This window comes from Chaetodon auriga, chromosome 9 (assembly GCF_051107435.1).
Source record: "Chaetodon auriga isolate fChaAug3 chromosome 9, fChaAug3.hap1, whole genome shotgun sequence".
Taxonomy (NCBI): domain Eukaryota; kingdom Metazoa; phylum Chordata; class Actinopteri; order Chaetodontiformes; family Chaetodontidae; genus Chaetodon; species Chaetodon auriga.
This window is the reverse complement of record NC_135082.1, coordinates 16,401,786-16,690,143: the sequence shown is the minus strand read 5'-3', so window position 1 is coordinate 16,690,143 and position 288,358 is coordinate 16,401,786. Positions and strand designations below refer to the sequence as shown.

Sequence of the window (288,358 nt, the reverse complement as noted above, 5' to 3'; positions counted from 1 at the left end):
GAAAGCTAAGCCAATCCCATTGGGATTTTGCTTAAAACCTGGCAGGAGTCTAACAAACTCTGACTAATAACTGCATCTTGCAGATGGAGTTTCGAAGGACAGCGAGCGTGTTGAAGGAGAAACTCACATTCAGCAGATTAAGCTCAACTCTTGAAGCTCAGTTAAGAGTTCTCTTCTATTCCAGGAAATTTCACAGTGTAAAACTCTTTGAATACCATCTAAAGTTACTTTATTCACAATCAAATGTGCAAACACAGCCAACCATTATTGGACTGACGTGTTTCTATGGATCAAATGCACCTCTAAGAGTCGAAGAAATAAATAGCCTTCAAAATTCTGCTTATAAAAAAGTGAGTTAACTTTTTTGGGAAAAAACTAAATGCCTGCATATTGTGGTTTGGCACAGTGCTTATGCAGTTATATGCCGTGGGCATGCTACTAGGCAAATATCCTTGTTTCCTGATGCCTTCTCCATTGAGCACCGAGTATTACAGCAGGCAAGGCCAGGGGCCAAGCAAATATTGCCCATCTAACCTATTCACATGAATTATAGAATAAATTCTGCATGAGCATAGCTGAGCTGCCTGATATATAAATTTGATGTGTAGTTCTTGGAGGCAGTTGTACAGAGTGAGAAGTGCATCATTCATAACAAATAAAGTAATGGGCCGAGTATTTAAATAATTGAAGTTGCTATCATCTCAAAGCCCAATTTTACTTCCTCACAGAACGGTGAAGTTTCCTGCCATTTGTAATTGAAAATATACCTCAAAGATTTTGTCAGAACAATACATTAGTGACATAAATTCACAAAAGGCTTTTATTAGAGGAAATAAATCAGTGTCAGTGGAGAGTACATGTACGGTAAAGCCAGATAGTACGTCATCAGCATATTTCCATAGGGAAATGAAATTGCTCCATTCTTCGGAGTTCTAGGTGAGAAAAGATAGAATTGAAACCTTTCTCTCTTTCTCTCTGCTTCACTGGTTCAAGATAACCATTGTGGAGGCCAGTGCTTTTGAAATCACCCTGGATGCCCTGTAAGACTACCAATACTGGGGAGTCCCTTGATTTAAGAGGTGACAGACAGTGAATAGAGTCAAGCCTCACTGTTCTCAGTGAGCCCAGAATGGACAGAGTATAGCTGTGGTAAAGACAACCAGTTAAAGGGCTCATCAGCTCTCTATTGGCTGGATTGAATTACTCATTTTCTATTGAAAAACAAACAATTTGTACATGTTTTCCCATTCTTAAACTGAAATGGGATATGTTTGACAAATGTTTGACATGGGAAACATTGATTGGTTCCACACGTTTGGTGACATGCAGTAATTCAAGATTAACCATTTAACTTACTGAATGAAGTGCGTGGATTACAAGTCCTCATCAGAAAAACAGCCGCATCAGTCACCCGTGCATGCAGGTTATTATGACCCATATTTCCGATTATTGTTTGGTGGCAGCCTCTAGTTGCCATAGTTATTATAATGGGAGCAAAAGAGGAAGTCAGGTGACATAGCATGGAGAGCAAGAAAGTCTGCATATAGAGGAAGGTGGAGTGATGGATGGGTCAAACAAAGACCTATGAGGCGTTTTTTTCTCAACTTGTTTCGGTGCCAAAATGTGAGCAAACTGCGACCATTTCACAACGACAGCTATGTGAGGGTGAAGGTCTGGTGCTTTACAAAGGTGATTTAGTGCAACGTTATTGGAGTCAATGGCAATCGATCTTTTTAGTAGTTGAGGTATGTGTTGATTAAAACCGCATTGAGCCAATGGGTGTTTAAGGGCCCAAATCTATGACAAATTTCTCCGGTATCCGGTCTCTTCCTCCTGCCTGACCATCAACCAGTCCTCACCTGCAGCTCATTTTCTCCAATAAGCATTCAGTATATCCCCCAGCTCCCTTTCACTTGTTAGCTGCCAGATTGTCTAATGCGCTCAGCTTAGACATCCAGCATTATCTTTGTTCCTGGTTCAGCCTCACTTTCCTGTGTTTGATCCCATTGGCCTCTTCTTGTTTCTCCTGTCTTTGGTTGCGTTTTGGACTGATAATGTTGTATTCTGAGTTCTGCATGCCTTGACCAAATAAACTGCACTTTTAGAGCACTATAAGATGTCCTTCACGAAGATACACAGAGCAGAAATGTTGACCTTGAATCTGTTGTTATGGACAGTACAGACAGAAAAGGTACACCAACCCTAGACATGTGTTTTTCATATAGAGTATTCATTCTTTCCTCATTCCTGTTTCTAATTTCTGTCTTTCCCTCTTCACATACAGTACAAGGGCACAGTGACATGCCCAGCCCCTGGGTGCACACCGGGACTCCCTGATTGTAGATTCAGCCTCACTGTATGTGAATGAGGATATAGCCAATGCTGCTAATCAGCGTCAAACAGTTATATTTTTCCTCTGAAAATCAGCGAGCCGAGGATGAAGTGAAAAGAGCTCCTTGAATTGTTCTTGTGTTCCAAGTTTCCAAACTTCAAAGAATAAAAATCATAAAACAAACCCCGTTGCTTAAGTTTGAGAGTGGTGGACACTCACAATGCTGTTCAGGACCTGAATTTAATAAATTCAAAAGCCGTTTTGTTGATATTTGTTCCAGCGATGCCAACCCTCCACTGGGCTGACTGGGGACAAATGTCAGTGTGCCTCCAGTCACCTTTCTAATGAAAAACACTGCCCTGAAAGCCTATTATGTTTTTGTAAGGTGTCTGAAAAATCGCCACAATGTTACATATTATTTTAAGAAACAAAATATTGCAGTAATCACTATCACTTAGCTTTGACTGAAAACACCTATAAAGCTTGAAGATCTTTTTATAGATGCTCTATTTTCTTATTGAATGAATGCGTCCAATAATAAATGTAATAATGACAACCTCATCTGTTGTTCTCGTGTATTTTGCTGTTCAACAATTCCAACTGGCGCAAGAGGATCTTAAGATATAAACGAAGGCAGCACTGAAGAAATGCCTGAAGGAAATTAATGACAAGCTCATGGTACGTTGCTGCTCTGAAGCATAGACATGAGTGGAGAAAGTGAGTGTGGGAGAGAGAGAGAGAGATCCATCAGTCTTTTTATGTGAAGGAATAAGGTTAGATTATAGTTATGTAAGGGTCAGACCTGTTTGTGTCATGTTTGTAAAGTGCAGCTCAAATGTACTGGAACACGATGAATGGCAGCCAGGTATTTATATTCTCCAGCATGTTCTGAAATACACCCTTATAACACTACAGTAAAGCTGTTTGGGTAACAGAGAAGCTTTGTCCTCCTCATAATAGGGTGACTAATTGTCTTCTGAATTTACATACAGAAAATTACATCAAATGGGATTTGTGTGCCCAGTGTGTGTTTAGGGCCCGTAAATGAAACATGTTCAGCTAGTAACGCCCACTTAGCCTGGCAGCCTATCAGGGCAAACTATTTGACAATCTTATCTCATCACCATAATGTAATTTTTGCAGAAATGATCATAACAATCGGTAAGATGTCAAAGCTAGCATATTGCTGCGTCTAACACCATCTGCCTACTCAGTCGGCCCGATGAGATTGTCCATGACCTGACAACTTTTCCTGTACTGCCAAATCTGAGTAGCAAAGAGTGCCTAACATCATGGAACATCAAAATGAGGAGGAGAATACTGATGAGCATGAGGAATATATTGACTTAAATTCCAAATGCAGTCAAAAATAGTTTTTTTCTATTAAGTAAATGGTAAATATATAGCGCCTTCTAGTTTACTCTGACCACTCAAAAAATTTTACGAACTATGCCACATTCACACACACCAATGATACAGCATCAGGAGCAATCTGGGGTTCAGCGTCTTGCCCAAAGACAATTCGACATGCAGAGTGGAGGAGCTGGGGATCGCACCACCGACCTTCCGAGCGGTGGACGATCTGCTCTACCTCCTGATCCACAGCCAGTATATGGGGATATATCAGAAACGTGCTTTCGGTCTTAGCCAACTAGAAGGACGTACTGTGTTTGACTGACAGCAGCCACAAGAGCGCCAGTGTTGCACAGTAGGGAAGGAGAGACAAAGTAAACAAACCTGCCCTGTAGCCACAAATCATGACGTTAGCTGTGCACTTTTCCTGGGTGAATGTTTGGTCACTTGTTCAATAAGCTCAGGATCAGGACAAGACGTATGTGCATGTTTGTAAGTTAGATAAGAAGGAGTCTTTAGCAGGAAAGCTAAAGTGGGTTGTTGTTCAAAGTCTGCAGCTCTTGTGTTGAGTAGCAGGCTGCTGGGTCACCGCCTGCTCTGCTCTGAACTCTGACGGCACTGCTTTATGTCAGATTTGATTGGCTGTAGTCTCCATCTACACCTAGCTTTTTTTTTTTCTGTCAGTGCAACACTAGGGGTCCCAGTGAAACCCAAAAATATGAAATAATAAAGAAGATTATGTCTATAATTTCTGACTGTAGAACACAGTGCAAGTGTTCTACAGAGCAGCCATACATGCTGTCGCAGAAAAAAAGTTTTCTTCAATTTAGCACTACCAATGTGAGGTAATGAATTCAGTAATACACGAAGACACACAGCAGCTGCTAGCCAGACACCAGCATCAATGCATCTCGCTAACTGACTGGAATAGCTATTTGGTGCTATAAATGTGAGGGAATGAACTGGGTTATCTGAAGGCACAAATTTGGTATTTGTGGTGATACAAAGAAATTATTTATTGAACAGACCTATTTACAGATTTATGCACAAGTTATTCTAGAGACACATTACTAACTTGTATGTGCATATGATAAAAATAATACATAAAATAATACCTAAAGGATATTGGCATTACAAGGTAAGGTTGGGAGGATTCATACATGCCACATGGTTACATGTTTCTTGCATTATTTAAGTGCAGTGTTGAGTCTTGCACGCTTGGCTGGGTAGAAATGATAAGATACACTGTAAAAGAAAATAAATCGTAAACTTTTGTGAATCAGTAGCAGCCAGAATATCCCAAGCAGACCATGTGTTTAAAGCCATGTGGGGAGTTATGTCAAGGGGTTGAGAATTGTCTAAATTCTCCATCAGTAATCAGTGAAATATTTGGTTTCAGTTGCATGTGGTAATCTCTTGTAGTGTAAGCTGGTCTGGCCTGTCAGTGCTGGAAAAAAACATCTTATTTTCTCAATGTTGCTTGAATAAAGCTGGCCCCGATGCATCATGTGGCTGTACTGTTTTAGACCTGCAGCATGGTTCGTATTGTACAGTGTATTTATCATACCTTCAAGTTATTGGACCAGCCTCTATAGACTAAAAATACATATGTTGTGCATGCTGTGGATTAAACTGTGAAACATATAGCTGCAAGTTTGAAAAGAAATTAAATAAAAAAAAAAACCATCAACCACATCAGCATTAGCTAAAGAATCGAGAGGCATCATAATGGTGTTTTTATTATCTCTAACCTAACCCCTTAATCAAACAGTGCTTCATCATAAAATAATTACGTCTGCATCCAACATCCAAGATGCACTGATGATGCTATTCTTTAATTACTGTTACCTTATCACCTTCAGAGGAGACCTGAGATGCATTTGCATTCACAGCAAAAAGTAAATGCAGTTTTAATATATCTCCAGTTCACATAAGAGCTACACAATTAGAACATTCAGGGAGTTTTTGTTCCAAAACGATGCACAGGTTATAAAGGGAGTCCTCAGAACTCGAAATACTGCTCTAGTCAATGAGTCATTGGTATCGATTGACAACCCTATTAACACCCTGCAGGTATGCTGTGGTCAGTTTGGGGTAAGCGTGCAGTAAAAAGCATGATGCATGAAAACAGTGGAAAGTAGTTTAAATTGTTGTTCACAGCTGTTACATCTGATCATTCTGCACTTGTGCTGTTAGCATTGTCCGTCGCCTCTGGCTTTCCAGTTGTTGCCAAAAGACTACCTAAGATTAATGCCATGACAGGAGTTAAGGTTGATTGATTGATGGGCAGAAACATACTCCACTGGATAATGACCTCAGATTGGCTTGAGTGTGTCGTGGTCTCCCATGAATTCTGCAAAAAGTAATCCCTTGTGACAAATGATCAGATGGAAACATTAGATTTATGCGTCCCATTTTCCCACAGTTCCATAAAACAGTTTTTTTTTCCTTTTTTTTTTCTTTTTTCACATTTGGATGTACACATTACATCCAGTTTTCCCTCCCTGACCCTTCCTCCCTGCCCTTTCCCCTCCCCCCACACATGCTTTTACACACATGAGTGGAATAGAAAGTGACATTTTCCAGCAAGCTTTGTTACCCATCAGTCATTGTTAGTCTGTGTCATGGAGAGAAAGCCCTCAGAGCGCTGAGGGAGTCTAAGCTGGAGTGGGGAACCGGGGCCTTTGAGTGTTGGGAGGGGACAAAGGAACAAGGCTGGATTTAACGTGTGCCAGCATGCACATGCACACAGCCACCTCGCCAATTAAAATGCAGAACAGCATGCTTTTGTCTTAAAGTAGAAATGCATTTGCCTAAATCACATTTTGGACTGATGGGATCCAACAACTTCACTTGTTTGTACAACCTATACATTGGCAAGTAAGCAAGGAGCCTAAGATATAATCCTCTCTGTCTATAGGATCTGTAGGTCAGGAAATAAAATATAGAGTGGTCTTACATTTTATGCACATGGTTGTTCTTCTACACTTATAAGTTCAGCTTATCAATATATTATCAATCAAATGCATCAACTCTGCAAGCCATGTATATTTTACCAGTAGCAACTGTCCATGGAGGATCCTTTTGAAATGTAGAGGTTTGTTATTATAACGTCTACATATTTCATGATATTCCTGCATATGCTGGGGCCCACAGTATAGCATTTTAAAAATTTCATGAGACAAATCATACGTAGGTTTGCCTAATTAATGACTAAGACTCAAATGATGCATTTCAGATGCCCCTTTAATAAAGCAAAACAATACCATGACCTCTCAAATTCCACTTGATTCTCTTGCTGCTTCATTAGCATGAACAGCAGGCTTTTCCCCTCAAACAGTGGTAGGCTAATATTGTCAAGTAACTGTTAGCAAATATTGGCAGCTTGATTGCTTTGATAGCCTCTTGCTTGTTCGTTCTTTCTTTGGTGTTCGCTCACCATTTCTCAATGTGTATAGGTGCTTAACCAGATGAGGTAGAGGGGGAGAAATACATTTAAGACTCGAACATGCAGGGAAGGGAAGAGTCTTGTTTGCACAAATAAAGAGGAGGAGGAGGAGGAGGAGGAGGAGGGAGGAGGAGGCTTTAGACAAAAAAACACAGCATCTTTGGATTTGCACATTGTTATCACAGCGGTGTCAGTGCTGTGACTGTGACACAGAGAAGACAATAAAAATCTTTACTTCTAAACACAGACACAGACATCCTTAAATTCAACTTGCCTGACATGTTTTTTTTTTGTTTTTTTTTCCCCCTCCAAGCACACAAGTAAAATTTCCATCCATGAAGACAGCTACGTTTGTTAGAGGGGTTCTGTTCTTGAAAATTAATGAACACCCTTCAGCCAATCAGAATAGCATATTCACCCAGGCCGTGTTATAATGTAAAATATGTTCTACAATCAATGCATATGCACGCTGCAATAACTGTAATGAAAATGAAGATAATAGTTCAGTCTGGAATGAAGATGGTCTTCAGATTGCTGCCGGACCAGATCCTATCATCATTATGACAAGCAGCCAGAGAGTGGGGGAATGCAAGAGAAATAGATTTGGAGAGACAGAGAAAAAGAGAAAGGGAAGATGAGAAGAGGGAAAAAGGGAGATCTACAGCATCGACATTATTGTTAAATACATACAATCACAGCCAGAAAAATGCCCAAAGACCTGCTGGAGTGTCAGTACTTGACTCACCACTCTTATACCCTCCATCCCTCCAGAATCACTTTCATAGCGGGTGTACTAGTGCATAAAGTCTTCCATGGCTGAGACCTGACAGGCTCAGATGCCAAAAATCCATCTTCCAATGCAATTTAGCACAGAGGGAGCTGGGAAGATGGGGAAATTATACAGGACTCGAGTCAGAGTTTTAAGGTAGCAGCAGAGGCCCACAGACACATTTGAAATGATGACAGGTTGCAAGAATCTGACAAGTCAAAAGTTAGTGACTCCAAAAATAAAATTTCAGTCACTTTCTTGAGGCCCTTGTGACAAGGGAAAGTATTGAGGTGCTGTCGCGCTCCTTGTCTTTGTTTCCGTAGGCTCAAGATAACTAGCCGCCTGGCCAATCTTTCTTTGAAGCCTTCTCATTTCTCACCTCAACTGTGGTAAATGACAGAGATGAAGTAAAGCCAATTGCTGAAAACCGACTCAGTGGAATCTTATTGTCAGTACAGTATGAGTGAATTATGAAAAAGAAACTGTATGAGTTTCATGTGTGGATGCATCTTTTCAAATGACAATGTGTTTTCAGGATTTTGTGTTTCTCAAGGTTTTGTTTGGTGTGAGCTTCTCTCCTGCTTTGAATGCACTTACAACATTGGAGGCATAATGCTCAGAAATACTCAGATGCTGACAGTTATTTATCAATAACACCCCCATTGTACTTTTAGCACTGAAGAAACTTCAAGGGTCTCTTTCGACACATATTTACTGTGACTGCGGCAGTGAAAGAGGTCCTTTTGAAGGCCAACACCAACCGGTGAGGGGACCCTATTGTAATGCAAGCAATTATTATTCTTTCTTTCGATGTCTAAGCCAGTCACATTCCTGAGGGGCTTAAGCTGCTTGAATACTTACCAAACTTTGCACATGCATTAGAAGTGGTGAAATTATCTATTTTTTGGGGGTCCTAGGCAGCAATGTGCCAAAATGGCTTGATAACACCCCCTACCAAGTTTTAACAAAGAAGCCCCTGTGGTATGTTCACCTATAGATTTATCATGTCTAAACTCTAAAGCCGGTGGGAGGCATACCCTAAAACCAACAGGAAGTCAGCCATTTTGAATTTATTGGGAAGTTTCTGAGCAGTTTTGCCATTTACAAGTAATGTGCCTCAACAAACTCTTCCTGGAGAATTAATGACATCAAATTGAAATTGGGTCTGTGCAACATTACGACCCTCTTGATGTAAAGTTGTGAAAAGCTCGAATTTTTGCTGAATGGCGTGCCCGTGGTGTGGCATCAAATGTCAATGTTTCAACGTGAAACAGGCCGCTGTAACTCAAGTGTACATGGTGACATCTGCAACAAACTTCTATATCTACATGCCAATATTCAGTCGTAGTCAAGGCACCACTTACTGGCGACAGGAAATTACATGTTTTGGACTTTTACGTGCCCCTGCTAGCAGGTTGACCAGGTCCACCTCAAATCTGGTGAGAAAGACCTGAAGACCTTCATGATGCTTTACTGTGAAGCTTTCAGTTTTCAGCGAAAGGCATTGTGTTGGTAACACGACAAATTTTGATGTGTAAATTAAACAGGAAATTGAAAAAAACTCTTTCAGTGACATGATCCAACAGGAAGTCAGCCATTTCAAATTTCCCTGGAAAGACCTCAACAATGAAAATTTGTTAAGCTTCTGAACTATTGAATTTTGATGTTCTGCCACAAAAATTTGTCCCAAACGTCATGTTTGTTAAGTCTGGGCCTGAGGACAACTACATGTGAAGTAGGAGTCATAGTCATTGTGCTTCCTACTGGCAACAAGAAGTAAGTCTTTTTTGACAATCATTTGATTTACATTATATTTTCATGATGTTGTCAACTCTTCATATACTAGAACAGTGGGTGTTCTATAGTGCCACTACCCATTACCCAAAGCATAATGAGAACTGCAGTGCTAAAGCTCAGAACACACTTGTCTCAAATATAAATACGAAAAGAAACAGGAGTGACAATATCCTGAAATATAAGGGTTTTTGTGCTAACTACTAGCAGCAGATTTTTCTCTTTTTTTTGTACAAGGTACAAAATGTATCCATTTATAACCAGAGATTTGCTCTGTGTTGAAAACCAGCGAAAAAAAAAAAAAAAAGGTTTTAGAACCACTAACATTTCCGTTGATGGTATTTCTAAGCAGCCAAGCTTATCCTGAAAATAACAGTGTATGATATGAATAGCTAATACAGAGCACAAAGTACTTCAGGCCACTGTTTGCTGCTTCCTGCTGCCACACATTGTCAAATCTAAGACAGATTCAGGGACTGATCAGCCATTTCCTTAATTTTATGCATTAAATTGAAAATATTTCTCAAAATGTAATTATTAAAGTCTAACTTTCATATGCAAATGTCATCAAGCCCTTCATCTCACACCTCTGTATCTCTTTAGCAGAGAGTGAAATATTTTTCATTAAAATGTACAATCTTGGTGAAATCTTTGCACATAAATCGCTGTTGTGGTTTGATGTGAGGAAACTATTTTAAATATTTACCCCTTTTTGAAGTTTTGAAGAGAGCTCTTCATTAATTTAAGTCTTGACGCTAAAAATACCACTAGTTGAGTGTATTTTGGAACTCAAACTCTGTTTATTTCATTTCCGAAGGTAACAGAAATGATGTTCATTGCAGACAACATCTTGGCTGGTGTGAGTTGAGGATATTACTGCAGATCAGAGGGAGAAAAACACCTCATTTCACATCATGGTGATAATGGCTGGGCACAGTTGGACTGGATATATCAATGATACAGTGTGGTGGTCAACAGAGTATGCAAAACTGCTGAAAACAAATGTCAATTGACATTAACACACACTTCAATGGCTGTTAATTTTAACATAAAATACAAGCTTTCCTTCTGGGGCTCAGTACAGCAATCTGTGAAAAAGCAAAGTGTAATGTGGGCAAACTGCTCGTGTCCCTCAGAGGAGCACATGATCCAACTGTCAGATGCCAAAATGCCAGAGGCTTGATTGACAGTCTTCTGTTAAACTGCATGTTTGAACTCATTAGCACATTAAGGCTACATGGAGGACCCGCAGTCATTGTGTATTAATGATGTCCTCTTGATTCTTTCAACTCGTCACTCAATGCAGCACCCTTGTGGAAACATGAAAATGTAATGGCAGCACATTTTCAAAAAAGCCTTCAAAAAACGTTACTCATCGACACTTCTGACGTTGTAATAATTCCTAAAAGAACAGGTTTTGTACCATACATACACAGTACATACAGGCCATTTAGATTAGTAGAACAAATGCACACATTTGCATACATACTGTTCATGCATGAACTGGTGCTCGTGCCCAGATAGAGACACACATACACATACACACAAAGCCCATCAGTCAAAAGTCAGCACGGGTGCTTTCTTCACAACAGTTGTAATTCCAGTCTCAATCATAGCACAGTGCTGAGAGCTCAACATCAGTCAAGTCCACCCACTCCTATTCTCACATCTGTCACATCAAACAATCATGTTGAACTTTAGGGTTCAAAGAATCTTTCAAGCTTTGCTACAAAAAAAAGGCTTATCCAGAACTGTAAGGGACATATAAACATGTGTTCGTGCCAGGCTTGTGTTTGGTCACAAAAGGTTAGCTCCGGGACAGAAGTGCAAAAATATGCTAATGCATCTTTGCTGCGACAGGTAGACAGTAATACCTTGGCACGGCGCAGGTTACAAAAAGGGGTTTTCAAAGATGAGTGCTTGCATTTTCCTTTTTAAGTTGTGACTGTCACCCTGATGCATCTTTCATAAAAGTGATTGACGTATGGTCTTATCATCCTCAGTGGCATTCTAAAGAGGGCTAGTGGCAGTCTCAATGCACTCTTCATTTTTAACTAATAGGGACAGCACATAGCTGGAAGCTGTCGCCTTGTTGGTCCCTGTTTGACAATGATGTATTTCTATCCCGACTGAAAAGGCTTGGTCAATAGCCAGCCTCAGTATATACTGTAAACTGCGCATAAGGCAGCTTTTTTTTCCATTGAGCTAATGCCTCCTGTGTGCAAATACAATATAAAACCTTGTCCTTGTATTTTTTTGCAATACGAAATACTCTCCTGTCGATGATTTTTCTGAGGAGGACGCGCAGACAATTTAGTCCAGTGAGTGACAAGAAAATGCCCTTTAGCATAATGAGATGTTGACAATTAAATTCCACTCTGACACACTTTTCCACACAGGTTATAAATAATTAATTTGGAGAAGTAAGCAGTCAAGAGAATGTCATATCTCATTTGGCTTCGCTGAGTGACAATGACGAGCCTGAAACATGTGGCTTACAGGATACTGGTGGAAGGCTGTTCAACATATCCTGTTTCACAGCGATACAGATGTGTTAGTGAATCTCAGTAAGAGAAGTGATGTTCAAAGCGGGGATTTTATTTTCTTTATTCTGTTCGCTCACATTAAGCATTAAATGTTTCATGTGCGCTCTCACTTTTCGAGACTCTGAATCAATGAAAATGAGTGACAACGTCACAGAGCAATATGTCAGGAAGCTGTCAGTAGTTTAGGGGAGATTGAGCACTAGAAAAGGTACATGTCTGATTGATTAAGTGTAGTTCAATGTGCCTCAGTTGTCAGTGTTACAAGCATATTTTTCACATACTTATTATTATTATTACTCACTCTGATTAGGTTTTGTTCTCCAAAACAAGAGATGACCTCAAAGACAAAAAGACACAATCAACTGAAATGGTGAGAATGAGTATATACACTCACCTTATGAGCCTTGACGAGTTGTTGTCATGCAAACGAAAGCGTGCCAGATGCAAATGAATTGCACACTACTGTCTTTCACAGTGGATTTTCTCAGAGCAATTCCAACAATCGCTCTTTGAAACAATCTTTTTCCCAAAGATCTTGGGAGTAGACTGACTGTATTGAGCCTTCAGTATAGATGAACATCCCTCTAACCCTCCATTCAAACTCGCGGTATGATGCAAGTCAATGCAAGTCAATATTTTACGGGATTTCACTGAAATTACCATGCATGTCTTACAGGGTCAACATACTCCAAAAATCCTGAGCTTTCCCTGCCTGTGTGAACAGCAGATTCTCCCTTCTACCCCCTGCAATTTGATGATGGAAATATATTCCTCTTTCAGGCTGACATAGAGTATCGTACAGGTCATATCAGTCTTTTGATCCAGCAGCCATTAATAATCATGGGGCATGAAAAAACTAGACTTGCATATCGTCAGTCCCATTAATAAATGATAGCTCTGATCCAATTAAAAGGCCTTGCAAAGAAGGGTTTCTCGGGGTGTCCTCACAGAACATTTTGTGAGGGCACGCAGGCCTGTAAATAATCAAGCCTGGGGCGATCCAGCCCTCAGTACCCAGGAGATGCAAGCTGTGTCAACAGTGTGGCACTGCGCTGTCACCACATATCACTCCTGAGCCCTCTCACAGCCCTCAGCCGTGTGAAAACACCACAGCACTTATCTTTTCCCCCCTTGCCACGCCGCCATGTTAGCTGCAGAGCATACACACCGGAGCCAACCAACTATACAGACTCCCGTTTTCCTTTTTTGTTTGCCTGCTCCATTTGGCTTCCGTTCTGTGGTGTTTTGAGCTGTGCAAACAGAACACAGAGTTTTGAATTGGTGGATCACCACGAATAAGAGGAGATATTGTACAACTTAGCAACTTGTCCCTCTCTATTACCATTAATCCCTTCCAAATTTACAATAAAATTTGTAAATTTAATACTGTTATCAGTCACTCATGAATAAATACATTGTTCTGACTGTGTCTAAGCCACTAGTCGTGCTGATATCCCTAAGAGCTTTACCCAGAATATAAGCTCATCACTGTTCTTGCATCATCATAAAACACTTTTCTTCTGCCATATTTCAGTATTGAATTAATGCATCAGACTCCTTTTAGCTAACAATTATTGTCAACCACTGAATCTGTCACTGGATATATGTGATTAACACCATTCTGGCTGTTGCTGGTTACGCTTCTTTTTGCATGCAGTGCACAGACTGGTCCTTTAACAGGAAATACATGGAGATATGAGGCCTAAGATGAAAATTCATGTGACTTGCCATCATTAGTGGAACGGACACGCTCATCCAGGTTGGCGTTTAGCTTCGTGCCTGAGGCTCGATGATGCCCTAAAATATGAGCCGTGGTGTGTGTAGAGCAGGCTGTGACCTTCTTATACAGAAGCGTTAATACTCCACAACAATATGATGGAACATGGGAACAAAATGATCTTAATTAGGAAAAGAACTCATTCTGTCTGACACCAGCAGAGTCACCAGTCAACCAGTCCACTCTCCAGCACCTTATTATCACATAATGACTTCCATTGAATTAAACATGTCAGCCCAACTTTAAATGAAGAATGAGAGACAATAGTAAATATAATGGACTGGTTGGGGACAGTGCATTGATGCTGAAGCTGGGACTGAAGGTGATTAGGTATGAGGAGTTTTGTGTATAATGCTCTCTCTCACTGAATGTAATGTTTAGCATAATATTGCATTTATTTCACCATTGTCGAATCATTAGCATTTCTCACTTACCAAAACATGAAAATCTATATTTTGAGCTGGGAAGGACTGCCACTCAGGCATCGATTTGACAGTGTCATTACTGCTAAGAGTGGCCTTGACTTTCAAATTAATAAAATTCCATTTTGATGACAAGCAACGCATTACACAGCGCAAGTAAATGGTAGCCCAGAAAATGTTTCATCTTTATAATGTGCCACAAGCTGCTGAGCAAACCCTCAAAGGTAAAAACAATGTGATTCCTTTGCAGGGCGAATGATTTCATTGCATTGACACAAGTGCATTTGCACAAAAAACTTGCGATGAAAGTATTTTCAAGGTTATGTAACACAATGTTAATAATCAAAGCATCGCCTTCATGATTCTTATGCTTCTGCTATATTTCAATAAGTGCTGGATGGCAAGGATGTGAGCACTGCAAAATCCATGTTGTTTTGGATGAATACACTGAACCCTGGAAACACAGCCACAAGGGCTGGGGTTTTCTATATATATATATTTCAAATCATAACACCTTCAAAAAAATCTGCTCTTAAATTTATGCTGATTTGATGTGTAAACAACAACATATTTTAGCTCTCAATCAAAATTGAAATCACCTTTTTCTTTTTTTTTTCCTCCTATACTTACACCAGTGTAAACTCATTGAAATTCATGTGATAATATACCTGATTACAAGTACACACAGTTGCAGCCAGGTCTCCAGTACAATTACGATACTTGCTCTTGATGACTTATTTGCCCCATACAGTAATTGACATATCTGGTAAATGCAAGCAAGGCATTAACTCAGGGACAAAAATAGTCCTGAATGCTATGTATTTATTGATGAAATGATCATCAAGCTGCAGTTCATTAGACCCAGCTTTATGTTTCAGTTTTAATTATTGGCCCTGGAAGATGTAACATGACAGGATCTTTAATCACCTGAGACAGGGGCTTGCTTCAAAAGGACACCTTGCTGACACGCTGAGCAGGGAATGTGTCTGCAATGCAGATTCACTGATCTCTATGAGTACATGTGTCACATCACCTTGATAATTAACAAAAGGATGTGTCAATTACCACCGGGCAATCAGGAAAGCCGTGCCAGCAGGTGGGTTCTAAGGATGGGAATTTCAATCGCAGTTCAGCCATCGCTGCTGCCAATCAAAGGTGTACTCACCTCTCAATACAGGTGGGGGGTGGGGGAGGGTGTGGGGGGGTAGGGGGACATCAGCACCAGCAGCATTCCGACAGCAAATATTCAAAGAAGGGCAAATTGGACTCAGCTCAGTGGAGCAAAGAGGGCACACAGAGAACCCTTCTACTGCCTTATTGTGCACATGCGTACTGCATGTCTTCTGTTCCCACAGAGATAATCTGCATTTCAGCCTCATATGACTCACCTAAGACTAGAGGTACACGACAAAACCTATAAATCTTAACCAGTTTTGAAATGCATTGCATCACACACAATGAGAGATTTCACAGAGAATCGCTGTGAGATTTGTTGTTGTCTTAAATATGCTCGCACCAGAAAATGAGGTGTTTCTGCTGCCTGTACCTGTCACTGATGATCCTGCTGTGACTGTTGATCTAGCAGGAGTGCGCCTCATCCAACATGAATAAGCATATATTAGTATGCGCTTCAAAATGAATATGGAATTTGGGCAAAGCTTTGGCTAAAGAGGCCCAGTCAAATGTGCACATTTCAGTAGAAGTATAAGGGAGCAAACACAGAGGACTGAAGGTTATAGTGCTGCTTTTAAACGCATAGTTTACGAGTTTTAGGGAAGGAGTTTCCAAATTGTTCTCCCTTTTAATGTAATCGTGATTAGAATTGTGACTTAACATTTCTGGGTCACTTCATTCTAATCTGGGCTCTCATTTGCTGTTGGCAGTCCGCACTGAAATAAATCTCAGACCAGCGCAGAAATGGGCTGAACAGAAATCCACAGTGTATCACACTGTGGATTTGTCCAGGCAGGCTATGCACTCTACAGGCTTGGCCACCTACTGTACTTACGCAGTCAATCAGTGCGATTTTTTTCCTCAGGACTGCTGCAACCCCACAATGCATGCAATTTTCATCCAGAGCAACACAACATGGAGACATTTAACCCCAGCTGAGGATGACCTCATCTGAGGTTCATGTAATCGAAGTGATCTGTGCATGTCAGTGCCCCACTAACTTCCTTCAACTCTCAAAAGTCGCTGTAGGTTACTGAGGGCAGCCATCGGGCATTATGTATTTCTCTACCAGTCTAGATGTATTACTATGGCGACAGTAGATTAGAGTAGTAGCAGTGTGATGTCACAGTCTTTAAACTGCAGGTTGAGCAGTGTGAGACCCGTTTGCCTCCTTCCATGTCTATGCTGTAAAAACGCCTGTGGTCGTTGAGGCATTAGCTCTATCTTATGATGCAGTGCAGTTGAGGGTGAGCCTGCGTGAAATAGGACTTGAGCACATCATTTTGTGAAACGCTGATGAATGTGTCAAACTTGTTGGACACCAACTAAAACCTGGTAAATTCTTTCCATTTATCTTTTTAGATATAGCGGAGGTATGTATTTTGTGTATTTTAGAAGCATTTTTTGTTACATTAGCTGAAATACTTCAAAATCTGTCTCACTGTCTGGTTTCTCCAACGCTACCATTTCCAGCTTCAGGTGACATGATGTATTCTATCTTTGATTTCCTATCTACGTCTATTTATTCACAAACGTCTAGAATGAGGAGATGTTTCAGCAGGTTGTTCTTCAAGCACTCATGAGGCTGCAGCATCATTCAGGTTCAGTGAAATATTGCTTCACTGAGAAACTGTGCCACACAGCCAATTAAGCCAACATCACGTCTGGTTTGATTTTTGTCAAAGCGACATGATGCTTGGATTGTAACAAAGTTGAAGGGGTGGACTAAGTTTGGTGCCTTCGCTTGCCGCTCAGAAACAGCATTACATTAATTAGTATTGCTGTCACACGTTCAGCCCGTAAAACTGTAAAAGTGCATGTCACGAAAATGGATTATGAGTCATAGTTTTGCAGATCTACTACTTTACACAAAAATCAAATTAACATGATCTTCGCCTTAATGAGAGATTTTCTGGATGCATTTCTGTTAAATAGAAGTGAGGGGCTGGTGGGTTGGATGGATCAAACGGCCGCTGTGGCCGCATACTAACGAATATTTAAGTATTGATAGTTGACGTGTATTTAGCTTCAGAAGATGCTAAGTGATACACGAGAGGAATCCTTTCTCACTATTTGAGATGTTGACATTTTCAGCTGTATATCTTAGGGTTTATTTTCTATTTGACCCTCCTGTCTTTTTCTTCCCAGAATGCCTCTATTTCCCCCCAGGGACTGTTAAAGTTTCATTTCCCTCTTTCTCTCCTGATCTTTCCATCTCTCCTTCTTTTTCTTTCAAACAATGTTCAATATTATTAGTTTACTGCCATGGATTTTTATGCTGGCTCTGAAAATAAATCATTTTTATGAATGGGCTCTTAAACCATTGATGACAACCAAACAGGCTAAGTTAATTTAGAGTACAGTAGCTATGCAAGTACATAGACTGGCAAGTAAAAGCCACATAAACAGCCCAAAACTACTGTATAAATGAAATAAGCCTACTGAGGACACGATTCTCATTCCATTTTTTCAACAAATAATAAGATAGAAAAATAATAAAGGAAACATCTGATACATGAAATGAAAAAAGTTAAATAAATAATTTGAAACTTCAGTCTGTATGTGCTGGAAATCATGTCAGTTAAGTGAACCAAAAAAAGGGTCTTGTTTCATATCATGTTCCATATCACATCAGGTCAATCACTGGATAGTGTTATATATGCTAAAATGAAAATAAATCGAAAAGCGTTGATAAAAACATGTTTTTGTTCATTTCCTTGTCATAAATTCCGTTCTATTTGACATTTAATTAACCAGAACCCTTGTCTGTGAGCTTTAGGAGTACACAAAAATCAAGTTGAAATGATGGTACGCGTAGATTCTACCGTTTTATTGTTCATTTAGAACAGAATAATAGTGCCCATCCCCATAAAACTATTTTCACAAAGTCATCCCATTAAGTATCAAACAATTCAGAGTACATTAAAAAGAAATACAAGGGTGAATGCAGCACACTGTTGCATTAGCAATAAGATCCAGCAGGTCAAGCATTAAATCAAGACCGCCAACTGGAAGGGAGCGTATGTGGGAAGGGTTATTTTGAGTTAAATGAGTTAACTATTTATTTTCTCGCGTGTTGCCTGACACCCATTTGCATTTTGTGAGAGGGCAGCACATCTTACTGGCATCCATGTGGGTGGACGTGTGTCATTGATAAACCTCCATGACATGTCCTTCACATTCATTCGGGACTTGAACGAAGGAAAAAAATAAAGAAAAAACTTGTAACAGTGCTGTGTAACAGCCAGTTAAACAACATAATTGACTTGAACTCTCACGTACATAAAAAGCAGGAGGAAGCGCTGGCATACCAACTGGTCTCGTTAATTGAGTGCACTTGTTGATCAGGTGTCAGAAGCACATGTAACTCTACAGTTTGTGGAGAAAAATTATATTCAGTCTTATGAATATCATTTCACATCAAGCCGTATCAAGGAAACAGGTGCATCCAAGTGTTTATTTCCATTTATTTTCTGCAACACTCAAATGCATGCTGTCCAAGAAAGTTGAAAAGCCATTTACTCATTTTAAGCACTTAAAGTCACAAATCGTAAATCTTTCACTATCAAACAAGATCCATAATTCTAAATGAATCCAGCTCTGAGATACATTACCCAGAGTCCCCAGCTGAAGACCTGGCTGCTTCACAAGTGGAAAGCTGTATCTTTGAGGAGAACACAGCCTCCTGTACTCATTCTGCTTCAGGGGACAACAGTGAGCTGATGCAGTTCCCCATCTGAAGTGACAATCCTGACAGAATAAAAGTAATGGCAGCCCTAAACAGTGGGCAATGGATCTGACAAACATTTAGATGCTATCTCCCAGTTACAGTGAAAAACTGCGCTGCCACTCCTACCACACCAGTGTAGCCACTGGCAACACCAGCCAGACATGTAATCCCTTTGGACAAGAGAGCACCTCATCAAGCACAGGCCCAAATCAAAGTAATTGACAAAAGCAGGGAAATAATGAATAAACCACGAGTGGATAACCAAGCATTTTTATTGGAATAAAGCCTTCAGCTGCGTGTGCTGTCCAACTCAACAACAATGAAGGCAGTGATTTGGGAAGTTAAGATGGCCAGAAGTGTAAAAAAAAAAGACCTAAAATTTAAATGTGTCTATTCATTTATGTTTGCCAGACAAAGTATTAGCAGTTATATATGTGTTAAAATAAAATTCATATTCAATCCTGTATTTTTATTGCAGTGTTGTCTGTTTTTTTTTATCTTTTTCATACACTGTAGCCTTGATAAATGCAAACAATCAAGTGAATGTGTCGGGCTAAAATGGCTTTACTACTGCATTCTTTACTTTTAGTCCGCTTGTTACCCTTATTGTACCAAGCAGTTGTGAGGCACAGCAAGCCTAACAGTATTTCCTCATCTCGTTTATGTCCCCTCTGGGTCACACTGAGTATCTGGGCAAGGACTTCATCACAAACACAGCCTATTTACAGATGCAATTTTATCCCGGCTGCTGCAAAGATAACTCTACGTTGCTTGCTTGATCGTGTTTTCAGATCCATTTTCATGTCTGCCTGTGTCGCCAACCCCCCTCTGTGTGTCAGCAAGGCTGAACCGAAATTTTAATGAGGTCAAAAAGTGCATCGCCTTAGAAGGGGATTCTGAGGTTCCTACCTTAGAGACATGTTGGCCATTTAAAACCAATTTCCTGCTATTTTACAATAGACTTGCATATTTTATGTCCATCACAACCTCCAAAATTGACTTATTGTGCAAAAGTTCGAGTCATCACAGCGGCCTGGTGGTTTGGTAATTGGGGTTCCAGTTGTTCCCTGAAATTCTTTAATTTTCTTTGGCACCTCTGGGAGTTTTGCTCTATGTGGTTACATCATACATTCGTGTGTTTAAGAAATCGTGGTCCAAGTTTTTAGTCCCAATCCAATAAGTGCTTATACTGAACCCCATGCAGTAGAATGAGTCAGCTCTAGACTGGTAACCATGAACCCAGCTTTAATTCCACAGAATTATCTTCATTTTCAGCTATTTTGCACCAAAATAGGTTTCGGTGGAACGCACCCCAGTTACGTTTTATCAGGCAAAATATTCACTGTTTAAACTGTTTCCAGTTTATTCCCATTATGTCCATGTAGCAGTGAGAGAACGGCAAAGGAGGGGTCGTCAACTATCAACTTTTGCTGCTCTTTTTAGTCAGCAGAAATGTGTCACGATCTTTCCCATACTCATGCACGCGGACATCCTGCCTTGTGGTCGTGCCCAAAACACTGCTTGTCAAAACACCGCTGTACCCGCTTAAGAAAATGTTCCTCTACAGGACCAATAATGGGGAAAAGCTCCACAGGGAACCTTGACTGCCTTAAATGTGAAGTCACTCTGCTTTCAAACATAATCCAGTTAAGACAGTAGACAAGCTAATAAAACAAAGCTCCACTCAGTGCAAGACATAAAATAAGAATTCAATTAAACCTAGATTTTTCATGGCTTAAATAATGTATCTAATTCTTTACTAGGGTTAGCTTTACAATTTTAGATCGAAAATATTTGTGTCTACTAAATAAAATGTTTACAAAAAAAAACAAAAAACAAAAAAAAACTCAACTGTAGGGAGACTTAAGGTTGGACCTCTCCTTCAGACAGAGACGAAAGATGCCGAAAATAAAATAACCTTGAAAGACATATCTAAGTTTCCACTCTCAGCAAGTGTAGAGATCACACGGGTTGAGGTGTCTCACTTCTTTCTCTGCCCTCAGTGTGGCTTTCATGCAATGTTTCACCTCATTACTGTAAATGTCCTCTAACAACTTCAGCAATCAACCCATATCTGTCTCTGTGCATGCACTGGTACGGTAAGTTTCATGCATTTCCCTTGCAAAAAGCTCATGTGATACAGTTGCCTAATCTGCCCCAGTTTCAGAAGTATCACTTGATGGTCCAAAGTCAGTGAGGGAGAGGAGCAGAAGAAATGAAGGAAAGCGTCTGAATTCAGCTCTTATTTTCTTATTTTCTTTAGTGAACTTTTACCGGGAAAGCAAAATGAACTAAACTTGTTTACCTCAAATGTACAGTGCCAGTGTTTGTCCTTGAGGAGAGGACGACTTTACTCATTTTGCACATTCCAGGCACTAGCGCCTCAGTCATGAGACCTGCAGTCTAATGACTTCACCAACACACCAACACCTCCAACAACTCGTCCACATATGTGCTTCACTGCGTTCAAAACTAAAAATACTTAATTGCTGCAAAGAAAAAAGGTTAATTATGTGATTGTTGAATAAGTGCATTAAGGATTATAAAGGTAAACATTTAAATAATATTTCCACGCAGGTTAAATGAGTACCATCATATGTAGAAAAAAAAAAAATGGTGAAATCATGATGGCAGAAATAGAGCATCTCATCAATATTGTGAAGTCTAATTTTGTTCCCATAATAGGATATTAATTCCAAAGTGGACAGATGGCACCATTTGCATGTCTACCAGCACTCTTAGGGATCAAGCAACAATTTTGCACTTCACTGCAACTGTCTCATAAGAAGGTCATCCATTAAGTTATGCAAGACTTTAAAAGCCTTTTCATGTATTATGAAATTAATTTTAAAAAGGGGGTAGCACGTGTGTCTCATTCTTCACTGGACCAGATATAGCTGAATTACCACATTTAGTTGTTTTACACTGAAAAAGAAACCGTTATTATAATAAAACCATTAAGTTCTTCAGCATTGGAAATTATCTTTATTCCAGTAATGCCACAGCAGCAGTCTTGGCACAGTCTCAGGAATCGAAAACACCACCCTGACCTTGAATAGTCCTTTCAGCGCTATCTATACCCTGCACCTCTTTGGGGGTAATGTTAAGGACTTCAGCTCATTGTCATTACAGAGGGGAAAATGTTTGGGGGATCATCTACATCTCTGATTTAATGATGCATAGTGAAATCTTATGAGAGTCACTTATGTCCCATAAAGTCCCTGGACAAAGCTGTAAAATCAATGACCTGTTTTGTTACTTAATGAGTAGCTCGACGGTGGAAAGGTTGGACCTCCGTGATTCTTTTGCTCCACCCCTTAAAGTATAAACTTCCAAAATACAGTTATTATTATTTATGTTTTCATATGTATGTCTTGCCTTTAAATACACTTGAAGGCACATTAAATTGTAGTTGTAAGATTGCACAATTGCACAAATCTTCAAGTGATATGGTACAATTATTTAATCATTTTACCTATTAGAAATTGTATAAGCAAGTTTGGATATTTTGCTGGCCATTGTAGTACAGTGCTGTGGATGTCTTCCATAATATTGTACCTGCTAATCTCTGTGGGGTATTAAAACTGGAATGATTGGTATGCAGCCTTAATGTGGGAGAGTTAAGAGTTAGGGGTGAGAGAAAGGATATAAAACCAACCAGGGGAAAAATTAATATGAGGCAAGGTAGTGGAACTGATAGTATTCTATAATGTGCTGGCACCGAGATTGGAGGAAAAAAAAAAAAATGTCACCAAATATAAAGTGATGAAAGTTTGTGGATTGCTTGGAACATTTTCTTATAGCACAACAGAAGATACTATGAAGCTCACCAGAAGAGAAGCTCTAAACTGCTAAGCTGTTTGATGATATTCAGCGAGCCTGTTTTCAGAAAATACTTTAAAACACTGAATTAAATTGTTTTTTCCCCCCTTTTTCAAACTTTCTCAGTGGAAGTAAAGGTCTGTAGTGAAGCTGTAGATCCAGGTGAGGAGTGATTATGTATTCTACCCCATCCTTTTAAATCCATAATCATTAACATCTGCTCTAGCTTTCTTTATTGAACTATTTCGCCCATGTGTGGTCCACTTATCCTCGTTAACTCCACTTTAGCGAACTCAGCACATAGATCGAAGGAGAGATAGAAAGGAAAAAGAGGGAGAGACAAACAGGGAGGAGAAGGAGGGACAGGAGGGCACCTTTTGGAAGATAAAATAAATAACTTCTGGCTCTATTTTAAGCTTTTAGGTCCAGGCGTGCTTGCTACAGACAAGGCTTACTTGCCTGTATTTTGTCCCTGCAAGTAATTCCTTAGCCTACTGTATTTTGACCCATGGATTTGCTGTCTGGTTGCAGGATGTCTTGAAATAATATCTATAATTGCCTCTCTACAATATTGATTCAGACAAGGATAAAATAAGAGCACAGCATGTATATTGAGAATTTGTTGACTGCTGAAATTAAAAACTCATTAGAAACCCCACTGACCTTGTCCTGAAGATAACTTTACGGTAAAGGCAGCGTTTGGAGTCAAATACATGAAGTAATGTCCTGGTTCATTATTATTAGTACGAGTAACAACAGTTGCAGGAACTGTCAAAGTAGTAGCACAGGGGAATTTAAATGTACAATGAGTAAAAACTAGTCAACTAAAGAACCAGTCAAAGGTCACTCCAAAGAAATGGGGGCAGCACATCACCAGAGTAAATGCTAACTGTTCACTGTACTCTCTGCTGTGGCTACTAGCTGCTGTTAGCTGGTAAATTCACTTAGCCATGCAGCTAGTGGTCGTATTAGCTGACTGGAGAGTGCCCCGACTGAGAGCTTGGAGTATTGGTGGATTGTTGGTGTTTACAGCACGAGCAATGGAGCTGGGATCAGCAGCCTCCCAGTATACACGGCTGGACTGGACAAAACAGAGCCTCCGAGACCGATCGAGTACAGTTTGATGACAGGGAATACGGGAAGAAGGTGATTTATGACCACTCAGACTCCAGGGATGACAAAGACACGGCAGGCCGCGACAGGAAAGATGTGAAGTGGGACAAAAGCGAGTTCATTTTGAATGTTTTAAAACTAAATTATCACTTTCACAGTACAGATTGCACCTTTAAAATCTCGTGAAGGCACAGTGAGCCACTGGACTCACACATCAGCCTGTGTCACCTATTGATATCAAATGACACTAGGCATCAATACGTCCAGATCCTGTCAATATCTTGTGCAGTAGGTGTGTTATAGTACATGGATGCAAAACAATTTCCCAATAATTACCTTCATATGCAATTATTTTGCACAAGCAATTACATTTTTGTAGATTTTTTCTGAATGCATGGAACAATGTGAGGGTCACAGTGTAGCTGGAAGGTGCAGGTGCTGGTGTTGGCGTGTATGCATTTGCCTTTGACGTCTGAATCCTGGCTTTGTCTCATACTGGCAGTCAGCATTGACATTTTCCTTGTTTGTCTGTGACCCTAAACTTTGCCTGACCTTGACCAAGTGGTTTGATTGCCTAACCCTGTGATGATGCAGTCACAGATACTACAGGAATAAACAACTGAGAAATTCAGGCAGTCTGGACAATCTGAATTTTAGACCTATTATGTTGGAAAAAAGATAATATGGGTTGCACTAATTTTCCAAACACATGTTGTAACAAAGGCAAAATAAATGCATATGTATCGACAGTCAGGTTGTTCTGTGAAACCCCCTCATTGTGGTAGTATTAGGGTCTAGAAAAATTATGGATATTACACTGGACTTCCAGGTGACCTTTGGGAAGTACAGAGCAACACTTTGATGTTTCTGCTTTGATGTTGCTGGACTGACCAGGTTCGACAACCCCACACAAACAAGTATGTGCTGTTGTACTGACTAGATGTAACAGAATGATAGCTGGTGCTCAGAGATAGGAGAGAAAAACTGCATAAGACTTATTTAATGTGATAATGAAGTGGCTACATCATTAGCACGCTGCTGTTGTAGTCAATAACTGCAACCGAATAGGCGACCAGTTACAATGTTATAACGACACCAGCGTTCCTTACACATTAACACCGCATTTACTTTTTTACTGCTGCAACTTATAACGCACTAATAACAATAATGAAGTTGTTTTCGCTATAGCTAAGTGTCACGTATGCTTTGACACTCAGTTACTGTGAAATGTAATATATGAATTCACATTATTCTGGGCTCAGTTTTCACACTTTATTTCTTAACAATCCGCTATTCATGATGCGTTCGTGAACAGAATGCATCAGTTTCTATGTGATAGTGACTTTCAGCTATTAAAGACCCAACTGATAACAGCACATGTGAAACCCTGATCTGACCACAAGCTGAATGATGTACTGCGCAAAACATTTATTTATCCAACAAAATGTTCCAAATTATTAACCAATTGTTAGAAAAAGAACGAGTTCCAAGCAAGTGACTGCCGGAACTATTCAGCCATTGCAATCACAAACACTATTTTAGGGCACGGACCCTCGATACATCACAATTTTCTTGAACGGACAAAAATATTACACAATTCAACCTAAAAGGCTATCTCAGTATCATTGCACTTTCATGTACACTTCTCTTAAATTGCCTCTCAATTTACCAAAAAACAAGCTTTGAGCAAAACACATACGTGAGCTCTCCTCTCCAGCAGCCCATTCCTGCCTCTCTCTCACTCTTGCTCTCATTCTGTCTAGCAGGTGATCAGGGCCATAACTAGAATATTATTTACTGGATTGGCAATGTTAAAGTTAATGTTGCAAAAATTCCCTTTCTACAGTCGGATTCCGGCTCTAATGAGGCTTTACTGATACACCGTTGATGGCTCTGCAGAGGAGACAGGCGCTTCTGGAGGAATGTCAAACACCTACCGCTACATTCTTGTGTACCGTCATTAGGGTCATTTAGTATTTCCATCGGATCGCACAGCAGAAACCAGTGGCAGCAAAGAGCAGCAGGTCCATGAAAAATCACCTTGCGCCTTGCTCGTGTAAGGGGCTCAAAGTGTATTTGCATGTTTGAGAGGGAGAGTGCACGCTGTGTGTGCCTTTTTGAGCTTTTAGTGCACCCGAATGTATTGATTTTAAAGTCATTTCAGTGATCAGAGTCACTCTCAGGGCAGCATTACATACCATGAAAAGCTATTCTGAAGTAGTCTGGTGTAGTAGAGGAAGGATTCTCGCTGAAGTGATTTTCATGTTTTCTATCTCCTGGTTGCTTTTAGTGAGTTTATATTCAGTGTTGGTATTATCCTGCTTGTGTGGCATGCTCTTTCACGTGACAGAAATCCTTCTTTGAAAAGGTTTTCAGGTATCATCATTTATGAAAAATCCACTTGTTTGTATTAGGTTTGGTCCATTTGCTCACGTGACGGCGTTTTAAAAGGCAGAGCTTTGACATGTCAGGCCAGCCGGACAGTCATAACATTTTCTACGCGCGTGTGCTGAATCTGTGAGGAGGATTGCGAGGCCGTTGACTGACATTACAAATTAGCAGCGGCTGGAGGAAAACACCTTTTGATGAAAAAGTTAAGTGGACAGTCAGGCAAGTCCTCTACAAAAGTAAGGTAGTCTCCATCACTCCTCACTCTATTTTGATTGACTTTGAGATTTCATTTTCTCTTTGCTTGATTTTATCAAATCCATTTGAGGATAGGAAAGTCCGTCTGCGCTGAACTCCTGCTTGTGTGTGACCCAGGGACCCAGTAGTTCAAAGAACAGGTGAGATTCTCTACTTTATATTTTTTCACAGGTATGATGGCATTTAAAGGAAAATGTAATTTTCTGTCACCATATCTCAGCACGGCACAGCGACATCGCGCCGGCAACGGATTCTAAGAACCAATCTCATCAAAACGGTTGGAAAATCAAAATTATCAGTGAGAAAATTATATCCTATGCCCCTTGTATCTCGTGTTCCTTTGAAAATGGAATACCTGGACCCCTAAGCCACCTGTAAGTGACCCTCCCATCCTACACACATCCACATTTTCTCAATTGCAATACCTTAAAATCCATTGAAATGACCACGCGCTGTTGTGGCATTGCAGGTTAGAATGGCAATTCCTGTTGAAATCCTGCCACTAAAAACCGACTACAGGTTTTCATATTGATGGACTTCAATAGGGAAATGTTGTTGGTCATTTTCATGCACAGTAAATTGTGCGTCAGTGTTTCAAATCCCTTTTACGTGGCATCTAATTGATGTGGCCATTAATATCTTGCCAGTGAATCATGGATTACGCGATAACTCATAAGTGTGTTCAATCTATGTTAAATTCAAAGACCACAAGTCATAAAATTTGCACAGGTTTTGATAATGAAAAGGGCTGGTCTCCATTGATAAAAAGCTCAGGATCATGTGTTTCATTAATGATGATTTTAGAATATCAGAGGATTGTGCCACATCTGTAGGAGGGGGACTTTGATGGAGGTTGCGTTATGATACAGTCAGGAAATGTTTCACCACCTTCAATGAAGCAGCTAAAATCCATATCCCAAAGCTCTCCAAACTTTTACCTGCTGGGATCTGTCAGAAGCGTTTAGAGTTTTAGCTTTTACACTTCACAGAGAATTATGCATGGGGTTTTCAACAGTGTAGGCTCAACATCATACAGGCCTAATACATCCATGTTAAACAGTTGTCAAGATTAACACTGCCAAATATGTTTACATATCTTGCCTTCGGCGGGGAGAGGAACATCTAAGCTAAGGTTTCAGTGTGTGACTTTGTGATGTCTGTGTGATATTGCTCGGCATCATGGGAGCTCCTTGGCCTGTTGATGAAAAACTGCCAAATCTTTCATTTTCCTCTCGAAATGCATGGGCCCGAATTTCCTCTTCACTCTTTTCATGTTGTCTGGGGGACTCGTGGCCAAAGTGAATGATCTTGCCTCGAGGCAACATCTTATGCTCATGGAAGTTTGAAACTTTTCACTTGGCAATAATTTTGTTTTGGACAAGTTAATTTATATCCTTGAAATCAAGTTTTAAAACCCATAAAAGGCCGTAACTGTCAGCAGGGTGTGTGTTTATTGTGCATGCGTTTGTGTATGTTTGGCTCTCTGGTGGTGTGTACATGTATCCCCTACAAACACAATTCTCTTATGCCTCATATGCCCAAAAGCCATCATCAAACTCTTTGTGTGTACTGCATTGTCTCTGTCATTAGTCATACATTTCTATAAATATTCAATCAGCTTGACTAGCAGCCGAACACCAAGTTTCCAGAAAACAATCTCTCCACCCGCTACATTATTTATTTCCGTGCCCTCTTATGAATTATTTTTCTTGTTCAACTATCATGCCTTCCTATTTTATGTTGTACTTTGTTGAATATAAACCTCGGGAAAATAAAAGCATACTCCAGCTTATAAATTCCGTCATAAATTCACATGTTTGTGTGCCTTTGAATGTGGATGCTGCTGCTGGAAGTTTACATGAACTTTCTGATGTACACAGGGAGATATTTGGTTTACTGGGACACAGGAAACAATGCTCGACTATTAATATTTGACTTGCAAAGGAGTGAACATAAATTGAAGAAAAATCATATAATATTTGACTTTGGAATGTCTCCCTTCACATATGCCATATCGTGGATAATGGAGCTTGGAAAGGAACCTGAGTATTTGCTTACGTTTTTCCATTCTCTCCCATCATATTTCATTTAGCAATGAATTTGTAGAAACAAAGAAAGAAACAAAATGTTCATGTGTCATTTAGCCTGACTTATTAATACCTTCTATAATACGTCAGCCCGTTGAATACTATTCACCCTTGTTTGCTTGTTAGGTCTGTGCTCCATCATCAGTGGACCACAAACATGAGCCCATTGTTTAAGTCTGCTATTCAGCCTAGCAGGTCATTAGTCCCTGTCTGTGTCATTGCTCATATTCAAAAACCCATGTTCTTTTCATCATTCAGCCCATTTAAGCTCCATTTTCCTCAGTCATTTTTTGGTGATGAATTGGCCCCAACAGTGGCACTTCAATCAGGCCTGATTTTCTATAACACGTTAGAAAATGAGAGAGAAAATGATATGGAAATAAATCACATTTTTCTTCTTGATCAGAACCACAGTCTGAGCCTGAGCTGCTCTCTGCCTTGAGTCAATTACTCATTACACACAGCTATTGACCTTTCTTCCAACAGGAAGTTCAGTGAATATCTCTGCAAGGATTGTAATTGACAAGATGTCTCTTTTAATAGAAAAATGCCCACATTTCCTCACAAGTTAATTATAAATTCAATAGCGGACCCAACGGCCACAGCCACTGAGAAAGGTTAGTGTAGACATTTGTACCTGCCAGGCCACCCATACATGAACACATAATTTATTCCTGACAGGGAACCCATTAACACATGTACTTTTATGCCATTTAATACTTGACAGTGTCACAATTTGAAAATCTAGATCCACATACAGTACATAATTCCAGGAGCATGTGACATGAAAATAGACACTTTTAAGTAATTTGTGCACCATGAAGTAGCAGACATACTGCGGCCATGTTTAATGTTAGACTGAGTGGGCTTGTCAGCGCAGTGCATACTTCACAGAGCTTCAATTTTCAAAGTGAAAATGATGTAATCGCGGAGCGATTTAAAGCCGCATTATGGGACAATTTAGGAATGGCAGCGCATCCATCAACATAAGAAAAACATGACAAGTCCCTGCTATTACGCACATAGATGTGCCCTTCATTTGCCCTGGAGCCTCCCCGCGAACTCTGCTGAGCGGTATAGGAATGATCAGCACTCAGATGGTAAACAATTTCTTTGAAAGCAGTTCATTCTTATCTGTGAAAAACTTGTGTCGCATCCTGACACATGAACTCCAGGGGTGCCTGGATGTTTCTGAAATCCCATCACGTCAGACATCTCAACCTTCACAGCCCTTTTCGCTTATCTAAAGTGAGGCTGATGGGACAAAGGAGGAGATGACAGCTTGTGCATGTCTCCTTTAAAAACAATACACAGACACTCACAAAAGCCTGAATTTTAACATTTTAAAATTAATGATTTGACAGTGTTTACAAGCAAATGAGCTTTTTGTCCACGCATCCTTTTTGTCTATTAAAGCGGAAGGATATAAAGGAGCACTTAATGGTATCATGCTGATGATAAATGAAGTCAGCCTGAAGACTTACAACTGGGAGCCACTTTGCTGACTGGCACCTCTGAATTCAAGTAAGAGAAGGGGAAAAAATAAAAATTCAAATTGAGCCAAAAATATTTTACAACAATGAATACGAGCCACGTAGGAACGCATGGCATTAATCATCCTTTTTGCTGTAATCACGTTAATGGATGACACTGAGCTGCACTGCCAATCTTCATCATTTCTCTTCTTGTGACTCACTTAGACGTTCTCTCAGCACGTTCGCCAATAGATGCGAATTGGTTTGTGTAAACTCTGTGTTGCCTTCTGCTTCTCACATTCTAAGATTCCATTCTGCTTTATCAAATATCCCGCTGATAGATATCCTTGTCAACCTGCAGCCATAATTCATCCGTGTGATTTGAACAGTGCTCCATTTTTGTAGCCGCGTGTGATGGTTTACCATTCAGGCAATAATTTTGATATCTGGCTGCAAATTCCAACTGGCACATGAATCAAAGACAGCGGCTAGAATAATATAATTCATTTTGGATTTGATAGCTGCATTTGTGACATAAATAGTGCCAAGTGAACACAGATTGCCAGCTGTCATTTGTAAAAGTGTGTAAAAGTTTTACCTTGCTGCATAAACTATCAAGCACAGTGTCTCTGTATTTGTATGGGTATTTTAGGATAAAATTTAACTGTAGTCAGTAAACAACATTCCTACAATATTAATCTACATTTTAGTGAGCTTTTCCATGAAAACAAAAGTGACATAACCCAGTGATGCAATACAGCCAGTGGCCTTATAGAGTTCTACTTCTTTCAGCTGAAAAGGTTGCTGTGGTGGACTAAGGAACAAAACACTCCACTATGATTGGAAATACAGATGAAACTTGGTTCCTGCTGTTCCAGACTGATGAAAAGACTAGAGTATGGAGGAAAATCCACATGAGTACATGCATCAATCACGCTACACATCAGGCCGTGGCACTGTGATGTGTGGTCTTTTTTTTTCCCCGTGGCACATATTTGGGCCCTTGATAAAAGAGAAGCGATGGTTCAATGCCACAGGATAGCAGAGTGCTATTGCCAATCAGGTGCATCCATAACAGCATGGAAGCACTGCTGTGGAAGGATTTTTTCAGCAGGGTAATACCCCATACCACATGAACAGAATTGTCCAGGAACAGTTCCATGAACATGACAGTAAATTCAGCTTACTGCAATAGACTGCCCAGTCACAAGATTTCAATCCAATTGAGCATCTGCTGGATGAGATTGGACATTTGGAGTAGAGATCTACGTCCAGTCAACTTGATGCTACTGTGGGAAGCACTGAAGTCAACATTGGCTCGCGTCCCTGTGAAACCCTTTTGACAAGATGTGGAGGTTATTACCTAATAAGCTGACTCTGTGAAGGGGGGCAAGAAGTGACGTGAATCTAAATTAATATTGACTTCCAAATGTTTGCACTATCTATAAATCAAGTGGTGGAACACGTGTCACATAACCCAAGTGTGTGATCCCCAAAGGAGTGTTTAAACTACTTAAAATAAATAACTTAGCTTTTTGGGGAAATATGGCTTGTCACTCTTTTGCTGAGCATTTAGTTTAGTTGGGCATTGCCAGGCAACCAGTAGACATTCCAGGAAATGCAGCAGCACCCCCTTCACTACCACCACCTTTGGACAGAGTCAGGGTGGTGGTTATATTCCCCTATTTCTGGTCATTATGCTAAGCTAACTGGCACAAACATCAGAGCAACATCCATCTTCCAACTCTCACTACGAAAGCGAATGAGCACATTTCTCCAAACGTCCAACTGTTTCTTTCACGTTCCATAAAGCAACCACATGAGAAGTGTTTCTTGATTAAGAATGTGTGCTCATGTACATCTGTAATGGATACTAATATCCCAACCAGAACAATAACAACATTTACTCATAATAGTGAATATGCTACAGCTGCATTATCTCAACAATATGTGCTGTGCTTTTTTATAATAATAACACCCAATAACAGAGACTGTCTACTCTCAGAGTCATTTAAGTGCGGTAAAGTGATGATACATCAACATTAATCTTTCTTTTCAATCGCATACTCTGGAAATGCATCTCTTGGGATGTTTAGGGAACCTCTTGACATGCTGTTTCCTCTTCATTACCCAACCAGCTGTTGTTCCTAATGAGCCTAAAGGCAATCTCTCATTCTCTTATATCCATGGGTCCTGTGCAACTGGTGACATATATCGTCTGCCCACAGAGTGAGGACCAGCCACCAGAAAATGAAGTTTGTTGTCATTGCCAGTTTGCCCACATTTTTCTTGAGTTTTACTGAAGCGCAACAAGAGGTTTAGCAGAGGAACTAAGTACAAGCAGTGTGGATTTATTCAGATATATATACAAGCTAATGTAGACATCTGGGGGATTTTTAATATTTCTCTTAGAGTTTGGAAAGACTTTTGTCGATTATTTTGCAATAGCTTCATATATAAGAGAATTCGATGCACTTTAGCTGAAGAAAACACAAATTCAGACAACACAGCCAAATACATGCGCTGCAAATAGCTGCAAAAAGAGAAAACACAACAAATACTGAAACACCTGTGTTGCATTTCCGGTCGTTACAGCACATGTCTGTATTTGGTTGTTGTCCTGTCATTGCAGCTTTTTTTTTTTTTTTTTTTTTTCTTGATGCTGCACATGTGCTGTCAAACTAATGAGGATATATTCTCCATTTGCTTGTGTTTATCCTATTTGCACATGTTTTCTCAAGATGCAGCACGTGGAGCTTTCAGGGCCACCGTATATATGTGCAGTCTGGCTCACAGTGCTGCTCACTGTTGCTAAAAGCAATTCTGCAAGCAAATAGCTCCAACATTATTGCAGAGTAATCACTAACAATACGACAGATTGAGTTAATGATTTGCAGACTGTGTCTAACAGCCCATCTCAGCGTACTCAGACAGACAGTGCATCGGTGCACAGCCAGTTAAAGCCAACTTAATTTTAAGGCTTTCGTACATGAGTGTGATCACTTTGTAGTGTCGCGCTCTGAACGGGATTCCCAAATCATAATGACTTAATGCTGCATGTACAAAGGGAGCATTCTCATCTCTACAACCTGCATTGGGAATATCAACACCTGAACAATTTATCTGTACTTAGTCACACAACTCTTCGCAAATAATCAGCATCAGTCCCTGACATGGGGCTGCAGGTGCAGATTAGCTCTCACTCAGATTACAGCCCCATGAATCCTCATAGATAGAGTATGTACCCTGACGCCGAGTGAGTGAAAGTGCTTGTGGTGTGCCAGAGGAGAATTACTCCCCTGATGTATCACATTAATATGTGATAAACAACCTTGCATTGCCAGATTACAATAAATAATTCACTGCCCTTCAGAGGATGTGATATGTGCCTGCACGGATTATTTACAGCTTTGAAATTATTCTTTTAATCTCGTACAGCAAGCTGCCAAGGTGAACCCGGAGTAAATAATGCATGGTAAAAGTTTATTCCTGCTATATATTCTTTTTTCTTTTTTTTTTTTTTTTTGTGTCTGGCTATATTTTCTATTATTTCTCAGTGAATGGGTGAATGGCTAGAGAATTGTGTGCTGGGTGTTTCAGGTTGTTTTGTTTCTAATCGAGTTTGGGATAATTTGAGGGTTATTTAATATTCTTCCAAGTTACTCCACAGGGTTCATGCTCGGTCCACAACTAACAGAACTGGAGAAAGCTGAATACAGATATTCTCTGAAAGAAAAATGTTTGAGATTCTTTAGCAGAAATAGACTGTTGGGTTTCTGAGAGTTCAACTGCAGAAGACGCAAATATATACTGTACGTTCAAGTATGCTGCGTGTAGGCCGTTTATCTGGAGCTGGAAGTAGTTGCTTTTTGTACCACCCTTATTGATGGGGTAATTTTTTAAAGCATCAAAGAATCTATGAAGTGCTTCTGATTGAAGCAGATTTCAATGCCCGTTTTCAGCCAGTGAGGAACAGCGAACAAGTTTAAGTGCAAAACATACAACATCAGGTAAGCAGGAGGGACATGACGGGTGTGGAAACAAGAAGCTTTCCTCTCTGCAAATGAAAATGTTAGCCCTTAATGAGCGAGTTCCACACATCAGTAGACTTTTCCACCCATCTTTAAATGACAAGCTTCCACCTCAGGAGTGCCTCTGTGAACATCCTGGAAAAAAAAAAAAGAGAAAAAAATGTTGTTTTGTTCCTGTTGCGTCCAGGAGAATGAAGGCCAGAGAACAGCTGCTGCCTAGCAGTATGTTCTAATCTCGAAGCTCTACTGCAGACGTTATGATTCACAGCTGGATTGCAACATTTTCACCATCCTCCCACAGTAATTAAGAAAGAAGTGGAGTCAGATGAATTTGGATATGTGTTGCCAGAAACAGGACCAGAGAAAAATATTAGATGGAGGAGTTGGTGATGCTGTGGTGATTGTTGCAAATGCCAAAGACAAATGAAGAGGGTTGTTTTTCTTCAGTGTTTGAATTTACTCCATCCTTTATATCCCATCTGAAAAACATGGTGAAGTGAGATGTCAACAATACACGTAAGTGACCAAATGCTTCAAAATAAATTGAAGTCCTTGTAGATTTTTGGTAGCTCAATATGCGACTGAAAGTGGGTTTCTGTGAGCTTTTACAGGAGCTTCCCATCGAGGTTAAAGTAATGCAGCTCCTGGTTGATGTGGGTTCTCCATGGCAACTGACATGAAGTACATTCGCTCTAAGAGATTACACAGTGTTGTACATATTGCCATTAACTTATTTGTTCTGGACACCTTGTCTATACACTAACAAATCAAATGGTGTATAAATGAGCACATGTAGCTCTGTAGAAGCTTTATCCATGTATGTTTTTGCTGTGAGTCAGTGATGTATGTTGTTTGTGCTGACTCCCTCTCTTCATTAGGTCAAGTTCCTGCCACAGTTTTTGTCACTCATCATGGAGAGCAGCTTGAGGCAGAGGCATCCACAAATCCACCTGAAGCACTGAAGACAATAATCACATTTGGGCTCTTTTCTAAAAGCATGCTATGACAGATGGATGCTTTGATCTAACCTCAACAGTGAATTTGCCTCCCTACGGGCGACATGCAAATAAGATATACACCAAATCTTACTCAAAAGCCAATTTTGGATTAAGCATTTTCATATATATGGGTGTATTCCGGTACCTACTCAGCTAACAAGGGAGCATATTTTTTTTTACATATGCAAAAAAGCAAAAGGAAAAAAATATTCAGAAGGGTGAGCAAAAAAGCTTTGCTCTTACGTGTCAGTAAAAGTTCTTGTGTCTGTTATAAGGTGGCCCGAAGATTTTCATCGTCCACAAGTAGTCATTAGTTCAAGTCAGTAGTGGACTAGTCGTTGCACACTGATGATATTATTTTAATTATTTAAATATATTTATTTGGGAGGGCATGCACAAAGTGAGCTGACAAAGCTAATGGGAAAAGTGTAGTGGAGCCGCCAGCAAGGAGAATGAACAATTTGTTCATTTATTTCAACACAGTAAAGAAATAACTTCCAACAAATATTTGCAGACTTATGAATACGATCCTCGTCACTCCTCTGCTGCTTCACATCCCTGTCCCCAGCCTCAACCCACCACATCTTTGTCGTCCCTATAGAGTCAAAGCCACGGTCAGAGCCACTGTGAATCACCTCCGTACTATATTCCCTGTCATCAAACTGGCCAACTTCAGTCTCAGAGGCTGTGTTCAGTCCCAGGCCGTGTTCACTGGGAGGCTGCTGAGCCCGGTTCCGTTGCCCCCTCGCCCGCCTCCAGCTCTGGTGCTCATTTCAGCATCAGCATTCCTCGCTGAGTCCCCCCACCCTGTGCCTGAAAGCTGCTGTGCTAGTGCTGTAAATACCAACACTCCCCCTGATTAGCAGCGGGGCAAACTGAGCTAACTAGCAAATGGCAGTTCCCTCCATGTTACAAGAGAAACGGTCTCTTTCGCAAACGTCCACCTGCCACTTTTATCCCGGCCCTAACGACCAGGCTTGGCTCCTGAATGGAGTGTGAGGCTGTTTTTGCTCCTTTTTTCTGCGACAAACTGACCAATGAAAACTTGGTTTGGTTGACCATCGGGGACAGCCCAAGTGCATTAGTTAAACTGCAACACTAATGGTGGTAATATACTAAACATGTGCTGAAAATAGTGATCTTTACATTTATGTTTGATGTCATCATAAAACAAATAACCTTAGCGAGGTGAGACTGACAGGTGGATAAATCTGAAGCTTTACAGCCACCAAACCCTTAGGCTACTTAGGCTACTCATATCATCCTCCCCATGAATCTGTAAAGCAGAGCACCTTCACTGTTGCCATTTTTTTATGTACAACCACCTTGGTTGTTCGGTGCCTTAAGCTACTGTGTTTTAACTTCAGGAAACACTGCTGCCATGTTTCAAACCTTTCAGATGGGAAGATTAGTGTGTTAACGCCTGAGGATTACAGTCAGTGCTCCATCAGCAGTTTTCTGTCTACAGCCATTTACCTGCATGCTATGGCTGTTCCTGCCTTCCACAAGAATCCACACAACAACAGATTTTGAGAGGGAGGAAGCTGGGTTGCTTTATCAGTAAACTGTTAAAATAAGTGGCTTACAGCTCGTCAGAACTATATATGCTTGAGTTAATTATCGTCATTAACATCTTGTAAGAACTGAAAAAAAAGAAAATAACTTTTAATGTTCTCACTGTTGCCCTCATATTTCTCAGGGTTGTTTTACAGTTAGATAAAAAAAAAAAAAAAAAAGAAAAATGTTTACACGATGTTTGACAACAGCATTAATTCTTATTCCACTTGTTCCTTTTTCAAGGAATGTCATGCTATCAAATGTATGCATTTCCAAAAAAACAGCTGTATCAGATGTCCAAGCCTCGATGTTTTGCATACATAATTCTCTCATTGCATTTCAGCATAAGAAACATTTGTTTTGTTGGAAAACTTCACAGTTTAGATTCTCATTTAAAATAAAGTTCAGTACATCTGACCTATGCCTGGCCATTCATTTGTGATAATGATCTGTCAGTGGGAGAGAAACAGCTTAAGAGTTTATTTACTGAATGGAAAGGTCCCAAGGACGTCTGCAAGAGATATTGTGCATGTGTCAATGACTCATTCAATTGTATTTCCAAACTTGATGGAAAGCCAGTAAATGAATTGTATCTAAATAGAAATAAATTGGATTTATTTTATTAAAAGGCGTCACCATGGCTCACTGTGTTGCCATGGGGGTCTCTGTTAACACAACACTGAAACTCGCAAAAGGGCAACAGTGTTGACAGAAATATTTTGTAATGAATGCAGTAATTAGCTTGATCAGTCGTCTAATTATCTTAACTAGTTTAGCTCAATATGATCTCCATTACAGGACATTACAGAGGTGAAATGTCTTTTTGCATGTTAGTTTAATTAAGATAATTCTCAAAAAGCTATGGCACCGGTTGTTAGTTCCAATGCTTCAAGAGAAATTGTGTGAATAATTACTGCCCTATTAAAAGTGGCTGTAGTATGATGTTCTCACACAGGGTGAAGCCTGTAAAACTTCTTATGCAGGAGGTCAGGGTGGATGATTGGGACTTACTTCACATTAGCAAGATCTGTAAGTGCTGCACCTGTGCAAGCCTGCATGATAAGTGTGAAACATAGAAACAATTAGACGTGCCAGTCTTTGATACTTATTCATCAGCTGCTGATGTGAAACATCAATTCCCATTGCCAATTTTAATTAGTAATCTCTCTTAGTGTGAGCTCTGATATTGCCGTATGTCTCCTTTATTAATTCACATAGGTTCCTCTAATGTCAGCATATAAAATCTTGACAGGGGAGTCATGTTTCAGTGGGGAGTAAGTCAGACAGTTATTAAAGGGACATCATTCATATTGTCAAGTGGTAAGAAATGTTAATTCAGCATTTGGTACATAATGGAAGGTAATTTATTTTATTCAACGGGCAGTTCTATGATGATAAGACATCTCAGAGAAAAAGCATTCAGTATGCGGTGTTTTGGTAGTGTATTCTGTATTTTTGTAGACGCTATTTTTCAGAAGCGGCAGGTGTATTATCTTTGAGGGACGTATTCATTGGCTCAGAGATTACCTAAGGAATAATGTTCAGTGATTTCAGAATTTATTCACACCCAGATGCAGCCAGAGAAGGCCGCGCCACTTCAGAAGACAATTTGCTCGACTTAAAAAGAGGAGAATGGTCACATCTCCAAGGGCTTGACTCCTCACCGTAACCCCCGAAAATGATGACACAGTAATCTACAGAAAATCCCACACCTCAGCATTTTTCTCAGTGTAACTTCAATTTGATGGTAGCCTTTCACAGTGTGACAATACAGCAGAGAGGGATTCTTTAAGATATGGAGATACGAGGAAAAGGGAAAGAATGAGATGTCAGTGATGTACAAGCACACCTTTGCACCCAAACTGTTGTGGATTGATAAAATATTTCTTTTTTTTTTTTTAATAACCTCTAAAGAAGACAACTTTGAGACCACAGTGCATGAGATTACGCTTTCCAAAAGCATCGTACAATTACTTGTCCAGCAATTTAAATATCTATTCCATTTGCCGTAAATAATGTTTTCCATCTATTCATCATCCTATTATGTATTTCATGAGTCTCAGGCCTTAGGGCAGGTGAAGAAGGCTGCTCTCTGACAAATGATTAGCAGTGCTTTATCCCTCACAAATCCATCTTCCTCTGATCAGGGCGAAATGTCTGCTGCATGGCTTTACAAAGGGTCAGTTTTCTTCTGTTTTGTGGGCACTCTTTCAGAATCATTAACGAAATCTACTCTGGTGAAAACGGTTCTGCACAAGACAACATTTCCATTCGGCGTGTCCACTTCAGGACAGGATCATTTTTTCGAAGGTCCTTCACCCGTAGACATTGCGCCGCCGCAACTGATTTTAATCACCACATTTCATTCATACAACAGAATCATATAACAAATGGATCGATGTTCTGCGCATGTCAAAGCAAAAGTTTCTACTCTCCTTCACAGTCGCTGCCAGGATAAGACGGCTGACGGCGACAGCCATACAATCTTCAAGTACAAATACAGCTAAGCCGCTAAGCTGATGATTGGTGTGGCAACACAGTATGTAAGCAAATGACTTTGAGGAGGAGGAGAAGGGCCCTGCTGATTTCTCAATTATACTTCCTCCTCAGGCTTGGGAGAGACAAAAAAGCTAAACTGCATCATTGACAGTCAACTGGGCCAGACCAAACTCTTACCCTGAGGTATTGTGGTCCAACAAAAAAAGAGTAATAGCGCTTGTTCCGTGTGAGGAAGGCTCACACTGCTGCAGGACCACAGAGAGCAAGGTTACACATTTAGACAATGTGACAACGGCGCACACTGGCTCTGGCTTTAAAGACAACTTTCATCTTTTGTGGAGCATGAAGATGGAGTGATGTGCAGATCTGACGCCGTTTCTCCTCCATGAAATAAAAATGCACAAATATGTATCCTGCAGTGTTTGTATTGCACAGAGTAAACATACTGCATGACGCGGACACAGACGACGGAAGCCATAAGACATGCAATGGCCACATGAAATGCTTCAGCGGTTGGCGTACACAACCAATTGTTAAAAATTGAAATATGATCATTTATATTTTTTGGTCTCTTTTTCTCTTTTTTTTTGCATCAGGTCCCTCCCCAACAGAGCCATATGCGCTGGGAACAGACGTGTGAAATTCAACTAATGTTTTAAACATGCAGGCACACTGTAATAAACATCAGCATTTGCATTCATACTGTGGTGATAAGTAGGTTACCCTAGAATAGGAATACATCCTCTGTGGTGCAGCATTGTTGTTAAATACTTAATGGCGCTGCCAGTATCTTCAAGGAGCACCTGTCCCGTTGTTTTGTTAGTCTGATTAGAGTGTGAAAGAGCTGTAGGGGAAAAGAATCAATAGGGAGCACCGTGTTAAGTCAACTCTGCGTGAACATACTTTAGAAATGGCATATTTGTTTCTACAGAAAAATGGCCCCACGAGTGTTTTTCAGCCATTATCTCATCAGGTGCTTAACTACGTTAGCATTGTAAGTAAGAAAAGTGTATCCGCTGAGTGATTACAGTCCTGAAAATTATTGATCCAAAGCAACTTAATCTTAGTGCCTCACTTGCCTGAAAATGACACATGCGGAATCAGTTTGTGCCTTGTGATGTTTGTCACTGTAACAGGAATACAATTACAATTAGTCATTCGGCGGACGCTTTAATCCAAAGCGATGTACACATATGAATTCACACACCGATGGTGCAGCATCGGGGTTCAGTATCTTGCCCAAGGATACTTCGGCACGTGGACTGCCGAGGCCAGGGATCCAACCGCCGACCTCCTGATTGGCAGACGACCGCTCCAGCTACCGGTCCTTGCAGTGGACTTGCTGGACGTATTTTCCTCTTGCCAACTCAGTGATCACTGTCTATTGTCTAAATGATGAAATGATAACATTCGTAGCACTCGGTAATACACGCTTTGGAGTCACATTTAATTACACACATGTGCTCTTAATATTGAGTGATAGAGTGCACTGTTGCTATGAATAAAGCAATTAACAGAGTAGTGATTTCTACCTGAGGTGCACCCAACACGGATACAGCTCTTCAGCAGAAAAGTATGAAAAGGTTCAGCTCGAAGCGACACCCTTTGAGCAGAAGCTTAGCTCTTATATTACATTTATAATCCCAATAGTAACAGTGAGATTGCTGCTGCTGTTTTTTGTTGACACTGAACTGTACCCGTAATACAGCGCAGATCTGATTTTACAAAGACAACAAAAAACAAAGTGGAAGGAACAAGACTGGTCATGGTCAGCAAGCCGTTTTATCAGGGAGAGATGAACAACTAAGCCATGGCCTCACAGTCAAAGTGCAAATAATGGTGAGTTATGACCAAGACCAGCTTACTGCAGTAACTGGGTTAAGAGCTGAATTCTAATGTAATGCAGCAGGATAACAGCAACAGTGAGCTCATATCTGAGACGTAAGCAGTCGTCCTATGGGAGTATTCTTTACGTACTGCCTCAGACTAATCCCAAATACCTCTTTCAGTTTAGCGCCACCCGTTCGAGTGTGTACAGACATGTGTTTGTTTCTATTCAACAGATCAAAATATCATTGAAGTGCATAGAGATGCTGTATTCAGAAAGGCACCATTCAAACTCCCGGTAGAAAGTACCTGTCATTCTCCCTCTGTGAAGGGTGTGGGAGTTCTCTCCCTCCCTGCCGAGCTCTTGTCTATTTTCAGTGATATGGTTTCCAAGCCAGCAATCACATAATTAAGGCCCTTCATCATATTTATTCATCCTCAAAGGTTTCTGACAACCTACAACTGTTTTCCACCCCCACTGCTAAACCTTGTACAAACATGAATACCCTTGGCAGTATTTGATAATTTGATGCATTTTGTTTTTGGCTTGATTCATCTTTATGAGAGTGAAAACACTCACTCACACTGTATATTGACAGCACTGATAAATAGATGAATGAAGGCTTTCTTTCTGTTGTCTTATGCAACGCACGGTAAAGTTGTGTAGTATATGCATGACAAGACTCACCCATTCGCAGCTTCAGCGCTGTGCAGGCAGAACCTGCTTCGCTGAAAGCCTCACACTCAGGAAGCTGCAAATGGTTTCAGAACACGACTAAGACCTAATCATTAATGTATAATTCCAGTATCCCATCAGAGTAATACACTATCATTGTGCTTACTATTAAAAGTTTATAAGTCTCTGTCTGTGGCCACCTTAAGAGCTTTCATGGATTATTTAAGAGTTACCAAGGAGCAATATAAAGCCAAGCTTATCAACTTCACTCCACACAGTTGTATGGTGTCCATCTGATGCCTCGCACATGTGAAATATTGAACTCAGTTTATAATAGACTCAAAGCAGGGTCCCCAGCAACAGCCAACTCAAATCTGTGCATCTTTTATGTCTGAGTGCTGTGAAAACCGAGACAGTATGTGAAAATGTATTACTTCCATTTTAGGTCAATTTGAGGTAGAAATGGGGACATTTTATTAAAGGCAGAGTCAGCAGTGAATGTGAAATCTGTAGGCTAAATGGGTGTCGCGAAAGCTCTCCTTAATGCTCTCCTCTCCTTCCTTTTTTTCTGATCTCTCCGGTCTCCGGTCCTGATGTGAAAATGTTCGGATGTCCATCATCATCATCCATTTACGTGTGTGTGTGTGTGTGTGTGTGTGTGTGTGTGTAAAATAGCAAGGGCTCTGTGCAAGCATGTGTTAGTTATACATTAGTGTGATTTATATTGGCTGTGATACAAAAGACAACTGTTTTGCAGCGTGTATGGCAGTGTTTGTAGAGCTGCTGCATTAGTACAGTCAGAGGACAATAACTGAGTTGGAGGTGTGGGACACCCCAGCCGAACTGTAAACCCAGTGCAGCTGCATTTCAGTGCAGCACTTCAATCATCTGTGAAGCCAGTAGAGTAAAGGCCTCATTTATATCATCTAATGTAAACAAATTAAAGCCCAAAGAGCAAGTTTGATATAATTAATCTGAGTAGATCACAAGAAAAATGTTGCACACACAGCCCTAATGACTGCGGGGTAAACGACTAAATAAATATGCAACGTTTAAGAACGAGAGTGGGTTCACTTCCAGTTTTCTAGTGTGGTGCGCCACAGTTCTGGTGGCTAGGCATGCTGCCAGCACAAACTCATGAGGGTGTTGTGTCGTTAACAAACAAGCCCCACACAGCTCCATTCTTTGCCTCCTACAATTTAAAACACAAGATGGGAGACTGTGCCAATGACAGAGCAGGGAGTGATGCCAGCAACTGCACAATGTGGGGGAAGTGCTAATGATCAACAGTCCCTCCTAAAACACGCAGCTGGAGCGGGAAGGGATGGGGGAATTGTGAAAAGAAAAAAACTGCCTTGTTCTAGTCTATGAATTTATTAACTATTCATTGTGAAAATGCTGTCATTTCACAATATCTGTCTGTCTATCTATCTATCTATCTATCTATCTATCTATCTATCTATCTATCTATCTATCTATCCTGCTCTCTCTGTCTGCATGTGCATTGTTCATGTCCCTTTAAAGAAAGATGAATTAGGAGAATGGGGACATACATATTAAATATTTTACTGTTTCAGTTCTTTATTCTTTTAATTCTTAATTAGCTAAATTTCAGTCAGGTTTGGTATAAAACTTTCTCCTATTTTTGTTTCGTGCATGTTGTGAATTTAGTTTAAATCCACGTATCAGAAGCTGAAGACAAGCAGCTGCCCAGACTCTTGATCCTAATTGACCTCAGCCTCGTCACATATCACTTGCGTTTGTCATCTCTCTCTTGTCTAGAACAACCTGCTATTTGGGGCAATTACCCCAGCGGACAAAAGTGTTTTCCAATACAAAAACAAAGTGAATTGCCATTGTTATGAACAATTTTCCAAAACATCTGATGCATAAACACAAAGTCTATGTATAGTCTTGGGCTACTGACTATGCAGCAGGATTAATTCATCCCAAACTTCGAGACAAACAGCATTCAGAAATATGCACACAGAACAACTGACGTTCACATACTTTGTTGTCTGGGCTGAAGGGAAATTACTATTGTGTGCTGAAAGCAATTCTTGTTATTGAGATGAAGTTAATTAGAAACAAGTCTTCTGCAAACAATTTTTCACTGTAACTGTGCTCTGCAAGGGACAGCCTTCACAGTGGAAGGTTTTACTTTTACTTCACCAGTCTGAAGATGTCTGTCATACTACTACCTCAATACAAATCATTATGGAAACCTCAGTTTCACACCAGCAGACCAATGCTGGTGTCTGGTGAATTTATTACCTCGATAAAGTTGTTGAGTTATCATGCTATCTGTTAAGATCTGTATGTCTTCTTGGTAAATCAATTCTGTGTCATTAAAAGTCACTCTGCTTGCTACTGCGAGATGCCTCCTAATATTGCATTTTTAAAAGTCAATTACGCAATCAATAATGAGAAAATGTTTTAAACTGGATATTAAGAAAGATAAGATGCCACGCTGTCAATATTATTAACACCAATTTTGGTCCCTATGGATACCTTGTTAAACACACTGAAATGCTCGTCTCCAAAAAGCCAAACAAGTGTCCAAATGAAGATTCTGACACAAGTAGCAAGTTCTGTACACTCCGTGTGGCAGCTCTGCTGTGATGTTTAACTGAGGTTCATATAACTGCTGAAGTCAGGCTTCTTCCAGAGCATCAAGTTTAATTAGTTGGCTGAACGGGGGGTGAGGAATGAACTTGTGTTTAAGAGTAGGAGTGTTACAGTGACATGCTCCCTGATCCCTGGCCCCAGTCATCACCTGAGGGAGTCCCTTTCTAAGACACAGGAGGTGAGAGAGTCTACTGATTGCCCTCAGGAGGATCATAGCGCTCTGCCTGGACATCTTGTTGAGGCTCAGTGGCTCACGGTGGAAATGAATGGCCCCCCACACTTGAGTGGGAATTTCAGGATAGGACCATGGCTGCCTAACAAGCCAATCACAAAAGCCAATTAGGGCCGAGGCTTTGCTTTGGGGGATACAGAGATTCCTGAGCTTGGGGAAGAGATTCTCGCACTGGCCCCAGTCTATAACCTGGAGGAGAATTTCAGTGTTGTCTGCAGGAGAGCAAACTCTTGCTGTGGATCAATCTCACCAGTGGACCGAATCAGATTTCCCTTGGTCCAGTGTGCATGGACTGAATGCAACATTACTTTACTTAACTTAGTGTTTTGACAACTTTCCAAGGCTTGTCAACAGGATCTTGTCTGTGCGTGTACAGGGGTTCTCAGTTGGTCTCTCTTTTTTTTTGAAGGCACTGCTGAAGAAAGTACAGTGAAGTTTACCTGATTTGAACATACAGAGTAGAGGGGCATCAAAAGGGATCATCAGAAGGCATCATGTTGATCTATTTTCAGTCTTTTATTCCTTGACAAATCATTTGTGGAATTTTGTGCTGTTATACTGGAAGTTATTTTGACACCTATCACCTCTATTCAAGATTGTCCTGAGGGTTGCAACTTTTCTGTGAAAGTCTAGCCTCCTAAATATCTGTGACACCTTCTTGGGGATCTCTTCACCTTGGATGTCTCTTCAAGCTACAACAGTGGGCACAGTGGAGGAAGAGTTATGGACAGATAGGTGTAGTGTGTTTGTGGGTAGATATGCTCTGGAAATTTGTTTAAAAATTCAGAAACAGAAAAAGAAAGGGAAAAAAGAGTGCACCCAAGCCAAAAACCAGAGCAAGAACAATATTTACATATTCTATTATTCATTAAAATATACAAAAATAAAAATAACTCTTTTTTTAATCAATGGCTCTACTAATTTCCTTTAAGTTGATATTATGTTGAATAAATGATTATGTATAAATTTGTATTCCTGTTTCGAGTGGCACATATCTGTATAAAGAAAGAGCTGGCATGGGTTTCCTCACCAAAACATAAAATCCACTGTAAAAATATTCCATGAATCTTGCCCGTGATGTGTAGCTGAATCGTTTTGAAGACAGAGTTTTGCGTGAGTACTCTTTTCAGACATTTACATAAGATATTAGGCAGGGGAAAGGTGATACCCTCAACTCGTCTGTTTGGTGTATAATCCAACTGCACATGGGTTTTCTCTTTAAAAGCCCTGCCCTTGTAGTTTTTCAAATGACAATCATTTAGAAGAGGTGAGGTCAACTCGCCTGAAATCATTAAAAAACCTCAGGGCTGCAGCGTTTTGGTGTGATTTTACAAAAGGCTTCTTATGAATAAAGACTGTACTTGTTAAAGACTCAAGGAATGATTAAAAATGTAACAAAGAAGTGGACAAAACAGGACAAGACTTCAATCGCCAGTTCAATTAAATTATGCAAATACAAACACATACGCACACACAACACGTTGTGTTTCCATCACTTTTGGAGACATTACATAGACTTACATTCATTTCCTGGAGACTTATCCTCAACAGAACCATAAAAGCCAGTACTTTCATAACCCTAACATTTAACCTAAACCTGATCTTACCCTAACCCTAACTCAAGTCTTTCAGCTAAAGTGTAATGTTTTAGATTATGGGGACTTGCGTTTTGGCCCCATAAGGAGGACAAGTTCTCTCAATGTGAGTAATACACATCCATACATACACTCACACACATGAAACATACAGTCTAATACCCAACCTTCCCTTGGTTTCAGTGCTTTCAGTTCTTGTTTTCCTCGGCCAGATGTTTAGATACCTGTCACAGAACCTACTGCTGTAACCCCAGTACAGTTGAGTTGAATTAATTTTGTTCATGTTGTTCAAAGCCTTGGAAAGATTACATTTGGAAAACTCAACAGTGATGTGCCATTCAAGAATCAGAAATGTCACAGTGTGTGCAGAATCATCTGCAGACCACCATTTCACTGGGGAACTATTTTCTATGGAACATAAAAACTTGTCATCGCCGCAGCTGCTGTACCCTCTCCTCTATTCTCTATCCTCACTCCTCCCTCCGTGCTCTCTCTGACTTTGCTATCTGTTTGTTTTTTTTCTGGTTTAGCCATTCCTTGGTCTTTTCCCCTGTCCTGCACACCTGTTGCTCATTCTTCTCAGGGCTGATTTGCTGCTTGTCTTCCCAGCTGCTCCTAATTCCTAATTAGTGTCTGTTTGTGTGTGTGTGTGTGTGTGTGTGTGTGTGTGTGTGTGTGTGTGTGTGTGTATGCACAGGCACTTCTTGTGTTGTTTGTCACACTGCTTGTCAGCATGCTGTGTTACTGTTCAAACTATTCCTGTTTTCCTGAAGCCTGCCAGTTACCTGCCTCCATGTTCTGATAACCTGTTGCTGCTGACCCCCTTCCTGCTAATTTCTCAGCCAGCTCTGTGCTGACTGTGAATTAAACATGGACCATGTTGTTTGTCTTTAAACAAATCCCCTGTGTCATTGTGTGCACTCCGGTCCACTCACCTGTTGCATGATTCGTGAACTGTTAAAAAAAACAGCGAAAAAATTACCACAGTGAGGTTACGCAAAGAGCAATGGAACAGCAACAGTGCTAGAAAGTAAATAACAAAACAGCAAATTTATTACACACAGGACTTAGTCGAAGTCACAGGTGAAAACCAGCAATTTTATTCATTCTTGTTTATGCAAAATGTTGGCTTTTGCCCTCTGATTCTTCAGAGCCTGCTGTTGCTTTCCAAGAGCCACTTACCACAGGAGCAGGCAAAGTGATGAATGACAACTATTGACCAACTGAGGTCAGGGTGGAACTCACAATACTATTATTGCTGCCTTGAGTCAAAAGGTTGAATAGTGTAGCATTAGGTGTAGCATACCTATTTCCTACTTGAAAGTACAGTACATGATTGGCCTATTGTCTAGATCTGCTCAGCTTGATCCTTAGAATTACTTTCACAGCCTGGGTCATGCTGTCATGTTGTCACTGCTTTAGCCAAAATACTGGTAGGTTTGCATTGTATCAATACCCCCCACCATGATTGTAGAGACTGCAGACATTCTTGGTATTGTCTAACTATGTTACGTAGAATTTGCCGCCGCCTAAATAACTGCAGAGTGAACTGCAGTATTCATAAACCCCTGTTGTGACGTGCATTTTTTGTAGAGGTATTCTGGTACTTAAAGATAGGATCTGGCATGGGTCGTCTGGGAGCTGGAACTGTGTGAAGTGGTGCTGTCAGAAACATGTTACAATGACAATTTGCCACAGACTGCCAGTAGAAATAGCCACCAGAAGAAATGAACCATGACAAAGAACAACAGTGACATAGTCTATTGGTTTGCCAACTATCTCTGTACACAGTTTGTAACTGGGTTCGCTTTGTCTGAGTATTGAACACACCTCCACTTGACAGCATGACTTGGTTGACTTGGATTTAGATAAACTTTAGACATAATCTGATGGTCAAAACACAACGTTCTAAAAAACACAAATGTTGTGTTATCTGGAATCTGTTTTGACCCTCAGGACCGCTGCACTACACAACATAATCAAGGAAGGATTTGATTTCATACTGTAATATTTTTTTCTTTTCTTTTTCTTCATTAAGCTTTCCTACTTGTCCTCATTCCACATTCTGAGCATAACTGAAAAAGCGCCGGCCGGTTATCATGCCTCCATTCATATTGCAATATACTGTGTCTGTCGTCTCAGGGTGAACCTCTGTAGGGAAGGCTGTGTTTATGTTTGGAATTCCTTAACGTGAAGAGCATTTTCATGAAGGGATTAGAGGTGATTGAGTCATCTGTGCCTGCTTATATTTTATTCACTCAGTTTTAGTTAAGACTGGGGTAAGATTTTCAATTTGGAATCAGCTGAACCAAGTAAGACAAGCGTGGAGCCCTTCCTGTTGATGCCACAACACGCTACCCCTGTTCTGTCGGTGGATTATCCAAAAGTTTGTTGTTGACCATGACAGCAACTCAATGTTGTTATCGCTTGTGCACCAACATCTACTCAACAAAAGACTTCCAAAAGCCCTTGCCATGGTTCGATTCTAATAGTCTTAGCAGCATTAGACTGAGAACAGCCACAAAAGGAAGCTCACTCTTCCCACCCCCACAATTAAAAAAAGATTAGGGGCATGCAATCCACTGCATGGCTAACATGTGAGCCATGCTGAGTGTGCCTGCTGCACTTAACAGAGGAACCTCACACCAAGACAACGTCGACATGTTTCTTCTGAAAGAGATGCCACTATATTCTGATGTTCTTAAGAATTTGCCCACCATGTATTTAATTACACACTTGGTTTAACAATCGCTCGCTTTTTGTCTAAACCAACAGGGCATAATGGCCAACACAACAAAACTGGAACAAACAATTTTATTTTACGCTCAGTGCTTTTACATCACCAGGAAAATTGGCCTATGTGAAAAACAATAGACATACCAAACCAGTTAGCATGTCAGCAAACAACAGTGCTTCAAAAAGAGAAATCTCAAACTTGAATGTGAAAGACTGATAAAACTATAAGATTTTAGGTATCAGGTACAGCGCTGCACTTCATACAGCCGGATGGGACTTAAATATTTTAAATTTTGTATACATGGTATTTGAATCTGATGATTACTTAAATCTCTACACCTTTAGTGAAAAGAGCTCGGGGGGTTTTTGGTTTAAGAATCATGCATGCCAGTTTCGACATGGAGAAATTAAAAGTTCGACAGGCCTGACTTGCCTTGTTACAATTACAAGGCTATGACTGAACAATCGCATTTATGAGGGCAGAGTTTAGAGAACGTCTGTCACTTGGTAGAACAGTGTGAACATGTTTGCAGTGAGTAACCAAATTAATACTTTTCCAAGAAACTTGCCTGATGATTTTTACGGCATGGGACCATAGTCTGTTTTAAGTTTAAGGGCTTTAGTATCCATACAGAACCCTCCATCAAATAATTATTTCTGCCTTCTCTGGATTTATAATGCAAAATACAATTTAAAACCCCATAATCACAAGACACACAAGAGATCTGATGAAGTCGAGACCAAGCAAACTGTGCACACTGGCATGAGACCCCCCACACCAAAAGGGTGTACGAATGTAGCCATAGATAAATGAGATAAACAAACAGAATGATGAAAAGTGACAGAAGGAAAAAAATCACAAGGCAGTAGAAACAAACTGAAGTGACCAACATGATTTTAAATGAAATGAAAAACAGTTCTTGACCAAGATAAATTTCATCTAATTTCTAGTGAATGCAAATTATCGCAATGATTCCAAAGCAGCAAGCAGCAACCAAGGCCATTAATCGGGCCTGATGAATCATTCATTCACGACTCAAAATGTAATGTTTTGTCTATTTTAAATGTAAAAGAGACACAAATGAAAGCCAAGTTTCCTAAGACGATAAATAATCTGTAAGCACAATACCATTTGTGTAGATTAATCATATAATGAGTATAGGTTCCACAGAGAATCACAAGTTGATTTTTCTTCCCAAGTTCGCTAGTTTTATGAGAGGTGTTCAGAGATAATCACACATAATCATCATTTAGCAGTAAGTACTTACTGAAATAGTGATTTTATACGTTTTGCCTAGCTTTTGTAGCAAATAAATCTGAGCATTAGTGACTCCAGCAGTTTGAAATTCAATTAAATGTGTCAATGGGATGTTTTTCTTTAAAAGTTTCAGAGGAGCACCTGTTTTTTTTTTTTCAAGTACACAATTAACTGGAGGGTACATCAAAACTACATTGTCTTTATTCAACTCCTATATAGGGTATGTCCTTTTAGTGTATCGAGCGTATCAGGCTGGGAAAATTAAGCTTTCTTTCAAGTGGCTGCGGCCGCCTCTGTCTCTCTGTTTGAGCAATACAAATTCACAGGTGCTGCTCTTTATAATGCAAGCCAGCAGTACAACAGAGGAAACATCAAGGGGTGAGAACAGCTCACATTTAATTGAACATCATTTGGACCACAGTTCACTCAGTTTGTGTGTCACACAGCATGAAAACCCAGAGCAATATCTACATGTCTAAATTCACAAAATGATTCCTTCTGCATGACAATTAAATGGTCAGTTGAAGTTGTTCAGCAATACTGGGACCAGGGCCAATATTATATATTGCCAGAAAAAAGCCAATATGTAAATAAATATTTTATTGATCAAACATTGTATAAACACAACAGTATATTGTGTTGGGGCTCATGTTTTGTTTAAATTGTGTGTGTGAGAATACTATACTCAAGTAAAGTAGCCTGAGTGGAGATGAATTGACACATTAGTGCCGGGGCTCTTTAACGATTTGTCAAAGGAAATTAGAGCGACTGCTCTTTATGATGGTGCTGCATAGCAAAGTAACTGGGGGAGAATAATTCAGTCTCAATTCATTTTACGCTGAAGGCAGGTCAGGGTTGAATTGCACCATTTGGCTTTCGAAACTAATGTCCATGCATATCTTGATTGCCTGAACAAAAGCGCGGGGTGGCCTTTATGGGTCCTGGAGGATGGGTGTGGGGAGGGCTTAGCCTGTAATGCTCATTGCAGGAGATGATCACTGACAGCTATAACCTTAAGGCACTATTACCACCAGCAGCAACCATCATTTGGTTATTACATTCAACAATGTAGTCTAATGGGTATGCCATTGTAGCTGTGCTACAGTATGCTGCCTTAACGGGGAAGGGATTTGCTGACAACTTTGTTCTTCCATACTGAATACCAAGTAAATTAATGATATCAAAGACATTTAAATAACAACTGATTCATAAATGAAGTCCCACATTATGAAAATAACATAGTAATGGAACTCCTGACAGCTGGTCTGCTGGTTGCTTGGTAAAACTGTGCTCAGCTTGTGAGTCAACATAAAAATTAAATATTCTGTAGGCGACATGAGCTGCTGTGAAGACTGCAAGCTGTAAAGATTCGAGAGGAGACATGTGGGTATTAGATGTTGTTTGGATGAAACAGTCAGAAATGTTGTTGCATATTGTAATGCTTGACTAAACAATTACGTGGCAGAATCACAAATAAAACTGAAATCACTGTTCGGAGACTCTCTCATGCTTTAAAGCCTTAGCATTCTATATTAAGCAAGTAGATTTTCAAGTATTTTAAAGGCAGTGGAGGTTCTTGTTCTTTCTGCTTCAGCACGTTTCATTTCAAAGATGAGAAGACCAATGCGCCCACTGCAGTCTACGATTAGAATTCACCCTTCACATGGTACAGAACTGGGTGATATTGACTGCTTCCACTTCAGTGGAGTTAGTTGAGATTGACACATAATGAAAGCACAGCAGGGAAGAAAAACGAGGAGAAAAGTATACATGCTGTCTGTGGGCTTGCTAGCATCTGATTTCTAGACAGTTAAATGTAGTTTAAAAAATATTTACTATCATTGTAAGCCAACCCCCTTACTCCTGCCCCAGAATGGATGCACCAATGCAGACTGGTACTGATTATATAAATCATAATTTTATCTCCAAACCAGCATTAACAGAATCAGAACCTGGAGGATGAAGATCTTATGGAAAGAGGTTGCAATGACCAACTTGGAAAATGGCATCTGTCCTTTTACCTTGTAGGGACAACAAAGTCGTTCACGTTAACAAGAACCACCAGGTCTCAATACCTCCATAACAGGACAAGGTGCAATTGGGACTACATTTTTTGTGGTACCTGAAAAGTACTGGGCTGCTGGGTACACACCACACCAAGAAAAACCTAGAAACACTACCTACTTGGAGTGGTACATTCAAAACATGGCCAGCGGTGGCCATCAATCATGTTGTCTAGCAATGAGGTGGAAGCAAACAATCTTAGATCAGCAAGATTTCACAGTTGTCTCAACCACAGGTCTCTTTGAAACACAATCCATCCTCCTGCAGTGGAGAAACACATCACCTGCCTACCTGCAAACATGGATGCACTGAGCAGGTTCATGTTGCTGCAGGCTATAGCTGTGTGGAGGTAGATTTTATTCAGATTATTTATCATCTCTTTATTACATTACTGCTGGAGAAGCAGACTTACTTGACCAACTGTCAAACCTTGACCATGAAAGGAGCATGAAACGCTAACATTTCTGAAGTCCGTCTGAAGTCACATGCACCCAGAAACATGGGGCGCAGTTCGGACAGAGATCTATATGCTGGCATGAGGAGGTGAATGCACTCTGCCGTTGCTGAGATATTAACTGGGGAATCTTTTTGCAGGGACAGTGGGGGAAACTCTCTGAAATCTTCAATGGGTACAGGAGAGGAAGGGTGCCTTGCAACTCACTTCAAGGTCATAATCTTCTGAAGGCGACTGGAGAGACAGCTGGATGTTGCCAGCAAGCACTTCTCGTGGAGAGGCAGGGAGCTCAGTGTCGTCACCGCTATGCCATAAGATCTTCAGCATCAAAATCTTTGCACTGCAGCAGCTGATGAGTGTACAGAAACACCCTGCAGTCGAGGCAGAGAAGACTCTACAGGCAAACCTATAGACCTCTGTTGGAGGGTGAAGCCTTTGTGAAATAGAGCTGCCATAAGTGTCTATGTGATTGACTCTAGTAATGTACAGTGTATGTGGGCTCAGAAATCCTGCGCTGAAAAGGATTAAATCCTTAGTACAAACAACATGGATTAAGCATTAAAAGAAGTATGCCTAATTTTTCATTAATGTTTTATCAGTCTATCAGGAAACTGACCTGCTGTCACAAATTACTGCAGATGATACAGTCTGAGGTGTAATTAAAAAACAATTAGGAAAATGTGGCAGGCTAAGAGCACCTTCACCTCCCTTCAGTTAAACAAGGTCATTAAGCATGCTGGATATGACTTTTAGGCAATATCCAGGTGTGTGTAGGCAGGATCCATAACAGTCCAGCAAAGAGCATCTTGCATTCAGTGCCACAAAGCATAAATATTATGATGGGGAAGAAACAGAAAATGTATGAAAACAGTTGATGAAACCATAATCATAGCAATGAAGAGTGCACTTTTTAACCTGTATGTTTAATTCAATTTAAATACACTTGGTTTGATAACAGCATAGGATGTGCAATTAAAAAAAAAATACTTTTGTTGTTCTTGTTCTTTGCAGTGTGTCAGCATTTGCAATGATGTGAGAATTTCTATCTTAATGTGTGCACTAGTTAATCATATATATATATATATATATATATATATATATATATATATATATATATATATATATATATTTATACAGTATACAGCTGAAAGCTTCCCATATGCCGCAGTTAGTAATGAGAGACTCATCCTCGTTTGGAGGCATTTTCACTTAGTTTAGTTGATAAATCTATTAGTCAACTGACAGAAAAGAAATCAGGAAATATTTTGATAATTGATGAATCATTAATCCAAAACCGTGAAACATTTAATGATTAAAACATGAGAATTTGCTGCTTTTCTCTGTTTTGTCATTGTAAACTGAATATCTTCTGGATTTTTGAGTCTTGGACAGAAAAAACAAGACATCACCTTGGACTCTTGGAAATTTCATTTAACACTCTTCAGATTTATTTTTTTAATACTTCATAGCCCAAATAATCTAGAAAATAATGTGAGAAAGATACTAATTTAGGTGAGGGCCTATTCTGTTTCAGTTCCTCATTTGTAACTTCCAATTATACTGCAACCTTTACATCTACGCTGGGGGTTAGTGTTGGAGTCAGGCTTGTCCGGACATTAGCTGTGACAGTTACATTGACCAGTGCATGGCATGTGATAAATTCTGCAAACACTGGATGACGAACAGAGCTGTTTCCAAAAGCACCACCGCTATGCTCTTATCAGGACATAAAATGTAAAGATGCATATCTTTTTCCAAAATTAAGCAATTTTTTGTATACACAACACATCCGATCAGACAGATCATTATTGACAGAGTAGTGAAGGCACTGTTGTGATGGTGAAAAGCATCATCAGTTAATCTGCCCATGCTTTGCCAGCTAATTTTTGTTCTCATGTGTAAAAGATAGTGAGGAGCCCTCCATGTGCTACCAGCACAAAGTGCAGACACTGCCTTTAGGGCATTTAATTTGTATTTTGGTGTGCAAGTGAAAGAGCCAAAAAGTCTACTTCACTGAAAGTTTTAGCGAGCATGCACAATGCCAACAAGCTTTGATGTGTGGTTGGAATTTGCACAAAACTCAGATGGAAACATGATTCTCTAAATCCTCCATAAAACAACAGAGACATGCCTCTGCCTCCTCTTCTGCCTCATTTTATGGCTTTTGTTCATTTATAGTTGTTTTTTTTTTTCTTTCCTCCATTCATTTTGTGTCATTCATTGATATCATTTACAGGTTGGTGTTTCAGCACCTGTTTACTTTTTGCTGGATAGTTTTTTGCTAGGGGCAAGGGTAACTTCAATGAGCCATTTCAGGAAAATAATAATTTTAGTTTGATTTTGGATAGAAATTCATTCATATACTTCAGGTTTTGGCTATTAAATACAACACTGTTTTACCTTTGGCATCCATGAAACATATATATGGGATAACAGATTATTTCTGTCAAGTGATTCACACAAATAATAAATTCAAGGGGGCAAATTAAGCAATTTCAGGGTACATATTATCACCTAAGCACAAATTATCAAGAAGTTTACCACTAATACCTGCCGGGCTTTGTATTTTTGCTTCTTTTTATAGCTTCAGACAATGAAAAGCAGCTAAAAATATAAAGGAGCAGTCATATTACTAGTCACTCTTATGCATTGCTTGGAGGCATTTTAAGAAATCTTTGGAGACTTTCTGTTGAAACCAGCTTCCTTATTGCCCTCCTTGTTTAATTTCTCAACCCAAGGAGATGAAGAGTAAAGGTTTTTTTTAATTCCTCTTTTGTCTGTTCTTTTTGTCGGTGTCTATACCCTCCAGCTCCAGTAAGGTCCATAATTTCACTGGTGTATCGCGTAGCCTTCTCTGTTTACTGGCAGTTCTTTTAAATTAAAAGTCACAATCTGGCTGTCAAGCAGTTGTTTCTGCCTCATAGCAATAAAGTCATCATTTTAAGTGAAGATGCACCCTGTTCCCTGTAAATGGCAATTGTCTCCCAATATCACTTTGCCTATAGTCTGTATTTGGTTGATCACAACATGCTCACACATACCCAGGCACAACCTGGCTCCTGTGTATGTATCCACCATGCCTTGCAATACTGTTCTTGCGCTTTCAAATGCAGTTTTCTAATGTCACACTGGCCTTCTGTAATATATACTGCACTACATATCTTACACAAGCTTTTTTGATTTTGACGGATCACAACTTTTGTCAGTGATCTGTTTGTGCCCTTTAAGCCTCTATTCAGCCACACGGTGTACAGTTCAGACAGTGCAGTGACATGACAGTGACACAGCTGGTGTTTCACAGCAGGACCACAGGCCTACAGGGAAGCCATAATATCACTCTGATTTTATAGTCAAAATTACTTTGAAGATGAAATCCATGACTTAAATGTTATCAGCTTTTAGTTTACTGTCCTTGTTCAGTGCATTTTGGAAACTCTATGGAGTTTAAAATGATGTGGTAATGATGATATTATTGCTCCAAGTAAGACTGTCTAATCAAAGACTAATGCAAGTGGATTCATTTAATGATATTCATTAAGAGTTAAGTTTCAGCCACTGCAGTCAAACTGTTACCCAGTTCCATTTGTAAATACTTACATATTGTTATGTAAACTACTTCAGAGCCAGACTGGTAGGTTATGCCATAGGTGACATGACTGCTGGAACACATAATTTTATGCAGTGTATGTTTGAAAAACAACATAAACTTTGACATAATCTAGTCAGTCCTTATCGTAAAATAAGTAAAGTAAGGAAATTTACATATATATATTTTGCAGACATTCACACAGTGCCATGTGAGGGAAAGATTCAGAAAAGAAATCATATATACTGTGTATACACAAATACACACACACACACACATACAAACAAAGTAAATACGTAAAATGCAAACCCAGACAGGTGTGCCATCAGCTTCCTTTTAAAAGACTCCTCAGAATCAGCATTCCATAGTTTGGGTGCAACAGCCTCAAATACTCGATTACCGCGGGTCTTCAGGCAGGTGCGTGGGACTGACAGGTAATTTAGCTTATTTGACCAAAGAGAGCAAGCGGATGTGTAAGGGTGAAGTAATTGAGCCATATATGCAGGAGCCTGGCCATGCAATGCTCTGTAAGTGAGTGAAAAATTTAAGCTGGATCCTATACGCAACGGGGAGCCAGTGAAGAGATCTAAGTATAGGGGTGATGTGAGACTGTTTGACCTAGTGAGTAGCCTTGCGGCAGAATTCTGGATTGCCTGCAGACAATCAAAAGCAGACACAAGTGAGGAAAAAAAAAAGTGTGTTACAGTAGTCAGTACAAGATGAGATAAAGGCATGCATAAGCATCAGTTCAGCAGCTGAAACCACAGATCTCATTTTACTTTAAGTCTCATCTCTTTCGTGGAAAAAAAACAAGATCTGGCCAGCTGCTTACCATGGCTGACGAAGGACGAGGATTTATCAATTACCTCTGCACAGGCTGGAGTGTGCAGTAGTGGCAAAGGGCTCAATACTTTGCATGATCATGGGGGCTACGTTTCCTCTATCTTTTCAGCGCTGAGCTACAGAAGTGTCGTCCGTCTCAAGTAGCAGACAGTCTAAGAGCCTGAAAAACCTAAGAGCCTTATTAGGTTTGAATGAAAATGGCTTTGGATATCATCTACAAATAAATGAAAAGTGATAGTAAATCTGTTAATGATCTGTCCTAAGGGCAGATATATAGAGATTAACAGGGACCCCAGAACCGAGCCCTGCGGGACACCACAAGACAGTGGAGAGGAGTCCGGCACAAACCAACGGAGACAGTGACACTGTCAGTGAGGTAGGATGGAAACCAGTCCAATGCCATTCCTGATTTGCCCACCCAATCAGATAACATTTCAGGCAGGATATGATGGTCTATTATGTTGAACAGAGAAATGAGATCAAGAAGTACTGACACACAACAGTCACCCACAGCAGGGGAGGTTAGAATATTGTTAGATACCCCTCACAAGAGCAGTGTCAGTAAAATGCTCTTTCCAGGACCCTGAATGAAACTTATCATAAAAAGTTTAGATATACTCCTCTCCTCTTGAGCAAAGCATGGTCCAAGTTCGTCTTTGTTAAGATGGGCTGGAAAGTGCCATGCTTAAAAAATATGGGGACACATCCTATAGACAAAAAAAAAAAAACGATCACTGAAACAGAGGGGCCAATAATTGGCATTTAAAATAGAGAAGATATTACATCCAGAGGGCTGGAAGATAGCTTTATCTTCCTAATTTAATCATGTGAGCTGATGGGTTGGAAGGAGTCAAGAACAGCAGGAGATGGAGAGCGGCTAGAGAGAGCAGGCGAGTCCCATGATGAATACAGGACCCAATAGCCATTACCCTATCAATAAAGACGGTAAAGAACTTGCTACAATTGTGGATAGAAAAACATGATAATGTAGAGAGTGGTGGTGAAATAATGTCATTAATAGTGTCGAATATGATCTTAGTATTTCTTTGAAGAAGAAATTGTTAGCAAAGTATACAGTCTGCGCTTCCATTACTAATGCAAAGAAGAATATCAGAGATCATGTGGCAGTGCCTCATGAGCTCTGACGGTCCAAAGAAGTGAAACGTCACTTCAGTGTTAGTCCTTTTGTAAGAGGTGTTTACATAATCGTATGTGCTGCTGCTGCTGGTGTTGGTGGTGGTGTTCAAATGTGACCGGCTGCCAATGTGTCAAGTTTGGTTGTTTGCTGGGAGATGATATAACAATAAAACCGCTTAATCAAACAGCATGCTGCTTTGAATTACATAACTTTCTTTGGTGCATAAATACAGGCAGTGGATTCAGGACGAGCAAAGCACTACACATGTTACCATGGAAACCCTGCAAACAGAGAAGCACTGAGGAAGTGAGTGGGAACAAGAGAAAGTACTTTATCTTATCTCATTTTGCCTTTAATAGGAACCTATAGCAATGTTAAAGACACAACAAGCTGCTTGTCAGGGTTCTAGGGCAAGGCCACACTGCAGAATGTATTCTAAAGCGTTGGTGAGTCAAGGCAACACGTCTGGAGACCTGACAATTCCAGGACTAACAACTTGGTGCAAAATAACAGGTAGTAATTATAAAGTCAAGTTGGACAAAACACACAGGTACGTCGTGTTCTGCAGCTAAGAATAGCCGACATTAAAAGCAAATTCCCAAAGGGAACACATTGTTTTATTATCAAAGAGAAACAATGGATTTTATTTTATATTGTTCAATTGCCATTCTAGAGAAATAAAAATGTTGTAAAATAACAAAGGCATTCCTTTTGATAACTGGGACTCCACAAGCTTTACTATGCAATTGAGTATCTCTGTATCAGAGACAATTTGCTGCATGTGCTTTTAATTCCCCTCAAAATGTACCACAGACTGACCATATTAATGTACAAATTGGGTTATCCTTCTTTCAAGGTCTCCAGCCTTAAATTAATATGACATCTTTGGCAAGGAAACCAGAATGGCTTTTAAAAGAATTTAATAAAAAGCATCACTGATGAAATTAGCTAATGCCCATTGACATTTTATCGTGAGCATTATAAGAATAACTGGATCCAGTGATCATATTGCCCATGGCTTCTGATGCTACCGTCTGACAGATTTCAATTTAATTTGAACGTGAAAAGTTAGTCTTAAGGTCAGGTGTGGCACCAAGGCATGCATACTCCATTTGGAAAAATATATATATGTATGTTTATATACACATACATTTGCTCTCTCTTGCAGCAGATCCTAGTTCTGAAATATTGTCAGGAAAGCATTTAGAGGGGTGATTACCCAACTTGGAGACAAGATTTTCAAAAGAGAGTCTCGCTCTGTTATATTCTGATCTCCAATAAACAGTAACATGCATTCACACAGACTGCTCACAGCAAACAGCAATTACGAACACGGGGTCCCTGCCATCAGTCGTGTCTTACATTCTCCACGCACTTAACAAAAACTAGTACAAACCCTTTTGCTTGTTTTATATCACATGTCAGCTATAATGATGGAGGCCCACACAGTAGATTCCAGCAGACAAAGCAGTAACCGTATGTCTCGGTAAACCCACGAGAGCAGCAGCCTGTGAAACATAGCAGCTTTCACTTTTATCTCCTTTTTTTTCTCTCTGTGGTTGTTGGGTATAGTTGCAAGTAAATTTGCCATTAAAATGGCAGCAAGAACCATAGTTTTTGAGCTTCTCAATCCATTTGAAGAATTCTTGCTATGTATAATGGTAGGAACGCAAGGCTTTTTATATGCAATGCTGTTGCTCATGGATGGATGAAAGCACTGCGTTCTTAGAACTTTATTTATTTCTTTTCTTTAAAAGTCTATTTTTCTCTCTTATTTATACATAAAAAAAACATGATGCATTCTCCAGCTTGTTTACTCTTCAAAGAAGCAATTGTTTTACTGTGATTTAACTGGATAAGGTCATGATGACGACGAGGCTGAAAGTGATACATTTAAAGACGCCTGCTCACTTTATGCATGTCATGCTCATTTGATGACGCATCATCCATGGCCTGTAATGATGCACCATTGATGTCGGTGTCACTGTGGTGTTGATGTATTGCTTCTGTACTTTTGTGAGGTACGCTCAAACTTTTTTTTGACACTTAATACAGCGTTGTTCTGAGTCAAATGACATATTGTCTTAGTATAATACAACTTTACAACATTTCTTTTTTTTTCCTTCAGTATTACTCACACGCTGACAGTGTTGAAAAAGTAACAGTAAGTTTGTCGTTTTAAACAAGGAGGAAAATCAACACTTTTCTTGTAATAGTCTTCAAGGAGACCTTATTAAAGCACACTTCAGCTGTATGGTTAGCTGACTTTGAGCCATCGTATCAAAGAATTTGACAACTCTCCTCCGAACCTGATTCCGCATTCACTGTCTCACTGAGGTCCAATTAGTGAGAAGAAAAGAATCTTACATCACACAGTCAAAAACAAGCATTGTATTACTGAAGGATAATAATACGTATTCAGTTGTTAAAAACTATTGTATTGTTCTTTCCAAACAGATGGTAGAAATTGGCATCTTAGCTGCTATGTCCAGGCTGTCTGTGACTATTAAATGCACAAAAGTAAATCTTATGTATGTACTCATGGCATACAATAGTAACGTTACGAAGAGTGGAGGAGTGTTTATTGTGCTGAAACGAAAAATGCTTTGTGCATTTAAAATATGTCTGGAAGAAAAAAAAAAAAAAAGCTAAACAAAGAGAGCCAGCTGCTCGTCTGGCTGTGAACTGAGACAGGAGCGTTTGAATGCCTTGGTTTTATTGACTTGTATTGGGCGTCATTATGAATAACAAATATGCAAATATTAAATTAACACTGAATCTTTTTGGCCAGTTTTCCTGGCACACAATTTCTAGTTGACCATGTCTTGGCAGGTGAGCTAAAAAGTTAATTTTGGACACTGTAACTTGCCAAGTTCATCCAATGCCATTATCATTAACCTCAGCCATCTTTTATGGCTAATGTATACATTGTGTAGTATGGTAGTAACAGCCACTAGGGACAGGAGGGACATGGCTTAGACGCACGCGCACACACACACACACACACACACACACACACACACACACACACACACACACACACTTTTTTTAATCCAGTGAAACCCCATGGTCGCTCTCTAGCATCTGATATTTTCATGTTGGGTCCACATGATGAGACTACCATCCCGGTGTACACTATATTAATTTGATGGGAGCCAGCAGATGCAGCACCAGCGTATTCCAGGATGACATGAACATGGAAAACATGTTGCCAAGAGTTTATCCATGCAAATGAGTACAGGAGGCATGTATTTGCTTGTTTTATGTGAGAAGACAGAGGACAGTATGGACGGATTGTTTTCAGTTAGATAACATGTTTGACGGGAGGAATTGAGGAGGAGGAGAAAGAATCCTCGTAATAAGAGAACTAGATACTGGACTTAAAACAACACAACAAAAGCAAATGCATTAACTTACACTCACTTTGAAAAAACTATTCACAGGGTGTGACTTCTTAAAATATATGTTTGACATCTTAGAGCTGGTACAGACCATACTCTTTATCTACAGAGACCCAACAACTCCCTCATGAGCAAGCACTTGGGCATAATAATGTGCCACAGATCTACCAGTCCCACTCCTCAGTGGAGTTATGGTTAAACATGCAGAGAGTAAGACAGCATTTTCTGATATATCTTTAACAGCATTTCTGGCAAAATTAATAAACTACGCATGATAGCCATCTTAACCATAATGTGACTCGCTGCTAATATGATAAAAGCATGTCACAATGCAGAAAATGGTAATTCCCATGATTTCCATGCACGACACGTGTTTTGAGTATCATACTCTCCATATCTGAGTGAGGTATATCGTTCTCTAGCATTTATTTATTTACTGAGTAAGTGTTCAGCTGACACAACAACAGCTCATCAAGCATTACAAGCAATTTGTGCAGTATGCATAACCCTCTGCTCTGATAACAAATGCAATAATATATTATCATGTAAAATGAGAGCTGCATCCCATTCTTCCTTTCTTCTTTTTGGGTGGCACAACAACATAAAAAAAGCTTAAAATTCCTACGTTCAGACATGAGGTTTGTAACTATCTGTGTCGAGTGTTCATGTTAGTGTTGTGGGGTTTTTCCATGCAGCTCACGTGCACTCCTGCATGTCCATATTTGTCTGTCAGCGTATAAACCATGTGATAGACTGGCAGCATGTTCAGTATATGTCAGGAGTGGGTGCTTACCTTCTGTCCGGTGCATGTTCCACTGCTTCACCAGCCAGACCATGAATAGAAATGAACCTGTAAAGGAAGTGAAGGAACATATGTGAAATTTTTGAGGATTTAACATAAGGCTCCCACATATATAAGGCCATTATGTGGACAAAGGTTTCTTTTAACTCACTGTTAATTGTGTTAGAATTCACCAGTTTCCAAATATATTGTTTGTTGTGTATTATATCTATTTCTCCATTAGGATATTGTTAGACACTGTCCAACTGGGTGACTCTTCCAAGTGTTTGAGAAATGCACCATAATGTGCATACAGCACCCAAAGGAGCAACAACAGCCGTTAAAAACAAATGCCTACACATACATACATTCATGGATAAGGTTATGGTTCTTGTTTGCATGTTACATAAAGAAAAGGAGCAGCCACACATGTGCCTGTGCGGCCATGTAGAAACATAAATCAGCAATAAATAGATTACTCTGCAGTAGCACTTGAGCTCTGGTTCTCTAGCACAAGACAACACATAATTAACACCAGTCACAGAAACCAAGGTACCCTTACAGCTGTTATTATTGCTCATGTGAGCACATGCACCCATCCAACCAGATAAAGTGTCACCAGGGCAGAAATAAGTGGTGAAATGACTTAAGGTTCACAGTGAGGTAAGGGACACATTTCTGTTTATTATGAGTCCAAGAATAATAGTCACATTAACGCTGTGATAGCCACCTAAAACACCTGTAGAGTCAATTGTTCAGCAGAAAAGCATGATGTAGTTAAAATACCACCAAGTAAGTATTAGGGAGGAGGTTGTGGTAGATGGCTAGCTATATGAACTGTCTGACATCAGAGACCAGAGGCCTCATGTATAAAAGACCGTGCAGCTTCAATACTGAGAGATGGCATACATGTGTACAGAAATCTCTACATGTATGAAGTTGTGCACACACTTGCTGTATAACACACAAAAAAGAGAAATTTCACCGAGTGTGAGATCGGGGTGCCGATTACTGAAGTAGAGGGCAGAAAAAATTTATTATTTGGTGGTTTGTAGTTCGGAATCAGTAGCAAAGACAAGTTGATGGAGTGGCAGTGTCACGAAGGCTGTCAGTGCTACTGGCTGACATCAAAGTGGTTGTCAGTTACATTCCACACGTCAGTTAATTACACATCATCCACCGGATCAACTATGCATCATACAAGACTTAGTTCGTATGCATCTGTCCACCCAACACTGTGTTTTCTTCTCGGAGGAGGTGGATTTGCGCACCTTGCCTCCTGTGCATCACGGATGTCTGTGCACCTCCACAACTGTGCAGTCCCTGACGTGCGTTAACGTCCTCATGTCACATGGGCAGAGAAAACCGTCCCGTTTACTGGCGATCCTGGTTTTGGCACAGTGAGTAGGCCCTAAGGCATGTCATCTGTGGGAAATTAGTTTCAATAGGTTTCATTGGACTCAATAAGCCAGAGGTACTGAGGCGAGGCGGAGGGTGCTCAAACCATGGCAGCGATACAGAGGATTCAGACAGCGTTGCCTGTATCTATTTCCTAAGTGGCTTTTTTCATCCATGTGACACCCTCATACAGTATTTAGGAAATTTTTGGAACTGATGCCATTTGAGTTTTGGCCTTTCTGATATTAAACATCCACGTAAATAATCGTTCTATTGAGGTGTATCAGATCCAAATATAAGCATGGATTTTCATAGCTACTTCACTGACACAGCCAAAAAACTGGAGCAGAAACTTCTAAGTGCTTCCAAAGGCGACTGGACTTGTTTTGTGGTTCTAGAAGACGTTTCGTTTCTTATCTTATCTTCTAGAACCACAAAACAAGTCCAGTCGCCTTTGGAAGCACTTAGAAGTGCCATGACCTGAATGAACGAGAATCTTCACAGACATGGAGCAGAAACGTTTTTTTGGAACATTTGGTAAATTTCAGTACTTAGGCTCTGTCAGTTGGCGATGCCAAAACAACAAGAGTTTGCAGGACGGGCCGCACATTCTCATGTTTTATGCATTCAGCATGACAACCAACGTATGCAACCTTTCAGTACATGCACACTGTTTATACACGAGGCCCCAGGGTCTTGGCCTCCTCCTAATAGTCGGCTCATTCTTTTATTGATGATTTGAATTTAATCAGGATCACAATTTTAGTTTCAGTTGCCCAAACTGCAGAAATGTTCAGCTGAAGTGATGAGGGTAGCAAATCAGTAAAAGTTTTATTTAGTTCATATTGGAATGCAATGAAAAACACCATCTAGTATTTTGTTTTTTTAGATTTGAGAGACTGCTAGTTTTCAGAGTTTGACAAGCATGTGTGTGTGTGTGTGTGTGTGTGTATATTTGTGTGTGTGTGTGTGTGTGTGTGTGTGTGTGTGTGTGAGAAATAGAAAAAAATAGAAGAAAAAAACAACTGTTACAAACCTAAATTAAATGAACTTTAGATGCTCTGATTAAACATGGATAATCCCCAAACCTTGGTTTGGTAATCCAATTAAAACCACTTGCAACTGTGCTGAAGGGTAATTGGTCCCCTTTTGTTAAACATTAAGCATGGACTTACAGTACATGTTTCAGTGCACTTTCATGAGCAATTCTCTCAAACAGCACTTGTTAGTGAAAATAGCTGAAAAAAACAAAGCCTAAAATCTTAAGACTTGCCAGCATGACAAAAACCTAATGTCAACAAATAAAGAAAACTGTGACTGTATACAAATACTCGATATTATTTCGGGTCTATAAAATTCAGAGGATTAAAAATATACGTTTTCCTTGAAGGGTCAGTTATTTATGAGGATAGAAGGCACTCCAGATACACTTTAATAGCACATTTGAATTGCACTGTTTGTCTTTTCAAGCCATGATATGTGAACATGTATGACAACCAGACTGCTGTCAAATCTGAGAACAATCTACTTAATAGAGCATCAATGTAGTGCACGGGTTGTAGTTGAGAAATAGTGCAGATATATATAGATGTTAGCAACAATGTACCCACGCTGTACTGTTTGAACTGGTTTGCAGATTTATTGTTGTTTGGCTTATGTACACTAATAGAAAAAAAAAGATTTGCCTGTGCCACATTAAGTAGGACGCCAACAAAGATGTGACAGGCCTCAAAGTCAGAGGAACACTTTTGGACAGTATATGCAACTCAGTTTACACTTCATACTTATTGTGTGTTATTTACTTATTTATTAATTTATTTATTTAAAGACATTTCAATCCCTTTGCAAAATGCAGGAGGCTGGAAACCCATAACTGGACATAGAGTCCTCAGCATCACAGAATTTGAGGTCATCTTTCATTGCGCTCATGTTGCCCTGGTTTCTCAGGAAAGCAGATGCCTTCAGAATCTGCTGCAAGATACCAGGTGTGAAGGTAGTGGTAGATTCCAGAACATAAATTACAAGGAAAAAAAAAATTATATATATATATATATCTAAAGAAAAAAAACAAGAAAAAGGCCTCTGGGCAAATGTCTGTTTTACACAGGCTGAGCCTCTGGGTGGCTGCTGGCAAGGTACTCGACAAATGACAGCACTCGGTTGTTCTGAAGCATCGAGAATAGTTGCCTTCATGTGACAGGTTGTGTATCCGTCTCCACATTTTCAAGAATCGACTGGCTGTAAGCATTATTTGGACACAATTAGAGGCGGGCAAAATGGCACTCTGGCAGATCTGTTTTGTAGTTTGTACGTTTGGGCGAAATTGCCTCATCAGTTCTTTTCTGCTGTCTACAGGTCAACAACGGGTATGATGTTGCCAGTCTGCCATAGAAAGCCCGTCCTCACCAGAAAAGCAACCATATAGGTCGACTTTGCAAATCGGTTATTACGACCTGTATTTATGTTTGTTGTTTGGAGGCAACCTCTACTGCTTGTAGTGATTATGATGGGAGCAAAGGAGGAAGTCAGGTGACATAGTGTGAAGAGCAAGAAAGTCCACATATGGAGCAAGGTGGGCAGCATGGATGGGTCAAACAAACACAGGACTTTCACTCAGGAGGTTGCTGTTCGTCAGTATTTACCCATTTTAAGTTCTATAATGTACGTCAAGTTACCTCACATACGTAACAGTAACATGTTTTATTTAAAGTAAGTAGTTTTGGTGCCTAAACCTAACCTCTTTAGACTCTAATTAAGTGGCCCGCCCATCTGTTGACACAAATGCTACGTTGCCATATGACACATGATGACTAAGATTGCTGTGATTTGACTGCTGCAAACCATTCGACACAACAGCAAGTCCAGGCAGCGCCAACAACAAACAAACAATCAATTATAAAATTCATGCAACTCACCAATGAAGTCTCCTAGTAATCCACTGATCAATAACACTCTGACAAAAACCATCTGGTCACACTGGCAAAGTTCCAGACAATCCACTCCAGTAAAATATTTAGCCCAAAATCCTTATTTCAAATTAGCCAGCCAAGGGCTAATCTTCCACATTTTGTCCTTTATAACTCCAGCAAGCATGTTCATGTAAGCAACATGTTGGTCTCAAACTGATCCCTGCCCTCAGACTTTTTGATTGACACCTCACTGAACCAATTAGGGTTGTTAATGTCTTGTAGCCAATGAGAGTCTGCACTGAATTGAAGTGCCTCATTCTCTTCTTTCATGTAAAGATCACAACAATTGCAGCTGATTTTCACAACGTTAATGACGTGTTCTGGACCTTTGTCCTCACATCGGCTTGCTGATGTTACTCTCCAATGATGATAAATGTCATTTTAGGGGTCAATGGCCAACAACCTATTTAGTTGCTTAGGTATGAGGCTCTGTTGGCCCTAGGATAAGGGATAAGGTAATTTAAGTATTTTGAACACTACAGGTCTGTCTATAGTCTGTAATATTTCTACCGACAAGGATCACATGTGCTAATCAAATGAAGAGACAAGACACTCAAACCTTCCATCTGGTGAAAGCCTATAATTGAGAAGTTTGTATTATGAATCTGGTGCACCAAAGGGAACAATTCATTTTGCCTTTGACAAATCTATTCCCTTGAGGCATATTTTTAATCACTAGTTGAACAAAGAGTAGAGCAGATGCCTGTATAAGACCATCAGATAAAACATCAAATTGCATATTTCAATCAGTTTTTCAAACATTACAGAATCAGGCGCAACATTAAGACAACACATATGGTGCCATGAAGAACCACAAAAGGATGCGTCAGGCTGCATGCACAAACAGCCAAATGCTTGAAAACTCTATAGAAAGCCAATAGCAGCTCTTAAATGGGACACTGTAGCCACCAACAGTGACCATCCACCAGCAAAAAATTGAATCAGCGAGGCATTGTTCCTTGGAGAAACTCTTTCTGCTCCTGTGCTTCTGTCTTTTTGGGGACAAACACTAAATTTTATGACCTGGCAAAGGTTCTGCAAACACCTCCCCTCCAGTGACTCACTCACACCCATGCTGTCTGCAATAAACAGGACAAACAACAGCCTGTAGCAAGCATGTGTTTTGTGGTAATTGGCTGTAATCATAAAAAGTATGTACATCTACATAGGGTAACAATGATGCAGTACTCCAGTGTATTTACTAGCTTGTCTTTTGAGCAAACACATTGCTGCATTCTTGCAGAAGATTCACTGTAAAGATATATCATTTCAGCTTTTTATTTTTCCAAAATTGATGCTATTATTTTGAATCCAGATGCTAAACATTAACATTAACACCATGCTCTAAAATATGTATCTAACAATGACCAGTTCTTATCATTAAATGCACAAAATACAAATTAAATGCTGTATTAAATGTACGTAAATTCAGAGGAAACTGACTAATCAGTAGTATGATGATGACTGGCTGATGAGTGGCAGGGGAGTGAAGTGAGAGATCAGTCAGCTCATTCATTTCCAATCTATGGTAGCTGTATATCGCCTGCTGTAGCTGGATAGAGAATTACCCATCAGCAGCCAGCTGGTACTCAGCTTCTGACCCTGTGCTCACGTCTTGCAGTGTGGATGATGTGCCCGCTCTATCTGCTGCAGTCTTCAGATTTCTATCCTCCTACATGTATATTATATTCATAAAGCTCAGGCACATGCATGAGTGCTCCAGACTGACTTTTGCACATCTGTATGTAAACCAGCAGGGAAGGGCTCAGATGCGTAGATCAGGCAGACGCACTGTAGCCACTGTCACAGCTGTAGGCTGAGTCCCTTAGGGAGCGCTCCACCAGCCACCCTGTAAAAAAGTGCCAAAGCACATCTGGGTCCCAGCAGGTGCTCTGTAGTCCCATGATAGATTGTTGTTTGCTACTAAACCTTTGGACTGGTGTGCTTGCGCATCACTATGGAGCTTTACATTCAGTCTGGAATACACCTCAAGCATTGGAATAAAGGCCAGAAAATACAGGATGATGTGTGCATAGAAGTACAACAGCAGCCAATAAGAACTGTAAGTGGAAATGTATTATTAAAGGAGTAACAAAATATCTTGATACTAAAGATGTGATTGTGGATGCCCAAAGGCAAAAATCAGTCCTTGATGTTTGTTTTTTTTTTTTGACATGTTTTTCCCTTATTTTCTCTACAATTAAATAATCAAATATGACATGCTGTCCCCTACCATCCATCTATGTAAATCATAATACTGTTGTGTCAGGGGTTTTCAGCCTTTAAGGACAAACTGTAAACATTGTTTACATTTTTATTGAAGTGGGGAAAGGACAAAAGAAGGATAGCCAAATGTCATCTTGTCTCATCATTATTCTGTGCTTGCCATGTGCCAATATCATCAGAGATAAGCAAGCGCAGAGTAATTGCAAAGATAACTTCCATGTAAGTAAGCTCTAATACTCGTCTGTGGTTCTTAAGTGTAGATGTGCTCTACAGAATGTCGCTGACCTTCGAATCTCCTATTATTTATCGGTGAAACCATCAAAATCATTTTTGACAGTATCTGTGAGGAGCAGTCATAAATGATTGATTCTGGAGTCACAGCGTCTAATTACTGCCTTATTACCAAAAATTGAAAAACAGGAACACGTGTTTGGATGGTGTACAAGATACGCTGCTTAAGTGAAAAACACACCTCTTCCAAAATGTGTTATGTAGCTATGCTATGTTTAGCTAATCTGTGTCAGGTTTTTGTTATTTTTGCTTACTGACAATCACACACTGACACCTGGATGCTGTTTCCATTGACAATTAATTTCATAAGTTCAGGGTGTTTATACGAGTGTCGGCTGTGCAAGGGGCTGAATCGGCTAACAAGTTGATTTTGAAGTATACAGGCATCTGTAAGCCCTATTGTACTGTTTAAAAATGCATAAAATGGAAAACATAAATTAATCAAATGGCACAGAGAAGCATTTTATATCCATGCACACACACTGAGTACATTATGAAAATGTAAACTGCAGCCAGAGCTTCCAGCTTGCTGCATTTTATGTGATACATATAAAGTATGTATTTAGGGGAAAACAAATAGTTCAAGACAGACATTGCCCTTAAGCAGAAATTAGGAGCCAGTCTGAAGTCTCGCAGGGCTCTTCTTTCATCAAATTAATAGTTTTATGGGAGACTTCCACTGGCATTGGGAAATTCTCAATGAAGAATTAGTCTGATCAAAAAGAAGAATAGCTACGCGAAATATAAGGAAAGTGAAAACAAAACATGAGAGGAAGATGCATTTCTGGCACACAAGTTTTCAATTAGGAAAGACAAAACAAGTAAACAACAATGCAGATGTTTCATCTAAATAATTCAAAAGTCTTTGCATAATTTCATCGACTGTACTGATGCCAAAGATACCCCATGGGGGCTTTGGACTGCTGGCAGTGGGGTGAAGGTGTGGAAGAGCCGCATTTAACACAGTGACAGTAAATATTCCTCTCTTAGGTTGGTCATCGGTCGTCAGAGGAGCCTGTGAACACGTGCTCAGAAGTTCACTGGTAAATCACTGACGGTGGCGACCCAGAGAAAAAAAGGAAATCAGAACAAGATTTGTGATTTTGATTGAATACACTAAATGTTTCATTAATGTAATAATAGCTCTGCAGCCATTTTCTCTGTCTATGTCTTGTCGTTATCCCAACACCATTGAATTAAGAGAGAAATGTCTAAAGATAATCATCAAACAGCTTTATCCTGTCCAAACTAAAGAACCAAGTGCAGTTCTGAGTCCTATTATAAAATATAAATAGAGCAGTTGTGAAGAAATTTAACAAAGTGAAGCTATTTGAATAGAAAATAATGATGAGAGGTTCAGGATTTTGTGAATGTTAAAAAGCCTCAACAAAAGTATGCTCTTTTCTTGTGACGTGCCAATTTTGATACCTTAAAATACTGCACACGTAACTTTTCAAATGTCCAGCGTCAAACTGTGGCTCAAGTTTAAGAGTACTGAGCCTTGGAGGGACATGCTTAGGGGCCTTTTTAGAGTTAACATCACAGGTTTACGCAAGTGGGTCAGTCACAGGCTCGGCCGTCCCACTTTGAGGGAGAACAAGGTGTTGTAAAAAACTGTTTTACATTGAGAGCAGACCCAAGTTTGAAAATAGCTAAGTGGAATTTGATTTGAGCTGCATTCTTCCACCTCCAGGTCTGCGAAAAACACAGTGTGTGTTTGTGCATCTGAATCCTCTCCCCTTCAACTTGTCTGGGCTTTGATTTCTTGACATATTCCCTTGCTGCTTTTTTGCTTCAATGCTCCGTGCACTGTGTTGTCTCCCATCTTCTTGTATCCGTCTCCTATCTCATCCCACATGTGCTTCCAGGCAACGCAAGGCTCACAGCCTGCTTTCCATAAAGATAACATTGCTGAGTTAAACAGATGGGGTATAAATGTTCTCTCAGTGATAAGTATTGGCTTAGATACACAAAGAGATAGAAAAGATTATTCATAGTATCTTGAATTTTCAATAAAAATATGAAATCTTGAGTACAGTTGGGGGTTAGGACATGTGCTTAACACATGTAAGACATGTGTTCATGTGGCTGCTTTCATGGTGAACACAAGTATACATTCCTAATAGTGGAACACGCGGTCTCTGCAATGTGTTCGTCATCCTGAAGGTGTCTCTTGCAGAGCTAATGGCCATAACATGGCTGTATTTTGTGATGTTTTACCAGTGCATCTGTGAGACTGTACATCAGTTTGACACCATAAGGAGTGGAATTTTTTGCAGTAAATGTCATGTTTTATCTATCATTGAATATACTGAAGTAAAGAATAGATTTTGGCAGCTTGTCTCTCATTTATCAAAATTAAACATTTGTGGGGAAAAATAAGGGGCTGGGATATATTTAAACTCATGTAAAAATACATTTTCCTGGTTTTAAGATGTACAGATTAGGTGGTCATATTGGTCCTGTATGAACTAATTAATTACCAGGATTTTTGTCTGAATCATGCCCATATCCAGACAGATCTTGTGCTGTGGTTTACTGCTTTAGAAATATAATCTCAGCTAAACACTTATTAAATATGTACAGTATGTACAGAGTGGGCAAAGGTCACATGACCCAACTGTCCTTTTCCTAAATCTCTGCTGTGGTGGCATTTTTATTCCATCCTGGTAGTTGCAACTTAATTCTAAGTGTTACTGAGCTCCCTGTCAAACATTGTGTGTTGATAAATCTCCTAGTTATACCTAAATCAATATGGGGGGCAAGGTGGTGGGTGAAAAACCTTTATAATCCTTGCCCTCAGCAATCCTTTGCACGCAGGCCAATTTCAGTCTGGTTTTATCATTTGAACCTGACAGTTTGCAGTATGTTGAGTGGACCCAATCCATATTGTTTGATACTACTCTTGGCCCACATCCACGAAGTATTCCAATCGAAGTTGCTGGAATGTGATTTTGGTGTCAGAGGAAAACCTCGTTTGTTTATGCACTTGTAAGATTTCCACATGGGATATCAATGTGGGAGGCAATTGAGCAAGTGCTAATCAATTTTTACGAACATGAAAAATGTTACAGTAGCTTACTTAATGACAGGAAATATGATTACATTCTTAATGTTATTATTTAATTACTTGCAAGATGTAGCGCAATGACACAGAAATGAGAATTATCTGTAGAATTATCTATCTAGCTGCTATCTAGCCACTGGATGTTTTCTTTAATCATCCAGTATGTGACTTTACTTTAAGCTTCATTTGTAGTTTCCCAATCAGGGTTATCAGTGTAATATATGTTAAGTGCCACAACACTGTGGCTCATCAGTCTTTGTTACAGCAGCTGGATAAATATGTCAGTAGTTCATGTTATTTTCTCAATTGGGCATTTATAGTAGCAGTTTTGCATGATGTATATAGATGCTGTATTTTGAAACCCGCAATCAAGATGGTTTTACATGTTATCATTCGTGATATTTTCACCGTGTAAAATTGTAACGGGCTGTAGAAGGGCCAGGTAAATGTAATGTTTTTGCTGCCAAGCTATGGTATGTCAGATTATAAGTGAAGGGAGGCAAAGTGTGATGTGTAGAATTTTAGACAATAAGATAGTTCACAGTTTACTAGCACTGATCAGTTATCCATAAAATGTATAAGTGTATCTCGTGCACCGAGACACAAATGTGGGGTAAGATTGAGAGGGATGTGAGAGAGTTTGATATTTGAGGGACTGAAAAGGGTCTGTGAATTATAGATCTCACGGCACAGCAGGAAAATCTGCAGCAAAAGGAAAGCTACATGGGTTGAGCGGAGTGAAAATGTCAAAATGGAAAAGTTGTAAACATTAAATGTATTGATATACGGTCAGGAAGTCAAGTATTACGCTGCTTCCAAATCATCTGCAGGACAACCTCTGATATAAGTTCAGTGTGCCTCCTTTCAGACACGAGCGAGTAAATGAAAGCTGTAAAGAGAATTTACGAAAGTTCTGCGGAGGTTCAAATCAACATTTACAGCATTTTTCTCCTCGCACATCACGTTAAGTGACAACGCCATCCCACCAGATGTCAAAATCAGACGATTCTCCATCTCTTCTTTCTCATGTAGATTATTTGCAATTTGGCCGGGCAGGTGTGCATGTCTTCAAGCTGCTAAACTGAACATCATCGGGACATCTTGTTAGCATTTCTCCAATTGAGGCCCTTCTCACAGGTTGCAGGAGACAGAAACAATCTTGAAAAGCTCCTCCTAGGCTGCAAGAAGCGGCATCAAATGAGTGAAGGATCAGCACACCAACAGTTAGGGGGAGGCCTCAGGGACATGTATAAAATTGGATCTGCCATTTTCTGAAAAATGTGCTGTTGATTTGATACTTTTCGAGTCCAGGTTTTGTTCCTGAGGATGTCCATAATAGTTGATGAAGACAAATTACTGGTGCTTCCCTCTAAAGAAAAAGGAAAGGAAAGGAAAAGGAGAGAAAACAGCTCTCAGGGGAGGTCTGTCTCATCTTCTAAAACATTCAGAGAAGACTGTGCATATACTGTACACACAGCATGAGTCCATAACAGCCGCATCAGATAAAAAGGCTCACTAAAGTATTCATAGATTATTTTGGTGTCCCAGGACAGTTCTCTCGATATCTGTGAACTCGCAACAGCCTTTCCTAAAGCCAGAAATCAGAGGCGCAACCAAAGAGTTTGTGATGTCACTGAGGTGTAAAATCTGGGGCTGGTGATTTGTGGGCACAGACTGCGTGCAGCCAGACAACGTTCAATCCAAAATAAAATTAAAATTCTAGCTCTGTGAAGCAGAATGTGAACCTCATTTGGCCGTGAAACTCTAAAAAATCTTATGACTGCACAAAGTCAGCATTCCATTCAAAGTCAGCTTTTGACTTAACCGTCCAAGGGCAAAAGAATAACAAGCACTTTGGAAATTTCTAAAATGTGTGGCATTCCCCTTTGAAAATCACAACCATAAAATTAGTTTGTTAGCTGTTTGTACAGTTGAAAAGCACTGTGCTTCCTTTAAAGTGGCCCAGTCCAAGCCAATAGGGGTTAAATTAAAGAGATTTGATGCCCTTATGATACTAAGCTAAGACTGAGTTATTCTTCAGACGGGAATGTGTCTGTGCGGGAAAAGCAGAGAGCTCACAAATAAATGCATTTTTGTCTGCTTGTGCATTGTATTATTTCCAGTGCTGGTGTGTTTGAGAGTCTGTGTTGTGCTGTAGTGGTGGCTAACGGCCTTATTGGCATTTTCTACGGTGATTTCCATGAGCTTGCTCTATTAGAATCACAGAGGGCTTCCATCTAGTCGGCAGCAGTCTGCATGCAAAAGAAGTGTCCCTGGAGCCTCTGTTTACCAACCAAGTCGGATTTGCTGCTCTCATACACAGCCAGGCTAAAGCTCAGCTACCCAGCAACCCCCTCCAGTGTCCCTCCCTCTGCCCTCGCCACCAACACCCCCACTCACTCACTCACACACACACACACTCACACACCCCCACCCGACGGTCCTTGAGGCTTTCATTTGGTCGCTCATCCTTAGTCTACTTTTCACCAGAATCTGTTCAAAACTTTCCAGACTGCGGGCTTTTTATGTAAATCTTGTGGTACAAAAAAGTGAAGCCATGGTTACAAGCCAAATCTGCATGCTTTAAAAAAAATGTAGAAAATAAAAATAAAGAGACACTTCAAACAGAATTGTTAAAGTCTCAAAATAACAAAATTGAAGGGGGATTGTATTGTTGCTTTGACAAAGTAGAGGGAGGGACTTCAAGAGCCTGTAAATAAACACTGGATGCAAGCCTTTTCGCCTGAGTCTTCAGCCTGCGTCAAAACAGAATAAAAATGTTTAAGTTATTCTTCATTCATTCACATGTTTGAAGAGTTTTAGCATGAGGAAGTTCGGTCATGTGCTTTTATCCTTTGTTTTTTTTTTTGTTTTTGGCACTTCTCAGTGGGTGAGTGTGAAATAAATTGATGTCTGTATGAATTGTTTCTTGATGACAAAGAAAGCAAAGACAAGACAACAAGGGAATGTGTCTGTCCATGCACTCGGCTCTTCAGGGAAGGAACTTCCCACTGTTGATGAAGTTTGTCAACAACGCCGTACTTCTGCTAATGTTAACGTGTTATATTTTACTTTTTGTCACAAACTTACTGTATGTGCGTGAAAGGCAGGGATGCACCAGCATTTTAGTACTGAAAGCGTGTCCTGACTCTTTGCCTTTAGTATGGGCCAGGATTCAAAGACACCACACAGCAAATTGCTGGAGTTGGTAACAAAAGAGTGAAAGGGTTAGATTTTGGAGTTTATGTTCTAAGTTTGACTACTGCTTGTGCTCAGGGATACTCTGTGGTGGTGTAATATTTCAGTGTTAATTTGCTGGGTGTTGAGGAGCATGGTTTAACTCTACAGCTGGTGTTGAGTCACAGTGCTTCAGCTTTCATGGCGTGCCCGCCAACGGTCTTCTCTCGCGTTAAAGTGCCAGTTTACTTCTCAAACTATGTTAACGTTTGGCTCTTAGGGACTTCCTGTCAGCGTCACAATATGACTATTTGTATTAATATTTGTGTGTTATTCGCTCCGACGAACTGAACGAGACAGCCAAGGTTAGCTAACATTTGCAGCTGAAGTTGATGTTGAGGTTAATGTTGGCTAACGGTAATGCTTGCCCCAAATTTGTGATGGGATCTGGGAAAACCCGTCGGATGTCACGCTGGCACTTTTCCAGGAAAACGTGAAAATAGGTTGAAAGTCAAAATATTGGTGAAATTGGGTTTTCATTAAATTATTATTTTACAACATCTTGTCTGTCATTCCTGAAAATATCTCATTATATTTCGCTTGTTTAATATGTTAAAAGCGTTATTTAAGTCAGGCACGCTGTTTGTTGTTTTCTCCTACGAATGAAAAACGAACAGCGCATGAAATCCGCCCCTAATGTGTTAGTCTACATAGCCTACGAAGTCGGTTTATCTATCATAGTTAAGGTGACCAGATATCCCGCTTTGTGCAGGACAGTCACGCATTTCCATTACTTTTCACACGTCCCGCAAATTGTGATGTTGTCGCGAATTATTATTGATAGTGTCGCTAACAATTCGCGACAGTGTCACAATTTGTGGGACGTGTGAAAAGTAATGGAAATGCGTGACTGTCCTGCACAAAGCGGGACATCTGGTCACCTTAATCATCAAAACATTATTTTGACACCTCAGTCAGATGCTACGAGATACACAGAGAGAGATGTCAAAGCTTCAGAGATGGAGAGAGTTTGAGGTAGCTGGTCGTGTTCTGATTTAAATTTCCTTGTCTTTAAACCTGTTTTTCTCAAAATTGTGCTCAAAAAATCCTACTGATCAGCTGACTTTGATTGATCATAACACTTGATGCAAAGCAGATATAAAAATAATGAAGACAGTTTTGAAAAGAGCTTGAAATAAGCTTCTAGGAGATATTAGAATCTCCAAAAGGTAAAATTTCGACATGTGACTGGTTTTCCCAGATCCCATCGCATTTGAATATAACTCAATGGCTTCTCCATTGTACTCGCAAGCACCTAATGCACGAAATTAACACAAACCTGTAGTCCTCATCTGTTTCAATGTGTTATTTAATTAAGCTAGTTAATGTTAGCTGACACTCTTAGCATGTAGCGTTAGCTTACAGTTTAATGAACACATTGCTGCTTCCTTAAGATTAATGTTACGGATGACTGCACGGCTTGGAGACGCGGGACCTTGCATTGAGGGAATGTCGACAAAGATGTGACAGACTGATTTGTTAATCAAAATAAAAAATTTGCAGTAATGAAGATGGTGTTTTGTGTAGTCATTTTCACCAAAAGTTTGTGAATATTAACTCTGCCAGTGTTAAAACAAAGTTTTAAATGTGGACTATTAACACTAATTCAGTTCCCATTAAAATTAACTCAAGGCAAGAGTTGCATTTACTCTGCATGGGATTAATATTTTAACTCCCACAAGAGTAACTGCTCTGCCATAGAGTGTATGTGATGGTCTCTCATGTACCCTCAAACTGAGTTGATTTTGACTCACAGAGAATTTAATCCAAAAGCCAGGATTTGCTGTGTGGATCTCACATTTCCCATAGCGCACCTTGATAGCATCTTTCATCAGACACATCATAATGACATCATTAGTTTTTTTGTTTGTTTGTTTTACTGTGGAAAGCTCCCTGTAGAGCCGCCGCATACCCCTTTATTCAAATGTGAAATGTACAGTATGCTTTGATTACAAAAAAATGAAAAAATTATCATGCAACTAACAGAAACAAGCAGAATAATGGCACAAATTAATTCCACACTTCACAGTAAGCTTCATTTATCGCTTCTGTTTGGCAGCCAATATTTAGCATTTAACTCTGAAACTCAAACTTGGCTCTGTGTTGATATGCCCTAGCCTCTCTATTTGCCCTCATTATAAAGGTCTGACCTGCCAACACATAGAAAACAGTAAAAAGTAAACATCAACAGTCAATAAGCAACAGGGATGGCAGCAAACCAAACATGAAAACAGGACAAAACTGATACCATCATTTTTTGTTATTCTTATTTTTTGGTGTGTTGTTGTTTTTTCTTGGCAAGACGATTAATGCGAATATTACACAGGGCTGTTGTCTTGGCATCAACGACTGGCAGACTGCCACAAACCTGGCATACTGCTGTCATTCTTGTCAAAAATGAGCTAGAAGATAGTTATGAGTTCAGTGATGCTAAGTTAACTAGTTGGCACACAGTGTTTGCCTGACATTGTCAAGAGGAAATTATTTTTCTGTCTTTACAATAAACATCTGCTTGATAGTGTCTCCATGCACCTTCAAAGCTGTTTCTCTTTTCAGCTTTTGTCTGTCACCAAAACAGATCTGAGTCACTGACTGTCACTTCCAGCTGCAGTCTGTAGGCTCTCTAGACATGAAATCAATACTCAACATTTTCCTTCTGATGGACACGTACTGGGGACAGACAGGTTCCCCTCACCAAGACTGCACTTGATTGAGCCCCACTTACAGTAGATTGCTAATGTGACTGATGGGCTGGTGCAGACAGCTCAACAGGAAGTTACTGCATGATCTGTTGTGACAATCTCTTGCTGACAGTGAGGAAGTGTATCCCAATGAGTTTGTGCTGTTGTCTCCAACCGTTAAATGCTTTTTGCTTTTGTCCCCAATGTTACTTCCTTTTCAAAGGTCCACATCAGGCCAGGACAAATGATTTGGTTCAAAATTGGAAATGTCAAATCCAATGCTGTGTTTGTATATATATATATATATTTTTTTTTACCATTGCTTGTCTTTCATAGACATAGCATTTAAAAAATAAATAAAAGACTTGAAAGACAAAATGCTCTAACAAGGGAGCATTTTTAGCCTCATCTTATTGGTAATGAGTCCAGAATGAAGAACAATGAAGAAACTGCACAGAATAGCACGTAACAATACAGGTGACTGAATTGCAGAGTAAAATCCATTGTTTGCAGCATTCATTAACTACCACATCTGGCAGCGTGGGATGAGGCCATGATCACATCTATTAGTTGCTTGACATGCAAACACTTTCAAATGTTTTCAAAAACGATATTTTTTCTCTTCATACACTTCTTCTTACAAATAATTGAAGCAGCAGAATAAAGTGATTTGAAAGAAACTGTATAGCTACGAGGTGAGAGCTTTATGTATCTCAATATGTTGTGTAAAAAATACAGTCAAAGAAGTTATGTTTTTTTGTGTTTACAATAGTAGCCCTGCGATTGGCTGATGACCTGTCCAGGGTACATCCTAACTGTCTTACATAAAAAAACAAGAAAGAAAAAAAACAACAACAAAAAAAATAGTGCAGTAGCTTTGACATGAATACGTGAAAACTCTCAAGAAAGAAACAAGGTTGAACATCACCAAAAGATGACACAAGTGACACACACGCACATAGGTTTAAATCACATAGGTTCACTTAGGCGGATTGACTTACATCATTTCCCTGAAAACCAGAACCCCAAGTGCTACATGCCTAAGCAAGCACGGGAAGATGTTTTATGTAAGTGGAGCTGCCAACTGAATATACAAGTGTGATGACATGTGCTTTTAGTGCAGAATAAGGGCTCTGTGGTGTGTCTCATGCACGCACGCTGTTCTGACAGCCCGTGGATGGGCCGTCTGAAAATTCATTATTGTTTGTTTATAATCATATTATACACCATTTGAAAGATTAGATTCTTGTGAATCTATTGATGCAAACCATTTCAAGATACAATCACAACAGGATGCACAATAAATGCCAACAGCAGACAAACAACCATTTTAAAATTGACCGACTACATCTCTCTGTGATCTAAAGATCGATAACACTCTGACAAAAATGGTCTGGGAACATCATCAAAGATTCAGACGATTCACTGCAGTAGAAACACTTAGTCCAAAATATGATGTTTTCTCCTTTCATATTAGCAGGTTATGGGCTTCTCACGCTTGTCTTCTGTGTTTTGACAATCTGTCATATGAATCCTAGCGACCAGAGAAGCCAATAACAATCTGAGGCTAATGGGGATTTTACACACAATTTGAACCATGCATGCACTACAGATGGTTCAAGAACAGCTATTACTTTACTTTGTATAGGCATTTTAGGCTAACTTTTACTGGACTGGATTGGGGTCAAAATATTTACTGTTGCATCTAAGATTCCAAGCATTTGCCACTAGGGGGGCTGCTATGCCACAAGTTGGCTTTAACCCTAACCTTAACCAGCTCTAAAATTTAATGGTTGACATTGTGTCAAGCAATTTTTGGGGGAATCTTCATAATGTACTTGTGAGCTCCATTATCATGACTCCATTACTTTGGTTTGATTTCCTAATTAAACAGAATCAATGCATGTACATGTATATTCATAATCTACAGTGCATTGCTTCCCCTCTAGCATACCATAAAATGTCACAACCAGGGCTGAAAAATAGTAATTCCTTACAGTTACCGGTTAGCTGTAATGTGCCCATAGCTTCATTTCAGCTTTTGCTGTGCACAGACCAAATGTCTGGAATTACAAAGAAGTACTCTAGCCCACCATCAGGGTGAGAGACATCATCAGGAGGCCTTCAGCAAATCAAAATTTCTTTTCAAAGACAACAAAATGTGAGCTGTGATTAGACCGTCACAATGTAATTTTACCCTACTGATGAGGTTGGTTCAAGAAAGCAGGATGTTTACATTAATTTGTGCATACCTTTTATCTATATGTGTTCCATCATTCCTTTGTGCAGCTTACATTCTATGGTTTGGTAGAGTGACATTAACTCCAAGGAGCACAATATAAACACAGCACACAGATCACACTTACAGTTGGCTCTTAGACTTTAATTACAGTGCATGTGCATACCATCAATTCCTATGAATTGAAAGCTACACAGATGGCAGCAGTGGCCCTGAAGCGAGCTGCTGTCTGCATCAACAATCTGCAATGATATGGACATACTGTATTCATTTGGACATCAATGTCCTGGCAGTGGCATCCAACCTGCTGACCTTCATCCATTCCATTACCTTTCCTCTCCTGCTTGTCATCTGTCACCCTTCTACTTTCAGACCATGTCACATTAATGTGGATAGTTTTGAAAACATGTTTTTTGTTTGTTTGTTTTGGCTTTGGCTCTCTATTAGCTGTATTTTATACAATAGTGATTGCATCCAAGGTCCCAAAGCAGGAGCTCAGTAATTGCAGTTTGCTTTGGTAATGAGGAACCATTTTAAGACCCAACTCACTGACATATTAGATTACTTGAAATTACATTCAAAAGAAGAATATGTCAAGGAAAATATCTCTATATGACATTCCAGATGAAGAAGAGAATCAGCCATGTTTTTTTTCCACCCAGGTTGTGCCATTTATTCATTTTCCTAATCCAAACAAGCTATAGTCTTTCTCTCAACTCCATATGAAGAGTACCAGGAACCAAGGGCATTCTCTTTGATTTAACAAATAAAATACACAATGCCCTCTGATGACTTGCCAACAGTCAAGGCCGACTTTGTCTCAGCCTCATGCTATTTTGAAGCTGCCCCTTCCTGTCCAGGTCTCATTCTGGCAGATGATCCTCATCTTGTCTGCAACATCTGCCTGAGAGCTCAGCTGATGCTGCTGGTGTCCAGGACCATTGGGGTTATTTGTGGTGCAACATACTAATCTTTGTCTCTTACCGTACCCTGGGATCCAAGTGTTGTGATATAACCTGCAGACGCAACTCAGCACTTGAGAATCCATTGTCCCTGCCGACAACTCCAGAGTAGCTGTTACCAGAGAAAGAACAGGTGGGTGAAAACACCAGACAAGCCTCCAACTTGGTAGAATATGTTTTGCTCTTTCAGATGCGAGTCTACAGGTCCTTCTATTCACATTCCTGACGTTTGTATTGTCTGCCTGTAGCTTGCTATTTTGCGATCCCGCTTGGCAGCAGCAGTCTGTTGTGAGCCGCTCCTTTCCCCCAGTCTGTGCTACCATCAGCCGGAGCAGGAGCAGGTGAACCCAGCCATTTTGTTCGAACCCCCTGCTTCTGACAAATTTCCCCAGCCGAGGCAGAGTGTTCATACCCAGACACTGTGAAACGAACATGCTCTTATTCTTCCCAGGAGAAACTCCAGACTGCAGTGTGACACCCCAATGGCTGTTTCACAAAGCAAAGCTACTTGGTTCCAGAGCTTTTTTTTTTACAGCAGAGACATCTCTACCCATTTGCTGCCATCAGTGGTCTGAACAGAAATTGACACAGGCAATGTGCGCGTGTCCCACTCTGTAATAGGCTTCAACTTTGTTTGGCAAATTTTTCTGGCTCTGTTTTTCTCATCCTTGGAAAGTTTCCTTTGAGTACTACTGGTGAGTACCTCCATTGTTCACTCTTTTAAATCCCCTTTGGGCTCTCTGTTCAGCAAACCTCTCTTGCTTCTTTTTATTTAACTTGAATTTGTTTGTTGGCTAAGTATCTCAAGTGTCTACTATTTATCTCTGAGTTGCTGATAACTTCACATGATGCAGCCTTTCTCTCCTTTCGTCCTGTGTAGCAAACATTGTGAGGCAGTTTTTCCTCTCTTTCCCTCACAAGACATCATGTTGTAAAGATTGTAGGAAACAAATCTGTCTGTGATGATATGCACACAGCTTTATAGCCATGGCTGCAATTCCACAATTCTGGCACAACAGGAAAGATGCCATGTCTGGATCCGCCATCCATGCTAGGAGACTTGACAAACTGGGAAATTTGGATTTGTCCCTCTTCATTTTGTTGCTAAAATATGGTGCACCTTTCCAAGCTTGCCTCTTTCCGATTCGCCTCAGCTTCACAAAGTATTTTCTCATCGAAGTTTTCTTTCTTTTCATTTTCTGTCAATATTCTATGCTGAAGGCATAGAAGGCAGGTAATTTTAATAAAGATGGGAGCTGTAGTTGCATTGTATTAATGTTAAGAAGAAGAGACCAGCATGTGTTGATAAATGTGTTGTGCAATACCATTTGTTTGTGCATTAGGTGGATTAGTGAAGTGTTTAAGTGGCTGACCACCATGGAATGTTATTTTCCTTGAAAAGGCAATGTGGGCTATCTTCCTAGGTCAGTGTTTGCACCATTGAGGGCACAAATCCATGTGTCAATCAGGCATGTTCTCAACAGACTGGCACATATTAGTATGTCATGTTGATGTCACAGCTGGAGGTGCCAAATGCCAGTCATTTTCCCACAGGCTCAACTGAACCTGTTAGAGAGCAAAAGCTTGGTGAAATAAAATTAAGCACACCCATTCAAGCCTAGTCCATGAGCACATGCACCAGCCTTCTACTGTACAGCTGTCACAAGACAGGATGAGGCATATTCTGAGGTACAATCAAGTTAAAATGGGGTTTCAACTTGTGTTCAGAGAACTAGTGCTACATTAACTATGTTTATATGCACACTAATATTCAAATTTTATTCCAATTATTTAAAAAAAAACAGCATATTCCAATTGGATTTTCCAAATTCTGAATGTAGCATTTTTCGGTTAAAACATGGGATATGCTGATATTATTTGGGATATTGGAGCATTCTTTGGACAAGAAACTGCATTCAAAATATGCCTCTCACGTGGGATTTCTACCTCAGTTTATGACTCATGGCCCCTTTTCAATTTATGGTCAGCTCTGTGCGTTGCCTCGCCAACAGTATGCAAGGGTGAGAAAGCACAAAAGAAAAGCTCACATTTCTGGTCAGACGGAGAAACACACCCACTTTTAAACATTACCACAGACTTGGATGTCAGCAGGTTTTTGGATATGCACAAATATCGCAACATCAACCTTTTCAAGACGGCGGTTGAACAGATGAGTCATATCACTATTAATGCAATTATTTTGATCGCTGTATGCGTGGCAGCATGTAAATGGGAATATTAGTGGAGTATTCATTTTAATTATCCATGCCAAGGGCTTAGTAGGAATATAGTCTTTTTCGTATCCAAACGTAGTCATTATGTGACTCTCACACATTTATCTTCTCACTCATACTAATGGTGGCAGTACTGCACCACTTCCTTGCCGACTGCATTCATCTAAAGGAGAAGCGATAGATAATTCTTTTGTATTGTTCTGGTCACTCAATGTGGAAGGGTTGGAAAACATTTCAACATGTTTATCCACATTAGCGTGGACGCTACCAGCCCGTGACTCACTTATGTCAAAGAGAGTTCAGCAGGTGATAAATTATTTCCGCACAGCTTTACTTTATATTTAACCTTGGACTGTTTATTTACCAAGGGGACTGTTTCAGTCTTTCACAATCTGAAAGAGGAAGAAGATTCACTCTTTGCATAAGGGGTACATAAGTGAATTTTATGCTGTCTTTTATGAGATTTTACATGAAGATTTTATAGACAATTTGGAAAATTTTACAATCTCCATCCTTGTTAAACACAGATTACTTATATATTACATCAAAATGCAAACATTGAGGCCACATTTGTTCTCGTCATTACTTTCCACCTTGAATTTAAGATTAATTGGAAATAATTATGCATAATTTTAGCAACTATATAAACTACACTTCTTCAGACCTGCTGAGCTGTCACTTAGCCTTTCTGCTCCACTGGTTCCCATCAAGGAACGCCTGTGCACTGTATCTCTTATGTGAATTGTCTCTGACATAGCAGGGGGATTTTTCCACTGAAATAATTCCACCTTAACTGTGCTTAGTAATAATTTAACATCCTTGTGTGACAGTGGGAATGGAAACAGAAAACGGTATATTATCTTGGGGGCCATTATCAACTGTGCTTTACATCAATAACATTAAACATTAGATCAAACAAGGCCTGTACAAACATATACACAGCACTACTCATGCAGACTGTCAGCTTTCTTAAGGAAACATCTACTAGCTCCAAGGGGAGCATTAGATAAATTGGTCTGAAACCATAGAGAAAATAAAAACACATTTCAGAAATTCTGAAGTGTATGCAAATTACTGCAATACCAGTGTAATACTAATTGATCATGCCAATGATCAAATTCAACAATTTGATAAGCTGTAACAGCAGGAGTTGGTCAAAACAAGCATATGTCTTTTATAGCAGAATACTATAGCACACTAAATAACTGCAAACAGCTTTTGGAAACACAAAAATATGGCCCTAGTTTTGTAGTTTTGTAGATAAGTCGTCATGAATGACTCAGTATGCTGTTAAGCATTTATTTTGGCATTATATTTACTTCATGTTTACTTTCTCAGTGTTGGAGCTGCGTATTCAAAGTTACAGTTTGTCCAGATATTCTTCAGAAGCTGTTGCTGCCTCAGTGTGGGATATTCATGGACAGAATATCAAAGTACTGCTGAGGTCTGGAAGAGCCTTGGTGATGTTTGGATCAATATGTCTGCTTTTTGCAGATGATGCCGTGTTTCTGGATTCACTTGAATTTGCATTGGTGCCGTTTGGTGCTGAGAATGATGCAGTTAGAGTGAGTGTATGAACCAAAGTACACTACATTGACAAAACTATGTGGACCCACAAACAAATTATGTGAACACCAAAACATTATACTTGTGTGACTACTGACCCTTTTCCAAAACTATGGGCATTGATAAGCTGCTAGAACAGCCTCCATTTCTCTTAAGATTTTGGAACCTGGCTGCAGGTGGTTGCTTCCATTGAGCTACAGACACATTTCTAAAACCATTGCATTATGTTGGGCAGTAAGGCTTGGCCAGAGGTGTAGTGCTATTTGTTTCAGCACTGGAGTGCACCTACGACAAGGTTTATAGCTCATTTCAAAGGTTAAACACTGTTCTTACGGTTGCAAGGTTAAAGTTGCTGTTTAAAGGAATAGCTTCATCATATTGAGAATATTACCTGGCAGTCAGCCTCACAACTAGCTAAGCGATATGAGTACGTGATACCCTGGCTGGAGTAGGTTGTTATTAGTGTAGCATTAAGCAGAAAGATGAATGAACACAAGAAGTTGGTGTTTTGAATTTCCTTTGCTTACTTGTACTGAGCAAATGAAGTCACATTCAAAACATGCATTCTGAGGAAAGGCTGCCGTGCAGGCAGAGGTCACGCTCATCTAACAGGCTATGAAAACGTAGCTAAGCAAGCTTTTATTTCCTGCAGGCAATGTGGATGCAACATGAAAAAAGTGGTGGTTCTGGTGCACTCTGGCAGTCACAACATCTTTGAGCCTGGCTAGCAGTGATGTTCCAGTTCATCTCAAAGGGGTTCAATAGGTTTAGGTCAGAGCTCCGTGCACAACAGTCAAGTTTTCTCTAGAGTTCACTTTGCAAACTGAAGCACTGTCATGTTGAAACCGAAAAGGACCTTCTCCAAACTGCTGCCACATTGGACGATATGATACAATCACAAAATCCGGGGGCCTGATCCAAACCAGTAAAAACAGAAACAGTGCAAAAGCAATCAGATGTATACATGTATGGACAAGGATGACTTGCCCTGCGTCATCTGAGTGGACATGTGCTGTCCAAACAGAAAAGCACGCAGGACAAGCTGGAAGAGGGAATATCATGTAAATAAGCTAATGGTACAAAAAAATATCTGGGATTTCATATAGAGATATTTTCCTTGACATATCCTTCTCTTGCAATGTAATTGCAAGTAAAATAATATGTCAGTGAGTTGGGTCTTGAAATGGTTCCTCATAACCAAAGCATACTACAATATCTGTAACCTAAAGGGTGATGTAAAGGGTCTGTACTGCACTGCTCGCTGCGCTGCCATCCTGACCTTTCCCAAGACAACAAATGGATGCATGAGTGGATAGATGGATGGATTAGTGTGAATCAGTGATTCAGTGGTTGGAAGTTGATTGATTGCGGTTATGCTTTATGTTTTTTCTGGTGATTCTCAAAGCACTTATCTCAGTAAGAATGTCTGATAAAGTAAAAACATTGAAAAAAAAAAATAAAAGAAATGTAGAAGATTTTCTCCCTGTGGCGAATGGCAGAGGTAGTCATGACTGATGAGCAGAGGGGATAATTTGCGCGCCGCAAAGACATACAATGTCTTCTAATCTGTGGCTTATCATGGTAGTTTAACATAAAGCCACTGTGGTAAAAAGGTTCTTTTTCTTCTACAATAAAAGTTTTCAAGCTTTATAAGTTGTCAGTTTTTTTCACATAATACAGTCCGCTTCCTCTCTCAAGCCTCAAGCTAAGGAGCATGAAGTCTCGAGAGTGCAAAAGAGATGTCTGCACACATTGTCTTTGCAGTGCCATGTCTTTGGCAAGGGGGCATCCACAGTTTACAAGGCTTGCCTTCAATTTTACTCATCAAACAATGGTTGTGTACACAGCCCATTCAAGGCAGGGAAAATGCAACACAACGTGACAAGAACATCAAGCATTCGGCCATCTGGGAAGGAAGAGTGCCAAATAATGACTCCTTAGTGATTATAGAAGCACTATTCTTTTTCTCTCCTGTCACACCCCAAAAAATAGTGGAAGAAGGAGAAATATGTGTGGGTATTGATCTCGCCATGTGTTTCAGTGACACTGGTCAGCTTCTCCTTGCCTATGTGAAAAGGAAACAGCGGTGTCAAATCTTCAACATGGTGGAGGAAAGGCTGCCAATTCAAAGATGCTGATTGATTTAAAACCCCTCCACCCACCCTTAACTCACTCCCGTGCAATTTATTTTCCACTTGCTTTTGTTGCCACCAGGGCCAGTCTTCTTCCTGACCTCAGAAAGGCCTGTCATTAAGATTGAAATCTTCACCACATAAAATTTTATTTGAAATCAATTCGGTGACCTTCACTATGCAAAGGCAAATGCATTATCAAACACATCCCGATTTCAGGCACTGTGTTCAACAACTTTTGTAAATCCTTAATAATCAGTCCTTTGTGAGTGATATTGAAGAGGTTAAAACTTCATCATGGTCGTTTTTTCGCTTCTAACGTGTGTTGGAACCTTTGTGAAAGAGAATTTTCATCAAAATCTTTAGTATTTTGCAAGTGATAAATATCAACAGTACAAATTGCTTTTCTTACCGATTTTACTGTTTTTCCGAACTATTGGACGAATACACAAATGCACATAAGGAAGGAGTGGGACTTGATTCAACTGAATGTACAGTATACAGCCAAGCAAACTATTCTCGTCTGACAGTGTTGCCCCAGGCTCTGTTTCACAGCAGACAGATGGAAAGAAACATCACCACAGCATGTACAATCGCCGTTCATCAAACAACACACAAAGGCTGTTTTAACAGTCAGTTACTTCTTAAGAAAGCTCTCCACGAAAGCAGAATTGATAGAGTTTAGGCATCCATCTTAAAAAGGAAACACTGTCACGTTGATATCCGTTGATGTTCCGCATGTATTTTTGAGCATTTTTAATATTTGTGTTTATTTTGAGCAAAAAGTGACAGATAAAAGTGAGTAGGTGAAACATTTGTTCTTCTCTTGCACTACAAATTGATCCTCTGCTGTTCTTTTGTTACAGAAAGCAGATGTGTGATGTACATGAAACGGAGCAGAACAGCAACACACGACGACTGCTTCATTATTAATTCACACACAAAACAGAGTCCCACCGACGTATGTTGTCATTAACTGACACTTTCACAGCCATGCTTTATCAAACAATAATCACGTTTTGTTTGCACTATTTATAGCAGTTATTTGTGCTTATAACATATGGTTTTAGCACACAGACCTTCATATGTCAGTGTTGTGAATAGCTGATTCATAAATTATTAATGGACACTGTTGATTTCACATTGAAAGGCTTTTTTTTTTTTCTTTTTGGTTAAATCCTACCATAACCAAATTTTGAACTGAACCCTAAAAGCAAAGGTTTTAAGGTTATTCTTACAAAGAAAATACAAGAGCATCAGGACAGGAGTACCCTAACTTGTTATTGTGCCAAATGCAATTAGCAGTCTAGCACCTGTCAGACACACATGACAAGACAAAACCACAGAGAAGTCAACCAAACCCATGCAATGCTTGTATATGCAATTAGTAGATTTCTACAAGACATTAACACACATTTGAATCAGCTCTTGTGTAACAATAACATGTCCCCCCCCTCCCCCCCCACCACACACACACACGCACGCACGCACACATATTAATTTGCCAGTGGAACATAAGGTGAGGACATGTCAACTGACAATAATGGTGGTTCACAGTGCTGGCTGTAGTCTAATTGGTATGTTGCAAATACACGTCACTCAATGTTAGACCCTTCATTAGCCTCAACAGTTCTGTGCTTTGTGATGAATTCTGCCTCATCCTGCTTTGGTCATGTTTCAGCTTCATCTGACAGGATATTACTGACAGTGCTCTTCTCAGCAAAAGAGTTTCATGTTGACATGAGGCTGACTGCTGATCAAATACAGGAACATGTTTAATATTTCATATTCAAATGAAAGTGTGCTCAGGGCACTTGTTCACATGCAGCTCTTAGTTAATAATATTAACAATAGTAACTAGACCCTCCTCTTAACGTGGACCCACGTGGAAAAAAAATATCTTGGATTTTTGATCATGTAGGATTTGTGTAGGTGCAGGTTTTAGTTCCCATACAATATCACCCATTGAGGGACACAATCCAGAGACTTTTTAAGTACTTAACTAACAAAACCTGACAAAAGTGCAGCGTCTGGGGAAAACGCTGTAATAGCACAGTCAAAGTCTAAAGAATTGCCATTTAGTGGTAAGCTCAACTTTGTGTTTCTCTCTAATGCAAGTCACCACTAGGATGTGATTTGCAATCAAACACTAAAATCTAAAAGCTGAAACAAACTAGAAATGTCTTTACTCTCATATATGGATACGTAGTTTGAGTCACTGACAATAGCCAAAGCAATAGGCTGATACGTATGACTCTCTTAGGCCCTTTTGTCATTTTGCCCCAGACATGACAGACTGTAATCATCTTGCCTGAATGCTTCTGTTATCTTCTTCACTATCTTCTGCTCTGAATGAAATTACACTCATGCATACAGCATATTCACACTATGGAAAAGTTCAAATATTATTTCATTCAGGGTGTCTTTTGTCTATTTGCTTTCGAAGCCATTTCTCCGAAAATCTTCCTCTGTTGCCAATAAGGTGAAAGCAAATATTGAATTGTGGTCGCTCTGTCCACTCCATCTTTCTCAAATCTTTTTCTTTCTCCAGAGATCCTTGAGAAAGTGGGAGAGAAAGAAACAGACACAAAGAAACGAGTGCAATAGAGATAGTTTCAACTCATTGTGGTAAGTCTCAGTGGTTCTTGAAAGTTGCCATGGATACAAACCCAGCCTGTATGGATAAGAAAAAAAAAAAAATGTTTTGTCAGGATGTCTCCAACTCTTCAAAAATGTCTGCTGTATTTCTACAGAATATTCTTTGGACATACTTGCACTACTTTCTTTCTGAGTGACTGATTTATTTTACTGCTAGAAAGATCCACGATTAACAATTTAGGCTCAAATGTAAAAAATAATAATTGAGTAGAATCTATCTTTTCTTGAGCCCTCTAGCTGTTAATACATGGCAACCTTGCAATTTAGCTCTGCCACCCCTTCTTTCACACATCCCCCCGCCTGTACATTAGTGACTATGCTCTGTCTTCCAATTATTTCCAATTTTTTTCTTTTATTTGTGTGCATAACAAGTCATGGATTCAGTGGGAGGCCAACAGCAAGCATGATTAAAGGCAATGTTGTGGAAAAGGTCTATTTGATCATATCTTTAAAACACAAAAGGAAGCCTCGCTTTTCTCCATATCTGCCAGCGATCCCCTTAGCATGGCGCAGTTTTGATTTAACATTGTGGGAAACAGTTGTTGCATTTGACCGTTCAGACAGACGACCCAGTCAAAAGTTTTCTAAATGTCTTAAGTTAGTTTCGTGCTCATGCTCATTATCCTGTGCAGTTTGTGAGGTCCGGAGAGGGAAAAAAAATAATAGAAACATTGCCTGATTTTGATATAGAGATATGTGATAGCGCTGTCACATCCCCACATGAACTAACTGTTGATGTTTCGAAACTCAACCCTGAACTGTGATGACCTCCAGAAAATAACAAGGGGCTGGGGGAAATTTAGCACTGGTGCTGCACACAAAAACAAGAATCTGCGGAAGAATCAGTGAGTGGACCTCTAAGCTAATCTGCTGCTGCGGTTAAGCTGCTGCAACATTATAAGTAAAGATTTTTTGCCATGAATAATCAATCAAGGGTAAAACAGTAATCTTCACCAGTGTCAGACAAGTTTTACGCACATAAATAGCTATATTTCATGTTGAGGAGTTCTAACAGGTTTTTTGATGCATCCTGTAAAATTGGACACAGTGCGTGTAGTAGAGTTCTTCCAATTTATTAGAAATGCCAAAAGTTTCTCTGAAAGTTAATTTGAAAATTTCAAAATAGCCACATGCATCATGCATGAGGAATTCTGTGCCTTCTGCTTTGTGGCTGTCAGATTCCATGAAGTCCTTATGAGATCCTCAGACACTGACTGTAAAATGAAGAAAACACATATTGTAGTGTGCTGTGTTTTCTCAATGGAAACTAGACAAGTCATTTTCTAGGCAATTTCCCAGCAGTCGCCTTTAGACTTAAGTGTTGTGTGGCCTAAACAGAGCCGGTAAACAGTCACCTGGCCCCTACCCCTACACCTTTGTCTTCAGGGATGACCATTGTGACATGAAATAATGTGAAAGGAACTGAACAGGTGAAGAACGCTGTTTATGAAACCTTGCCGGGGGCTAAACTTGTTAAAATGCAAAGTAACAGCCATTTGTTGTACAAGGCAATGGCAAAGGGACAAGAGTAATCAGGTGTAACATGGCGGCGGTGGTCGTTTGACCTTTGTGTGACCATAACCCTTTATGACCCCCATAAAAGCACCTGTTAGAATCTACTCCAGGCTATTTAGGGATGGAACACCCATTTAATTTGCAGCAGCAGAAAAGTGACAGCTTGGTGATTTGTGATCAGTGATTTTTGAGCCGCTCAATATGTCGCATTGACGCCTGTCTGACATTGTTGCAACCAGATTTGTTGATGTTTCACTTCAGTCGGTTTTATGGTCATAAATACACGCCGCTAACAACTTTTTAGCACTTTGCTGATAATGAATATGTGATTCACCTCAGCATCATTTTAATGAGGCATTTGAGTTACCTTGTCAATTTTTATACTATGCCCCCCCCCCCCCGTTTTCCAGGCAATCTCTTGTTGCATTTCATCATTTCTCGCATTTCAAGTGGTCATGGTAATAAGCTGAACTGCGATGAGCTCCTACTGTACAGCACAAATTATTTGACACCATTTTATACATAGAAACTGTGAACGAACCCATTATCGGGCTAATTTCTCCTCTCATCCATGGTAAGAGCTCTGCCACAGCCTGTTGACACTCTCGGGAATGTCTGAAAAGAATTTGAACGTGGTGGTTATTCAGAGGTGTCGATGATCCAGTAGACCTAATTGGGAATGAAAAACAGAAACAAAGCTCGGTATAAAAGTGAACAGTGCCCCCCTCTTGCTTTCAGGCTGATTTCTGAAGCAGTGCTGCTACTGCAAACGGCAGAGGCGTCTGTGGTCCACACACAGACCGCCATCCACCTACATCTCAGCGTAAGCATCTCTCCAACGCAGTGCGGCTTTAAGAGGACCGGGGCTCTTAAATCTGCGGTTGGCTCCTCCTTCAGCCATGATGTCAGTCGGAGGGAGAGCGAGAGGGAGAGAGGAGGGCAGTATTGAGGAACTGAGTTCATACAATACTACTGAGACATCTACAGCTTAGCAGACAGATACGGTGAACCGCCTATCCCGGCTCCTGTAAGTGATGCTGCACTGAGGCACACTTTGATCCAACTCCATTGGGGGGCGGGGGGCGATGCGCTCTCTGCATCCCTCCTTTAAGAGTTTTTGGGGAGTGTGCACAACCTCGAATCAGTCAAAACAAGTGGTTACAAAATAAATTTGGTTTAAGCTATCAGTTTTTCATCAGAACTCCCTTTTTTTTCGCTCTTGGATTGAAGTTTTACGCGCGGGTCAAGACGCCTTTAATGCACACGTGTAAATTTGGTGGCAGCGGTTTTAAACTGGTCCGATTAAGTAGGAATTTCAAGGCAAATCTAGGCTAGGGATACAAAGTTAATGTAAAACAAGCTTGGATCAATGCGTTATCTCCGCCCGTGGGATTGCGAGTCCAAGACATCCGAAGAGGAATTACAGCGTCCCTTTCAAAGTTGATCGCTGTGCGTGATTTTTTTGCTCTCCTGCACATGAGGACCTCCGTTTTTTTTAGCGCATGGATAAGTTTTTGTAGTGGATAACATTTTTTTTTTTTCTACTTGCAACGCATTTTGCTGCCGCTTCTGATGAGGATCTTTTCTCCCCCTTTCCCCGACTTCAGTTTAATTCGTGGCACTTCTTTTTTGTAAATCAGTGATGTCTCTACGCGACGGCACTCACGGCTGATTTTTCATCCCATTCGAGCGGAAAAGGTAAGCTTTGCCCCTGATCATGACTTTACTGCTGAGATCAAAATGTATTTTACTTTAGTGATCTGTGAGCAAATGCATGCTGATGACTGGTCTGCCTCCTGAGCGCATTCAGAAACGCCGGAGAGCGCCCAGCAGCCTAATTTATGTGCTCCGTATAAAATCAAATTGATGTCCCAATACCGGCGCAACTGTGCTGTATTTACAATCACTGAGAGCAACATTTAGCTTGGCGAAATTTTAGTGATAGTCTACAGGGCACTTGGATGAATCAGTGTGTTGCGATGGTGGGTCATTTAGATGTTCCCGTGGGTTTTCCTAGAGCTGCTCCAAAGATATAACAGGCGTCCCCGTGCACCTGATGTAAATAGAAATTATCCACGGACATGGTGCATCGTGGAGAATCTTAAACTGAGCTGTCGCATTATGAATGTGCACCGCGCGGTTGGTCACGACTTCGGGCGTTATTTAGTCTTGCTCAACACTGATCGCTGGATAGATAGGCCTACTTTCCAAGAGCATCCAACTGCAGGGACTTGTCAGTGCAGGTTTCTCAGCAGCTTGGCCGCTAAACTCGGTGCGTGGGTGCGCGGTAACAGCGCGCTCCTGGTCAAGCGGTTCAGCTGTCACAGACCATAACCTGAGGGGCTATCAGTCTGTGCGCGCTCAGACTCGAGGAAAATAAATAAATAAATAATTGCTTTCTCCAAGGAATAGTTCAGATAGTCACGATGTCAGTCCCCGCTGGCTTCAAGATTAACCGCCACAGTTGGTTGTTTGGGTTCCTAATATGTTATACCTGCTCAATATGCAATAGATTATTATTGGGCCCTGTTTTTATTTTTTTTTAAGACTCCCACAAGGCCCACTGAACTCTATTTGCTGGAGAATTAAATCAAATGGTAATGTGAACCTTCCCAGTGTGAGCAGCATATTTTTGCTGTGGGGTGAGGCGTTTATATTAAAAGAAGAGGCAGTGAGTGAATGGAAGTATGGTGAGGGATTTGTTTGATTCCAAAAACACAGTAAAACCATTAGCTCAAGCACATCCGCATTTCACATTCACCGGGTAGGTCCTACAGAAGAGCTGATGCAGTCTGCAACATCCTGACATACTGTAGGTGTCACAACCATATCTGCAATGATCCTCTATGGCTTTGGTAAATTCAGTTTAATAATGACTGATCTGGGAGATGTTAACTTGTGAGGGAACTTGGTCTGGAGTTCATAGAGAAACAAAGCTCTAGTCTCAGGGATGCTTCCCAGGTGTTACAGATGTTGCTTTGCTTTTAGTTTTCATCTTACAGTAAATGTTTGGTTGTTCCACTAAAGCACATTCAGGCTCCTTTAAAATTTCTGCCCCTGCAGTCACAAGCTGTTTAAGTAAAAACTCAGCTTAGAGTTTTTCTGCCAGTTAATGCCATCTTTGGTTTTAGAATAGCTTGTTGGTATTCACAGTATTGCAGTAGCTGAATTCACTTCCCATAAATGATAATAGTGAACATGTTGAATGTGGGCTATTTTAGAGTCCATGATGGTGTCTACAGCACAGTTTTCACCTCAAATATGGCCACTTTTTAATAACTGAAAATGTTCTTTGAAATGTTTTCACAGTGTTTTTCCTGCATAATTAAATGAAGAAAATTCTATTTTAACATTTTTTTCATAATATAAATGGTTTCAGGCTTAATTATTCTGACTTTCTTTGAAATAGTTGCATTATTTTTTTTTACATGTCCACAATTTAGGATTTTGTACCATTGACATTAAAAATGATGGATTTTTCAAACTTGCCATTCACAACGACGAAAAGCTGAATGATCACATTCATATTTAGCATTAGGGTTACATTTGCATGCACGGACTGCCCTCTTGAGGTCCATGATTACAACGATGTAAATGAGTTCGTCATTTTGCTAATGCAGAAGGGTAAGAAATGTTACCTAGCGACCATTTAATTACACAAGTAGTACAACTTTTCATAATACGAGTCTATCTAAGAATCCAGAAACTGATTGAAATGTGAATAGCCACGGGGTTATGCAGCCAAATAGCTTTGCCAGACTTAATACAAACACTCAGCTACAAATTACATGACAGAATGTTGATATATCATCTATTTCCTTTTTCAGGCATAAAAGACAGTGTGATGCGCAAATCCCAGTGACATTTGAACCTCTCTTTTGTCAGTAATAAATATTTTTAACATTGTCAACATGGCCATTTATGTCGAGCGTCATCTTGTTGCACTTTCTCACTTTCAGCACAACTTTGGTAATATAGTCATTGTTGAAGTTTCCCAAAAGAAAACAACTTTTATTCCTCCGCCGTGTAAAGAGAATTGTTCTGGCTGCGTGGACTGAAAAAGAACCGACTGATCTTGACAGAAACCTGGTCTGTCAGGCTGTCAGCGATCCTTAAAGCTGTTAAAAGAGAAAAAGTCCAAAACAATCAAAAGTATTACTTCTACCAGGGCCTTCCTTTGAAAATCTCTTTGGATCCACAAGCAATATTGATGGATACAACAGTGGTGAAAACCTGCCTTTGACGGTTAAAGGACTCCAAATGTCTTGGGTCCCAGCCTTAAACTAACTACCTTAAAAGTTTCCAGTTGATGGTCGAGGTGAAGGTACGGGGTGACACGACGTAGTTGTGCGTCTCCCCTCTTACTGCTACCTTCTGTGGGTGCAAACACCAGGAAGGCCTGTCCATCATGCTGTTTTGTAAAGTGATCCAGGGCCGTCCTGCTCCTCTTCACTCTGTGACTCCCAAGAGGGAGGCTTGAGTTTGCCTACTGGATTCAACCTGCTGTCTGGGGCTCAAAATAGCATTTCAGGAGACTAGTGAAATGTAAGCAAAGGAGACACTCTGACTGACACCTAGGATTTCTCTCTCCCTCCCTCGTACTTTTTTTTCCCCTCCAGCACAATTCCTTCTCTCACCTAGCCTATCCCTCATGGACAGGCTTATAAAGAATTGTGACAAGTGAAAAGCCATGCAGATTTGGGAAAATCATGGTTGTGAGAAAAGGACCCACATGAAGTTAATAGAATAAGAGGAATAAACAAGATAGGCTGCAATATGTCAGGACAGCACAAGGCTCCAAAAACTATCTTAACTTGATCATGTTAGCATTGTGTTTGAAGAGAAACATCTCTATATATCTATCTGCCACAGTGTGTATATGCATATCTCCTATACTGTTTCTTACCATCACATTAGCATTGCCAGGGTGCCTTTTTGTTACTGCATTTGTACTCCTGCGTCAAAAACATACTATACCCCTTCATCCTGCGGAACATTATTGTCACTTACAAGGGAGAGGAAATTTAGATCATGCTTTGATCTTTTCTGTTTTTTCACTTGGGCGAATCACATCCCATTTAAGGATGTAATTTAAACTTCATTATGCGTCGAGCGAGCTCAGCCTTGGACTGCCTGGCGATCATCACAGTAAAGCAATTGCTGCTCACTCTCAGAAAGATGCACACTTCAAAGTGAAGAATGTCACAGTCACTAATGGGATATATCTCATCAATATTTTGACATGACAGTACGACACTGACTGTATGTGTAGAAAGAATAACCCTCACACTGATCAATGTCAGCCATGCTTTTTTCTGCCCAACTGTTCTTTAATGAGTCTCATGCGACTGCTTTATGAAATGTGTGAAAAGGAATCTGTCTTTACAGGCGGTGTGAATGCCTTGCAATTGTTGCTGATTCAAAACCAGCTTAATTAAATTCTTATTTTTAATCAATTCCCCTTTGTCGGTAGGCCGAGAGCTTCAATGGCTATGAATGTGGTTGCCTTGCCAATTTAGAGGACCCCTGTGGTGCAGTTCAGGTAGTCATACCTTTCCTACTGGATATTGTTTGAATCATGAAATTTCATAAAGAGGAAATATTACGGTTCCCAAAGAGCTATTTATGGTCCCTTGTTACTGCAGGTATGTATGCATTTTCAGCAGCAGCTGTACACCGTTTCTGTGATGGCTGTCATACATTTTTGCTATTCTTTGAAGGAAACGGACATTTGATTTCAAGGCAGCTGCCTTGTAAATACAACCCAATATCTTGAGGAAAATCATATGAGGTTGATAAACACTCAGGGGCTTGGTAGACCTAAACACACAGGGGAATACGAGCAATGAAATTATATTAGTCGTTAAATATATTGCGCTGGAATACACATGGGGGGCCAGAATTATTATGAGAAGTAAACATGGCTGTGCATTGGTGGCTTTACCCTGAAATGTCATTGCACACTAAAAACAATGTAAAGACTAGTAATGTCATTCTGTTATAGTGAAAATACTACTGAACAGGGATACACTTTTATAATTACACTGCATTACCAACACTGTAAAGCCAAAAGCATGTCTGGTCAAGCCTTTATGGAGGCCAGTGGAAATCTGGAGTTTTGTGTATTAAAGATATGCAAGAATGGATTCAATAAATGAATAAGTCAAAATGTCAGCTAGCAAACCACAGGAAGTAACTTCCTTAATAATTGACTAAATAACCTACTAATTAACTGGTGGAAAGCAGTCAATATTTCTTGCTAGCATATACTGGCAGGGAAGGCATTGCAGCATGTGACTCCTTCATCATCTTCCAATGACCTACTTGGGTTTTGGCAACTGGGGTTCTTGCCCTTTGGCAAGCTTTCGCACGTATAAAACAATTAAAGATTTTGTAGAACAACAGCATCAAATGAAGTGGCACCCAGCACAAGACGACTTATTAATGAATAATGTTCTGTGGTGGTGAAGCCATCTGCACTCCGTTTTCTGTTAAGGATTTATCACAGGCATCATTCAGTGTGAACAGTAAACTGTATGCTGTTTAAATTTGATGTTGGAGTGAACACGTTCGTCTGGATGTAATGAAGTTATGATTAAATTTCACTAATTTGGCTGATGGTGGCTCCCACAATAAATTATTTCACACTGTTGTCTCTTTCCACCGCAGTTGCTCTAAACAGTGCTCTTATCATATTGCGTGTGTTTACACACATGGGCGTTCATGAAATATTTGCGAGCTCAATTGTTTACATTCAGGGCAAATGAGGTTGTCCATTAATAGCTGCTGTCAAGCGGTACTACTGCAAGTGTGTGTGTGTGTGTGTGTGTGTGTGTGTGTGTTCATGCATGGAAGCACCAATGCTTAAGGCTCAATTCTGCTCCCTCCAAATCAGCTGAAGTCTGGATGTGAGGTGCAATCTATGAAGACACCACTGCACCATATTGACTCACATTGACTCAGATATGAATTAAGTTCCTCTCTGTGCCGTGTCCCATTTTTTCATGCACAGTAGTTTGTGAACAAGCTTTCAAAGCAAACAATTTTATCGCAACAGTGAACTGAACTGCTTTCATACTTCTCAATAAAAAATATGAAAGGGTTCATTACAGTGATGAAATGGATTGATGGAATACGTGAACTGCTAACCTTTACGTGTCCGCTTGCTCAATGGATGTCATCAAAGGTTAATTGTGTAAAACCGCCGTTAATTTGCTCTCAAAGACATGGGAAGGATGTGGGCTCATAACTATTTAGAATGAATAGGTCAAGTTGAAAACTCTCCGTGAGGGAAAATAGTACTAATTACAGCAGAACTTGAATGCCATGTAATTTTGTGCACTGACATTGTGTGTTCTGTCTTTCTCTCCTTTTTTCTCTCTGTCTCTTGTGGCAGAATTGCTGCTGTCGAAGTGAAGCTCCCATACACTCTTGAGTATGGACTTAGCAAGTCAGGCTCATGTGCTGGTGGTCTTGCTCACCTGCGTGGTCTTGCTATGCCGGGCCCAGGAGAGGGACTACACGGTGAAGGAGGAGCAGCCAGAGAATGTCCGCATCGGGAATCTGCGCAAGGACCTGGACCTCAAGCTAGACCCAGACATCAGGCTGTCCTCACCGCTGCAGTTCAAGCCTGTGTACAAGACAGGTGACGTGCCTTTGGTGAGGGTGGAGGCCAACACGGGGGAGATCTTCACCACCAATCACAGAATCGACCGGGAGAAGCTGTGCTCTGGGGTCTTCGCTGAGAAACGCTGCTACTATGAGATTGAGGTGGCCGTGCTGCCTGATGAGATCTTCCGATTGGTCAAGATCCGCTTCCTGATTGAGGATGTAAATGACAACGCGCCCCTTTTCCAGTCCACTGTAATAAACATCTCCATCCCAGAGAACACAGCCATCAACACCCGATACCCGGTGCCCTCTGCATTTGACCCTGATGTGGGAATCAATGGGATCCAACATTATGAACTGGTCAAGGTGAGGCTCATTCCTGTTTCATCTCTCACATACTGTATATTAAAAGAAATGAGCAGGTATTTTTGTTATATTTCTTTTGATGCAAGACATAAATGGAGGTGGGGGGTAACTGTTTGGAAGCACATTCACAATCACCATTGAAAATGTGTGCGGTTGCAAACACAGGGCTAGAGCTCATATGTGGATTTGCTTTTTGATTAGTGAAACTGAAATTTTCTACATCATAAAAAAAAAAAAAAAAAAAAAACACAGTTTGCTAAATCACTGTGGGTTTGGTGTTGATATGAAGCCCAGTTTTGGAGGTCCATTTGCTTCATTTATGAATGTTGATTTTGGACTGCTCCAGTCTCTGAGTGCATACCAGCCATGACTCCTATCTATTTTTTATTTGATATTTGCTGAACTGTCAGTTGTAATTAGATAATTGATAAATAAAGTATCTGAAGCTGAATTTCCAAGTACACAAAGAGTCACTCCACTAAATCTGAAGTTGAAAGAGGCTATTACTGTATGTCCCCAGTCTCATGTCTAAACTAAAAGTCATCTTGTACAAATTAATTTGGCTCAATAGTGAATGAGTGAAAGATATTGAAAGCGAAAGATGTGTGCCTGAGGCCTCCTGATATTGGTTAAGTCTTCGAGTTATTGGTTTGTTTTATGGACTTAATAGAATAAATTGCATTTTGTAAAATAAACAGGCTTTTTGGAAACCCAAGCACAGAATAATTACATTCATGCCTTTGATAAACCAAAAACCACAGTGGCAATCTATCTTAAAGAAACACTTTCAAAAAGCCAAAATTGGATAGAAATTATTAAATATATTGTTTTATCAAATGATCTAATGGATGACATTGATGAATCACTGTTATGCCTGCAGCATGCCACCACCTGTCTATATCAAGTCTGATTATTTGACTATTAATCAGGAAGTTCTCACGACACAATATTTTCTTGGCCAGATTTTTCACCCCATATGGTGTAATATGATTCATATTTTGCATTATAGCTTCTTCTGTAAACCTGCTATATTGCCATAGAGCCGTGGTGCACATCCATATAAGAAATTAATTTGGACTCGTTGAAAATATGACCTACTTTTTCATGAAGGGGAATATGTCATGAAGCCTGCTATGTTTTATACCAGCCATTAATATGTCCATATGCTTTATTTAATTATGAGAGAAGGCTGTAAAGACGGGGAAGTTTTCACCATTACAGTAATATCAGAGAACACGTACTAGAAAGTGCACACACAGCATATACTGCATGTCCAATTTCCAGCAACAGGTTACATGTGCTAGTCGATCCAAGCAAGTGAGAAGGGATGTACTATATTATGTTAATAGGTGTCTCATGCAGAACTAGGAAAAGCTTTTCTTCATCATCTAATTGATACTTCATTAAACTGCAGTGCAATATTCTCTGTTGCCTAATGGAGTAAGCCCTAAATCTAGAAATGTAGGATAATATCATGCATTCTTCATTTATAGTCTAGACAACACTGTGTGCTTTGCGGATAGATGAATATTGGAGATGACACAAGCTGTTACAAATGAAGTGTAATTAAAGAGGGAGATGCAAGCACCGTGGAGGAAACCCTAAACATAATAAATAAAGAAAGGTTACTGCATTTGAGAGCATGCTGCGAGACAGAAATGACAAGTCCATCTTGAAGCCTCAGATGAAGTTAACACTGGGTTGGAATGAACAGAATCGTTGCTGTCTGCCTTGAATACCAATTTGCATTTTTAAAGAGCCCCACTGCCAAGGCCTCTCCAGCGCAATGTCCTGAATTGTTTATGCCTGGAAAATCACCAACCAAATGTTCTGCTCATTACGATGATCATCTGCAATCATTTTTTTTTGCCCTTTTCGCAATATAAAGCTTTCTAAAACCCTTGCCTAGACTGTGGTTGGATTATCTTTTGCAGGAAATTCTTCTCAGAGCATCCTCGGCACTGCGTCCCTGATTCAGTTTTTCTCGATTCATTCTTATTGTACCTGATTAATTTCCTCGTGTTCCAGGTTCTATATGAGTAAAACACAGGGGGAAGCGAGAACAAGAAACATTTTCAACCTTTGGTATCTTTTATTTCAGAAGTGCAGTTGAAAGCCAAGGGTTTAGTGGGGAAGGAATGTGCAAGCACTTCCTAGAATAGCTCTTGGCCGCTAAGCCACCCTTGGACTATCTTTGTATGGTCCTGTGAGATTTGTCTCAGAAGCTCCCTCAGAATGATAGTTTGCCCAGTTTTCTTGTGTTGTGCTGGGCACGGTGCTGAAATTGCGACCATTGTGTAGCACAGTGAGCCATACTCAGTGGTCTGCCTCTCCACATGTAGCATGCCTGAGTTGTCAACATACAGAACAAATGAAAGAAACATGCTAGCCTCCTTTTGTACAACTTTGTCCTTTTCCGAAGCTACCAGGGACAACAGGTAATTTCATCCTACACAGTGCTGCAGCCCCACACATAATGGGTGGTAATCACACTTTGAGTGAAACTCTGCCATCAGTGTAGTGCAGTGGGGTGTTACGTCACCTGAGCTGCAAGGAAGGCGTCCTAAGAAATGGACAAGGTCAGAGAAAGCAATCACATGCATGGATGGAGGAGGATCTCCCATGAAAGCAGATTCAATCACTTTACATATTCACAGGACAACTCAGAGACCAATACAGAAATATTCTCAAGACTAACAGAGATTCTGCTGTTTGGCCCCTTACTACAGTGATGTATGATTTTGCAGCATCTCACACTACATTAATCCAAGTTGCATCTATGTCAGCATCTTCAGACACATTGAAGGTGGGCGTCTTGTTCAAGTCATTTCATGTAGATCAATGTTCAGCTGCTGGCTGGGCTATGCCTCGCTGACAAACTGGATGATGAAGTGGGTGTCTGTATTTTGGTTGGGCAATCTGGAGGGCTCTTAGACTTAACCTTTTGCCACCTCCCTGGGTTTTTCCTTGGGCACTTAACAGTCCACTTGGTTGCAACATGTCTATCTGAAATATACCTAAGATTTTTAAGTGGATGGAGTGATCTTTTTGCTGGTACTCCAAGTCCAAGCTTGAATAATTTTATTCCTAAACTGATTCTAACTTTGCATTTAAAGATGCTAAATTTATTCAAGCTTCGTTCCCAAGTAGCAAGAAAATTTTCATTAATGCATTGCATGGTGCCTATAGGCACTGAATAGGACTTTTGGGCAGAGAGCTCACTGTCAAGCATTTCCAGTTTTCATTAGCATCCTATTCTGACACATTATCCTCTTCTAGGGGTTGACAAAAAGAGACAAACAATTCCCAGCTTCTTTTGTCTTAATTATATGCATGAGATCATGGCCAGGGGCAGAAGTGTATGAGGTATGGAGAAAAAAAATGAGGGAGGAATGAGAGAGAGGGGGGGACAGAAAGAGAGGGAGTTTCTATCAGCATTATAAAGAGGTGCTATAGCTTGTGATGAATAGCCCTCCCCAGTTAGCCCCATCCATGGGCATCACCGTGACTAGAGTCCTCCTGATATATTCACAGCCCAATCTCAGTCTCCTCTTAGTTTTAATAAGGTCATCAACTTGACTGAAAGATGCATCCACTGATAATCTGAGGAGCTGTCTGCAGAACAGGGTTCAGAGTCATCCTCCCCTCATCATCAGCCACCTCTGCTTCTGTCACTGTCTCTCAGTCATTTTCATTTAAATTAGCCAACTCTGATTGGATTGTGTGCCACACACATCCCGCATATACAGTACCCTGATCCCTCGCTGATCACTGCAGAGACCTGCGGCCCTGTAGTGTAGAATGAATGGCAAGTCATCAAAGTTCATGAAAAAATGTACCTGTACAGTATGTGTATGTTGAAAGAGTGAGGCATGGTATAAAGTGCGCACTTAGCCGTTTAGACAGCTTTGTCCTTCTCGCTCAGCCTTAGGGTTTCCAGTGAGTGATTCATGCTAGTATTTGGCCTTTTCTTAGCCTGCCCTAGATCTTATCACAATCCACCAGACTAATTTTGCATTCAGGAGGATGCACAGCCTGAGAGATAGCTCTCTTCAACTTATTGAAATGCGCTGAGTGCTGTCTTGTCAGTTTTAAAATTGTGTGAAACCAAGACAAAAGCATAGAGGAAATGCTGGCTCATAAATCATCGTGCAGCATTCCCTTTGACACATCCTAACTCAACATCCTACTATTAACATCAGGCTTTGCCAAATATCAGTGTGCAGATACTGAGCTACTGTGCCGAATCTGTGAACTATTCAAACAACTGAGGATTGAGGAGCTTTGTGCGGATGGAGTAGTGCTTAGCAATAGAGCCCCCAGAATGTTGTCTTGGACCTTTCAGTTGTGACAGGAATAGTTATTCAATGTGCATAAAGATTCAGCTCAGCTCAGCCATAAAGCAGTATGTCTACATTTCCACACATAGTTTTATATGCCGTGTCCGCTCATCCCTATATAACTTTTGCTTTCCAGAAGGATCACAAAATAAGGTCTGAAAGATCACTGCTGCAGAGTTGGCCGGTTTAAGTAGTTCTGTCAATCACTGACATGTTGACAACATTCCCTTGGCAAGCAGTTTTTCACTGTACACAATAATTTACATGCTGCAGCTGCACGTTTCCTTGTGTCGGCTACAACACTGTGCTGGCACGAGGAGGGTTCTAGATTTTAAAACCTACTGAGGACTCTTGTGCTCACAATTTGGTTGAAATGTTCCTTCCTTAAACGAGGAGAATGTATATATCTTAATCTCATTTGATAGCTGTGCCTAGACAGAGTAATCTCTTCCAACATTATGTGCAGCATGAAGCTTATCTCTTTAAAGAGGATGCTTTTTCTTGTTTTACCATGAAACTGCTTCTGACTGAAAGAGCTTCAAAGGGCTTCTTTGTTTCATAATGTGCATGCAGCTCATTCATGGGCTTGATCTTCTTCTTATTTCCTCCCCCTTCTCTCTCTTTCTCTCCTTTTCTGTCACTTGTCTCTCTCTCCCTCTCTTGCTTCCCTCTCCTTCCTCTCTCTTCTAATTTGAAAACATGCATGGATCCATACCATACCCCATCTGAAATTGTAAATATCAGTGCTAATTTTTTGGGTGGAAGGCAATTATTCTTAACAGCCAGTGCCAGTTCCTCTGGTTTCTCATGGGGATTACTTATGCATTTGTTTTCATTTTCCTCCGGCTTTACTTTTGCCTAGATTTAGCTCTTCTCAAGCAAAAAAACCTTTCTAATATGCAGGATTTTTCACTCCCTCCTCTTAATCTATGGTGATCTGGTCTTGCTGTTTATTTAAAATGGGAGCTTATTGGTGTGTCTCAAATTCCTGATGTCTGTCTTCCATTATGAAGCTGCAATGTGGCATGGCTGCCTAGTCTATTCTAACCTGACACAAGATAGGAAGACAGAGTGAAATCTCGTTTTAGTGAGGGCAGAGGAAACCTGATGAGAGGGCTAAAGGGGTAAATGAATCACTTCAAGCAGTAGTTGCAAGAGTGGAGGGGTAGAGTTGATTGGACTGTTTATTACAATGATCGGTCACATTTTTAAAACGATATATAAACTGACATTTGTTATGTTTCTGGGGCTTGTATAGAAGATGCAAGAAATGAGTAAAATTTTGAAACAAACTGGTGATTAGCGTGTTGAATATGCTTTTGATTTACGGGTACCCAACTGAGATGAGCAGAGCAGAGCCAAGAACCAGCTGCCTTGTTTAAGAATGTCCTGAGCCGTTTAATTTGCTCTTGACATCCATCACTGTCTAAAAGCCTGATTCAAAGAAGGGTTTCAAATGAACCTGAGTAACCTAAGGAAATACCTCGACAGGCTGTTTGGTTTTATAAGACAAGTGAAAAATCTACAATTAAAGAACAATAACAATGCCTCAGAACATAGTATCCATCACAAGAGCAATCTGTACCGTTATTTGTTATTACCCACGTGAAAAATGTGATATTCTTACATATGACACCCTCTTTCCTTAAACCCTTGAGTCAAGGAATAGACTAAGAGAACAATCAAACCATTTGTGGGAAAACAATCATGTATGTGGTATTCACATATGAATACTATGAATACTAAGCAGAACAAACATAACTTAAAATGCTGTCTTGTCTTTGCAGAGTGTCAGCGAGTTTGGCTTAGACATCATTGAGACTCCTGAAGGGGACAAGTGGCCGCAGCTTATTGTTCAGCAGAACCTGGATCGCGAGCAGAAGGACACCTTTGTCATGAAGATAAAGGTGGAGGATGGTGGCAACCCTCCCAAGTCCAGCACTGCCATTCTACAAGTCACCATCTCAGATGTCAACGACAATCGTCCCATCTTCAAGGACAGCGACCTGGAGGTCACAGTACCAGAGAATGCCCCCATGGGGACATCGGTTGCGCAGCTTCACGCCACGGATGCAGACCTGGGTTCCAACGCACAGATCCACTTCGCCTTCAGCAACCAGATTTCTGCCTCAACCAAACGTCACTTTGCCATCGACAGCTCCACAGGACTGATCACTGTGAAGCAGCCACTGGACCGGGAGGTGACTCCTGTTCATAAACTCATCGTCCTGGCCAGTGATGGCAGCTCTACCCCCTCCAGAGCCACAGTGATTGTTAATGTTACAGACGTTAATGACAATGTTCCCACCATAGACACTCGCTACATTATCAACCTGGTTAATGGGACGGTTCTACTGTCTGAGAACGCACCTCTCAACACCAAAATAGCCCTAATCACTGTTACTGACAAGGATGCAGATCTTTATGGCAAAGTCGCTTGCTACACTGACCATGATGTTCCTTTTCGGTTGAAGCCTGTCTTTAATGATCAGTTCTTACTAGAGACAGCTGCCCCCCTAGATTATGAGACGACTCGAGAATATGCAATTAAGATAGTGGCCTCGGATAGGGGGACGCCTCCTTTGAACACTTCAGCTATGGTTTTAATTAAAATCAAGGATGAAAACGACAATGCACCCATCTTCCCCCAGCCGGAAATCCAACTTTCCATACCAGAGAACAATGACCCTTCTACACAGTTAATAAAAATCAGCGCCACTGACGCAGACAGCGGACATAATGCTGAGATTATTTATACTCTTGGCCCTGATGCGCCTGATGGGTTTAACATAGACAGACGGTCAGGAATCCTCTCAGTTGGCAAACGGCTGGACAGAGAGAAGCAAGAGAGGTACTCATTCACTGTCATAGCAAGGGACAATGGCTCCACGTCCCTGCAAAGCAATGTCACTGTCAGGCTAATCGTCCAGGACCTTAATGACAACAGCCCAGCTTTCACACACCCTGAGTACAACTTCTATGTGCCTGAGAACTTGCCTCTCTATGGAACAGTGGGGTTAATCACAGTGACGGACGCAGATGCGGGAGATAATGCTGTTATAACGCTGTCCATTTTGAACGGGAAAGATAATTTCATCATCGACCCCCAAACTGGTGTGATCAAACCCAATATCACCTTTGATAGGGAGCAGCAGAGCTCCTACACATTTATGGTGAAGGCAGTTGATGGAGGGCAACCTCCAAGCTCCTCCTATGCCAAGGTCACTATCAATGTTGTCGATGTGAACGACAATCGCCCCGTGTTCGTCATCCCATCCTCCAATTACTCATATGACTTAGTGCGAACCAGCACCACCCCTGGCGCTGTGGTGACCAGAGTGTTTGCCATTGACAATGACACAGGTATGAATGCTGAGCTGCAGTACAGTATTATCAGCAGCATCATCATCACATCTAGGGTCTCCCCTCGAGGTCTCTTCGCCATCGACAAAACAACGGGTAACATAACACTGCAGGAGAAAATAGTGTCAGCTGATCAGGGGCTGCATAGGCTGGTAGTCAAGGTCAAAGATCTAGGCCAGCCTGAGTCATTACATGCTATCGCACTTATTCACTTGTTTGTCAATGACACTGTGTCAAACGCTACCTTCATCCAAGAGCAGCTGAGAAAAAGTATGGAGACACCCTTGGACCGTAACATAGGGGACAGTGAGGTAACACCTCAAGCCAACGGATATGTGATTGTTGTCATAGCTATCATAGCAGGGACCATGACTGTCATCTTGGTGATATTTGTGACTGCCTTGGTGCGGTGCCGGCAGACACCCAGACACAAAGTGGTACAGAAGGGCAAGCAGAGTGGCGAGTGGGTGTCACCCAACCAAGACAACCGTCAGATCAAGAAGAAGAAGAAGAGAAAGAAGCGATCCCCCAAGAGCCTCCTCCTGAACTTTGTGACCATAGATGAATCCAAGCCTGACGACCCCACCCATGAGCATGTTAATGGGACACTGGATCTCCCTGTGGAGTTAGAGGAGCAAACCATGGGGAAGTACAACTGGGCCACCACGCCCACCACCTTCAAACCCGACAGCCCAGATTTAGCCAAGCATTACAAGTCAGCGTCCCCTCAGCCTACATTTCAAATCAAACCGGAGACTCCAGTGGCCCCAAAGAAACACCATGTGATCCAGGAGCTCCCCTTGGACAACACGTTCGTGGTGGGCTGTGACTCACTCTCCAAGTGCTCATCGACTAGCTCCGACCCGTACAGTGTCTCAGAGTGCAGCTGTCAGGGGGGATTCAAGACTGCAGGGCAAATCACCACCCGACAGGTAATTCATGACTTCCTTTTTAAACCCACCCACACTAGTCCCCACTCACACTCCCCAGGCTGTCCCATGGTAGGCGATGTGAAAGGGGGAGGGTGGTGGCATGGAGGCAGGGGATTTTCCCATACAGACCATGACCATGTCTACATGAATGTCATTTGCACTGAAAAATGAGAGTGCTCAAGACTTGCAATGAAACAAAACAATAAAACGGAATTTGTCGTAATCAATACAGCAAACCTTTCACAGTGCTGATTGTCATCAATTCATGTATTCACCCTCCTTCTCAAGCAACTGTAATTGCATAAACGTTTATAAAAATACATGTGCAGGTTAGTTTGATATTCAAAAGCTTGAGCAATGGCAGCAGTGCAATTATGATGGCTAGCTATTTTAAACTTCAGTGTGAGTGGTTGGTGGCAATGTAGCCTGATTTAGAGGAGCCTGGGATAGGCGGCAATGATTGAACTCTCTACTGATGTATTTGAGGTCAAGGGCGAATGATGCTGTGTGCTAATATATTTGACTGACATGTTTAAACAAGGCGAGCAAAAAATAAATATGACAGCCAGAGTGACGATTCATCAGGTATTCATTTTCGCAAAAAGTGTGAAGGTAATAGCACAAAAAGAAAAAAAAGAAATTCTCTTGACGTGCTAAAACAACTTGATAAATAATCCCACTTTTTGTGGTTTCTGTACTCAAAATATTAAGTGCTGTCTTAGCTGTGCCAGTGAGGCTTTGTGGAAGAGAAGCTCATTTGAATGCCAAGGTACAGCAAAGGGCTTATGATTCCCTAAGAGATATGTGCCAAATGCGAAGTGCCCCAATAAATAAAACCTGGTGAGGGAAATAAATGTAAATCAGAGGTAAGGAGATGTGGCCTTGCTCAGTGCTGACAGCCAGAGCCGAGCGCTGTGGGGAAGACTGAGTACTGCTCGGGGCGGGGGAGGGGGTCACAGGGATCAAGGTGACGCACAGCCTTGAGACCAATATACTTAAACACCAAGGGAGCAGTAGTCCATAAAAAAGCCTGCCAGGCCGACGTTGCATTTAGCCCATAAATGCTCTACCTTAATGACCCCAATTATTGTTATAAATGGCATATGTAGATACACATTCTTTAAATTAGCTTACACAGGAGAGGATGTCATGACATGACAACAAAGGTTTGCTGCTGTAATGTGTTGTAGTTTGCGTTAGAGAGGACACTGAAGATCTTTGCATCCCTAATACATGACAGAGTATGTGCATGTTGATATTTGACCTGCTATCAGCAGCACAATGGAACTAATCAAGGATGACTAGTCTGTGCATGGGGTAGCAAATTACTCGTACTGATAGGTGTGTATCCATAGATTTCACCTAGTGTCACACATCCAGGTGAATTTGCTGGCTTTTTCTACCCTTTTTTGTTGCCTCTTTTTTTGTTTGTTTCTTTTGTTTCTTTTCTGATTTCTTCAGGGTTTGGTTGTCGCTTGGTTGCATTGGCTTTCATTTCTGTTACTGTTTTGATCATAATTATCACAACTGCCATTCATCCAATTCTGGGTCAATTTCATGATATTGCATCAATAATTGATTTTGTTTGATGAGGTGCTTGCTTTTGTTTGTGTCTAGCCTCATATTGCACACAGTTTTCAGATCTTTGGTTCATTTCTGCCTTTTTGCTCCCAGTACGCTTCTGAGTGACATCTAGCAAGCATTAAAATTCCTTATGGCATAGTTTTGGTAAATGACTGTTGATCCCACAAAGTATTGTGCTTAGGATAATTTATGAAGGCACCCACACAGATTTGATAGTCATTCCCTTCAACCACCTTTATTTAAAACCCTGGTTAAAAGCTATGCTCTGCCATGGTACATTATACATAAGCCTACTACATGCCCTTGGTACCAACGATTTAATTCAAAATGTGTTTATACGACACACTGACGAGTTGTCAGGATGATTTTCCTGTGTTACTGGTAGCGACTGCCCTGAAATATGCAGAAATATTCAGTCAGTGTTCTACAATTCGGAATTATTATCCGTCATGAATTTTATGCATCAAGAATTGAAATTGATTTTCACTTATGTTGCTGATCAGAGTGGAGTATTTTGGTCAGAATAACTTAAAATCAATGAATACGTGATGAGTAAACGTCCTTCCAAATCTCAGTTTTTGTTTGTGTCAGGTTATTTCTGTATATATTCATTTCTCGGTCAGGTACAATCTGTATAACGTTCTCACAGTTCGGTTTTTCATACTCCCAGAATTTGAATATTATCAAGAAAAAAAATCTGGCCTCATTGGTTCTACTCAGCAACCACATCTTCAGTGATGTTAAGCGGATAATACATCAAAAATTTCTGTCCCCTTGAGCAACTGACAAGTGATGCCTCCCTCTTTAGACATTAGATTTCCCACCAGTTTTAAGTGTGCTTATTTAAAGCCTGTGTCATGGAAAAAAATAGCATGAAGCTTTGCCTGATGAGAATCGGTGGCTGCAAAGGTTAATTAAATGCACTAAAGGGTTAATCACTCGTAATACAGTATGATTAAAATCACTGTAATTAGGTTTCGAATGAGGCTGATAAGAAAGAGGAAAAAAGGCAGCCATCCTTTAAGATTATCAGTGATGCCACGTACTATCCTCGGGTGAGTCACGTCCTCAGGATCCGAGATGACGGGACAATAAATGACCAGCTGTCCTGTTTGTTGAAGCCCTATTATAATTCATCTCTGTTTGACTTCATCTTTGTGTTTCTTTAAAGAAAGCCTATTTCCAAAGTCTACAGAAGAACACTTAAAAAAGCACTCTTTCAAAAAGTGTCATTGCTTTAATCGGAGGAGGCAAAAAAAAAAAAAGAGAATATTTGAGCGCTCTAAAATTTGAGATCATTTCAAGTGTGGCTATTTAAACAAAAGCTGCATTTGGTCCGTCAGTGTTAGCGAGACAGTCTCTCTTGAGCCCAAAACCTAACACCAGAAGTCCAAGAGGAAAGATCACAGGCAGGTTGTTGAGGTTTCCTTTTTTGTTCATCAAAGTGACAGATGGTGCTTTACAGTGATCTCTCGTTGCCCCACACTCCCCCACACACCTAAAGCAGCTGAAAATAAAGTGAATACAAAAAACCCACCCTTTGAATAACAATGGGGAGGGGACACAAGAGGAGATGATTATGGTTTAAGGTCACCAGAATGTTTTCAGGGACTTTACAGATGTAGCTGATGAAGAGCAAAGCTTGTAAAAATACTTCAGAGACTACAGATTTGTGCCACCATATGGCTTCATTATACAGCGAGAGCTGTATTTGCAAATGCTTCCTCCCCTCCCTTCTCTTCTCAGTTTTTACGCATCTCATCATTTTCTTTTAACCCCTACCCCATGATATTAGAGGTCAATCTGCCTCCAGTGATGAGGAGCTCTTGTGAGAGTATGTGCTTTAGCGGAGGCAGATCAAATGAGTACCACCCTGCTTGAGTGATCTCAGACATCACCATGAATATGCAGGGAATAAAAAGGCTAATACATTCTTTTGTTTGGCTCATAATTCTGGGGCCACGGAGCACGTGGGGTCACGGCTTAACGAAACTAACCTCCTATGACTCAGTATAGGAGAAACTGCTGTTACTGTTTTTGTAGTATCACAAACGCATACATTACAGTTTGATTAAAAAGCCCTCAGACAACAAGAACGCTGTTGTTGTTATGCCTTATTTATAATGCAATTTATGGTCTCATCTTTATAAAAAGATCGTATTATGAGTGCATTAGATAACAAGGGCAGCAGTGAACTAAATTTTTGCATATCGTCATTTATTTGTGTGGGTGACAGTTCGGGCCTTTCACACCAGCTACCCATGGTCTGATGACAAAGCTCTTGTGCTGACTCATAGTGGGTGCATAGCCAGGGGGGAGAAGCCATGATTTTAAAAGGCTAACTAGGCTTGTTAATCAAATCTGATGCCGATATTAAACCCAAGCAACTGATTATGGCTTTATTTTGTTTTATTATCATTGTTTTCATTTTTTTTTATTTATTTATTTCTGTTGAGTCATTGCATCTGTAATCACTGTGCCTTGCTAATGTAAGCACAATCAGGTCAGAATTTTCCTGATTCAGATATTGGCAGATGGCGTCGCTAACGTTCTTAGGAACAGCAAAATGTCATATTCTGTACATATCAGAGGACCCACTGGCAAGGGTCCGAAAGAAAGAGTGGGCCTAAATTGATCCAAATGGCTTTTTGAGGGGAAATGAAGAGTGCTGCACTAGTGTGGTGGGAGACAAAAAGACAAATTGGGAGTGATAATTGGATAAGATTGCATGCTCTGATAAGTACAGGAAAAATGCAAGCTTGTGACACTTGAAGCATTCTTCAAGGAAACCTGACAAGATAATGACTTGATTGCCAGCCGTGCCTTGAAGAATGCTGTTTTTTTTTTTTTTTTCTTTTTTAATCTTCCACACTCTCTTCAGAGATTTTTTTTTTTTTATTCAGTGTTCAGTGTAGCCTCGCACTGATAAGGCTACAGCTTAGGCTGCTCAGAGCTCGATGATATTGTAACTACAATCTCCCTATATCTGTCTGTCTCTCTATATTTCAGGAGACGGCACTGAAACCACCACACTATGGCACACTCTGTGGCACAGGTACAGCTCGCTCCCACAGGATTAAAATCAATCTCTAGCTCCCACTACCGAAAGAGAGAAAAGAAAGAGAGTAAGAGAGAGAGAGAGAGAGAGAGAGAGAAAGAGAGAGAGAGAGAGAGAGAGAGGGCAGAGGGAGGAAAGAAGGCGAGAACTGAAGAGGTGAAACAAGTACTTTACTGTCTCTACAGCCTCAAACCCCACCTCTTCATACAGTCGAGAGAAAAGATGAACTTGGAGGGGGAGGGAGGGGGGGGGGGGGGATCTCAGAAAAAGAGAGACACTTCATGTTGCCTGCCTGAATCTTGACAAAGCTCCTCCTGTGAACCTGTTGGAAATTTGAAATGCTTTATTGAGTCCTATGCTATTACTTACCTGTGTCAGTGAGGATGGTGCTGTATGCCCTGAACCCTCCTCGGAAAATGTCCCTCTCCAGCACCCCCTCTGTAAAATAGGTGTCAAATACAGTCAGTAGATCTGTAAAGTATGTTTATATGTATGTATGTATATCTATCACAGAGTTGATGGTGTTTATATTTATTGATTCCATTTTATTTGCTTTGTTTTCAAAACTGCCTGGTGGCCATTTTATTTTCTTACTTTCTGATTTTTGTATTATTTGACGTTGCTCTATCTGGGCTCGCTCATGGAACTAATGACTTCTAATGTATTTATGCTGCAAGGTCTATGAGCCGTAGGCTGACATTAGTATTGAGCCCACATCGCAGTGTACCTTTCCTGTCAACTCTCGCCTCTTTCTGTCCCACTTTTGATGCCACTGATAGCATTGTTAGTGAAGAGCGTGGCTAATGTTACAGAAATATGCATGGCCCCCACAATACGACCACATTTGTAGTGCTTTACAACCGTGCTACTGATCGCCATGCTGTTATTACACTGGGAGGAATGGTAGGACAAGTTTAATATGTTGAGCTAAGCCACAATCACAGGGGACTAACTGCTGGGGTTATAATCAAAAGCTGTTTATGTAGGGCAGATTTGAAGAGCACTAAGCCTAACCTTTTGTGTGTCGCTTCTAGTTCGGAAGTGATTTAACCTGTGACATCCACATTAAAATGACTCCAGATGATAAAAAAAAAAAAAAAAGAAGAAGAAGAATAATCCTCAGGCAGTCTTTAATATGGGTTGGTGGGCTTAAGCAAAAAAAATGACTTGACTTTGTGCACTTATTTACACTGACAAAAGAAATTTTCTGATGAGAGGAACACTGAACACCAAAATGAAAAGGTAATCCAGGCTTCAGTTTGAAAACAGCAATAAGTTAACATTTGGCAGAAAATCCACGATGGTGCACTTAACTACTTCTTAGGGTTTTTGTTCGGAGTATCATTTTGCTTCTACTGTTTCTACACCTATAGAATCATTATGGTACAATATGTCCTGGCTAGAATAATTTCTGTCTACATTATACACCAGTTACTGGCTTGATGGGTTAGCAGCATTGTTGTTCAATAGTCCTGTTAATTGGTAAGATAAAGATTGCTTTGATAGGTAAGGCCTAAAAGGCACCTACAGTACATACATATAACCATAGAATTAGACTCATTAAAATGGACATAGCCTGTGTACTCATTAGGAAATGTACAGATGGACTGGACCAGAGGCTGTTTCCCCTCTTGTGAGAGACTATATATAGTTAATGAAATTATTGCACGGACCGGAAGACTTTTTGATTTAAGTCCAGTCTTCATATGTCATGCTTCTGCAGACTATGTCTATTTTAAAGCTTTTAATTTTATGTGTGTTGCCTCTTTGTGAGGCAGGTTGTTATTATTGAAGGAGGTTATATTCATGTAATTATGGTATCAAATGTATTCACTACTGCGTAGGAGCCACAGTATGAAATATACATAGCATCCTAGCACTGTGTAATGATTAGATTTGCCTGATCTTTGGGGAAAAGAAAAAAAAAAACCTCATACATGGGGAGAGCTTTTGTCCTTGTAAGGGAGACAGACAACCTCACTTTTATTCAATGTGAAGTACAATATGCACCTTACATGATCTTTGTAATTGACTTTGATTTGCCAGTGTGGAGAAAACTGTAAATGTTTTGTTTATGTATGTGTGCGCTTCTGAAATTTATTAAAGTCTTTTGCATTGTATTGCATATTTTGACGACTCCTCTTATTCATTGTTTTTGCGCATTCAATCACTCAGTTCAGTTTTCTGCACACTATACTGCATCTGCTTTGTGAGAAAAGTAAGACTAAAATGAGGCAAAACACATGCTGTAGAATAATCATTTGTTTTTCTCATATACAGTTCACCAGCAGCATACAGTGCATGTCGAACAGGCTGTGGCCTGTAGATGTATGTGTGGCTGTGTTGGTTTGGACACCATTAATTGGCTCATTTCAGCCATAGAAACACTGCCCACACCTCCTTGCTTCTACATTTTGCAACGATATAGCACTTTACTGGGAGGAAGAAATGAAGAAATGTGTTAGATATACATCGCTCATTAGGAACAGATTACAGATAAAAAGTTATGGAAATTTGGTGGGAGCACTTCCTTTGAAGTGCACAGACAGAAAACAGCAGAACAGAAGCTTTTTTTGGAACAACACAACTGTTTTTTTTTTGTTTGTTTGTTTGTTTGTTTTTGTATCTCCTCTATGAGAGCTGATAATGATGATTTGATAATGATAACCCTGCTATTATGATGTACAGTAGTGCACAAATACAGGGTTTTACACATCTGAGAGGAAGATTGATGCTAGAGGGTACAATAACCACCCCTCTAACACTGTGTTGTGCAGTTTTTGTGCCGATTTGATCCAAAAATACAGACTTGAAAGGCATTAAACAAAGCCAGAGTCAAGACAACAGAAAATATCTAATTGCTTATCAAAGTTACTTCATATTGTAAAACTGAGAAAGAGTTAATCAGTCCCCTCGGGGAAAGTGTCCTCTGTGATTTGAGAAAACGGTGCACACTCAAGTAGAACGTTCTCATATAGAGAGTGCATAAATGTCAGCTTTCTATTAATAGATAAATGTAAACCTGCTAAATGCCTCAGTCTTACTTAAAAAACACAGAGCTTGGGAAGATCATAAGGTAGTTGTATCTCTTTGAGCTAGATAGATTATGATTTGATTTTTCGTGTTGTGCATAATTAGGTAATGAAGTGTTTTCAAATGAGCCATAAATAAATAATAATAAAAAGAAACCTCGAACAAAGCCACAGCATTAATGAGTCTTAACATTTGTGCAGAGAGATAGAGTAGGCGATAAATGGATTTTTCTTCGGCTTCGGAGTGCAAAGTCAAAGGTGAGGAAGAAGGGATGGGAGGAAGATTTAGTGGAAGCAGGAGTTGCTGGTCTGGTTTGTAACAGAAAATGTCTTTGGTATGTCTTTGGACCACTTTGTTGTTGCCCCTCTATCCCAACAGAAATGTGCAGTTTTTACGGGTCTTTGCAAGCACTTGTGATTTTTGTGGGCTCACATTAAGTGTATTCCCCGTGATTTTTATCATCTATAAAATGTCTTTTAAAGGTTGTCCCATGGTTGTATTACAGTATGTCACTGAGGGAAGTGTTTCCAGAGTTTCTTTGCTGACATATTGATTCATGATTTATGAGGATGCAGTATTCAATTTCATCTAACAGGCCAGGAAGCTAGCTATATGTATCACATTTGATTACATTTAATGCAATAATATGTCTGCAGATGGAGCAACATACACAGTCCTACACACGGGAGCTTACTCAGACACACAGGCAGCATTTCATTGTGCTGTGGTAGTGAGGGCGATCCATACGGTCTTCCTTAATTGTATCCTTTTCTCTTTTTTTATTTCTTTATTTCACCATTTACAGTATGGCTTAAAAGGCTGCTTCAGTAAAAATTGTTATATGCCGCAGTTCCATGTAAAATAAAAACCTTTTAGAGGCACAGCAATCAAGCGTAAATGTTTATTATCTGTTATGAATCATAAACTCCAAGATGAACCAGAAACTGCATATAAAGTTTGTCTTCCTGAAAAAAGCGCACTTGGCTGGCCTGGTGACTTTCCCCAACCTTGAGAATGCAATCAGTGCAATCAGTACTGCAGCCCTATTATCAATACTTTCCCTCTGATGAACGTAACATAAAACTACATCGTAGTCGGCATTCATGTGGATGACATTGCAAAGGAGCTCTCGAGATGGCAAATCCCGTATTTCTCTTCACATTACATTGATTTGACAAGTTACTCAGATTCTCCCAGATCACAGTCATCTGCTGCAGACAGTATAGAATGACAGTTCGAGATAACAGGTGGTTTAAAATAAAAAGATCACTGCAGGTGCTTTCTCTGCGAACTTATCAGATGCAATGTGCATTGAGTCATCTGAGCACCACTGTGGGCATTTTTCTCTAAACTTGTATAAAAGCAAATCAGCGACTGAAAGCCTGTGTGGATTTGTTTTTTTCTCAACCTCGAGTTGTGAATTTGAGTGTGATAATTCAGTCAGCCACTGGCGTCTGCATAAAATCCTAACACACCTGTATGTTTTCAGCAGTGACATCAGATACACAAAGGTGCTTCAACTTGTATTTTGTGCTTTTACTAAAAACCCTGCCTTTCATTTAAATGTTCGAATATATGTACCCCAAGTGCTCTATATTTATCATTCAGTGTCTATGGGGACAATAGGTCAATTAGCCAAGCAGCAAGCAGGTTCAGGGCATGATGTGAAGTTTTCCTGAAGCGATACTGACTGACTGTCTAAGCAGGGGCTATTTATGCATGTGTTGTGCAGTGGTGCAGGAAACAAGAAGATGCTGTATTTCTGTTGCACTCCACTCGAGGCAACACTCCACACAATTGCTGCCAAATCTCTGCCAAACTGAATAATTCAATCATCCCCCATAGCTGCGGTGGTCTAGCTACCTTTGTGTGTGCAACAATCAAATCAGTGTGGAAGCCCGCCGAGTGGTTCTTTCTGAGACACTGAGTAGCTCTACAGCCCGGAGATTGTTTTCATTGAAAACAATTCTGTTGATTAAACGAGGTGTGACTGTGGAGCGCGGATCTGAGGAACATCGATTGCTTGTACAATTGTTTGTTCCTTGTTAAAAGTGTGATCTAAAACAGTAGTTGCTGATAGTGTGCAAAGAGCATATGGTTTACTGGTGTGCCTGCAAGACAGTTAGCGTGTCTCTGTCTACCGTAGAATATCCCAGGTACAGAAATCCGCCATGATCATCCTTGCGGGATTATTAAATGCCCTCACAATTGATACCCACGCAAATGTTTGGAGATGCCGTTCCTGGTGCTTTGGCATGGTTTTGTCAGTGCTTGATTGCTTCATTGAATATATGTAACTGCAGTTGTAACAGTGGGGATAAGGGAGCTTTACAAGTATTCTTTAGGAGACACCCAATCTCCCCATTTCCCTCACCCCACCCCTCTTTGAAGTAATCACAAGGTTACAACCTTAGTTTTGCTCACGCAGATTTAACACTAATCCCCCCTGAACACAAAAACAAATACAGTATAATAAAGAGAAGGCAACATTTATTTATAATTTTAGCTACGAGGTCACTGGTGGTGCATCTGCATTCTGTGGACATCTGCAACTAAGCTACAGCCACGTAGAGGATGTTTGCATTGCAGTTTCTCCCTCATTGTACCCTCTTTGAAGCATACAGTGGAAAACCTGTCCAGCAATCTATCATGTTGTTGGCCCTAATAAATGCAGTTTTCAAACCTAGCCATGTCCCACTGTGGGTCATTGTTCACCACTGTGTGATGCTGCCAATGTTGTGCAAAGCAGAGGCTCTTTTCTGAAGTGTAACTGAGCTCAACGACTAAATGAGCTCAGTTTTCGTCAGAGTGGGATGCATTTGAACACAGTGCAGTGCTATAGGATGTCTTGTGTGGCAACATGTTAACCACACAAAACCAAGCATTCCTGAAAGTGTTCAAGCTCAAGCGAATTAACCAGTGTTAAGGACAATGCCATGACAGGATGCAGTCATTGCATGTTTGCAAGCTGAAGGTAGACAGACAGAAAGGCAATAACTTAAGACATTGTCCAAGGAGGGCCATGTCTGTGTCCTCCTTAATCCTGGTAATCCCTGTTCAGAATTCTTCATTTGCTTTTGTAAAAGAGATTTGGAGATGATAAGACGCTCGTCTGCCTCCTTAGAATAGCTGATAATCTGGTTTGAACAGAGGACTCAGGGGGTATTTAGCCTGCCTTAACATTTGCCCAAGCAGATGGCGCTGACGGGGGAAGGCGCAACCTTAGCCGCCAACCCCCCTTCCTCTCTGCATGGTCCACTTCGGAAAAAGAAGAAAAAAAAAAAAAAGAACAGTGGGATGATAATCAATGTTGTTTATTTTGCTGCTTGACTCTTTAAGTACTTTCAGACAGATTATAGGCTTTTGCAGGGGATAATCGGGAAACCGCAGACAATTGCCTTTTTCCATCCTGACAGTATCCCCCCACGAATGCGTAAAGAAGGCGATTTAAAGTAGATGCCGACTCTTAATTCCTGATTAGTCCCTTTGCAAACCCTGTTAAAATTAACCGGACACTGCGCTAATCATTGCATTTCAAACACCCCCCCGCTCTGGCGCTGTGGATGCACCGTATCCAGCCATGAGAAGACATCCCCTGAGTGATATCTCCATAAGCACTTGTGTTTGAAGCTGCTTGTTCCTCAATGTGATGACACACACACTATGAACCCGGAAATCTTCTCCAGGGTAATTGTAACACTTCAGGGCTGAACAGTGAGTGTGCTGACCTCTTCTGACTACAGACAGAGGCAAACTCATTCTCTTCTATATTATAAAGTAAAACAGACCAAAAAGAGAGAGAGAGAGAAAAAGTGGTCGCTCTCATTTCAGCTGCACATAGCGTTGGCCGTGTTGGAGATCTCTCATTAGAGTTGGCTGCAAATCATTTCACCGCAACAGCTACAAGATGCAGTTTCATGTCTTTTGAGTGACGGGCAATGCAATACCTCTGATCGCATGCAGTGTGTAAGCATGACATAAGCCATTAAGTCGTTTATATTGGTTTCCTAAGCCCACCTCTCTAACCTTATGCCTCTGGCAATCTTCTCAGCTCGGACTGGACACCTGCAACAAAAGCATTTCTCTAATGAGATCAGCCCATTAACTAATTAGAGCTTTGCATGACATAAGTAAGATGAGTGTGGAAAGGTTTGCACATACGGAGGGACTGTTTAAACAAAGCATTTGATGCCTCTCCTTCTCTCTTTGACTGTGTGGTTGTGTTCTATAACAGGATATTGTGCATAGCTGTCAGGCTCAATCTGGGCCAGAAACACAAAAGACAAGCAGAGGCCCCAAATGCATCCCGCTCAAACATGTACACAGTGCAAAGTTAATCCACACATACACAATAACATGCTGATTTTCTTTCTGTGCTCTCACTTCATCCACTGACAAGCAAAAGGGTTCAAAGTGAATGCTTGAAAAATACTCTGCAACAAGCATTTGAGGGAAATGTGAATATCTGATTACATTCAAAGCAGTTTGTATGAGACCCACGAATGTTATACATTATAATTGGAACTACATCCACAGCTTGATATCTTTGTCATACTTGCTTTGATTAATATAGTAATTTCCTTTTTTCTTGTCATCAGTGCTGTGCTATGTAAGTGCATGCTCATAATGGAAATACACAGCATGTCACAAGCTTCAGATTTGTATGAAAACTGCTTGCGTATCAGCAAAGAGGCATACGTAGCGTCATTAGCAGGGAATAATACATGGTGAACCACAAATAAGCTAATGCCAGTCAGTGGTAACACGCATTTTGCAGCACATAATGGCTTGGGTCTGTACCTGCAGCTGTGTTAGGACACCGTTGGCTCTTTGAGTCGAAACCACAGTATTAACCTAGATAGCAAACAAAAGCAAACATCTCTAATGCTTGAACAAAGTTTAAAGCTAATCATGTTTCTCCTTCAGAAGCAGCTCTGCTTTCTACAATGCTTTGCCTGAATAACATGTTGCTTTTAATATATCGCAGGCAGTAACGTAACATATCGTTATAGCGCCGGGGATCATATTCCACAATAAAGTGGAAGGATAGCTCGAGCTGGAAACATGAAAGGATAATAGAATCAGGGATATTTTGAAGAGTCTTCTTAAATAATGCGTGTGATATTCACTGATGGTCATAAAGAATTTATGTGCATGCAGTCTTCAAAAAGAGCAGCAACTCATTCCCAAGATCAGTCAGACAGATTATTACATGTCAGTTTGACAGTTTTTTGTTGCAAAGGTCTTTGTTGCTTGACTGGTCAGACTGTCATTATGAAGCGATATGGCTTCACGTCATGCTGCGCCATGAATTCTGAGGGAAATTGGTGCTGTTCACACACCCCTTGAGATGCCCCGCCATCCCCTTTTTTACCACCCCTTTGCAGTTATGTCGTTTTTAAAAAGTACTGACTTCATTTACAGTCTCTCCTGATGGGTTATTGCAGTTTCTCTACTAACTTTTACAAGTAAAACCAATGACACAAGAACCTGACTGCTTTCACAGTCATTTTGATTTAAGGTCTGCCTTTCCACCAAAATAAAAAGAATGTAGCCAATCCAGTGTGATTAAAATAGTTAAGAGGATCAGAACACCTCAATCCCATTTGCCCACAATCACTCCCCCCCCCCCCCCCCCCTTTTTTTTTTGTCTCCCTTCTTTCTTCCTACTCATTTATAACAGCCCATACAGACTATAGTCTGGAATTTCCACTACGTTCCCTCCAAATCAGTTTTTCTCCGCCTGTGTTTTGCTGTGATTGGGGTTACATTCTCTGTTTTCAGCAAAAGAAAAGAGCCAAGCATCCTGTTAAATTGCACACACATTACAGACAAATTCACTACATATATTACCTATGCTCCACACATATAGACAGGCGCCGCTTGTGATGGAGCACATGTGTTCGGGCCCAGAGGTAATGGACAGCACTTCAGTGAATTGTGCCGACCTTATTGTATTGTGCGGATGATTGTGTTATGCTCCCTCAGATAATGACTGTGCCCTACTTTGACTTTGAGGCAGTGACCTGAAATAAGGCACACAAGTGAAATCCGAGCCTGGATGAACCTGGAAGTGATTAAGGTCACCCAGACACACCGCATTTGTTTGACCCCCCCCCCCCCACACACACACACACACACAAGTGACTCACATCGACCAATGTCTTCAAATCCTTCGGGAGTCTTTTGTGGGATTCCTTCTCAATGAAAACATTGGCCATTGATAACGTGTTTGAGAGGAGTGTTAGGATGATTAAATACACCTATGAGAACAGGCTCTAATTCCTCATTACCTTATTGTCCAAGGAGGTGCATGAAAGCATGTTGTTCTCTCCTTACCTGATGTAAAGTCTTTAGATATCTGCCGAAAATTGTGTTTGTGTACAAAAGTGTATTTATTCCTGCACATTATTCTCTGGATGTAACCGGCTCTTGCAGATATGAGCCACAAGACTCATATTTTTACGCTTCAGTTGGCCTGAAATCATGTAATCGATGAATGGTGTCCAGCGTGCTGCTACTCATGTGTCCAATATCGCTCTGCACTCGCTATGGGTGCTGACTGCACAAAGGGAGAGTTACTGAGGTCATTAATAGTTCAATGGCAACTATCAATTGAAGTGAGCAGTAATGTAGTGCAATGTCAGTGAGTCAGCGCAATAAGATGAATAAAGCAGTATGCATATTTTCTTACGGGATATGCAAATACATCTTAAGTACTTAAGTATGCATTGCATATAGGGGAAATAAAACACTAAGTGAGTGCATCAGAAAATATGATGCAACACTGAATCCTGGATTCATCTCAAATCAAACTCTGCTCGGCTCCTTGATACATTATTTAACACGGTGACTGAAGAGGCTGAGTTTCTTAGTCCAGGTCTCATTGACATGATGCATATATTCCTTAATGCTTCGGGGGAAACATGGATAACATGAGATCATGTCTGCCTCTTGAGGGTTGGATGCACTGAGTGGATCTCTGGCTTGTTTTTGCATCTTGCCATTCTGCTGGGGATCAGTACACAGCTTCTCACCACAGCCATGACGCTCAGATAAAAATTACTCTTCCTCTGGTGTGCATGTAAATCAGAGTGGGGGAATATAATGAAATAATGAAGTGTGCCTCTGCTTTTTCCAAGAGAGACCGTTGGGACCCGCTATTTTTAGACACAACAAAGAGATTGCCAGGGGTGTCCAGTCTCTCTGGTTAAGTTATGGAGTTTTATCCACTTGTCAATGTACAGCCGCTTGTCTCAGGCCTTAGATGCATGCTGGGAAGAAATGGAGGCCAGTGTCTCCCTCCAGACAATGTCAATTAAGCCTCTGTGGGAGCCACTGGATGGATGTGTCCAAGCATGGTCATTCTTTCCACCCTAACAGATGATTGACATCGTCAGTGAGATCAAGAGAGTTGGCTTTGAGTTATGTACAGTACGTATCCATTGGCCACATGCATGGTAACCCTGTAAGATGACCCTGCCTGCCAGCAGGAAATGCTTTGTCACACAGACAAATGTGGCAGATGAATACTCAGCATGATCCTGGGGTATTTGTCATCTGGTGTTCTCTTTCTAATGGGTTTACTGCTGATGATCCAGGTCAGGGAAGGACAAAGTGCTCCACACCAAAAGTTAAGAACAGAATCTTAAGAGGGATCACAAGACGGACCCTGACCTCTCGACCTTCCAGATTTCATAGTCTAAATGTTAATCTTGTTCTGGCTGTACCTTTAACCTGAACCCCAAACAAATCTTCTCCCTTTTGTTCATGCTGATCTTTTTACATTTCACCAAGGTTGTTACTGTCTATACCACAGGACATGCTGGGTTGTCCCCACTTTTATCACTGAGGACCGTTCAACCGTCGATTTATTTCGCTGGAACCGTGTAAGAGATGTATTCCCATAATTTATTGTAACGCCATTATCTCCCATATTCTCGATGCAACATTTGACCTTGAAAACGTGAATTTGCAGATGCAGCGAGACTGGATCTTTGCAAAGTCAGATATTTTCTGGCATCCTTGGCAAGGAGGAGGGGGCAGTAATGCTTCCATGTTTGCCTTTTGGAGATAACACCTCAGAGGTCATTTGAATGACTTGGTGTAATGTGGGTCGCATAGCCTCAAACACACTGAGCAACCGACTTCCTGGCATGTGAGATATTTCCTCTCTAGCAGGTTTTTATCATATGACTGTGACTGGTTGCTTATGTAGGCCTATGTATGATCACTCTGTAGACTATTTCCAGAGTGCAGGGCCACACATATGGGGATGGGCGATAACACAAGGACCAACCTACATCAGTTTGGCTTACTGCGGCATTTATAGCGGCGTGTGTTCTCCTTCTATAAGATTTCTCATGAAAAAAACTTTATGTCACAGAAATGGAAACCCGTAAATGTATCCTTAACATTCAGGATTAGAATGTCTCCAAAACTAACTGTCCTTGACTACTTTAAAAGGAAAACTTAAAAGGCAGTGCATGTCAAGATACACATTCCCCAGCAAAGTGAAAATTCCTGCCTCTTATCTGTTTGATTTTGCACTTAGGGATTTTTTTTTCTTCATCTTTTCTCTTCAAACATCAAGTACCAAAGTCATTTACATGTGCTAGGGGCAACCAGAGTTAAAACACAGACATACAACTTACTGCTGTCTAGAGGCAGTCTCTGAAGAAAATAAGGAAGTTGTAAGGGGTGGGTAAAATAAGGAAGCAGAGGAAGGGTAAAATGAAAGGAAAGAGAAAAGGAAAGGAGGAGGAGGAGAATGAGGGAAATGAGGACGGTAGGGGGTGAGACCAGTGAAACACAGAGAGGGTAATTCAATTTGACTAAAACTCTCTGTCGCTTCATACAACTGGGGGATTGGCCTAACCACCGAAATGAATTAAAATTCATGAACTATTCAAGAGTGAGCTGCCAGTAGAAAGTGGAAAGCATGATATAGTTTTAAAGCGGGATATTATTTTTTTTCTAATTACAAATAAATGAAGCTATTAGTTTACCTTAAATTAAAAGCAGAAGGGTTCCCACAGAGATATCTGATCCCATGTGTAACTCATTTAAGACTGATTTGGGCCCCTATTGAGCTGGCAGGCGAACTGAAATTAGGCGAGCAGAGCATCTCAACTGCATAGTATTGTTGAGAACCTGCTGGCTCGATGCCTCGTCTTTAGCTTGGAAACAGCTGAAGTTTCTGTACTTGAAAACCATATCTGCAAGGTATAGTTAGGTAATAAGAAAAGGCCAAATTTTTGGCACGCTGAAGTTTCCCCCGCTCCAATTTGTAATCTTACACAGATTCATGAATCTACTCAGTGGAATAAGGCACAAGAGGAACACACGCAGCCCGTTGTTCATAATGCTTCCCAAACCAGGCAAATCAAAAGAAAATCCAGTGTTTGACTTTCATCCATCCACAATATAAATAACTAATTTATCAATTGTGCTTAAAGAGGCATACAATGGGCAGAACAGAGAACATTGTGTAGCTGGGATAATCCCTTAGAAGATTTATCCTGACGTTGCCTTGAGGGGAATAGTGTGAGCAAGAAGCAGATCCTATTCCCTCCCTCTCAGTCTCTCTATCTCTCTTTCTCTGGCTACATAGTCACTATCACAGCTCCTGATCAGCCCTGTTTAGTTATATTGCATTGTGTTCTTTGATATTCCAGTTAATCCGTCAAGTAGAGAGATTTAGCCCAAGATTACAGTGATTCAGTGAACTTTTGATGATACACGACTCATGTCTCTAGCCCTAAGGCATTTTTGTGATGCACATTATGTGCATTTGTATGTATGTGTGTGTTTATGTGTGTTTAAGCAAGGTGGCTGTCTTCATCTCTCGTGTGGGTGACTGTTACAAGATAGCAGGAGCATTGCCATCGATGGTGTGACAGCCCCACAGCTTCCCTCAAGCTACTGTGGAACGACTGTAGGCAGTTTGCATTCTAAACATGAATGAGAAAGCATTGACATTCTCCAGGACTGCTTGATTTTTCTTAATGTTGTTTTAAGTTTCAAAAGAAAAAAAAAAAATCTATATGCCTGCAGAGGAAGAAAAATGAGTTCCAAGACACCTGATTCCCTGTTTAGATAGAATGGAGCCCTAATTGCAGGTTCAGGCCTGAGCCAAATTGCTACCACCAGTCGTGAGCGGATTAGTTTGTCTGCGGTCTGGGAAGTGAACCTGGTGACTTGATCTATAGGCCAAACTCCTACAAGCAGACCACTGAAGTGTAATTGCACCTTAGGACTGCCCAAGCCCATTTTACAAATTTACTATGCATATTCTAACCCGAGGTGAGCTGCATCGCCTGGCAACAAAGCAAACAAGCCGGCACAGATTTGGATAACATCTGTTTTCAGTTCATGAATTCTATCAGTGGGAGCATTCTGTACGTGCAATTACTTGAACCAATCACATGCAAAAGCTTTTTCAATCTGGCTCCTTGAGTGCTGTCACTAGTTATTACAGTGTGTGCTATTTAGCAAAAGTGCATTTGCAGTTTGAAGAGCATCCCGAGATATTAGTGGCATCTAATTGCATTACCTGAAGGAGACTGATGGCGCCAGTTAAAACGGCTGGCTCCTGTTCAGGCTGTGTTGATGGCAAGTGCTTCTTTACAGGTCATACGTCATGTTTCTGACTGGAATCTTTTGTCGACTAAGTGATTTTCTGACAGCTCTAAGCCTCCACTTGCTTCACCAAATACCCCCATTCCCTAAGCAATCGTACATCTTACCATTAATCCACTTTCATCCATGTGAAACTAAAACTATGACAGAATGATAATGGCAGCTAAGGCGGCCAAATTTTGATTGCACAAGTCAGATTCGATCTCATTAACTTGTTCTGAATTGATTCATGCATTCATGCTTGTTTACCTAGCAATAGTGTAAAATGTCCCAGCAGTGCAATCCATATTCAAGCAGGCCAGCTGTGAGGCTCGCTGCAGCACTTGTCCATTTAAGCCCAGATTTCTGTCTTTTTTTCATGCACTTTTCATCATTTGATTGCTTGTAAATAACCACCGGTGAAACCTTTACATCTCAAATTATATAGAATAAAGTATTTTCTGGATAATAGACAGAAATCTCCATATGGCCAAGGTGACAAAAATGACACTTTAGAAGGTACAGTTTCCATAGGAATAAAAAAAAAGTCCTTTTATGGGTGCCTCAACATCATTTTCCAAAAGCCACAGGCAAATCTTGATGACTGAGAATACAATAAGGTGAAAACTGCCAAGTGACCCTCACAGGATATGTCTCTAGCACCTTCTGTCTCCCACTTCTAGATTTAGTAGGGACTGGAGGGGTTTTTACCTCACAGTCCTCACGTAGTCCAGTGGGACTCTCATCTTGGGAATAGCATGCCAGTTTTATTGAGCAGGGAGTGGCAGTGGAGAGAGACGAGGGCCCTCAGAGACGCCTGGATGTTTTCCATATTAAACTGCAGAGAGATAGGCTTAAGATCTCACCGGTGAAATGACTTTCATTTTAGATATCAAAATGCCACTTAAAGCAGTATAATTATGGAAACTATGACATATCTATCTCTGTTGTTGGTTTCAGATTTTATCCCACGTTTGCCATCCCACTCCCTACCCTCCTCTCGTTTCACTTCTACCCCACCTACACACTCCTCTCTTCCTCTTTCGCCCTCCCTCTTCCCCCCTGCTCTCTCCCCTGCGTCAGTACCCTTCTTACTAATTCCCCAACCTCTAACTCCTCCTTTTTTCTGCCTCACTTCCTACGGAGAGTAAAATGTCTATGGGCATTTATAGTCACATTAATATGAGCAAAGGATGTGGGGTAATAAATCGCTTTCTTTCTCCCAATGAGCCATAAGAAGTGGTGATAAAAACAACTTTTCTGTTGTTGTGCGCTTTTGCCTTGTGAAGGGGAAAAAAAAAGCTGTGTTTGAAGTTGAGATTAGTCTTCAGGGAGTCCCACCTATTGGGACTGTTAACCTTTAGCCATTCAGCTATAAAGCAAGTGAGTTCCATTAAAATACATAATGCATGAAGTGCAGAGATTGCATGCCATTGATCAGCACTTGAATAAATTGAGTTGAAATCCTATTAACATAACCAGTTACACATAAAGTGAGATGAATAAAGTGCAGTATAACACCTGCAAAAATTAGCCAGCATCAGCCACGGTTTTGTGATGGTTGAAGTGGTCAGGCTAACTGAAAGCAATTTAGAAATAAACAGTAATGAACTATAATTCCAGCTATTGGGGCCACAACTTGCCCTCTGCTTACCCTTCTGCGGTCTTGCTGCATTTAAGCAGCAGTTCCTTTTATCACAACAGATACTAGTGAGGGTTTGAAGTGGTTTCATATACAGTACATTTTATGTCAAATCTCAAGCCCTTTGTCATCCTTAGCCTCAAACAGTTCCTGCTGTGACGGTTTCTTCAATTCAACACAGGACGCAGGTTTTTCCCAGTGTCAGTAATGTGTGCTCTTAGAAATTATGTTTATAAACAACTAATCTGTAACCACTAATACATTTTGAGGGAAATGTAATGCCAACCAAATCTTCTGTTAACATAATGAGGAAATCATGCTAATTAACATACACGGCAAGTTGCAAAAAGATTGATACTAAACGTATGATTATCGACAACGTATCTCATTTGTTTTCTGTCGAAATAAGCAATCACACAATGCACGAAGAGATTCGTAGGGACTACAGGCTTATTCAACGAAAGAACGTGATCTATTATAATTCCCCCAACCCTGCCTGCGACTCCAGCATGGTACATAATGTAGTGTTTCATTTGCTCAAAGGGACGTTGACCATAATCCAGTTTGAAACAAGAACTAAATATAAATGTGATATACAAACTTAATTTCTCGAAGACAGGGTTGAATGAGTCACAACAGCAAAAATTTATTTCTGCCAAGTGTTTTAATCTTTTGCTCTATGTCTAACTAGAGATGCATAACTTTTTTGTTGCTGTTTATTAGTTATCGTTTGTCCTTTTGGCGAAGACTGAAAACTTTCCATGAGAGACACATAAGAGCAGCTTAGTGCAGTGCTGTTCCATCCAAGGCAGCATCTTGACTCATGGCGCCTGTCTGCTTCAGTGTGTGTGCGTGTGTCTGTGGTAACAAAGATGACCCCCACCCCTCCTCCCCCGGCAGCCACATTCCACTCTCCACCATAAAGCATGTTCATCTTCCCCCTTTTAAAGCAATTAAGGGTTAACCTGTCAACTTGACAGGTAGCCTCCATCTCTCCAAATGCATGCGTGCCACTGCATTACATTTTTGTAGGACGAGCACGGCATACTATTTTTTAAAAAATGTTCAACCCCCCCCTTCCCTTTGTATCAGGAATAATTAGGGCAATTAATTCAGGTGGATACCCAGAACAACATATGTGTTTTCAGATTGGGTGCAGAGGAGGCTCTGTCACCCGACCCCGTGCAGACTGGGAGATGACCCAAATTAAAGCATGTTTCCTCCCCACCCATTGCTCCCCCTTCTTCCTCAGACCCCCCCCCCTCCCTCCTGTGCCACCAGCCCCAAACCATCATCCCCCACCCTCCTTCCGGTGCCGTGCCAGCCTCCCCACAACAATGCCAGAGAGCGCCTGCCAATGGTAGCAGCTCCTTAATGAAATAGTAATTGTGACTGTGACTTGCATGCATCAGTTGCTTTCCTGTCCTGTTCTGTTTCATTACACAGTACAGAGAGGAGTCCACTGAGTTCCATCTCTGTAATTTCATTAATGCTCAGTGTTGCACCTCTGCATATAGTTTGTTTTCATTACAGCTTAACATTAGCCGTGATTGTTTTACTAAGTCTGCTGCCTTCTTGTTCAAGGTCTTAACATCTTAGGAAACGTTAAGCGAAGTGTACCACATGCACCGGCACGCCCAATGAGTGAGATGCATGAAGTGCATTGAATATTCCCTAAAGAAGATGCGTAATGAGATTTTTGTGTGGTGCCAGTAACAGCTGTTCAGAGAGGCACAGGAGTGTGGAATATTTAAGATCAATATATCATTTATTTCACTGTGAGTCTATAATGGGCCCGCGATCGTACGCTCCATTACTGGACACAAGGGCCTAGACTGCTGACCAATCTCGTCTAATGAAAACAAATGTACTGGCAGGCTGAAGAAAAGAAATACACTACACCACAGTTCATGTTCCAGTGTCATTTGGTATGAGGACTGTGGCCCCAGTCTATGCAGAACGGCAGGCTTAACAGCTCAAGTGTGTCATTATGTGTGGGCAGGGAGAGGGAAAGCCAAAAAGTGTCCTAATAGCAGACCTCTCCTGACACCGAAAACCAGATTGCAGTCATTTCTTTGGCCTGTAGCTGCAGTAAATAGCACTTTCATTACAACTAACAGTGTAACACTGTTCAAAGCAAAACAAATATATTGAATATAATCCATCCATTTATCCATCTATCCATCTGTTGAGATGTTTCAGTGATAGTGTCTTTTATAGCTGCTTCATCAGAGCAAAAGTGAGATCAGGACTATTACTTCCAAAGTGCCCACGCTGATCTAACATCAGTTTTAGCTTTAGATCATGCCGAAAATGGAAGAAAAACAAGGACATATTTAGTGATCCCAGATCAGCACACCTCCTCTGAGAGGAGTTTGATGAGTGCAGCTCCAGATTAGATTAGAGGCCTCGTGCTGATGAATGTAATCCATCATCTTGTAAGCAACGGAAATTTATGACAATTTAGTTTCAGTAACTCTGTCATAAGCCCTTAGCTTTTAGTTTTCAGAGTAGCATAACTACAAACAGAATAAATAAGTACAAATGAAGGCTCGTGGGGCGGCATGTTTCATAAAACTTGGGGGATTTTGATTTGTGACCATGACAGAGATTGAAAATGCATCTTTCTACGTTGAAAGTGCCTTTTTTCTATTTCTTGCTTTTTGTTTCTTTGTTTCACCTTTTGCCTTTCCACTGCAGGCAAAACAAAATGTGTGGCGGTTCCATTTCATCAACTAAACTCGAAGATAAAACACGCATAAAACTGGATGTTTTGTGAGCGTCGCACCACTTTATTCCAGTTTGTGAGACGACAACTTCTTTGAACTTGTTTTTTTTTCCCCCATGGTGCAGCTACTGTGCAGCCCATGAAGCAAGTCTTCTTACTGGGCACCGAGGGAACGAGCTGATCAGCCTCTCAACACAAATCTTTTGTTTTTGTTATTCGTGTCATATTTCTGTCAGGTGTGGCAGCTCATCAAGCTGAAATAATGAGGCCATGTTTCCTGATTAGTGACAAGACTCTTTAGATATTTATGCGATGATAAACTGCTTCTTTTGTCAAATAGTTGGTTGTTGGGATTATTTTACCAAAGATCCTTCTACCATTTCTTTGCATCACTTACACTGAGAATGCACAGCTGAATGTAGTTTGGTGAACCACAACACTGCATTTTTACATTACACAGGCTCAAAACAGGGAATTAAGAACAAAACAAGCCAAAATGAATCACTAAAAATGCGTATGCGTACTGTAAAGGTTGAAACCATAAATTCAGCAACCCAGTTTATAAGTGGGCGTATTAATTTAATTGAGGCAGAATCTGTTGGGTGACATGATAGAGGGATGTGGGTGGAGAGTTTAGCTGCTAAGGAGTTTAAATGTTTATGCTTTTTTGGTTTTATAATTCCTAAGACCCATTAAGTGACATGAAATAATGTCATTTGACAGAGGAATAACAATTTAAGTGTTTAAATACCAAGTCTTACTTTCCCCCGTAGTGATTACGGCACACATGTTGTGCGGATATTGTATGTATAGCAGTAATACACATATTACAGCTAATAACATTACGGTTCATTTTAAGCTGCGTAGAGTCAGATGACTCAGAGAACAACACTGATAAATGTTGGTTGGTGTTGTCTCCAACATATCACGAGCGAGTATGATAAGAGCAGCCAAGCCACATATCCATCCAAGCGCTTCAAAAAATAAAGTGCAGGTTTGGGATGAACTCTTTGTATGCTGCCTGCACAGACAACAGCTTGACAGTTGGTTTCAAAGAACTTCTCAGCACCTGAAGGGAGGTGTGCAAGGAAGGAGAGAATCACAAAAGTGGTTCAGTCATGCACATCACAATGTTCTTGTTTTTATTAATCCCTACTGTACATCTCCGCAGCACTTAAAACACACTTTAGCTCGCACCCTCCAACTCACATCAAAGTCGACACTTGTTTGTTGTGTCATCCTTAGAAACAGACATTTGCCCAAACAACTGACAGTAACACTCCTTATTATGCAAATAGGCAGGTAGGAGCTTGCATTGTTCTCAGCGTAGGGGAGTACTGGTTTCACATCAGGTTACAGGTGGAGGAAAAGTGATCTCAGTACGGGCGAATGAGATTATCAGTTCCAAAATTTGATTTCCACAGTTCCTGCTGACCTAAAAACAGAAGTGATGTAATTCAAAGTAGCTGCCCACGTGTCAGTTTTAACTGCTGAAATCTGCACCTGGTTTCAAACAGCTAATGTGTGATTGCACCTGAGTTACATTGAAGCAGGCCGTTCTGATCCACTCACTCCTGGTTAGATGGGCTGTATGCATTGTTTTTTGGTCCCTGTCTGAACCATTTTACCTTTGCATTTTACAAGACATTGCATTGAAATGTTTATGTTATTTAACTACGTATGTGTTGCCTCCTATTCCAATAACATTTGATTTGAATCATTCAGTTTGGTGCACATGTCACATTAAAACTTAATTAACTCTCCATCCACCACTATGAGGAATGTGATGTGAGTTGAATACCGATAAAGCACAGTAGGGAGAACTTTGCAGAGCACGGCGTGCTAAAATCACACTAATTTAAATAATTGACATTATACATGCTGTGTTGAATAAATAATTAAATAAATAAATAACACCTCCGGATCATAGCTTGGGTTTCTCATTAGAAGGCAAGCTGTGCAACTCCGTGCTCAGGAATGAAAGTCAAGTGAAGCAATTGCAATAATTACAGCAGCAAGAAAGAGTGTGCGTGCACGTCGAGAGGGGTGGGGGCTTTACAGAAGGCAATGAGGGGGGAGGCGCTGACTGTCTACAGGTGCCTCTGATTAAGGGTAATCTGGCAGCCCTCCCCTTTCTTATCTCTGCAATGAGCCCTACTGCCTCTGGATGCCTCAAGCTCCGCGGCTGCCTGGCGTAATGAGCTCCACAGCCACACAGTGGATGCCCTGCAGGACAGTCCCTACAGAGCCATAATGAGCACTCCAGTGTACCAATTCCTGCTCCCCACCAAGGTGCCCCCCGAGCCTGCCTCCCCTCAGACATGGGTGGGCACGGCTTGTTCGCCAAACCTTCCATAGCCGCCCTCCACTTCAACTCCCTTTCTGAGGTAACGGCATCCCCTCTGGGTTCAGTGTGATGTCCCTGCGTGTGTGGTAGGAGGGATGGCCCAGAGCCCAGGCTTGGCATCAATCACTTTACATCGAGAGTGAGGCGAAAGGCAGAGGCGGCGATAGGGATTGAGTTGCAGTAAAGATAGAGGGGAGGCACGGGACACCAGGATGGAGTGCCGGGTGAAGAGCGAGGACAGCTGAAGTAGCCAAGGATGGAAAAAGGTAAATGATGGTAGAGGAATGGAGAGGGTGAGTGAGTGTGAGAGAAGCAATGAAAGATAAATTGTATAAGAGGGAAGTGTGGCGAGAAAGAGAGAGAGAGGAGTATCCGGGTATAATGAGGTCTATGGAGGAGGGTGGATAATGAGGAGGGGGGAGCGTGTCAGAGTCCAAGGTGAGGAAAGATAGTGTGTGTGTGTGTGTGAGAGAGAGAGAGAGAGAGAGAGAGAGACTCTTTTGCCAAACAGCGGTCCCTCTGTTGGTGCTGGGGTGGATCTGTGTGTTTAAGAAACTGCACCGCTGTGCTTTTGCTCTCTTAAACAACCAGGAGGTGGGTGAGAGGATCGACGGGCCTGACCATGGAGCAGGGCTTTGAAGCTGCCTCACGCTGAGAGAAACTGTATTGGATTTAGAGAGACTGCCTTTCAAAAAGCAAAAGAGGAGAATGAAAGACAAGAAGAGACAGAAAACCAAAATAAAGGCAGGGAATCAAAGAGAGAGAGAGGGAAACGGGCGACGCACATAAGCTTGACATAACTCATACATGCAATTTTGCTCATCTATATTTATCTGTTTGAAAGATTAGCATGACAATTAACATTTTCCACCAGCCTGTATGCAGATAGCGAGATGGAAATCACGAACATGGTGTAGCATTCATTAGGATTATTCACCATCATTAATTGTGGTCATGAGCAATTTTCATGGTTAGAAATGATTCCATCTGTTTCTCGAATTGGTTGTCTTTTGCATTAGAAAGCAGCGCGTCTTCAGACGTATGTTTGCCTGCATTTTGCATTTGGTGGGTGCGTTTCTCTATGTGAACGCCTGCGCATGTGTGTGTGTGTGTGTTCTTAGACTCTTGTGAAGTCCAGGAGTAAAAAGGCACTCATCATCTTTCATCTGTGCTGCATTTATTCCACAGTAGCACTGCAGCAGCTGTTGCAGCCATATTTTTTTTTTTTTTTTTGCCTTTTTTCCCTCCCCAAATGTTGTAAAGTTGGTATTTTGAAACTAAAATCTTGTGCTTCTTCAATGGCAGGTAGTCAGATCACTAGTCGCACCTGCTGGGACGTGAAAAGAATAAATTTTCATTTTCTGAAAAATACGCTTGGGGATAGAGTAAGAGTAGGGCATTGTATACTGATACACAATAGATATAGTAAAATGAGAAACTTTTGCACTACAATAGCTACATCTGTATCAGAGAGGATTAGCATGGTGGGTTGGATTGGGCAGTGTGTCTTATTTTAATTGCCGTGTATTTTAAATAACTTCCCATTGCTCTTCTTCTTGAATAGAACCTCTGCGGGGCCAAAAACCGTCTTTTCAGAAAATGGTTCCATCTGGGAATAAGGATTACATTATTATTATTATTATCTTGTGAGGGATTAAGGATTTGTCTCAACCAGTGAGTGTTGCCCTGAAAAATACAAGTAAATCACAACACAGTGTCACAAAGTCTATTGTTCAGATCCTGAAAATATGTCATTTAATGTCAACAAAACAGACATTAAATCCTGAAAAGGAGAGGTTTACATCCTCTGAACAAGGGCAGTGTGCTGTTTTAGCTGTCATAGAATTGAGGTCTGGGAAGAAAAAAAAGTGTCAGAATGATGTTTGGCAGTTCAGCTACACTCCCAGTAACAGTTTTCTAAAGAAGATAGTGAAATTACAAAACTGTCACATATGAGTTCATCTTTCACAGATGACAGATAAATCAGCTCAGAAAGTTGCAAGCTGCTTATTAAAGAAGCGTTCTGACATTTTGTTTCAATATCAACCTTTTCTATTTCACATTCATATTCATTATATCATGTATCATGTATGTGTTAAAGGGCAGAGAAAAGATGAATGTGTACATATTGACACACTGTAGATGATGTAAAAATAGCAAAATTCAGTTTCTGTTAGATATTATATTGAGGACTGCTTCTAAAATGTACACAACATTGATGTTATTACTTGTTTTCACATCTGTCACTTGGCTTCAGTGCAGTATAAACAGAGAGGACACCATAACAAAGCACTGCCTACAGCCACAATTGACCTTTGGGGTCCTGATCCCTTAATGTGTTCTCTGTGTTGGTGCTGATAAAGCCTTCCTTCGCCTCTGTCCAAATCTATAAAGCTTTTTCCAAAGATGCTGGTAATGCGGAGTGAGAGACACAAATATCCCCCCCATTCCATGGTCATAACCTCTGCCTCTGCCATCGATAGCTCTAATAGGTGTTTAGAAGGCCTCGTATGTGCCTCCGTTTGATGGCCGGCTGATGGTTGGGCATGTCATTCAGAGAAAATGGTTTGTGTTGAGGGGGCAGGGCTGAAGCCAAACCACAATTATTAGTGCGGTCCGCTGAGGAGGTCTGGACAGCAGGATGAAAACGTCGATTCAAAGGAAATCTCTTGTAAATTTGTAACACCAAAGATTTGCATAATTCATGTGTGTCCACCTGAAACTGAAAAAAGATTAATTCTATGTGTGATTACAACATCCTGGTTCCTACGTTGGAAACACGTGGGGATTGACAGGGCAGCCTGAGGAGCTACTGGCTGTAAATTGATCCCTGTTCAACACGAGTTATTGACCATGTCTTAAAGACAGTATTTCACTCTGAATGACTGCATTCTGGAGTTTACTTTTACAAAACTTCCCTGCCCCCAGTTGAGTAAGACAAAGACATATTGTAGTTAGACCATGCTGATGTGGAAAAAAAAAACTCATTCAAAGCAAAAACCTTTAGCTGTATTGAATCAAAGGCAGTTTAACATAGTGAGTATTTTTGTTCAAAACCACCACTAAATCCAATTTCTGACTTTGGCACCTCCAGTGGGAGTTTCAAAAAAGACTGTGTAACAAAAAGCTTAGCAATTGTGCTACTGCAGCCCGTGTGGTGGCATGTTTGGTTATAGGTTTAGTGATTTTCATCATGGTTGAGCTGCAGAGCATAATATTCTATTTGTTAAAGGAGCGGTCATAAATTATGAACATATTTGCAGTATGTGTGTGTGTGTGTGTGTGTGTGTGTGTGTATATATATACAGGCTAATTGTATGGTGATGGTTTAAAAACAGAGAAAAGCAGTTTGCGTCATGATGATGATACTCTGTGTGAGTTATCTACTAAATGATTATCACCTCTGAAAAATGGAAGTTGGTTCTGGGACAGTGACGTTTAGTCCTGGTTTGGCTGTAGAGAATGTGAGTTTAGCAGACTGCGATGATCTGCTCTTTGTAAGGATGCTATTTTCTGAGGAGTACAAAGGTGAGGGCCATCTTATATTAAGACTAGACATTCTTATATTAGCAATTATCACCAAAAGGATGAATTCACTCATTAATACTTATTCAATATGAGATGAAACTGAACTTAAAACACACAAAACAAAGGTCAATGTTACAGTTGTAATGATTATTTATAACTTTTCTATATAATTATTTAACATATATATTTAAGTTGTATGTAATATAATTATTTTATTCAAGCTATGTCTTATTTTTTAAGAGTAAAGGAACAAAGACCACCGCCGTCGGTCTTGAGGTTTATACTATAATCTTATTTATAATTATAATTAGAATCTTGTAACGCCCTGAAATGACTTTTGGAAATTTGTGACCATAGTATCTATGTTACGCAGATAACTTCAGAATGGCTTAACTGCATTCTTTCACTCAGGAGGAGCATTGGGATTCATAGTATTAGTTACCTACTGTCTTACCCCCTGCCTATTACATTGGGCTTCTGCAGCCTACTGCTGCTTGGCCAGGAAAACTCTCCACTGAGGTTTAACGAAACCAATGAGATTATTTCTGCTTGCGTAGCAGCTCTGTCTCTGAAAAATGTTTGTATAGCTAAATCCCCAATCTGCCTACATGTCCTGCTTCATGTGTGGCCGCAGCTCCCCAGACTGGAGGTTTGGTCGAGGCTTCTCTGCCTGCTAGTAGTGTGGAACACATGCCTGGCACATCCAGTGCCATGGGAGAATGGCACACAGCTGGTTTGATTGGGCTCTGGCCATAATCGCCCATGTCTCTGCCATCAGTGCTCAAGGAGCAGTCACACACGTGTTAACTGTGCTCATACAAGGGAAACTGATTGGAACCTTCCAGATCCATTCCCAATCAAATACTGAATGACGCTCAGACAGATAAAAGGCTGGTGTTGCTTTGTGAGATGGGTATCAATGTCTAACGAGAAAGCTCGGGGTAGGCATTCAGCGCGCTGCTTTAAGTCTCCGTTCTCATGCAGACGAATGAAGGGGTCTATTTGCAGAGAGCTGATTGTTGGGTGCAGAAGAGTGGGCCTCGGCGCTAAAGATAAATGTATCTACTCCTGTGAAAATGCATTAGCTATGCATAGTTTAATTCTAAACACAGTTGCAAAAGGCTGCAACATAAAAACACGGGGGTCTGAAAGGTCGACGTTGAGCACCTCTGCTGAGAGGAGAGTAGACTGCTCGGCGAAACAGAGCAGCTTCTCTGTAATTTCAACAACAGAAAATGATTAGCATGCACGTGCCAAATTTACCCCCAAATAGTGTTCCGGCCTTTTGTTCCTCAAACGTATGGTTTTGCATCACCTAAATCAAAGCTACAGAGATGTTTATCATTCATGACCTTTCCTCTCAAAAAGGCAGCAAAATGAAAAAGTCGTAGATTGGGTTTACTAATGCATAGCACGTGCACCGGGTAATTTAAATTGATAAGATGGTATTTATTTTCATTTATCAAAATAAAGTTTTGCCTCACCGTGAGAAGCAGTCAATAACAATGTGCAGCTAATGTAATTTTGAATACACTTAATGCTCTGCTCACCCGACTAGAGAGAGAACTGCAGTAGTAAATTGGTTGACTGTTGCTGATAAGCTTAACAGCAAAGCAGCATCCAAGCATTTGAATGAGGGCATTAATGGTTGTTTAAAACAGGAATAATGAAGTGACGACGACAGTGTTGTGTTGCCTCTTGCTCTTGAGAGGAGCGTGTGCCAATGGAGGAAAATGGTGACTTCTAAAGCAGATCAGCGGAGGAGTAGTAGGTCATCTGAACTTTGAGAATACTATAATTGCGAACCAAAAAAAAGGAAAAAGAGCTCAGCCTCATTTCATGATAATTGTATCTTTATATAAAAAAGGCAGCTTCACACACTCTCACACACGCACACACAGATATACTCAGTCATGCACAAACACTCACATACGAATGCATACACACACACGCACGCACGCACGCACGCATGCACGGACGTCTCTTAATCTTTCTGACACACGCGCGTGATCATGCACACTTGCGCTCGAAATACACAAACGAGCACAAACGCGGTGCGCAAACACAAAGCAAATGTCCTCACAAAGTAGATGAGCTCCATTCTGTGTCGAATTGAAAGCATCTGCAAAGCCAGTTCCTCTCGGCCGTGGAGGCGTGCATCAGCCGGCAGAAGCGCCTGCTTGCTGTCCCAGAGTGGCTCGCGTAACACTTGGCCTGCTCCCTTGCCACTGCCTGGATCAGAGAGGCCCGCTGCTATCATCTAGGCGCTGGCAGCAGCGACGCTAGGCTTAGAATGACAAATTGGTTAGAGGGAGTGAGTGACGAGAGCAGGCCAAGAAATATACTTTGAAGAGAGAAATGCATTCCGGGTTGTGACAAGCATGCCGCATTATATGGTCAAGTGTACAAGTCTGACGCCCACCATGCGGATTGATCCGGATCCCAAAGACACTTAAATGAGGCGAGGCTCTCTCATCAAGACAATGCCAAAGTATTTATCTTAGAAAGTCACCCAAAATATTACTGGATTAGAGGGCTTTTCAGTACACAGTCTCTCGTCTCGTGGCCTCAATTTGTGTCAAACTGCCCCTCCTCCCCAAACTATCTGAGCAACAATGATTTTGTAGTGTTTGCCTGCTAGCTTATGTTTTAGCCCCTGACAGAGTTGTAATAATCACACGTTTTAAAACCCACATATAATTATGTTCAACTTAATCCGAGGAGACCTCTCAGAAAAGAACTCATTTGAGACAATTACACAAAATTCACATTGTTTTGATAACGCCATGCTAATATGACTCTGGCTGATAAATTATTGATTCAGAATACTCAATTCACTATTTAAACAAACTGATCATTTCCAAATGATCTCTCCCCCCTCGTGATCTGTTATTACAACCAGCTAATAATGCTATCTGTCTTTTCAGATGAAACATACTAGGAAAGAAGTACTGTGTTTAATAAATGGTAGAGCGGGTAGAGCTTGAACAAGAGTGCATACAAGGTGCAGGCATGTGGTTTTTGCCAGAGGTCAAATACATTCTCACCAGATGGCCATGTGCTTGTTACTGAAAGTTTGAAACTAAAAGAAAGTAAAGACACTGCGCAACCATTGATTTGAAAGCAATTGATAGAAATGCATGCAATTGATAGAAAAGTCTTTGTCGAGCCACTACATATGTCATGCATGTATGTATAATCACGGCCATTCTATTGTTAAACTTAAAACAGTATCAGCCTGTGAAATTGAGTTCCATTCTGCAGATATCAGACGTCTGAAAACACATTTTCCTTTTCTAAAGTCGGAGCAGTAGGCAATAAAAACAATATCAAGCTTCCTCGATGAATTTTAGATTATTATAAACCCACATGGTATGAAATCCTGTTCTAGTTAATCCACAGCAATATTGCATTTGTAGAAACAATCCATGGTACCGGAGACAGTTCAAACAGGAAAGAAAAAGGAAACACTAAATCTCCTTTGAATGAGGACTGGCAATCGAGAGGATAGTGACTGGCTGTAACACTGGAGGTGTACCGAACTCCAGTCTATAAAAAGTACTGAATGTTTTACATGAATTACATTCAAACGTGATATAATAAACATAAACACATCCAAAACAGCCTCTACCGTTCACTCTTGATTTGAGTGTTTTAAAAATTTATGAAATCCAACTATTATACAGAATATTGTAGCATTACCACATTTTTTTAGTCATGCCCATTTGGAAGACAGGCCAATTTACTCGTATGTAGTCCAGAGTGAGTTTGTTCTAAACACAGCAGCTTTGTAGGTTGTAATTACATTGTTTTTCTGCGGGGTTGTTGGCACCTTGGTCAAAGGCAAGCTCCTGTGTGCCTCTAGGACTCCCTCTCATGTAAATTAGGCGCTCTTTCCTTGCCAAAGCAATCATGACATTGCACTGGTGCAATGCTAGGTCTGCAAATAAGCCATGTCAGAAGCACATACACAAGACACCGGATGTAACCCTCTTCAATTCCCTCTCCGAGCAAACTGCAGAGCCGTAACAGTTGGCATCTCTAGAATTTGGTTTGAAGTTGTAGAGTATTTTACTTTTGTTGTCAAATTGCTTTGCAAATGAGGCCCACCCTGGCACAATTTCAAAGAGCTTGTGCTATATGTGCAGCTTCCTCCAGGCACTAGTTTCTGAACCTTCATCATTCTGTATGCATATGCACAGTACTGCGCTAAGCTCACATGGAGGACTAGATAAACATGCCAAGCTGGGAGGAAGATGGAAGGCAGCATGCTTATGTCTTGTCAGCCTGTCTGTATGTTGTTTCTATGTTCCTCAGCTTGACTGACATGGTCTATCTAATAACATGGCAGGCAGACAGTATGAAAGCCTTGTAGGTTTTACCCATTAAAATGATATTCAATCATTTTTTGATGGGCTTTTTTTGCCTGAAACCACGCCTCATAATGATTCAAGATTCGAGTGCCATTCACATTGAAATGTTGTGTTGCTTGAAGCCAGATCAAAATAATTGTTTTGATATGTCCCGTTTTTGTCTTGGCAATGACATTAATAGGGGGTGATCGTACAATGAGGATAAAGAACATTTTTTGAGGTTTGTGGACTAAATTTGAGCCACGGCTCCCCTGGCTCACAGTTACAGGGTTTTAGTCTGGGCATCGTGGAAAAGACATTGCTTTACGACACAAGTGTTGCACATATTGCGTGTCCCTTTGATTGCATGTCCAAGTCAGCCACTAAATAATAATAATCCAGGGATTGAAGCACTGCAAAGTAGCCCAAGGCTCAGAAATTGCTAATGAACAGCAGCAGGGTGCAGTTGTGGGTGCGTTGGGGGGTTGAGGCATCTCAAACCTTACTTCCTGTTTTCAAAGGCAAATAATCTACGGTCGTTTTCTTTCTACTCAAAAAATCTGTGCCACTGCCTCTACTGGGGGGAAACATTACATGTATGAGCAATTCAATGTGTACTGAGAAAAACTATGAGACAGGACTATGAAAACAATTTGGGCTAAAATAAATATACATCTTGTTCTTCTTACATACCATAATGTGTTACCCAAACTTCAACACAAGGCAGCTTTATCTTGCATAGCACTTGTGTTTTACACTTGTTACACTCTCTTCTTTGACTGCCTGTCAAGAGGTCTTCTCACACTGCAGAGAACCATCAAGCAAAGGGAAATCCATGGAGAGCGATAGAGACAGAAGGCAAGAAAAAGAGAATATATTTGGTGCTATGTGCTGCAGATCAAAAACATGGCAGTCACATGATCAAAGGCATTTGATAATCCTTGAACTACATTGCTCCTTTAATCCTAGTGAGAGAACTACATTTTATTGGAGGGGGAGGGGGGAAACAATGTTGGGGTGGCAAACAGAGCTGGAAAAGCAGTAACTAGCTGCTGTAAATGCATTATACTAAATGTAGCATGGCACTTTTGAGGGAGCCGGTGAAGACGACAGTATAAAGCCTCCTTGTGTGCGTGGAGAATGGAGGCTGAGCTGATGGGGCTGGAAACACAAATGTGCCACAAGTCCCTGTCCACTCAGCACTGAATAGTGCTCTTGTTTTTTTCATGGGTCTTGTTGGGGAAGTTGGCTTGTTGAATGTGACCAGACTTCTATATACTTCATCTGGCACATAGAAACAGAAACCAAGTTACGCAAGGTTTGGGCTAATATTCCTTTTAAGCAAGACGACTTGAGTGGCTTCTTTTATACAGTGCATAAATCACACTTTGTTAGTTATAATGGTTATCAATGAGGGTAAGAATTATGCTGAAGGAAAACGAAGCTCAGGTAAGGCAGAAAGGATCCTTGCTTACTCAGCATGTCTCCAAGAAAACAGACAAGAAACATCATGTTTCACTTATCTTTCCGTTTCCTCAGAAAACATTTTTTTTTATATATATCACAGCATTGTGCTCTCTGGGTCTTGTCAAATTACAATAACCACCCCGAGCACTCTGAAAAGACAAAAACATCAATATGTGGTGTAATCCAAGGCCCTCTGTTGCAAGCCTTGTCAATAGTGTTTCCCTATCAGATGTAAAATGTTCCAGACCAAAGGTGAGTTGAAAAATGACAGTTCTCTTTTTTCCTTCCATGTTTTTCTATTTCTGATTCCTCACCTGATTACATGGCCATCACCACATTTGTGTTTTCTATAAAAAGAAATGGAGTGAGTTATTGCTCACAAAGCTGCGTGGTTTCCACACTGATGAAAAATTAATGACTAATTATTACCTATTGCGTATGTGTGTTACAGTGGAGTGTGACAAAGGAACATGACGTGAATGAAAAGCGCTGTTTTGTTCTGCCCGAAGAATAAAATGAGATTGTATTAAGAAAAAAAAAAAACAGCAAAAAAATAAAACACCAGTGATTATAGCCTGGAGAGCTCTTGCTATGTGTTTGTGTGTGTGTCCAAGAAAGGGAAAGGGATTTAGATTATCTATGGTTGGTATCAAGCTTGAACAGGCCCCTTTTATTTATGTGAATCAAAGCATTGAATCCAGGCAGAGTTTTTAGCAACACATTGCATTTGTTTTTGTAAACATTGTGTCTTCCACATCATTTCTGCTGTCCAATTAAAATGGTTATTGAAGATGGAATGCGCACCTTATTGTTTACTTTCAGTTTTAAACAGACGTAAGATAAATATAATGAACAAACCTATTTTTTGCTCAGCGAATTTAGTATATTTAGCTTCTGATCTCATTCAGTGATTACACAGAAGATTTTGACCTATTGATGTTTTATTAGCACCCCAAATGATTCTTGCATGGTCGGGAGTTACCAAATAAACTTCAGCTGGCACAAGAAATGCATGTTCTGAGGTTTTTATATATTTATATAGTTTTCCATTTTCAGTGTTGTTACGTATGATTAACCTGGTGGTATAGGGCAGAATCATCTGCATATCATAAAAGCGTTGTCTGTCTTTCATTCAGCATCACTTAAATCAGCAAAATGGCACAAATGTCATAATTTTGAAGGTGTTCCTTAAAATCTAGGTCACTCTGTTTTCCCCACTAGATATCACACATCATTGCAACATGCACAGAAGCAAATTCAATTTCCTGCTTTTATCCCCAAAGATCATAACTCGTGTTTATTTGTCACATCAATTAAGATATGGTTATATAGCCTACTCAATCTGTTGGGAAAATTTTGTCTAGTAATTCCATCGTCCCAGTAAGACCCATTTATTCATTTATATTTCATGATGTGGTGTTTATGCAGTGAAAGCCAGGCTGTTTTTTCTCTCTCAGTTGCCTTGGCCAGTGAGGTGTTCTCCTTCTACGTTGCAATGAAATATAGATGTTAAGAGTCTGGAGAGTTGAGTGTCTCATCTGTCCTGGTGATACCATAAGGCAGCCATTAATAGTGTCAGGGAGCATCAGACATACCACAGGCACATAATTGGATATGAGGGCATAACTGAAAGCACCTGCTTGGAAATTATCAGGGCCTTCCCAGGAGGCAGGCCTTTGGTAGATTCCCAAAGAAGTTTGCAGAGCCCATCCACTTCCCTGCTGGGTTTACTTCAACCATTGCTCTTTTTATTTCTCACTGAGGTCAGCTCAAGATGGCTTCTTGTTTTCTTTTTTTGCGATGGCATTGTGAGTATGCAAATACTTTGGGTCTTTGCATAATCACAAGCAGCGGGACCATCTGTTGTTGCCTTGTTGACTTACCTTGCGTCTGCTTTTTAATGGTGTTTTCTTGTATCCGAGTGATGTATTGGTGTATTAACAATGTGATAATCATTTAACCTCAAAAAATGCATTCCGGCTTGTATGCAAAAGTCTGAACATATGTTCAGTGAAATCTTCTGACAAAGAAGGATTTATAATCTTTGTGGAGGGATAGAAGGAAGGAAAACTGGAAAACAAAACAAAATACATCATTATATCCATTCACATGATGTGCGATGAGATGATATTGTCAAGATAAAGATTTAAAATATGACTGTCAACAAAAACTGTGGTCTTGGATTAGTGGGCAGCAAAGACCTGCTTGTTGATTGAGAGTTGCTGAACCCCTCTAAACTATATTGCAAAAATGCTAATGGAGAACCAGGGAATAAGCTGCAACTTCTGTCACTAAAGATTTGCTGGGAGATGCCCTCCACTGAAAACATGTCCCTGATAATGTGTTTTTCTTGTAGAACCTGAGCCAGACACCAGAGAAGTCTTTTAACTCACCGCCCCCCATTTGTCCTCATAAGGTAAGCCTCCAGCTTGCTTTCAGGCAAGGGGAAAACACCATTATGTGAAATAATTGCAGTTATTTCAACAATTTAATCTTCTAATTAAGTTTTAATTGTGTTTATTTATATTTCACAGTTGTAAAGTAGCTCTTCGTCACGTCAAGTATAGAGGACTGAAACTGCCAAAATCAAATAAATAAATAACAAGGTGAAAAGCTGACAAATTCCTGAAGAAATGTAAAAAGAAAACACAGGAAAAAAAAAAAAAAAAAAAAAAAAGTTTGGGGAAATATATACGAGGGAAATGCAAAACCAAAATAATACATAAATAAATAAATAAGATTAAAAAAGAATAAATGAATATATTAAACGGAAAATTAAATGGGAAAGAAAATGAAGAGTTGCATAAAAAGTTAAATGAGTACAGAAGCAAATTTAAACAGAAATGTAAAATGATCTATAAATTAATTCATGCCTACATGTATTTTAATGTTATTTTGCTGCATTCAATGACATATTAATTTATTTGTTAGTTATTTTATTTATGTATTTATTTTTGATTATGGTAGTTTTGGTCCTCCATAGTCAAGACCCTTCTCAAAAGGATGTGCAAAATAACTTAAAAAGAAAATGTTTTCATTTCTGGAAACAACAGTTTCTTTAAAGCGTGTTCTGTTCCTGCTATTTCTCTCCCTGCATTATGTTACAACTCAACATTTATGTGACAAGATGCGAGAAGGACAGATTTATTCAATGCTAATTAGTGCTGCACATGCACAGTCAAAGTCATCACTTCACTCCGATGGTCTCAAGTCATCACCTCACACTGACTGAAGTACAGTAACTTTCCCCTTCAGTTCCTGCTCCTGCTGCATGCTTCTTGCAAATGTGATAATGTGCTATGTAGTGAAATTCACACAATTTCAGTTCACTTAGCACCAAACGTGTCAAAAATGCCTGTGTCCTTTTCTGGATGAATGGCCGATATGGTGGAGAGTGACTTATTGCGAGAGTGGACCTTAGTAAAAGGAGACCAATGGAGGGAAGCTGTCTGACAGCCTGTCATCAACTGTTCAAAGCTTAACATGGCTCTACGTCACTAATGCACAGCTAGCTGTCGAAAATGACTTTGGTGGCATTGAAAGCTGCAGATGGTGGTAGCGCAGTAAATAATAATAAAATATGATTCTCCTAACTCCATGTCAAGTCAAATCACAAGGAAAGCAATCAAGTTTTGTTTGGAAGTCTGTCAGTTCAAAACAACACGTATGTCCTTTGCAGAGGACCTGAACTCTTCATATTTAGGCTGCTGTTGATGAGAAATTAGAGTCTGCTCGGTCTTGTATTGGCTGCAATGTTGCAGAAGTTTGAACACCTCTCTCCCCATGCGTAGCTCGACAGAGTGTGTCTGTCCATGTCCCTTTACATTTCTGTCTCATTCTCTCCCTCTCTGACTTGCTCTCGTTCCGTTTTTACACAGCTGATCAGGGCTGATGTAATGGGGAAACACCGTGGGTTTGCGGATGGTGTTATTCACATTTTAGCTGTTAGCGGCGGAACATAATCTCCCTCTAGTCAGCTCACATTAGTCTCCATGATCCGCACCAACCCAATATGTGCAGCGAATGCAATGGGCCAGCTGGGCTAATTTAGTATGTCAGTCAGCTCAGGAGGCTGGTAAAATGAGTAAATGGCTGGATGTGATTTATACGAAAAGAATATTCAGATTATAATGGCTCTCAGAATAGAATATCCTCTGTCTTTTTACACTTCTCTTCATCTGCATTGTATGCATCCCCCAGATAGATAGTGAAATGAACAGAGGGCTTTTAAACTGACTGCTCTGTGATTATATTAAGAGTGTGAGAGTGAGAGAGCGAGGAAAGAGAGGGGAGGGAGGAGATCGGGTGCCCGAGCACTAAGTATATATAATTGCTTCTTGACACATTGGCCAAATTCTGCAGTGCCAGGATCTGAGCGAAGATGATTAACGGCTGTCCGAGTGGGTGGGCACTGCAGGTCTTTCAGGGCCTTTGGTTTCCATAGCGATTCCAGTGTAAAGGCCATATATTGCATATTGAAAATCCCAGAGGTCCACACATTGTTAAACTACAATTATAACTCACATCGAGAGCATTGTCTGTCCACCGCAAACTCTCTTATTCACCTGCCAAGCGGCTTGCTGCATTTTCTCTCTCTTTTCCTTTATTTTCTCCTCTATTTTTCTTAAGCGGTCTCCTCTAGCTGGCGAGAAGATAAAGAGTGAAAATCTTGCATTCTGTGAATAATTGATGAGTGGGCTCACCTCAGAGCATCATTACAGTACGGCAGTCAGGGTAAGAGGTGAGGGTAAGATCATATTTCTGACACTAGGCTTCAGGCAGTAGAAAATTGTGTCAGTTTTTCACAAGGTTTTATTCTGAATCTACACCATGAAAAACTGTTTCTCATTATAGCACAACAGGATAGGAATGAAATGTGAACATACATGTTTTTGCACATAGACATTTGCAGCACAGGTGGCAAACAGCAATTTATGAAATATCACAGGGAAGCGCATGTTTATTCCTGTGTTCGACAAGCTGTTATACAGTAAATAGTTCAGGGTTCTTTGCTATTGGAGGGCAGCGTTCTGGCCGATAAGATTGTGTTTGTGTCTGTATGTGTGTAAGAATGTGTGTGCATGCATGCATAAGTACATGTTATGCGTCTATGTGAACAGTGCAATCTAGTTAGGTGACAGATGGAGAGGGCAAGGATGGGGGTGGGGATCAAGCACCTCTGACAGTATGGGGCCTGCACTGCACCCTGTTCCTGCCAGCTCTGAAATTGCTAAGGTAAACCAAAGCCGTGCAACTCCAGGACGCCATTTCACAGTTTTATTTTCCACACAGAATGAGAACCTCTCCTGTGAAATGTCAGCTGACAGTGGAGAAGTTGAGTGACGAACATGCTGGACAGACAACCCGCTTCTCGAAGCACGCGATCCTGTGAAGTTCGACCAGGATGCAAATGTAAACACGCTGATTGCCACAGATAAAATGCTTAAGAAATCTTGTGAGCAGCAGCATTTTTTAAGCCAAGGAAAGGCCACTGAATAAGCACATCTTAATGATGATTCACTCTGTATAATAAAAGAAAATCCCTCTGGCATCCAAACAAGAGGCTACTCATTCAGCAATTAAGCTTAGTTAAAGGCATCAAGCAGACTATGGGTGGTTAGTGAGGCATCTTCCTGAACATGTGCGTCCACATGCACGTCCTTTCACATGCAAGCACACACATACACACGTTCACTCACTCAACTCCTCTCACATACACACACACGCACAATTCATTTGAGGTAAATGTGATCTCGGAAGACAAGCAGCAACAACCCACGGCTCCATCAAGGTGCCTGGGGTTGCATTGGTGGCCATCGTCAAACAAATAATTCTTTGTGACTGAAAAAAAGACAATCCAAAAGGTCATTTGTGACCTCTGGGACCAGTACTGTGCAGCATCTGTCACTAGCAAGCACCACATGTCTGTGTCAAATGGCAAAAGGTATGCGGTGCAGCCAGCCTGCCGTGTAATAAAGGCAGTAGGCCTGTATGTACGTAGCATCAAAACCACAGTTGCATTAACAGGGCTCTCAGGTCTGCTGGATTATCCACAGAACATCCAACATGTCGTACGATATACATTACTGTCCGGATAGCGTGAAGGGCTGGTCACAGCACGGCTATCATGCAAGCTTTAATATTTTAGCAGTTGTTAAAGCCACAGATAGAATCCTGTATAAATAAATATGATTGCATTCATATTTGTAGTGGAAATTTGACAGAAAAATCCTCCGCTTGTATTTGATGTCATCAAAGAGCATGTTTAACTGCTTCAAAAGCACTTTTCAATGACATCTTCAAACCTTCAGATTCATGCCTCACATAAAGATGCGTATATATAATTTGTATTCATCATATCATTCGTTCATTCATGTTTGCGTGCCCTCTCATGCAGTGCTCTTCCTATAATGGTTTACTAGGTTGTGGTAATCCTCAGGGGAATTACTGACAATGTCTAGCCTCCGTGTTTGATGTTATCTCTCTTGTCACACGATTTCCACAACAAGGGTTAAAAGCATCAAAAATTCAGGTGAAATTGATGAAGGAATATATAATCCATGCCTCCCTCCCAACTTGCCATGCTCATGTATCTGCATCAGACCACACCTCCATGTGGAACAAATCAATAATACTCCATTTCTAACCAAATTCCTCTTTTTGAATGGTGAAATCCAATCTTCACGGACACACTAACAAATTGGATATCCTGACAGTTGCATTAGAAAAAGAAACAGAAACACAGAGATGGCATAGGTGGTTCTGTGAAAAAATATATACCATGTACAGTGTGTGCAGAAATCGCATATCTCACAAAATTTCATTCTGAGTTCTTTCAAAGTGCAAATGAGGCAGAGTTCCGTGGTGCATTTCCCAGATCTCCTGCACTGTACTCTCTCTCTGTCTCTCTCCTGCTGGCTGTCCTTTCCTCTCACTTGCCACAGCATATCTCCCCCCTACATCCAGCTAAACCAATCAGGGATTTGAGGGCCTCACTTCCAATCAATTACCACCCAAATCAGTGCAGAGGCCTTTGATATAGAATCATTTGTCAAATCAGTGCAGATGGCTGGGGGCAGGTACCCCTGTGCCATAGGCCATATCCACATGGAAATCTCTGCTCAGGGTGGGCTCTCCCGACACTCCCCAACCTATTAATGGCAAGTCATTGTGTGCTCCAGGACTTCAGTCCAGCTGCCTGGTCCCCTAGATTGTTAATGTATAAGCATCTTAGCCTGACCGGTGGATAATACTAAGTCCCAGGGTCTACGTAATAATTTGGACTATTTCTAAGAACAGCGAAATGTGACTTTCACAGATCCAACGTGAGGTGCTCATATGATTTCCACGAAAGCTGTAGAAGTGTATGTGAATATGCATTTTTAAAATGCATTATTATCATGTTTGACCTGCTGTGACAAAACATACCATAAGTCATTCCAGTGAAGCAGAGGACCCAATAATACCAAACACAATAATACCAGACGCACGCTGCAGGTGTGTTCACATGCGCCTTTACCATGTTTGCTCATGTTAACATTGAACGGAAAATGTCTTGATAAATTATACATCTGAGCGCAAGACACACAACAATTAGATAAAATGAGTCCAGTAAAGACTAAAAGTAAAAATATACATGCACAAAATGAGATCAATTGTGCCTGTCACAACAAAAATTCTAAAACCCATGGAAGCGGGGAAACATTCAGTAACAGTGTGTGAATTGAATGTTTCTAACTACAATTCATTAAATGCAAATGCAGAGATCTGAATAGTCGGCAAAGGGAGAAATTAAAGGTTTGCATACTATGCAGGAATTGTCAGCATTTGTAAACAACCAGCTGGATGCATCCTGCTTATGTTCTGGGACCTGGTCGTTACCTTTCTTGACCTCACTTGAACACTGTAATTGGCTGCGGGCTACACACCAACTGCCCAAAGGTTGCAGCCCAGAAACAAAACAACCACGGCAAAATGAGCCTCTGCAGATAAATACACCGCCACACACCTCCAGTGGTCATAAATGATGATTGAGAGGATGACTTCTTTATAGGTGTATACATTGATTTTTAGGAAAATCCTGCACAGTATACCTTGAAATAAAACTTGTGTAAATGATTATAGAAGTGACAGATGTATCATAAATGAGGAGAATGTAAACTATAATGTCAAATATAAAAGAATAGTATGACTATAAGGATCTCAAAGGTTTTCACTTGCACCACAATTGATGTTATATATGTTGGAATCCATACCATTAACGACTAGAATTGCCATCAATTACTCCTCTTCACTGCTGCTCACTTCTTTTTCACAATATCAACGGCCAATTCTGCACTCACAAACTGCATCTTGAGTGGAGTAACTTTCCAAACATGAAGCACTCCTCCATAGATTGTGCCATTAATGCGTGATTGGTTTATTCATTTAACAGAATTGGGAGAAAAGCAATTTGCCACTGTTGATGTGTCGAACAGTGGGAGGAATATTAGACGTAAACTCTGCTCATATTGTTGGAGTTTTTGTCAGAAAACTTTCAACCAATTTCATCTCAGTGAGGAAAAAAAGGATATGCAGTATGCATTATAGGGGTGCACAGTTAATTGAGTGAAGTCTTTTCATCTCTCTTAATGACTAAATGCACACATCTATACATACATGGAATACAGGCTTTGTACATGTAATGCAACTCAGAATGAGTTACTGAGTTACATTTTTTTGAAGTATGAAACATGCAGTTGGTCCCATTTGTCACATGGACTGATGCCGTGTCAGCTACAGTACACACAAATCAGTGGATAAACTCACTGTGTTACGTTTTTAGGGTTCGTGTGGCAAGACCTGGTCTACATTATGCTGTGGGATCCTTCTGTTTTGTGAGTGCACAGGCGAGGATTTATGTTTCATGTAGACTTCAGACCAGGCACAAGCATGGTTTTTGCTGAGATCGCTACAGGTGATATGGAAAAGTAGGCGCGTACCCTCTTCTGGTGTGGGACTGTAACTACAAGGTAAAAAAGCTGACTAAACGAAATCAATAAAAACCTTTTCTTCTGATAGCAACATTTTAGTGCAAGCATTATATATAAGATGGTTATTTGTCAATACACTGTTCGTGTATGAGATACACAGGAAGTGCATGTCGTGAGGCATGAAGGATCACAGATATAAGAGACCCTTGATGGTCGGTTAGGGATCCCTACTGCACTTTACCTTGTCTCAAAAAAAGATTTTCTGATTTCTTTAAAAATGGCCCCAAAGCTGAACAGCAAGAATTTGTATCCTGCCAGAACACAGTTGACTACCTGCTGGCAGACCCCTGTCACTCCAGCAGCCTGAGGAGGAGAGATCGGAGCAACAGCAGCTAGCTAACATCAGTACCAATGTCAATGCTACCTCCCCTCCAGATGGTCCTATGGCTGCTAACAGGGATGTCCTAGCTAACTCTGTGTGTGTGTGTGTGTGTGTGTGTGTGTGTGTGTGTGTGTGTGTGTGTGTGTCCCAGGCCTCAAGTTCTCCATACTACAGGTTAACAGTTGATGAAACAGCTGATGTTGCATCAAAGGAGTACACTAACAAGAATATCACACAGAAGAGACAAATTTTGGGGCTTTATAATACACAGGACTCCATATCCAGGCAGTTTTATGGGGTGCAAGAGAGACTCAAAGCCATTTGTCCAAGCTCATTGTTTGTCCACTGCTGCAACCTCGACCTGGCAGTACAAGAGGTTGTGAGAGAGGTATCACTAATAGCAGACACGGTCCAGTTTGATCAGAGTCCAACCGATGTCAACAAAGCACAACACCACTCATGAATCTTTTTTTGAGATGACATCGTTTGAAACATAGTTGGACTGTGTCCAACAAGGTGGTGCGTCACAACCAACGTGATTTCCAGCCATACACATGGCCCACTTCTCCAGACACTACACACAGCAAGACTGCAGTGTACGCAGTGAAATGAGGACGAAGATCTCTGGGCTTCTAAAGCAAGCGAAGAGAGCAAGAATGGTGTTTGGCCTTTTGTGCTGCAAAGTCCTTTTTAGTCTACGTGAAGCTGTGACTAAAGTCCTACAAGATGAAAAAGCAATCACTGCGTGAAGACCTTGAAAGGACGCATATGACCTGAGCTCTCTCCAGCTGCCTGAAAGTACAGATGTCTATGGTCTTCCCAAGCAGTTAAGGATGCCAGGGATCCTACGGAGGCAAGTGGACTTTCGCACTTCTCACAAACTCAGAGTACATATATGTCCAACCTGCACGTTCAAACACAGGTACTCATCAAGGACTGCATAACACAACCAAGAAAAGAGACTCACACACCTGGTCTTACTGCGAATGCACCAGGACATTCCGGACACACTGGACATTCGTGTTCTCATGAGGGAGTTTATTCGCACCGCCTCTGGGTGCAAGACCACCTTTACTATTCTATTGTCTGCTCAAGGTAGGCAAATATGTTTTTATTATGTTCCCTGGCGCCATGCAGCCTCACTTTCGTCTTGGTTTCAACATTTATATTATGTAAGGGTTCGCTGTAAATTTCAGATGCTTTGTGTGTTCCTTGTTTTAAACTTTACGTGGTGGTGCTGCTAGATGATCAGTTATGCTGCTCGCTCTTTGTCTCTCAATTTCCTATCTCACTGGTTGCAGGGCGTTTGGATTGATTATATAATTAATTGTAAGTTACATTATTTCTGCTATAGATCTGGTAGTGCGACATGGAATGACAGCAAGAGGACGATTCTGTAGTGTAGAGTTGCATTTTGGAGTGCAGTTTTCAATCAATTCAGAGTTTTTATGAATGTTTTCGTTTGCTGTGTGTGTGTATGTGTGTGAAAGAGAGAGAGAGAAAGTGATGTTCGGAGTAATGTTTTCGGTTGCTCTGTGTGTGTGTGTGTGTGTGTGTGTGTGTGTGTGTGTGTGTGTGTGTGTGTGTGATGTGCTTTGCTCTAATCCTAAACATATATAGTGGCTGTGGCTCAGTCAACTCAAACCTGCTGTCTAGGTGTGAACTGTCCACAGCTGAATATGGTACTGTGCAGCTTTGACAGACACCATGTTGGTGTCTGAGACTGCTGTAAAACAGTGTTGGCCATTCAAATTAATACAAAAACCATAAATGTTGCACAGCATTTAAAACGACTCCCTCAGCAACTCAACTCTGATTGACTTCCACCGTCCCTGTGACGAGATTGATATGGAATACAGAGATTTAACCTTAGACATTATTTATTTATGTTGTTTGTAAGTTCCACTGATTGCGTTCTTATTTCTGCAGTCTACGCTGCATTCTGTAAAATGTCTCTCAAAGGGGCATCTATAAACACAATATTGACTTATTGTCAGTGATGAATTTTAGCATTATTTCCATTTACATTTGAGCCACAAAGAGCCATCTTTGTAAAAATCTGTTTCAATATGAGCTACAAATTAATCATTGATCATACTCTGACATTTAATAATGTGACTGAGATATTACCACAATGATGGTTTACAGGTACGTCTGATGAATTAGTGATACGGGCATTATAAATAGCCACAGCTCTGCGTAGTGGCTGTGCATAATGAAAGCTGCTCTGGTGCTGTTGAGAACTTTGGCAATGAGACACAATCAGTGGAAAATCATTTCTTCTTCTCATTGACAGGTCAAATGAGTGGTGGAGCGGGCACCATTATTGATATGCAGGTGATTGCAGGCGTTTCTACATCAATTTATGGCTAAGAGTGGGGATGAGGCTCGTACATGTGTGTCCAGTGTTCCACAGTGATGAGATTTAAATAACACATATGGAGTTTTATGCAACTGGTCCCTGGTGGGTTTGCCATTTCTTGTGGCAAGAAATTATATTAATAAGAACTAAACTATGATGATTCTTTAAAAAAAAAAACAATATGTGATGTAACTTAGTACAAAGCTAGTTTTGAAAAAAGAGTTAAGATCAGACTTTCTGCAGCTTGAACACTGTCTTGATCCACTGATTGAAGGTGAATGATGATGTCCATCACAAGAATGATGGTCAATTAGAGGAGATACAAAAGCTTTGGCATTTTCTTGATGGGCTGTAAGCTCACAGCCAGAGGGAAGAATGCCAAAAACAGCAGTGCACAGACTGGGGTTAAAATGTAGCTCTAGTGGAAAACACTAACCTTTTAAAGATTATTAAGACAAATCTTTTGCTTCATAAATGCTGCAGGTGTTCAGCACATGTGTGAACTAATCTTTACCATTTAACAGTGCTCTTCTTAAAAATCTGGACTATTAAACTGTTTCATTGTTGTCACTGAAAGCTGAAAAGAACGTGAAAATTACAGGAAAAGTCACAATGTAGTAAGTTCCAGTTTTTAGCTGCTGAGCTATTGACCTCACAAACATTGTGTTAGCTTTGCTTTGTAAGGAACAGACTGAATTTACTGTTGAACTGAAGATAGTCAAAAGCAGAGCTGAAATGCTGTGAACAGTAATAGGATTGTTTCTTGCGTGCAGAAACTATACCACATAGTCAGTGACTACAGGTGTTTACTGAGCTGAACAAATCAGCAAAGTCATTAATAATCTCAAAATGCTGCTCATAAATGCTGGATGCTGGTGGCATTTTGGTACCTAGAGTCTAAATATGTGAATATTTTGTCCAGCCTACTATTAAACAAGAGGATTAAGAACTAATGAATGAATCAGTGTCTTTTTCATAATGATAAATTGTGGAGAGGATTAATATCATTTCACAAAAATCATCCAGCATCTTGTTGCCAACACTATTTTACCATGCTTAATTTATATATGCCCAGGACAGCAGACTGCTTTTCTGAATTGTGTTGTGTTGCAGGTTGGCAAATAATGGAAATAATCAGTGTTATACATATTGCATCTGTCCTTTAATGCATTAAATGAGGACTGTTGCATTGGCAAACATAAAACGCAGCATCAATCTGTGAGGTAAAGAAATAACTATTAAATGTTAACAGAGAATAGCAAGTTGTTTAATTGACGTCCAAATGGCTTCTAATTAAAATTTTAAGACAAACTGAGATTGAGGATTTGTGTGATGATAGTCAGGAAGGCTGGCAGGCTTAACTGTTCAAGAAAGCATGACTGGGGTCATTCATGTTTTGACATGTGTAAACCTGTAGACTTTCATATGCTAACTGACCGGTAATAATGGAGAAAGAAAAAAAAAAAAAAAAACCCAGCCCAGCACTCGTGGTGAGTGGAATTATTTCAGTCTAGACATACAAAGGTTATTGTTTTTATATATATATTTTTTTTTTTCAAGAACAACCAGTCAAGCATTTCAAATATTTGGACAGCCATGAAATTCCCCTGGCTGAAACATAAACAATGCAACTACATTATTTTTCTGACATTAATTTTCTTGGCCAGGTTGTTGTCATGTAATTGCTTTCCATTAAAGAAAACTGTGTAGTTAGATTTCCATGTTTAATGACTTAAACAAAGCCTTCGAGGCTTCATTAGTTTGCACAGTGGTGCAGCCCAAACTAGATTGTCTAAGAAATAGATCTCAAAAGTTAAAGCTAACAAAACTTGTGTCCTCAGGTGATCTGGCCTATCAAAACCGAAATAAAATAAGAACAAAAATTAGAAATAAATACATATATAAATGAAAACCATTGGCATTTATAACCCCTAATTTATAGATGAAGCATTAATCATAAAAAGCTCAAGATTCATCATCATGGTCCAAGTTATAAAGGAGGCTATCTTAATGATTTTATTCATGAGCAAAGTATTATTCAATATGTTCATATTTCAGTGATGCATCCTGGCTGCTTATTTTCCCCTCCCTCCCATTATAAATCAGTGTGGTGCAATGGGATGGCATGGGTGCCGGCCCTCAGCTCTGTGTGCGAGGATAAGTTTTATGCAGTGTTTGATACTCTTCTGGAATCTGTCTTCAGATCAGTGCAGTGCAACTGAGGCTCTGACACAGCAAAGATCGGCCCAAATTAGAAATGAAAAAATAAATCTTGAACAAAACTCCCAAGGAGGCAATGACCGCAAGCACGCTAACTGAAATGACCTCAGTGGCCGGCTGATATCTGCAAACGCATTCTACCCAAAGCCGTGTTTTAGCAGCAATCAACATAATCACCAGCAAGCTGCATTTTCAGATAGCCTAGTGGGTGTTTTGTCTGTTCTCCAATTTCACAATTTATAGTGATCACAAGCAACACATTATACAAGCAACACTCTCTACTGTAGCTGCTAATCAAGCTGCATTTCTAATTCATGTTAATATGTCAAGTGTTTCTCCGGATGTCATCACCTCTTTGTTTTCTGAACTAAAGAGGTTATTAGGTTTTAAACATAACCAGAACAGAGCCTCACATCAGCTAAATTAACTGCAAGCATATGACGTCCTGTCAGGAATATCCTGCTATACTATTAGAGGTGTCTCAATGTGCCTCATTATTGTTCCTCCTGATAGTTTGCTTTATTCGCTGCACTGTAGTTCACGCGTTATTGCCAAAAGACTGTTCAGACAAGACGCGGCGTCATCTCCCAATTTTGCACCAATTGTGAAGGACACTGTTCTCATTTCTTTTTTCAGACATAGGTTTCATGATCTCTGAAATATCTTGTTTTACTTCAGAAAGAAAAGAAAAGCAACACAAAAAAAAACAAAAACAAAAAACAAAAGAAAAACAACAACAACAAAACAACGAATGGAATAATGAGAGGAAATTGCAGTTTGGAAATGATTACAAGCGTGTAAGCTCTCTAGGCAAGAACATGCTGCATTGCTCAGGATATTTTTCTCACCCTCTGCCTTTGAATATTTCACACTGGCGTAGTCTTTGGAGATGTAAGTCATACTGAGAGAATTTGACTCTGCATGCTAAAAAGGCATAAATATGGGAGGAAAAAAAAACATAACCAGCACATGACCTTATTATGCTCAGTGTGTACCATGCAGTAGCAATATTGCCTTTATTTGTCATTATTACCACCCGCCATTACTGTGAGTGGGAGGAATATCAATTTGACAAAGACGGCCTCTGACTAAATGTTAAGGAGCCCCCCTGTCATGTGAGACACCTCCCTACTGTTCTGAGTGGGCAGATATGGCTGTGTTTTACTACTTATGGATATTCAATGGAGGAGCTCAGAGCCGGTCTTGCTGTAATAAGGCATTTACCAATGCAGAGTAGCACTGTGCACTGTGAGAACATATGTTAATGCACTTAGCTTTGGCCAGAGAAACAGCAAGAGGTTTGGGAAAAAAGCACATGGGACTGGCCTCCTGCAGCACACATTTGCCTTCTACAAAGATATTAATATGACTGGTGCTCAGTGGTGGAAGAGGAGGAAAAATTACCCTGGCAGTGAGGAGAAGTTTGTTTTGGTGATGGTGATGGACCCCAATTGGGTGAGGCAGGCTGGGGAAGAGAGACAGCTCTGTGCTCTGTGGCTTTTGAATTACATCAATGGCACACTTTTAACTGACTGCGCTGCCAGGAAAACTGACATCAACATATTTGAGGAAGATATGCATGGAGCAAATGGGGATATGACTGTGAGCCTTGTCTCTGTGCTTTATCAATGTTTTACCAAGACTGTGCCACTGGTGTTGCAAGAAGGATTGTCTGTGTTCCTTCTCAAGAGCTGACAGTTACACTACATATTGGAAAGAAGTTGTCAGTTGAGGAAAAATATTTAATAAAATGTATGCTGTACATAGTACAAGTCACCATTAGGGAATATAGATGGGAAAATGATGTCCTGACCCAGTATTTAATCGTACTGCCTTTTTACTATGTGTTCAAAAATGCTCCAATTCCAACAACTGCCATCGTTTTGCATATATATATAGATTTAATGTAGACAAGGATTCTCTGCAACCACAGACTAAGTTATTGTCTTGCTTGGCTTTCACATTAATACCAAAGAAAATATTCATGAACTTGGCAATGGTCTCACTGGAGATGGTGGGAGAGGCACAGTCCCATATATTCCTAAATATTGAGTATGTTGACTGTTAATTTTTTATCGGTAGCAGCAGTGGTCACAATAGTTCTTGTGTTCTGGATGCAGTGAATGTGACTGTATCTAAATAGCAACTTAGGTCCAGCCACCTTCTTTAAACAGTCGTGTTGGCTTGTTTTGCTGCCCGTTCTTCAGCTTTTATCACCATTTCACTGGTAGAACAATAAAAATATGCCTGGGTGTCATGAGTTACTGTTGAAGAAATTGATAATCAGTATTGCTGGACTATTATAGTGTAGTCTCTCAGTTGTACTGAACTTGTGTAAGCTGCTTCATCTGAGAAACATTCCCTTCATTTAGTCATGGCTACAATTGCTGTCAATTGCAATCAAACAGCAAAAGCTGTATGATGATTTATTTAAGTGGGCATTTAAAAGATGATTGTCTTTATTCTGAGATACACTAACATCTTCAGAAGTTGAGGATGAGATTCACTCTGCAGATAACAGCAATGATAACATTGTTTGATTTGCAACTCAAAGTCAGTTGTTGTACACACATCCCAGACGTGCAAAAATGCATTATGTCTGATAAATTTGATATCTTAAGAAAAAAAAACCTGATGTCTGTGTAGTGATCAGATTACGTATAACTGGAATAGGCATAAATGCAGTCTCTTTTTAAGTGAGACCTGTCAACACTCAGCAGGGAGAAGGCTATTATTCTTAGAGACATTAATAAAGTATTATCACTTCTTGTTCTGAGGTTCTCATTGAAATTTATAACAAGACCACAGTCACTTGGATTTTTAATGTTCCACAAGCTTCTTTGTGAAATCCTTATGCTCGTGTTAGTGTGTGAAGAATGACAGTGAATACATTGTGAAAGCTAGATGAAATGAACTGAATGACATTACAGCTACCCATTTGGCTATCAGTCGTGTTTTTAAACGTGAGTCAGAAGAAACTCCCAGTTTTCAGGAGATTGTTTCCATAAATGTTCTGAAAATCATTAATCAGTATCATCACCACGCTTCATGTTTGTCAGTGAATGACAGTGACTGTGGCGCTTTGCTTCAAACATGAGCCTGTGATACTGTATGTCACTGCACATCACAATCTATGGACAATGCCTCTGCCAGCCTCAATGAAGAGAACTGTCAGGCGTTTCAATGGGAGGGAGATCAAACAGATGAACAATTCACATTACTGGAAACTCTTGATAAACTGAAGTTTTGACACATCAAGGGGCTTTCCAGTCTCTTTTCCACCATGTTTCCTCTTTGACAGTACACTTAATGGCCACTTTATTACACGCACACCACCATTAATGCATCTCACTCCTCCAGACAGTGAGTCAAGCCTTTGTGACTCACTATGCAAGCTGGCAGAACATGCAAACAGGGTTGAGAGGTTCACTTACTGTCCAGCTAAACCTGTAGGCTCAACGTGTGTTACCAACATCTGCAACCCAGTCTTTACTGATTCTCCTTCAAGGCGTCTAATTGAGTGCAGTTGTTGGTCAGTGTGGAAGTCTGTACACTGTGACATATTACTGAAGCTTCAGTGTAGGAGTGTGATCATCAAAACTGAATCTGTAAAGAGTGTACAACGCTTTACTTTTCTTACAAAGCCTTGCTTGTGTTGCAACATGCAGACCATCAGAACTGAATTTAAAGTCCATGGATCTATCCCTTGTTCTTGAGGTTACTGCGATAATGTGGTGGGCAATGTTTTTCTTGGCACAATTAGGCCCATAAATATCACATATTCTTCAAACCACAGCATACTTAACGGATTACTCATTCAGCTCTAATGGCAGCAGAAATGATTAGCAGTGCAATAAAAAAAACGATGCACCCCAAGTCAAATCATCTGTAACGTGACCGAGTAGCATGGACGTCAAAACCTCCAGAAATCCTCCTTTCTGCTCCTGCGGCAAACCATGTATAGAAAGCTTGTGGGTGTAGCTAAGTGTTTTGTCAGCAAATAGTAAGTGTAACATTGTCTAGAATATTTTAATGCACAAGGGTCTAGTGAATGTACTGTTTCTAGGGCTCTTACATTCTTCCTGTCCATCCCATCCCATCGGTCTTCATTTCCACAAGATGCAAACAAACAAGACCACAAACATATGAACTGTAACACAGTATTCAAAGTGAGCATGTAGTGCTGCGTTTGATTCAAGTCTTTTTTTATGTTGTTTCACTTGATTTCCCCACTGTGTCCTGCTACGGCTGAACAGGAAATGTGTTACTGTATTTATACTGCAGAGACTGTCACTTGTAAAGTTCTGGATATTGTTACGCATCAACAGGATTATCACCATCCACTGTGACAGCTACAGCTGGCGCGCTATCACCGAACATAGGAAGAATCAAGTCAAGTAAAGGTGCAGTAGGTGGGATATGCTAATTCAGAGAGTGAATCTGAGAATGACAATTATGCTTTTGTCTGTCAACAGGCGTCAGTGCTAGAAATAATAGGACAGCGGCATATTCTAAAAAAAGTGCAGTAGCTGTTTAGTTATGTGTTGTAACAGTAAATACAATATTTTTGTATAGATGTAAGACATAGCAACGAGCAAAAAGTAAAAAGCTAGCATGCTACAACATTAGCCGAGGTGACCATACCTAGGGTGTGCTGGTGATAAGGAAGAGCCAAGTATTCATTCTGCATAATACTTGATATTGTAGGGAACAAATAAGAGCTTGACTGAAAGCAGAAAAATGCCTTTTCTCTGCCAGTACCTGCTGTATTTATTATATTTTCATACATACAGCCCACAATGTTGCTGACCAGGTGCAACCTTTCATATTGACAGTGTACCGTTTTTTCGAGAGGATTTTCTGGCAAGATAATGTGTCATTGTCTCTAGATGGTTCCAGGAAATTACTTTACTTTACTCCAATGGTCTGCACAGCTCCCAGATCACAGGCTAATAAAACACTTTTGGGATGAGGTGAAGTGGGATGTTCACAGCATTCGCACAGCTGAAAAACTGCAAAGACTATGCTGTCAAGTCGGTATAGATCAAAATCCCTATGGAACATTTCTGACACCTTGTTGAATCAGTGCCTCAAAAAGATTCTGGTTGTTCTGAGGGTCAAAGAGCGGCCTGCGCAGTAATACCAAGGTGTACCTAATAAAATTGTCAATGAGTGTATTTACAATACTGGTAAAGGACTACACTTCAGTCAGAGACCTCCGGCTGAAATATTCCTTCCCCTCCTTGGCTTCTTAGCATAGACACCATGACATCCTGAATTTGCATAGTAGTAAAGATCAATGTAGCTCTTGGAGGCTGGTGTGACACTTATTCAAAACAGCTCCCCTTTTTCCCTAGTGTAGTCTGGAGCAAAAGGGGGCGAGCAGGCAGTGAGTGATGTGGGTAAAGAAAGCCAGACACTTCCTCAGCCTTAGTCAACCTCAAAGAGCATTTTGTCATGTATCTTCACTTGGTGAAGTACCTGCAACCCTCTTCACATCACCACTGAATCAAGGTCTGTTTCACACTATTTGATGCCGTTTGATGTCAGTTGAGATGTGAAACAAGAAACAGAAGAGTAAAAAAGCACATCTCTAAAACTGGCATGGCATTTTTGTCGTGTTTTTTTTTTTTTTTTTTCCATCATCTTTTAGCACATGAATGATTTTTGGTAAGAGATAATTATTAAGTTAGATGTCACCACATTATGAAGGATGTCCTTCAAGCCGCGCCTGATTTCAAGGGACAGCTTGACAAAACTCACTTTGAATTTGGTTGAAAGCATGTCTAATTGAATTTTGATACGTAATTAAATCAAGCAATAAATCAGCCCAGATCCCACTGCAACCGACAATTCAACACTCCTGAGCACCACAAGCTAATTATGATGAAGTTATTATCTCAGCCAAAGGGAGTACTCTGAATGGCTCCTTCTGCATCATGTAGAATCTTTTCAACTAGAATGTACTCAACCTTGAGGAAAGGGCATCTCTCATATTAAGGATCCAAAAGATCCTATAAATGTCACTCGCTTGGTTGGTAATGTACCCATGTCGAAACATTGTCCCACTTTAAAGCAGGTGATTACTTAAAGCAGTCTGGGTGACATGTTTTCAGTTCACTCGTACGCATAAACACACTGATGCACCGAGCCAGAAATTATCTGATGTGTTGTAAGTCAGCAATTACAGCTGGTAGTAATTTCTCTCAATAATCCCTTGATGTGTAGGAAGTGGCTATATTGATTTAGCATGGATTTAGAGCATCATCCTCATCATCTGGTTCCCAGTCTCACATGGTTAATCAATTACATTCCCCTGTGATTTAAGTATGCTTTAGATGCCATGCACTGCGCATGTAATCTCATGACATAAGGTATTAAATGAGGTCTAATTATAACTTTGCAGCTATGTGTCATATCATACTCTTTTAATACCTTCACTAAGAAGACAAATTGGTGTGTCAGTGAAGAGGGGTGTAAAACAACATCCAGAAGTTAGCTGTGTCTGTCACATGATCCTTGGAAGTAAATATGCATAAATGAATAAAATGTGTTTTAATGATGAGCCTGCTTGAAGCTGCGAAAACCTTTTACAAATACATAGAGAAGTGAAAAAGGCACAATTCTTCAACTCCCCAGACAACCTTACTAGATCCTGCTGGTATGGTTTTCGTAAATGAATCCTCTGCAACAATTACTGGAGTAGCCTCCTTCTGCATAATTTGATGAGCAAGGAGAACATTGATGAACTTTTTTTAATTATTACGCCGCCTGGGATTCTGACACAAGTGCCACAGAGAGGGAGGAGGTCCACCACCACAGCTGCTATGAAGCGCCCCCAATCCACCTCCCCTTCTTTATTTTCCACTTCCTACCTCCCTTTTTTTAATTCACCCAATTTGTCGGTCCAAATGAAACAGCAAAAGGTTAGAGTGTGGAGTAATTAACAGCAGCTAGCCTAATGAAATCAGGAGGGGCTGGTACACTGGGAGGATCAATACCTCACTAAGAGTGAAGCAAGAGGGGGGATTGTCCAGGGGAAACACACATATACAGACCACTTAATAATAATAAGCTGATGAAAAGGCAACATGTTGTCCACTTGTAAATCAAAATTGGTTCGAACACACTGTGACATTATTGCTGTCTAGTAATTGTGTGAAAGGAAAGTTGCTCCTGTGCGCACTCAAGAAGTGTACTGGATTTACACCACTCTATGTGGTCTGCTGAGAGGGTTTCCCTTTATTGAATGTCAATAAGTACATCAATACACATTGGACAACTGAACACCAATGCAGAGGGAAATGGGGATTCTATTTATCTAAGGCTACACTTAAGTATATTGAAGACTTTATTAGCCCCCTTTGATGAGGAGGTGTTTTGTTTGCAACAGTTTTATCACGCTGTCTAAGACATGCTGCGTTCGCCAGAAATACAAGGGATGTAAACTTGAACTCTGCCCACTGTTTCTTGGCGGAGACGTCAGCGTCTCTCGTGCCTGCACATGCGAGCAGATGGCGCGCATGTCCAAGTTTTCCACTGTGAATATTTGTATTATTCGTGCATATGTCTGCATGTGTATAATTGTGACACGGCCACCTGACAAAGCTGTCATTTTTCTCTTACTGATGAATTCAGCCTCATCCATCTCATCCGTGGGGATAAGCACTCCCCAGCAGTACTCTCTGAATAGTTGTGGACTGTGGCACTGCCCTGACATTTCAGGAATACCGAGCAGTCCTGACAAGTCCTTCTCGACCATTATTTTCACAGACTTCATGTAGAGAGACTAGCTGAATAGAACAGCAGAACACTATAGTGAGCCTCACCAGTGAACCCCTGAGCCAGAGTCAGAACAAATGTGAAATACGCAGGGGCGAGCTTTGGCAGCTCAAGAGACTGTGGCTAGCTAGCACGCTTCCTGTCTCTCTGTCTCACTCTGTGCTTCTCACCACCTTCAAAGGTATTTACGCGACGAAATAAACTGTAATGTGTGGAGGCTGTAGAGATGGGAGCAGCAGATCTCATTAGTGTTAAACTATTAGGTGCGTGGGGACCGGAGGGATAGGGGGTTTTAAGGTTGTCAGCGTAGCTTGAAGTTATCACATCATACACCCTTTAAATTATTTTCACAAACTGCAACAAGGCATCTGGGGGCGCCCTTTTTTTCTAACTTTGAACTTACTGCTAATGGGGAAAAACTCCGCAAAGCTTTGTCTTGCGATAGTGTTCTATTGCCGACAGATTGCAGAGGTCAGCCAGTTCAGTTAGGGCATATGAAAAGTGGTTAAACACAGACTTTATGATTCTAATATAGTGAATTATGTCCTTGTGAAGCCATCGGATCATTTTGACACCAGCCATGGTAATTGCTGAAAATGAGAACAAGGAATATGAAGTTGATTGTTATTTCTTCGTAATCTCATGTTGACAGACCTCTGTGTCATCAAGCTCATGGAAATCAGGAGGAAATATGATCAAAGTAACTGGAAAAACAAGACCTTGGAAATCCAGAGGTACTTATTTGATTGGCTGTGTGTTTAAAGATGTTTGTCTCTGGAAACAGCACCCCTGGCTATTTTTGTTTGGGTACAACAAAGTTAGATTAGTTTTATGTATAGCGGCTGGCAGCTGTGTTTTCCAATTCTGCTTGAATTCTGATGAAACAAGGGCTTCACATCATGAACTTTGCATTGGCTGAAACAGCTCCACAAGAATTGTCAGTCACAGACAGTAAGTAGGTTTGCTGTTGCCTCCTCACCACCTGTGACAAATACTTATTGAGAGATGTGCTGGTTGCTCAGCCCTTTATTTTACAGGATTACTGCAGCCACACACCTCTAAGATGACTAAAATGACACAAAACAAGGATTTCTTTTAATCCTGAGGGGTATGTACAGTGATGAATGAAGAACTCTTTGGTCCAGTGTTGTAAATTGGAACAGGAATAAATCTTGATTAATTTAGATTCATTTTTATACTCTAAATGTAAATGTATATGTACTGGGGGAGATTGATTTACTGTCCTATGCACAAGTGCTGGTGGAAAATTTTCCTTTTAATGTCCCTGGTATGCACACAGTGGGCTCGGCTTTCTCTTGCATTGTAAATGTAACATTAGCTTCTCTCAAGTCACGTACGCACAGCTGGAACGCACTCTCACCTACCGTCTGTCTATGACTTTTGATTATTACCCAGTCGCTCTACTTCTGCGCCAGCCTGCCATGCCATAGCTCAGACCCTCATTGGCGAAAAATGGTTGTTGCAGCACGTCAACTTGTCTCCAGTTCAAACTGGAACTCCAGGGAACTCAAAAGACTGCACTGTAGTCAGAATGTGTCTTACACATTACAACAATGCCAAATTGAATTATTTGCATACATTTTGCCAAAGCATGCCATGCAATGATAGAATATGCACTATATGTTTCTTTCATTTGCACCTACATTTGATATTCATTCATTGTGCAGCTACTGTGTTTCAAAATTGGGATACGTTTGGATACAGAAACAGAGCACAATAAGGTCTGGTGTTTTTAATCAATTATTTATCCAATATTTTAATGATCACAGTGCCTGGGGTGATCAAAGGCTCAGTTCGAGCTCCGCTGCCTTTGCTCGCTAAGACATCCCTCTGTACTTTGATGTGGTTCACCAACAAATGCACTTATCTTAAGCATAACTCTCTCCCAGGCTTGCATGTGGGTGCTTTGAAACCGCTAGTTTGAGAGGCGTTCATACAGAGAGAAGGTCACTGACCAATCCATACTGAGGAGGGAAAAAAAGAAGAGAAAACTCACTTTATGGTCTTCAGCAATCACATGTAAAACTACTGTTTTGAATGTCATCTAAATATGAGACAACCATAGGTCACCTTCTCAGATCCCTCATGTACATTATCATATATTTAATTGGTTGGCAAGGTCTCTAACTTGAAGTCTGTGTCACGAGATGTTGAATAAAACATTACTTGGAGAAGAAACAACTGTCTGATGGCAGTCTTGAGTAAAATCCTACTTTAAATGACCAGTCAGTGGATGCAAATGAGCATCTCCTCAAACAGACCTGACAAATGTCAGTGTGCTCAAATATGCAAAAAAGACAAGAAAAAAAAGAGAGAGAAACATCTATTTTTCAATTACATTTGTTTAAAAAGAAAGAAAGCAACATTCTACTTTGCTTATTCTCATTAATTCATTTGTAGAGGTGCTATAGCAGTTCAAGCTATAATGACAGTCTGGTGTAGTAATAGGCACAATATGAATTAGAAGATCTGTTTAGACATGACCTCTATATGGCTCCATGTTTAGAACACAGCGTTAGAATTCGTCTGCAGGCAGTTTGTGCATTGTTATTGCAAACATTTTAGCAAGCTGTCGCCAATCTACATATCAAGCACAACAAAGCAAGACTGCCATTCAGTGGGACTCGTGTCATTCCGTGTTCATGTAAGTCCAACATTTACCTTAATCTGAGCTCCGTTTTGGTCTCCACCGACTAATTGGCTCCATGTTCAGCTGGTCACTGACATTGTTTGCCATTGGTTACTGCTTGGGTTGGGAGTTTATCTGAGCCTTTTTGCTGAAAACCGCTGCCTGCTGATGCTGGAAAGGGCCAAAACAGTGAAGTCGCTGTCCATAAAACAGAACAATTGGCTGAAACACGTTAAAATGCTTCATGAGGAGAACTGCTGAATCTGTTGATAATTACTGGTGATTTAGTAAAGTGATCACTTTAATATTCAAAGATGCTGGCATTATAGCAGAGTGCTGTAATGGCTACAACAGTAAAAATCTAACTCACCATATATACAAACTATGGACATAATGTTGATATTATTCATAGAAAATGTAGTCAACCAAACACAGTACGCTTGACTTTATTTCGTGTAACTACCTACTTCATGTCAAAGCAGGTAATTTAATGGTTACCCGCATAAACGTCTTCAATAAGCCTCCAAACAAACTTCACTTATCAATATTACACAAGACAATTATTTTACTGTGCCAAGCAGCTATTTGTCAGAAGTTTGGAAACCTTACTTTTTGATTTAGTTTAGTTGTCCACTATGAAGCTCCATTTTGTTGTTGATGAATAGCTTTGGGTGTGCTGCTCTATCGCTCAGTCAGTAGGAGCATCCCTTGGTGAACAATTATGGCAGGATAATCTGTTGACATGAACTTGTTTCCTGTTCATTGTTTCACCGTTCCACCCCAGCAGTCCTCCCTGCTTCTCCCCTGTCTAAGTGCCTCCTCACTGCCAGATTTATTCTATTTTCTTTGCAAATCAAGTCATGTACTCAGATTATTATACACAGTACAAAGAAAACAAAATTGGTGATTAAAAATTAAATACTCTTATCTCTCTGTGAGTTATCTCAGTCCCCAGAGAGAGGATGCTATTTTGCAGGCTTGCGGGTGTCTTTTGTTCCCAATTTAGAAGCTTGTCGCTGTTTATTGTTAATTTTTGATGCTTCATTTGATATTCTGTTCACTTTCCTCCCTGACATGCAGAGAAAACATCTTTATCAAAGTGTCAGTTGTATGGCTTGTGTTGTCAGGATGTCAGGTTTGCCCTATTCTTTACATTTCTGGGGAGAGGGTGTGTACTCTGCAGCCCGGTTTGCTGGCGTGCCAACTGAGCTCAGAAATTTGCTTTACTCTGCATCTAAGGAGGAAATCAATATGTATCCTAAATCTCAATCCCAGCTTTTTTTTTAAAAAAAAAAAAAAAAAAAAAAAAAAAAAAGATTTTAAACACACAAATCTATGAGGGTGTCAATTGTGAACTCTGACTGACTGTAAGAAGGATGGAAGGCTCCTCATGCATATTGCTTTATGTGCTCCAAATATCCAGTTCCATAGTAAATCCCCTGTAGAGTTATAGTCAGACAATGATGTGATTGTTCCTTCTTTGCAGGAGGCCTGTCAGCTCGGCAAGATAACCTCTGTGAATGTAAGTCTTACACTCTTTGTTCTCTGCTCTTCCTTGCATGTGCATACACAGAGCATGATACTATGCTTTTTTTTTTTTTTTTTTTTCCCCTTATCTCTATATTTTAGAAAGGTTACACCTACAATAAATCTGCATGTGACTTGCAATCTTTCTTGCAAGAAAATGTTGTCGGCATCTGGAAATCCCTTGAGTTCAGTTGAATGGTCCTGTGGGTTAAATGTTAATAGAATTAAAGTGATGAAAAGATGTGAAGTTTTCTTCCAATAGCAACATTTTGTTCTGTAAAATTTGTTACTGTTGTAATCTTACTGTTACATGAATGCGAGTGAAAAGTTGTGGGCTTTTTTTTGGTCACACAGTATTTATTTTTCTTCAAAATGTGTAGTATTTTATTGGAATAGCAATAGAAATGTTTTCTCAAACTTAACATTTTTCCATTAAGATGAACACGCTGCAAGAATCTAAAGCTTCCTCTCATCCATCTAAATGAATTTCTTTCTCTTGCCAAGGCAGCTGTACTGTAAGGTTTGGCTGAGAGTGATATGAAAATGCCTTTACTTTCAATTATGTGTACTCTTCCATGTTTAACTGAAACATTCCTCTGAGCTCAAGGGCATATCACAAAAAAAAAACACAGTTTACCATTAAATCCAGTTGTTTTGTTTTGCATCTTGACCGTCATGGCCTCTTTTTCCCTTTCAGTGTTTCGGTTACTCTCTCCATCTTCTGGTTCGTGTCTGCAGCATCCAGGCGCACAGTTCACTCGTCTTTGGTCAATGAGAGCAAGACCGTCAGAGCACTCTCTGCACATTGCACAAGAACATGCTCCTCAAACTATTTCACTTTCAGCCGAGAACGTTGTTGCTATGAAATCCTGCACATCACAGCTTGTGTGTTTAGTCCTAACTTCAGCTTCACAACTGGCACATACTGTATCTGTTGCTTATTCATATCAAAGCCATTAAGTTGGTGACATTTGACTACACATTGTTAATGTTTTTGAGGGCTCACAAGTGTTTGATCACAGTTCAGTGTAAGAGTCTGGACTGGGGGGATATTACCAATGCTGCCATAGTTGATGTTGCACAGAGAAGATCATCACAGCAGATGACTCAGTAACAGATGAAATTTGTAAAAAAATTTGTTTGATTTGTCAAAAATCACCCAGTAATCTCTCAACCCACTTGCTAGAATCACCTCCTTCTTGCATGTTCCCGCTAACTCATCATCTCGCACACAGTGGCATATCACCTCACACATAAAAGGCAGCGCTGGAACAGCATGTACAAAAAGAAAGGACACACCCGGCAAAGTAAAAGCAGATGGTCCACGATCTTGACGTAAAGCTGAATAGGGACAAGCAAGGCTGCGTTTTTTTGGATAAATACCTTGCCATTGCGGTTGTTTTTTTTATTTTTTCCCCCGCTCCACATAAGACATGCGCGACTTGACAAATCACCATCTCCTCTGAAGAGATTTATGCAGGTCTAGGTGTGCCCGCAAGCTGATCCTTATCTGAAATGGCAGAGCCAGTCTCCCCTGATTCACTCCTAAGTGGTCCCTGTTTATCACTCAAAGTGAGGTGGTTGTCAGCCAAGTCCTTCTCTGTGCAGCGCTGACTTCTTATGCTGCTTCCAGAGAGTGTTAGTTGGTGAACAAGTATATAAAATAATAAAACTCAAAGAGATGGGGCTTACTAAAGGACAAGGTTGCAGCCACTTGGCCTCTCCTCCTCTATATCTAAATATAACGGACTTCTAATCCGGTAACCCGTGAATCCGGCCCCACACGCCTATTGTCTGGGTGGTTACCAGAGGGAGGGTTTTGGATTGGCTGGCTTGTTATATGGTAGAACTTGGCATGCATCTCTCCTGTTCATTTTATCTCTGTGTACATACTTCTCAAGGCAGTGTTTTATCTGGCTGAACGGGCTTTGTTTGGTCTTGATATCTCTTACCGCAGCTTGTCTTTGCTTTATGGATTTCTGGCAGCTTCTTTAAATAAGTGATAATGCCTAGCAAAACACTCACCTTGACTCCTCTGTGAATGTTTGTTTTCTGTTTGTCATGTTTGTCTTTCAACATTAATGTTATATTCACATGAGTCATTACCACTGAGAGCAAACTTTTATTTATTTAAGACTCATTAATGGTATTTAATTGTAATTAATATTGTAGCTCTAAACAACTTAGCAGTGAGTGCATCGTGAAATCAAATTAGGCTTTTCGTAACATCTGGCACAAACTTGAATGGGCTTGGATAAACAGCAGCACTAAAAATGAAGACACTCCCTTATGCAAAATGACTGTGTCCTAATTGTCACAGACAGCTGTTTGTTCTAATAGATTTTGGATGCCATTGTTGGAGCAAGTTTCCAATAATTAGAGTCATGTGGAGAAGAAGCATGCTTTTTGTAGAGCTGCCAACCCTCCATAAGTGGGCTCTTTCTTTCGCTGGAACCTGGACTTTGCTTTTGCGTGCATCCTCCAGTAATTTGAGAAACAGCTGCCAACACTGTTTGAGAACAAGTAGACATTTAGACGACTTGAAAGCGTGGGCAAACATGGCACATGGAACTATATGATTTTGCCAACAAGGTATTCGTCTCTTCTCTGTCTTAGGAGATGAATAGAGGAGAGGGGGAAAAACATTTCCTCCTATATAGAACTTTAGAAATACTCCTCATCATTTGGCAGCAGAAGATGTGACAACACATGCAGAAAAAAAAAGCAGGATTAATCCTAAAGAGTCGCGCATCATATATTTTTATGTGATTAAGAAATTAGTGCAGCGCATGTTTTCTTTCTTATTTTCCTAATAGAAACAACAGCAGCGAAAAGCTTTTCTTTCTGAGCAGTTATCTCTCACATGAGTTGAAGGTTGCGTGCGTGCTCCTGCTCTCTGGCTGCATGGACTTTTCCCTGCTCCTTTTCTCCTCATGTCTTATCTGTCTTTTTCTTACTAGCATGCACTCACACAAACAGTCACACGCAGTGATTTGTGGCCTCGGGATCTAGATGAATCAAGTAAATAGAATATTTAGCTAGCTGTTTCAACACCACAATATTGAAAACCACTCAGTTGTGCTTTCAGAGTGCTAATTGTGTGGATTTAGGTTAGTCAACCCTCTCTGATAGTTTTTAAATGAAGCTTTTTGTGCACTTGTTTTTTGGCAGTTTGTCCTTCATTAGCGCCAGACTTTATTTCACTCTCCCTCACTCCTATTTTCCGAGCCTTATTTAGCCTTATCAAAGAACAATAAGTGCTTTATCTACACTCTATAGTGGCGAAGGGAAAACATGTTTGCTCAGAGACATCTCCTCCTGAGCTTAAAGGAGCACATGTTAACGATGTTTTTAATTCAGGACTTGCATATTGCTTTTATTGCTATAGTGATGAAGAAAATCAAGATAGTCATATGTGCTCCAGTTGTATTTGCTCTGGAAAAAAAAAAAAAAAAAAAAATCTCTTATCAGTTTGAATAATGGGAGGAATAAAATTCACCGCAATAACCGAAGCTGAGGGCGTAATTATGTTTTATGTGTTTTATGCCCTTATACAATGTGATGCAGTGTGATGTTATTCAGGGAATCATGTGGAGACATGAATTCAAGCTACGGCATATATCACTGTGACAATGCTCAGTTTTACAGATATTACCTCAAAGCCAAGTCTGATCTCCTCACTCCTCATTTTTCTCGTTGTCACACTCAAAGCAAAAGATATATATATTGAAAAAGAGAGTGAAAAATTTAATCAGCGATGTGTCCAGATTACCCAGTGCGCCTCACAATATGACTGTATGAATGACTGTAACTGTGCGGTTTGTTTTGTCAGGGAATTGCGAACATGCACTACATAGAGCGTGTTTTCTTTTTTAGCTCTAAAGAAAGGTCGCAACATGAACTTCTGTAAACCTCCAGAGAAATCAAAGAGGCCTGCACCTTTCAGAAGAAAATGCCCACACTCCTGTGATCCCCAAGACTTTCCAAATCAAAGTCTCAGCCTCCACACACATTTCCACTTCTTTTGTGTCTAAACTGGGTGAGAGGGAAAACTAGGACATAGTTCAACCTGCTAATACACATCCCATCTATTATCAGGCTGGGAAGTCTCAATTATATAAATCTTATAGTCAGTTTATTATCTGAAAAGTAATTCGGTCGACTCAACAGACCAGAAATCATTTTTGGGTTATGAGGTCACTGTTTCAATTAGTCCCCCCTGGTGACGGGATGCAGTTTTGGCATATTTTCCAATGAAATGCAGGTAAAGATGACGGATGCAGTATTGAGAATGTAACAACACTTTATACAATTAGGCAAAGATTTCCCTTGTAAATGCCATCTTGCGGTGTTCATTCGCCCATAAAAGAGCATTGTTGTCACCACTCATGATGATATTAATAATCTTTGTTTGTCAGTGGTGGTGTGCCAAGACTCTCTCTGGGAGCAGAAAGAATACCAATAGAGGATACTTTGAAAGCAAGGTGCTGGAAGAACAGACTTTTTAAGGACACAATTTTAAATATTTCTGCTAAATGAGTCAGTGTTTTGATAAGAAAACAGAAAAAAAGACTATGAATGGATGATTACATCGGTTTAGTGACTCACTAAGACTTGGCTCAAGGCTGGTCAGTTCACCCAAATAGGAGTCTGCCTTTTGAGATATCCCTCTCTGAGTGGATCCTCAGCTCAGTACAATGGAGGTGGAGAAATTTCAATTGTCAAAGCATAGAAATATTATATTTTTAAGAATTCAACGCTGGCTTGCTCCAGAAGGAGACGTCTTTGTTCATCTTGACATTTCAATGGACCTTCCACAGCGAAAAATCTGTTCATTGTGTTTGATGGATTACCCAGACAAGCACAAACTTAACACTGCTTTGAGATGTAATTGTACAATGCTGTGAACAGGACAAAACTCCATTAGTCTCCAAGAGGTCTAGAAACCTGGACCTTTTATTTATTCATTTTTTTCAATATTAGGATGAACTAACTCTTTATTCTGAAACAACAAAAGAGCAAAAGCAGTTTTTAGGATTAGAGTAGCTAAAATTTGATGAAATTTTGTTCAATAATTGACTGTAGTGGCTCTCAGACTTATTTTTTACATTACATTTATATAGCTGACTCTTATTCTGCTGAAACTTTCACCCAAAGCAATAATAACTACAAGTGTTTTTTTGTTTTTTTGTTCAAGGGCAGATGAGTTTCTGCTGTCTAGGTGTCAATGAGGAGCTCATTTCACCATTGTGGAGTCACTGCAGCAAACAATTTAATGTTTTGGGTTATTTTTTTACACTTTACATCCATTTGAATCGGAAGCATTTCTAACAGTTCTTGTTTGTTGGTGTGCTCTAGACCCAGCGCCGTGTGACGTTCCATCTCCCAGACGGTTCCCAGGAGAGCTGCAGTGACAGCGGGCTGGGAGACCCGGAGCCGAGCAGCACGGCCAGCACCGCCCAGCCTCTTCCCCTCAGCTTCCCCCAGGAGGAGTACTATGAGCAAACATCACCTAACAGCCGCACTGAGGGAGATGGAAACTCAGACCCTGAATCGAGTGAGTACTGAACTCCCTCTGCTCAGACAGCAGGCGAATCTGTTAATTTATGGTTTTTCATTATTATCATTTCTGGTGATTTCTGTGGCGGACTTTGCTCATTGTAATTTACAGGTGGCCATCTGTGTTTTTAGACGGTGAAATCCTTTACTGAGATTACAGCTGTGATTGTCATAGCAACAACACAGCCTCACAAACCCTTAACAAGAGACCATTTTCTGTCTAACAACTGGTAACAAGCTAGTTCCACATAAAACGTGCTTTGCTGTACATGCTGTTTTTGTGAGGTCATTCTTTATATACAAGCAGGACAACGGGTTTGTGGCACAGGAAGTCAACCAAGGAGGAGGGCTGAGCTGCTGAGAGGGAAATGAACTCCTGCTCCATGTAGCATGTCTATCAGTTTTTCATGTTGAGATTTAAAACTGAAAATCGACTAAACTGGATTTGATCAAAACAAGCAGTTAATCCATTGTCATGGGAGCGCAGAATAATATTATGGGTGTAACTTGCACCATTGTGCATTTATTATTGACAATGATTTTTGTAAGCCTGAATATTATAAATGTTGTCCAGCGCTAAGCTGTATGCCATAAGGGAAATTTTACCTCTGAAGTTGGAACTCTGTTGCTGAATTTATTCAAATGATTCACAAGACAGCTGTCACTGCATGGCTTACTGCCCAGTGATGTTCTCCATAAAAAGCTCCACTGAACGCAGGGATGCACAACTCCGTCCTCATCCATATACAACAGATTTTTTAAAATTATTGCTCAAATAACTGGCTGAGGGGAAGAAGAAGAGTGCTTAAGACGCACCACAGAGGACCCTGGGTTTTTCCACCAGTGGTAGTGTGTGGATCCAAAGCCCGTGCAGCACCAGCAGCATGCCAATGATGCTGCTGGTGAAATGGTTTTGCTGCACCTTAACATGAACAAGGCTATTCTGAGTCCCCTATCAATGTGTCCTTGTCACATACCACCACCAGACTTCAAGCTGGATATTCTGGTCCTGGTGCATCAGATTTTATTTTCTGAAGGTAAGCCTGCATCAAATGTTGCAGACTGGATCGAGGCTCAGCTCAGTGCAGACCTTCACTCCTCCTGTGGCCCCTGTGTATCACTGACAGAAATGCTTTAGCCAATACTCGGAGTTGCCTGTCAAAAATAAAAAAAAAAAGTCTTTTTTTTTTTTTTTTTTATATCCAGCTGAGAAAATCAACAGGACAGGTAGAAATAGATTGCCTTGCATACACCTACGTGCTGTATAGCCATTGTGTCATAGCTGTAAGTGAGACAACAGTCCTTGGTGCATCTTCCTCCCCAGCAGCTGCGCTGACAGGTCCGGGGCCGGGGTGTCAGTGTGAGTGTGATTGTGAATGCATTTGTTAGACGTTAGACAGGATGGGTGACATCCTGGTGATGGCTTCCTGCTCATTTACATGCAAAGGTCCGTCCCATTTGTGATTGTTCTATTTTTGATAACAGGATATTGCAAGTTACAGCAAGAAATCTTTTTCCTTTTTTTACAAGATAGCCTAAGCAGCTGACCTGCACATCCCCTCACGCTCACACACATCTGTACACCAGGCACGCGTATGAAGTCGCATATAAACACATACATCTAATGATCAAACCTCGCCTTCCCCAGCTGTTCTCTTTAATGTATTCACTATGGTGACAGCAGTGATTCATATATGTGATTCATTCATATACAGAGGCAATTGCTCATCATCTCATTAATATTCAGTGACATAAACATCTCATACTTCATAAACTTACTCAAATACCGCACTTATTACCCACTTTCCCTCCAGGGTAATATTTGTTGAGGTGCATTAGCTTTAGATAGAAGGCCATGCTAATGTAGTAACTGCATGTGTACTTTTACAAATTGCTGCATTAAAAATCACAGCAGAGTGAAAATGTTAAGAGAATAACTGAGAGTGTAATACTGGAATCTAATTTAGGTAGTTTGATATTAGAAAAGTCATTTTACCTATCTGACCACACAGCCCCCTTTAAGTGCTCTGTTGTAACCTTATCACACCAAATGAAATTAAAGCTAATGTAATTCTTAGCAGACCTGGTCATATTTGAGGTTGTGTAAACACCATATATGAAGTGATTTGATTAATCTTATGATAATGTATATTCTTCCCATGAAATATATCTAGAACTATGCAGCATTCAGATATTTATTGCATGCCTTCGCTGGTTAGGAGAAATACAGGAATCTCATGTTTAATATTTGTATAATTTGATTAAGAATATGCCTTCAACCCAATATATTCTCACCTTCAGTAAAAATCCCCAAACTTTTCTTTCATCGGCTTTGAGATGCTGCTGATTTAACACACACTTGCACACACACTCTCACATCATTTGCAGACAGAGTGGAAGTCGTCTGACTCATCCGGCTCCATTTTATCCTTCCAGAAGTTTAAAGATAAACTCTGACTCTGTGCCACTCAGTTCAAAAAGAGAGATGGATCCTGTGCATGTTGACCGTCTCAGAGATGAGTGCGTTGGTGACAGAGGGGGGCCTAAGATGGATTAGATATGGTTTTATCAATGAGCACCAGGCTGGCATGGCGGTGGCAATCTCTTATCATGTCGTCTCAATTTGTAAAGCAGTAAGAACAAGGAAAAGTGGAAAGAGGGGAGAGGAGATGGAACGACTCCAAGTGAAGAGGAAGAAATAGAGCTCAGAGATTGAAAGACTTAAGCGAAGGCAGACAGAGAATTTCGGGAGTCAAACGCAGTATTGTTTTGTAAAGGTGCTTCAGCTTGGACCTGAATGTCAACTTGCCCTGAATAATTGTCTGTGCCAAAGGCGAGCCATGTGGCCTTCTTATGACAATGAATTTCTCAACTCGTCTTTAAACCTGCATCTTTATTAGACCACCCACTCTTGAAATAAAGTTCATATGACATTTTATGTTTCTATTATTTATGAGTTAGGCGGCTGTTCATTTTATGGGCTCTTGCTTCCCCCTCCAGGCTTACTTCACCACCCCGCCATCAGTCTTCTGCTGTCACCTCCTTTGTCACACATTGTTCCAAAGGTTTTGATATTTCCTCCTCTGTCTCGACAAATAGATAAAAGCCGTGAATTAATATCATTAGCATGTGTGTTTTTAGGTCCAGCCCCCGTACGTCTGACAGATGGCTTTTACAGAACGACACATCCGGAACAATTAGGCATGATGAATCGTACCTGTCCCTTTTGGCCAAATTGCAACAGTTCATCAAAACATCAAAAACAGGAATGCATAATGATATGCGATGCATCTCTTCCCTCAAATAAGACAGATGCACACTGCTGCTTCAGATGACGGTCTCTCATATAGTGACTCAGTGCAGTGGCTTCCTCAGCTTTCAGCACAGTTAGAGAGGTTTGCCTTCGACTGTAGACATCAGAAGTGACTGGCGTGTCCTGGAATCACTAAGAACATTGTTTTACGTGGAAAGCTAAAAGCATCCAGATGATGAAAATGTAATTCTTGACCCATCTTGGCACAGACATTGTGTCCTGTGGATTCTGTGGTTGTTCAGTAATGATCTGTGGCCTTGTTCTTAGTGATGTTCCTGCACTTGTGATCAGTTAAGCTTTTGTTGACATTGAATAATTAAATCCTGTGTTCTTTTTCCGCATTTATTAATTTTGGACCGCCTGCGCTGTTACGTTGATGTCGTTTTAATGATGTCCTGAAAGGCTTTTGCTGAATGATGGGAATCATCATGTCACGAACAGCGAACGGTGCTAAGCCCTCAGACAAAGTGCAGGAAAGTGGGAACAAATCCCTGAGTCTAAATCCTTCACATTTTTCAAACAATACGCAATTTTGTTCTCTGGATGATTTGTAATATACTTATTTCTTTCTCCTGTTGTTGGAGTTGAGGGATTTAAGAGCTTGCGCTTTTGCCCACTTAGAGGCAGCTCACTAAAGGCAGTTTTGAAGTAGTGCATTAGTCTCTGGAAGAAACATGAAAAAGCTGTACAGTATAGTGCCGTATCTTAATCTGTGGCATATGGCTTTCAAATGACCAGCTTACACCTTGTCTGCCTAAGATCTAAATCTGCTATTAAGATAAGCCAATCCTTTTTAAACACTGCAAGTATAATAAGATTATAGTTTTAAACATGCTTTACGGTATATTATAAAACTACAGACTATTTACACAAGGGAATTTCTTCATCAAATAACAGATTTCAATCAATTTTTTTTTTTTTTCCCCCCACTTGGTGCAATTTTCTGTCTAAGGCTTTTATAGCACATTATAGAATTCCTGATGCCAGTAGACAAATAATCTGATTAAAGGCTTGCTGAGTTCATACTTTGTGGGGGTTAGGTTCTCAACTCTTTGATTTCTGTAGCTCCAACATTTTCATAATAGCTTTCAGACTGAGTTTCCAGTTGACTGATTCTCAACTGCCCTTTTTCTTGTCTTTGGAAAAGGCCACTTGACTTGATCTAGAGTGCCAAACACGTTGGGACCACTGGGAATTTTTAATACTTCTCAAACCTCTGACTCTACCCTGTATGTCTAGCAGCCAATGCCAAGCTTGCACAAAGATTGGAATTCAACTGTCTAGACACAATCTGCCCATGAATAAAAGGATTTCATGAGAAAGCACAAAAAAATGGCTGTATTGAGAACTCTACAACCAGCCTTGGTGCGAAACTGCAACGCTAGGTTTTGTCATTCATACCAATACTTTAGCACATCATTATGTGACAGCAACAACGCCATAGTGTTCAGTACAGTTAGCTGCATTAATTATTCATATGAGTCCAATCTCAGTTTCACTTTGAGGGTTCTCATATGCAATTAGAAGTAATGAATGTGCTTCTTAATTACATTCATTTGTGCAAATTTCCATTCCCCATTGAATTTTTCTGTAGAAACATTGTGACACTGACCAATGGCATATCATTTGCAATGTGACTAAATCCATTCAGCATAGAACAATTAGCTGTAATTAGTGTTACAATGTCATCAGCGACCAGGGGGAAAGACTAAGCTGACATGCAAGAGAGAAGAGGACCCTTGTTCAGAGAGTTAGAAGTCCAACATTGTTGCAAGATCAGGATAATTGGCTGACCACAGGTTAGAAAGATGATGAACTGCTGTAAGACTGTTAGGCTTGATTTTTTCCCCCCAACTTCTATTCATGTAAAGTTAGCTGAGCAGACGTTCTCTTTGATAGAAATGCCCTTCTGCACATTTACACACTTAGGGGCTGCCAGGGCAACCTTTTACTTGTGCCAGCCCATCTCATCGTCTACTGCTGCTGACAAATGAGCAGCTTCACTAAAGTAATTAAGAATGAAGTGCCTTGCTTGAGGATACATCTTGCTGGTGGTTGCTGAAAGATGGGGGGGGGGGGCATTTCTCATTCATTTCACATCATGACCTCACATATTGTCATGTTATCAGAGATATTCTGGCTGCTGCTTGTATATTTAATTCAGGCTGCACATAAAATGGTAATGCAGCATATTCTTTTTCTTGCAGTTATCCTACAATCTACAAGATAACGTCTTCAGACTCCTTTATTTTTCACATCATTTGCACCGTTTGCTTCGCGATATATATTCTCCCTCATATAAATAAATTAAAGCCTTTGTGCCTTCTGGCTCCCAGAACTTTTTACAGCCGCCCCAGTGGGCTTGCAACAGAGCTAAATGAAGCAACAGTGAGTATTAACCTACATAGATTGGACTTTTCCTTTTAAGATGATTTTAGATTTTTTTTTTCCCGCTCTCCTTTTTTTGACCGCCGGGGGTCTATAGCTGAGTCAGAAGGGGATTTAGATGGACTCATCTGTATCCTTCTTTACCGATTGGGATTTGGTGGAAGTGCTCAGTTCTCAGAGGTGAGGTGGAGGGGAACCCTTGTTTTATCTGGTTCAAATGCCACACCAGTTGTCTCGGAGAGAGAGACGAGCTATTGATCTGGAGGAGTCAACTCAGCTAGCAGAAATCTCTCTCCATCCTCCTTCAAACGACTGAAAAGTGTCATGTTAGAAACCTCCTTTTCCAGAGTATTAGGCCTTGTCTTTGTTACTCTGCCAAAGTCTTCTGTGAAGTTGAGACAGGAGCTTTCTGGTACAATCATCCAAATCTCAACAGGACAATCCCGAAAAAGATATAAGAAGATCTTGGAACAATCAGTGCATGGCATTTACTGTTCGCTTTTCATACTACTAGAAATGCTTCAATGTCATGACCAGAGGAGAACAATATCTAAAATGGAAGTTGAAAACTTTCTGACAGTGTTTAGAGCTGACTTACAAAATAATTTCAACTGAGAAGCAGTGTTTAGACTGAAAGCACAAAACCAACAGCCTACAGCTCATTATGAGTGACACATACTTCGGTAATTATTTTTAAAGTATCCTTCTATCCTTTAATGCTTTTATTTCAACATTTGTCAATGCTCTAGTGTGTCCTCGGACATGTGATTTGAATACTCAGAGTTCAGCTCGATTTTTAAGGAAAAAATAAGGAAATTGGCTGGATGCACCATGTTTGACTGTCCAACAGTTGGTACTTCAAATTCACTCAGCAGCACTGTGACTTGAATGGGCTTTTCAAAGACATGTACAATTAAAATACTCATTCCGAAGTTGTTAACATGTTCAGTAAGTCTTGTGTCTGGTTTGGGAAGGGATCAATAGCTGCCAAGTTTGATCGTGTCTCTGGACAATGTATTCTGAACTCGGCAGGGATAGAGAGAGACTTCAAACAAGGATAGAGGCTCAGAGGCCCCAGCCTGCAATTCACTTTGTTCCATTTCACTGACTCTGTGATTCCTAAACTGGAATATGGCTCGGACTGCATATTAAACCTGTGAAGTGCTCAGTTCGAGAGAGGTGAACTGCTTTGGTCCTTGATTCCATCTAGCTGATATGATCTCCGCGGCTTCAAACATGAATCATTAAAAACAACAACAACTCTCCTGAAATCAAAAGTGGACAAGCTGTTTATTGGATGCGAATTGTTTTTGACAAATGGTGCAAAAGACTGTGTAGCGAAATGATTTGTCCTTGTTTTACTTAACCTGGTTGAAATCAAGCAGCCAGTAAACACGATTAAACCTCTAAGCCAGAGTTCCTCAGATAATAACTTAGTTGAACTTTTACACTTTGAAGAAATCTCTCTACAGATCTGGACACCACAACCCTCCCCACTTCGAAAGAATCACGCTGTCCTTTCAGTACGATGAGCTGAGGTTATACCTGCCTGAAAGAGCAGAAACTTTCACTCCCTTCAGAAGCGGGAGGAAAACATGGGAAGCTATAAAATATAGATGTGGCGATGTTTTATTCAAGGCCATTTGTTATAGATAGCTTTTTACACAAAATTCCACTACTTTTCATTTTTAGCTTGAGAGCTTGTGTTAGCATTAACATTTTTCCTTGCGATTTAACTGCTCCTATCCCACCCACCGACCCCACCCTGCTCACATAACATGTACGCTAACGCACGTGCACACACTGTGTACACAATGTACACACCTGCCAGTTCAAACTTGAGCTCAAAGCAGTGCACAGTGGATATGCCCCATTTAATTTCCCAGCATTAAGACTGTATCTTTCAAATGGTGATGATCTACTTTGTCTTATGCATATGAAAATGTGTGAATAGAAAATCTCCCTATTTGAGATTTTATGTGTCTATAAATTCTGTCATGAGGTCAGAGGTCAGCCGACATATTTCAATAAAGCCATTATGCTCTGCCTTGGAGGTGTTGTATTTCAGTGTAACCAGTGGTCTGGTTTATTGTTAACAACAGCATTAGTGAGGCTGAGATGGGGTTAGAGGAAGTGCATCTCTCTCCTTTCTCTCTCCACACACACTCCTTCTCTCCTCTCATACCCCCCCCCCTTCAAGATATAGCGCCATAGACAGATTAAAATGCATGGTCTCATCCCTTTCTCATTTTTCACATGCAGTCGGTCTCAAGGATAAGGATGGCCTCTGCTCAGAAGGACTTATTGACCAAAATAACTGTGCATCAATATGTCTCCTGAAGGCTGAGCAGACCACAGCATCACAGGGGTTGTATTTTCACCAACTCTCCCAGCCTTTAATGTTATTGACCTGGGTTGTCCTGATATGCTGCAGAACAGCATGGCAGGCTAGGACCATACAGAAAAGACATGTTAAAGCTTCACTGTCCCGACAAAAGCACATTTATTGACGCATCGGAGCAAAATGAATGTTACAAGTATGCTGACGGATAGGAAGGAGGAACAAAACAAGAGAAATTTGCAATTTGCGAACGGCTGCTGTGACCAATGTAAAATTATATTGCTGCCTTACTCTGGCTTATTTTTCAATAAGAAATCACTGTGGGATAAACTGCAGTTTTGATGAGATTCAATTTACAGTGATAGCTGCAGTATTGCTGCAATGACATCAATGATATGATGACAGACGGCCACAACTATGATGCCATCTGTCTATATTTCACGTATTAGCATATTTCTACTAAAATGTGTCATTCACAAGAAATGCAATATTTTCCTGTGAAATCATTAATTTCACAAGCACGGGCATAAAATTGCAATAAATCTCATGCGTAATAGTTCACACACACCCCCTTATGCGTGTACACACACACACATACACTCTTTCAAATTATGATGAAGTTACTAGTAGTTAAGTCAATTGGTTGGAATATAATAAAGCATGCAGGTTACAGTATGTTTTTAATCTGCATCCTGAGTTACCACTGTGATTTAATCCAGCTGTTGAATGCGCACACATGAACAGGATTACTCCCCACTGTACTATATAGGACCCTATCTCCATCCGATCAATGTATGCACTGACTGGCTGATAAATTGGTATTCACGGACAAATGGATCACTTCAGAAGCCACTCACAGGCTGGTAACTCTGACAAATGGAGTGAGAGTGTGGCAGGAAAAGAAGGAGTTGTGCTGAATGAGTACAGGAAGAAAGAGAGGAGGAAGAGGATGGGGTTTTCAGATGGGACATGCTGAGGGAATAGATTTTCAGGTAGGCCTTGCAGGACATGTTTGGCCAAACACAAAATGACAGGGGGCTTTTGAAGGGCTTGACACCGAACACTTGAACCCGGTTGTTGTGTACCCTCCTCAGCAGGCGAGCCGAGGCATTCATCACATTCACCCTAGTCAAGTTTGCGAGGCACTGCTACCCGGGCATCTGTGGGGACCTGAAGGCAATGTAGCACTCGTGAGGTCAGTCAGCTGTCTGCCAGTCCATGCATAAGCAGACCTGGTGCTCAAGCCTCGCCAGGAGCTCCGACAAGCAAGCAGGCAGACAGACTGTGTCTCTTTGTCCCTATTTCCCCAGACACCTGCGTGATTGCATTGATTTGTCCTGGTTTTATTCAGCCAGGGGTCCTGCTGGATTTCAAGTGTCAAACATCTGTCATACAGAGGCTACCCTCTACTGAGAGTAAAATCTTCACAGAACTGATTGTGAATCAGTACCATGAATTGTGTAAAGGGAATTTCCAATAGTTTGTGGGAAAATATTTTTTTCTGGAATGCTATTGGATTTATAATATATAAATGGTGTCTTAACATAACAAAACACATAATGATAATAATACTGCGTTGTAGAAGCATGAATTTGCTTGCTTTTTAAAAATGTCAGAATATCAACTCTGACTCTTGTCAAAGTCTCTATAATATATTTGTAACGGTAGTGGCTGATGTCTTCACAGACATAAATCTAGATTCCTGGCTGTATCCCTTGGTGTTCATTTTAGATAGAATGGCAAGAGAGTGAAAGAAAGACAGCGTTAGAAAGTGTTAGACAGTGAGTTCAAAGTGTTAGCAGAAAATAGACTGGAACGCCTCCTGAAGCCAGCTACAGGCAGCAGTGCCGGCAGAGTCTTTGTTATGATAAAATCAGGGACCTCTACGAGCATGCCCTTGATTCTGCAGTTGGCTTAACTCGGCAGGTCACCGAGGGGAGGCAGATGTTGTCTCGAGGCATGTCCCACTGCCTCTGCGAGAGCTCCGGCTGGTGTCGCTGAGCTCACAGGTGCAGAGGGGATGGTGGACGGGGGGACTGGAGGTGCACTAAGCCGTCGCTCAGTCGCCACAGGCCAGCGCTGCGGATGTTGGAACGAGCAGATATGCTCATTTTGATCCACTGAGGTATAATAATTGATGATCAGCCCTGCTGTCGCATCTGGGAGTCACTGGTCCATGCCATAATACACCCTTAATACAACACATGGTGGTTTTGACAGAGGTGCCACGGGGTCTCATGCTGGCTTCTATTTCATGTGGTAGAAAGGATGATTGAGGGAATACAGGTCCATATAACACACCATAGAAAACCTTCTCTCGCAACTCAACTTCTTATACATGTTGAATGTACGGCTGAAATCATCCCTGAAGGAACTGAATAAATTTGGTAACTAAAAGCTCCTCTTTAAAATTTTTGTTTCCTTGAAGCTTTGTTAGACTTTTTATTGTTATTATGCCTGTCTAAGCATACAATGGAGAGGAAAAGCACAAACAATAAATGATGAGATGAAGGAAAGTAGAGAATAAAGAGTAAAAGGAAGAGGCAGCTGCTAAAAATGCAGGAAAATGCCAATTTGGGACCATTTTAGGCTTGAAGTAAAACAAATGCAGCTCCGTGTGCACAGCACAGTGTAAAACAGAGCTCACGGACCACACGTGTGGTATTTGTGTCCAGTAAAAAAGAAGCACTGTTTCCTAATTGTTCCTTTTAATAAAAATGTCGAGACTGAAGGAGAAATGGTGGTAAAAAAAATGTTCCTTTTTAAAGTCCAACTTCATCATACTTGAAGCTTAAAACCTGACCTACTTTTCTCCCCTCGTCGTAGCTGCTCGTTCTATAAAAAAAGAAGTTAAAAAACCCTGTTTGGTTTTTGGTTGCTTGATTAATCACCATTATTTTCACACATGCGCAGTGCATACAGAAACTTCACACACCAGGCAGACAAAGAAAGCACGCATACACAAGCACATACATACACCTTGATCTGCATCTAGCTGAACAAACCTCCCACGTCGTACAACTACAGCTAAGATCAGAAATCTGGAGCACAAAACACTACCATTGACAACCTAAGGGTCTTTGAAGGCCTCTACTCGCTGATCCCTCTCCAGTGTGGTTCTCCTGCTGCAAGGGATCAAACATGAATACAGCAGCCCAACACGAGAACATTCCAAAACGCAGCTTGCATAGTGTCACTGCCTCTTTTCAAAACTAATGTGAAGCACTGAAAATGACGGGGGCTGGAATAAACTCCGAAAGGATCAATAAGCCGCCATTATCCTGGCCACACTGAACAACATTTAAACCACTGAGAGGCTTTGTCTGTCCAAAAAAAGGAGTTCTGTTCCATGTTGTTTGTTGTCATTGTTGGTCGTCAGTGATCCGATCAAATTTTAATACACTATTCAGCCTCATTGATTTCAGTTTACCACAGATTGTGTTGAATGAAATATTGTTCTTTTTTTTTCTCCATCAGCGGCAATTACCCAACAATGAGAGCTCGATATCACAGTGCACTAGAAGGCATGGTGCTTGTGAAATGCTGGGTTTGGGCTACTTGTCAGCTGCTGCCTGGATTTGGATATAAGAGGCATGCATGCATACATAATCACATGTGCAGCAGCAGACACATGCCTGCGTGCTCTCAAGCAGGCGCTCATTTACTTTAATATACTTATACACCCACACGTCCCCCTGCTCGCGCTGCAGACGGCTGCAGACAGAAAGACAATCACACACATCATAAGCAGTGAATGGATGCTTTTTCTCATGTTAAATTGTTTCAATGATTGCTCAGAGCAGGAGAATTATTTTCAGTGTGCTTTGTCTTCACGGTTCATGACAAAAGAAACCGTACACTGGGCGCTAACAGTATCTTTATGCTGCAGTTTTCTGGATGGTCTTCGGTGCTGAAGAGAAACAGTCGCAGCCTCTGGTTAAGATCTGCACTCCCATAAAATTCCTTGAGAATGTACTGTTCTGTATATTCCGGATCTGTAATTTAACGCTCCAGTCTCATTTTAAGTTTTTGTTCTTCTTTTATCATTCCCTCCTAGGGGTTACAATTGTCTTTGTTGTAGTGCAAATGATTAATATTAATTTTTTTTCCAAAGTGAAAAATGTGCATACTTTCACAGAACCCTGGCAAAATCCATCTGTCTTACCTTTGGAGCATCTGCCATCGCTTACAGGGCCGTCCACCTCACGAGTCATAGGGACTTAGGGACATCTGTCCCAACAGATAGAAAATCAGGATAGGGCCATCCATTCTGTTAACGCTCCACTGAACTCTGCGTTATGTTCACCATAATTTGCTTTTGGTTGCTGCAGCATCCCGGAATATTGCTTTGCAGCAGCTCAGACAAAGTCGGCTGGTTGTAATGTGTCCCTTTTCGGCCATTCTGCAAGCAGATAATTTGATAAACCCCCAGACGTAATGGCTATGCTGCATCCTGATAAATGTGGGTAATATGACAGGGGACAGAGGATTTCCCTAACAATTTCTGAAGAGAAGTTTGGCTATTAGGATGATTTGATATTTTCCATAGAGAGTACATTTGATCTGAAGGGAATGTATTTTGTTGGCGTTCAGTGTAACACTGTATGACTGCTTTTTTTTTTTTTTTGTTACTGGAATTGATGCATAAATTGTCTGTTTTCTTTCTAAGCTTGTTTGTGAATGTGGATGTAGATGTAGATGTTGTATTTATTCAGGCAATATCTCCTAGGTTTTGCAGTTTTAGATAATATGCCCCTATTCGGGGGTGGGAGTTGGGGGTGAGAGGGCATTAAGCAGGCTCACATATACATAGTGTCACACTATTTCCTATCTCCTATTATAGCGCCATATGTTCTTTCACGTCTCCAAAGCAAGAACACTCTCCACTGCACACATATTATTCATAATTCCCTCTTATATATTCTTGAAAACACAAATCAGAATAAAGTTAGTGAAACTGACCATGCAGTGACCCAGAAGCTCACTCAGCCATTTCTCCTCCTCTCATCTTGCTTTCTCTCAATCTTCTGAGGGTAAACGCGTCAGCTATTCCTCATATGGTAAAATATGCAATCTGTGCCTGCCAGTCTATGAGCGAGTTTTGGGTTAATCCTCATGAATACGTGACTTTGTCTGCATGAATAAATAAAAACCTGCTCACTGGGTAATTGAGGTGCCGTGCCACTAACAAACGAGGACACAATTTGTAAATGGGATTTTTTCTCCCCCCGATCTAGACCCATGGTGTTTTATATTACATTAAGGCGCTTACCAAATTCCTATTGAGACGCTATACGAAGTAAATATGACATTGAAATGTTGGATTTTCCCTTGAGGACTCTGCAAAACTTCTATTATGTGTCTGTTATGTTATCATTTGCTTCAATTTTGTTGAAGCTCAAGTGTGAAAACGCCACAGTGTGTTGATGGCTAAATTTATTGACTGGTGGCAGAAAATATTGAATAAGCCGTGATTTGAAATGATTGAAGTCTACATGAGTGGCTGGCAGTCACTGAAACTCTGTGGAGTATGATTCCATGTATGCTTAATGCACATTTATTTTAATTCAAATAAATATTTAATGTATATAACGTTTTTACATTCATATATTCAATTTAATATGAATATCATAATCTACGTTGCAATGTAGCGGTCTTTTAAAAAGAGGATATCGAAAAGTGCAATAGAGTTGGACAAAGAGAGAAAGCCAGAGAGAAAGAGGGATGCAGCAGACAGCGACAGTCGAGGTCACCCGTGATTCCATCATGGCTGGTTGCTCTTCAGAAAGTGTTCCATTTTGTATTTTAAGTGGTCCCAATTATGGTCAATTTTGTGTTGTGTGCGTAAGGGATTCCATATGTTGATCCTCTTTACAGAAAAAAAGCTGCCTGTCTAAAGGAGATTTTGTGACAGAGCACTTTGCAATTTCCCACAGCAGCGCCCCTGGTAATTGAGCCAAAAGCCCAAAAAGGTTTCAACATGTCACTTAGAACCTCAGCAGCCAGGTTACGTAAACATTTATAGAAGAGTGTAGAGTTGGCAAATTCAAAGCAGTTATTGGGCCTGCACAGTAATTTGGAAAATAGAGAGCATTACGACATACGCATCACAAAACCTTGAACAGTTTGTACCTAATTAAATGTGGAATCATTTAGTTTTGCTCAAGTATGCAAGGTTTAACATTAGAAAAAAGACTTTTAACAGAAACCTGTATAATTTGTTCAATTTTTTTTGGATTTAATTCACTTACTTTGTCTGTTGAATGCTGTCTCAGGGACCAAAGAAAGCATATGGACATTGTTTGCGTAAACAGCTTGGATACGTATGCAACTGTAGCCTCGGGATGTTTTGCCAACAGTGTGAAAGCTTGAGGTGATGGTCCCACCTGACACTCACATAACTGACTCTTCTGCATACATCTGAAGACCTGACGAGATTCAAACATGTTTTTACGCATTTAAAGTGGTGTGATGACAAAGCACTGGGAAGTTCCTGTGGACAGGACAGGGGAGGATAGGATTGCTTCGTTGTTGTTATTTGACTAGGAGATTTTTTTGGAAGGCCTGGCAGTACATTTTTGTGTAACTTTGAGATCTTCTCTTGCTCGATTCACTTCCACATAGATGAAAGTGTGGTTTCATTTCCTGTATTGGCTGTATTTGTACTGGATTGTTTAAAATGGCAATGCTACTTTTAATAATAACTCCGCTATGGTGCAGCTAACTAGTTTTTCCTGGCTGACTGATGGTCATGACCAAATTACAATAAAAATTAGTGCAAATTCATCAAACGTAAAGTAATTAAGAATCTTGGTTGGCTTTCTTTGAAGGGTCAAAGCTTTCTATCAAATGGTCTTCACTCTTACTAATCAAAACACTGCTACATCAGCATGTGAAAATGACAATAAAAGGTCAGAGACTAAAAATGTGACATTATATCGTTTTTCGTGAGTGTTGTTTGTTTGCTGTCATTATGTTAATATCCCTGGTAATTGCTGCGAAGGCCAGCTTGCATTTGCTCAGGGACTGACAGAACAATTAGCTTCTTTAACACCAGAACACTAGTGATGTATCATCCCTTCTATCTTGGGAGACAAGTGCTATAATGGCCGACAATTTAGGTAGCATTTACTGTAACAGCAAAAATACACAACTATTATGATACTCATCTCACACGATCTGATGACGGAGAATGCCTTGGGAATGATATAATCAAACTCAGATAGGGCACCTCCAGCTTTTAGCCCGTCATTTACCACCACAGTACACTTTTCTGGTGTTCGATATCCCACCAAAGCAAGCCTTGAGAATTGCATTGATTTCAGTGGGGTCCTCTTCGCCAGTCCTGCCCCTCACGCCTTGTGCTTGACCCACTTATTTTCTCATCTTTCCCTGTTTTCTCATGAGAGTTATGCTTGTACGCTGCTTTTCCCATTACAGTGTGAGTGGATGCAGGCCAAGTACGATTGCATTGCATAGACTGTCTCTCTCTCTATGACTCACACTAACACACACACATGCACTCTGTCTACCTGAATGAGTTTGGTGATACCAGCTCAGTTACCTAACAAATAAATCACCAGACAAATTGACACATATGCCACAAGAGAGACCGTCTTTAAAGGAGTTGTTGAACACTGCAAGTGCTATAAGAATTTCAGCCATGATGGATATTGACAAAAGGCTAAGTCTAAACCGAGGGCTTACACTCGGAGCCATGGACCTTCAGGATCCTCAAGACAGGGTCAAGCTGCGCTACTTGAGGATGTTTTGAGAAATAATTGGCAATACTGAATAATTACAGATTGTTAAAATAATAGCAAGTGTCATGGTCAATGCATGTTACCTCCTCAACCCATGGGTTTAATATAAATGGAGCTTCCAGCTCAAGGTAAAGCCTTTATTATGGGCTTCCACTGAGCACTTTAATATTATAATGAAACAGTAATATCACACTAATATTCTTGCTGCAAAAATGTATTTAACTATGATGTTGTGTTCTGTGTAAATTCGGCTATCATGCATATTTGGATATGCACTTGTCCACTGCATGCAATCGTGCCTCGTGGCTGCAAAACTAGCTTTTTGTGTCACTGAATTTGCTGGCAATGACGCACATACGTGTGTGTGCATGCCATATGTCCGTGCCCTGTCACAGAGCCAGAGGTTTAAATAATGTAATGTCATGCATTTGTGCAGTTAAAATATTGTGTGTATTCAGATATGTTCTTGTGTACTGTATACAACAGCCTTTTGGATGTGCTAAACTAAGGCTTGGCCATTTGTTCGTTCTTACCCGCTGTGCGTAATAACATTCAGATTATAGTAGCCAATGTTATATTACAATGTCACATCATGAATTTTCACAAAAAAAAACTTGTTAAGCAGTTATCCCACCCACTGGCCACCAGCATGTACATTGATGCACCTCCCAGTACAGCACCCTCAACTCAAAGCCTTTTCCCTTGGCTCACACTGATCCAGAAATTCTGTAAACTCTTATGGAAAACAAATCAAATATAATGCGAATTGAATGCATTCATTCAAACTGTATAGGGTGCATAACAAGCCTTCAGGTAGCACAGAACCATGTATCCTTGAGGTTTGACCGCTGAGGGTCCTTCCTGTCTGCCTTCACTCTGTCAAAGAGATAAATTCTGGGTAAAAAATGCCACCTGATGAGCAGCAATGTTATATCGTAACATCTGTTCATATCTGATTGAATCTCCACATAATTTCTCTAATTGTTGCTAAAAAGAAAACACATAATTTAAAACAGTGAACATAAAGTGCTGGATAGTAGCAGCAGCCTTTATAGCTGCAGTTCGGCATTGACGCATCAGGTATGGATGATGACAACAGCTTAGCAGTAATAGCTAAGAGGAAGGTTAACTTCTGAATCAAGATTACTGAGCTGCATGCTTTTTAAAAACAAAAAATACCCAAAAAGCAAAGCATATATCTGCAATGCTTTGTATGAAGTGTTTGCTACATTTAATGACGCCAAGGCCTGAGGCAGCCACACGTATAGCTTGAAGCCTGGCAGAGCAATCTTCTATGCAGCAGTGTTTAGGGACTTGGTTTGGTAGTGTAAGCTCTGTATTTTTCACCTTGTTGGAGGTACATCCAGGACCAGAACTTTAAGGCATTTTGCCGATCTTGTAAATCATTGCATAAACTCACTGAAAGAAGTCAATTTTGCCTGGTGAGCTAAGGCTAATGCGGGGGATAGGGGAGTTGCAAAAAAGATCAATTCCATCAAAGTCACATTAGAAAAAATATTAAACTGTAATCTTTGTACCTTTGAAAGTCTGTCAAAGACAAATCTTTAATTATCAATTAGTTATTTGACAGGTGCTCTGAGATTTCATTTTGATGCTTCAGCAAGAGAGGATGAGACCAGGGAAGGCATGCAGGCAGCAGAGTTTAAGGCCGGAGGTTCGGTTTCTTTGGAAGGCTGCATAATATTCCTTAATAGGGTTGAAAGCAGGCTTGAAGCAGGTCTGTGGAGATTCTCCTTTCCTCTCTCGGATTATCATTTTTAAGCAGCTTCCTTGGGAGCTTCCAGAATGAGTATTATAAAAGGCAGGGTTGGGAAGAAAAAAAAAAAAAAAGACCTTACCAATTTAGTTATTTCCCCAATTTACTTCTTTTCATATGATTTACAGAAATTACTGCTCACCCCCCGTTCAAGCAAAATCTGGCCCATTTTTCCCAAAAGCAAAAGTACCCAGAGCTTCACTGTGTTGTGCCAACTAATGCTGCAGCTTTGATATATTCTGTTTTCCCCATCTGACACATTCAGCCTTGGAACATTGTTGTCACATCTAGGTATTTCAGAAGGACTGAGTAAGAGCTGTCAGCAGGATAATGCAGAGAGAATCCTTTGCTCTTGATTTTGTTTTTATTAATGATGAGGGAATAACAAAGCAATATCATACCCAGTGCTGATGCAAAGATGTATGTTTTCATTGTCTTAAAGAATTCATATAAACTTCAGTCTTCAGGAGACCCAGAACTGAGCTCATGAGAGTACAGGAAAGACTCGATTTATTATTTATTTCAGTGTCAAAAAAAAAAGTGTCAATGATCTCTCTATGGACTTCATTGCAAATCAGAGAGGGATCCTACTTTATTGCTCTATTATCATCCATTGACCAGTACATATGCAACATTTATATGAAAATAACAATTCAGTATGAATGCATCATTTGTAGTGCAGTCGCATTTTCAAGCTAATGTGTCCAGGTCATGTCAACTGCGAGACACAGCCTTGCTGCAATTAGACGGAAAATCTGCACTTCTTCAGGTACCTCTTTCTGATTTTACTCTCACAGCAATAGCATTTGCATTTTTCAACAGAGGCAGGATTTGAGCAAAGAGTGTGATTGCTCTCTTTGCTAGTTAAATGTTTAAAGAAGACATGCAATTTGAATTGCTGCAGAGCTCATCAATATGAAATTGGACTAGTGGAGGGAAACAAAATGTGAGGAGGGAGCCTAGCATTCGGTATGCCCAAATCCAACACTCCATTTTCCAACACAGCAACGCAGGGGTAGACTTTAAGGAGAAAAAAGAAATCCTTAGGCTACTCTACCTTTTGAGGGTTTTCCTTGTTATCAGCAGCACAAATACTTGGAATATATGTCAGAGCATCTGCGGGGTAAAAAAAAATCTGAGAAGAAAACAGAATGGCTTTTAGACTCACAATTAAGAATTAATATTTCATGCATATTTAAAAACATATGCCAAGCTCAGTTATTCATTAACCAAAACCAATGAACAAAGTGTTTTGAAAGTCTATTGATGGGGGATTCACTGCGTCAATCAATCGCACTTCCATGTTTACAGTCAGGAGATAATGCTGTTGAATTGCAGGAATAAATAGGTCTGTTAACTAGTTTAAAGCATTCTATATCCAACTGGGGAAAACTTCATTCGGCCTCTGAGCTTGTTATCTGTCACTCAAAAAATTATCCAATATCAATCATAGTGCTGCTAAAGCCCACCTGTTGTTTTCTGCCCCCAAATCCTGCTGCGCTCAAAGATGTGTTTGCAGCCACAAATTATTAAATTGTATTTCTCATTCTCAAGGGTTGTCAGCAGCCTTGCAACAAACAGAATTTCCCAATATAATTATGATTACAGGAGAGAAGGTGAAAAGGAAGAGCTGATATGAGGTAAACAGGGACGCTCGCAGCAAACACGGCGTTTGACAAGTATCACCTACCCAGTTCTTACTCTTAACGTCCAACCAGGACCAAATTTGACTGATAATCAAGCTCGGTCCTAACACAAACGTTGCTCAGTGGGAAGAAATCATTTGTATGGAGAGACAGTCAGAGTTCAATAGACTTTCTGTCATAGACTCCTTCAGCTGATAAAACACACAAGGCAGCAGGGCGAAAGGGAGCCATTTGCAGAGTTGACAGATTCCATCATGGATGACTTTAGCATACCTGAGCGCTGCTCTTTCCCTGCCTTCTGCATGCCCTCTGCGAGCGAAAGGGGTGATGAATCAGGCTTTATGGGCCTTCGGAATGCCGGAGAGGTCAATCTGAGCGAATGGCTGTTGAAATCCGACATAACTTGACCAGGCCCTTTTAACAAGCTCGAAGCCATTCTACACCCACAGTCCAGGCTGAACATTTGTATCATTCTCTAATATACTTTCCCTGATATGCTGCTCGCTGAGTTCCTGAATAACAAACTTAGCTGCTACTATAAGTTGTAGTGGAAAACAAATATTTCTCCCTGCAATTGAGTTTATGATCTGCCTTGACTTGCTCCCTGACTTTTCACGGCTGCTTGCAGTGATGGAAGAACAATAGCCTCTGATCTCAGACTCAATTATAGTGGGCTTTCCTGAAACCACTGTTTAGTTCATTGGCTGTTAGCCATTATACCGTCTATGCCCTGCATTCTTCCTTCTCATAAAAGACGAATAAAAAAATAAATAAAAGTGAGAGACAGAGACGCAGAGAGAAAATATAATCAAATTACAAAAAATTCTTTCCTGATTTCTAATACAGTGGCTGCACCAGGAGGAGAAAATGATGTGCTATCGCATTGTTTCATTATTATCCAAAGCTGATGAGTTAATCTCTTTGAAGTTGTTTCCCTTTCATTACAAAGGCCCCTAAAGCACTGCAGGCAAGCAAAATATATACAAACACAAATCACAAAGTGAGGAAAATTAAAAATCTGAAAACTGGTAACTTAATAAAAGGAATTCATCGGACTACCACAACTGAGGAATATGCATGGAGTTCGCTCATGAGATAACACAGATGAAAAATGAAAAACTGCTGTTCGGCATGTTTTCAGCAAAAATTCTAAATGACTGTCGATATTTTAGTGCAGCGTTGTTGGTTTCAACAAAGGTGGCTGTGTTCTGCCCTCATATAAACACAACACATCCCTGTGGACAGTAAATAATGAATAATGCTTTGGTTGTTTTGCATATATGTGTGAGACAACAGTATGAGTATGTTCCTTTTTTCCAGACGATTTTTAGTTTTTTTTCCGCAAAAAAATACAGAATTTCATAATGTTGCATCAAAATTCTTCCTGTTCATTTATGTGGTCAGAAGCTGCAGTCCATCTGACTTACTTTGAAACTGCACGGCGAATCCTTATGTCTGTCCCTGTCCTCCTCTTTGTTTGCTTTTAGAGTGACCTGTTTTACAGCAGCACACCGAGAAGTTCTTGTAACCCTAAAAGCTTCTTAATTTTTATTTTTATATGTCCATCATGTTGCCTTGACAACAGACTTGGCTAATCCACAGTGCAAAGAGCACAACTGCTGGGCCATGGAAAAGGGCAGACTGATGCAGAAAAATGGTAATATCACCTGGACTTGAGTGTCTGATGTCTCTTCACTCTGATCTTCCCTCTGAATATTTTGTTGATGTTGTGAAGTCGCATTTTCACACTGCCTCGCCACGTGCACGTGTGTGGTTTGTGTGTGTGTGTGCATTTTGCCAGTGGACTGGCAATCATGGGGAATAACACAGCTCCATGATTGCACACTGCCCTTGAAAAAAAAAAAAAAATCTATTCCCAGTTGAACTCAGAACAGCCCGAAGCCTTTCTCACCAACTCAATATTTTTCCTGTATACATTCTGCTATAGGTGGACAAGAAAGGCATATTTGTGGCTCCGAATTACACGAGGGCACCTACAATATAACACACTCAATTCACCCACGCGCAAAATTATTTCATTATAATGCAATGAAATAATTAGCTTTTCCACTGAGTAATTATAAGATTACAGGAGCATATAACAAGTGTGAATATATGTATTAGGTCAGGTCAAAGTAGCATCAAATGTACAGAATTAAATTCTTTGTATTCTGAACAAATGCTTTAGTGCATCCCAGGTTAAGTGCTATTTTCATCCACATGTCAGCTGGTTTGGTCTTTTTTTCTGGGAGCAGTTTAGATCTGACGTGCTTTTTCTTCTTGTTAAATGTCACTGACAGGTTTTGACATGAAAACTTAAGTTAGCAGTATCCAACCTGTCATACTGTATTTGTAAACAGCTTACGTTTCCTTCTCCGAGCTTAGGGGAAAGGAGGTGAAGCCTGACAGCAGACAAGGGTTTTTAACAAACATCCCCACATGCATACATAATGCCCCATTTCAAAAAAGAGAAAGTTTGCCGCTTCATTTAATGCGTAGTATTTCTCTGAGTGCCCAGAGGATACCTTCTGTCCACAGCTTCTAAGGGCTGAATGCACTATACTTAGCAACCCGGAAACTAACTGTATGGCAACACAGTTTACCGCTCTCCCTATCTATGCATGAAGGGAATGAGTGATTTAGTGTAATGAGATTATGCCTCCTGAGGAATCCATGTGCCCATGCAGAGTCAAAGATTCTTTGAATAATCCATCTCATGATGAATTACCTCGAGTTTTCGCAGGATGAACTTCGGTTCGCTGGACAAACTTTGGGCGTCGTGCATTGGCTACATTAGCTGCAACATGCTGTGTCCATGTTGCATGGATATTGATTGATGTAGTTAGGTAGTACGATTGCTGTCGTACACAGCAGCAGACACCGCTGATAGAAATCCTGTGGATTTCTACGGCTCAGGCAGGTTTAACTCATCAGCAGAATAGGAATCTCTTGGGCCCTCAGGGAGTTGGGCTGGGGATACATCAAGGGCAGGTGTGAGGAGACAGGTGACCCATGGCCTTTGCCTCCCACTACCCGACCTTGGAACGAGCTCAGGCTTAAATCTTCCTCACTAGATCAATCTGATGATGTATAGAGGGTTAGGCAGGAAGCTTGGGATAGGAGCTCAATATCTAAGTGTAAAGAGGCACATGGGACACCGTGTATCTGTTAAGTCACCTCTCTGTTTCCTATACATTTTAGATCTGCTCAAGTCAGCAAAAAAAATGGAAAGAGTGTCATTGTGTATTGTGGGGTGTAATACTACAACTCTGCAGTACATAGACAGTAATCGTGATCAGTGCATGCTCATACATTATGTGCTTAATTGGCAGCTTGAATCAGCTGCTTACATTCGAAAGATGACCCAAAGGGTGTGAGGAGAGTTGTTCTACAAAAGTGCTTATTGCTTAACTTGCAAATCTGGGCAGCAAATTCAGAATTATTGAAATATTCTGTGTCTCGTCCATACTGCTGAGATTGCAGAAAGATACTGGTAGTGTTCCAGTGCTGCATTTTGTCCACCAGCTGAATAAACTGTTATATTTGTATATAAAGAAAGAATTTTTCATGTATTTTTGGGCTCTCAATAAGTTCATTTTGAAAAAATTTGGGGGTAAAAATGATTATCAGTAAACTGACTTCACTAAATTGTGACATCTTTTTTCCAAGGAAACATAGTGAACTGTACAAGACGCAGCGTTTTACAGACAGATCCGATTAATATATTGTTTGTAAACTCCACTGCCCACCCCCCAAATGCGCCCACACACAAACGCACACAAAAAGAAGAAAATTGGTCACATTGACTTGGCAACTGGATGTGACTAAGTATTAAGGATGGCTTGCTTGTCAAAACGCAATCTCTGAACACAGTGATGATCCATAGGCAACAAGACATCCGTTCAAAGCTTGAAAACTCTTTTCCCTCTGTGAGCAAGTCTGTGACCACAGAGGACGAGCTGAACATGAATGACTGGACACATTATGAATGAGCCGAGCATGAGTGAGCGAGTTTTATATGGTCACTTGCTTCATTTCAGTCCTGCTCTGCTCTTGCAAACTTAAAAATAGTCATTCTGTAATGCACCATCAAAGGTTAAGTATTAGAATGGTATTAAGACTGGTAAACACGTGTCGCCTTTGGTAAAATTGTAACTACAGGAGACTCTCTGTGTACCAACAGATATGAAGTTTGCTGGTTACTTCACACTTGAAGTTTTAAATGTCACTGCAGGAGTTAATATCATGCAAGCACTTAAGTCTCAAGGCTGAATACAGTATCAGCAACTCAAGACCTGTGTTTATCATGCACATAGCTTTCTGATCAGTACCAAAATCCATAAATAGCTTTGAGATCTCAATATTAATGTGGGTGGTTTATTAACTTATAGCTCAACTCTGAATAGCTTGAGTCAGCATGTGACATGTTTCTTTTTTTTTCTTTTTATACTTTGAATCCTCATTAAACCTCAAGTTAAAAGATCTGAGTTATTTGTTGTAAACTTTAAAATAATTGTCAAGATTTTCCCTGTTACCACCTAAAATATACATTTTTGATTGCTAAATTACTTTTTGGCTGTTATCGATTCAGAATGCTTTTATTGCTTATGAACATTCTATTTTTACACGACATGTACATGGGCACTGGTGGCGAGGTGGCACGCATGGCTAAAACATCAACCAGGTGGTGGTTTGAAATTTCTCACCTTTGGAAGGAGCAAAAGTAAGCAGATGGCAGGCCTTTAGGGTCCATAGCACATTGTCAACAACGAATTACAGTCCAGAGGGGAATGGGATGGCTGATAACCTCCATCCCATGGTTCCATCTGCTGAATCCTAAGCAAGACAGTGCATGCAGACATGCAAACCCAGACACTGACATCTTGTAAGCCTGATGTAGAACTATATGAAAGGTGAATGCGGAAGAATTTGTTAATTGTTTTCAGGATATATTAAGCAGCTGTCCTGGAAAATATGTATCTAGTTTTAGTGGTTCAGTACATCATAATGAGGCAAAATGATATTTAAAATTGAGCAGAAACTGGCATTCATCCTTTGCAATTCTGTGAAAGGTTGTTAATTATTAAGAAAAAAAAAATTATATTTGTTAAACGAAAGTTCCAAATAGTTTTTCTGAATAAGAGTATAAAAGGTCATAATAAAAGAGTGATGATGTAACTAAATTAGATGGTCATTCAAAGGGATTCAACCTGGCATTTGTACCTTCAACACAAAGCAATCTCCTGACTGTTTTCAGGACACCCATTCAAAGCCCCTCTTTGGGGTGATCTAAAAAGAAAAGCCTTAGAAACCGCAAGCAACGCCAATTGTTGGAAAACACATGCCAAGTCTGTCTTTTGTCCTGTTGAAACAAAGTGGTTCGTCACGTTCTGTACATTCACCAGGTTTCAAAATAGGCTTTCATTACAATTGGGCTATCTAAATCCTATTGTGACAGGACAAGGCAATGTTCTCAGAATCAAACAGAAAAGGAATAATGTTGTGTCTAATTGCAGTTCCTTCACTATATTCTCCAACTGGGCTTAATCTAGCTCCATTCATGTCCATGCTAATCACAACATAGTCTGTGCTGCAGAATTACCGCCAAACATAATTCAGGCTATTATAATTACACAACAGGCATTGGCAGGGGCCTCCAAAGCCATCAGTATGAGCTACATAGATACAGTTAGTTGTTTTCAGTGATGTCTTCATATTAGAGGGCTTCAAGGAAGAGAGGACATTAGATGTTACTATACTACATCCAGCTCCCTGCAACCAGTGCTGCAGCCACCGGCTCATTCTCTACAAAACCTGCTGCCCACACAATGTTGTTCAGCCTTTTTGTATGTGACGGGAGGTCCCCCCTCCTGCCACACTTCTATGAGGAGTGGGTACAGTAAGATATCAAAGCCTCTACCGAAACAACAGCTGTTTCTACTTATGTAATGGCTGCAGGACGACTGTTCATATCCTGGCTTGTTGAAGCTGTCACAAATCATTAATCTTGGGCCTGTCTGTGGGGCCACGCTGTCAAGTTGTTTTGGACATCTGTGGCTAGACAGAAGCAGGACACATCATTTAAGCAGGCACCTCACACCTTCGCAATCTTACAAGATGGCTTAAAATAATCTGACCTCACCTGCAGCTCCGACGATGTCAAACTGAAGTATGTTAATTAAATGACATTGAACCTCTTTGTTAGTGTGAGGCTGATAAATGTAAAACCCGGTCCGTGCTACTCAATGCATGTGTCTTAGTAATGGATATAAGGGTTAAGTAATGTCTCTCTCTGTCTCTCTCTATCGCTTTCTTCATCTTCATCAGCATATGAGAAAAAAATACTACACACAATACATATCCTGTTTTTTTTTCCTCTTCTGTTCAAGGAGGACTACAAAAAAAAATCCACATCCTGACAAGTGAGCACTGAAGAGAGCCATTTTTTGATAGAGGGGTTTATGTATGTCTGGGTGGATGTATTGCTGGTAACACACTGCAACAGAGAGTCCTGCAGAGGTACCTCAGACCGAATAGCACATCAAGGGGCTTAGCTGCAGCATTAGTGAGGTCTTAAGTAACTTTTCAATACAGCAAGACAGTGAAAAAGAGACAGTGAGGGAGACTATATGCCCTCTTCTGGTGGATAAATGCAAAGAATTCAGGAGAGTTTGGCTGACACTTCCTGAGACCCACTTGAGATAATATGCTTAATATTACTCATTTGTATGACACTGATATTATGTATAAAATGTACAATAAGCAATGCATTTTGTGTTTGCCAGTAACAAAGCATCAGAATGTTGCAAGTTAATACATTAATGTCAGAGGAGTAACTCTAGGGGTAAATGTGTTTTGTGTTAAGTAGATTAAATAACTGCAAAGGTGAGTTATAACAGGCATTTAATTTTGAATGGAATGTGGAGATGAAGGCACATTGTCCAGGATATAAAGAAAGTGAGATTTTTTATTTACTTTTGATCTACTTATTGCTGATATTCTGCAAATAAGACCAAATGAATTATAAAGGTATTGGACCGTTAAAGTGAGATTTACAGTTTGGCTCAGCTCATAATTGCTTTTTCAAAGACTAGCCTTGGAAGTAATTAGAGGTTGGGGTAAAAACACCAACCGTTCAGATAATCAGCCTGCCATTAACACCTTAGGGGCTGTATCCGTTATTAGCTTGACCCTACTTGGAAAATAGACTCTCCTCACCTGATCTGCAAGCTTAACTCTTCAAACACAAAGTGTTTTGATTAGTGGATTGATTAGCACAAAGGTCATCATGTAATACTTGCAGTATATTCGTGGCCCGGGAAGTTATTGACTAAACAAAGTCAAAGTGTATGGCGTCATATTTTTCAGCAAGACTCTTGTTTAGCTGCCCCATGTTGAGCAGTGTAAACTCATTAGGCAGCCTCTTTTTTCCCCCGAAACAAAATGTCCTTTTATTGCTTGACCTTTCAGAGTGGCCATTGACAAACTTGGGATTGAGTGAATTGTGTGAATTTCATTATGGAGAGAAACTCATCTTTATTGATCAAATTAAGAGGCAGGTTGCAAGAGGGGAGGAAAGGCTGACAGGTGTATTCTGGCGATTATAATCCCAATCATCGGGCTCCAAACCACCATTTCAACTCAGCAACTTCATTTTTCATTCTGAATTAGCTTTACTGGACAGGCCTGATTTACATGGATGAGTACATGTTCCTGTTGAATTCAGGGAAGATATGGATTAGATTCAAACCCTAAGACTGTCAAAAGACTTGTTGTTGTCTGACCATATGGTCAATGTTCATTTGGCAACAGGTATAAGGTGCAAATAAGTGTGAATAATATACGCCTGCTTTCACATGCCAGTGCCTTGACAGCTTTAAAAGGGAAACAATACTTTGCCTTCAGTGGGCAGTCATGCAGTTTTATTTATGGTTAATTTAATTTATTTACAGTATTTCATCTTCAATAATTGATGCACCATCCATGGATCATTCCTTTCACAAGGAGGGAAGACAGCATCCTATTTAATTTTGTTATTTTCCCATTAAAACCTGAGAAAACATCAAAGGCAGAATGATTTAATTAACAATGTGGAGAGTCTGTGTACAGCCGTCTGCATTTTGCAAATTACTCTTTGCTGAGAATAAGAGACTTATCAGGCCCATACAGACATCGCTGCACACCTCAAAAGAAGTTGTGTTGACACAAGGAAGGGGAAAATACATGTCTCCCTCAGACAGAATTATCCACTTCACAGGTATTTTCAGTTTACACTATCCAGGTTGGAAAATTAATACCCTTTCTTCTTCTGCCAGTAGAGTTTACAATTCTTTGTTGTGTTCTCTGTGAAGTGCGGACTGAACGTGGAGTAGACGCAGAGTTAAGTGTCGTATACGGAATATCATTGTGATTTGCTCCTCATAGCATTTCAGTTCTTGATAATTGTTTTTGACGTGAAAGCGTTTCTAGGTAGCTGTTTCTTAATGATTACTCCCCTCTTGCCACTTGGGTTTGGGAGCTTTCAGTCTGTTTATCACAGGTCGTGGCTAAGATGTACAATATAGTCGAGAAAACCTAGAGAAGAGCTCTCAACATGTTAAATAGTGAAAATGAATAATATTTCAGATGAAAATGGAAAGAAATATCAGCTGGGGCATGTTAACCACTTAAAATGGTAATTGTACCACCTTGCTCTTTAAAGACCTATATGAATCACAGAGCAATTGAAATGAAGGGGATGGGAGCCGACATATTCCTCGCAGTCTCTAAGCACCGAACACATTGTTGAGATTGTTTCAGTGGTGCAGATGGTTTGTTTAAAGGTCTCTCATACAATACTGTAGCATGCAGTGTTCTTTTTTTCTGAACATCTCAGTGTTATCTTAGGCGAGGTATGATGTCTGATTATATTTCCATAATGAATTATGAATAGAGATGACTGGGGTCATATGCTTGCAAATTAGAAAATTAGTTTATTCTCCTTGTCAAAGAGATGGATGCTTAACACCCAGCCTTCCTTACGTCTGACTTCGATATGTTGACTGCCTGTAAATAAGAGCCACTGTAAATAAGAGGGGATGTGTGGGTGAGGAGTGGAGGAGAGATAATGAAAGAAATGCTACAAACACTGCTGTAGGAAACCATCACTGGATGGTGTCCAACATAAAGCTTTTCCTTATTGTAAGGACAACTTGCAGAGGAAGTCGCCTGATCCAACGCGTACTTTAATTATAAAGCAGAATACCTACACCTGTCCCCTCCAGACGAGAATGAAATCTAAAAAACAAGCAAACAACAAGAAGAAAGCGCATAAGGGAAAGAACAACAAGAGGTAGAGACAGACAGAGAGAGTGGAGGCAAAGACAGAAGGAGGAGGGGAAAATAATGCTATTTTCTTTCTAGGGGTGACACTTGTAGCCAATTCAATATCAAACCTATGTTTTGTTGCAGTGTTCCTCCTCCTGTTTGACATTTCTGGGTTAGAAAGTGCCTATTACAGCTCACCATTGCCATGTACCACGTAAATTCACATTAAGATACTTCCACGAAAATGATCCTTTTTGCTGTCGAGGAGTGATCCTGTCCTCTTATTCTGGTCATGAGCGGGCCACCACAGGTGAAGCGAAGGTAGCGCACGGCAGAACACTGGCGCAATGGAAATGTCACATTTGATAGAATCACTTTAATTACACACGTGCACTAAATTGTCCCTCAGTGCCTGTGCATTGTGTTGGCTAAAGCCGCTCTTTGAATGGCATTCTAATTCACGTTATTATTTCATGGGACAATAAAGAGAAAGCATGTGGTGCTTTATCATTTATTTTAATAATCATTTTAATTATAGCTTGAATCAATCACAGGCGACCTTTAGTAACACTGGATGAGGAACCGGCTTCTTGCAAAGAGAAACAATTAAGCCATCAGAACATGATGACAGAGGCTCTAAAACTAGTTTGGAACAATGTTAACAAAAATAGTTTTACTACTACTACTACTAATACTAATAATAATATTTACTGAGCTTGCTTATTTCTTCTTTCTTTCCCTGTTTAATTCTATTTTGTCTTACACCCTGACTGTTTATTGCAGATAATGCTGGGAGGTGGGGGTGGGGTGGTGGGGGTGAATGTCATCAATCAGCATTAACCATCAGCTCTGAGCTATTGACTGATGATTCACCACGGCAGAATCTCTTCTGACTCTAAAATGAAAGGCAGCAGCAGCGGCGGCAACGTGAGGCAGAGACACTCAGTTGATTGGCACCTCATTGAGTCTGGCAGGGGAGCCTTTGATTGCACTAGCTGTCAATATCAAGTAATTGTTTTTCTTACATACATGGTGCCCTCTATTTTTTTTTTTTTTTTTTTTTGCAGGAGGGTCTGCTTTTCCATTTACCTGCATGGCACTGTGCAGCCTTGTGGAAGTTTTGCTTTTTTGGAAGAACCACATTTTTGATACAGTACTAGTACACACATTTGCTGCACCAACAGCAACCATTTTATTTCTACATTTCCTCTCTTGTTGATACTGTAGAGAATACTGTTCGTACTGTACTATCACCCAATATGTTATCGTAATATTGGTGCATTAGGATTCATAACCCATACTAGACAGCTAGATTAGCTGCATATGGCTGTGAATCTGTCCTTCACAGCTACCCTAGGGTGTATCAGAGTAGCCAGTTATGCCTTGAAGCTTTAATTGGGCCCCTTTCAATTATCACATTCAGTGTGTTTCTGGAATACATACACTGAGCACACTTCTGTCTTGACAAGGGTGAGCTCAGCGTGTATTCTCTGAAGTCAGGCTAAAATTGAGTTTAAATTTCTTCTTAAATGGCACCCATAACTGGTCAGGGCTAAGAGCGCAACCCTGTTCTCCACCCCAAGGTCGGTGGAGAAGACAAGATTTAATTGAAATTGAAACTGTCTACCTGATAGTTTGAAATAATTAGTAATATCAGAGTGGAGCGAGGACGAGTCTGGGATGATGAAAAATAAAGAGAGCATCAGTCCCAGATAAAAATGGCAGACTGGCGGCAAGTCATCAATTCTAGTGAATTGAATGTCACTGTGATTGACTGGACTTGATTCTGGATGTCACACATGAAACTCAATCAAGTAATGCAAACAAGACATATGATACTGAAACTTTGCCGGGGGTTTAGAGAGGTGACTGGCCATTTTTATTTTCTTCGATAAGGCAGGCGTATCGTGGGAAATGATAGACTGTGACCCAGAGTCTCATGCAATGGCTGCTAAATACTTGCAGAAACTGAGCATCTTTTCTCTGGCAAATGCAATATTATGGATGCATGGATCCCAAAATCATCTACCCTGTACTAGTAGCTTTCTCCTCCCACCCGTAAAACAAACTCTGCCACCCCTCAGCCCTGAAAGACTTCAGAAGTCACTTCGGCGGGGCCCAACATTTCCGCACCAGTTAATAAAGGGGAAATGAATTGTATCAGTGTTGCTGTCTTTGCTCATAGTGAGTAGGAAATTATCATAGAGATGGGTATTGGTGCCTTCGCACACTGAATTACATAGAGAGCGAGCCTGTTTCTCTCTCTGTCACATATTCACACACTTGCTCGCACACGTGCACACAGGTTTGCACGCACTCACACAAACACAGCAGCTTGAAATAAACTGCAGGATGAAATTGGTTATAGTGATGTCATCGCCGCAGCAGTGGCACTGGTAAGACAGGAAGCCCTGGCAATTTTCTCCCGCGATTCTACAAACACCCGGACATGCTAGTGACATTTAAGGTTTTTTTTTTTTTGCTAACTTTCTCTTTCTACATGCCATCCCCAGGCTCTGCTAAGACATGTCAACATTAGAGTGGATACTAGATGCCAGGCAGAGGAAATGTGACATACCCTTGCCTCTTTGTGGGTGTTTGTCGTGTTAGAGGAGGACGAAACAACTGACACAAAGAGGATGGCACCCTGAGACAATATATACAAGCGTCCTCGGGGTCTGACAGGCACACAAAATCAAAGATGTGGGGTGTTAATATCTGATAGTTAGCGCTCGAGGCTAAGCGGCATAAAAGACATGGAGGTCAATGGGTTGCTTGCAGTCTCTAGAGCACAGTAGTTGCGTGGCTATTTTCACCGTCTCCTCCTCTGTGGACTGCTGTAGCCACTGGAGCATTCTCTTCATCATCACAGACAGAAAACAGTCAGCGAACCTACTTCTTGCTCGTGTCCTTTATTTCATTCGAATTTTTTTTTTCCAATTCAAACTGTTCAGAAGGCAAAGAGAAGCTGTTAGATAATGCATTCAGATCAGATAATAGGCATACAGCTAATTATTTTTAGGAACTAGGTATGGCCAATTGTTTATTACAATCAGTTCTTCAATATCAAATATGTGTGCCGTTACCCGGTATATAAGCAGAACTGAACTGAGTCATAACTAACTAATTCCTCATTAGATTCAGTTATGAGTACATTTATATTTACATTTACACATCGTTATACAAAAAAACTAAAAAATAAATAAATAAATAAAACAATACTGAATAATATCACCACTCATCTTTATTATGTGCTACAGTTAATAGTACTGTGTCACACTGGTAATACGGGCTGCAGAGTCAGATAATTGTGTTTATGTAAGAGTAACAGTGTTTATGAAGAGACAGCCTTATGGTTATTTGGTCTGAGAGTTTGTTTCACTTGGAGTGCTGATGCAAACAGCAGCAAAAACTAGGCTTTTTCTATCCTGAAGTCACTACAGCAACAGTTATTTTAAGGCCAGACACTACAGGCAAAAAACACTGGGTTTTTTCTTGCTCTGGTCAGTTTTGAGAGATTTGGCTATTTGCCTTCTATAAAATGTCTTCTTTCAGATGAGTGAAAAGAAAATGTCCAAAATACACACTTAGGTGTTTAGTTCAGATTTCTGTTCTGAAAGTATGTTCAAATTACAGCATATTTGATTAGACGATGCCTCATTTGCATATTTAAAGATACCATTTCAGAACATGTGTGATACAAAAAAGTAATGGTCTAAATGTAAGAAATCAATAAGGGAGGTTTCATGGCGGTGAGGGAATTTTTACCCTTAACTATCAAATGATTTTAAGCATCGCAAATGTTCAACAGTTCTAGTTGATTTTAGCTTTTCTTCCCAGATTTTTGAAACACGTTCCCGTGTCTTTGCATTATTTATGGGCTACACTTTATGCCTTTTTTGCTTATGTTCCAGCAACTGCCATTTTACACACTCCCTCTCGCTCCGTGTGTGTATCTGTATCTGTCGCTCTTGCTGTTGTGAATGTTAGTTGACAATGCCTGCACTCAGCACACCCCAAATAAAGTGCGTAGTGACAGAAACATTAACACAAGCCACTGAGTACCTCTGTGATTTCAGTGAGAGCATATCTGTCAGCAGGGCCCGGAGGAGTAAAAGGCATATATCTGAACTTTCAACGGCTGGTGCTTGGGTGGAGGATTGTGACAGTCAACATCAAAACAGTAAAAAAGTAAAGCTGTGATTTCTTGAATGTGCCGCTTGTGTCTGCTTTCATGTTTGCCAGTGATACATTATATGACTTTTCTTCTGCTTTCAAGAACATGGCGATGCGGATGAATTAAACATGTTAAGCAGGAACAGGTCTTTCTCTGAAAGCCTTACCCTTTTCATGATAACCCCTTTTTAGACATTCAGTGGACTTATCACAGCGTATAAATAGGACAGAATTCATTATTCAGGGGAGGTTTCAGTGAAAAATTAATAGTTGTCCCCGGAGGAGGGTCTGTGGCGCTCCGGAAAAGGAAAACCTTTAAAGTGTACATGCACAGGGGGATCTGGAGAGCGTCTGCCCCTCATACTAAAACCTTTACCATGCTACACTTCACACTGATATTGCAAATATAAGTTTTCTCAGCACTAATGACTGTGACTAATACCGTATACAGACGGCATTCATGCCTAAGCTCTCCTCAAAATATTTTGAAGATGAGGAAAGAAAAGGAAACAGAAAAGGGAAAGCGTGAGTGTTTGCTCCTGACACTGACACCTCATATAGATTACACATTTTCAGCATTGCCAAGTAGGACAAAACACCGAGACTTGAGCTGTTGACATCTGAGGAGAGACTCCTCTTTTTTGTGACTACACTGACTGATTTCACTTGGAAATACCTCGCTGTACAGTAAACACACTCCTCTGAAAAACACAACAAAAACTGTACAGCAGGTCCTCCTCTCAGCTCTGCCATACTATAAGAGATTACAATTTTCAGCATGCCCAGATCACTCATGCACTGAATTCATGCCGCCGCTGGTGCTGAGTGGTTTTCAGCCTGCCAGTTATCCGTTGAAAGATGGGCTTCACGATGCCTTTGTATCCACTTCCTATCTGCCTGGCCATGGAGGCAATAACAGTAATGTATGGCTAAGGGAAAACAGAGCTAATCATCAATGACTGCAAGATATATAGCATATGCAGTGGCACCTTGTTTATTACCCTCTCCTCATGCTGAATCCATCGGCTACACAGACAGGCTGCCAGATCCGAGAGCTTCTTCAATGTTAATTTGATTCATTCTTGTTTTCCATAATAATTGGGGGCAATGGGTCAGTGTGATGAATTTGCTTGTTACATGACACAGGATGTAGCACAGTGGTGGCTGCTGTACAGTTTGTCTCTCCAGTCTCTCCTCCATCAATGGAAGTGGAGGCCTCCTTTTTTTTTTGGGGGGGGGGGGGGGGGGGGGGGGGTTAGCAGTTGTAACAACTCCTCGCGCAACTGGTTTAATTCTTTGAGGACCTGCTTACGTTTCGAATCAGCTCCTAATTTGATTTTAAAAGGAAAGCTAAGAGTGTCATAAGTGACATTTACATTTTTAGATCAAAGTCATTTCCTAAAAATCATGGTTGTTTAGAAAGTATTCCTGCTGGAACAATCCAATCTTCTTGCAAATATCAGACAGCTTTGTCAGGTCCCACTTAATCAGTCTATTTTCCTTTCTTTCTTTATCCTTCTAAACTATTTTCACTTTCTTTTCATTCCACGCTTTTTATTTTCATTTCCCAGACCTCACATTATCTACACCATATGGAAATGTTCAGACATTCATCCGTGTGCAATGAATTTTAAGGTGGATTCACGTCCTTTCTTTTAATCTTATAAATATGCATTTATGTATTGCTTCCTTGTCAGTGACGGCACACCTGCAGTATATCCACAGTACTGTCCAACGTTTTCCAAGTAGACTCACAAAGGGGAGGATGAATGGATGTGCATGTGTGAAAATCATGTTTTAAACTGAGAACATGTATGTGTGTGTGTGTGTGTGTGTACGTGCATCTACATGAGCATGCCTTGTGTCTCTACCCCCCATAGAAACCCTGCGCCTCCTCTTCTGTGTGTGACTGTGGTGATGAGCGCTGATTGCAGATTGTTATGGTGTTTGCACCTCTCATCTATCTGGCCCATGCTGGGTATTTGGCCAGGCCTGATTGTGTTGATGGTGACACCGGCATCTTGTCTTCGGGAGGGGAGGCCCAATAGTGGTCCAAACATAATGAAGGAGATGTAATCAACCAATGTCACACACAAAAAGTCAAGTGTCAAGAAGAAAACTGTTTCTGTGTTCTACCTTCCCAACTGTGCTCTCTGTTGATGGAAATCACACAATTGCAGCTGTTGATGTCTGGGCTTGCTTCTTTGTAAACACTTAGGAAAATTTGAGGTGTTTTTTTTCTTCTCCCTTTCACAACAAAGGTGATCTTCGAGGTGAAGAAATTTACATTAAATTTAGTCTGTACATTGTGTTTGTGTTGTATATTCTCAGTGGAGAAATGGTGCTTCAGCCTGCAACATACTTTTAATCAATGGTAACAAAAAGAAAGAAGCAAGCGCTTGGCACCGGGTTGTTCAAGAGATCCTTTCTCTCTTTGTGCACTTTGTCCTCTCGCTGTGCTTTGTCATTTGTTTTGGTGTTCTAATCTCAGCCAAGTCAATAATATTCTTTGTTGTCTGAAATTGTGTGTCGGGAACAAAAAGGCCTCCTCCTTTTGTTGAAAGTACCTGTCTGTGACTTTTCACTCTCTCTCAGACTCCCAGATAAAGTAATCATTAGATGTTGTTTTCTGCTTGCAATTACTTTCAGTTACAATGAGTCAAACACGAGAAAAGCAAAAGGGGTCGAGAGCAGACAAGGCTAGATGGATTACAGGCGAGGAACTGTATAGGTCCCCCAAGTGCTGATAAATACGTATGTGACTCAGAGACTCACCGCGTCTCAGTAAATGCATCAAAAGTAATTAGTCTAGAGTATATATGGACAACCTTGCTCCCCTCTTATCTGCGTCACATTGTCTCCATAAAAAAAGACCATTCACTGCATGTGGCACTATTTGTTTGAAAAGTTGAAAAAGAGGAGCAATGGCCTTGCCATTTCTTATACCTCACTTTGTGTCGCTGCTGCAAAGAGTTGCTGTGAAATTTATGTCTCAGTGAAAAAATCCACTACGCCATTATTGTAGGTAACTCATTAACATTCACTGGCATGCAGCTCTTAGACCATGAGATCACTGATGAGGATGGCCATTAGATGAAGAGAGTCTGCACAGACACATTTCCACTGCTTCCTTCCTCATTCTAATATAGTTGATAAAATCCCACTGTAGCCATCTACCCCAACACTGTTTCTTCTAGATCTTAATACACATCAGCCTCCTACATGGCACCACTGACCTCTGCAGCACAGTTGATCGCCGCCTTCCAAAGAGCACGGCAAGTTTTTATTGCTACAATGGAATATTTACTTCCTCCTCCACGCCCTTGTCAGCAGTGACAGTGACAGCTCTCATGGCCTTCGCTGAGGGATTATACTGTACCTTCTCCTGATAAAAGTGAAGAAAACCAAATAGCATTAGAGTCTGACGTGCAGAGAAAAGTTAATTTTCAGACTCATTGCCATAGAGACAGGCTTTTTTTCCCAGTCAAATCACAGACCTTGTCGGCAAGCCTGCATATTCTTATTTCATTGTCAAAATAATGTATATGCAGGACTTGTAAGTCTTGCATATAGCTTTAATTCCTTCAAAACTATGAATCAGTCATAAGTGTACATCACAAATAGGAGCCCAAAGAAAGGAGGAGGAATGGCGAAATGCATCAAGCATTTAAGCATGCTGTCTCATATTTGTAATTCTGTGAAAGTGAGACATTAGTCTCTCCTTCAAATGATGATTGCCAGAGCTGTGATGAAAGTAATGGCATCTCTCTTTGCAGTGCAACACCAAGGGGTTTTAATAGCGCTATTATTATTAATGACCATCCATTTGCTTATACAGATTGTACGTTTGGAGTGAGTATAAAGCCGAGTGAAGTGATAAAGTCTTGGTAATTACAAACCCAATTATTTCCACTGAGATTCTATTTGTTTGAAAGAATCTTCCATATTCTTGTGTTTCTGTCTTTTGGTCTCCCTCCAGAAACGAGACACGTGCTCATGTACCCTCCGTGTCTCCTTTTCTCTGACTCTCACTCTCATCTCATCTCCTATTCACACAAGAACGCATATGATAATGATAATACTTTTGCACTCATGACAGCTGTAGTAGTACTCTAGTATGGTTCCATAACTCATGATGAAAGGCAAGATCTCCATTTTTAACATCTCATACTGCCAAATATAAGCTAGTTTGCATTTGTCTTGTATTCCCTGGCACCATTAAACCTGTTGAGTCCGAATTAATTGACAATGAAAAGGGCAGAGCTATCGGTGATAATGCTTTGGGTGGTTGGTGGTTGTTTTTTCTTGGCATGGTTACATTGTGGAATATGTATAAACTCTCAGACTTTTGTCAATGCTGTGTGAGTAGAAGAAAACAAACTTTTGAGCTTTCTAAGTCTGCAGAAAATGTTAGAAAAGAAAACAACTACACTGCATAGTGACAGCCCATTTATCACAACCTTAGACAATAAAATGAAGAGAGTCCAATAGATGAAAAAAATATAGATTTACAAGATTTCAACAGTGGCGACCAGACTGCAGTTATAGGCTGGACGAGGACCCTTTTAAATCATAATACAGCACACATGTGACACAGAAAACAAACAAATAATTTGAATATGGCCACAACCATACATGCTGACACCGAGGCAGTCTGTAAGGTGTCATAAAGCTTTCATTTGACAATACATGAGTTTGATGCATATATGTTTCAGGCTAAAAAGTCTGCACCAGTTAACGATGTAGGATGAGTCAGGGGCCTAGTCCACCTTCCTGATGGCTGTTTGAGGAATTTAATGTCCTAGATGCATGCAATTATCCTTTTAATTAGCAATAATGAGTTTGTGCATGCTGAAATAATAAGTTGAATCGTGATGTGTGCAGACCTTAATGTGAAGCTCATCAAGATGTAACTAGCTCTGTCAGTAAATATCATCAACTGTCATGTTAAATATCTCATACTATTGTGCTAAAAGCCCTGATCAGCCGGCTAATATGCATCCTAGCTGTGAGTGAGTGCGTGTGTGTGTGTTTCTGCCCGTCAGAACATGTATTTGCATTAATGAATTTGATGGCCACCGGGGAGAGAAATAACTGAGATTGAAAGCATACCAGTATAATGAAAAGGTAAAATACAATGCTTAGACACAAAATGCCAACATTACAGACATTTTAAGGTAGCACTTGCACTGTTTATCATGGCTAAATCAAATAATTACAACATCACCTTGATGCCAAAATGTTACCAATTATCTTTATATTACCGACTTCGTACTGTAACCTCGCCATTAGCATGCTGCAGCACGGGCCTGAAAATTTGAATTACTGCTCATTATTTGAACATTACAACCTGAATTCATATCCAAAACAAGAATCGCCACACAAAACAAATGTAACCACAATGACCCTACAGTACTTTCTCCACTGTTGTAGAAAACTGTAGGGGAAACACTGGTGTGCAATGCATGGCAGTTAATTTCAAATTAGGACATTTGTTTTTTTGGTTTTTTTTCCTGGGATGATCCAGTATCAAAGCTACACTTAAAAGGACAATACCATCATCAAGTCAGCTGCACATCAGCTGATTGGCATGTTACAAAGTGTGTTTGAACAGCGGACTAAACAAGTGGAAGACATGCACTTGCACATGACTGGACTGGCTGATGTCTGTTGTTGTGTACTGAATTCGACTGAAGCATCTTTAGTGATATTGGTGTTAATGTTTTGGGTTTTATCCCCTGAACTAAAAAGCAACAGAAATAACAGGTCCAACCCCTTTGCAAGTCTGAATTAAAGATGTCAAATACTTGCATAATAGAGAAAAATTTGCAATACGTGAACCTCACCTTTTGTGCAGCTGAATGGCACACTTTGATTTGTCCTGTATTTCTATCTATTCCAAAAAAAAGAAAAAAAAATGCAGTATTCACATGTTGTCTTACACATGTTCAATATTTATACAAGCTGTAATGTCTGACCACGTGAAGGGAAGGTCAGCTGAAGGTGGATGCATCAGTGTTCGATCTGTGGCTGGCCAAAGGATGTGTTGATGTTGCAGAACAAGATTGCTGTAGGCTTCCACTGGTATTGACCTTGCATATGACCATAAGATCAACTAGAAACCCAGAACTGTGGCGATCCAGGGTGTCTAGAAATACACAACAGGACCAGTAATAATAGATTACCTCAGCTGAGTCAACCTGCAGGCTTTTTTTTTCGTAATCGAAACATGAATTGAATACCTCCTAATTTAGTTAATTTAATTAATTGAGGTTTGGGGGAACCTGTATTAGATGTCAGTAGTAGAGAGTAACTAAACAAGTATCACAGTTTGGTTTCAACCACATCACCACCGCTCAGTGAAGATGAATCAACTCACATGTGAACAGTAGGTCTGATCCCAGTCATGCTGTCTATTAAACCCAATTGTTTGCCATTATCCCCACTTGTCTGCCATTCAAATTTCCTTGAAGGAAAGTAGAAAAGAACGTTCTCAGCATCAGGGGATCTGTGGCGTCAGTGATGTGTGATTCCTCCCGAAAGCTCCGCGGGGTACAGTTGTTTCCCCTGAATACAAAAGACAGCGGCATCACAAGCAGGCTGCGGCATACCTCTAGCTGACGAAAGCAGCCAGAGCTGTCAGCGACATCACTCATGCCGTGCTCCCACCCTCCCAAACCCGCCACTGCCTATCCAAACTATCCCACTGGAATAGAAAATAGTACAGGCCCATGTCTTTTGGTGAGGCTAGATGTGAAATATTGCATACAAAATTTGGAGATACTGAAGGCTGTTGACACAGAACCGCTGTGAGCTCAAGCTGTGTGAAGTCACAGAGCCACAGACTACCTTTCATTTGCAAAGTACGCCATGTTTAAGACAGCTTCACCTTTGGCTGCGCTGATCATTTAAAGTTGAGGAGGAGAGTGGAAACCTGGCAAAGACGCACTTTTGAATGTGTGCGTTTCTGTTCGAACCCAGAACATTTATTTGTGTGTCCAGGTGCATTCTTGTGAACTAAGAAGTTTATGCTAACAGCATTACCTCATCAAAAACGACTGTACACTGAAAAGGCACTGCCAACAGCACAAAACCCTCAGAGAGAGATTGAGTCAGGGCACGGCCGAGACTTGGCCCGGCCCTGTTGTGCTAGCTCAGAGAATGAGAAAGCAGCATCCATTTTTGCCTTAATGAAGTTAGTGACCCTCTGAAAGGTGACACATTTACCGCCCAGGGGATTTATACACTCCTGTTCCAAGGCTCCAGTTCAATATGGAGAGGACAGATTTGACTCCACGTGAGCACTCCAAATATATCCTCACAATTTATACCAGGTGATTCATTTTCAGACACTGCTCTCATAATTAAAGTTGACGCTGTGCTATTCAATCTGCAGTGCCACAGAAATATAAAAAAAGTGAGTGCGTTGGGATGTTATACAACAATCTAGATAGTTGTGGGAGGCCAGACTGGTATCACTAACGCAGACTAATCAGAATATTCATTTTCATTTTGTAGAATGCCATAAAACAGTAAACAAGGTGGCCAGAAGATTTGCAGATTTCTGTGGAGCAGAATTACACAGAGCATGCAGAACTTGTGTGCATGAAGGAAATAGTCGTCCCTGTGTACTAGGGTCTAAGACCGCTTAATTATTTATAGCATTCTTACTTATGCAAATATACTAAATAATTTCTACATGACAGCTTGAAGCTGAAGCCTAGAGGAATGATGTGATGTTTGAATGAGGACCTCTCCTTCCTTTGCATGGCCTAGGAAACATAACACTGCAGGCTCCTGGTTGCCTTGGTGCACACTGTTTTACATTCTAATTATCTGGCTTGACAGGCTTTATTGCTGAGGCTCAATGCTGAGGCCTCATCCCAGACTCATTTCACATGTGATGTCAGTGCCGGGATAATGAGATAAGATAGTCTGAGTGCTTAGCCTTGCCCAGTCACCTCCTCATTCAGTTTTCATTTTTTCTTCCCTTCCATGCATGCCACTTGAACGCTGCCACAATTAGCCACATTTATTAATTGTAACTGGATATGCTAAAGATGCTCACAGGAGCCTGGGATAATGGTATTTTTCTCCCTATTTGAGTTTTCTTATTTGACCAGATTTATTTTGGATTCTGAGAGATCAAAAGGCTTTAAGGTGTGCCACATTGACAGTGATTAAAATAAACAATGCTTTGTTAAGATGTTCATTAAATATTTAACACAGTAAAGCCAATCCGAGACACAAACAGCAAGACATTTTTTTCTCACTCTAATTAAGCTACAGGGAATTCCTTGCATATTGTAGGTAAACAGACAGAGTCATGGGAATACCAATGGAAATTAAATGCTCTGCTGGTGTTTTTCTCATTACAAGATGAAATGAAACATTTATCACTGACTTTCATTTCACTAAAAGGCTGACATTTTGTGGGTCAACCACTGATAAGGTGACAACTTTATTCTATTTACAATTCATTCAGTGCTTTTACCGCAGCCCATCGCATTCCAGCTACAATCCCTGTATGTTCTGACCTGTTGGATTAACTATGTGGTTTTCCTCTTTCTCCTGTTTTGCAGCCATTGAGGTGAACCTGCAGAAAGCCTTGGCTGAGGCCTCTGAGACCTGTACCCAGGAGTGTCTGATACTGGGCCACTCTGACAGCTGCTGGATGCCACCAGCCTTGGCCCAGTTCCAGGGTCCTGGTAGCAACAGCCCCACCTCCACCCCTACCACCGCCGCTATCACCGGTACAATGCCCTCTTTTGGCTTCCAACAGAGCTTTGCCCGGGGAGCCAAAGCTAACATGGGCAGCATGGGGGTCATGGATGGTCGCCATACCCTGGGCAGGTCTGTGCCCAAAAAAGATGAACTGGACAAAGGGATCAACCGGCCGCAGTTCTACAACACCCTGGATAGACACTGCAGTAGTAAGAAGGAGGACCCCGTCAAGGTCATCCCCCTTGCGAGTTTCTCCTCCCCCGGGCAGCAGACCACTGGTGGGGGCAGCGGCTCTTTCTTACATGAGCACCAGCTGTAAGAGTAAAAAGACAGATCTTCATAGCCCTGACATGTGACTCTATCAGTAGATGGCTCTTTGTCAGTGACTTGATGATCAGTATATATGCGTACTTGCGGAGGTACGCATAATTTGAGTAACTTTGACCAGCTCCAGCTCAATTTTACTAATGAAGACATCTGAGAGTGGATTCGATCATGATGATGATGTTCAGGCAAAATCATATGGGATCAGTGTGACAGCTAAAGCATTTGAAAGGACTGAACGTCTTGACATAGCAGGCCCATGTATAATAAATAAAGGTAGTTCTATACCAAAGTAGTTCCATCACAGAAGAAAAAAAAGAACTTTTGCTTTCAGTTTGGTGATGTTTGCTTAGTGAAAGGGCAATGTACGCTTTAAACTCGTTGGGCCCAGCTTTGTGGAACTGTGTCCTAAAAGACCATTTCCTCATGCAGAAAAACATGCAAATACAGTACTTTGTGTTGAGTGAGCTAAATTGGGCTAAATGTTAATTATGAGCTCTGGGTGGATGGTGTTTCTGTTTAAGTTCTAGTGAAGTATTGCTCTGTATAACACGCAGCACAAACTCCTTTGGTGGTGGAAGATATTTCTTTTGTCTTGCCTGAACGTGTTTCAGAAGTCTATTTTGGTCAGGGGACTGCAGAAGGATAAAAAAAAAAAAAAAACGTCTACAAAGCATAACTAGGCCAATGGTAGACAACACTGGTAATCTTTTACTTTGCTTTTTCTACATTTTCACCATGGATCAGTATACAAATTATAACCGAAAAAAACAACCTATAGCATATACAAACACACATACCCAAGATGTTTTCCATATGGTGGTTGCTCCATTCCTGCCAACTCCATTAAGAAAGTGTTCGCTAACTATCTCAGTAGCTTAGCCTTGAAAGGCGCAGACAGATGCGCTCTGGAAACGTACCTTTTGTTTCCTTCCCTTTGTTTCTATTTCTCACATTTTGCTGCTCAGAAACACTCACGTGATAACAGCTATGGAGCCAATCATGAAGTTTTCAGTCTAATTACTTGATGATGTGTGATCTCAGTATCTATCCTCACTGTGGTTCAGAGGTCTGGAATGGTTCTTTTGGTCAGCCAGAAACATGCTCTGCTTGTGCAGGTGCAATGAAAAGGCAAAATAACAGCTTTATACGCTGCCTCTCTTCCCACCATATCATTAATAACACCAATTGTTCCTGCTATTAATTATTATTGTGTGTTTTCATACAACTCATTTTGGATGTGAAGTTTCTATTACTAGTTTTACTATGTGTTGATGCTGGAATAATATACCAGGGCCAAAGAACTTCTTCAGGGCCTGAGTCTAACTAAATTATTGATCTTAATGCTTTTTGTTTTGGTTTGTTTTTTTTGCAGTTATCATAAGAATAGGCATTGGCATAATTTGAAAGGACCTCCCTGCAGGCTGCCCCTCGCCATGGTTTTATCATACACACACTGCATCAATGCCTGCGTGTGTAAATTGTACTGATGATGATAACTACTTCAGACTAACTCGCTGCTGTAACAGATTGGGTGCAGTATAATCTATTGCTACAGCAATAAGTGACTTTGCTGATATCCATTTTTCTTTCTAGTAACATCCAAGCCAGGTGTCTACATCATAAGGTATATGATTCATGCGAGTCATTTTCTTGTACCATCTTGCAAATTGGGAACAGGCCTAAATCTATAGTGCAACGTGGCATTCTCGAGGGAAAGTGCGAGGCAAATTGTGTTTGCATGCTCTTAGCTACCACACCTATTCTCTCTGATACTTCGGGTCAGGACTCTTATCATTGTAAAGAGGATTTATCTGAGGCTCGTTGAAATGATCACTTAAAGGAACAGCCTGTCAAGGACACATAGAGGGGCAATTCAATTTCACCTTGGTCAATTACAGAAATGAAATTAATTCAAAACAAGCAACTTGAATAAATCGCCCCATAAACATTGGTAGATTAAAATGTGCCTGTTTGGGAAACCAATTTCAGCTCATTTACTAATATTGTTTTCGCTCTATCACTTTTCATCTCATTTCATTGTTATAGTCAGACCAAATGGAATAAACAATACATATTTAATCAAAAGGAGCACATATCAAAGGGAACATACATCATGATGTCACTGGAATTGGAATTTTATGTGTCTGACAAATGCAGATCCAACAATTGTGATATGATCCAAAAGTGGCCTCAAAATCCTCTTTTCTTATTTTCTGTCTCTGTTTACAATTATGTGAAAAAGTAGGGCAAATAAATTCCTAGTTGGATCATTTCAACAAAAATAAATCTAAAAAAAAAAAAAATAATTATGTTTTATAAGAAACTTTGCCATTCATTAACAATAAGAAGTTCCGACATTATCTCTCATCATCTGAGAGAATATCCATGAAACATGTATGGGATAATGCACTGTCACACTGTAAGAAAAAATGTGATTGTTTGAAATGATCTATCCAATCACATGTGTACAGTAAGCACAATATTACCTATCTGTAACCCTCACTGTGTTTTAACTTACTCTGCCTACATCACTCCAATTTACTGTAACGTTGCAGCAGGTACATTAATTGAAAGATTATCTTATAGAGGGAATAGTATAATAACTGCATGAATGTACATCTGTAGGATGTTGCTTTTGATACTTACATGACCTTTTTTTGTCTACTGCAGTCCTGTTTTGTTTTACCATATGCCCTCCTAGAGGTACAAGTAGTGGTGTTTTATTCATTTATATTTCAAACAAAAAGCATACGATATGAATGTGCATTTGGCTCCTCTGAGTAAGTAGTGACGCTCTGTGTCAAAGGTTCATCTTTCATCTTACACAAAACATGATGAAATAGCCAAAATGTCAAGGCTGATCACAGGTTTTCACTTTGCATGTTTCTGCTCTCACTGTTATTTTCATACTTTTCTAATTCCCTCTGCCCTAAAAGTACAGCTAGTATACATAAAACTGAAGATTGCGTTTTATTTTCAGACTTTTTTCTATTCAAAATGTGTGTCATGATTACCATGTCAACCTGTGTCTAATTTGCATGAACTGTTTGGACTTCCACAAGGCATTTTGACACTTGACTGTGTAGTCCATGAATCCATCATTAGATTCAGTGTCAGTATTGATGTTTACTGCTCTACCTGTTTGTCTGTCTTATGGAACAAAACAAATGTTACACAGTGTACACATTCAAACTTTGTAAAGTGTGCGTACCACTTATGCCTCTACGTACACACAAATATCTATACTGTCAGGTAAACTGGATTTTAAACTGTACATAGCAGTACCCCGAAGAACTAGCATAATGGTTACAAACCGGAAAGACACATTCAGTAAAAACTAAGGCTAAAAACTGGAATTCGCAATGTTGATAAAAAGGAAAAAGGGAAAATATAAGAAGTGATGAGATGACAATCTCTGTTGTAATGTTACCGGATACATATGCATAATATTGATGAGAGTTTGTTTGAATGTGTTTATCTGATTTTGTTTGTGTGTGAAGGACTGTGTGACCAGCGTCTCCTTGCATGTATGAGTGTGTGTGTGTGTGTGTGTGTGTGTGTGTGTGAGTCTGCGTGTGTGCGTGTGTGAGTGTGAGTGTGTGTGTGTGTGTGTGTGTGTGTGTGAGTGCGTGTGCGTGTGTGCACATATGTGTATACTGGCACGCACTTTGCCAGAATATTTTATGTACACAAATGTATCTTGTACAAAAACTATATCAAAATATAAGACTTAAGTATATGCTTGTAAATTAGTCATCAGTGAGTCAGGTCAAGTTTGCTTTGAGAGAAGGCTTCAATGCTTGCCAGCAAATCTGTATTGGTCAGTTAAAGCTATACAGTCTGTGTTGTCATGCCTTTGTAAGATATACCATTTAAATCTATGAAAAAAATGACCTTCCATATGGTGAAATGATTTTTCTTGTCATTGAATTTTACTTGAACCATTAAATATTGAGTCCTCAAAGTACGCATGGATCACGCTTGTCCTTCACTTTACATTTTTGTTTGGTTCAGTTGCTCTGAGAGCATTGTCACATCAGTGATGTGACATGAGAACATACTGTCACTGTATTCCAATTATGGCAATTTACAAGCAAATGATACAAGACCTATCAAATTGGACATGGCATTTCACCTTCATCATTTCTGGAAATGAATATGCCTGAGGAAACAATCCAACCTATGCACACTGAATATGTGTATATTTATTGGAAAAGAAAAAAAAAAAAAAACAATGGAACTATTATTAAACACAGGGACACCATGGAGAGTAAGCTCACGAAGGGGGTTTACTACTACTTATATCGCTGCATGTCTGTTTTGAGGCGCATGTGGCTTTTTGTTATAATTACAGCAAACAAAAATCCATTAGCCTCTCTGTGATACTTATGAGGTAAGTACCCCACTATTTTTCTTTAGTATTTAATGATAAATTGTCACTGTGGTGATATACTGGCACATAAACGCCCATCCTACAGATATTCTTTTTCCTTCTCGATTGGCATCAGCTATTTCCAAGGTTGATACAATCACATGGGATTTGGAATCTCAAATTTTCCTGGAAGCTAAAATACGTATAACTTTGCACTTAGCAGATGTGTATCAGTGTCTGAAATGCAAACAGACATGGATGCCTCAAGTGCATCATTCAAGGTAGCAAAATTAACCCTTTACCATTCCAGTAAAATTAGCCTAAAACTGCAATAACTAACTTTTTTGGCCACTTGTGATCAGCAGAACAAACAGGGATTGAGGTAAAACCGACATAATGTCACATGTACATTTGTAAAACATTCTTATTCGCGTCCACCACACTGAGCAACTGAGCATTCATTTGTAGTCGTGTCTCGTGCCATCTGGTGCATGTACTGTAAATCCAATACTCTCTTTTTAACTCTCCATTTGGCCTCCACCAACTCCTGAGGAAAGTACCTGGATCTTTAGCTGCTATATTCCCCACTATCTTCACCAGGTTGGTCTTACCACATATATGAATAATCCCATGAGATCATGTTGTTTCTATCGCTACCTTCCATCCCACATGATGTGAACGTGGCATCTAACTACAATTTTGCTCAAGATATCATGGAACAGGTATTTTGACACCATCCATTATATAAATAGTAACCTAAATCCATGCTCTGGACTTAAAGGTGCCCCATCTCTTACTGAAACTCAAACTGCTGATTTTTCGTCAATATAGCACACCAAACGCTTCAGTTATATCAATGAAACTCAAATTTATGTGCTGAAAATTGTTTAGGCCTTTAAAATAGCACGTGGCACCTTTAGAATCTAAAGGGCACTTTGATGTTTTCTGTTTAGGAAGGGCAGAGCGCTCATCGATCAATTCCGACAATTTTGATTTCGGCCAACAATACAAATCAATGAGCTTCCCGTCACAAGGTCACTCCTCTACTCATTAGACTGTCCATCCATTATCATATCAGCATAGCCCATAGACTCTAGGAAGTAGCCTATAAATTTCAGAGGAAAATCAATACATGACAATAAACCTTAAGTTTAGCCTTTTGGATCTCGGGCCAAGAAGAAAATGTAAGTTTAAGACTAAGACTTAGAGAGTGAACAGAAGTATCTACTCATTCGTGTGCTGTGACTGTTCAGAATGACAATTTTGATTTACTTTAGACTCACTGTGCATGATCATTTCTCAGTATCTTCACTGATACCCAGAGGCGGTCTACTCTACCTGTGGCCATTTGGCCTTATATACAGTAGTTACAAAAAACCTTTTTTCTAGCATTTCATCTTTCATTTTTGACCCTTTTTTGTAGTTTTACTAGACTTGAATTGTGTATCTTTTTATCTATTAATTCATTTATCCATCCATGTAATCCATCCATCCATGAATGCATCCATCCATCCATCCATGAGCTTTGATGCCTCTAAGGCAAACTCTGCAACAGCTTCAACAATCCCCCTGGGCTATGTGTCCTACCTGAGGCCCTTTTGCCTCAATGCTTTATCCACTGTTCTCTTATGAATACATACAAGCCCTGAGACAGGAAACCTCAAGCTTACAGTGCTGTGCAGGGGTTGATGTTCACGACAACAGGACATGACAGGATCTCTCGGCACTGACTCCCAACTTGCGCGACACAAAGAGCCATGTCATGTACCTCGTAACATGCCAAAGGCTTGCTGGACTGTGTCATCTTGCCTCATCTTCAGCATATGTTCAGTCCCCAATCTCCTTAAGAGACCGGCTGTGACCTGCCCCATTAGTTTTCCATGGTAATGGGCTAATAATGAGACAGTGACAGTGCAGAGGATGTCCACACTGTCAAAACACAAGCATACCCAACTACACCAATCTGCATTTCCAGTAATTACTGCATATTTGAACAGAAAGGACTTTGTCAACTTAACAGCACACTCAGTGCTTGTTGTCCCCCCCACTGCACACTCACACACATACACACCCTCCATCCCCATGTGCTAACAAGCCAACTTATTGTAAGCCTACTTAGTTCTCAAGGTGTCATCTGTTGAAGTGTCAGGAGAACATATAGAGATTGTCAAATAGTACACTCATTTCAAATTGTAATTAAACTGGCCATCAGGTACCTTGAGGCTGTTTAGTCAACAGCAGGGTACTAATTACTATAAGATGACCTTTGGAATAATATCTGGTGAATTATTCATCGTTGAGAAAATTGCTTCGGAGACATGCCAACGACATCCAAGGGACGGCAGAGTGTACACACACAGAAAATTCCACTCAAAGATTTCAGGCTGGCCATGAAAATGAGGTCAGCAGATGGATGAAACTGTAGCTTCTTTTTTTTTTTGCTTTTTTTTTGTGAGAGAAAACGAGATTAGCCCTGACAGACAAAATGAAAAATTTTCCGACACAAAGACAAAAGTTATCGACGAGAAAATAGACCTCGTGTAAAGGATTTTGGAAAGAGAAGATGGCCTGCCTTTGGGTGGCTTAAGAGTCAATATTATCTTGCTGTGCAAGTTTACACTTCTTTATCGTGGACTCCACTCTGCTGTCAAATAAAACCTTGTAACTTGACAGTTGTGCTATCACAACTTACCAAGAAATAAACTTCATTTTAAATCAAGTTAGATCTTACAGTTTGCATGAGGATGTTAAAAATACATATTAAAAAAAGCTACTTAGAGAAACAATGCATATTATTTTCTATTCAGTGTATGTTTAAATCTATATTTGAAACCCCATTGAGATAAGAAATGGTCTTTGAGAGAATATAAGATGAAAGAATGTCGAAGAAAATGCATAATGTTACATAAAAGAGAGTAGATGAGATTAAGACAAAGGGAAATACTAAAAGAGAAAGAGCGATGAAGCAGTGGCAACATATTTCAACAGATTCATTCTCCTGCTGTGACTTTCAAAACCACTAACAGCATCTACTCCCTCATGCTTTAAATGTTTCTGTGGGGTATTCTGCACAGAGAGGGCAGATGTCCTGAAGAGTTTCTTTCTCATCTCTGCTCAACCTTCAGGGACACTTTGCAGAAATTACTCCTGGGACCTTGCACAAAACTGTTCTCCACATCTCTGTGCGACATAAATACATAAACAGCGGGAAAACTGGTCCTCAAAGCTGCACCAACACGTGGAACTCAAATGACAGATGAGCCTGAGTGAATGAGAAATCTGTGTGATATGTGGCAAATTTTTTATTTTTTTTTTTTCTCCCCCTGGACTATCTACTTGCACAGTGACAGTGTCTCTGCTACTGAGCACAAGAAATTAACCAGTGGACTGACCACCATGACAATGATATTAACCATATGGCCAGCCCCTCCGAATAACCACATTCAGTATGATCGCAGTCAAGTATTTATGGGAGGTTTTGAAAGAGGGTCAGAGACAGCGCTCTTCACTGCCATCATAGAGGACCCAAATGATTAGTTAAAATTTGGGGTAATTGGTAGTAATTAACATTGACCTTGTCCTCTTGGACATTAGAGGAAAGGAAGCCATGCCAGAAATCTCTCCCTGCCATTAGAGAGCAATTACTGATAGGAGACAGTAAACCATACAGCAAAATAAAGTCTATGCAGCTGTGTTTGTCTTCATTTCAGAGCGCTTATTGCACACTTCTGAAACCTTGATATGAGAAGATTTAACAATGTATTAAAGGTCATTTATGTATTTTGTACTTCAATGGCATTAAACTTTTTTTTTCCTTTTACTGGCATTGTTGATGCTAAGTGGGCACTTCTACAATTGTTCTGCACTCCCATTCTCAGTGATCACAGCAGTACACAGTTGTCTTCATTGTCCTGTTCTTGGCTTGTTTTGAATGAAGTTTCACTCTCTAAGTTTTGGTTTGGTAGCTATCATGCTAATTTGGTCCTCTGGTTAGTCTTGTTATCTAGAAAAACAAAGCACTCCTTGTGAACCTGAGGGTTTTTCCTGCTAGGAATGAGAAAAAAAACTCATAACTTTCTTGACTTGAGTTGACTTGAGCCAAATGCTAACATCAGCATGCTAACAACTGGTAACACGATAACTGTCACTGTAGGTTCTCCTACATGTGGCGTGGGGTATTCAGAAGGTTGCGATCTCATCACCAGATGCAACTAAATCCTACACACAAAGTTTGACCCACTGGTGGTGCTCCAAGAAAGGTCAAAGGGTCACCAAAGTCATTAAAAGGAAGAAGTTGTTCTAACCTCATCGTGGTAATTGATGAAAAATCATGTGATCACTAACGTCAAGAGGTTTCACCCTGTGGGGACCATGATTGTCTGTATGAAATTTCATGACAATTCATCCAAAAGCGATTCAGATATTTCAGCATGGACCAAAGCGGTTGCCTGCTAAACAGACCAACACTGACATCCATAGAGGCACACTACCAGCATGGCTTAAGAAAAATTCAAAAATACAAATGCATCAGTATAAAAAATTTAAATTCATTAATAAGAGTTACCACTCTGTCTAATCCCCTCAGGGTTTCCTGCCCATGTTTAAAAAAAAAATAAGATAAATGTATAGTGTTGGCTTGCCTGATAGGTAATAAAGAGAAACTAAGTTCATACCATGCCCCTTTCGCAGTGAGGAAGTACATCAGAGAAACTGCTTTTACTGCGAGTTCTTTGTGCAAATCTAAAGACAGTATCACAGGGCAGCCACTGTGCCTGACAAGTCTGTTCGCGCTCAGCACACATGCAGCTTTCCTGCGGTTAAGGCAGCAAGTCCCTGAAGCTCTTCCTCCATGGAGTTTATTGTCAGAGTCTCTCCGATGGTAGGACGCCTCTCCCTCCTCTTTGAAATCCGGAAGATCAAACAAAACAACAGTGTTGACGCAGGGTGTGTTGTGTTTGTGGTTTGAATATATAATCAATTTCCATGGTTAGAGGTTTTTATTTGTTGTTGTATTGTTGCTAGATTACTAAATGGATAATGAATGTGATAATATACCCTACTACACTGTATGTTGATGTTGCTTAAGTGTGCTATCTATCTATCTATCTATCTATTTATCTAACCTAGTTATTCCATATCATGTATACTTTATATTGTTGTTGGCCATTCAAAGACATGCAGGCATTGCTGCACAAACTTGTGAAAAATAACTTGTGATAACAACAAAACCAGACTATGCTGGATTGAACAACAATAGGAGAAGTAAATCTCAGCCAACGGATTTAAATACAGTAATGAAATGCACAGAAATCAATGGTTACTTAGATAGATAAACCGATAGATAGATAGATAGATAGATAGATAGATAGATAGATAGATAGATAGATAGATAGATAGATAGATTTCAATGTATTCTGCAAAATGGACCTCAATAAGGTAAAATATGTGTGATTTTCTGCCAACATATGCAAAAGCAATGGTATTGTCCTCTAATGCATTTCCAAAGCAGTATTATTCTCGCCAATCAACCTTTACTTTCAAGAACATCTATTGAACAATGGCAAGTGAAAGCATGGTGGGATGAAAAGAAAGAAGCAACAGGGAAAATCAATATAGCAATTATGTGTGCAGATAATGGACATCAAGGTGTTATTTGGAGTGACCGAAAAGCAGAGGTGACATAAAGCCAATTCAAATAGTGCAAACATTTCATTGTCTCACATCTGCTGCTTCTGACATGGATTTAGTGTCACCAGGCTCTAGACAAACAACAGAGTTTTTGTTGTTTTCCTGCATCGCCACAGCTGAATTAGAATTATTTAGCACAACAAACACAGCGATTAGCTAATTGAGATCTTAGACAACAAAATCCACACATGCACACACCCACACAAAGAGAGTGACATGGGGCAAGTGTGGGAGGAAGAAGGACAGGGAGTCAGATAAATTTACACACACACACACACACACACACACACACACACACACACACACACACACACAAGCCTCCTTCATGCTTTTACCTGCTCGAAAGAGGTCACCTCCAGCTCTGTCAAGCTTTGCAGGTGGGTCAGAGATCTGGATTTGATAACTGGAGGGAGTTTAGAGAGCAGACAGTTGACAAGCATGACAATGCTCTGACAGCCCTCATTGGGCCATGATTAATGACTGACATCCCTGTCGCCTGTCTCTTACAGAATGCAAATGCAGCGCTGGGAGAAAATTACCCTAATGTGGCCCGTAATTGGATGCAGGAAGTATCACGTAAAGCATGGACGTGAGGGGGCTTTTTGCTCCTGAAACAAGGCTTTATTATAGAGAACACTACAGAGATGATGAGAAAGATGCTGCAGCGTGATTGAAAATGACCGCCAGCAAATCCTTCTCATTTGTAGTAACACATTGACATTTAGCAGTGAGTCAAGGGATGAGCGGAGTCGATGTTTGGTGTCTTGAGTTGAAAAGTCACTCCTGAGCTGGCTCCCTCACTTCATGCAATAATCGTTTTCCTTTCGCTGTTTGGTCAGATGTCACTGAGTATAGGGCAGCAGGTTTATACCAGACATGGCGCAATAGACAAGGACGGCCATGTCAATGTATTTTGAAAATTAACTCTACTTGCACTACATAAAGACATGAGCGCCATGCATTAGCATTTTTGCACAGGTTTGACATTGAATAGGTGCTCTCGGTGCTCCGTTCAAACAGCTGGCATCAGATTTTAATGAATATGCATAACGGATATCATGCACTGACATTTGTCGTTGAGTGTTTTGACTGGATCTGTGAGTTCACATTACCTTCTCAAGGGCACTGAGTTCTGAAGCAATGCCTTTGCGAGACAAACAAAAGTTTAGAGGAAATAGTCTGACAAATAACAAGATTTTCTAGTTTCTATGGAAGCGCTGAATATGTTCTCAATGAGCTACATTCCCATATCACAGTGCTAAAACATGTCCGTTGTTCCACATGCTCCTTCACTTTGCCGAGCTACTGTATGTGTGCTATGTGCTTAGCCCTGATGTGGTTCCATTCAACTACTCAGCAACGCCTTGCTGAATGCTATACCAAGTGAGCAAGTGCTTTAATAAAAGGAATGAATTAAAAGCACAGCCACACTTTTCATTTAATGCTGATTGCTCCAAGTGCTTCCACCGAAAGACACGACCAGTCCGACGTGTGATCAACAATGTTTCATTTTCCATGTAACATTTACACTGAGAAAAATAAAAGCTAACATTGATATTTTTTAGAAATTTTAAAGAGAATCAATTTGTCAGACTTTTCATTTACAACCCCGACACAATGTGTGAACGGTAAATAAAAACAGAACGCCGTCATTTGTGATCATTTGCTTTCGAGGATGCTCCTTTCATACTTTGCCAATCAACCTGTTGACCTGTGGAATGTTCCAAACAGGTGTTTTTAGAGCATTCCACAACTTTCCCAGTGTGTTGTTGCTCCTGTCCCAACTTGTCTGAAATGTGTTGCCGCATCAAATTCAGAAAAAGCATATATTTAGAAAAATCTATGAAGTTGATGAGGTCAAACATTAAATTCTCTTTGTGCTGTTTTAATTTGAGTATATGTAACAAAGGATTACAATGACCGCATTCTATTTCATTTATGTATTTATTATGTATTTATTTATTTATTTATTTATGTTTTACACAGATTTCTAACTTCGTTGGAATATGGGCAATAATTTTGTAACCACAGCACAGTCTACATTTACTACTTTCTGAGTAGGTTTATTAAAATAAAGGCAAAAGTGACACCAAACAAAACTATAAAGGCAAGAAAAAAAACTGAATAATGTCAGTGTGATCTTCTGTCACAATATGTCTTTGATCATCTCATTTGCAATAAAGAGCAAACTGCAAAGTATGAAAGCCACTGGGACGAGAGGAGGGAATAACTGATGCAAAGCGACCTGGCGATGCTGTTGGGGAGGAAGAGACGAGGACACGTCCGTGACACCATCCCTCTGGTGGGAATAAGTGTCAAAAAGCGGGACTGCTTTTGAAGACTGCAGCAATTATAAAGACAAACAATTATGAAAAACTAAAACCAAAAAAAAAGGATGTACAGTAATGAGCAAACTTGATATTCTGGATGTGTTTTTTGCTAAAAGCAAGCAAGGCTGAAGCTGAATGTCTCTTGTGAAGTTCCTCATTATCCTGATTGTATAATAGATATAATCAAGAAACAATGTCCAATTAGGAGTGCAAAGGCACGCCTCTATCTAAAAAATGAGAGGGATAAATGAACAGTTGACACTGTAAATTTGTTTGTATGAAACACTGTGGTTGTTCCTTCATCAGAAAGATATTGATGAATCCCGGGGCTTAAAAGAAAAAAAAAGAGCTTTGACTTATATCTGTGATATGATAGAGGCTGCGGAATGTGAACAAACAGTCCTTTCCAGGTGGTTTGAGTGATTGCCTAATCCCCTGTAGCTAGATGATTGCAGAGCAAGGTCAGTTTGAAGGCTCAGACTGATTGAGTGCTGTCTGTGGTCGGGGGTTCGCTCGAGCCTCTGATGCCATTAGATGGACAGCGCCTGAAGATTCACTCTGGAGTTTTTCAACACTTGAACTGAACCTGTCCAAACTGAATGACTGTCGTGCCAGTAATCATGAGGGCACACTGACGGGAACAACATAAGCAACAATCATCAGGGCTGTGTCATTAATAATCACACGGAGAGAAGGCTAATTATCAAATTGGGATTAAAAAAAAAGGACTGATTTTGTTGTACTTCAGTGCTTCACAACAGCATCTCTGTGTATTTCAAGTCCTGTCTTACTGTGTTGTTGTCTTCTCTTCTTGTCTTCTTTTTATATACTTTCTATCACCCCGTCTAGAGTGCTGGGTTGAAAAATAGATGATAACCATGTTATCATCCCCCAACTGCCTTCTCCTAGTTCCTGCCTGATTTTTATTTGCATGGCATCAGATATGAACTGCTTTCTGCTAAATAAATCCTGTTGTCAGCCTTGTCAAATGACATCTTGTACCTCATCGACACCCATTTATTTCTCAAGCTGTCATTTTGTTACTAAACTGGGCTTGTGGTATAAAATTCAGTATTTCCTGCGGCTGCAATTGGATCACCCCCTACCGCTATGTACATTCAAATACCGAGGGAAAGTGCTGTTCTGTATATCAAACTCCGCTAGTCTGCAGCAGAAATCCTTTGTGCGGACATCTCTGTGACAGCTCCTTGGCAACTTGTGCGCCTGTGTGCCACAAGCTCCCTAAGCTGACTGTTTGGATCAAGTGGGAAGAGGCAGCAATCCCAAAGAGAACAAAATAGCAGATCCCAGCAGCTTTCACAGCCGATGCTATGAGATTTACTCGACTAGAGAGGAGGGTGTGGATGCGTGCATGTGTGCATGCATGTGTGTGTGAGATGGGGAGGGGCATAGACGCATTTTGAAATCTTTTGAAATGTCAGACAAATACGAGTCACAAGAGTCATTATTTCTCCATAATGACAATGCCGAGAAGCTTAAGTGTGGCTTCAACATGCAAATGTGTAAGATAATAAATGTGTGACTTTTTTTTTTCTTTTAAAGGGCTTAAGAAATGGAGGACAGCCTTTTCTCTCCCTTACCATGTGCACTTTGAAGTGTCTCACCTTATCAATTGTTCCAAATTACTAACGCATTTGTACTCAAAGCAAATATCTCCTATTTTTAAAAGTTCAAAAGGTAAGCAGCCATGCAAATATTTTGAAAGCACTGGATTAATTGATGCCTACAGTTTTTTGCTCGATCATTACAATTCTTTCGTAACATCCTGGACTCTGAATTTCTAAGAGCAAATGCTCTGAAGACATGCTCTATAATAATTCATCTTTGTTGATGAAAGAAACAAACAAAAACACTTAATTCAAAAGTTTTTTCCTATTTGACAACCAAATACAGATGAAATCAAACATGATTCTGTGCATACACGGCTTTATTTACGTTTCATTTTTCATCCCTCTTATAATCCCCTAAACCACACACACTCTCCACTGCTGATTCTCGGGCAACTGAGCTTTAAAGAAACGGGCAGAATTGGTTCCAGTCCGGTGGACACTCCACATCATTTAATGTATTCCAGTCTATTACCACTTTTGTTCTGACACCTCATTCTTTTCCACCAATATATGAGGGGGTCATTCAATAACTGACACCTCTCTTCCATACCGTAGTCACATCTCTGTTGCTGTTTGAGCATGTGTCACAGCTGAGAGGCCTGAATTTCAAGAGATAGATTTGCTGACAGAGACATCCCATCACTCCTTGGGCTGAGGCTCGTGCAGGAAACGCTGCACTGTAAAGGTGCAGTAGCCTTGTCACTTTCATCTGAGGTAATTGATCACAGCAGACAACAGCTGATGTGTGCAAGCCAATTGTAGGGGGCAAAAGGATGCTGCTTATTCAGATAAAAGATCTCCCACCAGTCACTTAAGGTAGGAATCATGATCAACAGGAAATCAACCTGGCAGGAGAGTTTTCTCTGCAGACATTTTTTGGTCAAAAATGAATCTACTATGTAACTTAAAATTATTTCCAACCAGTCAACATTTCATCTCCTCATTTAGGCATAAAACCCCCCACCACACACTCGACAAGCCGCCCGTATGAGACACTGGAAGAGAGGCATCTAGCTGTCATAGCACAGAAGCGCTGGGAAAACCGTTTTGACTTGAAAAAAAAAAAAAAAAAGAAGCTATCATAGCCTGGGACTTCTCAAATGCCACTTAGCATTCAAGGGCTTTGTGATTCATTAGTAGCCCAACAGACTGGTAAGATGGAAGCATCTGTTATCTGGTTCCAGTCCTTATGCCATCAATGTCACAAATAATCACATACAACAGGTGGTTTACAGCTACAGGTCCTTTAACATCCAGCCTGCTGTATTAGTTTCCATTATTCCGCAGTATTTGGCATAAATTTTTGAGATTATTTAGACTGAGCTTCTTGAGCTGAATTTACTTTGTAGTGGATTTTTAAAGCAGGAATTTTGGCACGCTGCCAGGACAGTTTTTGACAAAGTTCCAATCAATGGCTCTCCATCAGGTCTACAAACGACTGACATAACATCATGAGAACACGACAATTCATCATACATGAGTCACTTAAAGGTCCAGTGTGGTCCAAAAAGAGAAAACATGGACTCCCTTTTAAAGTCCTGCTGCTGAAAATACTCCTAGGAAAACAAATTAATCTGCAGCTGAAAATAGGTCCCAACAAATATACTATTTACCGTTTGAGTGACATTTGCTAATAACTACAGTGTCCAGCTGTTTTAGGAAATTACTGAGCCCTTATTAACAGAACTATATACTTGTGATCTGTTTTGATCCAATTTACATCTACAAAAGGAATTAGTGGGCTTAGTGGTGAGTGCCACAGGGTAGGAAGTCAGAAAATATTAAGAGACAGATATTTTGGTCTTTTCCTGGGATTTGTTTTACAAATATAAAAATATCTAATATTTCCTAACTTATTCTTTAAATTCATCTCCATGAATAGCGCTGTACAGTAGGTCATAAGTGCAAGGCCAATGAGGGTGTATTTAAGCACATCTGCTATTTTTGTTAACGTTGCACCACATAATGCAAGGGTTGCAGACCATCATAAACACTCATAATTTAATGCTATTCGATATAAGAAATATGTAAAATAGTACCCTTATGTAGCACGTAATGTTGAACTTGTGTTGCTCACTCAACAATATCACAATCTCAAAAAAGTGAATAAATCTAGAAAGACAACAGCACAAAATATGGCCTAAAACACTGGCTCTCTCTAACAGTATCACCAAAATCAGAACATGGGATATAAAATTCAGTATACAGGATAACTCACACTCTCTTGGTTGTGTTGAATGCTGGTGTAAAGTTCAGTTCTGCATGGTGCAACCTTGAGGAAACAAACACATATCAAAGTTGAAAAAGCCACTCTAACCAGCAGTTTCCGATGTTATTTATTTAATATCTATTTGCAGAGGATGGGTTGGCTAATCATACACGCTCTTTCTCCACCAACACACTGCTCCTCATTCTCCATCACGGAGACTAAAGATTATGATTCAATCATACTGAGTTTCTCTTTGGAGGAGTGGCCCGTTTTGCCACAGACAGCCATAAATATGTCACAATGAACACTTTTTTCACTACTGTCCGTTGAATGTTTATTGGCTTCTGTGTCATCCTGAGATACTGTCTACATTTATCGATTCTAAAGTAGCCCTGGCACAGGTTGAGGTTGGTTGGAGGTTGGAGGTTTCTGACCTATTTGGACACGTTCCTCCTGCCGTGAAAAGACATCATAATTACCAGAGGCTGTGAACTTGACACTTGTCCCCTTTGAATGGGGGAAATGATGGAAGCGAGGATGGATGTGGAAGTCTCCTGTGGACGTAATCACACCATCCTCAGAACCTACAAATTATTGTGAGAACACACGACAGGGAGCATCTGGTAAGGGAAGGACAGCTCTGCTGAAATGGGAGGCAGGAACCCATTTTTACATTTGGTGGATGATCCACATTACTGACGATTTTTTTGCCATTTTCTCTAATGAATGTGATAAAGGAGGACAGTTCTTGGTAATTTGGGAAATTGTATGTGTAATTTTGAAACACTCTATTCAGTTAACAACTTTTCAACAAGATGACCAATGTCTGTGGTTTTGTTACGTGCCGTTCTTTGTTTCTAACTCATGCGATCTAATGCACTTATTCATATGTAACTTTGATCTGTTCTGATTCTGATCACAGGCCAAATTTGTGTGTTTATCACTAACTGCCATGTCAGTCATGAGGCAAATTGTTCCACTTTAGTCCATAGCTTTGCTCCACAGACATCCCCTCATCAATCGTAATCTGTATTATCAGAATTAAACATCTGGTTGGTCCTCCCATCCAAGCTGTTTTATTTATGCTTCAAGTATCTTGTATTGCGTATTCAATGTTTGATATATAGTTTAGACACACCTGAACAGCTGTGCCAAAGCTTTTCTTGGAATCCCAACACTTTTTTCTGCTGTGATCCATATGTGTTAACATAATAAATTGTATTATGGGCACATCATTTTCCAGATACTGTTGAAAGTAATTCTTTTAACATTTGGTATATCATATACATTATATTCTTGACTGGCCTCTGGATTAATACTCTTACTTGACTTACTTTTCTTACATATGATTTAGAAATGAAGTGAAGGAACATTATATCTTCTGTTTGCTCGGGAATTACGGCAATGGATATAAATGCACACACATCTGAGACTTATTTCCATAAGACACATTAAAGGGTCTAGGGCAAAATCTGATTCCTCAGTCTTAAATTGCTGTGGATACAATAGCAATTTCAGGGTTGTTCAAGTTGAGACGGTGCAAGAGATCTCTCAGGCTTGTCGACCTTTATCTCAGCAAACATCAGAATCCCTATACAAAAAAGCAGAAAATGAGCTATTGATTTTCCGTTTTTCTTTTTCCCCCTCACTTTCTTATTCCCCTCTGGTATTGTCATGCCATAGTCTTAATGAAGGTCAGCATTGGTTTCCTTGTCACTGCCACAGAGATGCACGATAGAAATATAGCAATCAGTGTTTTTGAAAGAAAAAGGTCTTGCAAAACGAGAATAGGTTGCTTTTGTCTTTGGGGATTAATTGGCTCAATAAAACTTTTGTCTTTGGAGCAACACAGTTGCCAGTATGAGTAAGATGTGCGCACACAGTGTTTGAGTGTATGGACAATGTCCGCGCGCACATGCACTCAGAAAAAGAATTTGCTGCATATGAAGACAATTACTAGTCAATAAAAAGAAAGTAGGCTTGATTCGTGACATTTCAAGCGGCATTTTAACACGGGCAATGTTTCTTAAAACTTGAGGGATCTTAACTAATGTGAAATCAAAGAGAGAGAGCCTTGACATGTGCCTCCAGCACTGAATGCAAGATTGAGATTATCACCAGCAATTTTTGTACCATGTTCGTACCAAGTAAGCTCAATACTATCAGTTGCAAACCTTCATTTCATGATCCACAATGTCACAGATTAGGGGCAGCAGATAAATACTCCTGTCCTTTACCCGGCAATGTGAAGAATATAAATGTTCTCTAATATAGACTGAACTGTGCCAACAAATAAGGGTAACAGCTGAAACTCTGTGTCATTCTCCTTAGGATGAGCCTCTGCGTTTAAATGATCTTTCATAGGCTATCCTATCTATCTGGAGTTACTCCCCAGTAGACATATTGTAAGATCAAATGTTTGTTACCTGTCTTAGCCTTTTGTCCTGATGTAGCTGTAATCTCTAAGCTTTCTTGCCATCTTGCTAAATCAAGTTGAGAGAAAACAACTAAATTTGATGTTTTCTTTTACGTGTTCGCACACACACAGCGCAGCCCAATCAACCACACTGTGTTTCATTTGACCCAAGATTGTTTTGCCTGTCGTCTAATAGGTGGTGGCACGAATTCCTGTCATGACGTTCGGTATATCAGCGGGATCAAACACTTTCTTAAATCTGCAGTGACATCAGTGTGTTTGACTTGGCGTGCCTCTCTCATCTCAATTCATCACCTCCCCAAGGTGAGCACGCTATCTTGCCAAATCCAACTCAGCGTACAGCGCAGAAGCCTTTTTTGCATATTCTTCACACTTGTTTATGGTTTACTGAGCAGGTCACTTCCCCTGCTTGCTTGAACAGCTGCTTCAGTGATGACCCCCCTTCTTTCTAACAGGGGTTGAGAGACTACTTGTGTGCTGCTCCCTGTCAAGTTCCCCTTTGCCGGTGAGGCCTGCTGGTGACCTGGTGCACAGCCTTTACTGGGACCATATGAATAATTTATTCTTTGAATTTAGCCCAACACTGACATTTCGATGTTTGATGCCCACAGGCTTTGGCTTTAACAATATAGATAGTGCTCCTTTCCTCTGTGCATCATCAGATAAAGTCTGAAAGCACAGCTAGTGCACTCGATATCAAAACCATGGATAACAGGGATGCTGTATGTTCCGCACGCTGAATTCCTCTATTCTATTAACTCTTAGAGCAGTATCTCTACCCATACAATTGGATTTTATATAGGTTGCAGACATTTGAGTTGAAAATATTGTGTTCTGTCAATAGGACGATAAGATAAGATGTGAATTTAATAATCGCCATGGGGACACGCCTAGAGAAGAAAACAGTAACAGGATACATCAGAGAAGATTATTAAAAACAGAAATACAACAAAACAAAGTCATGCAAACATACACAAAGGAAACAAAATAGGTAGTTTCAGCTCTAGAGCAGGTTAAACTCCAGTTTGGTGTGTATAAATTACAAGTGTACCAAATACATAAAAGGAGCACTGAAAGCAAAATAGCAGCAGTTGCACAACAACTAAGTGAAGGAGGGAGTTGTTGTCTTTCTCACCAGTGTTTTAATACAGCCTGTATTTCAACCTTTGACCCTAACTCCTAAATTTATAGACAGAGACCTCAGTGACCTGGGTTCAGCTGCTGGATTGAACATGAAGAGCAGTCTGTTGCATCGACCTAAGCAGCCTGCAGTGCCCTCTCTCGTACAGTGTCTCTCTTTTGTCAGATCAGCCTGGTTTGTTGAAGTACGCACACAAGCACTTGTAGGTCTACACCATCTCCACCTCTTCACCCTGAATGATGACAGGTGTCAGTAGCTCCTCGCTCTGTCGGAAATCCACGACCGGCCCCTTGATCTTACTGACATTTAGCTGCAGATGGTTCCCCTTACTCCACCAGACACCCACTATAACGAAATCATCAAAGAAGTGCTGGAGGGTGCATGATCCAGAGCTGAACCTGGAGTCAAAAGTGCAGTGAGTGAATCCTGAAGGAAACTGACCCTTGTGTACTTAAGTGGGTAGTATTTGTTTCTTTGATGAGGCGAACAGCTAAATGCTTTTAAAACAGCCCAGCCAATTGCAGAACAAAGGATATTTTTGAGCATACTGCAGGCCATTACATTCCACTGCAAAACTAACGGTGAATATGGCACTGCCCTGCTGGTTGCATGGAGGAGGGCTCCTTTGTGTGAGAAGAATCATTCTAAACATGAATTTATCTCTTTATCAGTTAAACGACAGCTCAAATCTGCAGGTTCCAACAATCTCTTCTTTACTTGTATAGTGAGATGTGTTCTTGCTTGGAATTTATATACAAAGACGTGTACTTTCTGAGAAGTATGCTGTCAAATCTTTGTTTTTAACAGTGTGAACATTGCTTGGCTGTTTTTATCTCAGGCTAACAATTGCACATGTGTACTGGTGAACGGTTGGTTCGATGCAGCAGTTTATCCAAGACAACTGCATCCTATGGGGAACAATAAAGTAACCGCAACCTTAACCTGAACTTCTTTTTTGCACGATTTGTCCATTTGTTAAGCATTTAATGTTACTTAGCTACTGCTGAATGCTGCACTTTCAAACAAAACCAGGATGAAAAGAAAAGAAAAAATTCTCAACCTTCATCAGAAAAAAAAAAAAAATCTTTTAAATATTCAGCACACTTTGCTGAAACCTTGGGTGAGTTTTATAAATGAACAATTCACGTTACATAGCCGCCACCTATTCAGCCTCTTATACAAAGATAAAAATTTGATTGACTGAATGGCATCTCTTAAACCAGCAGACACTTAACTATTACAATGAAGAAGTTCTTTTTGCTATCAACGCATCATCACTTACATCAATATCAGGAGGCCCATGACAGACTCACATTGATTATTTTCTTTGTTGTTCTATGTATCTAATAAAACTCCCCCTCAGTTTACTTTCTGAAAAGACTTTGAGGGACGTTTTCTAAAATGTTGTACTCTGGCATTTTCTCAGATCTGACTTTTTTTCTCCCCAAGGACATCTCCCGCTGCCAAGACCTGTCAGGCAGGAGCATCTCAGAGTAAAGGGGTGAGAGGACACCAATTAGAAAGCCATCCTCGGCCAAGAGAGCCAGCGGCACAGCTTGCCACAGGAAGTGGGATGTCTGACTTCCTGCATGGGGTCACAGCTGTTTGCAGGGAGGTTACCGCTACCAGCCAATACGCAGTACCGTTTAGCGTCTGACGAGGCAGGCCTCATTTGAATAGCAAAGAACCGTCTCAATGTCACCAATAAATTTACATGATTTCTTTCCTGCTACAGCTGGGATCAGAGTGGGGACTTTGCTGGAATTAGGAGAGCGTGACAATGTCAAAAGAGCAGGACCAGCTCGTTTCAAGTTGGCTAGTTTTGAAGTAAAGATTATTACTTCATTTAGGTACAGTTAGGGAGAATTTGTACACATAAAAATCCTCTAATAACCAATGTGTAGAGCCAAGACTGCCATATATGTTCTGTACCTCTTAACTGAAAAATATGTTGCATGCTTTTCTCAAAAATTGCTGAAGATTTTTTCTTTTTCTTTTTTTTAAAGACATGTAGCATGTCTTTTACAGTATGACAGTACACAACAACAGGAAACAAGGGTGAAAGGAGGGGGGAGATGACGTGCGACAAAGATTGCTGGACACTGCAGATATATGGTGTGTATCATAAGCCATTTGACCGCCAGGACACCCATCTTTTAATCCACTGGAAACTAGAATCACCCTCTCACAGCGGTATGCCTCTGCCAACCAGTCAAGTTGCAGTTTACATTCATGTCTGTCCAGACTGATACATTAAGTGAAAAATCTGAAGGCATTTAATAAAAGGTATTAAATATATTTTGACAAAATGGAAGTTATCTCACTTATCTCTGCTGTCTTCACTTACAGACGATTTCTACAGAGGACTGATAGAGAGTTTCATCACATAGTGCGATGAAGCTCAATATCAGCAAACCGATGCGCTTGTGGTGGACTACAATGCTTCAAAAATATGGACGTTGCTGCAAAGAAACAAAAAATTGTAGCATATGGATGCTTTGCACACATCTTCAACCAAGCAGCACAGAAGATCTATACAATAAACCACAGTTTCAAGGTGGACACCCAAGATTAGTGTCACCAATTTTGTATCTGACCAAATATGAAATATGGTCACAAGCTCCCTTCTGTTCTGAGGTATGGTGTTGAATAACGGACAGAAAAGTGTTTTTGTGAAACACTACGTTGTCACAGTGATGTTGATTTGACCTTTCGGATAAAAAATGTCATCATTTGATCATGTTATCGTATGACAGTTTTGTGTGAAATTGTGTCATAATTAGTGTATGAATTCTTGAGCTATGGTCTAAAATGTGTTGTGTGAAGTTACAGTGACCTTTAACCTTTGGCCATGAAAATCTGATCAGTTTATTCTCAAGTCTAAGTGCACATTTGTGCCAAATTTGAGATTTGAGAGAGAAATTTAAGATTGGGAACAACGAACGGGCTGACAGAAAACCCAAAAACATAATGCCTCTGGCCACAGCTGTCACTCGTACAGAGACAAAAAAACATGCAACACTTATTTACTTTATTTACTTATACAGTCTGTGGAATGGATATGAGGTGGCTAATTTATTATCCAATACCAGTTATTATTTGAAATGTTTGCTCTCAAAAAATGTATTATCATACAGATTAATAAAATATTACAACTAAACTGATATAATAAAATGGCTGTTCTCTAAAAATGTTGTTACTTGCACTATAGTTCAAAGTGATGATAATAGTAAGCGGTTCTTTTTCAGAGCAGTTGTTGAGCCTTTGAAATAATGGATGTTGGATTTTGGAAAGAACTTAGCAAGACATACAAAGACAAGTAATCAAGAGCAAAATCTCAAAGCAGCTTCTTCAGTGCATAAGAGATTCAAGTTTCTTTACCTGATGTGGTGAACAACTGGAATCATGGCAGGGATGGGAGTGTGTGATTGGCTCCCGCTATGAGCAGCTGTCTAGAATGCCCATATTTGGGCTCAACCCAATTACATCCTCTGATCCCCAGTCACCGGGCTGATGCAGTCAGAACCATTAATCTCCCTGGCTGAGTACCATGCCATGTGTTAACAGCCAAACTACCCACCCCCCACCCCTACTTCACCGCCAAGCCCCAACACCAAGGTTGAAAGTCATGCCAATCATATTGACTCCTTTGACTCTGATGTCCCCTTGGACACATCGTGATTATGGACAAACCTCTGATGACTGTGGGAAACACGCAATATACAGTATGCAGGAAGCCCTCCATTCAACACCGTTAGGGGAGTATTCCTGGACTGAGGTTCAAACAATATGTGTTTTCAGATCTGCGGTGCAGGTGTGCTGTGCTGAAGAGGGGATGGGAGGAGGTGGAGGAGGAGGTCAAAAACATTTTCGGATCTGGGATGGTAACGACAAAATATCCTGAAGCTGTGTCAGGGACCAATTCCAACAAATCATTTTCAAAAGGGACAGTAGTAAACAGTAGAGGGGTTTTTTTTTTGTAACTCCCGATTTCAGAGGAACGAAAGGCACCTTCAGCTTGTGGTCTACAAATGGCTCTCTGGACAAAGAGAAAACGAAAGAAGAAAAGAAACAAAACCATTTTTCTCTTCGCTTTGGCATCTCAGAATTTTCCAACTATCTCAATAACAAAGAAAACCCTTGATCTCAACAACAACTTTGTCTCAACAATAACAAAAAAAAATGACCCATCAGATTGTTTTGACCTCTGATTAGCTTGGGTAACCGCGATTAATGCTCATAACTGAGGGAATAGAAAGCCAGGCTAATGTAAAATTAGGAGAAGTGGCTTAATCAGGGTCTGAATTACATGGACCCTCAGTTCCAGTTTAGTGAGCCCTTTTTGTTCACAAAGATTAAGGGAGGAGTCAGGCAGTCCTCCATTGTTCCACTGAGAAAAGAAACTCATTTGCTTTGAACGATAAATGTCTTTCGAGCATAAATCATGTCTCCTAATCCCTTTACCAATGCCACGTAATGCAAATTGCCTCTCATTTACTGATCACACAAAAGAGACAATGAGGGAAGTTTGCTCACAGAGCCCATAGCATTGTCCTTCCCGCTGAGGAGAGATGGACTTTCACCCAAAATTGCAAGATTAAAGTTGTCTGTAGGCTTGCATCATGTTGCATCTGTCTTTGTACTGGATAAACACTTCTCACTTCATCTCAACTCAATTGCAGCTGAGACACCAAGGTTACAAAATAGATCCATAATGAATGAAATATGAAAAGAATGTTTTGAAATAACATAGGTGCAGCTCTTTTTATAGGCCAGCTATCACCAGCTTTTAACTTGGGTCCAGCTTGGCTCTATTACACACCTTTCTACTTCAGTCTCTAAGCACCATATGAGTCATTTACCCAAGGGAGGCAGTTTGACATTTAGCTCTATGTGTGCATGTACTCCATTTCTATTCCCAAGACAATGGTGACTTTACAAAACATGCAAGCATCTGAATTTCTAAAGGAGATAACAGATATTAAAATGAAATTAAAAATAAAATAGTCCCCTATAAGCTGCTTCATTAGAAATCTACAAGTTCTACAGAGTGCATCATCCTTAATTTCTAGTTTTGTCTGTTTTTCTTATATATATATATATATATATTTTTTTTTTTTTAAAGCTATCAACAAAAGTATAGAGTATAAGACATCTTTAAAACATTACCTTTATTAGAATATATCCTCCAAGATTACATATGACATCAGTGCCCAGGATGTATTTGCTCTATAGAAACTTGCTCTCTGTAGCATAGTGTGACCTTACCTTTCACAGACCAACTAAAATAAACACTACGGGGCACACTGAGCGGGTTTTATCGACAGCTCTACGCTGTGTGATGTCCTCTCTGCTATAGCGGCTCAGAGAATAAAATGCAAACAAATAAAGCTTGGGTGATGTGCGTTTTGTGCTGCCGAAATCCCATTGTGTGTGTGTGCATGTCTGTATACTGCAAGTATATAAAAGGCGTATATTTGTGTGTGTGTGTGTGCGTGTCTGTATAGCCTTCAAGCAGGGGGCATGTCCATGCAATATATTAAGATCAGTGTGTGTTAGTCTGTGTTTTGTTTGTGTCTGCATCTGCGCACGCTTTACTTGGTCCTCGAGGATCACATTGTTTTCAGAGGGCCCTGTGTGTGGTGGCAACATCTGCTTTGAACGGGTGATCCATCTCTTCTTAGCTGCCATATAACAAGTCACTAGGGATTTTATTCAATGAATGCCCAACACAGAGGGTTCCGTCATAAAATTTACCATCTCACAAGGGCATTGCAGAGGTTGTGCTTTTTGCATCCTACAACTGAATGTTAATTCAACTGGTGTATTCCCAGTAATTATGATAAATAACACATGTTTTCTGTCCTGATCAGAAACAATTCAAGCTTTTCTTGTTGGACATTTCTTTTTACAGTCAACAGTAGCTGCATTTTCAGTTTCTAATAAGAGAGTCTCAGCACTGTTTGGTAATAACAAAATATACCCTGCTGCTTATTATCATTAGTGTCATCTACGGTTGGTGTACATTTCAGCATGTTTGCAAAGAACACAGAAACAGTGTCAGCGGTGCACTTTCAACACTGGCAGCATAGCAGGAGTTAAAAGTAAGCTTTCATCCGTCTTTGGATAGAAGACTGTTTTAAATGCCCCTGGCTTTCTTCCAAGCTCCTAGCCTCAAGCCTATGGGTCTAACAAGCATGATGCTTTGAGGATTGACTTGTGATTCAACCCAAATTTACAAGCTGATTACTATGCAGACACAGAGTCAAGTCAAATACAAAAATGTGCTCCTTATTTTTACCAACAATCTTTTGGATGTCCAGAGAATTAAATGGTGTGCACGTGTATTTGTATGTTTGTGTGTCTGTGGGAGCGTGTATTTAATGGGCACCAGCTGAAACTTTGATGCAATTGATAAAAGAAGCTGTTCCGCTAATCCTAATGGCACAATTCCTTATGATCCTTTATGCACAGACTTGCAGAGGATCAAAGAAACAGAGTTTTGCCCTAGGCGATAAAAGATGTATTAAAAATGAGTTTGAAGGATATATTAACAGGATAAAAATCCTGCAATTTATTCAATTGATAAGTTCGGCATTGCCTGAAGTTCACAGACTATTTTCATCACTCACAGATAAAATTGCTCCGATAACTCAGATAAACCAACAGTTCTTCATTATGGCTAGAAACACACACTTTTCTGAGTCTCTAATGAGCTGTTTTTCAAAGTAAAAGACACTGTGGGCGTTGGCTCATTATATCATTTGTCATATGTTCTCAACTGAATGATACATGTGGCATTCATACGTATATCAGTATGATTTGGCTGTAATCTCTGCATGTGGTGATTTTTTTTAATGTGAAGTCTTTCAACACCCACACAGACAAAGAGTGATGTCAGACATGAACCAGCTGAGATCAGTGGATTTCTCACTTGTGTAACAAGCCTTCTCTCCAATTAGCACACACTCATATCAACAAAAAGGCATCAACAGCAAGCAATCGAAATGTAGCTGCCCAAGTGAGTGCAGGTGTAAAGACAGAGCAGAATCTTACAAGACAACCCAAAAGAAAACGTCCCAATTGTTTCGTCACAGAAAAGTAGAACTTTAAGCTGAGAAATTAACTAGAATAGGGGGAAATTTCCAACTCCTGATGACAACGCAGGTATTGTACCCACAAAAAAGTGGCTTCTGTTTGAATCAAACTGGCTGTGAGGGTGAAATCACACAAAACGTGCCGAGTTGTCGTTTTGTCTTGGGTAGACTGATTCTTGTGGCTGAGGAATAGAGCCAGACAAGCCCGGGTGAAATAGGGTGCTGCTCCCTCACAGGTGATCTATAGTTTGTCAGCACCAATCAGCCTGGAATGGGAGAACAGTCCATTCATCTGCTCATGGCTTATTGAAGAGGGTGGGATGCTTTTGAATGCTTCAAGCCCACAGGTCCTTCCAGAGGCACTATTGAATTGAGCCTATTTATCTTCCTCTTTATCAGTTGAGAATGCACTTTTTGATTTATATGTCCATATGATTCTTCTCACTGTGAAGAATACCCCGACATGCAGCACTGGGGCTAGAGCTCCTGAGCATGAGAAACAGTTTCAATGAATATGTCTTACAGACGTCGAGTAAATATCAACAGGAGGTCTCTGCGAAACAGACGTAAATGGCATCACCTCAGCAGTTCTTCTAGACTTTAGTACGCCATATAAGCGATTAAGATAAGGATGATTTTATACTGAGAAAAAAAAATGTGTGTTTTAGATGCTCTGAAATGTAAACATATGCATATTAGTTAGATTTGCATTTAGACAAGGCAACTCACGGTCAACAGGGGATTCTTGTATAGCATCAGAAGAGCATTCGGTGCAAAGGGTTAATTTGTTTCAGAACCATGTGGTTGTATGTGGATGCACTCCAGGATGATTTAGGTTACATTAATCCTAGTTTTACTCCCCAAAATCTGGTGAATATCCCTTTTGCCTGAATGCACCAAAGCATCTTACTGCACATTCAGTCAAATAAAGTGATACCTTCCACCTCTGATATAATAAAGGGGATGTTAATTCAACCCAAATTTTGCTGACTCATAATTTGTGGTTAATATGCTGTTATACAACGTGCAATTTCAGCCAAGCAATTTGGTCAAACATGCGCTCCAACTGAGCCGATAATTCCCATAAAGCACAACTAGCCATGCTTCACTGTGTGCCATGCCAATTCTTGTGGAAACAAGGGAGCTTTTCGGTAGTATTTTTTGTGCTCTCACTTTTTATACTATGTATGTGTGCCCCTTCAAAGAAAACCTTTGACTTGGAACGTGTTTGCATCCATTGTATGAAAGTCACACAACTGTTTATTGAAGAATAGTCAATCACTATGTATTTATAGCCTTAGTGCTTGTATTCCCAGGGAATCTTTGCTGGACATGTAACCATTGTGGTGTTGTCTGGGTATAATAGCTGGTTCTATTTTGGATCCATTTCCAAACTGGTGAAAAAGTAAATTTCTTTCAAATTGGAAAGTGTATTCAATAATAAATTCCGGTTCAAGTATATATTCCAATCCCATGCTGCACCCGTGTTGTTCAGTGCACACAACACCTTTCTCTTTCCATTGCAAGCAATAATATTTATGGCTACGGTGAAGCTATCGGCAAGGAAAAGGCAAAGAGTCAGAGGTTACAAGAAACAACAGAAAGATAAAAAGAAAAAGTTCTCAAAATAAGCTCTCTGGAATTGTGTTAAGGCTGTCTGTATACATGCAGCAAGATAAACACAATGAAAGCATTTTAAAAAGCACTGGAATTTCCTCTCACGGGCCTAATAAAGGAATATTGAATGAAAAGTATAGTAAAGCAGTAATAGCTATACAACAACGGGCTATAGTGAAAATTGTCATGGGTGTTGTGCGGTCCAGTGTGAAGCTGGGAATTAATTAGCCAATGATTACACCATCGTCTTGTTAAATATGATATCTGGAGCTAACAGGCAATTGTTAGTTTGTAGGTCTACACAAAATAACATAAATTTTGAATGCACAGTGCATGGCTGACACTTACTGGGACAATTAGATGCAACAGCTACATAGGACAACAGGCGAAAACAACAAAATAAAAATTACAGGCTCACTACAAATTAAATGTCAGTAATTTTGCTTTGTGTGGTTTTCAAGTCACCAGTTATTTATTTACTGCTATTTCTGTTTCTCTTGTAAAGTAAAACCAAAACAATAATGGTCCAAAACAGCCTGCAGTGAAATATTATAAAAGCAGTTGTTGGGAACACTTACCCAGAGATATTCAATCACAGTCAAATACATATTTCTCTGCAGATTATAGTCAGGCTACGACACTCCTCTGTACTAACCCTCGTAGGGACCAGGAGGTTTGTGCTCTTTCTTTTGATCTTCTTGCCTCTCAGTTTGGTGTCTAATGAACAGTATACAACTCTTAATTATGGGTATTTTTAATGATACTCTACGCATGATGTGCTGCCAATACAAACCCGATAATCATTGTCGAGAACGCCCTGTCACATATTAGCTGCTGTCCTTTATAAAATCAGTGCCATCAGAATTTGGAATGTGTTCATTGAAGACATCAGGTGAAATGTCATCAGCCCTCATCAATCATTTAAATGAGGCTAAAGCACATTACAGTCATCTTTATATTTTATATGTGCGTGCTATGGGATGTTTCAAGCCAAAGCAAGACAACCGGTGAGTGCTAAAGTTTTATCAGTGTCATGATTAAGCAGGCATGGTGACAGCTTTTGGAAAGCACCTGGATCCTGCTGTGAAGCTCAGCTGGTTTATCAGTTATATAAATCCCACTCCACCAGGGATGGCTCCTTCATTCTGTGAACCCGACATTAAACCACACCTCGCCACGCCGCATCTTCCAAATTTAGCCCATGCCCTCTGTGCTGCTCAGCACCAACTTCTTAAAGTAATTCAAGATTTCATCTTAAAAGAGTGGAATTTACTGCGTTGCCATAAAAGCAAGCACTACCAGAGAAGCACAATGCATGTTCAATAAAACAATATGAGATCATAAAGGGTGAGCAATAATGCATCTCGGAGGCAGATTAAATGAAAATCAGGGAACCAATAAGGCTTGTAATAATGTACTCTGACAGACTGGCTATAAAACGGGGCAGACACTCTTACATCTTAGCATGGCATACCATGTTTTTTCCAAGAAAGAAACAAAGTGGCAATTGAAATTACTTCAGATAACATGAAGCTGAGAAGACATGCTTAAATCAATAATCTTTTGGTAACAGAGTTATTATTCAGTTTTGAAAAAGAAAGCATATCAATAGGTGTATAGTTTAAGGTAAGGTAAAGAAATGTATACACAGAAGTATTTGAATTATTCATGATTATTTGTAATAGTAAAAAGGCTCTCTGGGTCCAGTAATGGATTTCAGACACTCCAGATAAAGCCAGTGGTGAAGGCGCCAGCACGACAATGTTTGCAGCACATACAAGGACCATTCCATTCTCCTGAATAAAAACTGACATAACTGTGAACAGATGAATACAAGTAATGCTAAAGTTTAGATTCAACAGGTTTGAAGGTTTCATCATTGACGACAAGCATTTTAATGGCAGGCCTATTCACACGGCGTAGGACTGAGACACAGTTCCATGCAGTGTTGCTCTGTCTTCATCATTCCATGCCCAGAGGTATCAAAGCCTTTCTCTTTGTTGCCATGGAAACTTTTTACCCTTTACATTTCCTATTGTCACTTGTGTTTTTTGTGCTTGTCCATCTCAATGAGGCACCGTTCTGATGGTATTCACCATGAGACACATAAAACCAGGTTGTAAGAGCTAATGAACTCTGAGACATATGTCAAGTAAGCCATCGTGTGACCTTGGCATAGGGAATTAGACCTTGATTCAAAGGGGAAAGTCAACAGCAAAGTGGTAAAGAAATATACTTTCAGAAAGTACATGGGTCTGCAAAGATGAGATCTACAGCACACAGTTATAATAGTAGCATAGTTTCATCTTGAGCCTGTCTTCATCAGAGTAGGAAATCTAATGGAGCTGATGTTAATGCCTGTGACCAGCTAGTAACTGTCTCTTTCAAGATTAAGAGTTTCTGGGTGGAGCTTATTATCTCTGGCCAATGCTATATAAGAATAAAACTATCACCAAAATAATCCAACTTTTGAGGAAACATCATTAAATGAATATCTTACAACATTTCTAGAAAACAAGATAACTGAATTACCTCATGTAATCCATCTGGTTTAATTGTGTTCAGCGTAGCTTTCTCTATGTAATAGTTCATTTATTATGACTCTTCCCCGACGGTATGAAGAAATCTGGTCAAAACCCCAGAATTTCAGGGTAGAGGCCAATCCATGACTTGCACTCACGTAATGATGTCCCTTCGCATTCTCAAGATTCTTCGTGCAGACAGCAGTCTTGTGTTCTGCAATTCTCAGTTTTAGAGCTTGTTTAGTTTGGCTGCCAGACTGCAGGGACCTTTTAGTATATAGATCATGTGAATGTTGCTGCAGTTTATAAATGACTGGATTTTGAATTTCTTACCCATGCGTGGGCACACAAACTCCCTTGCATCAGTGGAGTTAGAGCAATGAGCACCATCTATCTATCTATCTATCTATCTATCTATCTACGTACCTACCTACCTACCTACCTATCTATCTATGTATCCATCTATCCATCCATCTAGCATACTTTTCTAGTTGTTAAATGACAGCCTCTGTGAATATAATATCGTGGTGACATAACTCTCAATCACAAAGGCTCCTAACAGGGAAGGGTATCATTTGGCCCTATTCAGCAGAGCTTTTCTTGCTGATTACTGAGTGACTCATCATTTTGTAGAAAATTGGCCATCAATTTTGGAAGTATCTGTGTACTTGTGTATATGCATTTGTCAATCTTTCGAAGAAAGAAAAAAGATCTGGGGTTGATGGATTTTCAGCTTTACAACATGTTAGTGCCATCTAGGTGTGACTTGTAATAAAACTGCAAAAGCTTCAAATAATCACAAAGTAATCACAGCAGCACAAATATTAGATAACTGAATGATAAATGTTGAAATCTTATTGCATGTAGTAATAAGCTGTGTAGCTGCTGTTGTTATTTCTCTCAAAGGTCATTGAATTTCTTTATCAATTACTGCATATAAAACTAATTAGTTACAAGAAGGCAGCAATGACTGGCATTCCTACCTGTAAGTTACATTTGTATTGTCTCGGTTCGACAGTAGGATTTGGTAGAAGACTGCCACAATGCTGGATGTACAATAAATCATATTTGATGAAACCAAGTATCTTTAGTTGGCATATGGCTATTAGAGGTATCACAATCACTATAATGAAAAGCAAGCCCACATTGCTTGAACTGTCTTGTGCCACCGCCAAGTCAGGTAATTGGAAAATCCAGGCAAAAGGCTGAGTTTGTCTGCTATCCTTTGCAGTCCTCCACTATTTTCACGTAAGACAAAAGTCCAAGTACCAAGACCATTTACATTTTACTGATAGTAACTGCATTGTTAATTGGAAAAACTAATTAGTTACACTTCTAGTTACCACCAAAGTAGTGGAATTACAGCTATGTGTTCCTTTGCAACTCACTACTCATGACAATAAATAAATACCAAATACATGTGGGATAGTCCTAAATGTACAAACTTGGAAAATTCAGCCATTTAAAAGGCTGCGACATATCACCAATGTCTGCAAACTTGCTGGTCATTGATCTGTTTTGCCAAATGGTCCTAGTGATCACATCAATCCACTGCTCAAAGCTGCATAAAAGGGAAAAAGAAATGTACCACTGAACACTGAATCAAGTGACTCAGTAATGTGAAAGAGCCACTATCACCACTTATACCACTGAGAATCAACACCCCCGATTGGAAGTTGGAGCTTTATATATAAATATAAAATAAAATGATAGGCAGCTACTTCAGCCTACAAGCTCACACAAGTCTTGCAGCGTGCTATAGTAAAGGTAAATGTAATTTAAAAATAGAAAAATATCAAGTCAAAGATTTTTCTCAGTAGTTGGCAGACCAATGGGTGTAATACTGGAACTACACTGACAGGTGACCAGAACAAGGGCACCCATTAGATACCTACAAGATTTTGAGCTAAAGCCTCATCGCTGTGCATTTCCCCTGAAATCTTTCTGCCCATTGGTGGTCAACTCAGCTTTAACTCCACAATGTTCCATACAGACTTTCTGTAGGATTTCTCACTTCTTCATCAACTTTTCACCATTTCAGTGTGCTCTTGTGATCGTGGATGTCAAATGAGTTTGCTGAAGTATGTGTGGTGGAATTGTAGGATTTCCACAGATTTGAAGCCTCCCACAATCACTGTCCTCCCAATTAGGGATACAATCCCTTTTTTGAATTAATATCTGGATTTAGGTGAGAGAAAGGGAGAATGAGATTTGGCTAAAGTTAAAATCTGAGTCCCTGGATAAGAAACCCAGTGTCTCAGAGCCAACTTAATTAATAAAACCACTTACCTTCACCTGGACATCGACCACATTGTACAATCTGTGCCTTCATTGAGCAAAGTAACTCAGTCAAAGCAGTTCTGTATAACATGGACAAAAAGCTCTACTCAACAGCCGAACACCGCGTTCACTTTTAAAACCGTATCACAGGCTTTGCTTCACAGCTTGTCTTGAAACCAATAAAGCAATTAAGTTGAATAAATGAATAATTGCTTCTGTGCATTTTTGTGGCAAGGTTGTCAATAACCTCTAATACCAGTTTATATGCTGTCTGCAGAGACAGGACAAGGGACCAGCAACAGCTGTTTTTAGAGTTCTTAAGTTTTCTTTCTAACTGTTGTATACTTGTTTTAGTGTTTAAGCATTAAATGTTCTGCTGCTCACAAATTAAACTGAAGGAAACTCACCTGTTGTGGCTGCTGCTGCTGCTGCTGTTGCTGTTGCTGTTGCTGCTGCTGTCACACTGGTGCTTCTGTAGCAACAAAACATAGAAAGAAATGGGAAAAAATGAAAAAAAGATTGACAAATTGACAGACTTAAACTGGGATCCATTAAATGTAACTTAAAGAGCATGGAAACGATACAACACAATCATTTAATAAAATGCAAAAAACAATAAATACATGGGTATTTACCCAAAAAAAAGGTCATATAGGCCATAGTTGGAGATGAAAGTGCTTTCTCAGAACTGCAGAGCAAGACAAAACTGACATGTTTGAGGGTTTCAACAATGATTTATATATGGTCTCTGAAAAAGAGACACATGTTGTTAACAGGTAGCCACAATGGATTGGTGACCCAGTTTCACTGCAAGGAAAAGACCTCGAAACATTGTACTGTCCATTTCTAGATCAAAATGGTCAAATGTTCATAGAAACTTTTCAAATCTGCTGGTAAATCACTTCTCCATTGTCTGCATGTATGATTATTATGTTAGAGTCATATTTTGCAAAAATATAACAAAATACATGCTTTATTTTACTGAAATTGCTGTATTTTAGGCTTGGATGCTCGGCGTAAATGCAGCAAAGGCGGTGGAATCAGCTTTAGTCCTGGTTACCTCCCTGGTTATTTAATACTACGCAAACACCAGTTGATTAGCTACCTTGTCAGAAATACAAGAGCAACTGGCAAATCCATTTACAGTGCAACCAAACAAACTCGCACATGGCACAAACAGTTTACCAACAGCAGGGCAAAGTATTGGTAAGACGAGTTAGTTATCTTGCTGATGGGTTGGATGTGTGCTGCTCTTCATCTAATAGTCCACTGTGGAAGCTCATTCTTCTTCCTTTACTCCCTGCAACATTCAAAACTTGTCCGCTGCCAACAATATCAAAATGCCATTGATGAATCATTGCATTGATTTAAGCCACCGTGTTTCACCAGTGAAATGCTTTTAATGTGAAGCATCTGCAGTGGGAAATGTTGGGATTTGGATGAGCAATAATCTAATACTGCTCTGATACAGCACTAGGAAAGTAAACAGTAAAAAGTAATATAAAACTAAAAAACAGTAACACTGGATTATGAGCATGCATCGACAGTTTCAATATAGCATGTGAATGGCAGACTCCTCCACTGCCAGTAATATCAAAATGCAGAAAAAATGCCAGTCACAAGTCGTATTAACACACACTAAATCTAAATCTCTAACTTAACTTTAAACATGGTGTCCTGTGGGGCATTTCTTTACATCTCATGCTCATGAGCATGCTGTCGTTTTGGGTTGGACTCCAACAGCTACAGTAATTAAGTTACAGTAATTATTGCACTATCCACCCATACATAAATGTGACATAAAAGAGAAAACTTCAGCTACGTCAATGCCAAAATGCTTGTTCATGTTAGTACTTTTCCTCACAATGCGTGCTTGTTCAGTGCTTTAATCCCATATTTTAATATGTATAACTTGATGGTCATTGTCGTTCTAATAACGCAAGAGCTTCTTATGTTGCTGATGAAATGTCACCAAACACTATCTTCAGTGAGGTAACTTTATCCATTTCTTCATCTGAGAGATGGAGGTGTATAAAGAAACAGAGTTCTACAGCTAGAGCTTTGGAGAACTCAGCTGGAGGCTATTGCGGACCTGAAGATAGGTGCAGGCAGGGGGTCTATTAACGCTTAGGGGAGCCAAACTCGACAGCTCCTTACTCATCTGGGCCCCACAGGGAAGCTTGTTCTTGCTCCGGCACTGTTGTGATGGTCAATACCAGTGCTTCCAGGGACACCTGGATATAGGCTGGGATATTCGCTCACTGTAACGATACTGCTCCATCTGGGATTTGATCCGGTGTAATACTGGAGCAGGGCATTAATTTGTTCCTCCTCTGTTGTTGTGGTTCTTTTTTTCTTTTTTTTTCTTTTTTTTTTTTTTGCTGAGCTCAGACAATGAAGGCAACAGGGCTTTGAATATTAATGTAAAAACAATGCATGTAAACCTACACGTATAGGCTTAGAGTGCAATTGAGGCCTCGTGTCTGCAGTAATCATGAGAGTATTAAAGCATGTTGTCGTTACTCAGAAACAGCTGGGGGCTATGGAGCTATCAAGGCAATAATGTCAGCGTGTGCTCGGTTTGTCCATTTTCCTCTGTATGGTATAGATGTGGATCAAGATTGGATCGAGAAGTTCTTGTTGACGATGCTGATGAAAAAGCATTGCTCGCTGCTTAAGGTGCAATGAGAGTTAGTTTGTATGATATCTTAATTTTTTTAAACGCATATTGGTATTTGTCCCAGTGACAGTCACTCTTGTAACAGTGTTGATGTCAGTATTCCATTAACAAGATTTAGGCAGCTACCACATGATACAGTAGACAAAGCTACTTATAAAAATAATTTGTTGTTGTAGATAATGAGCCTTAAATACCAACTGCTGAAAAGAAATTATCTACACAGATATAATGTTATTTTGCTCAGCAAGGTTTGAGATGCTGCCTATCATGTTCTTAGCTTGTGAACATGGATATTTTTTAGATGCTTTTTATACAGAAGTGTAACTAACAGCTGCAACGAGCTGTTTATGTCAGAAAATCTTTGTGCTCCAAATATGTTTCCCAGGAAAAAAAATAAAAATTACCATTACCTAAGCAAAAACATTAGCGTGTCCTTTGTGGTTGCCCAAGTTAACAGGCTAGCCTGCTGAGTCTCCATAGAGCCTGGTGGCATGTGGCTGGTTGACGGGTGAGCAGGCAGGGATTACTGACAACAATGCTGTCATGAAATAAAAATTAACAGCTCGACATTAAAGTGCTGGGGGAAGGAAATTCCATTAAAAATTGCAGTTTTTGAAAAGAGGCATTGTGAATGGCTATAATTAAAGAGAAAAATATGTTGAATATGTTGAAAAGAAAGAAAAACTAACAATTATAAGAGTTTTGATAACTTACAAAACTCCTTTACAACAGATCTGTTCAGTTATATATTTGAGATTATTTGTTTCATGATATTATATTCAATATTGGCCAGTTTGGAGCAGTTTGTACACCGTTGACCAGTTAAATATTTATGTTATTAAATATCCAGAGAATCAGTGACTCCATGTGTCCATTCTTTAAAGTTCCTCTGCAATGGCACATTTGAAAGATAAGCTCTCAATGCAATAACACCTCTGTCGAAGCAAAGCTGCTGCATGACTGAGAAATAAATAAATAAGTTTCAATGCGTGTGGTGAAGTGTGTGTGTGTGTGTGTGTGTGCACGCTGTTCTATATGTGCGTACACGTGTGGGTGATATTTTACCTTGAGCCAATGTGGCAGTTCTCGTCTCACAATGGATTCAAAAAGGAGTTCATCTTCGTGTCATTCCAATCCATCTCACCGAGCGGTTCCCAGAAAACTGATATGCCTATGAATATTTGCTCCCATCCTTATGTAGATGTGTCTTAATGGACTCTGACAGCTGTGTGGCTATTATTGATGTCTCTGCGAAGCGTGATGAAAGTGAAATCACTCCTCAACAATAGGTGGCAGCTAAATGGTGAAAATATTCGCCCACTCTGACAGGTTAACATGTATCGAAAAATTACCCCACCATGCCAAGACTGCAGTCATTAGTGAACTAGAAACATCAAACTCATTTTATCTGAGATGCCTTATGGAGATATCTATCTTGCACATGTAATGAGTTACTGCTGTATAATCCTCTGATGATCTTGCCCAAGCAGGAGGATTTTAATGGCACACTCCTGGACAGACATTGGAAATTAAACCTTGCACTGAATAAAACAATAATGGCAACTAAAGTTGCTCATTTGTAAATTTCCTCCATATTTCAGCAGAATGCAGGTGGCAGGCATTGAAATTCTGGGCACCTCCTAGCTATGGTCATCGTTAATTAAGGCGGCTGTGTTCTGACTTATTGACCCCCGTAGCTCAAGGGATTTTGATGGGTTATGGAAGAGCTCATGGAATCTGGCCCGTGGCCCAAGTTCTTTCCGTTTTGGTCATCCACAGTGTTTGATGCATGGCAATTTAAATCCTCTCGTCTAATTAAATGTGATCTGCACTTGTGCTAAATGACTTTTTTTTCTGCTTGCTGAGAGATATCAGCTGCCTCTCACACAAGGTGACATTCCACTTTTCCATTATGCAGGATTATAACAGGTAGGTAGGACTTGGAGGATATAGTGTATGTAGAGGGCTGCTACCACACTGGAAGTCCCTTTTTTTATTTCTGGTGAATAAGTAATGGTGATGAGCAGACTGCCAGCCAGGGGGAATCGAAGGGATTTGGGGCTTAATTCACAGCTTAGCTACCCCATCTCTGGTGTCAGCACAATGCAAAGTTCACTGCTAAATCATTAATAAAATAATGCCATCAGTCAGCCAACAGTCAACGCTAAAATGTTGAATTCTAATACCTTTTGTGGTCAATACTTGAGCTCTTGGACGCAGCAGTACAGAGAGAGAGAGAGAAGTGTCACTTCAGTTGACAAATGTGCATATCATGATAGACTAAAACTAAACAATTTGTAAATAAACTTTAAATCTGTAATGCACTGTTCCTTCATAATCACAAATGAATACCTCCCATCTTGAGTGAAGGTATAACAATTACTCATTAGAGGTCATTAATCAAACATATATTTTCTGAAAAAAAAAAAGACTTAATCTCAGCAATTATTGTCATTACATGTATAGATGAATCAGTATATGACAGATGTTGACAACATATGAGACTCTTTATCTGCATCGCTCAACCTGACAGTACAGCACATTTACTAATGCATATATTGTATCTGTAAAAAAAAAGAAAAAAAAAAGCCTTTCACCGTACTGGAAATCATGTTTCACATGTTGCAACATATGTCAAGGACATAAAGAACATTAGTCTCAGAACCCCACACATATATAACTGAATGCACACTTGTCAAGGGATTCGTGTATGCAAATTTAACACATTGCAAATGAATGCCAATGTCACGCTTAAAATTATCACAAGTGTAAAAATATTTTAAAAATGAATACATTGTTATTTAAATTACTGCATAAACCTTCACCACTTATGCAAGCAGCTGTTTTTTCTAGTGGAATCAAATGCAGAGAAGGAAGAGATCACCTTATTCTTGCCTTTCTTCTCTGTTTTCCTCTCTCTGTTAAGCTCACATAAGTGTGTTGAGCTTTGTTGTCAAAACTGTTGTGAAGCTCTATCATCGCTTTTTCTTTTGTGACATTTGGGACCTTGTTGTGAACCTAACTGTAAATTGTAATTGTTACATAATTCAAGTAAAGAGCGCTCCTGCCTTCACCTTCTAACGGAGCTTTGGTACACTGTGTCATCTGTGTGCTTAAATTCTTATGCGTGCGGAGCCAATCAGGAGGGGCATAGGAAGACCGTTCCCTACAAATGAGCCATAGTGATGCTGCACTGTATCTACTTTTCAGCACATGGCACAACTTGGCTTTCATGGCCAAACATCATCGGTCGAGCACCCGATGATCCGATGCCAAGCATGGCTCAAGCTGAGCGATGGCAGTACACTGACTGCTGTGCCCTGTTAATGATGAGACGGAAGCACTTGAACACTTTCAAGGCTGCAGCTACAATAACCATTAGAATGTATAGTCGCACATCTTTCTCTGTTTATTTTGTCCAAAACTGAGCATTGGGTTAACTGCCCTTCTGAGATTTCTCTCTGTTGGCCTATGCTGCTGTGACCTTTCACAGTAAACCTATTCCCATTGCTCTTTTTGTTTTAAGCTGCTAAACAGGAAAGAGCAGGCTACTGGGTTGTGCCCAGCTAGCGGGGCTTCTTCTCAAGAAAATCCACACCCAGTTGTACTGAACCATGGCTGACCATACATTTTGGCACCCTGGGGGTGTGAGCAGTGCTCTCTCAATTCTTATTAGGAAATGTCATTTTGTTGTTTGTGATGCAGAGACAATGTCAAATAAATTTAAAGACATTTAAAACTAAATTAAAAGTTATTGCTGTTCCAGTCTGCTAATCACAGATGCTCAGAGTTAGCGCAATTGGATAAACTACTTAGGAGCTCACCTGCTTTAGTTTTGATGAGGTTATTGGGCAAAACTCAATGTATTAGTATTATGCATACAGGGAAATATATGCTGCTATTCCTATCAAGCTTCTCCAGCAATGCTGGCGATGCACTTCAGAGTAACTGGAGAGTTGTTAAATTGTTTACCATTTGTGTCTATCTGACTTACACAGAGCATTAGCATAAATATAATCACCCTTTTTTACAAATACCACTAGACAGCTTTTTGAAAGGTTTCTAAAGACAAACTTTTGTACACATGTATAGAATAAATCTCAACATTGTTTTGGCAAAGAGACATCTTCTTCGGGTGTGGGTTTATTTGTCAGATGAAATGCCCTGTCCGCTAGTGGGAGAAGAGGTATAGTAGTGGGTATGGCATTAATAATGTCGTGGCACACTGAAATTTTGATATCAAGGCTGACCACATTCTGTGATGCCTGCCTGCTTCAACCAGATCAAAGTTCGTGCTATTATTTCACTTTTGTGTACACTTTAAGCAGCAACAGACGAAAGACACATTTAGATACTTACATCTTACCAACATCTGTCATCCACAACTGCCTGTACGCTGTATGAAAGCACTCCTTTTCAGTTAAATGATTCCCCACAATCATCTGAAGGAAGCAGCACCGTTACTACCCTGCATTTAATCTGCAGCCTCTGGTTTTAGGGTTGTGCCACACGTTAACTGATTGCTGCAGTATCAAAAAGTGATAAATAAGTCAAGATATAAAGTCATGTCCAAAGCCAATCACGCTGGCGACCTCTACCTGGGTCAGAGTGCCCATTCAGAGGGCGCCACATGCCTAAACTGACCTTACTTGTTTGTGCCCAAGCAAGGGAATTTGAAGGATGCCACAGGAAAGGGCTGTTCATTCTTTTACAGCCAGAGAAAACAAAAGGCTTGGAGCATAAAAGAAAAAAAATGCGGGGGCTTGCATACTGGTGTGCATCAAACACATGTCTCTTGGAGTCAGTGTAGATTGTTACATCTGTTAAAGTGCATCTGTTCTGTGAGACAACTAAGTGACATAAAATACATTTAAAAAAAATTTAAAAGCCTAAAGAAGACTGTGGAATGACCTTTTGGTTTGCATAGAGGTTTTTCTTTCTGTGTTGACAATGATGATTACTGGTTGCTGTCTTTGGATGGATTTAAGTATAGGCTTAGGTATAAACAGTTTGCATTATTATTGTTGTATGTAAAGTCACCCAAACCTTTTAACTATCTAGTGCCAGTTGACTGGGTTGAAGCACTAGTCTTGTGATTAAGAACCAGTGCAATTTGTGTAGCTCCTGCTGGGAGGAGGATTGGTACATTTTAATCAAATTCTTGAATTTCAGTCCAAGTCAAATTGTATGCATCACTGTTCCTCTCTTGGCATGAGAAGTTTGGGGAAAGGACAGTTTCTCGTGAAGCATTTCACTCTGGGTGTAAAGGAATTGTCTGCTGATCAGTTCTCCTGTCCCTCTGTGGGAATCGCTTTTGCTTATGAGGTCCTTTCAAAAGACCCCTTCGAGCACATTTCGCACATTTCTCAAGTCACTGGCAATTAAGATAGGTGTAACTACTTGCTTTGACCTCAACAAAGAGAGTGAGTGATATGTGTACCTTTCAGTAAACCTGAGCTGCATATCTAAAAGTGCTGCGATCTGAGTGGTGCCTCAAACAGAATCCATCCCTTTTGCCTATGAACATTAGCTCTAACGCATCAGCACAATGCACTCAATCCTCCCACACATGAGGATGACAGGGACAGTGACAGAGAGTTTGCGTAATCTGTCCAGAGAAGATGCCATATCAAAATGGGATCCTCCTACAGCTGTTTACGCGCATTCCTTAAGAAGTGCTCAGGCATCAAGCCTTGTGACGCCTGTGTGCAGCCTGTGTGGAGGAGATCTGTGACCGACTCCCCTCTCGTTTCATCAGATTTACCTGCCAGATGTATCTTGGTCTTTCTTCGGGGCTGCGTTTAGCGTTGAAGGATGTGAGTTGCGTGAGAGTCTTACAACGCTAATGCACTGTTAAGAGCTCAAAGTGTTGTCTAGTGCAGTGGAGCTTGTATGATCAGCACAAGGGCCACGTTGTTCTTGGCCAGCCTCTGCTCAGGATAGGATAGATGTGGCAGATCATTACTGGCTGACCCATTGCACTGTGTCAAACAGGATATAATGCACAGTGTGGTATTGGGCATTTCTCACATGAAAAGCATGATGGATAGATGTGAGTCTTTGCAAAGTATTAGTGCAGTAGGGTATGTAGCCAACGGTCTTAGCCCCTTCAAAAGTTTGGTCCCATTCGGGGCTGAAGCCCGGGCAAAATCAAAGACTGATCCTGTACTGTAGTTCTAAAGGTGTTCAGACAGAAAGCAAAGTGAATTAAAGGGCACAATTTGATGTTAAGTTAATGCAAGGCCACAAGTGAACGTCAACGGACTCATATTTGCTCTGGGTGGATTGGGTGAAAGACACACTCACTTAAGTTGACAGCATTTTGAATTGAATGAAAAATTCATGCTCTATAATCCAATTCATGAACCTATGGAGATAATAAGATACGAAAATTTATTTCAAGGAAAAAAAACTTTCCGGCAAGGTTTGATATCAGTCTGAAGCTGAGCTGTCACAGAAACACACACACACACACACACACACACACACACACACAAAGGCACACTCACACAGATATGGTCACAGTGTAGGTTGCTAGCTGGCTACAGTAAATGACTTTAAAGTTACACTGATGCTCTTTTGTGGCGAGAAGGCCCTGCTGGTCATCACTGACAAATGTGCTGTGTTTCAATCATTATATAAAAGCAGGAAAGCTGATAAATACTATTCAGCAACACACACTGCAGGTCTGTATATGTTGTCTCTTACTGTGCATTCAAGAACCAGCACATCAAAGCCTGTTGGAACCATGAAAAGGTTAGTCTTTGCCTTACAGCACGTCAGGTGGCTTTAATCCATTTGAAAGAATAGTACATCACAAGACAGTGTTTTCAAAAAGACGCTAACAAAGCTTTAGTTGACAATACAAAGTCTACTTTATGATAATGAAGCTTAGTATTCCTAGAGTGTGTGGCCCACCTTTCCCTCCCCTCCCTTTGGTTCTCTATGATTGTCCAGCAAAAACTCAGTTATCTTGATCATACTCTCTTTTTCCCAACTTTACAGGAACAAAGCAGCTCTTTATTCTTTTAAGGGGATTGAGATGTGCTGTCAGACACTCGGATGCTATAAACCGACAATGTAATGGTTACCTGATGCGTGAGCTCTCTATTGTTATAAAACCAGCCGCACAAAGCAGCGAAAATGATACTAAATGGAACGGCAATGTACGGCTAACTCAAAGGAGACACATCAATTGAGTCAGAACGTGTTACTTTTTAGCAGCTGTACATCCGACCAGAAGCACTCGGAGCTTGAAGTGTGCTTAGTGTCGCTGCCAATTTTGAAATGAATACCCTCTCTTAGCGTCCGATACCAACATTAGCAGGCAATTGGCTAGAGTAAATGGGAAAGTGGATAAACATTAACTATCACTTCATGCAAACATAAACAGTCTGTTCACATCAGTGCAAAAATATTGAACAAGATTATAGTTCATCTTCTTGTGATACCTTGAATATGATAAAAAGGGCACCCCTAGACAAAATGTCACTTAATAATTCAAATCAAAGTGTTCATTTTAGCGACTGCTCAATGTCAGGTAAATAAAAGAAAAATTAATATGTTGAATGGTCAGGTTGATTTTCGCAGCACACGATTCCCTCAAAAACTAAACCTTTGGTTCCTCTCCGGGGTTTGATTAAACCTGGCCGCCCTGTGTGCATACTAATATGATGGAGTGCCCCAAAGTGTTCATTCTTGATTGCAATATGTGTTGTGATTGCCATTACTTTCAATAGATAGTCCTTTGCAATTGAAGGGTGAACTTACATCTGACACATATTTATGTGATGTTTGGTAGTATTGTTGCACTTAAAATGGTACTGAGACCTCTTTGGAAGTGAAGCATTTGAATCAGCACGGAGTGCCCAGGGAAACAAAACAAATGGTCCTAATTCTAACAAATTGTTGCGACGCCAGTGGGCTTCTTCCCAGTGGTTCTTTTATAAATTGGGACATAATGCGGCGGTAAGTCAAAGCATCCCTCATTTTTTATGGGACAAACTCGATGATGTGTGTGCCGAGTGCGGTCTGCAAGACACACAGACACAAGTACACTCAGACTCTCGCAGGCACATACAGACACTACACCTGCAGAATTGTAGACCTGGGAGGGGATATAAATGGCCCATAGCGGAACCGTTCCCAGTGGACAGATAGCAATAGTCAAGCAAGTTCAAGGTATAATCTCTGTTGGCCCATGAGGGGGACTAATGAGTGACTGGAAGAAGGGGGAGGAAGATGATTATACTTTACATACTAACCTTGGCAACTGGGCCTGTCCTTTAATGACGGCATAATTCAGCGTTCACCTTGAGAGACTGCCATGGGTTTTGGTTTATGAGGTCACCTGGGTAACCTCAATCATTCAAGTGCATGCTCTGTCTTTGCTTCAGTGACTTCCCTCAACACACACACACACACACACACACACATACACACAGGCACACACAGACACACACACACACACTGCCCCTGTGTTACAGAGGGCTGCCTGCCACCACCACCACCAGCGGCAGAACAGGTCAGATCACAATCTTCCTTTACTATCCCCCCTGCCCGTTTGAGATCCTTGTGCTGGGCTGACTTGTAGTTATGAGTGGATTGATAGATGTGCATATAACTCAGGATTAATCTCCCAGTTTGAGTAACAAGCCAGAATATTGACTTCAATATATGCACTGTATATGTAAGTCATGAAATAACACTGTTCATTTCACTTCGTTGCAGTTCTTCGTGACAAGTGGATCATTTTGTCATCCAGTGACACTGTGTTGTGTTTTCCTTAAAAAAAACTGTGATTGCTGTTTTTGCTTTTGAACGAAAGTGTGTAAATGTCATATTTGAACAATGCTTATAGAACAAAGAATAAACACTGCACATGCTAATGTCCTGTGACTGTGAATAAACTCAGTCATTTTAATTAGTGGATTTACTGCTATGCCAGTAAACATTTCGTCACTGTGGGCTCACCTTTTCAGTAGTTATCTTCTAACTGATGGAAAAGTCTTCATGGTCCATAGATGTGAATAGAAAACCAGGGACATGTAATTCCTTTGATCAATAGAGTGGTTATAGCTAAGCCACAGCACAATGATGCAGTAAAACTAAAGATTTCAATATTCTGCTTTCAAAATAGTACTTTTAAATCCTTATTGTATGATTTGTTTACTCCCAGAGCAGCAGCGATTTTACTGCTATTTTACTTACCTTTAGAGTTGCCATTTTTCTGCTGCTAAGTCTCTACCCTCAACCATCACTAATTGATACTAGATCTTATTACATATTGATCAAAAACCGGCTGCGCCACGTCCGAGAACATCGTCTAATTAGATGATGTATATTTCATATGGCTCTTTTGCAATACAATACAACACGCTGATGTATTAAAATATCCATTATTCATACAGAACGCCAATACATTTGACATATTTATTTTTCAGTCTGCTTTGGCGGCCAAGCTATTTCACAACATGCATGCATTTGACACTAATTTTTGGATGCATTGTGCGGGTGGGGCAAAGTGGCTCTCTTGTCTACATTATTAAAGGCCTCAGATGTGTTTTTCTTGTTTTCAGCTGATGGAAATATATTATCATGAAGCTGCGGAGAGCTGGAGCAGCACAGAAATGTATTAACAGCTCCTGACTTGCTCTGGTGCAAAGTACAGGATGAGTATGCTTGACTCTACAAATATTGCCTCTGCTCCCCGTGTATACCAGGGAGGAGGCGAAGCTTGTGTGTCTGTGCGGTGATCAGAGCAGAGTTTATATTTCAAGTGTATGAAATCATCATTCGCACTTGTTATGTTAACTCTGTTAAGTGTACAAAGCTTCACATGACCAGAGGGTTAAAATATAAAGGAAAGGGGGCTAACTACATCTATTGGGAGCAGTAAAATGAGTGTCTGACAAATAAATTTTGTCAGCTAACAAAGCAGTTTTCAGATGGCACAAAATGTCCTGCAGTACTTGTCGATATTTTTTAAGCTGCATAAGGCATTTTTTAATGTAAAAAGACATCCATTTTATCAGGCTCATCACAAAGTGAGGCTGCATTAGAGAAGACAGTCCAATCCTCGCTAATTGAAAAAACATTGATTCGGCCTATATTTGCCCAGATGAAATTCTGGCACTGTTATGAATATTTCTAAGCAACCAGACCTCTGTCCATAGAAAGATAACCGGCAGGAGATCATTTTATCCCTTTTTCTATAAAGCTATTAAAATGATGAACATCTTGTTTGTAGTCTAACACATTTTGTAAATGAAGTTATAATTTTCAAACTGTTGTGTCTGGTTGCATTTGGAACCACCTAGAAACACAGTCAGAGTGTAGCTTTTACTCTGAAAATGGAAATGTGTAACCATAAATAAAGACCAATGGGGTGCATCTTGACAGTATTTCCTGACAATGAACATATTGTACAATGACAGTGAATTTCAGAAGAAATTACAGCTAATCTATCACTCAATCTTCCACCATCTCAATTACAGTCAGTACTTAGTCAGATTTAGCCATGCAGAGTCTCTTTAATGACGACTTTGAGCTCCTCTTTAGAATTTCTGAGAGCTTTGATGTGAGTTGCCAACTCAGATTGCATTCAAGCATCTGTCACTTTTCTACATTCGATAGAGGGGTGATGGGGATACAGAGAGAGAGAGAGAGAGAGACCAGCAGGTGTGTGCTAAGCCTAGCAGTGCAGACAATATACTGTAGCCACACAAAGGCCAGAGGACAGATACAGGCAGCCATCGACAGAGACGTTGTTATCATTATTGGCGAGTGCTCCTCCTCAACCAGAAGTCCCACTTTTATTTGGCTAAGGTTTGGGCAAAACAGTGGAATTGATCTAGAATTGATCAAAACGCTCGTACGGCTCTCTCATCTAAAGGGGATTTCATTGATCTGCGAAAGTCCTTCTCTATAATTGCTTCAGTGAAGTGTAGGAACAGCAGTTTCAGGTGGGTAGGTATCAGAGGAAAGAACACAGCTTGGACAATTTACAGATCTTTAAAGTAAAAAGACCACCTCATCCCCCCACCAACACCACCCACCGCGGCCCAGACTCCATCCCTTACAACTGCTTTGACAAACAAAGTGATCTATTGAGGAGAGAAGAAAAACTTATCACAGCCAGTGACACCCTGCATGTATAAGACTACATTTTTAAAGTTACTTTTATTTCAAACTAAAAATCACATTTTGTATTCTGATACAGCTGCAAAACAGCCAAATCTTGTTAATCCATATTATCGACTCATCTCTGTGTCCTGATGTATGCATGCAGGCTAATGTTCTACAATAGGTTTTATGTTACTAGACTGCCACCTAGTGAATGCTCTTAAAAGGTCCCCATCTGGTTTCCACATGAGAGGCGACTGATAGATAGATGCGGCTGCTTTGAACAAGGTGTCTAAGCTTGTCTTCCACAGACCCTTTTGATGGCAACACATTTAAGATGTTGCCAACAGTAACACAGAAAAATGAATTGGAGGTTTGTAGAAATCGCTAAGGAATCCAAACAGTTTTCAGCTGTCTACTTTGTTAGACATTTTAGGTACTATTTAAAAAAAAAAAAAAAAACTGAACAAGGGAGATTTTTGAGCACTAGAAGCAGTTCTGATTTAAGACTCTAAGATAAAGACGCAGAAATCTGTATTTAATAAACAGGATGCTGTTTCAACACCAATTAGAATTGCAGTCCCATCTGTCATGCTCAACATCTAACTCTCTCTTCCTTCCTTTTTTTTCCACTCTTCTTCCCTCACTCCATCCTTCCAAGGAAAAGGCAAAAGTACACTTTCCATTAGTGCAATCCACTGCCAGTGGAAGAGTTGTCTAATGTAAAAAGCACAGACAGTGGCTGTTGTTAAGCCTTCAGATAAATTGAAATTACTCAGCATAGCTTTTATTAGGTACATAAACCACAGTGAGTTGGCTTCCTGGTGTGCCTGACAGAGAAGTCATAATAATTGTTAGAACACAAAAAGGAGGGATTCACCGGGTATATAAAAGAACAAAATGTACATAGAGGAACAATACCAGGGAGGTCAGAGACCAATTGTCTGCCAGATAAACAACTGTTACCCCTCCACTGAAGCAGAGTATTTTGATATTGTCTCAGAACAGAAAATGCATAAACAGTTTGTACAAACCAGGATAGTTAGATAAACTTTTTATATATATCAAGTGAAAAAGCCAGAAAAGCAAAAAGAAATCGGAGCTACACATTGTGAGGATTTTTGTTTCCAGCCTGTCACTGCCACTTGGCAGTCCAAACAAAGATTTTGTGTTTCGTCGCCAACATTTGAGCTTAACTTGACAGGAACTAAGAGAAATAAATGATATGTAGGTGGCTTTAACAAGAAGTGAAGCCATTTGCAGTTAGTTTTAATGAATTTGGATCATTTTATATCTCTTATCCACCATCAGGCGCCATCAGATTTGGATAATTTTTTAATCAGACTGTACATTATGTCTCCCAAATATGCAGAAGGTGGTCCCTATCTTGCAGTACTGACTAGCCTGGGAAGTATTGTTAAGGGACTGTTACAGCAAACCCAATGAATGAATGAATTGCACCACAGGGGCTAATTGAGAGAGGGAGAGACAGAGCATGATTGTTGCATTCTCTAGAGATGCTCTTGTCTGAAGCCAGGTGACTGAGAATGTCGCCTTATCTCTGCTGTGATTACCATGCGTCAAACGCAGATTACATTCATCAGCATTACGAGGTTACAGCCGTCATTTATTAAAAAGCAACATTCCTTAGCAACTGGATTATTCTCTTAAGATTAATCAGACTTCTTATTCAGTCACAATTCATTTCAGATTCTAAAATAGATCTTAATAATGGATGAGCTATGGAACAGCAGAAGGATAAGGAGAAAATAACAGTCAACTGTCACGCCAGTTCTGGTTTTTAATGTTGTGCTGCAGTCGTGGGGTATTTTTGCAGACTTAAATCAATTAAAGCATTTTAAGGGATGAATTACCCAGGAATTTACTGTAAGCATATATTCTGGCAATCTATTGAACAATGGCATTTGTAAAGACATAATTTAATGAACATCTGGTTTTCTGAGAATGCCTAATGATTTCACATTCATCTTCCTCTAAATGGCTAAAGTGCATGCAATTACATTTTTAATTAGCTGTGAATATGTTTCTGTCAATTGGAGTGATTCATCTTTTAAACATGAAATGCATCACGTGATTTCACAAAGGGTGTATTGGTTCCGATTTTAGAACAAGAGTGCGTCTTCCGGTTGAAAAGTTCTGTCATTAAAAATATAGGTCTCTCCGACAGAAGAAATCTTTAATAATTCTTGATATTGCTTTGTTCTCCCCTCTGCAAGAGGAGACAACTGGATTATCTTAAAGCAATATTCCCTCTCTCTCAATTCTCAACATAAAAATCTGAATGACAGGAACACAGATTAATCATTGGGCTTCCCTGCCCAGCCGTTAAACCTTGCTCTCTGCCGCTCAAAGCAAATCAAGAAAATCTCCAAGTCCCTAATGAATACTGTTTGGCACTTCCCCGTCTCTGAGACCTTTTGGACTCCTCAATGCGGTGCTGACAGTCATTTCTTCTGGCCCTGATCACTAATTCCTCATTAGAAATGATGAGCTTCTTCATCACCTCTCTTTGGAAAAGGTTAGGCCTGGGCCCAGAGGAGAGATAGGGAGTCCTTCACTCCGGACCTGACGGAAGCTTCACAGGCCTGCAGCTATTGATTGGGGGCTTCAGGTTGCCTCTCCACCAATGTAGGGGTCTGCACTGCAGCATACTAAGCTGATATGTAATCAATGACTCATACCACAGCCGGCCTCTGTGCACAGACCCGTCAAATTATACAGTAGCCATCCAATATCTGACATAGTGTGTTTTTAAAACTGCCTTCCGGAAGAATGACACACACAGTGCACACACACTGACGCACACAGGTAAATACACTTTGGAACGCACACAAGCTGAACGGTATACAAGGATGTGCATACATGTGTGAAACCTCGCAGAACTCTCACAAACAACCCACACACTCTCACTCTCTCTCTCACACGCTCACACTCTCAGACACACACACACACACACACACACAAACAACCGCTGGGTCCTGCAGGGCTACTTTGATTTTTCTGCCTCTGTCCAGATGAAATGTTTATCATCTCAAATACTCAGTGAAAAAAAAATATATACAAGTTATAAAGCCCAATCCTTCTTGGAAACGGTTGCCTTTGGAGTCTAGCAAGCGCCAGCTGTGAGACGTGGCCTATTCGCGCACTTGGCCTGGCAGCAGCTCCAACATGCCCTCCTCCTCTTCATGGGGCTTAATGATATGCACAAGCACACTCCGGGGCCAGCTTCCCAGAGCATTTAATCCACAGAGATATGATACTATGCTGGATGTTGTGTCATCCATCACAATCTCTCTCCTCTTTCTTTTCTTTCTCCCCCCTGCTCCCTCCCTCTATACCATCATACCATGTTTGATTAGGTGCTCTGTTGTCGATTTATCTGTTGAACTGATCGTGTCATCTATCTACTTTTAACCAATGGAGTAATCCCACTCCTTTTAAAGTTTAAAGACTTTTCCAAAATGGGTTTTTGTTGTTTTATTCCGCTGTCTTTGGTGTCTATTGCTGTGGTGCTGCTGAACAAAGTTCCCAGGAGATATCCTCTCAATCAGACAGTGTGTTTAGTTCTGTTGCATCTTTTTACTTTGATTTCCCATTTATAAAGTTTGAGTGTCTGTATGCAGTGTTTTTTGTTTTGTCTGCTTAACCTTAGTGGGCATCGCTGCTCATTATAGCAACTTAGCTCTTCTTGTGTTCAGTTTTTCTTCCAAAGAAATGGTTGTTAATGGAAATGCAAAACATCACCTTTAAAGACCTTTGTGTTTAGAGCACAGCATGTAAAAGCTTTCACATTATCTCATATTACTGATATATCAGGGTATCAAGACACACTTTTGTTTTCAAGAAAATGTCACAGGTTATTACTTTACGTTAACGCAAAAGCTTTGAGCTATTCATTGTATAAATCACAAAAACGGCATTAGTGTTTCACTTGAAAATGCTTTTTTGCATTTATCAATATAAATTCTCCAGATCGATATTGTTAAGTCAACACATGCCCATCAATACAATCCTTTATCCATTACATGGTCCATTACATTGTCCCTACGGCTTCCCAACAAGCCATTAGGTAACAAAATCTCACGAAGGAAACCCAATCGTTCACATCGCAGGGCGGTCAGTTTGGAGCCTTCGCCACGATACCTTTCCCCACCTTCCTCTGGGTTTTACTGTGCAGTATGGAAGACAAATGGATAGCCATTAGTAGTGTATTAATTACATGTAGGGAATTACTTTGTTCATCAATCACACAATTTTTCCCTCCACTTGTCAAGTGTAATTTGGTGACACAATGAACAAAACCTGGAAGGCCTGTTCTGTTCTGATGTCTGCTGTTAACAGCCTGTGTAGTGTTGACAGGCTGGAACACTGAATGCATCTGCCTCTTGTTTCTTCTACAGACGCGCACCGCCATGCCACCCTGCTGGGTAAAGGTTCACGAAAACACCTCAAATAGAACTGACGCAAATTATCATGTCAAGCTAGATTAATTGCAAAGATCGCTGAAAGACTAATGATTACCACTGTCAGAATGCATAGACTCGCAGACACAGCAGTATAACTGCTTTTTAGTGGGTATCATATACAATTATCTGTTCCTCTCTGTGAGAATGAATGTCAAAGTAGCAACGCATCTAAATCCAAATACCACAAATGGTTAGACAGAAGAACAGGACACTGGCAAGGACGTGTTTCTGAGCTCTTTTTATGTTCAGCTGAATTACTCATAAAATGATTTACACTGCTCTACCTCCTTGTGTAGTGGGTGATGTAATGCATCATCATTTGGTACATGCAGTATCAATGCAAAGATACCGCTAACAAGTGTAATATGGGAGTGTAACAGAAGTAGGTGAAAACCACATGATTACATGCTAAAGAGTTTTATACTGCACAGGGACATGTTGCAAATTGATGTTTGCATCATGATTAAAGGCATTATCACTACTGATGTTCTATTTGTTTAAAAGAGGAGACAAAGAAAGATAAAGAAATGCAGTAGAGCGACGAATTGTGCAAAAGTGCAACACAGAAGGGACCTTGTATTTTGTATGTTTGGTGTGTAAAATATTAATGTATAATTGGCTCCATATATATTGCATTTTGACCTTTACATTATCTCGTAACATTAATAACAGCACTATTTCTATTCAGCACAATGATAATTGCGTCATTTCTATAAATACGGTTACATTTAGTCTTGTTGCATGACCAGCTTTGCAGAATAGTAAGCAGAGTATTGGATTGTCTCTGCAGAGGTATGAGTAACTCTGGTGTAGGCCCTGAGGCACGAGTATGACAACAGAGGTAAGAACAAACATTTTTACCTCCTCTGAGCCTCTGCACTGCATCCTTGGCCAGTTTATTGCGTGCAGGGCCCCCTGCAAATACACCGTGTGATACCATTGACACAGATTATGGATTTTACCTTCTTAAAAATATGCTATGTGGGAGCGTGGAAATGTCAGGGAAGGCACCCAGGCTCTGAGATTTACTGGGAATTTATAGATCACCAAATGCTGCTCTCTAAGGAGAAAGGGAGGGAAAGTCCATGCAGCAGGCTCGTCAGAATGCAACCACTGTTTCCCATTTCACCCCTAGCAAGAACTGATATCTGGTAAATTTGCATATACATGTATTTGCACAGATCCAATCAAACGTCAAGGTGCCGACACAATTCCAGGATTCAAAGCAGAATACCAACCAGTGTTTCAGCTGTAACTAATATCCACAGCCCAAGGAAGTAGAGGGGAGGGCGCTATATCTTCAGATAACATTTAAACCGCAGAGGGGTTTTAAGCACACAGCATATACAGTAGCAGCACAGGTCAGGTCACTTGTTCTTGTTACAGCTGGAGTGTGTCAAGCAAGTAGAATGGATTAAAGGTGGACAAGCCATGCTGTCATGTACCATCCGGTTCAATAAGGCATCTGTTTATGCATAATGTTGAATAGTCAATTATTTGTGGAAACCATCACATGCCTGTACAGTAGGCGCCTGATAAACAGCATCTTTGCACATTTTCATGGTCGCTGTGTGACCAATGTCGGATCAAATCAAGGTTACCTGGTAAAGCCTATGGCTGTATTGAGATAAGACGTTATGCTTACATCAACACTTGTATCTGTGAATCTCCGCAGAGAAAATCTAAAACCCCGCTGCTAATTTTGTGGTCTTGTACTGTTTCAAAGACTTCTTTCGAGGTTTTTTTTTTTTAGTGTATCCGCAGCCAGTGACCACATACTGAAAAACCAAAATGCATTGCTTGTTAAAATCATATCAAATCAAAGTGTAATGATTATTCAAAATCTTTTTTTTTTTCCCCTGAAATACAGTTAATGAAAGTGGAGGAAGGGAAATGGAACAGAGGTGAGTGAAAGAATATATTAAACACTGAATGGAGAGATAGAGGAAAAATATTCCTCATTCGCAGCCTTCAGAATGTGTTAATAGGGAATGATTTCAACAGGCCCTTAGTAGCTCTCATTAGATGGTGTATCAAACCAGAACAAAACTCACTTCTCCTAACTATGTGGAGGAAGTGGATTGGAAAATTAAATGGGGAGAGGAGAGTGAGGGAGCAGTCTCTGCCACGCTCTTGTCACAGTGCCCCTGCTCCCACTAACAAGTCCGCTCAGTCGACTCGCGCTGAAAGTCATTCACATGGTCTTTAATTTCACTTCATTGATTGGAATTTAAAGCCCCGGAATATAGCAAGAAAGACATTAAGATTATCTACTCCCTAAACCGTGCGCCGAACATTTGTTTTTAAATTGTGGTACAGTATGGTGGAAACCTTGTCTTTTGAGTTTTCAGCCTTAAAACTTTGGAAACTTTACAAACTGAGCTGGCACTCACTGCTGGGTACTATATGAGTGCCTGCAGTTTCTAAAGAAGTATATATTTATATACTGCATGCTGTAGATCAATAAAAGTAACATTTCATTAATCTTGACATGCTGTTCCTGCTTGATGCCAGATGCTGGGGACACAAGCTGTCGAAACAATAGACATGCTCTTCAGTGCTTACTTTCCCCTTCCCCGTTTTTCTTTGTTTGCACTTCCAAAGGCAGCATTACATCTGTCAGCAAGATATGATTTACATAAACATCAAACTATTCTTCTGAGTGTCTGTCAGGGAAACTCTTGAGACTTGCGAAATATTAGCATTTCAAGGTTTGCATTTAAACTATGTTCATATCTATTTTGCATACACTATTTTTGTTTTTAATTTGCACGTATATGGTTGCTAATGTCTCAGACCAAAGTATTGAGATTTTCGACATCGAATTACTGGGTCATTAAATAGCAACATCATTTCTAAGTCTGTGAAATAAACAAACAAAAATCCGCCATAAATACTGGATAGAAACAGTCCATTACTTGGCATGTGTGTGGTAAGATGCAAGAAAAACATTCCAAATCATGCAGTATCCAGCTGGTGATAAGAAAATAAATCAAGAAAAGACATATAAACAGTATTCCAATTCACTTCACTCAGCAACTGCATGCAATCACAATCTTGAAATGGAAATTATACCTTGGACAAGTGCATAGCTATTTTATGGATTACTTTTTCCACTGATTGTATACCACTCATGTAGTCCGACAGCCTCTGCATGATGGAATCGCTGTTAGCAACAACTGTATGGAAATTTCGTGATGTTTGTCTACAATATTTTTGTGTGAGTATGCTTGTCTTGGTTTTGCGTAGACCTGTGCGTGCTTGTATAAAATCCCTTGTCGTGTGTGCACAGAGTGTCACCTGTGAAAGATACAAAAGTGGCACTCTTGAAGCCATTTGCATGATTAGTTGTTATTGCTAAACAGGGCTGAGCACTGGCCCCGAATTACAGTTGCACAGAGAGAGAAGCAAACGACCGGTTTGTGGAATTTTTTAACATCTCACAAAAAAATTCTGAATAATATAACTTGCAATTTCCGTAAACAGCTAATCTGTCTCTATTTAGAAAAGATTTGTTTTTGTTTTGTTTTGTTATCGAGATCCATATATTCCTCAATTTTTGTTCTCTCCGCTGCAAGCAGGATGCACTCAAAAATGCACGCATGCACAGTCCTAATTCCTCAACTTTCCCCTTTTTTTCTCCTGTGTCAACTCAAAAAGACGTTCTGCACAAAGGTTAGAGGACTTGTACATCACATGAGCAATAACTAAAATCTGACCAGACCTGCCCTTGGACCGAAGATTTGTGGTCTCCTGAACTTATATCTTAAACATTATACTTCAGGTACTGTATATAGCCTTTATATGTGATATTTTATTTTGCTCAAGTGTAAAGATCGATACTCTATGAATTTTTAAGCACATCTTAGCTGCAGGGATAGCCTGTAACCTGCGACAATGACAATCTCATTTGTGCCTTCAGTCCTCTTCAACGGTCTGAACTAAGTTTGAAGTACTGAACTCATCTTGACAAGACAAAGGCAGGTGATCCTCGGTGTGTCCAGTAATATAAGAAGTCTAATTGGAAACACCACGCATTTAAGGGTTTTTTTTATTTGAAATGGACCATCCTTTTCCTGACGTCATTGCTGGTTTAAAACAAATTGTATTCTGCTGATGGGCTTGATTCAGTTTTACATTGTTCCATTCTTGCCAAATGAGAAGTGAACAGTGATAAACTGCAGAGTGTCAGAGTAGGGTAGGATTTGAATAACGGACTTGAGGTTGACTCTTCTGTTGGATCCTTTCCACAGCTGACCATGGCACATGCGCCTTAAAATAAAGTTTGTGTGCTGTAACAGTTCACAGACAGCAACTGGCACGCCTGTGATGTATTTTCGACTAACACCAACTAACACAGACTACATAATTGGCTGCTTTGCATTTTCTGGATGTGTTCAACTTTTTTTTCTATTTCGAGCTGACATCCTCAGCTGGCTTTTTTTGTCGAGTTTTTTTAAAATGCTGAGCATGTGCGGAGAACATTGCTCTCAACCCCTCATGTTGCTTTGGCTGCAGTGGAAGTGTTCAGCTAAGCAGTATGACCTTTGATAACTGGCATTCCTCTGAACTGACATGTGCCATAATTTACTGCTGCGGTGAATGAAGTACCTTCAGGTCCGAAAAAAGCCTTTAGATAGCTTTAATCCGATTGTAAATCTTTCAGTGTGTGTGTATAATCTGATCTTTTAAAGATGGACTTCATTCTGAACCAGTTTCAAGAGAATACAAAATTGTTCCAGTATCATCTGTAAAAAATGTTGAAACAAATAAGCAATTAACCAAACAATGTATTAACTGCGTAGTCCAAATATGGCTTCAAGCTAAGAAATTCTATGTAAATGTAAAGAACGATGTAGTTAATTTAATTCATTTAAAAATATAATTCAGTTGCAATTTTTCATGGAAAAGCCCTGAGGATATCTCCAGGCATTGGCAGGTGAACCTGTTCATTTTCTTGGAATTAAGGCCAAGAGCCTTCTGCCCCTGGTTTCAAAAGCTATGGGGCAGGAGCTAGAGATGAGTGATTTAAATATTTCTGATGTTCTGCCCAAGTTGAGAGTTAAGCTGCAGCACAGCACGGTTCTGAATATGAATAATTTTGCCTTGATGTGGATTTTGGTGCCATTTAAAGGAAACATAAACACAATGAATTTGTTCTGTGATGTTGGGCCACTGAGAGCTAAAGAAGGAGAACTTCCAGAACAGCTGAACGACTGCATTTGGGAAAGCCGGCACGTCTTCATTTCTCAGAGCTGCCGCTGAAAACTTTTTTTTTTTTTACTCCAAAGACTAACAACAGCGAGGCTCAGCACACAAGCGGTACAGTAGAACTGATGTCTGAAGTCAAGGTGGGAAATCAATCTGAAATTTTATGGTATACTTTCTAAAATGATCCCCAGTTAGGTGGACAAATGAATTTCAGTTGGCTCTTGTTTATAGGCAATAATATGCTGTACAATATGCTGTACATGTAATAAACTGAAATGAAGGGACTAAAGCATTAAAAACCACTGTCCCTTAATACAGATTATGAGTTAAGACACTTCTTTTAGAAATCTTCTTTGTTGATTATAGACCTGATTGGATCTACCTTACATAATTGTAGTTCACCTATTAAGGATTTGGACTACTTAATGTACAGTACATACTGACATTAGTGTATGTATTAAATGACTTTGATACGCACTATGTGTTTGTACTTATAATGAATGGTGGAAAGTAACTTTTACTGAAGTAGCCTACTGTACCTTGAGTTCATGTTGTTGGTAACACATTAAATGTCGCAAATATGTTCAGTTCTTTCTTACTCACTTCATGTCCTGAAACCTCTCACCAAGAGCCAAATTCGTCTCGATGAATTATTCCAGACAAACTGACACGGAAAAATGTTGCTATCCAGTGCTAGCAGCTACACAGCAGCAGCAACAAGGCACTCATTCACAAATTCCTTCTCTGAATGAGGTTTCAGCTTCTTAGTTATTTACCAACTCACCTCAAAACTTGCCTGCGTTCCACTGTCGCCGTCTGAATGTGGTCTTGTGAAAGCTGCTTGTTGGGAATCCAAACTCCGCCGAAGCGCCATAACTTCTTCCAACTGCTTTAGGCCCCGTCGCTCATCCACTTTAGCATGTTCGCAGCTGTAATGGTCGAAATTGGCCTTCTTCGACGCTGCGACCGCGTGCCCACAAACTAACTTAGGCACACCGGTTTGCCTATTTCTTCAACAACAAAAAAAACAATTAGTTTGTCCATTTCTCTTGGAAAGCGGGACACTCGGAACCAACTTCCGTTTTGTTGACCCGCGCCATGATACGTTAAAGTAATGTCAGAAGTTGCGCAGGCGTTACGTTCAAGGGCCGCTCGGAAAATAGTAATTTAATGTATTTTCTTCATCGCTGAAAAAAATGATTAAACCAAATGTTTGGGGGTTTTTTTACATTTATGAATTGCCTCGCCGCCTCAATGATTCCCCACCCCCGTTCTACAGTATTACATTTCTATTTTTACTCAATAACAAGATCTGAGCACTTCTTTCAACACTGCTTAAGTTTTGCCTTTGCATCACTTATCTATTATTTTCAGTTCATGATACATTTGTGTTGCTGTTTCTGCAATTTAGAAACCAGTCGGAGTTTCATCTGACAAAATCCAGGTTTTCAAAATGTGATTAAAATCTCACGTACTTTACACAAAAATCAGTCTTAGAGATGACTGTGTTTGAAACCAGTATAGAGACATGATAGCCAAAGAGTCCTGTGTTCCATGAGCACAATTTGGGAACTATGGACTAGATTGGTGCAGTCAAAAATAAGATCCACCTTTCAAAACGTGTTGCAGTCTGAATTTCCTGTGACACATGATTTGTAGTCCTTATCATCAGCTCAACCTTTTTAAAGTTTCTTTGGCAGAGAGAGGTAATACACGTTGTGATGGGTTGGACTATAATCCCTGTGGATACAGTGAATCTACATTGGCAAAAGGACAATAGTAATGATATTCACCTAATCTCCCTTGACAGATTCAGGACATGCTTTTCATTAACACAAAAGTGGATAAGAGAGCAATAAGCACTGTTTCAGAGTTTACCTAAATCCTTTAAAGCTAACTGAGATTCACATTCTGGTGTCGCCTGTCTCTGTCTGCCTGGGCTTAAGGCAATGCAGGTACCATATTTACAGAGCTCTTTGCCATACTTTTTCAGCTGTATTTTTCAAGATGTGACTACAAACAATAGCAGGGACAAAGCTAATTTCACGGCTGGCCATGTAAACTTGAACTACATCCAGAGCTGTTAAAATAAGGAAGATGCATGTAATTGGAGACTGGGTCTCTATTTTGTACTTTAATGAATGCTTCTGATATTCGGTGTGAATTAATAAAAGGTTACTGTAAAATCTTTACTGTTAAGAGGCTGTACAAAGCTTCCCTTTTCAAAAATAATTTTAATTTCAATGTGCTTAGTATCTTCATTAAAGTATCTTTATAATCTAACTGCTCATGCATATGCAGTATTAAATCCAAGAGCATTATAAACATATTGGGATAAAAACAATCATGAGCTGATGATCTTGTTAGATTATGATCCTGCTCAGTTTAATTAAAATACACAGGTTTCAGTCCGTAGCTACTTTGTCAACAGCAACCTTTCTTGTCAGAAAAAGAAGCATCGGATTATGCTGTCAATCATTTTTTGGTAAGAACAGGTGCTTTTCAAACACTGCCTCATGTTTTAAAGACATTTTTCATTCCTTGATGTTTGGAGGAAAGAATCGGAGGAATCTCAAAAAGAAAAAAAAAAACAGTTTTTAAAAGAGTGTCGGTGGAGTTTCCATTCAGATTGCAAAGGAGGTAAGAAGAGGGAGGATAGCACTTATTTTTCTTTTTAATTAGCTTCATCTGAGGAATTATCCAGCACTAATATAATGGCTCGATTCATCTCCCACACCATCTGGTATGAGAGCGGCGTACCTCTGGAGCTGATTGCTTTCCCCCGGTGCTGTGTCGGGGTAATAGGCTGTTCAAAGGCTGCTCTGGGCTTGGACAGCTGAGCAGAGGTGGGGCAGAAGCAGCTGGCCTTGGCGCCATCACCTGCTGCCTGTCAGAAGGCTTTCGAATATGGTCCATCCATGCCCTAACTGTATGTATCTATGTGTGCGTATATGTGTGTGCTTGTGTACATGTGCAACAAACTTGAGACTCAACTTCAGGCAGAATTTCATCCTCTTCCTGAGGTACACTGGAGCAAGAGAGAGAGAGTGCACATCATTAGGACTCTTGTGAACATCTGGGGGAGGTGAGACAGGTGACAAATAAGCAGTAGTGTCAGGAGATGATGGTACTCCAGTTGGTTTGCACTTCTGCACCTCATGTCAAGTGACACAGTCAAGAAGACATATAATTTGCTGTATATAAATTGCTTCTCGGTTCACAAGCCTGGCTCTTGGTGGTATTTCAAACACTTGACTATCATCACCTTGTTTTTAATCATGTCATTGCCGCTGACATTTTGGTTCAAATGTTATATTTGTTGCAATGGCAGGGGTTCATCTGACAGTCTGACAACATTTGGTCCTCCACGCCCATCCCATATTGCAGCGCACCCACAGCATCTCCACATCGCTGCCACCTGTTGACTGTCATCACGCCTTCAGTCAACAAATTTGTGTAAATCTAGCTTACTACATCTTAGAGGAGGATAAAACTTCTTGTGTTTACTAAATAAAAGCTAGTGATAATTGTTGCTAAAGTTGCACTGCCGAATATTTTTATATTAACAACGGAGAAGACTGCCAAGTGTGATGTGAAAGGTGTTAAACCAACAGAAAATTATCACGTCACACCGCAGGTTTCCAGCAGCAGGTTTTCTGCAAGAATGGTCTGATTAACTGACACTGAGCTACTGGCTCACCACTGAAGAGCAGGCGGACTAAGTTAGTGAACACTGTGAAGCATTTAACAGCTGACTCCCTTGGGAGCTGGTGGAGACCAAAACAGAGACAAGAAGAGAGTAAATATTTGACTTACATTTGTCAAGGCCATCTGAAACACTACTTCAAATTAATGCTAATGTTGCTACACTACGTGCTGTGTACATTAGGGTGTCCATTGTCCAGTTATTACCTCTGCCAAGGAGGTCATGTTTTTGTTCAGTTTTTTGGTTTGTTAGTCTTTCAGCAGGATTACCAAGGAACTACTTCATTAAACTTGGTGGAAGGGTGTGGCATGGGCCAAGAAAGAACCCATTAAATTGGAGTAAATCCAAATCACAGGGCAGAAACACAATTTTTCGCTTTTGTTAACATTGTGAGATAGGGAATTTGGCCGTGGCCGAAAGAATACCATATATTTTAAAATCCAGCCGAGAGGACTTTTCACAAAATTCAATGTTAACAAAAGATAGCCAATTGAAGAAAACGTCATGGACACAGCCATGTCCGAGTTTTGTCCCTTGTGATTTTTTCTGTCTCCCCCTTCCCTGTGTCTCTTGTTCTCCTGTCTGTCTCTCTGTCTGTGTGTCTGTGGTGTGGCCATGGTAATCCCTGTCTCTCTCTCCCAGTTCCTGTATCCCCGCTGATGAGGCACACCTACTAAATCTGCCCACCTGCTGTCCTTCAGCTCATCACACTGGCAGTATTTCAACACCGGCTCCACTCCCACTCATTGCCAGATCATTGTTGCAACCACAGTGGATCGCTTCTCATCTGCCTGCCTGTCTGCCTGTCTGCCTCCTGTCTCTGCACCTCTCCAGACAGCCATGCGCCACTTCACCCATATTCCCCAGCATTGGATAATAAGCAACTTTACTTCACCTTACCTCTATGTCTGTGCCCTGCATTTGGGTCCATTTTGGAAGACTGTAAGAAGAACGATCCAGCCAGAAATTGATCCAGCAGACATCACCTACCAGATGGATTATTTTTTCTTTTCTTTGAACACTTCCGTGGAGCTTAAGGATAAGACAACGGCCATAACCACCATTAAAATTGCTAGCTCCCAGCCGGCAGTGAGGGTTGGTGATCCTGCAGCCTTCTTATCCAGAGCCAACCTCTCCTGGATGGTGAACAGCCATCCAGATTATCTCCTGCCAGCTCCAGCGCCTGAGCTGGCCAGCCACTGGTCTGCTAGCCTCCTACTAGTTCCAATTCCAGAGTAGGTTAGCCACCAGCTTGATAGCCTCCTTCCAATTCCTATTCCAGAGACAGCTAGCCACTGGTCTGCTAGTCTCCTGTCAGCTCCAGCTCCTTAGTCAGAAAATCACTGCTCTGCTAACCTCAAACCTGATTCTACCTTCTGATTCCCAGGAGTCTCCTTTCTGGGGAACCCAGCTAGCTGACAATACGACAGTTAAGCCAGTTGACCAGTCAGCTACCATGAAACCAGCCAGTTCCCTGTCTGATCCTGCCCTGTAGCCATCTTCTGAGAAGCCCTACAGAAGGAAGGGTGGGTCCTGCTGGTACCTTTCTGCTGGCTTGCTCCTCATCCTCACTGCTGCCCAACGCCGTGGAGGTCCCACTGCCCAGTGCCATGTCCAGGGTGGGATGGCCACCACCAAGTCAGCATTTGGTTCTCTGTTGGCAGGCCACCCAACAACGACTCCTGAGCAGCAGCAGCCTCCTGTGGCTGTGTTTCAGCAGCCTGCTGTTTCCCTCACCAGCTCACTGGATAGACCAAGTAGCTAGCCTCCAGTCCTGTTGCCCTGTCATTGGCCTGCAGTCCTGCTGTGCTGTTGATTGCCTTCAGTGCTGCTGCTGCCCTGTCACCATCCTCCAGCTCTGATCTTCAGCCACTGGTCTCTGGTCCCACATTCCAGTCGCCATATTCTGGTCTTGATCTCCAGCCATGTCACTGGCCTCCAGCAGTCCTGCAATCAGTGGCAATCTCGTCTGCCTTGACCATGTGGTCGTCCTCCTGCCTGACTTCCCAAGCGGACCCACTCATGTTTCCTGGCAATTGGCCACCCTTCTGAGTAGCTCTGCCCATCTGTTCATCATCTTGGTCATCCTCCAGAGTGACTCTGCATCGGCCCTGCTTCACCATTTGGCCCTATCTTCCAGTTGTCCTCCTGAGGTCTTGACTCCACGCCTCTGTCCAGCCCTCCTTTCTTTCACCCCAAGGCCACTCTCCCCAATGCTTTTTTGTCAAATTAAGGTGTGGCTGTGGAAATGTAATGAAACTCTTTACACTCTTTACACTCTAAAATCATACTCTTACTCGTGTCCAAATGTGAATTGTCAGTTCTAAACTCCACCAGAGATAGTGTGGAAAAATGTTCAAGATTAATGCGTCACAAGAACAAGTAAGAACAAGTTTGCACTTGCAGATTTGCTTGTCAGAAGAGTGGACTATTGGCCTTGGCAGAGGTCTGCACTCTCTGAATGTCCCTCCAGTCACCTTTTCTTTTTTTTTTTTCACTTGGAAAATCTGCAAAGTTTGACATTAAAATCTCTCCGGTCATAATGTCCAGTGAAGACCAACTTGAATTGTATTGAAACTGACTCTTAATTTCTATTTAGTTGTAGGATATATGCTAGCCTGTGCAATGAACAAAACAACTGTTACATTTGTTTAATTGTCTCTTCACTCTGATGAAGCACATGTTCTGACTGAATGTTGCAGCCTGCCTTACCGCTATAACAGCAAACAGTGACGACTGAGAGAGGTTAAAATGTAATGAGTAAAAATGAAAAAGGAAGCAAACCTTAAGTATTGTCTGAAACCATGATGTCATTCTTTGTATAGCCTACATATCAATTGAAGATCATTAAACACAGACAATTTTTGACTGAAATTTCTCCCACTTGTACAGGACATTGAAATGTTCCAGGACTGGTGGACGGGCACCAATTCTTTCCAAAGAAACTGTGGTGTAAATAGGCAGCTGTTGCTCACACATTTGTCATATCAACTTCATAAGGTAAATCTATTTCAGTGTTGTTTACAGATTTATGTGCTGCACCCAAGGCCAAAAAAAAAAAAATAAATGTAGATTTAAGTAACAGTAAAAAAATGTCAGTACTTTCATCATGCACTTGATTAACCTTCACATGGGCAGTCTGTGAATTTTTAGTTGAATTAAATGTTGTCAGGGATGTTTGTCTCTCAAGAGCTTCTTCCTTGTCCTATTATGATGTCTTCCATCACAATATTTTGCAAGACATCTAAATTATACTCAGTGAAAACTGAGTTTCAGGAGACAACAGGCTAAAATAAAGATGGGATCTCTGGCAAACTGACTGTGCTAATAGCAGTACCTAGTGTAAGCTTGTTAACATGTATTTTGGACATGCACAGACAAACACCCTTAGGATACTGAAGCCTCTGCCTTCCTCTTTCATTCCACTACTGTCAGCTGCTTGAAATGCGACAGTGAACTGCAACCCTGTTGAAACAAGACTCTGTGTTGGTCCTAATTCAGGACAACAAATAGGCCTATGTGTAATATGCAACGTAGGGAAAACATGTAATATAAATGAAGACACATTGACTGATCAATGTTAAGTGCACTGTGTGTGTGTGTGTGTGTGTGTGTGTGTGTGTGTGTGTGTGTGTGTGTAGAAAGAGGTAGGGGGTGTGATGAAGGGGAGGAGTGGGAGTTATTGAGGGTATCTTATCTAACAGTTGAGCAGCTTTATGGCTTCTAATAGGCACCCTGTCGGATTGAATTGTAAATATGGAGCACCGTTGTGCATTCAAAGGTGTGTACATCCTCTGCTTCATTTACCAGATGCTAAGTCATGACCAACCTGTTTATTACACCGTGCAGTCCACAATTAAAAAGAAGAGAGGCTCAAAAGGAAAAAGCCATTTACCTTAGCACAATCTGCACTTACACACCAGACACAAATTTCACTGTTACTTGAAAACTTTCCATGCATGGAGCACATTATCATTTGATTTCCATCCAGAGTTCTCAATTAAAATTATACAGAGGTTGCATTTCATTACCTGAGCTTGGGGCAATTTGCAGGCCATTAAGCTTCTACCTGTATCAGTGGAGATGTTTTCGAGGTGAACATCTGGGGTTGAGGAGGCAGAGCATGAAATGAAATGCCCCTGGCTTTCTGCTCTGCCTTTTGTCCAAAAAGGGCCAAGGGTATTAGAACGCCATGCATAGTAAAGAGCATGTTTCTACAGGCTGCAACAAATTGGTCTGGGATCTGAATTGAAATAGAAAATCGACCATGAATGTTGGATACCAAGTTTGTCATATACAGCCACCAAAAAGCCACAAAAAAAGAGAATTTCAGTATGTAATATTAGATGGAGTTCTGTATAGTGGCTGGATGCAGGATTTATACTGGAATTGGTTTTCATTATTATTATTATCATGATTAGTATTATGAGACTTGTCCCAGCATGCATTTAGCTTCAAAACACCTTGAACGTGTCACCAGTGAACATTTTTATTTGCTGTCGAAATCCTGAAGACCTGTAAAAATGCAAAGTGTTCCTTGTTGAATTCCCCATAAGGGATCAAGAATCTCTATAAAACTGTAATTGATTTCTGTACCAAGCAATAATAAAGACTTACCATGAAGAAACTACTCTTATGAGACCTTTTAAGAATCAGACCTCATTATACCTCGGATCTAATGTTTTTCTCTATGATTGATTAAAAAAACAAACGGCAATTATGTTGCCTAATGATATAATGTAATTTGGTTGGTAATGCAATAAAAACTGCGTCTTCTGACGATTATTCTCTGGAATTCTCTGATCGAGGTCTGATATGTATTCCATGTGCATATTTTGCTCAGTGTGAGATGAGACTGAAATATGCCCACAGACTGCAGTGGTAGATAAAAATAATCATATCAGATTTTCATTTCAAGTGATTTAAATTCCACAGTGATGTGGGTTGCATGAACTTCTTGGAACAAAATGTTATTCTTGTAATGCCTCACCAAATTCATTAACCTGATGTGGATGTTTGGCCTCCATTTCAACAAAGTACAATTTAATTTTTTGAAGTCGTAAGCTGTGACACATTTTTCTTTCTTTCTTTTTTTTTCTTTTTTTTTTTTTTTTTATCAGTGACTCACTACAGTATAATATCGCAGATTTACTGTTTTTTCCAAAAAGCTGACTTTTAGGTAATGTGTTATTCATGTAGTGCAGTGCCTCTACACAGTCTGAATAATTAGCACTGCATGCTGAGGTCTGATGTTCACATTTATGGAAGAGATCATACAAATGGATTAGAACAATTGAGCAATAATCTCTATATTTCATCGCATCTGATTTAGCATTTCTCATTACATTTGACAGCATGCTGTCACATTTAAATTGCACTGACTGCTTTCCTTTAAGAAGCAATATCTATGCAAAGAGCAATTTTATCAAGTGTTACTGTGGTTGCTATAGAGCACCACCCTCTAATCTTATGTACTTAAAAGAAGTAAAAAGAATAAAAAGTCAGTCTAATATCTTTCATGAAAAAATTGCCAAAAAAAAAAAAAAAGATCAAACCTCCGTAGCAAAACCTACACTTAGTGCAGGGCAGCTTTGGTGTGTCTCTTTTCACACTGTTGTGAATAATAACATTTCTTTGTTGGGGATTATAGGTCCTTGCTACAGGGTGTTCCAAATAATTTTGCTTGTGACAGCCTGAAATGGCTTTCAGTTTGTCAAATAACTGCAGAGTCGCTGTCTAAGTCATGCAGTGAACATTCGAAGATCACTTTCCTCAACACTGCGAAGCAGCTGTGTTAAGAGAGTCCCAACACAAACTAGCTTTTCATTTCTGTTATCATCCTCCAACAGTACGGGGATCTCACTGGAGATTTGTGTGGTACAAGTTGTATTCTAGATGATATGCAGTAATCAGGCCCTTTGAGCCTCCTTCTGTCTCCCTCTCTCTCTCCCTCTCTCTCCCCAGTCTGTCTCTCCCTCTTTCCCCTGCCCTCACTAAAGCTGGTGAGCACTCAAGTTTTGCAGTGTTTTAGCATTACATCATTCCACATGGCACACTATTAAGCTTCTGGGAACTGGGAAGACAGCCCAGGCCTTCAGATTTGTCATAGAATTGAGCTCCATTGTTGCACTGAACAGATGAATCGCATGCTGACCAAACAGGCACTAAGCTAGGGGGAAATAATTAATGCGCGGCCCTCTTTTTTTCTCTAATACAGCACATGGACAAGTGGTGACACTGCGACGTGTCAGATTTTGTCCCTTTTGTGTCAACATTGGGGACACATATTTGTTCTGCAAGGGGCATGCCCTCCATCCATCTATCCCTCCATCTGCCCATATGATATTCCATCCAGGTACGATGTCATGGCGACGCTTAGTTATGCAGTGGAATTTATTGTCTGCACTGCGGCAGATTACCATTGCTTAACATGCCACACAGGAGACTTAAAGAGGCAGCACCTTTCGCAGTGTTGCATCCTGCTGGCAACTATGTTGGAAAGCCTGAGGCATGCTGGGAAGCCTGGTCTTTATGCATGGTTTCCTATGTTGTGAAGGGCATCAGGCATACAGTACAGTGCAGCAGAAGAGAAAGGGGGAGACTGAACATATTAAAAATGTAGTATTCTCCGTTTGCCTTGACACGGTATTCACATTTTCATTTTATTTGTTTGTTCAGTTTATGCTCTCGCTTTTTAAATGTTTTTATTTTACTATTTTTTTCAATGACTTCATGTGGTGCCGTATTGCATGTATTAATTTGAGCCAACCTTGCCATTTAAGTGAAAATTTGGCATATGCTGACACTGACTATCAAGATTATAGTCATTAAAAGCCAAATCACATGCAATTTTTTGTTGAGAACATTTTCACTTGCTAAAATGCGATGTGCTTTGGGGCAATCAAGGGAAACATTAAGTTATGTAATGATCAGGTATTCAGACCCACTATTTACAAGGTCAATATCTTGCATTTAATTCATCCAAAGCAGCCTTCATGGCTGTTAACTTGATACGTTTTAGTATTCCTTCCAACTCCCTTCTATAACAAAATACAGATTCAACCTAAATAATTTAACACCTCTGCACGTCAAACAGGGGTATCAGGCATGAGCCTCAGGATGAATCTGAAGGGAAAGTTCTTTACCAAGCTAAAGGCTATGTAACAAAAGACTTAGGCTTCTCTGAGTACAAGAGATTTTTCTGCAAAAAAAAATGCGTAGTAAGATGGGAATTAATCTTTTCAAGTTGTTAACTGCATGCATATGCTATCAGATTCAGACACCAGGCTATAGGAGGATAAGAAAGGTTCAGATTTTGTCCACCGTGGGCAATCCTCCTGGCAATATGGTTGCCATGTGGGTTTTGCGTGTGTGATGTTGATTGCCTGGGGTTAAGCAAGAAACAAAATGTTCTGAAAATTGATTAAATCAACCCTGGTGTGTCTCTGTTCAGATCCCGTCTTAAGGTAGTTATAGACTTTTGCCTACAGCTGAAACACTGAAGCAAAGCGTTCGGTTTTGCAATATCACTTCATTGTACTTGCACATTATTATTACTTTAGAACTTTCATTTTTCTTTTTGCGTTCACTGTCATTTCATCCCAGTACACGTGTTACATCTGTATTGTCTTCAGTGATTTAAAGTAGGTTTAACCTAACCTGTCTTTCTCTATGGGATTTTTGAATTAAGAACATATTACCGTATGAAACATATGAAGGAAGGATTTAAAGTGATTTAAAGATTAAAGTAATCTGTTACGTTTTTACATAAATGACTTTCCTTTTTGTTACTCTAATCACTCGTGTCTGGCAGGACTTTCCTGGGAAAAACCCCTTACTGCACAGGAAGTAATATATTTTACTTTTATGGATTTTTACAGTAAACAGAGGGCGAAGCGGATAGCACAAAAGCTGTTTTGGCCACTGTGGCTGAAAAAAAAGAAATCAGGACCCACTTTCATGGCCATTATAATACTCATCATCAAAAGCAGAGTCTCTGGCAAGTAATGCAAAAAAAAAAAAAAAAAAAAAAAAAAGCACTAAACTGTAGTAGACTTTATGACTTAAACAGTTTTTTTACTATTAACTTTTACTGTGTCAAAGATGACTTGGCACAAAATGTGATAATTAGAAGCCAGGCAATCAACAGGTCAGTCAGTTTGTCAGTGAGTCAAATAACTGTCTCACCACGTATTACATGAAATTTGTTTATCCGGAATTATAATTAGGACATTCCCCTGAAAATATTTCAGTTACAGAGTTAGCTGAAGCATCAAAGCCGATAACATCATGTTTACAAAATGATGCTTTCCTGTTTCGAGCTTTTATGATATTAGTATCTATTAATAACATGATTTCCTAGAAACTTCAAAAACCAATCTATGGATTGCATTTCATTAACAGCAGATTTAACATTAATATCTTTCACTGTAACATGATTTATTGATTGAATTTGTTATTGTGTTTATGAATCTTCTTTTCATGCCGTGTGAGGGAGAAATCTTGCATTAGTAGAAACTCAATATACCTATAACATCCTCTCTTCTTTTTCTCTGTTGTTTGAGGATATGTCTCTGTGCCTTAAAGCAGTCCTGCACATTTCATGGGGAATTGTACCTGAACACAGACAGAATAAACAAACAGGCTAGAAAGCAATATATAGAATGAACCAATAACAATGGAAGCAGCTTTCACTGCAATTATCTCATATTAGTTTGACAATAATGCATTGTGCATGTTGTGTGGTAAATACATTTGATTTATGTGTTAACATCTACATATTCCTCCCTATATCCTTATTTTATAGCGGCTGAGAGAGCTCAACACACTGCAGCTGAAGAAAACACAAATCAAGAAGCACATTCACCAATCTGTAAACACATATGCAGCATAAAGAGACATGCTGCAAAAATGTTGGAAGTCCCACTTTTACAACCAGAGTTATCTGAAAAGTTTGACCAATTACTTTACTTTTGTTACTCAGCCTAGCTCTGTCAAAGCTGCTTCTGAACAACTCCAAAGGCTGCACAACCAAACATGAATCCTTTTGAATTTAAGACATGTAGAAATACAAAATGAGGTATTATGGTTTAACTATAGTTATCATTTCATTTACTGACTGGCCACAGCTAGCTTAAGAGCACTCTAGAGATTTCATCCTGATGATGAAGCTGCGGGGTTCAAACACCTTCAGACTAAGAGCAAAACAGGTGATTCCTGAATGTAGGCTTACCTGTGACTTAAGTTAATAAGCAGCTGAGTAGACACAACACGTAGCATTTAGACAATATTGGGGTCACTGGGAGTTGTATTTCTCTTCTGTGTGGTCGGGGTTAGCTGCCTCACCTCATTCCCTTTAGAAATGTCTGCTGAAACACTCGGTCCAGACTGGTGCAATGTGTTTCATTACAGAAGTTGCCTGTTCAAAACATGACAAAAGTAAGCCACACTGTTCATATCATCTGGCTTTAAGTCAATGTCATTAGTTCTAAGATCACTCTTTACCATTAAGGAGGTGTGATCACCTCAACTTGTGGTTGTGCTTCTTTGCAACTTCTCAAGACTGCATGTTAACTAGATTACAAAATGATGTAAAACATTGAATTTACTGGGTTTGTGGCCTTGCTAGCCCCATTACCTGCTTATCTCTGCTGGCTGGGTCATACAAATAGCCTAGCTTTCCACCATTCCTGACTGCAGTGCTTGTAGACAGTGTACTGCCTGTCTACAAGCACTGCAACAGTGTGTCTGTATGAGACACACCAGGCTTTCAATTAACTCCACTGAAAATCCATCTGTGGCAATCTTAGATGCTCATAGCAGCTGCACCACAGCAGAAAGAGCGACAAAGTCCTTGCAGGATGTAGGCCGGGGTGGAATATAAACAAGTGAAACCAACCAACCAACCATCTTTTCCTAACCCAAACCAAATAGTTTTGATGCCTAAACTTAACCAAACTGTAACAGTTTCACAACAATAACCACGTGTCAGAAGAGCATTTCCTAAATGCGTCTTAAAACTTTACAGGGTTTTACCGCTAATCACTAACACCAGTCAAATGTATGATACTTGCAATTACTCATCACCTAGCTACTCTTATATTAGCCTAAATGTGCAAATTTACAGCATAATTTGCAACCAAATAATACATTTACAGTGTTTACAAGACTTTATACTTTATTTTGTTACCATAGCCGCTATAACAATCTTACCTGTGAGGAACATATTGCTGACAATAATCAGCAACTCTGTTCATTTTGTCATATGGTGTTCACTCAACATGCATCAGCTCTGCTATCACCCTTGACCATGACATCATTTTAAGAGATGCGCAACAACATAGCACTAAGATATAACACTGACAAACAAAGCTAAGCTCAGAATGCCCTCTGTTGACCTTTTTCCCTGATAGCATAGATATGTGTCACTGGCACAAAGGAAATGCATTGCAGCCAGTAGCCTAGTAAAAGGGCCACAGTTCAGCTACAAAATAAAGGAAGTCAGAATCACCAAATCTGATTGTTAAATCTAAAATGAACATTATTTGAGTACCATTGACAAGTAGTAGAAAATCAGTTTTAGCGTGCCCTGGAAATTTCCTTTGTGTTGTGGAGGACTTGTTTGTTTTCTGTATTTGTTATAGACAAATTTTCTAATTTTCGCTATGTTTCCATATTATTCTCACACTGCATCCTTCAGTCCTCTGACATGTCTACATAACCCTGACCCAAAATGTGCACGGTGGATATTTGTTGGCTCTTCATCCATTCCAAGGCTCTCCATTATGGCTCAGGATGACAGATGTAGATACGCCGGTGTTCTCCCCCAGGCTGTAAAGCATGAGGCCTAACCTTCCCTCCAACAGAAGTAATGGTCCACACCTTTAATTGTCATGGGCTGTTCATCTTCACTAACAATAGCAGTAAGCAATGGGTCTGGGAAAGAAAAGCAGTCATGTCTGACAAAGAAAGTGATTTAGTTCTGGAGGCAATTCGTAAGCGGGCGTTGCAGGGGCAGCAGTAATGTGTGGAGAGAAAGATCATATGGTAAGAGGCATAACAGACACAATAGTGGCACACAGCGCTATGTTTTTTCCTGCCATTGCAAAGATTTATCTGAAAAAAAAGAGGCAGTAAAATGTATATTGCGCGTGTCCTTCGTGGAGCGAGAGCTTGTGTTATTGAAGTGGACATGATGTTCTCTGAATTATGGATGCTGCAAAGGCCTAGAAAGTAAGTTGGACAAGAGCAACTTTGCTGTCATGGCTGTATCAGTCAGTAAACAAACAGCAGATCTTATTCAAAGATTCAGCATGTTTCTATGGGTGATATTTTCATGTTATGATGCTTCCTCATTATTCCAGTAATGTCAAATCATCATTTGATGCTTAACTTTGAAAAGTCTGCGCTTGGCACTGTATTTCTTTATTCCGTCCAGCCTTCTAAAGAGGCAAAACTGCTGTGAAAAATGTGCCATTGATGGGTCACTAGTTTAGCATCTGAATTAGACATGTAATGTAAGGAACAGACAAGTGTAGTTACCAAATTAAAGCATGCTTCCTGGGAAAGTTGAGGCCCATTAAAATGATAGATTGCATGGTGTATGCAAAGGGATGCTTTACACCCACCAAACAGTCTAATTGCATTCTTTCCTGTAAGAAGTCCACAAATGTTG

General features: G+C 40.3%; 1 protein-coding gene across 2 annotated transcripts; it reads left to right on the top strand.

Moving 5' to 3' along the window:
- Window positions 1-92,873: 92,873 nt before the first annotated feature.
- On the top strand, window positions 92,874-216,850 carry pcdh11 (protocadherin 11). Of its 2 annotated transcripts, XM_076739531.1 has the most exons (7): window positions 92,884-93,664; window positions 99,363-99,943; window positions 106,071-108,578; window positions 145,294-145,353; window positions 168,792-168,827; window positions 174,191-174,389; window positions 215,684-216,850. In XM_076739531.1, the coding sequence occupies exons 2-7, from the start codon at window positions 99,404-99,406 to the stop codon at window positions 216,142-216,144; spliced, it is 3,804 nt and encodes a 1,267-aa protein (XP_076595646.1). In that variant the 5' UTR covers window positions 92,884-93,664; window positions 99,363-99,403; the 3' UTR covers window positions 216,145-216,850. The 2 variants fall into 2 exon arrangements, with proteins under 2 accessions (XP_076595647.1, XP_076595646.1); XM_076739532.1 differs by lacking the exons at window positions 145,294-145,353; window positions 168,792-168,827; window positions 174,191-174,389; window positions 215,684-216,850 and adding an exon at window positions 113,172-115,340 and having other exon boundaries at window positions 92,874-93,664.
- The last annotated feature ends 71,508 nt before the right edge of the window (window positions 216,851-288,358 follow it).

Coding starts and splice junctions, on each gene's coding strand:
- pcdh11 (XM_076739531.1), top strand. CDS start 99,404: ATGGACTTAGCAAGTCAGGCTCATGTGCTGGTGGTCTTGCTCACCTGC. Junction 108,579..145,293: donor GGCAAATCACCACCCGACAG/GTAATTCATGAC, acceptor TTTTTCTTGTAG/AACCTGAGCCAGACACCAGA. Junction 145,354..168,791: donor CCCCCATTTGTCCTCATAAG/GTAAGCCTCCAG, acceptor CCTTCTTTGCAG/GAGGCCTGTCAGCTCGGCAA.